At 42.1% G+C, this 288358-nt stretch overlaps 1 protein-coding gene across 1 annotated transcript; it reads right to left on the reverse strand.

The window, feature by feature from the left end:
- Positions 1–52816: 52816 nt before the first annotated feature.
- Positions 52817–57578, reverse strand: LOC128751742 (uncharacterized). The gene is made up of 4 exons (XM_053852937.1): positions 57553–57578; positions 54423–54531; positions 54197–54336; positions 52817–53925 (listed from the first exon to the last, which is right to left on the reverse strand). The coding sequence occupies exons 1-4, from the start codon at positions 57574–57576 to the stop codon at positions 53653–53655; spliced, it is 546 nt and encodes a 181-aa protein (XP_053708912.1). The 5' UTR covers positions 57577–57578; the 3' UTR covers positions 52817–53652.
- Positions 57579–288358: the final 230780 nt, after the last annotated feature.

Below are 288358 nucleotides of genomic sequence, written 5' to 3' on the forward strand. Positions count from 1 at the left end.
CCAAACATAAAAATGTTGTTAACATTGGAAAAACACTTCAGACAGCTTAGATTTGATATGGAACTAGTAGAAAGACCCTTTCTGCTATAGTCGGAGGTGAAAATTTCATGTTCTGAAGCTTCCCTGAGAAGTTATGGCACAAAGAAAGAAACACGTTTTCAGCCTGAGATAAGGTGGGTTCTGGAATGCCAAATATAAAAATGTTGATAACTTTGGAAAAACACTTCAGACAGCTTAGATTTGATGTGCAACTATTAGAAAGACCCTTTGTGCTATGGTGGGAGGTTAAAATTTAATGTTCAGAAGCTTCTCTGCAAAGTTATGGCACAATGCAGAAAACGCATTTTGAGCCTGAGATAAGGTCCATTCCGGAACGCCAAACATAAAAATGTTGATCAGTTTGGAAAAACACTTCAGACAGTTTAGATTTGATGCGCAACTACTAAAAAGACCCTTTCTGCTATAGTGGGAGGTTAAAATTTCATGTTCTGAAGCTTTCATGCAAAGTTATGGTACATTGCGCTAAACGCGTTTTCAGCCTGAGATAAGGTCGATTCCGGAACGCCAAACATAAAAATGTTGATAACTTTTGAAAAACACTTCAGACAGCTTAGATTTGTTGTGCAACTACTAAAAAGACCCTTTCTGCTATAGTGGGAGGTGAACATTTCATGTTCTGAAGCTTCCCTGCAAAGTTATGGCACGATGCAGAAAACGTGTTTTCAGCCTGAGATAAGGTTCGTTCCGGAACGCCAAGCATAAAACTGTTGATAACTTTGGAAAAACACTTCAGACAGCTTAGATTTGATGTGCAACTACTAGAAAGACCCTTTCTGCGATAGTGGGACGTGAAAATTTCATGTTCGGAAGCATCCATGCAAAGTTATGGCACAATGCAGAAAACGCGTTTTCAGCCAGAGATAAGGTCGATTCCGGAACGCCAAACATAAAAATGTTGATAACTTTCGAAAAACACTTCAGACAGCTTAGATTTGATGTACAACGACTAGAAAGACCCTTTCTGTTGTAGTGGGAGGTGAAAATTCCATGTTCTGAAGCTCCCCAGAAAAGTAAGGGCACAATGCAGAAAACGCGTTTTCAGCCAGAGATAAGGTGGGTTCCGGAAGGCCAAACATAAAAATGTTGATAACTTTGGAAAAACACTTCAGACAGCTTATAGTTGATGTGCAACTACTAGAAGGACCCTTTCTGTTATAGTGGGAGGTGAAAATTCCATGTACTCAAGCTCCCCTGAAAAGTTAAGGCACAATGCAGAAAACGCGTTTTCAGCTTGACATAAGGTGGGTTCCAGAACGCCAAACATAAAAATGTTGATAACTTTGGAAAAACACTTCAGACAGCTTATAGTTGATGTGCAACTACTAGAAGGACCCTTTCTGTAATAGTGGGAGGTGATAATTCCATGTACTCAAGCTCCCCTGAAAAGTTAAGGCACAATGCAGAAAACGCGTTTTCAGCCTGAGATAAGGTGGGTTCCAGAACGCCAAACATAAAAATGTTGATAACTTTGGAAAAACACTTCAGACAGCTTAGATTTGATGTGCAACTACTAGAAAGACCCTTTCTGCTATAGTGGGAGGTGAAATTTTCATGTTCTGAAGCTTCCCTGCAAAGTTATGGCACAATGCAGAAAACGCGTTTTCAGCCTGAGATAAGGTCAATTCCCGAACGCCAAACCTAAAAATGTTGATCACTTTGGAAAAACAATTCAGACAGCTTAGATTTGATGCGCAACTACTAAAAAGACCGTCTCTGCGATAGTGGGACGTGAAAATTTCATGTTCGGAAGCATCCATGCAAAGTTATGGCACAAAGCAGAAAACGCGTTTTCAGCCAGAGATAAGGTGGGTTCCGGAACGCCAAACATGAAAATGTTGATAACTTTGGAAAAACACTTCAGACAGCTTAGATTTGATGTGCAACTACTAGAAAGACCCTTTCTGCTATAGTGGGAGGTGAAAATTCCATGTTCTGAAGCTCACCAGAAAAGTAAAAGCACAATGCAGAAAACGCGTTTTCAGCCTGAGATAAGGTGGGTTCCGGAACGCCAATCATAAAAATCTTGATAACTTTGGAAAAACACTTCAGACCGCTTAGATTTGAAGTGCAACTACGAGAAAGACCCTTTCTGCTAGAGTGGGAGGTTAAAATTTCATGTTCTGAAGCTTCCCTGCAAAGTTATGGAACAATGCAGAAAACGCATTTTCAGCCTGAGATAAAGTGGGTTCCAGAACGCCAAACATAAAAATGTTGATAACTTTGGAAAAACACTTCAGACAGCTCAGATTTGATGTACAACGACTAGAAAGACCCTTTCGGTTATAGTGGGAGGTGAAAATTCCATGTTCTGAAGCTCCCCAGAAAAGTAAAGGCACAATGCAGAAAACTCGTTTTCAGCCTGAGATAAGGTGGGTTCCGGAACGCCAAACATAGAAATGTTGATGTCTTTGGAAAAACTCTTCAGACAGCTTAGATTTGAAGTGCAACTAAAAGAAAAACCCTTTCTGCTATAGTGGGATGTGGAAAATTCATGTTCTGAAGCTTCCCTGCAAAGTTATGGCACAATGCAGAAAATACGTTTTCAGCCTGAGATAAGGTCGATTCCGGAAGCCAAACATAAAAGTGTTGATGACTTTGGAAAAACTCTTCAGACAGCTTAGATTTGATGTGCAACTACGAGAAAGACCCTTTCTGCTATAGTGGGAGGTGAAAATTTCATGTTCTGAAGCTTCCCAGCAAAGTTATGGCACAATGCGGAAAACCCGTTTTCAGCCTGAGATAAGAAGGGTTCCGGAACGCCAAACACAAAAATGTCGATAACTTTGGAAAAACACTTCAGACAGCTTAGATTTGATGTGCAACAAGGAGAAAGACCCTTTCTGCTAGATTGGGAGGTTAAAATTCCATGTTCTGAAGTTTCCCTGCAAAGTTATGGCACAGTGCAGAAAACGCGTTTTCAGCCAGAGATAAGGTGGGTTCCGGAACGCCAAACATGAAAATGTTGATAACTTTGGAAAAACACTTCAGACAGCTTAGATTTGATGTGCAACTACTAGAAAGATCCTTTCTGCTATAGTGGGATGTGAAATTTTCATGTTCTGAAGCTTCCCTCCAAATTTATGGCACAATGCAGAAAACGCATTTTCAGCCTGAGATAAGGTCGATTCCGGAACGGCAAACATAAAAATGTTGATACCTTTGGAAAAACACTTCAGACCGCTTAGATTTGATGTGCAACTACTAGAAAGATCATTTCTGCTATAGTGGGAGGTGAAAATTTCATGTTCTGGAGCTTACCTACAAAGTTTTGGCACAATGCAGAAAACGCGTTTTCAGCCTGAGATAAGGTGGGTTCCAGAACGCCAAACATAAAAATGTTGATAACTTTGGAAAAACACTTCAGACAGCTTAGATTTGATGTGCAACTACTAGAAAGACCCTTTCTGCTACAGTGGGAGGTGAAAATTTCATGTACTGAAGCTTACCTGCAAAGTTATGGCACAATGCAGAAAACGCGTTTTCAGCCGGAGATAAGGTCGATTCCGAAACGCCAAACATAAAAATGTTGATAACTTTGGAAAAACACTTCAGACAGCTTAGATTTGATGTGCAACTACTAGAAAGACGCATTCTGCTATAGTGGGAGGTGAAAATTTCATGTTCTGAAGCTTCCCTGCAAAGTTATGGCACAATGCAGAAAACGTGTTTTCAGCCTGAGATAAGGTCGATTCCGGAACGCTAAACGTAAAAATGTTGATAACTTTGGAAAAACACTTCAGACTGCTTAGATTTGATGTGCAACTACGAGAAAGACCCTTTCTGCTACAGTGGGAGGTGAAAATTTCATGTTCTGAAGCTTTCCTGCAAAGTTATGGCACAATGCGTAAAACGCGTTTTCAGCCTGAGATAAGGTTGATTCCGGAACGCCAAACATAAGAATGTTGATAACTTTAGAAAAACACTTCAGACAGCTTAGATTTGATGTGCAACTACTAGAAAGACCCTTTCTGCTATAGTGGGAAGTAAAAATTTCATGTTCGGAAGCTTCCCTGCAAAGTTATGGCACAATGCGTGAAACGCGTTTTCAGCCTGAGATGAGGTTGATTTCAGAACGCCAAACATAAAAATGTTGATAACTCAGGAAAAACTCTACAGACAGCTTAGATTTGATGTGCAGCTACTAGAAATACCCTTTCTGCTCTAGTGGGAGCTGAAAATTTCATGTTCTAAAGCTTCCCTGCAAAGTTATGGGACAATGCAGAAAACGCGTTTTCAGCCTGAGATAAGGTGGGTACCAGAACGCCAAACATAAAAATGTTGATAACTTTGCAAATACACTTCAGACAGCTTAGATTTGATGTGCAACTACTAGAAAGACACATTCTGCTATAGTGGGAGGTGAAAATTTCATGTTCTGAAGCTTCCCTGCAAAGTTATGGCACAATGCAGAAAACGTGTTTTCAGCCTGAGATAAGGTCGATTCCGGAACGCCAAACGTAAAAATGTTGATAACTTTGGAAAAACACTTCAGACAGCTTAGATTTGATGTGTAACTACGAGAAAGACCCTTTCTGCTACAGTGGGAGGTGAAAATTTCATGTTCTGAAGCTTTCCTGCAAAGTTATGGCACAATGCGTAAAACGCGTTTTGAGCCTGAGATAAGGTCGATTCCCGAACGCCAAACATAAAAATGTTGATCACTTTCGAAAAACACTTCAGACTGCTTAGATTTGATGCGCAACTACTAAAAAGTCCCTTTCTGCTATAGTGGGAGGTTAAAATTTCATGTTCGGAAGCTTTCATGCAAAGTTATGGCACAATGCAGACAATGCGTTTTCGGCCTGAGATAAGTCGATTCCGGAACGCCAAACATAAAAATGTTGATAGCTTTGGAAAAACACTTCAGACAGCTTAGATTTGATGTGCAACTACTAGAAAGACCCTTTCTGCGATAGTGGGACGTGAAAATTTCATGTTCGAAGCATCCATGCAAAGTTATGGCACAATGCAGAAAACGCGTTTTCAGCCAGAGATAAGGTCGATTCCGGAACGCCAAACATAAAAATTATGACAACTTTTGAAAAACACTTCAGACAACTTAGATTTGATGTGCAACTGCTAGAAACACCCTTTCTGTTGTAGTGGGAGGTGAAAATTTCATGTTCTGAGGCTTCTCTGCAAAGTTATGGCACAATGCAGAAAACGTGTTTTCAGCCTGAGATGAGGTCGATTCCGGAACGCCAAACATAAAAATGTTGATAACTTTGGAAAAACACGTCAGACAGCTTAGATTTGATGTGCAACTACTCGAAAGACCCTTTCTGCTATAGTGGCAGGTGAAAATTTCATGTTCTGAAGCTTCCCTGCAGAATTATTGCACAATGCGTAAAACGCGTTTTGAGCCTGAGATAAGGTCGATTCCGGAACGCCAAACATAAAAATGTTGATAACTTTGGAAAAACACTTCAGACAGCTTAGATTTGATGTGCACCTACTAGAAAGACCCTTTCTGCTATAGTGGGAGTTGAACATTTCATGTTCTGAAGCTTCCATGCAAAGTTATGGCACAATGCGTAAAACGCGTTTTCAGTCTGAGATAAAGTGGGTTCCGGAACGCCAAACATAAAAATGTTGATAACTTTGGAAAAACACTTCAGACAGCTTAGATTTGATGTGCAACTACTAGAAAGACCCTTTCTGCTATAGTGGGAGGTGAAAATTTCATGTTCTGAAGCTTCTCTGCAAAGTTATGGCACAATGCAGATAAAGCGTTTTCAGCCTGAGATAAGGTGGGTTCCGGAACGCCAAACATAAAAATATTGATAAGTTTGGAAAAACACTTCAGACAGCTTCGATTTGATGTGCAACTACTAGAAAGGCCCTTTCTGCTATAGTGGGAGGTGAAAATTTCATGTTATTAAGCTTCCCTCCAAAGTTATGGCACAATGCAGATAACGGCTTTTCAGCCTGAGATAAGGTCGATTACGGAACGGCAATATATTAATGTTGATAACGTTGGAAAAACACTTCAGACCGCTTAGATTTGATGTGCAACTACTAGAAAGACCCTTTCTGCTATAGTGGGAGGTGAAAATTTGATGTTCTGAAGCTTCCCTGCAAAGTTATGGCACAATGCAGAAAACGCGTTATCAGCCTGAGATAAGGTCCATTCCGGAACGCCAAACATAAAAGTGTTGATAACTTTGGAAAAAATCTTCAGACAGCTTAGATTTGATGTGCACCTACTAGAAAAACCATTTCAGCTATAGTGGGAGGTGAAAATAAAATTTTATGTTCTGAAGCTTCCCTGCAAAGTGATGGCCCAAAGAAAGAAACGCGTTTTCAGCCTGAGATAAGGTGGTTTCCGGAACGCAAAACTTAAAAATGTTGATAACTTTGGAAAAACACTTCAGACAGCTTACATTTGATGTGCAACTACTTGAAAGACCCTTTCTGCTAGAGTGGGTGGTAAAAATTTCATGTTCTGAAGCTTCCCAGCAATGTTATGACACAAAGCAGAAAATGCGTTTTCAGTCTGAGATTGGGTGGGTTCCGGAACGCCAAACATAAAAATATTGTTAACATTGGAAAAACACTTCAGACAGCTTAGATTTGATATGGAACTAGTAGAAAGACCCTTTCTGCTATAGTCGGAGGTGAAAATTTCATGTTCTGAAGCTTCCCTGAGAAGTTATGGCACAAAGAAAGAAACACGTTTTCAGCCTGAGATAAGGTGGGTTCTGGAATGCCAAATATAAAAATGTTGATAACTTTGGAAAAACACTTCAGACAGCTTAGATTTGATGTGCAACTATTAGAAAGACCCTTTGTGCTATGGTGGGAGGTTAAAATTTAATGTTCAGAAGCTTCTCTGCAAAGTTATGGCACAATGCAGAAAACGCATTTTGAGCCTGAGATAAGGTTCATTCCGGAACGCCAAACATAAAAATGTTGATCAGTTTGGAAAAACACTTCAGACAGTTTAGATTTGATGCGCAACTACTAAAAAGACCCTTTCTGCTATAGTGGGAGGTTAAAATTTCATGTTCTGAAGCTTTCATGCAAAGTTATGGTACATTGCGCTAAACGCGTTTTCAGCCTGAGATAAGGTCGATTCCGGAACGCCAAACATAAAAATGTTGATAACTTTTGAAAAACACTTCAGACAGCTTAGATTTGTTGTGCAACTACTAAAAAGACCCTTTCTGCTATAGTGGGAGGTGAACATTTCATGTTCTGAAGCTTCCCTGCAAAGTTATGGCACGATGCAGAAAACGTGTTTTCATCCTGAGATAAGGTTGGTTCCGGAACGCCAAGCATAAAACTGTTGATAACTTTGGAAAAACACTTCAGACAGCTTAGATTTGATGTGCAACTACTAGAAAGACCCTTTCTGCGATAGTGGGACGTGAAAATTTCATGTTCGGAAGCATCTATGCAAAGTTATGGCACAATGCAGAAAACGCGTTTTCAGCCAGAGATAAGGTCGATTCCGGAACGCCAAACATAAAAATGTTGATAACTTTCGAAAAACACTTCAGACAGCTTAGATTTGATGTACAACGACTAGAAAGACCCTTTCTGTTGTAGTGGGAGGTGAAAATTCCATGTTCTGAAGCTCCCCAGAAAAGTAAGGGCACAATGCAGAAAACGCGTTTTCAGCCAGAGATAAGGTGGGTTCCGGAAGGCCAAACATAAAAATGTTGATAACTTTGGAAAAACACTTCAGACAGCTTATAGTTGATGTGCAACTACTAGAAGGACCCTTTCTGTTATAGTGGGAGGTGAAAATTCCATGTACTCAAGCTCCCCTGAAAAGTTAAGGCACAATGCAGAAAACGCGTTTTCAGCCTGACATAAGGTGGGTTCCAGAACGCCAAACATAAAAATGTTGATAACTTTGGAAAAACACTTCAGACAGCTTATAGTTGATTTGCAACTACTAGAAGGACCCTTTCTGTAATAGTGGGAGGTGAAAATTCCATGTACTCAAGCTCCCCTGAAAAGTTAAGGCACAATGCAGAAAACGCGTTTTCAGCCTGAGATAAGGTGGGTTCCAGAACGCCAAACATAAAAATGTTGATAACTTTGGAAAAACACTTCAGACAGCTTAGATTTGATGTGCAACTACTAGAAAGACCCTTTCGGCTATAGTGGGAGGTGAAATTTTCATGTTCTGAAGCTTCCCTGCAAAGTTATGGCACAATGCAGAAAACGCGTTTTCAGCCTGAGATAAGGTCAATTCCCGAACGCCAAACATAAAAATGTTGATCACTTTGGAAAAACAATTCAGACAGCTTAGATTTGATGCGCAACTACTAAAAAGACCGTTTCTGCGATAGTGGGACGTGAAAATTTCATGTTCGGAAGCATCCATGCAAAGTTACGGCACAAAGCAGAAAACGCGTTTTCAGCCAGAGATAAGGTGGGTTCCGGAACGCCAATCATAAAAATCTTGATAACTTTGGAAAAACACTTCAGACCGCTTAGATTTGAAGTGCAACTACGAGAAAGACCCTTTCTGCTAGAGTGGGAGGTTAAAATTTCATGTTCTGAAGCTTCCCTGCAAAGTTATGGAACTATGCAGAAAACGCATTTTCAGCCTGAGATAAAGTGGGTTCCAGAACGCCAAACATAAAAATGTTGATAACTTTGGAAAAACACTTCAGACAGCTTAGATTTGATGTGCAACTACTAGAAAGACCCTTTCTGCTATAGTGGGAGGTGAAAATTTCATTTTCTGAAGCTTCCCAGCAAAATTTTGGCACAATGCTTAAAACGCCTTTTCAGCCTGAGATAAGGTCGATTCCGGAACGCCATACATAAAAATGTTGATAACTTTGAAAAAACGCATCAGACAGCTAAAATTTGATGTGCAACTACGAGAAAGACCCTTTCTGCGATAGTGGGACGTGAAAATTTCATATTCGGAAGCATCCATGCAAAGTTATGGCACAATGCAGAAAACGCGTTTTCAGCCAGAGATAAGGTCGATTCCGGAACGCCAAACATAGAAATGTTGATATCTTTGGAAAAACTCTTCAGACAGCTTAGATTTGATGTGCAACTAAAAGAAAAACCCTTTCTGCTATAGTGGGATGTGGAAAATTCATGTTCTGAAGCTTCCCTGCAAAGTTATGGCACAATGCAGAAAATACGTTTTCAGCCTGAGATAAGGTCGATTCCGGAAGCCAAACATAAAAGTGTTGATGACTTTGGAAAAACTCTTCAGACAGCTTAGATTTGATGTGCAACTACGAGAAAGACCCTTTCTGCTATAGTGGGAGGTGAAAATTTCATGTTCTGAAGCTTCCCAGCAAAGTTATGGCACAATGCGGAAAACCCGTTTTCAGCCTGAGATAAGAAGGGTTCCGGAACGCCAAACACAAAAATGTTGATAACTTTGGAAAAACACTTCAGACAGCTTAGATTTGATGTGCAACAAGGAGGAAGACCCTTTCTGCTAGATTGGGAGGTTAAAATTCCATGTTCTGAAGTTTCCCTGCAAAGTTATGGCACAGTGCAGAAAACGCGTTTTCAGTCAGTCGATTCCGGAACGCCAAACATAAAAGTGTTGATAACTTTGGAAAAACACTTCAGACCGCTTAGATTTGATGTGCAACTACTAGAAAGATCATTTCTGCTATAGTGGGAGGTGAAAATTTCATGTACTGAAGCTTACCTGCAAAGTTATGCCACAATGTAGGAAACGCGATTTCAGCCTGAGATAAGGTCAATTCCGAAACGCCAAACATAAAAATGTTGATAACTTTGGAAAAACACTTCAGACAGCTTAGATTTGATGTGCAACTACTAGAAAGACGCATTCTGCTATAATGGGAGGTGAAAATTTCATGTTCTGAAGCTTCCCTGCAAAGTTATGGCACAATGCAGAAAACGTGTTTTCAGCCTGAGATAAGGTCGATTCCGGAACGCCAAACGTAAAAATGTTGATAACTTTGGAAAAACACTTCAGACAGCTTAGATTTGATGTGCAACTACGAGAAAGACCCTTTCTGCTACAGTGGGAGGTGAAAATTTCATGTTCTGAAGCTTTCCTGCAAAGTTATGGCACAATGCGTAAAACGCGTTTTCAGCCTGAGATAAGGTTGATTCCGGAACGCCAAACATAAGAATGTTGATAACTTTAGAAAAACACTTCAGACAGCTTAGATTTGATGTGCAACTACTAGAAAGACCCTTTCTGCTATAGTGGGAAGTAAAAATTTCATGTTCGGAAGCTTCCCTGCAAAGTTATGGCACAATGCGTGAAACGCGTTTTCAGCCTGAGATGAGGTTGATTTCAGAACGCCAAACATGAAAATGTTGATAACTCAGGAAAAACTCTACAGACAGCTTAGATTTGATGTGCAGCTACTAGAAATACCCTTTCTGCTCTAGTGGGAGCTGAAAATTTCATGTTCTAAAGCTTCCCTGCAAAGTTATGGGACAATGCAGAAAACGCGTTTTCAGCCTGAGATAAGGTGGGTACCAGAACGCCAAACATAAAAATGTTGATAACTTTGCAAATACACTTCAGACAGCTTAGATTTGATGTGCAACTACTAGAAAGACGCATTCTGCTATAGTGGGAGGTGAAAATTTCATGTTCTGAAGCTTTCCTGCAAAGTTATGGCACAATGCGTGAAACGCGTTTTCAGCCTGAGATGAGGTTGATTTCAGAACGCCAAACATAAAAATGTTGATAACTCAGGAAAAACTCTACAGACAGCTTAGATTTGATGTGCAACTCCTAGAAATACCCTTTCTGCTCTAGTGGGAGGTGAAAATTTCATGTTCTAAAGCTTCCCTGCAAAGTTATGGCACAATGCGTAAAACGCGTTTTCAGCCTGAGATGAGGTTGATTTCAGAACGCCAAACATAAAAATGTTGATAACTTTGGAAAAACACTTCAGACAGCTAAGATTTGATGTGCAACTACTAGAAAGACCCATTCTGCTATAGTGGGAGGTTAAAATTTCATGTTCTGAAGCTTCCCTGCAAAGTTATGGCACAATGCGTAAAACGCGTTTTCAGCCTGAGATGAGGTCGATTTCAGAACGCCAAACATAAAAATGTTGATAACTTTGGAAAAACACTTCAGACAGCTTAGATTTGATGTGAGACTACTAGAAAGACCCTTTCTGCTATAGTGGGATATGAAAATTTCATGTTCTGAAGTTTCCCTGCAAAGTTATGGCAGAATGCGTAAATCGTGTTTTCAGCCTGAGATAAGGTCGATTCCGGAACGCCAAACATAAAAGTGTTGATAACTTTGGAAAAACACTTCAAACAGCTTTGATTTGATGTGCACCTACTCGAAAGCCCTTTCTGCTATAGTGGGAGGTGAAATTTTCATGTTCTGAAGCTTCCCTGCAAAGTTATGGCACAATGCAGAAAACGCGTTTTCGGCCTGAGATAAGGTCGATTCAGGAACACCAAACATAAAAATGTTGAAAACTTTCGAAAAAAACTTCAGACAGCTTAGATTTGATGTGCAACTGCGAGAAAGACCCTTTCTGCTATAGTGGAAAGTAAAAATTTCATGTTCCGAAGCTTCCCTGCAAAGTTATGGCACAATGCGTGAAACGCGTTTTCAGCCTGAGGTGAGGTTGATTTCAGAACGCCAAACATAAAAATGTTGATAACTCAGGAAAAACTCTACAGACAGCTTAGATTTGATGTGCAACTCCTAGAAATACCCTTTCTGCTCTAGTGGGAGGTGAAAATTTCATGTTCTAAAGCTTCCCTGCAAAGTTATGGCACAATGCGTAAAACGCGTTTTCAGCCTGAGATGAGGTTGATTTTAGAACGCCAAACATAAAAATGTTGATAACTTTGGAAAAACACTTCAGACAGCTAAGATTTGATGTGCAACTACTAGAAAGACCCATTCTGCTATAGTGGGAGGTTAAAATTTCATGTTCTGAAGCTTCCCTGCAAAGTTATGGCACAATGCGTAAAACGCGTTTTCAGCCTGAGATGAGGTTGATTTCAGAACGCCAAACATAAAAATGTTGATAACTTTGGAAAAACACTTCAGACAGCTTAGATTTGATGTGAGACTACTAGAAAGACCCTTTCTGCTATAGTGGGATATGAAAATTTCATGTTCTGAAGTTTCCCTGCAAAGTTATGGCAGAATGCGTATATCGTGTTTTCAGCCTGAGATAAGGTCGATTCCGGAACGCCAAACATAAAAGTGTTGATAACTTTGGAAAAACACTTCAAATAGCTTTGATTTGATGTGCACCTACTCGAAAGACCCTTTCTGCTATAGTGGGAGGTGAAATTTTCATGTTCTGAAGCTTCCCTGCAAAGTTATGGCACAATGCAGAAAACTCGTGTTCAGCCTCACATAAGGTCAATTCCGGAACGCCAAACATAAAAATGTTAATAACTTCGGAAAAACACTTCAGACAGCTTAGATTTGATGTGCAAGTACTAGAAAGACCCTTTCTGGTATAGTGAGAGGTGAAAATTTCATGTTCTGGAGCTTACCTGCAAAGTTTTGGCACAATGCAGAAAACGCGTTTTCATCGTCAGATAAGGTCGATTCCGGAACGCCAAACATCAAAATGTTGATAACTTTGGAAAAACACTTCAGACAGCTTAGATTTGATGTGCAACTACTCGAAAGACCCTTTCTGCTATCGGGGGAGGTGAAAATTTCATGTTCTGAAGCTTCCCTGTAAAGTTATGGCACAATGCAGAAAACGCGTTTTCAGCCTGAGATGAGGTTGATTTCAGAACGCCAAACATAAAAATGTTGAGAACTTTGGAAAAACACTTCAGACAGCTTAGATTTGATGTGCAAGTACTAGAAAGACCCTTTCTGGTATAGTGGGAGGCGAAAATTTCATGTTCTGAAGCTTTCCTGCAAAGTTATGGCACAATGCGTAAAACGCGTTTTCAGCCTGAGATAAGGTCGATTCCGGAACGCCAAACACCAAAATGTTTATAACTTTGGAAAAACACTTCAGACAGCTTAGATTTGATGTGCAACTACTCGAAAGACCCTTTCTGCTGTCGTGGCAGGTGAAAATTTCATGTTCTGAAGCTTCCCTGCAAAGTTATGGCACAATGCAGAAAACGCGTTTTCAGCCTCACATAAGGTCGATTCCGGAACGCCAAACATAAAAATGTTGATAACTTTGGAAAAACACTTCAAACAGCTTAGATTTGATGTGTAACTACTAGAAAGACCCTTTCTGCTAGAGTGGGATGTGGAAATTTCATGTTCTGAAGCTTGCCTACAAAGTTATGGCACAATGCAGAAAACATGTTTTCAGCCTGAGATATGGTTGATTCCGGAACGCCAAACATAAGAATGTTGATAACTTTGGAAAAACACTTCAGACAGCTTAGATTTGATGTGCAACTACTAGAAAGACCCTTTCTGCTATAGTGGGAAATGAACATTTCATGATCTGAAGGTTACCTGCAAAGTTATGGCACAATGCAGAAAACGCGTTTTCAGCCTGAGATAAGGTCGATTCAGGAACACCAAACATAAAAATGTTGAAAACTTTCGAAAAACACTTCAGATAGCTTAGATTTGATGTGCAACTACGAGAAAAACCCTTTCTGCTATAGTGGGAGGTGAAAATTTAATGTTCTGAAGCTTCCCTGCAAAGTCATGGCACAATGCAGAAAACCTGTTTTCAGCCTGAGATAAGGTCGATTCCGGAACGCCAAACATAAGAATGTTGATAACTTTGGAAAAACACTTCAGACAACTTAGATTTGATGTGCAACTACTTGAAATACCCTTTCTGCTATAGTGGGAGGAGAAAATTTCATGTTCTGAAGTCTCCCTGCAAAGTTATGGCACTATCCAGAAAACGCGTTTTCAGCCTGAGATGAGCTTGATTTCAGAACGCCAAACATAAAAATGTTGAGAACTTTGGAAAAACACTTCAGACAGCTAAGATTTGATGTGCAACTACTAGAAAGACGCATTCTGCTATAGTGGGAGGTTAAAATTTCATGTTCGGAAGCTTCCCTGCAAAGTTATGGAACAATGCAGAAAACGCGTTTTCAGCCTGAGATAAGGTCGATTCCGGAACGCCAAACATAAAAATTTGACAACTTTGGAAAAACACTTCAGACAGCTTAGATTTGATGTGCAACTACTAGAAAGACCCTTTCTGCTATAGTGGGATATGAAAATTTCATGTTCTGAAGCTTCCCTGCAAAGTTATAGCAGAATGCGTAAATCGTGTTTTCAGCCTGAGATAAGGTCGATTCCGGAACGCCAAACATAAAAGTGTTGATAACTTTGGAAAAACACTTCAGACAGCTTCGATTTGATGTGCACCTACTAGAAAGACCTTTTCTGCAGTAGTGGGAGGTGAAATTTTCATGTTCTGAAGCTTCCCTGCAAAGTTATGGCACAATGCAGAAAACACGTTTTCAGCCTGAGATAAGGTGGGTTCCAGAACACCAAACATAAAAATGTTAATAACTTTGGAAAAACACTTCAGACAGCTTAGATTTGATGTGCAACTACTAGAAAGACCCTATCTGCTATAGTGGGAGGTGAATATTTCATGTTCTGAAGCTTCCCTGAAAAGTTATGGCACAATGCAGAAAACGCGTTTTCAGCGTGAGATAAGGTCAATTCCGGAACGCCAAACATAAAAATGTTGATAACTTTGGAAAAACACTTCAGACAGCTTAGATTTGATGTGAGACTACTAGAAAGACCCTTTCTGCTATAGTGGGAGGTGAAAATTTCATGTTCTGAAGCTTCCCTGCAAAGTTATGGCACAATGCAGAAAACGCGTTTTCAGCCTGAGATAAGGTCGATTCCGGAACGCCAAACATAAAAATATTGATAACTTTGGAAAAACACTTCAGACAGCTTAGATTTGATGTGCAACTACTAGAAAGACCCTTTCTGCTACAGTGGGAGGTGAAAATTTCATGTTCTGAAGCTTCCCTGCAAAGTTGTGCCACAATGCAGGAAACGCGTTTTCAGCCTGAGATAAGGTCGATTCCGGAACTCCAAACATGAAAATATTGATAACTTTGGAAAAACACTTCAGACAGGTTAGATTTGATGTGCAACTACTAGAAAGACCCTCTCTGCTATAGTGGGAGGCGATTATTTCATGTTCTGAAGCTTCCCTGCAAAGTTATGGCAGAATGCGTAAATCGTGTTTTCAGCCTGAGATAAGGTCGATTCCGGAACGCCAAACATAAAAGTGTTGATAACTTTGGAAAAACACTTCAAACAGCTTTGATTTGATGTGCACCTACTAGAAAGACCCTTTCTGCTATAGTGGGAGATGAAATTTTCATGTTCTAAAGCTTCCCTGCAAAGTAATGGCACAATGCAGAAAACGCGTTTTCGGCCTGAGATAAGGTCGATTCAGGAACACCAAACATAAAAATGTTGAAAACTTTCGAAAAACACTTCAGACAGCTTAGATTTGATGTGCAACTACGAGAAGGACCCTTTCTGCTATAGTGGGAGTTGAAAATATCATGCTCTGAAGCTTCCCTGCAAAGTTATGGCACAATGCGTAAAACGCGTTTTCAGCCTGAGATGAGGTTGATTTCAGCACCCCAAACATAAAAATGTTGAAAACTTTCGAAAAACACTTCAGACAGCTTAGATTTGATGTGCAAGTACTAGAAAGACCCTTTCTGGTATAGTGGGAGGTGAAAATTTCATGTTCTGGAGCTTACCTGCAAAGTTTTGGCACAATGCAGAAAACGCGTTTTCATCGTCAGATAAGGTCGATTCCGGAACGCCAAACATCAAAATGTTGATAACTTTGGAAAAACACTTCAGACAGCTTAGATTTGATGTGCAACTACTCGAAAGACCCTTTCTGCTATCGGGGGAGGTGAAAATTTCATGTTCTGAAGCTTCCCTGTAAAGTTATGGCACAATGCAGAAAACGCGTTTTCAGCCTGAGATGAGGTTGATTTCAGAACGCCAAACATAAAAATGTTGAGAACTTTGGAAAAACACTTCAGACAGCTTAGATTTGTTGTGCAAGTACTAGAAAGACCCTTTCTGGTATAGTGGGAGGCGAAAATTTCATGTTCTGAAGCTTTCCTGCAAAGTTATGGCACAATGCGTAAAACGCGTTTTCAGCCTGAGATAAGGTCGATTCCGGAACGCCAAACACCAAAATGTTGATAACTTTGGAAAAACACTTCAGACAGCTTAGATTTGATGTGCAACTACTCGAAAGACCCTTTCTGCTGTCGTGGCAGGTGAAAATTTCATGTTCTGAAGCTTCCCTGCAAAGTTATGGCACAATGCAGAAAACGCGTTTTCAGCCTCACATAAGGTCGATTCCGGAACGCCAAACATAAAAATGTTGATAACTTTGGAAAAACACTTCAAACAGCTTAGATTTGATGTGTAACTACTAGAAAGACCCTTTCTGCTATAGTGGGAAATGAACATTTCATGATCTGAAGGTTACCTGCAAAGTTATGGCACAATGCAGAAAATGCGTTTTCAGCCTGAGATAAGGTGGGTTCCAGAACGCCAAACATAAGAATGTTGATAACTTTGGAAAAACACTTCAGACAGCTTAGATTTGATGTGCAACTACTAGAAAGACCCTTTCTGCTATAGTGGGAGTTGAAAATTTAATGTTCTGAAGCTTCCCTGCAAAGTTATGCCACAATGCAGGAAACGCGTTTTCAGCCTGAGATAAGGTCGATTCCGGAACGCCAAACATAAGAATGTTGATAACTTTGGAAAAACACTTCAGACAACTTAGATTTGATGTGCAACTACTTGAAATACCCTTTCTGCTATAGTGGGAGGAGAAAATTTCATGTTCTGAAGTCTCCCTGCAAAGTTATGGCACTATCCAGAAAACGCGTTTTCAGCCTGAGATGAGCTTGATTTCAGAACGCCAAACATAAAAATGTTGAGAACTTTGGAAAAACACTTCAGACAGCTAAGATTTGATGTGCAACTACTAGAAAGACGCATTCTGCTATAGTGGGAGGTTAAAATTTCATGTTCTGAAGCTTCCCTGCCAAGTTATGGCACAATGCAGAAAAGACGTTTTCAGCCTGAGGTAAGGTCGATTCCGGAACGCCAAACATAAAAATGTTGATAACTTTGGAAAAACACTTCAGACAGCTTAGATTTGATGTGCAACTACTAGAAAGACCCTTTCTTCTATAGTGGGTGATGAAAATTCCATGTTCTGAAGCTTCCCTGCAAAGTTATGGCAGAATGGAGATAACGCACGCGTTTTCAGCCTGAGAAAAGGTGGGTTCCCTAACGCCAAACATAAAGATATTGATAACTTCGGAAAAACACTTCAGACAGCTTAGATTTGATCTGCAACTATGAAAAAGACCCTTGCTGCTAACGTGGGATGTGAAAATTTCATGTTCTGAAACTTGCCTGCTAAGTTATGGCACAATGCAGAAAACACGTTTTCAGCCTGAGGTAAGGTCGATTCCGGAACGCCAAACATAAAAATGTTGATAACTTTGGAAAAACACTTCAGACAGCTTAGATTTGATGTGCAACTACTAGAAAGACCCTTTCTTCTATAGTGGGTGATGAAAATTCCATGTTCTGAAGCTTCCCTGCAAAGTTATGGCACAATGAGTGAAACGCGTTTTCAGCTTGAGATAAGGTCGATTTTGGAACGCCAAACATAAAAAATGTTGATAACTTTGGAAACACACTTCAGACAGCTGAGATTTGATGTGCAACTACTAGAAAGACCCTTTCAGCTATAGTGGGAGGTGAAAATTTGATGTTCTGAAGCTTCCCTGCAAAGTTTTGGCACAATGCAGAAAACCCGTTTTCAGCCTGAGATAAGGTGTGTTCCGGAACGCCAAACATAAAAATGTTGATAACTTTGGAAAGACACTTCAGACAGCCTAGATTTGATGTGCAACTACTAGAAAGACCCTTTCAGCTATAGTGGGAGGTGAAAATTTGATGTTCTGAAGCTTCACTGCAAAGTTTTGGCACAATCCAGAAAACACGTTTTCAGCCTGAGATATGGTGTGTTCCGGAACACCAAACATAAAAATGTTGAAAACTTTGGAAAAACACTTCAGACAGGTTAGATTTGATGTGCAACTGATAGAAAGACCTTTTCTGCTATAGTGGGAGGTGAAAATTTCATGTTCTGAAGCTTCCCTGCAAACTTATGGCACAATGCAGAAAACGCGTTTTCAGCCTGAGATAAGGTGGGTTCCGGAACGGCAAACATAAAAATGTTGATAACTTTGGAAAAACACTTTGATGTGCAACTACGAGAAAGACCCTTGCTGCTATAGTGGGATATGAAAATTTCATGTTCTGAAGCTTCCCTGCCAAGTTATGGCACAATGCAGAAAAGACGTTTTCAGCCTGAGGTAAGGTCGATTCCGGAACGCCAAACATAAAAATGTTGATAACTTTGGATACACACTTCAGATAGCTTAGATTTGATATGCAACTACTAGAATGACCCTTTCAGCTATAGTGGGAGGTGAAAATTTGATGTTCTGAAGCTTCCCTGCAAAGTTTTGGCACAATGCAGAAAACACGTTTTCAGCCGGAGATAAGGTGTGTTCCGGAACGCCAAACATAAAAATGTTGAAAACTTTGGAAAAACACTTCAGACAGCTTAGATTTGATGTGCAACTGCTAGAAAGACCCTTTCTGATATATTGGCAGGTGAAAATTTAATGTTCTGAAGCTTCGCTGCAAAGTTATGGGACAATGCGTGAAACGCGTTTTCAGCCTGAGATAAGTTCGATTCCGGAACGCCAAACAATAAAATGTTGATAACTTTGGAAAAACACTTCAGACAGCTTAGATTTGATGTGCAACTACTAGAAAGACCCTTTCTGCTATAGTTGGAGGTGAAAATTTCATTTTCTGAAGCTTCCCTGCAAAGTTATGGCACATTGCAGAAAACGCATTTTCAGCCTGAGAAAAGGTGGGTTCCGGAACGCCAAACATAAAAATGTTGATAAGTTTGAAAAAACACGTCAGACAGCGTAGATTTGATGTGCAACTACTAGAAAGACCCTTTCTGCTATAGTGGGATTTGAAAATTTCATATTCTGAAGCTTCCCTGCAAAGTTATGGCACAATGCAGAAAACACGTTTTCAGCCCGAGGTAAGGTTGATTCCGGAACGCCAAAGATAAAAATGTTGATAACTTTGGAAAAACACTTCAGACAGCTTAGATTTGATGTGCAACTACTAGAAAGACCCTTTCTACTATAGTGGGGAGCGAAATTTTCATGTTCTGAAGATTCCTTGCAAAGTTATGGCACAATGCAGAAAAGGCGTTTTCAATAAGGTGCGATCCGGAACACCAAACATAAAAATGTTGATAACTTTCGAAAAACACTTCAGGCAGCTTAGATTTGATGAACAACTACTAGAAAGACCCTTTCTGCAAGAGTGGTAATTGAAAATTTAATGTTCTGAAGATTCCCTGAGAGGGTATCGCACAAAGCACAAAACGGGTTTTCAGCCTGAGATAAGGTGGGTTTCGGAACGCCAAACATAAAAATGTTGATAACTTTCGAAAACACTTCAGACAGCTTTGATTTAATGTGCAACTACTAGAAAGACCTTTTCTTCTATAGTGGGAGGTGAAAATGTCATGTTCTGAAGCTTCCCTGACAAGTTATGGCAAAGTGGGCGGTGCGTCACGCCACCAAATATGCTCATGAACAAAGTGGGCGTCACGTCACGGGCCCAAATATGGTAATGAGCAAAGTGGGCGGCGCGTTACGTGACCAAATATGGTAATGAGCAAAGATGGCGGCCCGTCACGCTACGAAATATGGCAATGTATAAAGTGGGCGACGGGTCACTTGTCCAAATATGGTGATGCGCAAAGTAGGCGACAAGGTGGTTCGCACGTCATGCGACCAAATATGGTAATGAGTAAAGTGGGCGGCAAAGTGGGCGGCAAAATGGGCGGCGCGTGACGCCACCAAATATAATGAGCAAAGTGGGCGGCCCGTCACGCGACGAAATATGGTAATGAACAAAGTGGGCGACGCGTCATGGGACCATATATGGTTATGAGAAAAGTGGCTGGCACGTTACGCGCAAAAAAACGGTAAAAAAAAACGGGTGGGCGGAGCGTCACCTGAGCAAATATGGTAATGACCAAAGTGGGCGGCAGTCACGTGACCAAATATGGTAGTGAACAAAGTGGGCGTCGCCTCACGCAACCAGATATGGTTATGACCAAGTGAACGGTGCGTTGAACGACCAAATATGGTAATGGGCAAAGTGGGCGGCAAAGTGGCCGGCGCGTCACACAACCAAATATGGCAATGAACAAAGTGGGTGGTGCGTCATGCGACCAAATATGGTAAAGAGCAAAGTGGGCGGCACGTCACGAGACCGAATATGGTAATGAGCAAAGTGGGCGGCGTGTCACGCGACCAAATATCTTAATGAACAAAGTGGGCCGTGCGTCATTTGACTAAATATGGATATGAGCAAAGTGGGCGGCAAAGTGGGCGATAAAGTGGGTGGCGCGTCACGCAACCAAAAACGGGAATGAGCAAAGTGGGCGGCACGTTGCATGACCAAATATGGTAATGAACAAAGTAGGCAGCGCATCACGCAACCAGATATGGTAATGAGCAAAGTGGGCGGCGCGTCACCCTATCAAATATTATAATGAGCAAAGTGGGCACCGTGTCACGCCACCAAATATGGCAATGAACAAAGTGAGCGTCGCCTCAAGCAACTAGAATTGATTATGAACAAAGTGAACGGCGCGTTGAACGACCAAATATGGTAATGCACAAAGTGGGCGGCAAAGTGGGCGGCGCGTCACGTGACCAAATACGGTAATGAGGAAAGTGGGAGGCCCTTCACACGACCAAATATTGTAAGTAGCGAATTAGGCGGAGCGTCACACAACCAAATATGGTAATGAACAAAGGGGGCGGCGCGTCACACCAACAAATATGATGAAGATCAAAATCGGGCGGCGCCTCACGCAACCAGATATGGTTATGAACAAAGGGAACGGCGCGTAGAACGACCAAATATGGTCATGAACAACATGGGCAGCGCATGACGCCACCAAATATGGTAATGAGCAAAGTGGACGGCGTGTCACGCGACCACATATTGTAATGAGCAAAGTAGGCGGAACATTACACAACGAAATTTTGTAATGAACAACGAGGATGGCGCGTCACGCGACCAAATATGGTAATGAACAACATGGGCGACAGGTCACACGACCAAATATGGTAATGAGAAAAGTGGACGGCGCGTCATGGGACCAAATATGGTAATGAGCAAAGTGGGCGGCGTGTCACACAACCAAATATGGCAATGAACAAAGTGGGCGGCGCGTCACGGGGCCAATTATGGTAAAGAGCAAAGTGGGCGGTGAGTCAAGCGACCAAATACGGTAATGAACAACGCGGGCTGCCGTCACGTGACTAAATATGGTAAAGAACAAAGTGGGCGGTGCGTCACGTGATCAAATATGTCAATGAACAAAGTGGGCATCGCCTCACGCAATCAGATTTGGTTATGAGCAAAGTGAACGGTCCGTTGAACGACCAAATATGGTAATGCCCAAAGTTGGCGGCAAAGTGGGTCGCGTGTCACGTGACCAAATTTGGAAATGAACAAAGTGGGCGGCGCGTTACGGGACCAGATGTGACAATGAACAAAGTGGGCGGCCGTCACTTGACCAAATATGTTAATGAATAAAGTGGGCGGCGTGTCACGTGACCAAATATGGTAAAGAACAAAGCGGGCGTCGCCTCACGCAACGAGATATGGTTATGACCAAGTGAACGGGGCGTTGAATGACCAAATATGGTAATGCACAAAGTGGGCGGCAAAGTGGGCGGCAAAGTGGGCGGCAAAGTGGGCGGCGCGTCACACAACCAAATATGGCAATGAACAAAGTGGGCGGTGCGTCATGCGACCAAATATGGTAATGACCAAAGTGGGCGGCACGTCACGTGACCGAATATGGTAATGAGCAAAGTGGGCGGCGTGTCACGCGACCAAATATCTTAATGAACAAAGTGGGTGGCGCGTCACTTGACTAAATATGGTAATTAGCAAAGTGGGCGGCAAAGTGGGCGGCAAAGTGGGTGGCGCGTCATGCGACCAAAAACGGTAATGAGCAAAGTGGACTACACGTTGCCTGACCAAATATGGTAATGAACAAAATAGGCGGCGCATCACGCAACCAGATATGGTAATGAGCAAAGTGGGCGGCGCGTCACGCTATAACATATTATAATGAGCAAAGTGGGCGGCGTGTCACGCGACCAAATATGGCAATGAACAAAGTGGGCGTCGCCTTAAGCAACCAGATATGATTATGAGCAAAGTGAACCGCCCGTTGAACGACCAAATATGGTAATACACAAAGTGGGCGGCAAAGTGGGCGGCAAAGTGGGCGGCGCGTCACGCGACCAAATATGGTAATGAGCAAAGTGTGCGGCGCGTCACGCGACCAAATATGGTAATGAGGAAAGTGTGGGGCGCGTTACGCAACCAAATATTGTAAGTAGCGAAGTAGTCGGAGCGTCACACAACCAAACATGGTAATGAACAAAGTGGGCGGCGCGTCACACGACCATATATGATGAAGATCAAAATCGGGCGGCGTGTCACCCAACCAGATATGGTTATGAGCAAAGTGAACGGCGCGTTGATCGACCAAATATTGTAATGCGCAAAGTGGGGGCCAAAGTGGTCGGCAAAGTGGCCGGCAAAGTGGCCGGCAAAGTGGGCGGCTCGTCACACAACCAAATATGGCAATGAACAAAGTGGGCGGTGAGTCATGCGACCAAATATGGTAATGAGCAAAGTGGGCGGCACCACGAAGATGATAATGAGGAAAGTGGGTGGCGCGTCACGTGACCAAATATGGTAAATAACAAAGTGGGCGTTGCCTCACGCAATCAGATATGGTTATGAGCAAAGTGAACGGCCCGTTGAACGACCAAATATGGTAATGCCCAGAGTGGGCGGCAAAGTGGGCGGCAAAGTGGTTCGCGCGTCACATGACCAAATTTGGTAATGAACAAAGAGGGCGGAAAATCACGCAACCAAATATAGTAATGATCAAAGTGGGTGGCGCATCACCCGACCAAATATGGTAATGACCAAAGTGGGCGGCCGTCACGTGACAAAATATGGTAATGAACAAAGTGGGCCGCGCGTCACGCGACCAAATATGGTAGTGAACAAAGTCGGCGGCCGTCACTTGTCCAAATATGATAATGAACAAAGTGGGCGTCGCCTCACGCAACCTGATATGGTTATGACCAAGTGAACGGTGTGCTGAATGACCAAATATGGTAATGGGCAAAGTGGGCGGCAGGTCACTTGACCAAAAATGGGAATGAGCAAATTGGACGGCAAAGTGGGGTGCGTGTCAAGCAACCAAATATTGTAATGAAAAAAGTGGGCGGCACATCACGCGACCAACTATGGTAATGAACAAAGTGTGCTGCCTGTCACGCGACCAAATATGGTCATGAACAACGTGGGCGGCTGCCACGTGACTAAATATGGCAATGAACAAAGTGGGTGGCGCGTCACTTGACCAAATACGGTAAAGAACAAAGTGGTTAGCGCGTCCCGTTACCAAATATGTCAAAGAACAAAGTGGGCGTCTGCTGACGCAATCAGATATGGTTTTGAACAAAGTGAACGTCACGTTGATCGACCAAATATGGCAATGCGCAAAGTGTGCGGCAAAATGTGCGGCAAAATGTGCGGCAAAGTGGGCCGCGCGTCACGCAACCCAATATGGCAATGAACAAAGTGGGCGTCCCCTCAAGCAACCAGATAAGATGATGAGCAAAGTGTACGGCGCATTGAACGACCAAATATGGTCATGCACAATGTGGGCGGCAAAGTGGGCGGCGCGTCACGCAACAAAACATGGCAATGAACAAAGTGGGCGGTGCGTCATGCGACAAAATATGGTAATGAGCAATGTGGGCGGCGGGTCACGCGACCAAATAACTTAATGAACAAAGTGGGCACCGAGTCACTTGACTAAATATGGTAATGAGCAAAGTGGGCGGCACATTGCGTGACCAAATATGGCAATGGACAAAGTAGGCAGCGCATGACGCAACCAGATATGGTCATGGGCAAAGTGGGCGCCGCGTCACTCTATCAAAAATTATAATGAGCAAAGTGGGCGGCGTGTCACACGACCAAATATGGCAATGAACAAAGTGGGCGTCCCCTCAAGCAACCAGATAAGATGATGAGCAAAGTGTACGGCGCATTGAACGACCAAATATGGTCATGCACAAAGTGGGCGGCAAAGTGGGCGGCGCGTCACACGACAAAATATGGTAATGAGCAATGTGGGCGGTGCGTCACGTGACCAAATATGGTAATATGGTAATGAGCAAAGTGGGTGGCGCGTCACGCGACCAAATACAGTAAGTAGCGAAGTAGGCGGAGCGTCACTCAACCAAATATGGTAATGATCAAAGTGGGCGGCGCGTCTCACGACCAAATATGATGAAGATCAAAATCGGGCGGCGGGTACCGTGGCCAAATATGGTAGCGAGAAAAGATGGCGGCATAGTGGACGGAGCTTCACACAACCAAATATGGTAATGAGCAAAGTGGGCCGCGCGTCACGCCACCAAATATGATAATGAGAAAAGTGGGCGCCGCGTCAAGCGACCAAATATGGTAATGAACAACGTGGGTGGAGCGTCACGCGACCACATATGGTGATAAACAAAGTGGGGGGCGCGTCACGCCACCAAATATGGTAAAGAACAAAGTGGGCGGCGCATCACGCGACCAAATATGGTAATGAGCATAGTGGGCGGCGCGTCACGCGACCAAATATTGTGATGAGCAAAGTAGCCGGAGCGTCACACAACCAAATATGGTGATGGACAACGTGGGCGGCGTGTCAAACGAGCAAATATGGTAATGAACTTGGGCAGCGCGTCACACGACCAAATATGGTAATGAACAAAGAGGGCGGGGGGTCACTCGACCAAATATGGTAATGAGCAAAGTGGGCGGCGCATCACGTGACCACATATTGTAATGAGCAAAGTAAGCGTAGCGTCAAACAACCAAATATGGTAATGAACAAAGTGAGGGCCGCATCACGTGACCAAATATGGTCCTGAGAAAAGATGGTTGCAAAGTGGGCGGAGCTTCACACTACCAAATATGGCAATGAACAACGACGGTGGGGCGTCATGCGACCAAATATGGAAATGAGCAATGGGGGCGGAGCGTCACACAACCAAATATGGCAATGAACAAAGTGGGCGGCGCGTCACGCGACCAAATATGGTGATAAACAAAGTGGGCGGTGCGTCTCGCCACCAAATATGGTAAAGAACAAAGTGGACGGCGAGTCATGTGACCAAATATGGTTGTGAGAATAGATGGCGGCAAAGTGGGCGTCGCGTCACGCGACCAAAAATGGTTTTGAGCAAAGTGGGCAACATGTCACGTGGCCATATATTGTAATGAGCAAAGTAGGCGGAGCGTCACACAACCAAATATGGTAAGCAACAAAGTGGGCGGCGCGTCACGCGACGAAATATGGTCGTGAGAAAACATGGCCGCCTCGTGGGCAGAGCTTCACACGATGAAATATGGCAATGAACAAAGAGGGCGGGGCGTCACGCGACGAAATATGGAAATGTGTAAAGGGGGCGGAGCGTCACATAACCAAATATGGCAATGAAAACAGTGGCCGGCGCGTCACGCAACCAAATATTGTGATAAACAAAGTGGATGGCGCGTCACGACACCAAATATGGTAAAGAACAAAGTGGGCGGCGAGTCACGCGAACAAATATGGTCGTGAGAATAGATGGCCGCAAAGTGGGTGGTGCGTCATGCGACCAGATATGGTAATGAGCATAGTGGGCGGCGCGTCACGCGACCAAATATTGTAATGAGCAAAGTAGGCAGTGCGTCACACAACCAAATATGGTAATGAACAACGTGGGCGGCGCGTCACACGACCAAATTTGGTAATGATAAACATGGGCGGCGAGTCAAACAACCAAATATATTAATGAACAAAGAGGGCGGCGCGTCACGTGACCAAATATGGTGATGAACAAAGTAGGTCCCGCATCACGCGACCAAATATGGTAATGAGCAAAGTGGTCGGAGCGTCACACAAACAAATATGATTATGAACAAAGTGGGCGGCGCGTCACGCGGCCAAATATGGTAATGAGCAAAGTGGGCAGAGCGTCACACAACCAAATGTGGTAACGAACAAAGTGGGCGGCGCGTCACGCGGCCAAATATGGTCGCGACAGAAGATGGCGGCAAAGTGGGCGGAGTTTCACACGACGAAGTATGGCAATGAACAAAGAGGGCGGGGCGTCACACGGCCAAATATGGAAATGAGTAAAGGGGGCGGAGAGTGACACAACGAAATATGGTAATGAACAACGTGGGCGGCGCGTCACACGACGAAATTTGGTAATGATCAACATGGGCGGCGCGTCACACAACCAAATATGGTATTGAACAAAATGGGCGGCGCGTCACGCGACCAAATATTGTAATGAGCAAAGTAGGCGGAGCGTCACACAACCAAATATGGTAATGAATAAAGTGGGCGGAGCATCACGCGACCAAATATGCAGTGAGAAAAGATGGCGGCAAAGTGGGCGGAACTTCACCCGACCAAATATGGCAATGAACAAAGAGGGTGGGGCGTCACGCGACCAAATATGGAAATGAGCAAAGGGGGCGGAGCGTGACACAACCAAATATGACAATGAACACAGTGGGCGGTGCGTCACGCGACCAAATATGGTGATAAACAAAGTGGGCGGCGCGTCACGCCTCCAAATGTGGTAAAGAATAAAGTGGGCGGCGAGTCACCCGACCAAATATGGTAGTGAGAATTCATGGCCGCAAAGTGGGCAGCGCGTCACGCGACCAAATATGGTAATGAGCATAGTGGGCGGCGCGTCACGCGACCAAATATTGTAATGAGTAAAGTAGGCAGAGCGTCACACAACCAAATATGGTAATGGACAACGTGGGTGGCGTGTCACACGACCAAATTTGGCAATGAACAACATGGGCGGCGCGTCAAACAACCAAATATGCTCGTGAGAAAAGATGGCGGCAAAGTGGGCGGAGCTTCACACGACAAAATATGGCAATGAACAAAGAGCGTGGGGCGTCATGCGGCCAAATATGGTCGAGTGAAAAGATGGCGACAAAGTGGGCGGAGCTTCACACGACGAAGTATGGCAATGAACAAAGAGGGTGGGGCGTCACATGGCCAAATATGGAAATGAGTAAAGGGGGCGGAGCGTGACACAAAGAAATATCGTAATGAACAACGTGGGCTGCGCGTCACACGACCAAATTTGGTAATGATCAACATGGGCGGCGCGTTACACAACCAAATATGGTATTGAACAAAATGGGCGGGCCGTCACGCGACCAAATATTTTAATGACTAAAGTAGGCGGAGCGTCACACAACCAAATATGGTAATGAACAACATGGGCGGCGCGTCACACGACCAAATTTGGTAAAGAACAACATGGGCGGCGAGTCACACAACCAAATATAGTAATGAACAAAGAGGGCGGCGCGTCACGTGACCAAATATTGTAATGAGCAAAGTAGGCGGAGCTTCACACAACCAAATATGGTAATGAATAAAGTGGGCGGAGCATCACGCGACCAAATATGTTCGTGAGAAAAGATGGCGGCAAAGTGGGCGGAGCTTTACACGACGAAATATGGCAATGAACAAAGAGGGTGGGGCGTCACGCGACCAAATATGGTGATAAACAAAGTTGGCGGCGCGTCACGCCTCCAAATGTGGTAAAGAATAAAGTGGGCGGCGAGTCACGCGACCAAATATGGTAGTGAGAATTCATGGCCGCAAAGTGGGCAGCGCGTCACGCCACCAAATATGGTAATGAGCATAGTGGGCGGCGCGTCACGCGACCAAATATTGTAATGAGTAAAGTAGGCAGAGCGTCACACAACCAAATATGGTAATGGACAACGTGGGTGGCGCGTCACACGACCAAATTTGGCAATGAACAACATGGGCGGCGAGTCAAACAACCAAATATGCTCGTGAGAAAAGAGAGAAAAAAGAAATATCGTAATGAACAATGTGGGCTGCGCGTCACACGACCAAATTTGGTAATGATCAACATGGGCGGCGCGTTACACAACCAAATATGGTATTGAACAAAATGGGCGGCGCGTCACGCGACCAAATATTGTAATGGCTAAAGTAGGCGGAGCGTCACACAACCAAATATGGTCATGAACAACATGGGCGGCGCGTCACATGACCAAATTTGGTAAAGAACAACATGGGCGGCGAGTCACACAACCAAATATAGTAATGAACAAAGAGGGCGGCGCGTCACGTGACCAAATATTGTAATGAGCAAAGTAGGCGGAGCTTCACACAACCAAATATGGTAATGAATAAAGTGGGCGGAGCATCACGCGACCAAATATGTTCGTGAGAAAAGATGGCGGCAAAGTGGGCGGAGCTTTACACGACGAAATATGGCAATGAACAAAGAGGGTGGGGCGTCACGCGACCAAATATGGAAATGAGTAAAGGGGGCGGAGCGTGACACAACCAATTATGGCAATGAACACAGTGGGCGGTGCGTCACGCGACCAAATATGGTGATAAACAAAGTGGGCGGCGCGTCACGCCACCAAATATGGTAAATAACAAAGTGGGCGGCGAGTCACTCGACCAAATATGGTAGTGAGAATAAATGCAGGCAAAGTGGTCGGCGGGTCACGCGACCAAATTTGGTAATGATCAACATGGGCGGTGAGTCACACAACCAAATATGCTCGTGAGAAACGATGGCGGCAAAGTGGGCGGAGCTTCACACGACGAAATATGGCAATGAACAAGGAGGGTGGGGCGTCATGCGACCAAATATGGAAATGAGTAAAGGGGGCGGAGCGTGACACAACCAAATATGCCAATGAACACAGTGTGCGGCACGTCACGCGACCAAATATGGTGATAAAGAAAGTGGGCGGCGCGTCACGCCACCAAATATGGTAATGAACAAAGTCGGTCCCGCGTCACGCGACCAAATATGGTAATGAGCAAAGTGGGCGGCGCGTCACGCCAAAAAATATGGTAATGAGCAAAGTGGGCGGCGCGTCACGCGACCAAATATTGTAATGAGCAAAGTAGGCGGTGCGTCACAAAACCAAATATGGTATTGAACAACGTGGGCGGCGCGTCACACGACCAAATTTGGTAATGATCAACATGGGCGGCGCGTTACACAACCAAATATGGTATTGAACAAAATGGGCGGCGCGTCACGCGACCAAATATTGTAATGGCTAAAGTAGGCGGAGCGTCACACAACCAAATATGGTCATGAACAACATGGGCGGCGCGTCACATGACCAAATTTGGTAAAGAACAACATGGGCGGCGAGTCACACAACCAAATATAGTAATGAACAAAGAGGGCGGCGCGTCACGTGACCAAATATTGTAATGAGCAAAGTAGGCGGAGCTTCACACAACCAAATATGGTAATGAATAAAGTGGGCGGAGCATCACGCGACCAAATATGTTCGTGAGAAAAGATGGCGGCAAAGTGGGCGGAGCTTTACACGACGAAATATGGCAATGAACAAAGAGGGTGGGGCGTCACGCGACCAAATATGGAAATGAGTAAAGGGGGCGGAGCGTGACACAACCAATTATGGCAATGAACACAGTGGGCGGTGCGTCACGCGACCAAATATGGTGATAAACAAAGTGGGCGGCGCGTCACGCCACCAAATATGGTAAATAACAAAGTGGGCGGCGAGTCACTCGACCAAATATGGTAGTGAGAATAAATGCAGGCAAAGTGGTCGGCGGGTCACGCGACCAAATTTGGTAATGATCAACATGGGCGGTGAGTCACACAACCAAATATGCTCGTGAGAAACGATGGCGGCAAAGTGGGCGGAGCTTCACACGACGAAATATGGCAATGAACAAAGAGGGTGGGGCGTCATGCGACCAAATATGGAAATGAGTAAAGGGGGCGGAGCGTGACACAACCAAATATGCCAATGAACACAGTGTGCGGCACGTCACGCGACCAAATATGGTGATAAAGAAAGTGGGCGGCGCGTCACGCCACCAAATATGGTAATGAACAAAGTCGGTCCCGCGTCACGCGACCAAATATGGTAATGAGCAAAGTGGGCGGCGCGTCACGCCAAAAAATATGGTAATGAGCAAAGTGGGCGGCGCGTCACGCGACCAAATATTGTAATGAGCAAAGTAGGCGGTGCGTCACAAAACCAAATATGGTATTGAACAACGTGGGCGGCGCGTCACACGACCAAATATGGTAATGATCAACATGGTCGGCGCGACACACAACCAAATATGGTAATGCACAAAGTGGGCGGCAAAGTGGGCGGCAAAGTGGGCGGCAAAGTGGGCGGCGCGTCACGCGACCAATTATGGTAATGAGCAAAGTGGGCGGCGCGTCACATGACCAAACATGGTAATGAGGAAAGTGGGCCGTGCGTCACGCGACCAAATATTGTAAGTAGAGAATAAGGCTGAGCGTCACACAACCAAATATGGTAATGAACAAAGTGGGCGGCGCGTCACACCAACCAATGTGATGAAGATCAAAATCGGGCGGCGCCTCACGCAACCAGATATGGTTATGAGCAAAGGGAATGGCCCGTTGAACGACCAAATATGTTAATACGCAATATGGGCGGCAAAGTGGGCACCGCGTCACACAACCAAATATGGCAATGAACAAAGTGCGTCGGTGCGTCATGAGACCAAATATGGTAATGAGCAAAGTGTACGGCACGTCACGCGACCGAATATGGTAATAAGGAAGGCGGGCGGCGCGTCACACGACCAAATATCTTAAATAACAAAGTGGGCGGCGCATCACTTGACTAAATATGGTTATGAGCAAAGTGGGCGGCAAAGTGGGCGGCAAAGTGGGCGGCAAAGTGGTCGGCAAAGTGGGCGGCGTGTCACTCGACCAAAAACGGTAATGAGCAAAGAGGGCGGCAAAGTGGGCGGCAAAGTGGGCGGCAAAGTGGGCGGCAATATGGGCTGCAAAGTGGGCGGCGCGTCATACAACCAAATATGGCAATGAACAAAGTGCGTCGGTGCGTCATGAGACCAAATATGGTAATGAGCAAAGTGGACGGCACGTCACGCGACCGAATATGGTAATAAGCAAGGCGGGCGGCGCGTCACACGACCAAATATCTTAATTAACAAAGTGGGCGGCGCATCACTTGACTAAATATGGTTATGAGCAAAGTGGGCGGCAAAGTGGGCGGCAAAGTGGGCGGCAAAGTGGGCGGCGTGTCACTCAACCAAAAACGGTAATGAGCAAAGAGGGCGGCAAAGTGGGCTGCAAAGTGGGCGGCAAAGTGGGCGGCGTGTCACTCGACCAAAAACGGTAATGAGCAAAGAGGGCGGCACGTTGCGTGACCAAATATGGTAATGAACAAAGTAGGCGGCGCATCTCGCAACCTGATATGGTAATGAGCGAAGTGGGCGGCGCGTCACGCTATCAAATATTATAATGAGCAAAGTTGGCGCCGCGTCACTGGACCAAATGAACAAAGTCGGCGTCGGTTCAAGCAACGAGATATGATTATGAGCAAAGTGAACGGCGCGAGGGCCGACGAAAAATGATAATGCACAAAGTGGGCCGAAGAGTGGGAGTCAAAGTGGGCGGCAAAGTGGGTGGCAAAGTGGTCGGCGCATCACCCGACCAAATATGGCAATGAACAAAGTAAGCGTCGCCTAAAGCAACCAGATATGATTATGAGCAAAGTGAACGGCGCGTTGAACGACGAAAAATGGTCATGCACAAAGTGGGCGGAAGACTGGGAGTCAAAGTGGGCGGCAAAGTGGGTGGCAAAGTGGGCGGTGCATCACGCGACCAAATATGGTAAAGAACAAAGTGGGCGGCGTCAATCGACCATATATGGTAATGGATAACGTGGGCGGCGCATCACGCGACCAAATATGATAAAGAACAAAGTGGGCGACCGTCACGTGACCAAATATCGTAATGAACAAAGTGGGCGGCGGGTCACACAACCAAATAAGGTAATAAGCAAAGTGGGCGGTCGTCACGTGACCAAATATGGTAATGAACAAAGAGGGCGTCGGCTCACGCAACCAGTAATATGGTTATGAGCAAAGTGAACCGTCCGTTGAACAACCAAATATGGCTATGCGCTATATGGGCGGCAAAGTGGGCGGAAGAGTGGGCAGCGCGTCACGTGACCAAATATGGTAATGAACAAAGTGGGCGGCGCGCCACGCCACCAAATACGGAAATGTGCAAAGTGGGCGGCGCGTCATGTGACCAAATATTGTAATCAGCAAAGTAAGCGGAGCGTCAAACAACCAAATATGGTAATGAACAAAGCGAGACGCCCGTCACGCAACCAAATAAGGTAATGAGCAAAGTGGGTGGCGCATCACGTGACGTAATATTGTAATGAACAAAGTGGACGGTGCGTCACGTGACCAAATATGGTAATGAGCTAAGTGGGCGGCGCGTCAGGCGACCAAATATTGTAATGAGCAAAGTGGGCGTCGCATTGCACGACCAAATATGGTCGTGAGAAAACATGGCTGCCTAGTGGGCAGAGCTTCACACGATGAAATATGGCAATGAACAAAGAGGGCGGGGCGTCACGCGACCAAATATGGAAATGAGTAAAGGGGGCGGAGCGTCACACAACCAAATATGGTAATGAACAACGTGGGCGCCGCGTCACACGATGAAATTTGGTAATGAACAACATGGGCGGCGAGTCACACAACCAAATATAGTAATGAACAAAGAGGGCGGCACGTCACGTCACCAAATGTTGTAATGAGCAAAGTAGGCGGAGCGTCACTCAACCAAATATGGTAATGAATAAAGTGGGCTGAGCATAACGCGACCAAATATGGTCGTGAGAAAAGATGTCGGCTAAGTGGTCGGAGCTTTACACGACAAAATATGGCAATGAACGAAGAGGGTGGGGCGTCCCGCGACCAAATATGGAAATGAGTAAAGGGGGCGGAGCGTGACTAAACCAAATATGGCAATGAAAACAGTGGGCGGCGCGTCACGCGACCAAATATGGTCGTGAGAATAGATGGCCGCAAAGTGGGTGGTGCGTCACGCGACCAGATATCGTAATGAGCATAGTGGGCGGCGCGTCACGTGACCAAATATTGTAATGAGCAAAGTAGGCAGTGCGTCACACAACCAAATATGGTAATGAACAACGTGGGCGGCCCGTCACACGACCAAATTTGGTAATGATAAACATGGGCGGCGAGTCAAACAACCAAATATATTAATGAACAAAGAGGGCGGCGCGTCACGTGACCAAATATGGTGATGAACAAAGTAGGTCCCGCATCACGCGACCAAATATGGCAATGAGCAAAGTGGTCGGAGCGTCACACAAACAAATATGATAATGAACAAAGTGGGCGGCGCGTCACGCGGCCAAATATGGTGATGAGCAAAGTGGGCAGAGCGTCACACAACCAAATGTGGTAACGAACAAAGTGGGCGGCGCGTCACGCGGCCAAATATGGTCGCGACAGAAGATGGCGGCAAAGTGGGCGGAGCTTCACACGACGAAGTATGGCAATGAACAAAGAGGGCGGGGCGTCACACGGCCAAATATGGAAATGAGTAAAGGAGGCGGAGAGTGACACAACGAAATATGGTAATGAACAACGTGGGCGGCGCGTCACACGACCAAATTTGGTAATGATCAACATGGGCGGCGCGTCACACAACCAAATATGGTATTGAACAAAATGGGCGGCGCGTCACGCGACCAAATATTGTAATGAGCAAAGTAGGCGGAGCGTCACACAACCAAATATGGTAATGAATAAAGTGGGCGGAGCATCACGCGACCAAATATGCAGTGAGAAAAGATGGCGGCAAAGTGGGCGGAGCTTTACCGGACGAAATATGGCAATGAACAAAGAGGGTGGGGCGTCACGCGACCAAATATGGAAATGAGTAAAGGGGGCGGAGCGCGTCACAACCAAATATGACAATGAACACAGTGGGCGGTGCGTCACGCGACCAAATATGGTGATAAACAAAGTGGGCGGCGCGTCACGCCTCCAAATGTGGTAAAGAATAAAGTGGGCGGCGAGTCACGCGACCAAATATGGTAGTGAGAATTCATGGCCGCAAAGTGGGCAGCGGGTCACGCGACCAAATATGGTAATGAGCATAGTGGGCGGCGCGTCACGCGACCAAATATTGTAATGAGTAAAGTAGGCAGAGCGTCACACAACCAAATATGGTAATGGACAACGTGGGTGGCGCGTCACACGACCAAATTTGGCAATGAACAACATGGGCGGCGCGTCAAACAACCAAATATGCTCGTGAGAAAAGATGGCGGCAAAGTGGGCGGAGCTTCACAAGACAAAATATGGCAATGAACAAAGAGGGTGGGGCGTCATGCGGCCAAATATGGTCGTGTGAAAAGATGGCGGCAAAGTGGGCGGAGCTTCACACGACGAAGTATGGCAATGAACAAAGAGGGTGGGGCGTCACATGGCCAAATATGGAAATGAGTAAAGGGGGCGGAGCGTGACACAAAGAAATATCGTAATGAACAACGTGGGCGGCGCGTCACACGACCAAATTTGGTAATGATCAACATGGGCGGCGCGTTACACAACCAAATATGGTATTGAACGAAATGGGCGGCGCGTCATGCGACCAAATATTGTAATGAGCAAAGTAGGCGGAGCGTCACACAACCAAATATGGTCATGAATAAAGTGGGCGGAGCATCACGCGACCAAATATGTTTGTGAGAAAAGTTGGCGGCAAAGTGGGCGGAGCTTTACGCGACGAAATATGGCAATGAACAAAGAGGGTGGGGCGTCACGCGACCAAATATGGAAATGACTAAAGGGGGCGGAGCGTGACACAACCAATTATGGCAATGAACACAGTGGGCGGTGCGTCACGCCACCAAATATGGTAAATAACAAAGTGGGCGGCGAGTCACTCGACCAAATATGGTAGTGAGAATAGATGCAGGCAAAGTGGTCGGCGGGTCAAGCGACCAAATTTGGTAATGATCAACATGGGCGGTGAGTCACACAACCAAATATGCTCGTGAGAAACGATGGCGGCAAAGTGGGCGGAGCTTCACACGACGAAATATGGCAATGAACCAAGAGGGTGGGGCGTCATGTGACCAAATATGGAAATGAGTAAAGGGGGCGGAGCGTGACACAACCAAATATGCCAATGAACACAGTGGGCGGCACGTCACGCGACCAAATATGGTGATAAAGAAAGTGGGCGGCGCGTCACGCCACCAAATATGGTAATGAACAAAGTCGGTCCCGCGTCACGCGACCAAATATGGTAATGAGCAAAGTGGGCGGCGCGTCACGCCAACAAATATGGTAATGAGCAAAGTGGGCGGCGCGTCACGCCACCAAATATTGTAATGAGCAAAGTAGGCGGTGCGTCACACAACCAAATATGGTAATGAACAACGTGGGCGGCGCGTCACACGACCAAATATGGTAATGATCAACATGGTCGGCGCGACACACAACCAAATATGGTAATGCACAAAGTGGGCGGCAAAGTGGGCGGCAAAGTGGGCGGCAAAGTGGGCGGCGCGTCACGCGACCAATTATGGTAATGAGCAAAGTGGGCGGCGCGTCACATGACCAAATATTGTAAGTAGAGAATAAGGCTGAGCGTCACACAACCAAATATGGTAATGAACAAAGTGGGCGGCGCGTCACACCAACAAATGTGATGAAGATCAAAATCGGGCGGCGCCTCACGCAACCAGATATGGTTATGAGCAAAGGGAATGGCGCGTTGAACGACCAAATATGTTAATACGCAATATGGGCGGCAAAGTGGGCGGCGCCTCACGCAACCAGATATGGTTATGAGCAAAGGGAATGGCGCGTTGAACGACCAAATATGTTAATACGCAATATGGGCGGCAAAGTGGGCAGCGCGTCACACAACCAAATATGGCAATGAACAAAGTGCGTCGGTGCGTCATGAGACCAAATATGGTAATGAGCAAAGTGGACGGCACGTCACGCGACCGAATATGGTAATAAGCAAGGCGGGCGGCGCGTCACACGACCAAATATCTTAATTAACAAAGTGGGCGGCGCATCACTTGACTAAATATGGTTATGAGCAAAGTTGGCGGCAAAGTGGGCGGCAAAGTGGGCGGCAAAGTGAGTGGCGTGTCACTCGACCAAAAACGGTAATGAGCCAAGAGGGCGGCAAAGTGGGCGGCAAAGTGGGCGGCAATATGGGCTGCAAAGTGGGCGGCGCGTCACACAACCAAATATGGCAATGAACAAAGTGCGTCGGTCCGTCATGAGACCAAATATGGTAATGAGCAAAGTGGACGGCACGTCACGCGACCGAATATGGTAATAAGCAAGGCGGGCGGCGCGTCACACGACCAAATATCTTAATTAACAAAGTGGGCGGCGCATCACTTGACTAAATATGGTTATGAGCAAAGTGGGCGGCAAAGTGGGCGGCAAAGTGGGCGGCAAAGTGGGCGGCAAAGTGGGCGGCGTGTCACTCGACCAAAAACGGTAATGAGCAAAGAGGGCGGCAAAGTGGGCGGCAAAGTGGGCGGCAAAGTGGCCGGCAAAGTGGGCGGCAAAGTGGGCGGCGTGTCACTCGACCAAAAACGGTAATGAGCAAAGAGGACGGCACGTTGCGTGACCAAATATGGTAATGAACAAAGTTGGCGTCGCATCTCGCAACCAGATATGGTAATGAGCGAAGTGGGCGGCGCGTCACGCTATCAAATATTATAATGAGCAAAGTTGGCGCCGCGTCACTGGACCAAATATGGCAATGAACAAAGTCGGCGTCGGTTCAAGCAACGAGATATGATTATGAGCAAAGTGAACGGCGCGTTGAACGACGAAAAATGATAATGCACAAAGTGGGCCGAAGAGTGGGAGTCAAAGTGGGCGGCAAAGTGGGTGGCAAAGTGGTCGGCGCATCACCCGACCAAATATGGCAATGAACAAAGTGGGCGACCGTCACGTGACCAAATATCGTAATGAACAAAGTGGGCGGCGGGTCACACAACCAAATAAGGTAATAAGCAAAGTGGGCGCTCGTCACGTGACCAAATATGGTAATGAACAAAGAGGGCGTCGGCTCACGCAACCAGTAATATGGTTATGAGCAAAGTGAACCGTCCGTTGAACAACCAAATATGGCTATGCGCTATGTGGGCGGCAAAGTGGGCGGAAGAGTGGGCAGCGCGTCACGTGACCAAATATGGTAATGAACAAAGTGGGCGGCGCGCCACGCCACCAAATATTGTAATCAGCAAAGTAAGCGGAGCGTCAAACAACCAAATATGGTAATGAACAAAGCGAGACGCCCGTCACGCAACCAAATAAGGTAATGAGCAAAGTGGGCGGCGCATCACGTGACGTAATATTGTAATGAACAAAGTGGACGGTGCGTCACGTGACCAAATATGGTAATGAGCTAAGTGGGCGGCGCGTCAGGCGACCAAATATTGTAATGAGCAAAGTGGGCGTCGCATTGCACGACCAAATATGGTCGTGAGAAAACATGGCGGCCTAGTGGGCAGAGCTTCACACGATGAAATATGGCAATGAACAAAGAGGGCGGAGCGTCACGCGACCAAATATGGAAATGAGTAAAGGGGGCGGAGCGTCACACAACCAAATATGGTAATGAACAACGAGGGCGCCGCGTCACACGATCAAATTTGGTAATGAACAACATGGGCGGCGAGTCACACAACCAAATATAGTAATGAACAAAGAGGGCGGCACGTCACGTGACCAAATGTTGTAATGAGCAAAGTAGGCGGAGCGTCACTCAACCAAATATGGTAATGAATAAAGTGGGCTGAGCATAACGCGACCAAATATGGACGTGAGAAAAGATGGCGGCGAAGTGGTCGGAGCTTTACACGACGAAACATGGCAATGAACGAAGAGGGTGGGGCGTCCCGCGACCAAATATGGAAATGAGTAAAGGGGGCGGAGCGTGACTAAACCAAATATGGCAATGAACACAGTGGGCGGGGCGTCACGTGACCAAATATGGTGACAAACAAAGTGGGCGGCGCGTCACGCCACTAAATATGGTAAAGAACAAAGTGGGCGCCGAGTCACGCGACCAAATATGGTAGTGAGAATAGATGGTGGCAAAGTGGCCGGCGCGTCACGCGACCAAATATGGTAATGAGCATAGTGGGCGGCGCGTCACGCGACCAAATATTGTAATGAGTAAAGCTGGCGGAGCGTCACACAACCAAATATGGTAATGGACAACGTGGGTGGCGCGTCACACGACCAAATTTGGCAATGAACAACATGGGCGGCGCGTCAAACAACCAAATATGGTAAAGAACAAAGTGGGCGGCGCGTCATGCGACCAAATATTGTAATGAGCAAAGTAGGCAGTGCGTCACACAACCAAATATGGTAATGAACAACGTGGGCGGTGCGTCACACGACCAAATTTGGTAATGATCAACATGGTCGGCGCGTCACACAACCAAATAGGGTAATGAACAAAGTGGGCCACGCGTCACGCGACCAAATATGGTAATGAACAAAGTGGGTCGCGCGTCACACGACCAAATTTGGTAATGATCAACATGGGCGGTGAGTCATACAACCAAATATGCTCGTGAGAAAAGATGGCGGCAAAGTGGGCGGAGCTTCACACGACGAAATATGGCAATGTACAAAGAGGGTCGGGCGTCATGCGACCAAATATGGAAATGAGAAAAGGGGGCGAAGCGTGACAACCAAATATGCCAATGAACACAGTAGGCGGCACGTCACGCGACCAAATATGGTGATAAACAAAGTGGGTGGCGCGTCACGCCAACAAATATGTTAATGAACAAAGTGGGCGGGGCGTCACGCCAACAAATATTGTAATGAGCAATGTAGGCAGTGCGTCACTCAACCAAATATGGTAATGAACAACGTGTGCGGCACGTCACACGACCAAATTTGGTAATGAACAACATGGGCGGCGAGTCACACAACCAAATATAGTAATGAACAAAGAGGGCGGCGCGTCACACGATCAAATATGGTGATGTACAAAGTGTGTCGCGCGTCACGTGACCTAATATTGTAATGAGTAAAGTGGGCGGAGCGTCACACAACCAAATATGGTGTTGAACAACGTGGGCACCGCGTCACACGACCAAATTTGGTAATGAACATGGGCGGCGCGTCACACAACCAAATATAGTTATGATCAAAGAGGGCGACGCGTCATGTGACCAAATATGGTAATGAACAAAGTGGGTTGCGCGTCACGCGACCAAATATGGTAGTGAGAATAGATGGCGGCAAAGTGGGTGTCGCGTCACGCGACCAAATATGGTAATGGGCATAGTGGGCGGCGCGTCACGCAACCAATTATTGTAATGAGCAAAGTAGGCGGAGCGTCACACAACCAAATATGGTAATGGACAACGTGGACGGCGCGTCACACGACCAAATTTTGTAATGAATAACATGGGAGGCGCGTCACACAACCAAATATGGTATTGAACAAAGTGGGTGGCGCGTCACGCGACCCAATATGGTAATGAGCTAAGTGGGCGGCGCGTCACACCAACAAATATGGTAATGAGCAAAGTTGGTGGCGCGTCACGCGACCAAATATTGCAATGAACAAAGTAGGCGGTGCGTCACTCGACCAAATTTGGTAATGATCAACATGGGCGGCGCGTCACACAACCAAATAGGGTAATGAACAAAGTGGGCCGCGCGTCACGCCACCAAATATGGTAATGAGCAAAGTGGGCGGAGCGTCACGCCACCAAATATGGTAATGAGAAAAGTGGGCGGTGCGTCACGCGACCAAATATTGTAATGAGCAAATTAGGCAGAGCGTCACACAACCAAATATGGTAATGAACAAAGTGGACGCTGCGTCACGCGACCAAATATGGTAATGAACAAAGTCGGAGTCGCCTCACGCAACCAGATATGGTTATGAGCAAAGTGAACGGTGCGTTGAACGACCAATTAAGGTTATTCGCAAAGTGGGCGGCGCGTCACGCCACCAAATATGATAAAGAACAAAGTGGGCGGTGCGTCACACACCCAAATATAGTAATGAACAAAGAGGGCGGCGGGTCACGTGACCAAATATGGTGATGTACAAAGTGGGCGGCGCGTCACACGACCAAATTTGGTAATGAATAACATGGGTGGCGCGTCACACAACCAAATATGATATTGAACAAAGTGGGTGGCGCGTCACGCGACCAAATATTGTAATGAGCAAAGTGGGCGGCGCGTCACACCAACAAATATGGTAATGAGCAAAGTTGGTAGCGCGTCACGCGACCAAATATTGTAATGAACAAAGTAGGCGGTGCGTCACACAACCAAATATGGTAATGAACAACGTGGGTGGTGCGTCACACGACCAAATTTGGTAATGATCAACATGGCCGGCGCGTCACACAACCAAATAGGGTAATGAACAAAGTGGGCCGCGCGTCACGCCACCAAATATGGTAATGAGCAAAGTGGGCGGAGCGTCACGCCACCAAATATGGTAATGAGAAAAGTGGGCGGTGCGTCACACAACCAAATATGGTAATGGCCAACGTGGACGGCGCGTCACACCACCGAATTTGGTAATAAATAACATGGGAGACGCGTCACACAACCAAATAAGGTAATGAGCAAAGTGGGCGGCGCGTCACGCCAACAAATATGGTTATGAGCAAAGTGGGCGGCGCGTCACGCGACCAAATGTTGTAATGAGCAAAGTAGGCGGTGCGTCACACAACCAAATATGATAATGAACAAAGTGGGCCGCGCGTCACACCAACAAATATGGTAATGAGCAAAGTTGGTAGCGCGTCACGCGACCAAATATTGTAATGAACAAAGTAGGCGGTGCGTCACACAACCAAATATGGTAATGAACAACATGGGTGGTGCGTCACACGACCAAATTTGGTAATGATGAACATGGCCGGCGCGTCACACAACCAAATAGGGTAATGAACAAAGTGGGCCGCGCGTCACGCCACCAAATATGGTAATGAGCAAAGTGGGCAGAGCGTCACGCCACCAAATATGGTAATGAGAAAAGTGGGAGGTGCGTCACACAACCAAATATGGGAATGGACAACGTGGACGGCGCGTCACACCACCGAATTTGGTAATAAATAACATGGGAGACGCGTCACACAACCAAATAAGGTAATGAGCAAAGTGGGCGGCGCGTCACGCCAACAAATATGGTTATGAGCAAAGTGGGCGGCGCGTCACGCGACCAAATGTTGTAATGAGCAAAGTAGGCGGTGCGTCACACAACCAAATATGATAATGAACAAAGTGGGCCGCGCGTCACACCAACAAATATGGTAATGAGCAAAGTTGGTAGCGCGTCACGCGACCAAATATTGTAATGAACAAAGTAGGCGGTGCGTCACACAACCAAATATGGTAATGAACAACGTGGGTGGTGCGTCACACGACCAAATTTGGTAATGATGAACATGGCCGGCGCGTCACACAACCAAATTGGGTAATGAACAAAGTGGGCCGCGCGTCACGCCACCAAATATGGTAATGAGCAAAGTGGGCGGAGCGTCACGCCACCAAATATGGTAATGAGAAAAGTGGGCGGTGCGTCACACAACCAAATATGGGAATGGACAACGTGGACGGCGCGTCACACCACCGAATTTGGTAATAAATAACATGGGAGGCGCGTCACACAACCAAATAAGGTAATGAGCAAAGTGGCCGGCGCGTCACGCCAACAAATATGGTTATGAGCAAAGTGGGCGGCGCGTCACGCCACCAAATGTTGTAATGAGCAAAGTAGGCGGTGCGTCACACAGCCAAATATGATAATGAACAAAGTGGGCCGCGCGTCACGCCACCAAATATGGTAATGAGCAAAGTGGGCGGAGCGTCACGCCACCAAATATGGTAATGAGAAAAGTGGGCGGTGCGTCACGCGACCAAATATTGTAATGAGCAAATTAGGCAGAGCGTCACACAACCAAATATGGTAATGAACAAAGCGGACGCCGCGTCACGCGACCAAATATGTTAATGAACAAAGTGGGAGGCGTGTCACGTGACCAAATATGATGAAGAACAAAGTCGGCGGCGCGTCACATGATCAAATATGGTAATGAACAAAGTGGGAGTCGCCTCACGCAACCAGATATGGTTATGAGCAAAGTGAACGGTGCGTTGAACGACCAAATAAGGTTATTCGCAAAGTGGGCGGCGCGTCACGCCACCAAATATGGTAAAGAACAAAGTGGGAGGCGCGTCACACACCCAAATATAGTAATGAACAAAGAGGGCGGCGCGTCATGCGACCAAATATGGTAATGAACAAAGTGGGTCTCGCGTCACGCCACCAAATATGGTAATTAGCTAAGTGCGCAGTGCGTCATTGGACCAAATATTGTAATGATCAAAGTGGGCTGCGCGTTGCGCGACCAAAAATGGTAATGCCCAAAGTGAGGGCCGCATCACGTGACCAAATAAAGTAATAAGCAAAGTGGGTGTCCCGTCACGCAACCAGATATGGTTATAAGCAATGTGTGCGGCGCGTTACACGACCAAATATGGTAATGCGCATAGTAAGTGCCGCATCACGTGAACAAATATTTTAATAAGCAAAGTGGGCGTCGCTTGACGCAACCAGATATGGTCATGAGCAAAGTGAGCGTCAAAGTGGCCGGCAAAGTGGGCGGCGTGTCACGCGACCATATATGTTACTGAACAAAGATGGCGGGGCGTTACACGACTAAATATGGTAATGAGCAAAGATGGCGGGGCGTCATGCGACCAAATATGGTAATGAACTAAGTGGGCGGCGTGTCACGCGACCAAATATGGTGTTGAGCAAAGTTGGTTGCCAAGTAGGCGTCAAAGTGGGCGCAGCATCACATGACAAATATGGTAATGAGCAAAGTGGGCTGGCACATCACGTGACCTAATATGGTAATGATGCAATTCTCACTACAAACACCACACCTTGCTTACTTTTGCAGAACCCATTGTATAATTTGGTGAAGCAAGACGAAACACTTATATGTTTTTTGAATGATAATGCTGTTCATGAATGTGCCTTGATGTTTTGTAAAACATTTAAATGCACACTTTTTGCTCTTTCAGAATACAGTCAGATGGTTGGACAAGGTGGTTATCAGCCAGTCACAACAGTTAATACCAAGAGTCCAAGGGTCCTGTTTTGTCATTACGTCATGTGGATATTTAATGCAAATATACACCTTCACTGTGGATGTGTTTAGTCGATTTTATCATATTGCAATTGGGAAAGCAACAATGCGTAACATTTAGACATAAATACATTATTTTCATGTTTTCTGAGAAGACAGGTTTCAGTATGAACGGTCACAAATCCCGGAGTCAGACTCTCCAACTCTCTGTTAAACAATCCCTACGACTGTGTAAATTCTCTGGGCGAGCCGCCCAGATGCGTATTCTGAGAGTGGTGTCACTGCCCCAACTCCAACCCGACCGCTACACTTTAAGGCAGAAGGGTAGAGCAACCTCGAAAGCGAACTGTCATTCATTGTCTGCTAGTCAGAATATTGCAGACGGCAAAATCTCTCCACTTTTAACACTCTGATCAAGTGCCTTCTCCTCAGAATAATAGGTATGTATGTATGCTCCTTATTGAAACACGCTGAGTCATGATTTAATAAAGCTAGACAGGAAAAAAGCTTGGTTCTTATTCATTCTCCGGTTTTTGTTCCCCTGTGCTCTCTGTTATGTTTCCCGACAAATTCACAGAGAAAAACCAGCGCAGAATCATAATATGGAAATGCATTTTTTTGGTTTAAATTAGTCTGAATCAGTTTAGTGAATGTGCCACATTTTCGTGGAATTAAATGAAACATATTCACCGTGCATGCATGCGGGCGCACGAACGTACGGTCAACAAATTTTTAAACAGGCATTGTCATCCGCTACTATGCTGTCTATTAGACTGTCACTGCCTGATGCGGTCAGCTGGAAATTCTGGGACTGGAACCGGAAATTGCGCATGTTTTACCAACTGACGTTTACTGGTAAGCGCATCCATCCATGGTTATATCACGTACAGGTGATGAAAGTTTCTTTTTTAACTACTTAAAATTTTTACTTCTACAGTCTAGATTAAGGGTTCTGGTTAGGTTTAGGTCTGTGCAGTCCGACGCCCTCAAAGAGAACCAGAGGGGACATTTTGCATTCGCTTTTGTAGCGAACAGATCAGTAATCCGAACCGGCTCCAAACAGATGTTATAATTCGAGGCGACAGCTCCCACTCCTGCATCAGGGCACCCCCTCGGGACATACCGTCTGCTCCCACATTGAGCAACACCGGGACGTGACGTGCTCTCAGTGACAGCAGATGACTGTCCGCCTATTCTAAGATGGATGCTGCCACCTTGTGGAGAGCGGGTGACCTGACACCCCCTTGTCTGTTCAGGTACGCTACAGCAGTCGAGTTGTCCGACCTGATCATGACATGGTGCCTTTCCACGCGAGGAGCAAAGTGGCGAAGAACTAGGTCCACCGCCATCAACTCTAAAACATTTATGTGGCGGACCTGACCAGACTCCACCCACGCTGTCTCCGTCCAGCGCCCTGCCCCAGCCCGACAGGGACGCGTCTGTGAACATGTGAAGATATCGAGGGACACAACTGATCGGCATGCCCCTTATCAGACGTGCGCGAGAGTCCCAGAACATCAGATCCCGACGTGCCTGTCCGGACAGCACCAGACAGCGATTCTTGTCCTTCACTGGGTCCAGCTTCAAGCGGCTGAACTGGGTGCGCTGCAGACATGAGCCGCGACATGACATTGCAGGCTCTCACACGGGCATTGTCTCTGGCTGTCGCTACCTCATCATCAAAAAAACCCATCTCCGTGTCTTCCTGATCCACTCTCGCCCCTTTTTTTTTAATAAAGACGAGACTTCCTGGTCGAGACATTCTCTCTCCTGCACTGTGCAGGGTGGAGAGACAAAATGCCCGAACCTCCCGCGTGAGCCACACTCGTCCGCTAGGGGTCGCACAAAATGGTCGGTCGTCATCTTCCCCACATCAGAACCGGTGGTCCGTGAAGATGGTGACGTCCTAACTCCTACTCGGAAAACGCGTCGACAAGCAGGAACCGTTGTATTAGGCCACAGGGGTCAAGCCAGGACTGCAGAACCACGTGCAAGTACATGAATTACCAGGCAGAGAATACTTTTGGGATTTTTCATTGAATCTGAAGTCAGATGAAGGAGTCTTTCGTCTCCTCCCTCCACAGAGCACCGCTGCTGGAAGGGCCTGGTCTCGGCTAGCTCACCTCCTGTTCATGGGTCCGTGATGGTTGCCGCCTCCGGTCCTCACTGCTCTCCTCCTGGCGTGGACCCCTTCGGTCCTCCCTGCAATCGGACTGGGAACTAGGCCGCTTGCACGGGGGAGGCGCCTGCCTCTTCTCCGTGCCCACTTTCAGCATGCCAGAAAGCGGGGCCGCCGTCTTACGTGAGCTCTCCAGCTTCTCCAAATGTTCGGTGATCCCCTCACCTTGTAGGAAGGCCGCCATCGTTACCTGGGCCTCCTGTAGCTCCTCCCTAGTCAGGTCCTCTTTGCTGTACAGCATCCTGTCCATCGAGCAGGCCAAGAGCGACATGTTGATGGCCATGCCGTGAAAACCCTCTATACTACTATTTCATCAAGACCCACAAAAGAGTCTGGGTCGAAACAGAAAAATCTAAGCATCATATACATTAACCGATCAGGTAACACAAAGGCAAAGAATATAGCATGATGTGATCAAAACATAACAAAAGCTTTTCATTATTTTTAAATCTTGCAATGTACTGTGGAATAACAGGTAACATGTGCAAACGTCATAATACTATTTCAATGACACCCACAAAAGAATTTGGGCCAAAACAAAAAAAAAAAAAAAAAAAAAGAAACAAGTGTCATATACATAAACCGAGTGGGTAGTATGACAATAAAGAATAAATTGTCCCTCGAAATGCGAGCAAAACTCTACAGACACTTTTATTATTATAAAAATAGCAATTTACATAAGAATTGCACGCGAGATGAGCAAACGTCACAATACAAGTAGTTCATCGAGACCCACACTAAAAAAATAAAATGAAAAATAGAACGGATGTTCGCCATATTTTGTGTTCAGACAGCGGAGAAACCTGAAAGCTATTGAGAAGTAAAATATACCAAGGTGACGTTTTTTGAAACATTTCTGTCAAATGGATTGACAAACTTCATTATTGCATGTTTTTCAGTGAGACTGGGTTGTCAGAGACGTGACCTTCCCAACCCGACCCTTTGAGGACCAGTTTTCCCACCACAGGGTTAATGCCTTTGGTTCAAGAACAACGATCAGTTTGGGATGTGATTTGAAACTTTGAGTTATCACAGTTCATCTCAACAATGCTCACTACTACCTGTCATGTTCCGTTCATCAGTGCGTTCATTAAAAAATACTTGAACTGTTCATGGCACTCGATGGTTCGGTGTCTTTCATGCCATCATTTGAAAAAAAGGCTTGTCATGTATCTGCAGTGTGGTGGTTAACACATCTGCCCAACGTGTGGAAGGTCCTCAGCTTGAAACCAAGCACAAACCACTTTGGCTTCTTACAGAGGGGAACCCTGACAACTTGCCTGTGATTTCCACCGTATTATCCACCCCTCTGGAACTCGGATTGAAACCTCTGATAAAAAGTGCCGAACAAACGAAAAAGTCTCACAAACCCTTGATGACAATGTCTTGAGTTGATGTGTGGTTCAAAATCTGAATCAAATCAGTTTTTAATTGAGTTATGGTGGTCCTACACTCTCTGCAACAGCAGAAGTGAAGTTCTGCCAAGGCTTCATGAAATACTGCCATTATTTTCACAGCTCAGTAGGTGGCACTCTAAAAATTGACATGAGGCTTCACTGACATGTTTGTTCAAATCAGAAGAAGTGTGCCATCTGAAAATTAAGGCTGGTATGTTGAGCTGGTTCTCTTCTTTGAGATGATATATCCAGTTGCTGAGAACAGGCGTTCATTTGCCTTCCACCAAGAAAGGAGACTCTCAGTCTTCAGAAGAGGCTGCCCTACAAAGTATATCGGCACCTGTAACGGTATAACAAATGAAAACAAATATTTTGACAACATTGGGATAACAAATGTTAAAAAAAAACACTTATTCATATAAATACAACTTCCCTCATTTGCCATTGCATGATTTTGAGCATCCAGTGAGTGATAGAGTGAATAATGGCAGACATGAGATACAGTACGACTGTGCTTTCCTGTTGTCCATATATATGTGAAAGGATATAACTTAATGGCGACGAGGCATGGCTTCACGTTGTGCTTAACCGGTGTAGAGTTGGCGTTAGGGTTAGCCTAACCTAACCCTCATCACTAGCAAGGCGTGTTAAGGCAAGAACGCGAAGCACACTGGTAAGCTGATTGTTGTGACATGAATAAAGACACTGGCATCACGCAAGCCTGCAATCTACATATACCCATCCCGCCTTTTCACAACAAAAAAAAGTGTGTGTATTTGTGCAGTTACAGTAGCGACACCGAAAGCTCCAGTGAAGTGTTGAATGTGTCGAAATGTTTGTTGTGTTTTCTGAGATGACCGATAACAATGTGCTGTGTACTGAAATAAATAGACTTTATGTATTGTAAGAATATGGCTTCAACGTCTTTTACAAATAAATACACACATTGTCATATAATAACATGCATATTTTAAAAAATATATAAAAAGTACCACAAGGGGTTAGTGGAATCTTTCATTGGATTCACATTCAGGATGCCTGGCTAATATACATGTTTTTTTGTTTTGTTTTTTTAATAGAATTCTGAAGTAAAGTGGTGGGATTCGATTAAAAAAATTGAGTTAATGACAGAATTTGTGATGAATTAATCTCAATTAATCACTGTTTAATGGTATAAGAATATTTGCCACAAGAAGCCACATTTTTCAATTTGGATGAATTTGGTATATTACTGAAACGAATGATGGAGCCATACATACATTTAAACAACAAAATATTGTTTATTTTCAGTTTGACAATAGCACAATAAATCATGATGGTGTCAATAAGTTTTTATATCACCTTTTTGAAAAAAAAGCTCTTTTAATGTCTTGAAAATATTTGTAGTGGTGTAGTGAAAAACCTCCCTGAACAAAAGCAAACACGTGCTTTTGTTTGCTTTTGTTTGCTTTTGTTCAGGGATTCCTCCATGTTTGTTGTTGTTGTTGTTGTTGTTGTTGTTGTTATCATCCTAGCTGCCACGTGTCTTGTCCATCAATGTGATCAGTGGACCAGGAACTCCTGCACTTACAAAGGTTCCCTGTTGTCTGGAGAGCAAACTGTTAAATTAAAAAAAATAAATAAATAAATAAAGTTGTAATTAATTGTAATGATGTTGTAATTAATTAATCGTAATTGATTCGTCAAAGTCCCACCATTTATATATATATATATATATATATATATATATATATATATATATATATATATATATATATATATATATATATATATATATTGTCTTCGCCATGGAGGAGCCTGAATGTCTAGCCTTAATGGTAAAAGTATTTCTAGATTTGTTTATTATCTAGATTTTATGTTTATGTAGATGTATGTTTCCCCAAATTCATATGGCATTGGTGGAAATTAAATTATTCATAATTATATTTATAGGGTAATGACATGGAACCTCTGACCACATCATCAGATCCCAGTGATAAAGAACCATATTTCATATGTCAAATGCCACGTCTGCCCCGTTTTTTTGTTTTTTTTTTGTCAACAAAAAGGAATGGCTTGACTTAAGGAAAACTCAAAAAGGACGAGGCTTTACTGGGCTGCAATGGACTGATGTCGTTTCGAAAGGAATTATAACAGTCCATCCACACTGCAGCTTTACATTTAAACAGCACTCATCAAAAACATTACATTCCCCTAAAACCAGTTCACTTTTTAAATGCTTTGGTTATTGCCGATTTGAGGATTTCTGAGGATTGCCCTGTCACCTTCACCATCGACATAAAAGATGAGCACACCCTGAAAGCTGATGTGGTGAGGTGTGCCATATTTCCTGCAGGCATTCCAAACAGTTTTCCTAAGGCTGTATGTAACTCAAGCAGTGAGGAGGCCTGTCATGTTCATTTGTGATGGCTCTCTTGTTTCACTGTATTCCATCTCATTCATCTCCTGTGGGATGGCATTACAAGAACTTTTACAAAAGTACTATGAAGTGGACGCTGGCCAATTCCAAAGTGAAAACTCACTAGCATAATAATCAAGAGCATCCTTTCACTAACCCCTTGTGGTATTTTTAATATATATATATATATATATATATATATATATATATATATAATCATTTCCAAGCCTTGTCTCCTTCCATTCTAATTCAAATGAATTTCAAGGTATAATTTAATTGAGAAAATTTAAAAACATTGGAAAAATGATGTCATTGTATACAGTAGTTCACCAAATCAGTGTCAATTCAGTCTGTCAGGTAGGTGGCTGCAGGGATTTTTTTTATGTCCAGCAGATGTTGGCATTCAGTGACAGTATCAACACAGTGTGTCATTGTGTGGAAACGCTTGATGCGTTTCCACACAATGATCACTACACCTTGTGTGTTTGTTCGCTGGTGAGTGTACCTAAAATTCTGTGCTTAGAGTAAAGTTACATATCGGTTATAGCTGTACAATTAGTCATTTGTGATTTCCTAAACGTATTTAGAGTGAGCTAAAGGTGCAATGGCAGTGCGAGTGTCACGGCTCAGACAATGTGGAGAAGCCAAGCGCAGGAAGTATAGAAAGGCTGATACCAATATGCCCACAAAGAGTCCAAGACAAGAGCCAACACAAATGGGGCCTGGCCCGAGTCCAAACAAATAACTAAGAGGAACTCCAACGGAGCAAGCTCAACCGAAATCCAGGGAGCATCAAAAGAGTCCAGAAACACACTGACAACAGGTCGGGCACGAGTGACAAGGAACTAAGAAACAAGAAAACATCAAATAGAATAAACTTACAAAAATTCTCAGGCACAAAGGCAAAAAAAAAAAAGTCAATCCAGGAAGAAAAAAAATATGTGGAAGTAAAAGGCCAAAATGTTCAGAACAGGAGTCCAAAAGCAAACCACCATGTAGAAACATTCACAATGTGGAGCTGCATCAACCTCCAGCTTCTCCTTTAGAGGTGGAGGTTCATCAGTGAGAAATTGATTGCAGCTGCTGATCGCGCCCGACACTGTCAAGAGAGTTAAAGACACACACACAGGAGCAGGAAGTAGCTGACAAAATAAAAGCATGGTGTGAGGGGCCATGACAGTGAGAGCAGCTGAATGAATGACAATATTGAAACTTTTGATAGTCATATTTATTGTAATTATTTAGAGTATAACCTATACTTTTAGCAGTGAAAACAAAAATCAAGTCTTTTACAGAACAAACAGCAGCAAGAACAAACAATAGTGCAAATAGTGCAATGCTGAGAATCATAAAACAGAAACACAACTATACCAAACTGGGAAATTAACTGCAGTGACAATGGTTTGGTAACACAAATATTTTCAGCCACACAAACAAAATAAATTATTTTCGTAACTCTAGATATTATGATAAATAAAATAACAAATTAAATAAAAAATGCTGCATAAAGTGCTTCAGTAGTGGTAGTAAGACATTTAGGAATTTCACTCATCAACATTGCTATCCCACAAACCAATGACTGTACCTCATGTGGAGAAGCTTCTCAAACTTGAGCTCTGACGGCGTGTTTCTCTTTGGAGGGAGAATCAGTTCTCCCAAGGCTAAATAGACCTTATACTGGGGCAACGGAGGGAGTGGCTGCATTAAGTTTGAGAGACATTTTTTTATCAATGGAAATTGATTCAGAATGCCTCAACCTGTTTCTTCTTTGATTTGAGGTATGAAGCTTCTTTGTTCTCTGCAAAGCCAAAGAACTCCTCCTCTCTGCTGGTAGACAGTTGCTGTGTGGTGGTGGTGGCAGCAGACTTGCCTTCACCAGATCCCTCCGCTTCGGATCATGCAGCCAACGAAGCTTGAATTTTGGTAGCGTCACAGCACCAGGACAGAATCCTCACTTCCGAGGACACGTGCAAACCTTGTTTTGATGGCCTACAATGACACATGACAAGAAAAAGTAACTATTCAATATTCCATGAGACAGTAGGCATTGTTTAAAAATGCACTAAACATCAGCAGCATGCCATAATTTTATACAGAATCTATTTTAATTAGGCGTGGGACTTTAACGAGTTAATTACCATTAATTAATTACAACTTATTATTATGATTAACTAATTACAACAAAAACATAATTAAATTGAATTGAATTGAACAGTTTGCTCTCCAGACAACAGGGAACCAAAAGCAAACAAAAGCATCTGATTGCTTTTGTTGAGGAATGTTTTTCTCTAACAATGGCCAGGGTTTCCACTACTCTGGATGTACTTGAAATTCTTATAAAATTGAAATTTTTATACAAATATTTTCATGACATTAAAAGAGCTTTAGTTTAAATAAGGTGGTATAAAAACTTGAATATCGCCACCATCGTGATTTATTGTGCTATTGTCAAACTGATGTAAAATAAACAATATTTTGTTGTTTAAATGTATGTATCGGTCCATATGGGTCCAATTGTAGGATGTGGCTTCTTGTGGCAAATATTCTTGTATGATTAAACTGCGATTAATTGGGACTAATTAATCAGAAATTATCCAAATAATAAGATTCTTTTTTAAATCGAATCCCACCCAAAATTATTTTATAATATCCACATCACAGACACTGGCATCTGTGATACAGTATTTTCCGATTTTCACTTCTTCCATTTGTTTCAGTTTGCCAAACACCAACCTCCCTCTACCTTTAACCAGGACACTGTTCCTGAACTCCTGCTTCTGCTATCAACTTTGGAACACAGACCTGACTTTACTTGAGCTTTTTGTCATGTCCATGTTCAGCACTTTTATTTTGTTGTTCCCCAGTTGTGTGTTTTTCTGTTTCCTCTCCTGCTTTCCTGCAGCTTCACAGCTACACAGCTGGGACCAATTTTGCAATCAAACCTCGCTGATTTCAACACCTTGGCTCCAGACTGTGTTGGCAGAAGGTCACTTCACATCCACAGGTAATGATCTTCCTCTTGTGCCATTGCTTTCCTATGTGATTGATAGATTTGGCTTGTGTCAGTTGATCAGTCGAGGCCTCATTTAATAGCTCATTGCTGACATCTGCTGGTCATTGGATGTAACCCAGATGTTATGTGGTTAACTGTCCGTTGATTTGTCAGTTGTATGTTCAGTTACTTGATGTGCTTGTGTAACTTGGACATATTCAATCATTTTCACTGTGTTGGGGCTCAGTCGATTCCTTTTTTCGGATATGATTTCCCATGCCTTTGAGAAAATCTTCTCGCAGGGAGAGAAGCAGGCGTGCAAAGGAACCAAATTGCCAACTGGTAAAGGTGTGGATATGTGGTTTTGTGGTCCTTCCAAAACAACAGTGGGTCCTCATTTCTTGAAATGTATTTTTGGATGAGGTACCGTTGCACTTCCACAATAGCCTCAGCTTCAGCATTGGACACGCCCCGACTCTCATTTACCGACGTGTCAAATAGACTCCACAGGTTCCCACCACCTAAAAAAAAGACAGCACTTCATGATAGTATTATAGTAAACATGAAAACAGATATAAAATGTTGATTGTGCTGCCGCATTTTCATCCTTCACTTGAGGCCTTTGTGGAGGAATTGATGGCAGAGAGATTATGTTGGCGCACTCCGTTTTCAGTCTTTCTACGGCCTCATTTGCTCTCAACTCACTGTGGAATCCAAGTACTTTCAACCGTGGATCCAGCAGTGTTGCCAGTGTCATTACACTGGCAGTCTCTAGTTTGGCCAGATGATCCCTCAGCCTTACTTTTAAAATGTCTGTCAACATTTTTGGTGTTTCTGTGGTCACATTAGAAGCTTCGCAGTTCACTGCATGCAGAAGCATTTTCATCTGTGGTATCACTTTAGACCCGACACCCGTTTCTCCTCTAACAGCTTAACAGTGGCCTGGTGGAATGGGCCAAGCACTTTAATGATTTCTTCAATTGTTTTGAAGTCACTGGATGTGAGTTGTGACAGTAAAGCAAGGGCAGCCCCCATGGCTTCCCGCTGCTCAAAGACACGCTGGAGCATAAGCAGTGTGCTGTTCCAGCGTGTTTCTACCTCCATTAGCAACTTATGTTTTGGTCTTCCCATGGACTCTTGCATGTGGCTAAGGCGTTCTTTAGCAGTTGTGGAGGTCCGGAAGTAGGCCACAATTTTTCTGGTTTTTGCTCTTATTTCAGACAATATGGGGACCTGGTCAAATGACTTTCGCACAATCAAATTAAGGGAATGTGCAACACATATGCTTTGCCTTACACCAAGAGTGTGTGCACAGGCTATCATATTGGATGCCGCATCTGTGACCAGGCATTTGACCTAATCTTTTATTCCCCATTCTGCCATAATTTTTGTCTTTGCCTGGGCTAAGTTCTCTGCTGTGTGGCTCTGTGGAAAGTGTTCCACTCCCAGCAGGATGGTGTTCAGAGTGTCCTCCTCAGTAATAAAGTGACACGTCACACCAAGATAGGCCTCCATGTCCATAGAGGTCCACATGTCTGCAGTCAGACTGCAAGCTTTAGCTTTCTGGACCTCTTCTTTTGCCTTCTGCATTTCGGCATGGAATCTCTCCTCGACCATTGCCTTTAGAGCCTGGAAAATAAAATAAACAATAATGCCTCAGATTTATATAGCGCTTTTCATGACACTCAAAGCACCTCAGAGTTCATTCACACGAGGCGAGGGAGATTAGGTCTAACCCAATGACACTATGAAAGCAACTTGGTGGGAGCGGGATTTGAACCGCCAACCCTGCAGTCATTGGACAACCTGCTCAACCACCTGATCTACTGCTGCCCACTACTATGGCACCTGTCATTTACCATACAACAAACAGCATAAATTATGGATATACAATACTCACCTGTCTAGTTGGAATAATATAGGTAGGCTCGAGGAGATCCAGGAGGCTCCTAAATCCCTGATCTTCCACCAGTGTGAAAGGCTGGGAATCCTTCACAACCATGGCAACCGAAGCCTGATCCACAGCATGTTTCCTGGTACCTACACAGACACATTACATTCGATCATGTTGTTATGTTTCGGCCACAGTGAGGGACATGGCATTTTAAATGATTGTGGGTTATTACTTGGCGCGGGTTGTGCACGTTCATTTTCATTCAAGGCTCGGTACTGCCTCAACATGCATGTGGTGTTGTTTGTGTAACTCAGCTCCTTCGAGAAGAGCAAGCACTTCACCTGAAACCAAAAGATTGTTTGAAGAATGAGTGTTGGGGGTGTGGGGGTTAAAATTTCTATCTACATATATGTTATAATGTATTATTATTATATCATGTGTCACAAACATAGTGTACAGAAGGCTCCCTTTAAGATGACGTCACACGTTGCGTGGCAGTTTTGACATGCGCAGTAGTGGTTGAAGTTCGCTCTGAGAGTAGTTGGCTGCCGCTCGTCCTCCTGGGTTTTTTGTCTTAAGTTAAGTAAGTGTTTGTTTTCACCATAGTTGCCTTTCAGTGTTTGGTTAGTCCGTAGTTGTGTGCGTTGCCTTGTGTGCATTTGATATAGTAGTAGTAGTCCGTCGTCGACGAAGGACGCTCCAGCAATTAGCCACCGCCCTTTGCGGCGTGTTAAGTGGTCACGTGATCCAATGGACCGTGTGCGGGTAGTGGCGTTTGTCCACCACACGATGGTGCCCGTTCCCACGGAATGAGAATCGGTTTCTTTGACATGTTTTGTCCATTAAGGTGTGACCATTGTATTGTAATTTGTATAATTTTGTATAATTGTCTTCTGTGTGTTATTTCACAGAAACTATATATATATATATACATATATATATATCTATATATATATATATATCAAGAACTTGGACAAATAAACCACACAGTTTACACATCTCTTGAACTCCTGTGCTCTGACCGGCCAACCATCGTGGATTCTTTATCAGTTATCCGAACCAGCATCATCATCGTCCTTCCTCCTCAACATTAAGTGGTCCTTCGAGCCGGATAAAGAATCTACGATGGACCCTAGAGAGATGTACCCGGACGTGCGGCCAAAGCGAAGACCACAACGTCCAGCGAGATTCCAGGACTTCCAAGTGGACTACATTGGCAGTCGGCAAGAAGACCGTCCTCCACCAGGCAAGCCTACACCTCAATCATGGGAGACCCCAACCCAGAGGAGACAAGTATCACCGCCTTACTACGGACGCTACCATGAGGATGCGGCTCATTATGAGATGCCTCCGCTTGCTTCAGTTCGCTTCCAGGACAGTGAGCTTTACAGCGATTTGTCAGCTTCTCCAGGACCTCCAGACTGGGACCCACATTACGAAGGAAGAAGTAGCTATGACGAGAGCTCCCGACTATATCATACCCAAAGAGCCTTCGAATCAGGTCTGAAGGAGCTACATGAGACACAAAAGGAGATGAAAGAACTACTGGATGTAACCCGTTCCTTGCATGCCGTTATGGGTCAACCTGGAAAGCATGCAGGGAAGAGTAACAGCTTTGAACTATCAGTAGAGGAGGATGAAGGAGACTGGCCTGAACCTCCACCCTGGCCTGAAACCAACTGTAGACCTTCGTCACAGCATGCAAAACCTGAATATTGATGCACATCAGATTCGGCCCCTCCCAGCTCCACCCGCAAATGACTGTGCATCCAGCACCTATGTTCAACACCAGTCTCAGCAGCCCGTCCACAGTTTTGCCCCTCCTCCTCCAGTAGATCAGGTCTACAGAGGACCCCCCCCCCAACAATTCCAAAATTCATCCAACCAGACCCCAGTGAGTTCTCTCGACTACATATTGCTCTGGAGAACCTACTTCCTCCAACAGCCTCTGAGCTCTTCAACTATCAAGTTCTGCTCGACCATCTGAAGCTGGAAGAAGCCAAGCTGATTGCGGACGCCTACTTGAATTCCCCAAACCCCTACACTGAGATCATGGCAGCTCTCCATGACAAGTTTGGACAACCTCACCAGCTGGCACTTCGGACAATAGCCACAGTTCTTGAAGCTCCAGAAGTCAGGTGTGGAGATAGCACAGCCTTTCAGAAGTTTTCCCTCCAGATTCAGTCCTTGGTGGGTCTTCTACAGACACTAGGTACAGAAGGGGAAGTTGAACTCAAGTGTGGTTCTCACGTTGCTAGGCTGTTGAGTAAGCTTCCCCCAGAACTGCGGGCAGACTTTCGCCGCCACCATTACAATTCCATAACTAGTCACACCTTGACTGACTTAGCTGAGTGGCTTCGGTATGAATCCTGGTGTCAGGGATATGATAGTCATGTCGCTGTGCGTAGTGGTAAGGAGAGGTTCACCACCAAAGGGGAGGGTCGTGCAGGAAGGCAGACAGTAACTGTTTTACACGAAAAGGACAATGAAAGGACAATGCTGCTCGCAGAAGCAGCAAAATGTCTGAACATGAACGGCAGTCCAGAAAACCTCCCTCTCCGAACAGTTCGCCACGATGTCCAGGTATTGCATGGACAAACTGTGTCATTCCAAGTTTCCTCAGTGGATCGTCCATCCATACAGCTAACAACCTCAGCCTTGCCCCATACACCTATCCAATGGAACGTCTCCAACGGAAGTTTAAGCACATGCATGGTCTTCCGATCCCGGCCTTTAAGAATGCTACCCCCTTCCTGCTGATTGGTTCTGATCAACCTCACCTTATAACACCGGTTGAGCCAGTCAGGCTGGGCCCCCCCGGGGGGCCAGCTGCTGTACATACAAGGCTGGGCTGGACTCTTGAAGGTCCCGTTCGAGATACGGGGGGGCTATCTCACAGTACGCAGTGCCTCTTGACCACCTCCCCACCACACCTGGATGAGATTTTCCAGCATGTTGAGAGACTCTGGAAACTGGATGTCGTACCCCAACACCCTGAGAGAGAAGTGACTCGCTCCAAGCTTGATAATCATACTGTTGCACTGCTTAAGTCCAGAACTGCCAGGGTAGAGGTGGATGGTATTTTCAGATATGCAACTCCATTACTGCGTCATGAGAAAATGCCACTGCTACATGCCCCAAAGGAGTCCGTCATGCCATTGTTGCGCAGTACGGAACGTCGGCTCCTCAGAGAACCTCAGAAAGCCAAAGATTACTGTGCAGAAATGCAGAAGCTCATCACGTCTGGCGCCGTGCAAGAAGTGAAAGAAGCGAAACCGCCAGAGGAGTGCTGGTACATTCCCCACCACCTTGTGCACCATAATGGGAACAATCGTTTGGTCTTCAACTGCTCCCATTCCTACCTCGGACAGACACTGAACCAACATCTGCTGTCTGGTCCAACCCTTGGTGCTTCGCTCCTTGGGGTTTTACTGAGGTTCCGAGAGCACCCTGTGGCCATCAGCGGGGACATCAAAGGGATGTTCCACCAAGTGCGCTTGCTCAACAACAGACAACAGAGTGAACTCCTTTCTTCTGGGGGCTTTGAACTCCTCCTTTGAACTTCCTGCAGAACTCCTACAAGAGTGGTGTAGCTGGGAAGCGGAACTGGACCTACTGTGCCACATCACCTTTCCTAGGCCATACCTTCCGAAGGATGTCAGTCACAAGGGTGTGACATATGAAGTCCATATATTCGCTGACGCTTCTGATCGAGCCTATGGCGCTGTGGCGTATTTGAGAACTGAGGATAGCCAAGGCCAACGGCACCTGTCCTTCATCCTAGCCTGCTCACGCGTGGCCCCAAAGCGCCTTCAGTCCATCCCGCGCTTGGAGCTTTGTGCAGCACTTGTAGCGGCTCAACTAGCCAGTGTCCTGAAGAATGAGCTATATATCAAGAACTTGGACAAATAAACCACACAGTTTACACATCTCTTGAACTCCTGTGCTCTGACCGGCCAACCATCGTGGATTCTTTATCAGCTTTTTACCAGCTTTATCCGAACCAGCATCATAATCTTCCTTCCTCCTCACCACATAGAGACCTGTGCTTCATTATACCTGTCTGTTATACCTTTGTGGGAGATATGTTCTTCGCTTCTTGGGTGGCTCCATCGTCACTCTCTGTCAGTCGAAGTAGCACAGCAGTGATCAAAGACTCTTCCTGGTTTTTCTGTGCCTATTTAAGGAGCGCGAATCATGACGCGAGCCAGTTACGTGATCGCTGAAAATGGGGCCTCATTTGCCTTCGGTCTTGTGATATGAGGAAAAAACGAGACGGGCCTCGATACGGGCTCCATTTAATCATCAGCGGAATGGGTCCCAGCTGTGTGTCGCCATTAAGCTGAAGAAGGACAGATGAAGACGCGGAAGCGGGGAGACAGGAAGTAAAACAATAAAAGCACAAACGAACACGAAACCTAACAGTACACCCCCTTCGAGGAGGGCCTCTAGGCACTTTTCCAGCCTTGTCTGGGTGGGTGCCGTGAAACTTGAGATTAAGTCTTGGTCGAGGATGAGGGAGCGGGAGATCCAGTATTGCTCCTCAGGGCCAGTCAATCGCGTATCGCTTTGATGGCGGCGCCTTGTCAGGCAGCGGCTACTGAGGCTCCCGGTAACAAAGCCAAATGTATGTATAATACAATGAAAATGAAACAATCAACGAACGAACGAACAAACAGTGGAAACGGCGCAATGCGTTTATTAGGATATGACCGGCAAACGATCATTAATCTGAGGGATTTCAACGGCTTTTATCCCGTTAGGGCGGAGACACGGACGACCCTACACGACCTCGGTCTGTTCCACCGGTCGGATCCAAGGATCTACAGCATAGCGAAGCCCCGCCAGTCAGATTCAGAGTCCTACAGCACAGCGAAGCCCCTCCCCAGCAGCAGGGATCATCATCACGGGGGACATCGGAGGCGGTGCGAGAGGAAGCAGAAGCGCGGTTGCCGCGGCGGAATTAAGGCTAAGATAAATGCTAACCCGTTCCGCTCGCCGCTCCCGTCGGTCCTGCTCTCTAATGTGCGCTCGCGAGAAAACAAACTGGACTATTTGAAACTGGACTTGAACACCCGAAGGGAGACACGGAACTGTTGCGTGCTGATCCTCACGGAGACGTGGCTCAACTCTTCTGTCCCGGACACCGCCATTAGCCTGGAAGGGCTAACAGCGTTCAGGGCGGACAGGAACAACGTGCTCACAGGTAAAACCCGGGGAGGGGGTGTCTGCATCTACATCAACAACAACTGGTGTATCAACACAACTCCGGTCTCCAGTCACTGCTGTGTGGACATAGAGTTTCTGATTGTGAAATGTAGACCCTTCTACTTGCCACGTGAGTTCACCAGCGTCACAGTGGTGGCCCTGTACATCCCTCCAAGCGCTGACTGCAAACAGGCCCTGAGTGTCCTCCATCAAGCCATCAGCGACGTGCAGTCCACACACCCAGAGAGTGTCTTCATTGTGGCAGGGGACTTTAACCAGGCCAATATGAAGACTGTGCTTCCAGCCTTTCACCAGCATGTGGACTTCGCTACTCGTGGGGAGAACACCCTGGACCTGGTCTACACCAACATCAAGAAGGCGTACAGAGCTGTCCCTCGTCCTCACCTCGGCTCCTCAGATCATCTCTCTGTGTTGCTGGTCCCTGCATACCAGCCCCTGCTCATGAGAGAGAAACCAGCAGTGAGGACAGTGAGAGTGTGGCCAGAGGGAACCATATCAGCCCTTCAGGACTGTTTCGAGCGTACTGACTGGAGCATGTTCAAGGATGCTGCTACGGACTGCAATCAGCAAACAGACGTGGGGGAGTATGCGACCATCGTCACTCGGGCCAATCAGAAGCCTTGGATGACGAAAGAGGTGCGTGATAGACTGAGGGAGCGAAATGCTGCGTTCAAATCTGGAGATGGAACGGCACTCAGATCAGCCAGGGCGAATCTGAACCGTGAAATCCGGGCAGCGAAGCGCACCCACAGTCGGAAGGTCCAAGGCTTCTTTCAGAATGCCAGCAACACCAGACAACTGTGGCAGGGCATCCAGACGGTCACAGGCTATAAAGCCTCTCCCCCTCCTTGCCGTGACGACATCAGCTTCCTCAATGAGCTGAATAACTTCTTTGGAAGGTTTGAAGCTCTCAATACCAACCCTGCGAGGAAAGCTGCCCCCCACTCTGACGAACAGACGCTCAGACTGGACACCGCTACGGTGCAGAGAACTCTGAGGAAGGTGAACGCAAGTAAAGCTGCAGGCCCTGACAACATTCCTGGACGACTGATTAAGGAATGTGCTGACCAGCTGTCCCAAGTGCTCACGGACATCTTCAACACCTCTCTGACCCAGGCGGTCGTCCCTCCATGTTTCAAGTCGGCCATAATTATTCCTGTGCCCAAGAAACCGACCACCACGTGTCTGAACGACTTTCGCCCCGTTGCACTAACATCCACCATCATGAAGTGCTTCAAGAGGGTGGTTGAGGACCACATCGTCTCCATACTCCCCGCATCATTCGACCCGTTCCAGTTTGCGTACCAGCCGAACCGCTCCACGGAGGACGCCATCTCCACTGCTCTCCACCTGAGCCTGGAGCACCTAGAGAAGAAGAACATTCTGGTTCGGATGCTGTTCCTGGACTTCAGCTCAGCTTTTAATACCATCATCCCACAGGACCTGGTACATAAATTGGAGCAACTAGGAGTGGAGACCTCCATGTGCAACTGGCTGCTGGACTTTCTCACCAACAGAACCCAGTCTGTCCGAGTAGGAGGTAACACGTCAAGTGTTATCTCCCAGAACATCGGCTCCCCTCAGGGATGTGTCCTCAGCCCACTGCTGTTCACTCTGCTGACCCACGACTGTCGCCCCAAGTATAGCAGCAACCACATCCTGAAGTACGCGGACGACACAATGGTTGTGGGTCTCATCCAGGACAATGATGAACTGGCCTACAGGGAGGAGGTGCAACATCTGGTGGACTGGTGTGAGACGAACAATCTGGCCCTGAATCTCGACAAGACGAAGGAGATTGTCGTGGACTTCGGGAGATCAAGACACAGCCATGCCCCTCTTTACATCAACGACAGGGCTGTGGAAATGGTGAGTACAACCAAATACCTGGGTGTGCACATCACAGACGATCTTAGCTGGTCACTCCACACCTCCTCCCTGGCAAAGAAGGCACAGCAGCGTCTGCACTTCCTGACCACCTTCTACAGAGGGACAATCGAGAGCCTGCTGACCAGCTGCATCTCCGTCTGGTCTGGGAGCTGCAGTGCATCAGACTGGAAGTCTCTGCAGAGGGTGGTGAGGACAGCGGAGAAAATCACCGGGACCCCGCTCCCTGCCATCAAGGATATAGCAGATGTTCGCTGCTTATCCAGGGCACAAAGGATCATCGCGGACTCTACTCATGCAAACTATGCACTGTTCTCCCTCCTGCCATCTGGCAGACGGTTCCGCAGCATCCGATGCAGAACCACCAGATTCAGGAACAAGGGAAACAAAGTGTGCCATCTTAGAAAATCTATCCACAATGGTCATAACCGTTGTCATACCTGCAGACGGGGGCAAGCGCTTGACAAAATCGACGGCAATGTGTGACCAAGGTCGGCCAGGAAGAGGCAGAGGCAGAGGTTGTAAGAGACCAGCTGGAGGACGATGTGAGGATTTGGAACGATCCAACGATACAGGTCTCAGGAACAATGGTCTCCATTTTCTCTTGGGAGAGAGGATTCTCATGGAGTCTGGACAGAGCATCGGGTTTAGCATTCTGGCTGCCTGGGCGGTAGGTTATGGAAAACCTAAATCTTCCCAGAAAAAGAGCCCAACGAGCCTGACGAGAGTTGAGCCGTCTGGCGGACTGGAGGTACAGAAGGTTTTTATGGTCTGTGAATACCAAAAAAGGGGTTTGAGCCCCCTCTAACCAGTGCCTCCACTCCTGTAGTGCAGCCACAACGGCCAAGAGCTCAGGGTTGCCAATATCATAATTTCTTTCCGCACTTGACAATCCTCGGGAAAAGAAAGCACATGGGTGTACCTTTTGGTCAGACGGATCCCTTTGTGACAGGATAGCGCCGATTCCTGAATCTGAAGCGTCTACCTCCAGGATAAACTGCCGGGAAGGGTAAGAATGACGCAGGATCGGAGCAGAGGAAAACAGAGTCCGGAGCTTGTTGAAAGACTCCTCAGCCTCAGGAGTCCAGACGAAAATCATCTCAGTGGAGGTGAGCGCCGTCAGTAGAGCAGCAACCTTGCTGTAATCTCGGATGATGCGTCTGTAAAAGTTAGCGAAGCCCAAGAACTGTTGGAGTTGCTTACGGTTGTTCGGTGTCTTCCAGATTACCACAGCTTCGATTTTTGCAGGATCAGGAAGAAGGCGTCCCTCTCCCAATATGAATCCCCGGAAGCTGACCTGTTTCATGTGAAACTCAGACTTCTCGGCTTTGCAATAGAGTCTATTTTCCAGAAGTCTTTGTAGGACCAGCCACACATGCTCCTTGTGTTCCTCCTCCACCCTTGAGAAGATCAGTATGTCGTCCAAGTAGACGTATAGAAAATGATTAATCATATCTCTGAGGATGTCATTTACAAGTGCTTGGAATACGGCAGGAGCGTTAGTTAACCCGAATGGCATGACACAATATTCGAAATGACCCAGAGGCATCTTAAAAGCGGTCTTCCACTCGTCTCCCTCTCTGATGCGAACTAGATGAAAAGCATTGTGTAAGTCAAGTTTCGAAAAAATAGTTGCCTGGTTTAGGGGCTCTAAAGCAGGGTCGATGAGCAGAAGTGGGTATTTATTTTTAACATGGATCTGGTTCAAGCCGCGATAGTCATTGCATGGACGAAGAGAGTTGTCCTTTTTGCTGACAAAGAAAAACCCCGCACCCAGAGGGGAGGAGGAAGGGCGAATCAAACCAGCTGCTAGGGACTCATTTATATATCTTTCCATTGACTCTCTCTCTGGGCAGACATTATATAGTCTACTCGAGGGGAAAGGAGCCACAGGAATTAGATCGATGGCGCAATCATAAGGGCGGTGAGGGGGAAAAGAGAGAGCTTGGTCCTTATTAAATACCTCCCCAAGATCGTGGTAACAAGTAGGAACCTTTGAGAGATCCGGAGGTGAGGGTGGGGAGGAAGGGGTGGTCTGAAGGGAACCAGGAGCAGACCTAAGGCAATGAGCATGACAGTGGGTGCTCCAGCCAGCAATCTTGGACCGTCTCCAGTCTATCTGCAGATTGTGTGTGGAGAGCCAGGGAAAACCGAGAACGAGTGGAGAAGAAGAAGCAGGGAGAACCAGAAACGAGATCACCTCAGAGTGGTTTCCAGACAGTGTGAGGGTCAGGAGGGAGGTGCGGTGGGTGACTTGTGGGAGCAGACTGCCGTCAATTGCCGAAAGAGAGCGAGGGGAGTCCAACCTGACAAGAGGAACGGATAATGAGTCAGCAAAAGAGGCGTCGATAAAGTTATCATGAGCACCTGAATCTATGAACACCTCGACCGGAGAGTTCGTCTCTCCCTTGCGCAGGGAGGCAGAAAAAATTATTCTTCCCACTCTAATAGGTGTTTTACTGACCTTATTTTGGGAGACGAGTGGAAGACGGCAGCCTCTAGCACGGACCGGACAAACACGGATGATGTGACCCGGTTGACCACAATATAAACAAAGGCCCCGAGAGATCCGGAGTTGGCGTTCTTCCAGTGTCAGTCTCATTCTCCCCACCTGCATGGGCTCAGAGTCTTCAAGTCAGGAGGAGACTTCGGGCTGAGGGTTAGTTGTAGGTGGAGAAAACGGAACCGGCAACACCATGTGGTGAGTGGGACGTTTCTCTCTGGAATGCTCTCTGATCCTGTTATCTATTCCAATAGCTAGGAGGATGAGCTCCTCCAGAGAGTTGGGTTCGTCGCGGAGAGAGAGTTGGTCCTGTATGTTGGAGGCTAGCCCATTAATAAATATGGACATGAGTGCTGGTTCATTCCATCCAGTCTGGGCTGCTAGGATCCTGAAGCGGATCGAATATTCGGATACCGATTCCTTAGGGATGTCTTGAGTGACAGATACTAAGTGCTTGGAAGCGCAAGAGCCACTTTTGAAGGGAGCATCAAAAACTCGACGCCTCTCTGAGGAGAATGTGTGGAAATCATTCAGAATGGGAGAGTCTTGACTCGCAAAGAGAAGCTGCCCACTGGCTGGCCTTGTCGCGGAGAAGGTTTATACAGTATACAATCCGGGCTCTGTCTGTCTGGAAAAGTGAGGGTTGAGAGTCAAAGACAGGCGAATATTGAAAAAAGAAGTTCTTACAGAAGCCTGGTTTACCTGCATAAACCTCTGGCGTAGGAATGGTCAGCTCTCGAACATTGAATAGTTGTTGTACTGGGGCAGGAGCAGAAGCAGCGACTGGAGCAGGTAAGGTTGAGTCTGCTCCAGTAGGAGGAGGCGAAGATCGCTCACAATGGGCTGAAATATTCTGCAGCTGCTCCAGGAAACCCTGAGTCACTCTCTCTAAATTAGAGATTCTAGTGCCCTGGGAGCCTACAGCCTTCTGCAAATTCAAAACCATTGCTGAGTCAGTTCAGTGGCTAGACGGTTCTGTCATAGTGTAGTTGTAAGGTGACTCAATTCATATGGTTTTAAATTCGCAGATGACTTGAGACAAGCAAGGTTTCTGTTAATCAAGAAGTTTAATACAAAAATAATACACGAACAAAAACAATGAACTGAGGGCGGCGACACCAAAGTGGAGCGCGGTGGACACAACACCAACGGTGGGGGAATAACCTACAACAGAAAACAGGCGTGAGTTACACTGCACTGTAAAACGGGGACAGCAGAAAACTATGCGCTCGGTAAATACACTCACGAGGCTGAATATAACAAAGGACGCTTGGCAGAAGCGAAAAACAAACACTCTAGGCAAGGAAAAACTAGCAGAAAAGCTCACAGAAAGAGTAAACAAACACTCAAAGAAGCAAATGCGGAGCTGAGGAAAGAGCAAACAGACAGTGGTATAGATGAAGAGAAACAAGAGAGACGCGGAGCAAGAACAAGGAAAGACAAACCAGGGACAAGAGAATCAGAGTAGCAACAAGAGATCATACCACGTATCAGCAGCAGACCATCTAGCGACAACACAGTGGGCAGAAGGGTAGATATCATCGGCGGAATGGGTCCCAGCTGTTTGTCACCATTAAGCTGGAGCAGGACAGACGAAGACACGGAAGCGGGGAGACAGGAAGTACAACAATAAAAGCACAAACGAACACGAAACCTGACATTTTTGTTACTTTAGCACAGAGATTAAAAACATGGAAAAGCATTGTTTTCTTTGTCTCAGAGGATGCATTATTCACGTGTCAGCATTATGTGCTAAATAAGTGTATTATAGATACTGTCATACAAATTCAATCAGTGTTTAACTGATTTTAACACTGGATGTCAAGGGGGACGTGAACTTGCTGCTTTAAATAGCAGCTTCTCGCTTATCATGACAGGTAAACATACTTGGGGTCTCAAGGACACTGTCTCAAGGTGTTGCAATGACTGAAAGGGGTCCCAGGACTTAAACCCAAAATAGCACTTAATAAGTGCTGGTGGACAGAGAGATGGCAGGATGAACACTGACGATCAACTCCTTCATAGGGTTCATAAAGTTAAGGGGTGTGGTGTCCAAGACCTGGACCATCATCTTCCTTGCCAAGACTGTCTTGGGTGGATGTTGGCAGGGAAGATGAACGTTTGAGCTGATGCACGGGAGAGAGTCGCCGAGGCTCTTGGAACTCCAGATCTCCGGCGAGTGTTTCTTTGGGTCTCCCATGTGCACATGAAAAACAACACCTGATTCAAGGTCCAGCTGGGAGATATGGAAGCCCGGACCATTGACCAGCACAGACCGGTGAGCCAGGGGTAGTTACTGCAGTTGCCCGGCTCCCTCTCTCGCCGCTCCCTCCTTCAACTTGTGGTTCATAAGATATATAGAAAATATCTTGTTTTTCTCTTTCTGTGTCCTCGGTTGTTGCTTGTGTTAACATCTTGAATACTAAGCGTATGGTCGGCCACCTATTTTTTATATTAAATGATTTACTGAAAGATTTGTCAAGCAAAACATGCAGTCGTTAATTAAAAACAGAATTTTTGCTGAATGTGGGATTTGAACATTAACAATAAAATCACTTATGGAGGCAGCAACTAGTTCCCAGGATGTAGACACGCTGTATTTAATGAATAATGGTCACACGTGGTGACTTAGCTAATTTATTGGTGAAGCGCTTTGTGGGTGTGAGCTGCATTTTTTTGAATAAAGTTATAGTGTAATTGGTGGTTTGGATTGTTAGATGTCGTTTTTACATTGGCTCACACAGTACCCCAATTTATCTCTTTGTTGTTAATCTAGCTAGGTCTCGACACCATGCAGCACCACTGAGTGACCCCACTCCTCCGGTGAGCTATGCTGGTTATATGGTTTATGGTTTATATGGTTTATAGATAGTATGTGTTCGGAGGGGTTTGGTCCATGGTATGCCACATGCACACATTGTGGGAAGTTGGGGTGTCCAGAATCGCTCTGTTGGGCTCCGACGTCATCACCACCAAATCTCGAGAGAGAGCCCCGAGAACAGGGGTGGGATCCAGGCACCCCGCAGTTGCTTCTGAACCACTGCGCCAGTGTGACTTCCGCCTGGAAGTGCATTGGAAAGCAATTGCAAAATTCCCATGGAATGTCAGCTTGAGTTCTAGTTTAAATGACAGTTTGAAGTTTGAAATACAATTTGCCATTTGCTTAGAAACACATTAAAAAGGTGAGACATTTCAAGTTGCGCTGCTGCCTGAAGCTGCTGTTTCATTGGATCATTGCAGAGTATTAATCAGCAATTAAAACCATTTGTTAGAAAAAGAAACTACAATAATGAACTTCATTTGCTTGAGGTTTTCCATAGCATGTTGGTTTTACACCAGGCAGGTGTGCAGCGTGTGCGTATTGACTAGCTATATAAGGAACTGACCAAACCTGGGTTATTTTGATTACACGTGATGGAGAAGGTCACTATTGGTGATGCTGTGTCCAGATGCAGGTCTGGACACAGGAGACTGCTGAAAGACTGAAGATGGCAAGGTAAAACATGGACTATGGAATACCATGTTGCACATTTACTGAGTAGAAGTGCATAAATGTGCAAAAGATAATTCTAGACATGTACAAGAAGTTGTGAATCATGTTTGGTCATAAAGTAGTCGACATGCATGAAAGAGAATGGAATACAGCTGTTACAATAATTTAGACTCTTTCACGAAGTAAAGATGAAGAACAGCCTTAGAGCTGGACACATGTTCATCTTCATGTGTTTCTGCACTGACAATAATTTGGCCTCTGGGGTTTTGGCACATATCAGAGATGCACGTCGTCATTTAGGTGAAGTACATTCAATAGCGGACAATATCAGTGTATAGTGTGCTTTGGATGACACGTTCTCCATAGTGCCCCCAGGTCCCAGTGTCATGGAGCTGACTCCTCAGTCACCTGAAGAGACCTCAGCTCATGAAGGTCCTCCTGACCTCACTCAGGTCCCCTCCACTTCCACCTCATCAAAATAGAAACGTAGAGTTACTGTTTGAATCAGAGTTATAGGGGATGACACACTGTAATTCTGAACAACATTCATGTTACAGAGTCCACACATGATGCCACCTTTCTGCTGCGGGACTTCACACGCAGTCTCCTTGGTCTCCACCACAAAAACAAGTTGGCTTTATATAAAGAAATGCAAGGTCCAAAAAAGCTAGGAAACCTGATGACCACCTACAAACGGGCAAAGGACAGGTCGAAACGAGGGGAAAGAGGAAATGACAGGCAATAAAGTCAAACAGAAAACTTCTGTCACCAACCTCCACTTGTTCTCTTCTTAGTCTGAAATGGCTCTTGAAGTCTGACGGACTGAATAAGGAGACTACATCCTCCTCAAAAGAAATTACTTTATCAACTGACCTGGGAAAATTATGGAGAGTCCGTTACAACCTACGGATTGTTTCATGGCGACAAATATATATATATAAACAGTGTTATTTTTAGAATGAAGGAAATGTCATCACATTCAAAATGTTATGGTAATTTGACTTGATGCTGGCAGTTTCTTGCCTTTTCTTGATTCGACAAAACTACTTACCTTCTCTGAGCGCATTCTGATAAAGAAGTGTTCCCCCGCCTCCAATTCATCAGCCAATAAATCGAAAAAAAGTGATTCTCTCCATCACGTTCTTCGTACCAAGTGCAATCCGACTACAACAATCCGAGATTTCCCGATGTATCCGCCCCCTTCGTCATCATCTGGGAAGCACCCCACGCAGCCGCCGCCTGGTCTCACAAGCCCATTGGTGCTGCTGCTGCCTGGCTGTTCCTGAAAAAGCGTTTCGACACAGTGACACACTGTGCTGATACTGTGTTGATACTGTGTCACTGAATAGTGACATCTGCTGGACATTAAGAATCCCTGCAGGCAACCGAGTTCTACATTTACACTGATTTGATGACCTACTATATATATTAATATCAAATAATTCTTTGCATTCATTATTATTCCATATTTTTAAATAATGTGAAAATGTGCCATCATGTGAAAAATCCAACGTTTTTAAATTTCCTAAATTAAATGATACCTTGTAAAATCATTTGAATTAGAATGGAACAAGACAAGTCGGAAATCTGAGACAAACACACAGATCGAAATAACTACATTATTCTCCAACAGGAGATCAAAATGGTCCTACACGGCAGACAGCTTGCGTTTCCCTTGGAGCTGCCCCCTAGATCCACAAAGACATTCACAAAGAACTGTGAGATTCAACTGTTTCACCAGTTACATCCTGTTGACAGGTGCACTTCCTTAGAAAATGATGGTTAGTCTATTCTATGAATATGTGCGTAGCCCTCTAACGGCCTTCGCTATTGGTTAATCCACATCGAGGCACTGGCCTCGGCCTGAGACTTTGATTGATTGGCTCTCCGCCCAGGAAGGCACCACCCACTATGTATAACTCTCCCCTGCGCCCGCCGTTCTGCTCCCTTTGGAACTCAGCGGAAACAGGCCTGCTGGGCAGCCAGTTAGAGTGCTACGCACATATTGATAGAACCTGGGTTACGTGAGTAACCATCATTTCTATGTCATATGTGCTCCGCCCTCTAACGGCCTTCGCTATTGGTTAAAAACCCCGGTGAAGGCTGTAGGGATTAGTTCACTCCCAGCATGGCCTTACAGAAGACCAGAGAGAAAAGAACCAAATCAACGACCAGAGGGTCCAGCCATGGACGACCACCTGCAAACTCCAGGGCGGAATTAGGTTCCTCACAGGAGGCCTAATGCGCCGAGCGCCAAGCAGAAATCTCTAAATGACCGGGTGACTCCTCACGGAGACCCGGTCAAAACCTTGGTGCCCAGCCGAAATGGCGGCCGCAAACACATTGAGTGTAGACGCCGCCCGGCCCTTGTCCAACAGCTCCTGCATGAAGGACAAGATCTCCGCCACAGAGCAAGCAGACGGCGAAAGCTGTCTCGCTGCGCACCAGCTAGCAAACACCCGCCACTTGGAAGTGTAAAGTTTGTTAGTCGCTGGCGCTCTGCACCATCTGGATGACTGCGTCCGACAGCCCAATGTCCAGCAGTCTCACCCTTTCAGCAACCAGACCTTGAGAGGTCGACCCAGGACAGGACGGAACCAAAGCCGGCCCTGATCCTGCACCAGAAAACCGTGAGAGTCTGGAATCGTCCAGGGTGGACCCGCCACCAAGCTGACCAGGTCTGGAAACCACCTGGTGCCGGGACTGTCGGGGACCACCGTGATCACCGTCAACTTCTGCGTCCTCACACGAAGAAGGCACAGCATCAACAGTCTCAGTGGAGGAAACGCATACAGAAGTCCCTGCGGCCACGTCGCGTGCGCCAGAGCATCCACCCCCAGGGTGGGGTTGTCCGACGCCCTGAAGGAGAACCACAGAGGGCCTTTGTAGTTCATCCTTGATGCGAACAAGTCCGCGACCGGAGCCGCAAAGCGAGCCCAGACCGCCTCTGTCATGTGTGGCGCGAGACCCCACTCTTCCGCTGACACGCCTCCTCTGGACATTCTGTCTGTGTCCACGTTCAGCACACCTGGAACGTGACGCGCTCTCAGAGATAAAAGATGAGAGGCCGCCCACAGAAGAATGTAAGCTGCCACTCTGTGCAAAGAGGGAGCTCTCACTCCCCCCTGGCGGTTGATGTAGGTAACCGTCCTTGGAGTTGTCTGACCTGACCATCACGTGATGACCTTCCAGACGCGGCGCAAAGTGTTCCAGCACTTTCTCCATCGCTAACAACTCCAACAGGTTTATGTACAGCGTGGAGACGACTGCTGGAGGCCGAAAAGATCAGATCCAGATGAACTTGGGCCGGAAGGACCACAAACTTCGATCTGTCATGACTGGGTCGAGCCTGAGACGCGCGAACCAACGTTGAAGGCGTCTCATGTGCAAAAGACCCAGTTTGACTACCGAGTGAGCCGCCGACATGAGACCTAATAAGGTCATCACCTCGCTCACTCTCAGTCTCTGGCACTTCTCGCCACAGTCACAGCATGGAGAAGTCTCGACAACCTCTCGTCTGACAGCCGCGCTATCATGGACCGAGAGTCGAGAAGCAACCCCAGATACTGAGTGCAAGTGCTGGGCTGCAGCACACTCTTCTGGAGGTTGACCGCAAAGCCCAGACGTGTGATGTGCCGCAGCACCATCTCCGTGTGACGTCGTGCTTTGTTCTCCGAAGCCGCTAGAATGAGGCAGTCATCCAGATATGTCAGGATTCTTATTTCCACAGATCTGAGCGGCTCCAACGCAGCATCCACCACCTTCAAAGAAGAGCCGTGGAGTACCCGAAGGGCAGCTGGTCGAACTGGTAACAGTTGTCCCCCACTGTAAACCTCAGGTAGCGCCTGTGGCGCTGTAGGATGGGATCGTGGAAGTACGCATCCATCAGATCCACGGAGGTCATCCAGTCCCCTGGCCTGACACACTCGAGCAGTTGCTTTATTGTCGGCATCCTGAACGAGCGCGAGGAGATGAAGGCATTCAGCCGTCGCAGATGCAGAATTGGTCTGAGACCTCCCGATCTCTTGGGGACCAGAAAGTACACAGAGTAGAACCCTCTCTCGCGGTCCTCCTGAGGCACCAGAGAGAGCTCGTTTCCGAAGGAGCGACTCCACCTCCTGCTCCAGACACAGACGCTCTGCTGGGGAGCGAGGAGACGTGAGACGGACTCCCATGAACTCGGGGGGACGGCGACAGAACTGGAGTGCGTAGCCCCTGCTTAATGATCTGTTTAACCAAGGGGCGAGGGGGCCGCACAAATCCACCCACACAGAGTGAAAGTCTGTAAGGGGTTGAGCCAGAGACAGAAAATGCCCGCCCACCTCATCTGGTATGTGCGGGGGGCACCCTCCGAAAGGGCCGGGTGCCGCCGTCCGGGTTCGCTGAAGACACCGTGGGTCGTGAATTTCGTCATCAGCATGGGAACCGGGAGATGTAGTCCACTGCTCGACACGGTGACGCTCGGTGCAGCCGCACTGGGTTCATTTGACTCAGACGAAGCAAAATGGCCTCCAGTGACGACACTCACCCAAGCGCTTGGAGAACATCGACGGGACCTCCCAGAGGCAGGCGGTGCAACATTGCTGCCAGAGACGACAGCTTCAGAGGCCGCTGGGAAACTAAGTCCCTTAAGCCGGCCAGCACTCACCTGTGCGTTTGAAGAGTTCGAACCAGGCCGACTTGACACGGGCGGTGAACGATGGCCGGTGGCCGAGGAAGCTAGTGTTAGCCTAGCCTTTTTAGCTAGCGAACACGAACCTTGGCCGACGACTTCTGCGTCTCCATCAGCTCCATGAGACCCGAGACGTTGCACGAGACGCGGCATCTTCTGAAAGGCCGCCGTAGAGGCCTGGATCCTCCGGAGCTCGTCCCCTGAAATGGATTCCTTCTCGAACAACAGCCTGTCCATGGAAGCTGCCACGAAGGCCATGTCGTTCGCCAGGGTCCGAACGTGCATACCGCATGCATAAGCTCGGTCCAGGAAGGTGGCGGTAGTACGGTCTTTCTCCTCTGGGTGCCATTGCTTACCGCCAGTCCAGAGAGAAGAGTTGGGTGCCAGACAAAACCCAAGCGTGTCCCCCAGAGGTGGCAGCCCCCTGGTGGGATCGACGCCTTCCACAGTGAATACACGGCATATCCCCTAGGCGGCGCCATTGACGATCAAGGCGGTGTTTAGCCGAGTGGGCCCAAAGCCTGGTCATTTTAGGGACCGTGGCTGAGAGTCTGGATGCCTTCTTCACAACCTTTGCGTACAAAGGTACTGAGAAGTCCTCTTCTTCTGGTTCCGTCTGGACAGGGAGGGACACTCCTAGTGTCTCCGCTGCCTCACGGAATAATTGGGGCATTTCGTCCATCGGGTACCTGCTCTGGCTAGGCCCCGCTGGAGTACTCTCGCCCTCATCCACCACCCCCAAGTCGTCGTCGTCGTTGGGCAAAATCTTGAGGTGGACCTCCTCCTCTTAAAAACGACACTCACCCTCCTCTGTAACGTCCGCCCAAACCATCTTCGCTGGAGGTGGTTTAGGAGCGGACTGAGGAGGCTGAGTAGCTGGAAGAGAGGCCGACTCCTGGTCGACTCCCTTCCAGCATGCTAGACCCGCCCGCCTGTGCCGCTCCTCTCCTGGAAGAGCCACGCAGGCGGGACACGAGTCCAGCAGTCTCAGGTGTTCAGGCCCCAAGCAGACGACGCAGGAGTCATGCTTGTCGGACTCACCGAGAGAATCAGCGCAGGACGAACAGGAACGCTCCATGTTAACCCGATGGTTGTAGTCACAGGCTGAGTTCCAAAAGGATCAGAGTGGCGGGAGCAGGGGAGAGTAATACATGGTGGGTTTTGCCTTCCTGGGCGGAGAGCCAATCAATCGAAGTCTCAGGCCGAGGCCATTGCCTCGATGTGGATTAACCAATAGCGAAGTCCGTTAGAGGGCGGAGCACATATGAAATAGAACTACATTATTTTCCGACAGGAGATCAAAATGGTCGTGCACGGCAGACAGTTTGCGTTTCCCTTGGAGCTGCCCCGTAGATCCACAAAGACAATCACATAGAACTGTGAGATTCGACTGTTTCAGCAGTTACATCCTGTTGACAGGTGCGCTTCCTTAGAAACACAGTTCCGAGTCGGCACAGTCACGTGACGGTCTCAGATCTGTGAGCTCGGCACACGCGCCGACGCATCGCTGTCTCAGGACCCGTCACTTCCCATTGCCGCTGGTTGTGTTGCACAGTGCTGCTCTACTCACAAAGCGAGTGTAAGTGAAGAGTTTTGATGAACAGTACTACTTGCTGAAGCAGCGTTTCATTATATCTCACTGAGGGGTAAGTTATGACATCAAATGACTAAACGAAGATCAGAACACGACGCACCCGGTAGCCGTTAGCAGCTCACGCTAGTTAACCTTAGCTCCAGTCGTTACCAGGCTCTATATACAGCGCTAAACTGCAAAACACTCAGTTCAGAGAAGACTTTTAAATGATTTGATCTTGAATTTAAGCCGTGTCAGCATCAACAAAGAAAATCCACTTGATTTGAAACGTGATTTGCATCGCCTGTTTTCGGTCAGTAACAAGTGTTCACGACCTGGTCCAGTCATCAGATGGTACATTAGGGATGGTCCGATTTTAATTTCGGAACACAATAACGCCTTGAAATAGCGCCTTGTGATTATGGAGATGTTTCTGCATCAGTCGTTGAAGCATCTCGGTTGGACTGACTTCTGTGAGTGAGCGAATTTACTTTGACATACTTTTATACAGCAATAATTTTGTTATATGTTGATGTTACAGGTCCCAGGACGGTCAACCGTAGCAAATACTGCGTGCAGACGAAAGAAGACAACACAATATCAACAGGTGTCTCGTCTGGAGTCCAAGTGGCGTCTGATGAAACGTGTTCCCAGAGCTCTGTTACACTTTGTGTCCCCCTCGCAACTCCGACCCCAGACAATAGTTCCGCCTCACCTCACATCAGTAATAAAAAAAAAAAAACACTCACAAAACTCCAAAAGAACACTAAACAGCCAAATGATCAACATTAATAACATATAACATTTTTGGCTAATTGTGGTCATCCATTTAGGGGTGCCACACACGCCCCAACAACAAAAGTGAAATATCTAAACTTCAGGGAAACACTGGACTCAACACAAGACACAAACTACAATAACTGTATTTTAGGCATCCCTTAACTCAGCAAAGGGACTATGGAAAGTAAGAATAGAGTGTATGTGGTGTGTAAGGGAATGATGTATGGTATGACAGTGGGAATCTGGGATCACAGTATGGGCTGAGATGAGCACTAACAGCATTTACAGAGGGGTAAGGCTGATACATCGGTGTGCCAAGCGAGGGATTAGGTGAATGTCTCAGCCGGCCTTTTCTCTCTAGTGGACCTTCGCAGTGAGTTGTCAGTTGTCTAAAGTACCACCACTTTCTTGTGGGCATGACACTTCTAACTCCTTTCCAACCACATTCCCAATGTTTTCCCCTTCCAACTCGTTTTGACCATTGCCTCGCCCAACATTTTCATCAAACTCCATTTGCTCAGACTCTCCAAGATCTAACTCTGACTGTATTTCAACTGGTAATAGTCTCGCTTTCGGAGCATCTGGATTGAAATAGGATTGTCTGGCTTGGTGTTGTACCCCTACAGCGGCTCCTAAACTTGGACAGGATCTTTCCTCCACTTGGCCTATCCTGCCTGCTTGATGTCGCTGTTGATTCAATCCATTTGAAGTCTGGAATAACACAGGGGTTATAGAAGTAGGTACACTTATTGACCTCTTTAACCAATATCCCCTTGGTCTCTCATCATTTGACTCAGATGTGTCAGCGTTATCCACTTGCGTTATGACAGAGTCTGTTTCTCTGTCACCATGTTTTCGCTTGTGATGTCTTTGCTGTGTCGGTGGCTGAACTGCAATTGGAAGATCATTCACTAGTAAAAGCAAGTTCCTGTGCAGCGTCTTGGTTTTTCCTGAGGCATTATTCTCTGGTTGTATCACATATACTGGGTTATCTGTCAGTTTTCTCTTCACCATATAAATTGTCTTTTCCCAATAAGAGCGCAGTTTTCCAGGCCCTCCACGTTCTCCGACATTCTTAACTAAAACTCTGTCACCTGGTTTTAGTACAACCCCTCTCATTTTCTGATCATAATAGGACTTTCCCTTAGCACTCGAAGCAAAACTGTTTTTGCTAGCAATATGGTATGCTTCAGTCATTCTTCTCTTCCATTTTTCAACATACCCGTTTTGAGTCTCATTTTCTGTCTTTTCTGATAATTGAAACAATAGATCCAAATGATATAAGAGAAAATGTGGAGAGTAACCTGTGGCTTCGTGGCGCGTACAGTTATATGCATGTACTACCTTTGCAAGGTGTTCTTTCCATGATTCTTTCTCTTTGTCTGTCAATGTACGAAGCATCTGAATAAGCGTTCGGTTCAATCGCTCAGCAGGGTTCCCTTGTGGGTGGTAGGGAGATGTTCGGGAATGTCCCACTCCAGTCAGCTGTCCCAGGGTCCTAAACAGCTCGTTTTCAAACTCCTGCCCCTGATCATGATGGAGTTTGTTAGGGAATCCAAAATGGGGAATTTTTGTATATCCTTTCCGCTGCAGTGCGACCAGCCTTATTTTTCGTCGGGTACGCTTGTGCAAATCTTGTGAAATGATCGACTATGACTAATATGTACTCATAACCCCCCTTGCTCTTCTCAAGGTGTAGGTAATCTATATAAATTAGTTCCAATGGTGAGTTGCTCATGGGGGCACGTATATGGGTCAACACAGCTTTTCTTTGAATCAGTTTAGCAACTGCTCTGCGCTTGGCACAAATTGACATGTCAGGCTGTTCATAGCTTTTGGTTTGCTTCTCAACAAAGGAGTCAGTTAGCGGAGGAGGTGATTGACATCCTGGTTGATGGTGATCCGTCTGGGGCATTCCTTGACTTCCGATCACTGGTTCCCCTGTTGCAGTGTCCGGCTCTCGTTTCCCTGGTTCTTTTGCCTTTTGAGACAACCAACGGCTCTGTGACCCTCCTCTCCACACACAAAGCAGTGATTACAGTCCCGTCTGTTACGTTCACGACATGTCTGGCAGTCGACCTCTCTCTCTCTCTCTCTCTCTCTGGCGTTGTTCTGGGGTTGGCGATTCACAGTGGTCGGCTGGGATAATGCTTGTGGTTGTTGAGACTTTACCAGGTTCGTCAGTTCTTCCACCTTAGCCGTTAGCTCTTTAACAGGATGTGGTTTTGTTTTGACTTCTTGTCAGCTTGGCTGTGTTACTGCGAGAAGACCCTATTCTCCTCTGTCGTTCACTTTCTTCACTGGTGATCTGTGTTACTAGGCGCAAAATTGCCTCATCACTGACATCACAGTTTGTCAGGAGGGGTTTCAACTCAGAATGTAGGCTGCTGTGTTTCGCTCCTAGACCCTGATAAACCGTGTGTAGGAACACATCCTGAACTGTGGCAGCGGTGTATTTAATGCCTGCATCTGACAACTTGGACGTAAATAAGACCCTCTGTTTCAACCCAATGACTCTATAGAGAAATTGTTGAGGCGCTTCACCATCTTCTTGTTTAGCACACATTAACTCTTGAAATAATTCAGTACTGTTTTCCTCCCTCAGGTGTGCTTGCAGGAACCCCTTCAGCTCCACTACAGTCAAGTCATCCTTATCAATAAGCATGTCTTTGAAAATCCCTGGTTTCACTATTCGCAGTACCCCGCGAACGTTTCTCTGTATCAGAAAACCCTTCTTTTACTCCTTCCTCAATCTGTTTACAAATGTTATTGTAACTAATATCAGAGGAATGGTCTCCAAATTGACCACCTTGAATCTTGAACTCTTTTCTTTGAAAGTATGCCATGTCTCGAAGGGAGAAGCTTCCCTCACACCCTGGTTGAGGAGCAGATGGGGTTTGTGGCCCATTAAAGCCAGGCTCACAAGTCTGTGCTGATGACATAATAGTCTCTCTCAACCTCTGTCCCAGTTGCTCATAATTATTTATCATGTTCACCAACTCGTACCATCAGGCACACCCACTGTGACAGGACTAGCTCCGGCAACACCACTGTGAATGCTGGACATGGTCAAGCTAGTTGGTATAGTATTGTCTGAAGCCAGCATCATATGAGATTCCTTCGCATTTACATTTACAATAACATTTCCTTGGTTCTGAGTAAGAGTCACACAAGATGTCTCAGAATCATTCCTTCCACTCTTAAGGGCATCAATAGTATCATTGAGTATCAACAATTTGACCATCCCGCTATCTTCTAAGTCAAGTAATTGCTTACTGTGCAAATATGAACTGATGAAGTCCAAACACCCTTCATGATCAGTCGACGAGAGTTCGGGTTGGTCCTGTCCCACCTCCGTACTGACGTCCTTGGCAATATGGAACAGCTCCTGTGCCGAGAGGGTGAGAAGACTTTTCCCAGTGTCCCACAATAGGCTCTTCCTCTCGTTCTGCGACATCATAGCAACTCTTCCACTCTTGAAATGGGTCACAGCTTCAGCAATGACAACTCAACAGCCCACAACAGCTCACCGCTCCAACCACAGCAATTTTCTGGCAGTGTCTTGTCTTGCTCCCAGGTATGATGAATGGATCCGCAATACCGCCTCTGGTTAGGAGATGGCGCTAGATTCCGGACGAGCCCCCAAGATTTGTTACGGGTCCCAGGACGGTCAACCGTCGCAAATACTGTGTGCAGATGAAAGAAGACAACACGATATAAACAGGTGTCTCGTATGGAGTCCAAGTAGCGTCTGATGAAACGTGTTCCCAGAGCGCAGTAACACTTTTTGTCCCCCTCGCAACTCCGACCCCAGATAATAGTTCCGTTTCACCGTCTTATATCAGTAATTAAAAAAAAAAACACTCGCAAAACTCCAAGAGAACACAATAGCCAAATGATCAACATAAATAACATATTACATTTTTGGCAGATTGTGGTCATCCATTTAGGGATGCCACATTGACGGGATACATTGTACGACTGAACAATTTATATCCCACTAGTACGCATTATTGTTAATTATGGGGGTATTGTGAGTTGTATTTGTTGGCAATATAGGAATATTGCAGTTGCATAACATTTTGTGAAAAAAGAAATGATCGTGAATACTTTCCAGATCTTTCATTCATCATCATCATAGTTTTTTTGGAATTGCAGTTATGAACATGATGGCAGCTGACGTGTGTAGCCACGTCAAGGTGGTGGTACGAGTAAGGCCTGCCACTGAAAATGAGAAACGCCGGAACGTGATCCAGGTCGTCGATAACCACATGCTCGTATTTGACCCCAAAGAAGAGTACCAGTCATGCTTTGGCACACAAAGAGTCCGAAACAGGAATATTAACAAGAGGGCTAACAAAGACCTCAAGTTTGTTTTTGACAATATTTTTGATGAGTACTCGACACAACAAGATCATTTTGAGAATACTGCCAAAGGTGTTCTAGATGGTGTGATGAACGGCTTCAACTGCACAGGTAGTTAAATGACTCTTAGTCAACCGTGGTACTCTGATGGATTTTGTCTTCCATTGACATATAGCTTTAAGTATATGTTGATACATATTCATTGTGGAAGATTTTTTTAGTAATTTCAAAATAGGTTAAATATCTTCGTTTATCATATGAATCCAGCTGTGCATTAAATGGTTTTAAAACACAAATACACTGTGCTGTTTCCATGAGAGCTGCTCATCTATACTGAAATTTCACCTCTGACCCTCGATCTGATCTCTTTCCATGAATTGTCAAGGACAAGTTAGCATCCATTTCAATAGAAAACACCATTGGATTTTTTTTATTTTCAACATTTATTTTAAGTAATATATTATATGTATAATCTTAATACATTATGATAGCGGAAATGGGATTGAATAAGTATAACGCTGGTTAATAGCCGACCATTCTGACTGAAAAGTTTCAGTTGGAATTTTTCTTCAAACTAACAAGTGAAACATCAGTTTCTTACTCGATATCAGGAAACGATGGCTCGCGAGCCGGATGTGGCTCTTTTGACAACCGCATCCAACTTATAAATGGGAATAGCACGAGGTGTCATCACTCTAAAGCTCAGTGAGAACTTCCTATGATGTTGTTTTTCTTGAAAAAATCTCCAGGGTAGAATATCCTGGAATAAAAGGCCAAGTTGTGTTGTCAAGGAAGGCGGCCCTAGGCAAGGCCCTATTTCAGGGTTTCTTGGACATTTAAGTTTTCTAGGCGTGTTTGGGACGTTTAGGATGAGGAGAGTGACGCCACGTGAAGACATGCTGTTGTCTGGCGTGCTCGGCAGTAAGTCGAGCGGAAGTAACATCACGCCATACCTCTGGGCGACGGAGTGCTGTTGCTACATGACCTTTTCTTTGCTTTGCCATTTGCACCTATGGACAGTGGATTAGCAAAACAAAAACACAACACCAAAATGTCCAAATAAGTGCACAGTCACTGCAGGGCAAATTCTCGTGGTCCATGAGACGAGAAAAAGATAGGAGCGGTGCCAGATCCATGACACTCCCACCTCCTCTACTGTCATCCAAGTTCCTTGGTCTGTCACATGTCATGTCAGCATCCCGTTCCTCCCACTGGTCGGCGCCAGCCACCTCTGTCATGTGCAGGACCATTTTCTTCAGCTCCTGGTGCTCCAGCTCCTCCACTGCTCTCAGGGACCCGGCATCATGCTCTGATGTGAATCGCTGAGTGTAAGTATGCAGCAAGATGTTGACCATTCTGGTGGGGCAAAGGGCGGTTCGTTGAATCAACACACACACACACACACACACACACACACACACACACACACACACACACACACACACACGACCGCACAGCAGAATGTGAAATCCTCAAGGCAACACACTTTTGCTTGCGCTTGTTCTCCTGGTCCTGCAGCGTGGTGGGTCGGATCGTGGATGGGTCGGGAAACTGAAACTCACTGACTGCCCAAAATTAATCCATGGTTCAATTCAAAGGCTCAATATAAAGAATATAAATAGTATCTTATTGTGAGCCAATCAGAGGAAAGTCATGTGTCATTAAAAAGTAGAATTCTGTTCTTTTTGGATAATGGAAAATGTGTTAACTGCCTTTCCAGTATTTTCGTTGGCACACAAATATTGGATGTGCATTCTGTCGTCCTCGCAGTAGCGCTGGCACAGCTCCGTCTCCTTCAGCTGTCTCTCTAGTTGCAGATGCTCTCTCCTGATTTGGGCACGGCATGAGAATATTTCATGCAGAGCCTCTGCAGCGGTAACATCACACGGTTAATATCCAAAAAGGATATGACGGCAAAACTGAGACAAACAAAATGCGTTTAACAACTGACCACTAGAGAACTCGAGCCATGTTTCACTTGCTGGTGGTGGTGGTGGGGATGGCGTAGCTTTCAGTCAGATTCTGTGCAACCTGACTCTGTTTTAAAATCATTGTTAAATATGCATTCAGAGACAAGACATTTGCACTTAACATTGCTATTGGTAGCTTGAAAGGACTTGTGATGTCATTTCCTCAAAGCAAATCAAACTGATCCTGCATTTGAGGACTAAAATCAGGACAGCGCAAAGGTGAGCGGAGCCTGAAGCAACACACTTGCGTCATCACAATCCACACCACCACTCATACTGTATTAGGGCTGCAACTGGGGACCATTTGGATAGTTATTTGGAGCAACCGCCAAGATCTAAAAAAAGCAAGCTATTCACACGTCTACTGACTTCTGGTACGTCTCACCGTTTTATCTCTGCTTGTTGCTGAGATGGGAGGGTGTTGGCGGTGCAAGGCACAGTTCCCCTCTCTTCATACTGTTTAAGTTTCTGCTTTAATTGCACAATCTGGAAGACCAAATTCAAAGTTAAAAGAATAGACATGCGAGACATTTGTGACAAATGCATCTGTGAGTTTCACTAGATAAAGAGAGTAATAAAACATTTTTGAACCGTATTAATACGTGAAACTATTAACACTCGTGAAAAATTACAGAGAAGTAGCCCAGTAAAAGCTTGGGAAACAACATCAGGAATTAGCACAAGAAATCACTTTAAAAAAATAAAAATAAAATCGAGATTTTGACATCACGCCATTTACCTCTTGCCACTGCTTCTCACATATCACTGCGCACTGGCCGATGTGACTGTCCAGACTCGTAACATTCCTCTTAAGCTGCTGGATGAAAGGGTGACGAGAGAGAGAGAAGAAGGAAACTCCAAAATGTCAAACCTGTATTGATTTATGGCCCCCTGGAGGTAATAAAACCCCCTCCCCTTCCGGAGGTAATAAAACCCCCTTGCCCCCTTTTTTTATGTGAACAAGAAATTAAAATAATAACCCTCCCCTTTTTTTTATATCAACAGGAAATTAAAATAATAACCATCCCCCTTGTTTTATGATAGGAAGGGAAATAATTAACCTTATCCTCCCTTGTTTTATAACAGGAAGGAAAATAACGAAGGGAGGGGTTCGGATAGCTGTATAAACATCACCCTGTGTGTATATATATGTACCCTTCAGACTGTTGCAAGCAGCAAGGAACCGTCGAACACAAGCAACTTGCAATGTTTGTCCCGACACTGAAGCGTGGATCACCAGTGATCAGCGACACGGCTGTGACTGTTATCAAGGACCCGTGGATGGGTGCTGGGGCTCCCTGTAAATCTATAATGTACCTACGGCGTACGCAGGCACCACCCGGGGAATCATTGCAGAATGAGTGGTCTCTAGAGCCTTACAGACGCCGAGGGAGATGGGGGTACACGTTCAAGTATGAAACAGCTGAAATGTACATTTATCAGTTGGGCGATGACGAAACCTTGAATGCCTATACGGAGATGGCTGTTATCGTCTAACGACTGGGGTGTGCTGAGCCGGAAAATCTTCCAAGGGCTGAAGAAGAACAACAACAACAACGTCAGAAGCCTGGAGCCGTGACTAACAAACCTGATCGAATGGAGAGCAAGCCGTCCTTCATGGCTATATGGCTGGCTAAAATCTCAGGATCAGGATGATGGTCCTTCAGGGCCATCCATAAAGTATCAACAGGAGTCACGGGTGAAGAAGAAGATTTCGTCCTGGAGTATTTTAATTCTGATTGCGGTGTATTTCGTACTCCGTTAGCAACACCGATGGATGCTTGGAGTAATAAAATTCAGGAGATTTCTCCGAAAATCGACGGCCTCTTCGACCATAGCCGCTTATGGAATGATGCCCTTGTGCTGAAAAAAGCACTGACCTTTTAGTCCTGCCCCCTTTGGACCGCCTACTCGCTGATGGCTGCTATAAAGAGGATTTTTTCCAGAGCGACACCCTGCAGATGTACCCTTTGGAACAAGCACGTCCAAGACAACAATGAGGACAGAAGGTATTATGAGACGTATCGCCAATATCTTCCTCGGAGCTGCTACTGGCGGCACTGGGTACGGAATGAACAACTCCTCGACGACCCCTCTATTTACTGTGGAACACGTTACGGGTGATGGTCATGAGTACGTCGGTTCTAACAACGACACGACAGCCGGAGCCTGACCTTCGTTGACCATCAAAGACGACACAGACGACTCTGATGCAACTGAAATGGATGAAGTGGGTGATGAGGAGGAACCTGTAGGGAGAGCAACAACCTCCTACCCCAAGAACGAAACTGTCGGCGTGTATCCGCCTGCTTCATCCTCAGCTTCTCAAGACCAAGAACCAGCAGCTCATGATGAAACGGATGGCTGGAAAAGCGGTTTCTTCCTGAAAGCTGTAAAGACAGTTGTATTTCATCTACTAGGTAAAACCATGCGCAGGTATTGGAGGGAGATCTGCTGCGGTTGCCAAGTAGATCATCCCAGCCAACTACAACACAGCTGTCTTGAAGAGGTGGAGGATGTTTTCTACAGTCTTAACTTCCACCCGTTGATGAAGAGACTCTGTAACAAGAACTTTCTGCCTGCTATACAACACTACTTGACCCTGAATGACATACAACCGGAGAAAATGAGAACCAAGGCTACGGCTGAGACAGTCATGCTCGAAATGAGGTCTCCAAAGTCAAGTGTCTGGAATGAATACATCAAACATGAGCCAGAGGATCCTCTAATTGAACGTCTGGAATCAACAAGTAGAATCTGGAATAGAACGCCGGTCCTGGTCCATGTCACAAACACGAGATTCCCTCGTATGTGATACTTTTTTTTTTTCTCTTTGTATAACATTACGTTTGAATCCTGACATAACCTGTTTAATAAAAAACATTAAGAGGCATATTCGGATCTCAGCTCTTTCATTTCTCGTTTAACATGTCGGTGAAACACATCATTAAAGAGTTTCTTACAATCCTCTTCACCCCGGGAGCTATGGAGGTGTGGATCGCCTTCGTGGAGGGGTGCAGGTTGAGACTGGAAAACCAGTCAGTTCTAAATCTATTAAAGTTTTTTATCAAAACAGGATGCTTTGCATAACACCTTGCATAAACCAGCGAGAGTAAACTTTCCGAGAAACAGAGTATTTGTTCACAGGCCTCTTCAACAATTCCAGGCCGACCTATGCGACATGCAGGCATTGGCTAGATATAACGTCGATCAAAATTACTTCCATTGAGATTGAGACAGTGAAGGCGTTTGAATCAGTGCTGGAGGAGAGCTGGACGCCTGCAAAGCTACAGAGGATGACGGGAAATAATTTTTCAACAAGAGTTTCCGGGCTTTGATGGAAAGGATGGGTATTAATCATTTTTCAACAGCGAGTGACGTTACGGCCTCTGTGGTTGAGAGATTTAACCGCACTCTAAAAAATCGGATGTGGAGATATTTTACAGTTAAAAACACCCTACGTTACATCAAGGTTTTACAGGATATAGCAAAGAGTTATAATCACAGCTATCACAGTAGTATAAAAATGACACCGATGGAAGTAACTAAAGAAAATACTCTGTTTGACAATCTTTACAAGCCAAAATTTAAGGAGGGCGATCATGTTAGGATATCAAAACTACGAGGTGTATTTGACAAAAAGTATGAGCAGATTTTTACAGACGAGATATTTACGATAACTGAACATATTCACTGCAACCCGCCTGTGTATAAATTGAAAGATTTCGATCACAAACCCATCCAAGTATTTCACGTTGAAAAGATTCTCAAGGAACCCGTCGTTAAAGGAGGTGACAGAACTGGCCTGAAAAATTCAACAGCTGGGTAAAAGCTTCAGATATAAAAAATATATAAGACGATCGTTCTTTACACCAGGCATCATATCATTATGTACGGCTCAAAGAACGCTGGCTTCTATGTGACTTTACCATCAAACGCCAGTGCAAGAGTTTTTAAAGACAACTCGATTGGTACTTTCCGTGTTGATTTAGCATAACATATCGATTTAAACGGAAAATGGGAGGTTGCTTTGACGGAGATTACATGCCCTCACACATGGCATAATATTCCAGAGGATGCGGCGTCATTTTACTGGACACCGAACCCTGGAGGACCTGATTCCAACACAAACACGGTTCCCACGAGAGGTTCAGATTTAGATGCTAACACGTCGCGGCGGCATAAAGATGAATTTCATACAGCCATGGCGAGACTTAGGGCTCCGGATCCTGACGCCAGCGCCTCAGCTCAGAGGAAAAAAGACAAATCGCGAGGGGTTGATTGACATTTCAAAACTGCGGGAACAGATATTTCCAAACTGAAGTTCAAGGGTGGATATTACAGCTCGGTCAGAACCTAGTGCTTTTTAACTCTCCTTTGGCTTACATGCTAGGTGTAGAGCCTGGTAACTGGATCCATTTTTGCGAGTTCAGAGCGCCCCGTCCAGTTGATTTAAAAGCGGGGTTTTACCATCTCTTCTGTTACAGCGACGTTGTAAAGAGACGCCCTCCAGGACGACGTGTAACACAGAGCTCTAATAAACGTACAAACAAAAAAAGAAAGAAGTCAGTTGACAGAAGCAAACGGGCCAAGAGGAAGTCCAGAGGGAGCTCTGATATATTTTAAAAAACCTTATATACAGTAACATGGCACTCATACACCAGAAATCTGCTGAATGCACATTGGCAGAACTGGATTTATTCACGCCGCCGGTGACGCAGCTTTCCATCGAGGACAAAGTTTACACTGAAATTGCTCCAGTAGCCGCTATCAGCGATGGAGGACCGATTGAGTTTTTTATATCGGGAGACGGCGAAAAGTATCTAGACCTAAATGACACCCTTCTGCACGTGCGTGCAAGATTTACTAACGCCGATGGCACACCGCTGGCTAATGACGCAGCAGTCAGTCTCATCAATTACCCTCTAAACACAATCTTTGAGCAGTGCGAATGATTTCGCAGTCCAGTTCCACTCACTCATACAGAGCTATGATCGAAACACTCAACTTTTCAGGCGATACTCTTAAAACACAGTTTAGCGCTGGTCTTTTTTACCAAGACACACTTGGGTCAGTTGACTTGATCATCACTGTAAACGGTCCCAACACTGGCCTTAATAAAGGGCCAGAATTCACGAGAAGATCCAGAGAAGTACATCTTCTCGGTCCTCTCCACAGCGACATATTTTTCTGTGAGAGACTGTTATTAAACTCGGTCGATTTAAGAATTAAACTCACCAGGGCGAATGATGCCTTCTGCCTGACCGGACCCCGCGATTCCAACTTTCTTCTGAAAATCCTCGGCGCCTCTCTGTTTGTGAAGAAAGTCACTGTTTCACCAGCTGTGGGAATAGGTCATGCAGCGGGTTTGTTAAAAGGAAATGCTCTCTACCTTCTCTCACGAGTCAATGTAAAAACATACTCCATTCCAGAAAACTCAAGAATATGCACCCAGGAGAATTTATTTCTGGGTTCAATACCTAAATACATGGTTTTAGGGATGGTGCATCATGAGGCATTTAACGGTAGGAAGATCTCTCCCCGTTTTTCATCATTACGATACTGAATATCTAGCACTCTGTCAGGATGGCCGACTGATCCCCGCAAAAGCTTTTCAACCTCAGTTTAATAACAGTATAGCGGTCAGAGAGTTTTATAACATGATTGTAGCTACAGGAAGAAATTTGAAGGATCTACCCTTAAGCATTGACCGCGAAGGTTTTAACGGTGGTTATTCACTGTTTGCATTTAATCTCAATCCAGCCGACGGCAACGACGCTCTCTCCCCTGTGTCAAATGGGAATTTAATACTGGAGATGAGATTCAGAGTACCCTTACCAAACACCCTAACACAAAATGTGTACGCTTGTTATGATTCCATTCTGGAGATTGATGCGAAAAGACAAGTGCTGGTGGACTACTATTAAAAAATTATGGATAGTCTCCAGTTACAGAGGCTGCTGAGAGGTCTTTTGGGCGACACATTTTATGGTGTATGACCGTCGGATAAGTTGCCTCAATTGACACACCCCCTCAGACTGCCTGCATATTTCATTGTCAACACACATCCGGCACATAAACCAGGAGAGCAGTGGCTGGCTTTAAGTCTCGAAGAAGACGGTAGAACAACTTTCTTTGACTCATTTGGAATGGGACCCTACTTTGCACATTACCCTGAAAATATTTTAAAGTTTCTCAAGAAACATTCAGGCGACATCAAGTACAACAATGGTCAACTACAGCACCCTCTATCGTTTGTATGTGGTCATCATTGCGTCTTCTACCTCTGTTATCGTGCTTGAGGGCTGTCTATCGAAGAAGTATTATGTCTTTACAGTGACGATACCAAAATGACCTCTTGGTAAACAACTTTGTGAAAGGACATCAACAATGTCTAAAAAGATGTGCACACTTTCCGTGGAAACAACAAAACTGTTCTCTTCTGTATTTTAAAGACTATTGTAACGTGTGACTAATCTTATTTTGTTTGTGCGTGTGTTTAAAAAAAAATCTGTAATCTCATAGTAATTCAATAAAACATTTTATTGATGAAAAGACAATAACTGTGTACAAGACAATTATTCAGGAAACCCATCGATGTGTTAGAGACAATTTCTTCCCTTTGGTCATTACTCGCATCAAGCGTCGTTGAGGTGTCACTTTAGGGTCCTTTGGGTCGGGAGACCAGCTCTCAGCTATACTTTTCTTTCGCGAGATAGACTTCGATTTAAGTCTCTGATATTGAGCCCTCGCTTCAGGATTGGACAGCAGTGTGAGAGGGATGTTTAGCTTTAATAATGAGATGAGAAACTTGGACCATCCCTCAGGTAATGATGAACTTGTTTTCTTATACGGTTGGGAAAGGTACTTGAATATATCACACGAGACCCTTTTACAGCATTTCCTTCATACATAAATTGGCCATTCATATTCCAACCATCACCGTTTTTGGATATCCTCAGGATAATGTAATGTATATGATAATGCATATATACTTTTGACGGAAGGCTATTTAGAATATCCTTACCCAAGTCATCTGTAACAGAGGGTGTTTTTAGAACACTTTCGACACGACTGTCAGAGTCGTGGGGATGATCGCTGACTCCGTCTCGTTTTAAAGTCAGAGTTACTCTCCTTTGGTCTCTCTGATCCTGTTTTGTAAAGGTTAAATATCTCTGCAATAGAGCATCATACTTTTTAATCTTCTCATACGAGTTTAACTGAGAATCATTTAGAATGGTCCTCATCTTCTCATTCAGTTCGTCTTCGGCAGTTTCACGGATGTGGGAGGTTGGAGGTTGGTGATAACTGGTTAATTTGCTGAGGAGAGACGAGATACATTTTCTGGATAGTCTTCATAGTGTTTTACTTCTTTACAAGTCCTCCTATTAGATTCCCAATGATTGGAACGGCAGCCGATAGCAACGGCAACAGGGATCCTCCCGATTGCTTTTTAAGAATCCTTCATTTACGCTTCACGCACGCCTTTTTATTAGCCAAGAGTCTGATGTTTTTCTTCTGTTTTTTTCAGTTTTTTGAACTGAGCCTGCGACAACGGTAAAAAAGAAAAAAAAAAAAAAATCTGTCAAATCTGCCGAGGCCTGCCTCCAATTATCCGCCCACCACGCTGGAATCCCAGGCAGCCTTAGTCCAGCCGAGCATTTGATGTTGCCACTCAACATTTGATGGAGAACAGGGTGGCTTTGAAAATTGAGTGTAAACTTGCCTGCCAAGTTTGACGTGAAGAAGGAGGGGACGGCGCTGGTGGGGAAGAGGAAAAGTGGGGAGACAAGGAAAAAGCCGCTGGATGGAAAGCAGCTGCTGACGGCTGGAAAACATCATTTTAAACGGACCCAAATGTGGCACTGGAAACCGGTGCCAAGTAGTCAGCGTTTCATTTTGCTGATGCATAGTAGAGCTGGAGACGATGTTTAGAAGAAGGCATAAACCTCCATTATTCTGAGGAAATAACCTGGAGTCTCCCTCAAACGTGACTCAGTTAAGCTTTCTTCATTCACACTGGAGCTGAGGCAGTGGGCAAAATCATGCTATCAGTCCTGTAGCTGTGAGGACCGACAACAGAGAGGATTCTGACAAACATGACGAATGAGTTCCTGCACTCGGCTTCTCCTCGCTCGCGAGAACCATGAAGCAGCCACACTGTACTGGCGCCTTGCGTCATTATTCAAAGGCAACATGATGGAATGCGTCAACTTTTTACCCTCATGTTGGCTTCTGACAAGTTCTGACAACTTAAATTAGGGTTTGCTTGTTATTCTACACTTTGAGTCGCTGAAAAGCTAAGCAAAAAGCTGAAACATCAGAAGGTACAACAGGAATGTACGCGATTGCTTGTCAGTCTACCTGTGTCCTGCGTGTCATTTTGCAGTAACTAAGGTACACAGCTACAGCAAATCCTGCTGCCTTTGATCTTTGGCGTATGTTTCTGTTTAGCCCAGAATTTCATTCAAAAATTAAGTAGTGCAAGAGGGAGCAGCTGAGCTTGAAGCTTGGGAATCTAAACACACTCTGAAGGCATTAAATAGTAACCATGCAGCTCGAGGTGACACTGAAGTCAGCATGTCCCGTGGCACATCCTGATGTCCTGAGCACTGTGTCATGTGGAGGAAGATGGAGGTTGAGGCTATGCCATGGGGTGGCACTTTAAGTCTAAATACTCTCATGTCACCAGGACTTTGTGATGTGTTTAAGTCTTGAGGAGATATTTGAGTAAAGAGAGAACCAGGTCTCAAGACTCAATCAAAATAAAGTAATCAATCACTCGTCCATACTCTTCCATTTCAGCATCAGAACCTTGGGATAGTAGTGGGATAAGTCACTCACCACCCCATTATTTAAAACAGCGGAGAAGTTTATGAATCCAAAGTATTTTGAATGAAAGACAGAACAAAGTGAGAAGCCTATTCATCAGCCCCTATTTACCTCTGAGTCATATTCATGAAAAGCAATGACCTCACTCCTTGTTGGCTCAGGCAACAGGTAAGTGAAGAGGCTGAACCGGTCGTGTTCAAACTAATGACTGCTGAGGGCAGACCGATGACGGTAAAGTGAAACTTTTTTTTCAAAACATTCAGGGTGATCTCACCGAGAGCTTGAATAAAGTCTAAAGTTAAGGAGAACTATGCATCAAAATGTCTTTACGTTTCTTTGATGGAGCATGGTATTGTTCCTTCAGTAAACCTGCGTTTCTTTTTTTACGCGCTGACATAACTTAAGCAGACGTTTTTGGTATGTACACAGTGTGACGTTGATGAGGAAGTATCCCAGTCCTTAGTCTGTAGCGTTCTGGACATGAGGGTGTTAGATCAACAATTAAGTGCCTGTGAGCGCCAGCTGTAGTGTCTTCAATGCTTTCTAGAAAGAAAGCTCTTTGAGACGGTTAAACCTGTTGAGCAAGAACTTTCATCTGCATTTTATTGCTATTCTTAAACAATACAAAGTAATTGCCATTCAGACTAATAGTACGACTATATTGACCACGATGAAATAAGTTTTGCGTCAGCATTATAACACTCGTATTTTTATGTTGTCTGTACTGGGTAAAAATTCGAACAACCTCAGGGTTTTCAGAAGCTTCAAAAAAACATTGTCAAGAATAATCAAATGTTTTCTATCAGAAGGAAATACATCTTCATTTTCAAAAGATTCATGTAAACCTTCAATGAATTTGACATTTTTATTCATCTTTTGCAATTCACTGTACATAGGTTGAAAAGAAGTATAAATCCATACAATATTTACATTGACATCATCCATGACATGTTCACAATTTTCAAGTATACATTTTACAAAATGGGTCTTTCCTGACCCTGATGGTCCCACCCCAACGTGGATCGAAATTAATTTATTCCATAATGACCCCTCATCCACTCAAAACTCAGAACCCAAAAGGTTTGGTTGTGCCGTCCGATAACAATCGCCTCTTATCGTACACGACCCGGAGTTTTTTCGTAACTGATCTGTTTTTTAAAGTGATGTTCTTTTTATCCCTCACAATGATGTGTTGACGGGTCTCAAGCACGCCGTCAGGAGAATACTCTAAAAACAAGTCATCCAGTGTCACCACAAACAACGGGGAACCCTTTACACATGACTGTTAGATTGTGGATGAAAGGTTTGAGGCCATCCTGAAAGAGGGATCATTGTTCAAGTTTTTTGATCCTCAGATTATCAATTAATGTGTTAATATTCTTCTGCGAGACGTACAGTTACTCTCTCCTCACTGGCATCAACAAGAAATATCTGTAAGGTCTCCTGCTGGTCCAGAACTCAATCATTGTTTCTCTGAATGAGCACCTTTGAACACATGTGTAACTTGTTGAATCGCCCAGGTTCTAGGTCTAAACTGAGGATACCACATATTGTTGTACTTGTTATTTAGAAACAATACAATACAAGGGACCTGCCATGATGTATGGTTGAGAGACTGCTACACAGGCAGACAAGCAGAGTCACATGTGTCTGAATTGATGGCCTGGTTTTCATAGGCGGAGTGAGCATCTAAGATCAAGATGGAGGTCGCCGATTTGTGATGGCTACTAGTGAGGAACAGATAAAATGTCATACATTGAAGATTTTGCAAGCTACTCACAAACATTCAACATAAATATTTGCCTGCATTCAACTTTTAATTTTCAATTTTTATCATTTCTATCTTTTGCAGGAGATAACTATTCCATCACTTATGTTTAAACCACATCATAGTGAGAATATATTCCAACAGCATTAGATTTAGCTCTTTCAAAATTTCAGATTTTGTTCAAGGATATTGTCGATATCCATTTGCCTTTGGAATTAATTGAGATTCCTTGCAAAAGTATCCTATTGACGCAAATGTTGACAGTAACGTTTGAAAATCGTAACATGGTCCTAGAAATTGCAGCACCTTCAAGAGTTTCTCCACAACCAACAGAAACACTACATCATTACAAAATATAACCCAAAAAGTACTGTAGTAACATGCAAACATGAACGTCAGTCTACACTTTGACTCCAAAGATCCAGTGGAAAAGCCTCATAGAACTTCATATCCAATATGTGTTCCTTCCTTCCGTTTAAAGTTCTTAAAGATGTTGATGAGATGTTTATGAGATGTTCATACAAATTCTACCAAGAAGAACACACCCAAACCAATGACAAGCATTGTCTAGGAGTTGTAAGTGATATGTTCATCAATTCCGCATTTACCTACGGATGCGTAGATCCAACAAGTCCAACATTTCCCCGCTGTGGGACAAATAAGGGGCACTCTGTGCTCAAGATTCAAGATTGTATTAATCACCGTGGTCACCCTCGACATTTTGGGTCCTCTCATTTGAAATGATATTTTCTATGTTCATATTTCGTCGTATGCAGTTACACTTTAAAACTTAACTGACTGATGGATGGATAGGTAGATGCAAGTTCATAAAAAGGAATAAAAGCCTTCTGCAGGATTCAGTGCCTCATTGAGAGACTACTAGCGTAAAAAAAAAAAAAAAAAAATGCTTCCACGCAATTCGTACACCTTGTGAATGTAAACAGATAGAAGATAAAATACTATCCAGCTTGAAGCTATGTAAAGAAAATGTAAGTCTAGGACGATTAAAAATGAAAAAACTGAACGTATGTCAGAAACTACAATGTCAACCCTGTGATTTGTTGTTTGTCAGTTAAAATTGGCAGTGATTAGTAAAAAGTTTTACTTGTAAAAAAAAAAAAAAAAAAAAAATATATATATATATATATATATATATATATATATATATATATATATATATATATATATATATATATATATATATATATATATATTTATTTATTTCATACTGTTTCGTGAAAAAAGCGGGGGTTTGTGACTGGTAGCGAAAATAAAATGTTCTTGACATCTCAAAAGTTATACATCTTTTATGTTTTTCAAATTTGACAAATGGCTGAACAAATGAAAAAAGTTTGTCAAAATTTTTAAATAAAGTATATCTAGTTTCTAATAATATTTCTAATAATATTCATCTATTTATCCTATCGTAGATGGTTGTACAAAAACGTCAGGCTTTAATTCAGGATTACTAATACAATTTGTGTAAACAGACAGTTTCAGGTACATGAAAAGATTAAGAAGATTGGGAACATGCCAACACGTTTGTACATACTAAAATGGCTTGTTGTCTTATAGTGAGAATGGAATGTCTTAAATTTGATGCACGTGTGTGTGTGTGTGTGTGTGTTGAGAATCTAATGGATGGAGAAAAGCTTGAAGTAAAAGGAAAAATGTACTTACAGACTTCGGTGCTGCGATTATATTTTATAAGATGAACAGCCAGCCTACCAAAACTATTCTTTTATGGTTACTTGAGAACACAGACAAAACAGACAAGACAAAACCAGTTTCACAAACCTACAATGTCAACCAGTTTAACAAACAACTGGCAAAGTTGTTTGTTTTTAAAACACTGAAAAAAAAGTTTTAATATTTGAGACACAGGTGATAAATAATAACTGAGAATACACCTGTAACTTGTGAAAAAAATATGAAAATACAACATCTGAATTTGTTCACAAGCTTTACTTCAGCATTAAAATTTTGTGAAAATGAACAACAGAAACACTATTTTATAAAATGGAAAGATTTAATCTAAACACTCGGGTTACTTTTTTATAATTCTCAATTCATACATTCAAAGTTTCACCTCAGCTCGAAGCAGGTTAGTCTCTGGATCTGATCTAACTATCACATATGATGTTGGAGTAATTGCGTCATTGAGTTTCCTCCGCAGGGTGGCTGAGTGCACCCTTAGAGATAGGGTGAGGAGTTCGGTCATCCGGGAGGAGCTCGGGGTGCAGCCGCTGCTCCTCCACGTCTAGAAGAACCAGTTGAGGTGGCTCGGGCATCTGATCCGGATGCCCCCTGGACGCCTCCCTGGGGAGGTGTTCCGGACATGTCCTACCTTGAGGAGACCCCGGGGAAGACCCAGGTCTCGCTGGAGAGATTATGTCTCCGGTCTGGCCTGGGAACGCCTAGGATCCCCCGGGAGGAGCTGGAGGAGGTTTGTGCGGACCGGGAAGTTTGGGCTTCCCTGCTCCAAATGCTGCCTCCACGACCCGACCCCGATAAGCGGTAGAAGAAGGTGAAGGTGAAGGTAATTGCGTAATGCATGCATAATTGGTTGATTCATCCTGATAATATAAACTATGATATTTGTTTTTATCCTTTGGTGCAACTTTTAAAGAGTTAAAACATTCAATTACTTCTACACTTGTTGCCTGGTTTTGAATAGATTTTTTAATTTTTTTTTTTTTTATTAGCATTTTTAAAAATGCTAAACACAAAATGCACACTACAAAACTAACATGTCGCACCGTACTGCTCCCGCATTTGGCTATTTTCACCTGAAAATAAAGAATGAAGACACATTTAAATCAATGAAAAGCATGGCTTGTAATATACACATTTTAGCCACTTGTAAGGCAAAAAAATAAAATAAAATAAAATTAAGGGTTAACATACTTTGGATATTTCTACACTACTTGTCTTACTAGCGATAGCATCAAGTATAAATGAATGTTCATTCAATGAATGTTCTGTCCCTCCTACATTGTAGATGTGTTACATGACAAGTTATAGGACGTTTGTATAGCTATTGTATCGCATTGCTTCACAATTGTTACATTGCAGGAACACATTCAGTCATTTCATCTTGCATGATATAGGGACTGAAAAGAAGCAGAGTGAAGAACAGTTCTTGTAACTTATTCTCACTTTCCCTCATTTTTGCCACAGTGTTTGCGTGTCGCTGTGTGAGTGTTAAGTTTGTTGTGTGTTAAGGTCTATTTTGCGCTCTCGAAGGCTCAAACGTTGTGTTGCTCAGTCTGGTCTGATCTAAATGTCACAGCTAATGATGAAGTAATTTTGTACTGCTCGCACGTTTGATCGTTTTACCCTTAAATTACAGGGTACAGTGCAAACTAAAAGTAGTCCATTTTTTTTTTTTACCTTTAGTGTGACTAGATTTTTTTTGAAAAGCATGACTCAGTCAAGCAACGACTGATGAAAATAGAATGTTTCTATATTTTATCGTCTGACTTGAAACAGCATCATGTAACTTTAAAATGATAAAATCTCTCTTTGTTCCAGCTCCAGAGGTCCTTCCATCGCCACCAGAAGGTTATCGGCTGACTCGAATCTAATATTAGAAGTCACAATGCATCTAGTACATAATATCATGAGATATTAACAGAAGCTTATAAATGATTAAATATATTTACCTGTATCACTCTGCGTTAATTATTACCCAGAGGGGTAATAATTCCTATAAAAGAAGAGATGAATATGATAAACCAACATGACAAAGTTTCTATAATAGTTTTTTATATTCACCTATAAAGCATCCGTGGCTAGACTGGTATCTATTGAAGGGAGCACTGCAGTCGGATCCGCGTGTACGCCACCGTCTTCAAAAGTTGGTCGCATTATTGCTCGAATAATGAAATCTTTTTACTTGTATCACTCTGCGTTAAATGAATGTCACACAGATGGGTGACGACATCTGTGAATGAAAAGAGATGTGATAAACATGACATAACGTTTTATATAATACTTATAATACTTGTATATGTAGATACACAGATATACTGTATATATATATAGATATATTCACCTATGGCGTGCAGAGGAAGAGGCATCCATAGCGAGACTGGAGTCCGTTTGAAAAGGAGTCCGATGAAGTTCTGGCAGGCCTGGTCAACAGCAAAGGTTACCCCTGAACTGATGTAAAATGTGGTCAGAATCAGGGTCATCGAAATACTCCATTTGTGTTAGGTCTTTTGTTGATTTTGGATAAAACAATGTTGGAAGAGCTCAGCATTTGCTAGATAGCTCAGAGGTGTGAACTTTTTCCCCTGTCAAATGATGCTATTTGGAAAGGAGGGGTGTGTGTGTGTGTGTGTGTGTGTGTGTGTGTGTGTGTGTGTGTGTGTGTGTGTGTGTGTGTGTGTTGTCTGAAGACAGCGAGGTTTGCCTTCAGACAGACCTCTCTGTCTTCAGATTGTCTCTTTTGAAGATTCAACCGGCCGGGAAAGAACTCACATCTCCTCAGCAAATTAACCCGTATCATGGACTCTGTTTCAGTGTCTGAGAAAGAGTCAGGCCTAGTGACTGTTGTTCCCCCACTGTTTGACCTCATTTTTGAAAGTATTTCCTGAGTAAGTAAAAAATCACTCACACAGGGTATAAAATTAAATAGACCGATTCAACAGAAACTCATATGAGTCGGATAGCTGTGTCATTTGAACTAATGCTGAAAACTAAAAGTATTTCTTTCTTTTGTTTTATCCCTGTTCACTCAACCTTATTTTCTGAAAAACTAAAAATATTTCTTTCTTTTGTTTTATCCTTTCATCGCTTTACCCTAGTTTCTGAAATCTAAAAGTTTTTCTCTCTTTTGTTTTATCCTTGTTCACTCAACCTTATTTTTTTGAAAACTAAAAGTATTTCTTTCATTTGTTTTATCCTTTCATTGCTTGACCCTAGTTTCTGAAAACTAAAAGTATTCCTCCCTTTTGTTTTATCCTTGTTCACTGAATGTTATTTTCTGAAAAACTAAAAGTATTTCTCAAACAAGTAGAAATTATCTGTTTTAAACACATTTTGAAAAAATGGTGCATGAGTTGGGTAGCTGTGTCATTTGAACTATTAGTGAAGACTAAAAAAGTGTTTTGTTTCTCCTGTGTTATCTTTAAGAAATATTTCAAGAATGAAAAACTGTTTCATAAGATGTTAAATAACTTCTAAAATGTTTAAACCAGAAATAATATTGTAGCTACTAACACTGTGAGGATGCAGCTGACCCCTCCCATGCATCACACAGGATGTAGCATCCGCCCTCGACCTTCATTATTTTCCTTCCTGTCATAAAACAAGGGGAATGGTTATTATTTTAATTTCCTGTTGATATAAAAAAGGGGGAGGGTTATTATTTTAACTTCTTGTTGATAGAAACATAGGGGGAGGGGTTTTATTACCTCCGGAAGGGGAAGGGTTTATTACCTCCGGGGGCCATAAATCAATACAGGTTTGACATTTTGTGGTTTCCTTCTTCTCTCTGATGATGGATATACCCCCACAGCTCCACTCCCTATGACTTATCCTGAGAGTTTTCAATCGTTCCTTATTATTATTATCCTTATTATTTCTCTTTGACTGTAGTCCGAGCGTAGCGGAGATGGGAGAACCTTGGGCTAATGTGGAGATGAACTCGCCGGGGCTCCGCCCTTAACTCCAGGTCCGCCATGCAGGTCAACTTGAGTAGGTGGAGAGAGTATCCTCACCACATAGTCTGACCCGAGATAAACCATGTGGAGTGCAAACAGGACAGAACTTCAACGTCCAGACCTCACGCCTTAAAGATTGCAGCCGAACCGTGGTGGCCACCACTGCGGATAAGTGCGCAGGAGAAGCGTCGCCAAAGTAGGTGAAGATTGACCGGTGGCCTGTCTCATATCAAAGAGGGGTGGCGTGCCAAGAGACCTGCTGCTATCTCCACACGCCAGGTCTCACGCCAGTCCTGCCTACTAGACGTCTTGCGCCAACGACCTCACCCCCAAGGTCCCTGCTCTGCCAACTACACAGGGGAACCTAAAGCCATCCCATAGCCACAGCACTTGTTTGAGACCAACGTGGATGAACACAATTGGCACAAATTAAACGTCCACATTTGAAGGGAAAACTCGCCAGTGGAGAAACGTTTGGCCCATGACGAAGCGCTGCGGAAGAGAATGATTCTTTCATCTATTGACCAGAGCTGCTGGAAGTACCTGTAAACAGGACAACATGAGGCAAAGAAGAAGCTGCTACGTCAGACAAATAGAAATCTGCAAAAGTTGAGGCGGAACCCGAGGAGGCTGCTCGGCCGGTTTCTGCCAAAGAAACTCCTCAGAAGGCAGCTATGGATGTTGCCCCTTTTTACCACCTGCCAGAGCCACCCACATCTTATCTGTTTTCCCGACGGCCTTGACTCCATTCAGACTAGCTCTCGACCTCACGGGACACACCTTGTGCAAGTGCCAGTGGTTCTCATCCGGGTGGGGGGTAGGACAGAAAGCCTTCACCGAAAAATTGCTGACCTCAGAAGAGGCACAAAGAAATTTGGGAAAAAAGACTAATCGAGAAGACACGTAGTTCTCCAAACCCTCCTGATGGAGGGCAGGACAAGTAGGAGAGCTGCTTTGTAAGCCACCAGCTCCAAAGGAGCCTGATCAAGTGGCTCGAAGGGAGCTTCAAAGAGAGACTTTAATACCAATTCAAGATCCCAATAGGGGCAGATGTGTCTGGAGGTGGGTCTTAACTGGACTAACAGTGGATGTTTACCCAACGGACAGCAGTCCACACCCATTGAGCATTATATACTTTGAGTGTTGCGGGTGCTTCAGCATTTCGAATAGTGAACTGCACCTCAGGGGGGCAGAGGACTGCCTGCTAGCCTTGAAGTAGCCATGCTTTGTTGGGGACACCCCTGGATCGGCGGACCCCTCATAATTTCTGCCCCCTGCTGCTGGACTGTTTGCAGGACTTGAACAGGTTGCAGCACACCCTCGTGTGAGTACTCCAGAACATCTCCCAGGACTCTGGAACTCCTATGAGGTCATCTTGACCACAAAGCTTAACCCCCAGCCTTGCAGTGTGGCCTGACCTGAGAACCATGGGCAATTACCATGGCCGTCCATACCGGACGTCTGACTGGCACCGCCGGCTCCTTTGTCAGACGGCTGTCAAGGAGATGCACGTTTTGCTGCACTAAACCGCCTGCAATGTCACCGGCTTTTCACTCCTCATGAAACGGCTCACTAGACGATGCTCGCCGACGGGGTGACCGTCCAGACCATTGTGTAGCATGGAAAGGGCTGCTACATATACCCATAATGTAGCACTGCACCGATGTTCATTAACCAGATGTTGGAGAAAAGAGAGGATTAGAGAATAGGTGCCGATTTTGGGGAGGCTGACAGGGTTCCACACCACTGGGGAAACAATGTCCATTTAGCATTGTATGCTCTGAGGGTTGACAGAGCTTTAGCGTTCTGAAGAATCAATGGGACATCCGGCATGTGACTGATTGTTAAGCCTGGAGAAGTCAAATCTTGAAGGGTCGTCCTTGTATTGGGGGAGCCCTCGGGGTTCCTGATGCTTGCAGAAGCGCTGACCTCGATGGAGGGAACTCCCAGGGGCCTTTGATCCGCATCTGACACATCTCCAGATACCAGCTGGAGCTGTCTGGAGCCACGAGAATCATTCTCACAGTCGGCAGCTGAATTCTCCTCATCAGAGAAAGAAGAAGGCAAGGAGGAGGAAGGGCAAACAGGAGGCCTTCTGAGTCCAGACTGAGTCCAGCATGACCCCCATGTCGTGCTCTGTCTGGGACTGGGACTCTGACTGGGAGTGCGCTTTTCAGGAGGTTTACTCTGTGTCTCAATAGCACGATGTGCTCCAACACCAAGCTGGTGTGCGCTCATGACTCCTGTTTCGACCTGGCTAGAATCAACCAGTACTCCAAGTACGTCAGAATTCGCAGACCTTGTCTCCTTAATGGATCGAGCCCCACCTCCACGCACTTTGCAAAGGTGCGAGGCACTAGAGTGCTGTATTAAACCTGACCCTCGAGCCCAAACCGGAAAAACTTTCTGTGACTCGGCCAAACCGTGTTGTGGAAGTTGGAGTGTGCAAGATCAAGATCCACTCTCACACTCTGACGCACTCCAGGAGTCTCGTGGTAGTCCAGAACCGCTGTCTGGTCACGAATTGGTTGAGGACACTAAGGTCCAGAACAGTTCTCCACTCTCCTGTCTTCTTGGGTTCCAGAAAGTACCAGGAGTAAAACCCAGTGTAAGAGGATCGCTTTGGCACTAGCTCGATTACTTCATCAGAAATGACCGCTGGTTCTCTGAGTTGACCCAGGTCCACTTGAAGTCGCGGAACCTGGGATTTGACTGTGAAACTGAAGGGCGTGTCAATGACCGAGTGTCTTCTCGATCCATATGGGCAGGTGGGGAGACATGCGCTTTCAATTCGGAAGATACTCTGTCAAGACAGGCGCCCTGAGCACAGGAACGTACCCGGCCTCCGGGGCAGGTCCAGGTCGAAAAGGCCATCGGTACTCAGCGCCCAATGTTCTTCAAAAACAGACTCGCTTTTGTCAGCTGGGGAAGTAGGGTCCCAAACTTGCAGTGTACCTTGATCTGACACTGCAATTCTCCTAAGATGGACACCCGAGGGACCGGCCCAATCATCCTCAGAAAGAGATGACTCTCTCGATGACGATGTCTTGCTTGCCTACGAGAGGTTTGGAGTGCTGCAGAGAAAAGAATCACAGACAGACATCGGATCAGACATCGCACGAGGGAGCTGAGAACAGAACCGGTCTGGCATGCAGCGCCTACTGTGTGATGAAGTGGTGGCTTTCGCGGTCCTGTGGCGACCCCTGCTGGAAACTGGCAAGTCTGAATAATAAGAAGAGTTAATGGCAAAATTGAAACTCTCCCGACTTTTGGCAAGAACCGGGATCTGTTGAGAGACTGGAAAGAGTTATTTGACGCCTATGCTTCTTATTGTGGCGAAGCTGAAAAAAAACATAACTTCTTGGCTCCAGAAACTTCCCCGTCTCTAGAGACGATATCAAACAAAAACACATTTTGAAGCAGGATTCCGCATTGACTGGAACCGGAAGAGAACTTGGAGGGTGATAAACCCTAATTTTGGGCGGAGAAGAAACAGACCAAATACCAAAGTCATGCATCTTTTTTTTTTTTTTTTTGAGTTAGACTTTGGTTCAGATGCATACTTTTAGATACAAAGTTTTCTTCCTTCGCATTTGGAGGGTGCAGAGCTGAGAGACCGACTGGTCTCTCCAAGAGGAGCAGCGATGATCAGCGCGGCGATGATCCGGACGGCTGGGCTCACCCCTCCCCTTCGACCAGCGACGGTGTTCCCCCTGGGCGGCGGCTGTGTGAGGAGGCGCTGCGAGCAGAGCACCGACGGACTGTTGAATCTCCAAAATCTCTGGTGGAGTGAGAGAGGTTCTGCGATGGATGAGCCTGTCCACAGAGCTCATGAAGAGCCAGATCTCAAGCGCTATGAGCCGGTTGCAGACGGCGTAGACACCATTCCACTGCGCAATAGTGGCTCTGTCAGCGCCGGGTGGGAAGGTCACTCCTCAGGGGAGTAGTCGAGCTCCAGGGGCGAGGGTATCGCGCATCGCACATCGCGCATGACGGCTAAGCGAGATGAAACGCGGCGCCGCATATCCAAACCCTCCACCTGGCAGTAAGCTCTGTACCTGACCACGTGCGGTGCTAGTGCCAGTTTATTTATATTAATATATATATATATATATATATATATATATATATATATATATATATATATATATATATATATATATATATATATATATATATATATATATATATATATATATATACTGGGTGAAGAACTAATTCAACCTGTCTGAAGTGAGAGTGAGAGTTGAGAGTTAGTAACATTTTTTTATTTTTGTCGGTCTGTAAACCATCTTTACTTTTCACTAACTACAAGCCACGTGCCCCCCACACTCTGAACAACCTTGCTCTTGCACAGGACCAGAACAACTTCTATTGTCGCTTTGAGCAGCCATTTTGCACCAACACCTCTGTGGTCTCTCCAGCCCCATGTTCCACTTTACAACAAAGGACTATGCTGTCTCTTAGTGACACAACTAAGATGAACGATGTCACTGAGACAGCAACGTCGATCACAGACACTTTTGATGAGCCACCCCCTCACCTCCCCCCTCTTCCTCTTTCTCTTGACATCATGGAGCAGGACGTGCGCACTCAGCTCAGGAGGCTGAACCTTCGGAAGGCGGCAGGTCCGGACAGAGTTTCCCCTGCCATCCTGAAGCATTGTGCTGCTGAGCTGGCTCCAGTGTTCACTGACATCTTCAATGCTTCCTTGGTGTCCTGTCATGTACCTGCCAGCTTTGAGTCCTCCAATACCATCCCTGTTCCCAAGAAGGCCAGGATCACAGGACTGAATGACTACAGACCGGTGGCACTGACGTCTGTGGTCATGAAGTCCTTTGAGCGCCTGGTTCTCTCTCACCTGAAATCTTTCACTGCTTCTCACCTGGACTCATTGCAGTTTGCCTACAGAGCCAACAGATCTGTGGACGATGCAGTGAACCAGGCCCTTCATTTTGTTATGGAGCATCTGGACTGCCCAGGAACCTATGGCAGGATCCTGTTTATGGACTTAAGCTCTGCCTTTAACAAAATTCTTCCAGCTCTGCTTGAATACAAGCTTCGCCAGCTTGACGTGCCTGACTCCCTCTGTAGATGGATTACAGACTTCCTGACCAGCCGAAGTCAGTGTGTGCGGCTGGGGACGACTGTCTCCGACACTCGGACCCTCATCATCGGGTCTCCTCAGGGCTGTGTTCTCTCTCCGTGGCTCTTCTCTATGTACACTAACTGCTGCACCTCCAGCCACGAGTCCATGAAGCTGATCAAGTTTGCGGATGACACCACCATCATCAGGCTCATCTCAGATGGAGATGAGTCGGCTTACAGGAGGGAGGTGGAGCGGCTAATGTCCTGGTGCAGCTACAACAACCTGGAGCTCAACGCCCAGAAGACAGTGGAGATGTTCATAGACTTCAGGAGAGTAACAGTTTCTCTGTCCCCTCTCATGTTGGCTGGTTTACCTATTCCTATTGTGGACTCCTTCTGCTTCCTGGGAACCACCATCACTGAGGACCTCAAATGGGAGCCAACCATCAGGTCCCTCATCAGGAAGGCCCAGCAGAGAATGTTCTTTCTGAGGCAGCGACGGAAACTACAACTGCCGACGAAGTTGCTGGTGGAGTTCTACACAGCCATCATCCAGTCCATCCTCACCTACTCTATCACCGTCTGGTACAACAGCGCCACCTCCTGAAAATGTGTTTCATGCACCGTTCACTCACTGCTCTGGGATGCCTGAGAACATGAAAATTTCACCTGCAAATATTGGAAAAACAGTCTTTCTAAAAAAAATTAATACTAAACCTATATTTCTGAACTGTATTTCAAAGGGTTATCAACATTTTTTTTTTTTTTTCCTGGTCAGAAACCGAGCTTGTCTCGGGCTGAAAACGCATTTTCTGTACTGTACATTCTCTGCTCAGCGAATGCCTCAGAACATGAAAATCTCACCTGAATTTACAGCAGAAGCGGTCTTTCTAGTAGCTGCAGAATTAATTCAACATATCTGAAGTGGTTTCAGAGCGATAACATGTTTATGTTTGTCAATTCTGAAAACCACTGTCACTCCTGCTGGAAACGCAATATCTGCACTGTTCAGTCACTGCTCAGGGTTGCCTGAGAACATGAAAATTTCTCCTGCATGTATAGGAAAAACACTCTTTCTAATATATTTAACACTAAACCTACATTTCTGAAATGTTTTTAGAGGGTTATCAAGAATTTTATTTTTGACGGTCCCAAACCCACTTTCTCTTCTCTCAGGCATACCACAGAACATGAAAATTTCACCTCCCACTAAAAGCAGAAGGGATCTTTCTAGTAGGTGCCAAACAAGTTCAACATGTCTGAAGTGGTTTCAGAGTGATAACATTTTTATGTTTGTCGGTCTGAACACCACCGTCACTCGGGCTGAAAAACGGTTTACTGCACTGTTCACTCACTAATCAGAATAGCCTCAGAACATGAAAATATCACCTGCCACTATAGGAAAAACACTCTTTCTGGTACATTCAACACTAAACCTACATTTCTGAACTTTCCTAAGAGGGTTATCAACGATCTAATTTTTGCCGATTGTTGGGAAATACACCTTTAATGTATCTTCCGCGTTTTCATTTACTCGTGACAATGACTACCAAAAACCTACAAGTTAAAATCAAAAAGAATTTATTCCTTGCCAGCGGAGTCTATTCACCTACTCAGGGCCCTGGGTCATCAACTATCTCTGCCTTAGCCTCAGCTCAAGTAGAATACTGTGACAAAACTTATCTGGGCCTGACCCTTTTTATATGCTTTCAGCCCATCTTGGGGTGTAGTCTCCACTGATTGGTCCTGGTCTTCTTATGGTCCTAGTCGTCATGGGTCAAATTCAACATGTTGTATTGACTCCACTCAGTCTGGAGCGATGTTGATGAATCCTCCCAAATGTTGCCTATAATAGGTGGTAGCTGAGAACCCGATCCATTCTTCTGATTGGCTTGCTTCTGTCATCTCATCCGTTCTCCATCTGGTCATTTGGTTTACGACCCCCATGGATGATCAAGTCCCATGACAATTGCCATTCCTGCCATTTAACACACACCATTTTTAGTCCACATATTCTTCCATGGATACAGGGTCAACTTGATGATACCTTACCCTTACTCACCGCATCTGTTGAATGCAATCTTTTTATTATTATTTAACAAAACATTCTAAAGTAATTCAATTCAATGATATATCTTTTTTTAATATATTTATTTAGTAATATATCATTATTCCTATACGGTCCGAAACCCACTTTCTCTGTGGCCGAAAACGCGTTTTCTGTGCTGTTCACTCACTGCTCAGCGATGCCACAGAAGATTAAAATTTCACCTCCCACTATAGCAGAAAAGGTATTCCTCATTGGTTCAGAACTAATTCAACCTGTCTAAAGTGATTTAAGAGAGTTATCAACATTTTTATTTTTGTCGGTTTGTAACCACCTTTTCTTGGGCTGAAAACGCGTTTTCTGCACTGTTCACTCACTGATCAGAATAGCCTCTGAACATGAAAATATCACCTACAACTATAGGAAAATCACTCTTTCTAGTATATTCAGCACTAAACTTACCTTTCTTAACTGTATTTCAGGGGGTTATCAACATTTCTTTTACCTGGTTTGAAACCCAGCTTATCCCGGGCCGAAAAGGCGTTTGCCGAATGTGGACGTGTGTGTGCGGAGCTCCTGAGATAGAGTTGACTTTTCTCCCTCAGATCTTTATAAAAAAAAACGACTGAACACAAAGGTGCTGGAGTACTTTATTTTCTTTTGCTTTTTTGCTCTTTTGTAGAGCTGAGGCCCTTTTTGCCTCACTCGCGGATCTGGGAAGCAATGGAAAAGACTATACTGTCATGCTGGAGGTGGAAGAAAGCATTGAAGCCATGGATATCATTAAGGAGATTACCAAGCAATGTGGAAAGCTGGCGTCTCTGCGTCCTATTGGGGAAAATAAATATGAAATGACCATGAAAACTATTGAAGGAATGGAGCAAACTAAGGAAGGATTTACCTGTAGATACTGGCGACAAAAGACTTGGTCTGCAGGGAAATGGTTGTTTCCTTCCTTTATATGGCATCTTATATACCCGACGAGATAATCCTGCAGAAATTGGAATCATGGGGAGTGGAACCACTCTCCCCCATCAAGAGACGACTTTGGCCTGGAACAGATGTCGCCGATGGAACTAGATTTCTACAGGTTATATTCAACAAAGAGACAATTTCTTTACCTTATTCGACCAAGTTCGAGACAGAAACAGGTCCCCAATATATACGAGTATTACATGACTGACAGGTCAGGGTCTGCATGTCATGCATTAAGCTGGGGCACGTTTACCGCAATTGTCCAGAGCTGTCTTGCTTTCAATGTGGCAAAAAGGGACATTATAAAAGAGACTGCAACAAAAACATAGTATTAAGAAGACTTAAGGAAAGGAAGAAAGGAGCGATGAATAATATAGAAATGCAGGACCAAGATAGTGCTATACATACTGACTCCAGCGAAGAGGAAAGACAAACGGAAGAGGCGGGACAAACAATGGAGAAGAGACAGAAACAGGAAGACATGCCAGAGCAAACAACTAGCTGAAAGGAGATTGGAGAGAAAACGGAACTGACACAGCAAAGGGGGGTTTCTGAAGATATCCAGCAGATGTATGCAATGAAGATAACAAAAGCCAAGATAAAGATGCCTATTGAGAACCACCAGTGGAGAGCAAATGTGATGAAAGTGAAGATGAAGAAAGAACTGGAGCGGAAAAAAGATATTGATATTGATGGAAAAACGAAAAAAAAAAATAAAAAGATGTACAACCAAAGACAAGAAAAAAAACATGCCAGAAGAAAAACATGAAAAGAATATGTCTGATCAAGAAAAAGCAAGATCTGAGATGGACATGGACAAAATACATGACAAAATGCATGAGGAAGTAATGAGTGGAAAAATAGGAAATGGCTATAAACGAGTGAAGAAGAAAGTGAGATGAGTGAGATCTCTGGTGATGAATTGATGGTAGATATTGACGAGGAAAATCTCAATAAATATTAAAAAACCTACTGTGAAAAATAGAAGAGAGAAAGATGAGGAGAGAAAAATAATTTCTAAAATACCAACAAAGACATCAAGAAGATGATAGAAAGAATGCTTTTGTTTGAAATGTTTAGTCATCAAATACATTCAAGTGATTAAAACTTTTATTTTTTATCATTTTGGCGATTGATTTTGGGATTTATTTATTTTTTGTTATTTGGTCTTATGAATCCTCCTTTTTAAATTTCGGTACAATGACTACCATAATATCCTTTCACGTAAATGGCCTAGAAAGTAGTAAAAGAATGGAGAAAGCTATACAATTACTAAATGCGGAAATTATTTGTTTACGAGAAACACATTGGGATTCAGAGAAAATGGAATGTTTTAGAAAATAATGTGTTTTTTGTTTGTTTTTTAATGTTTTTTGTAGTAATGGAGACACGAGAACAAAAGGATATTTCCAAGGGTGCAGGAATGTGAAAAAGATGAAGTAAGAATTGTAGGCATCAAAATCATGAATGATAATACAGAATGGAAAATCTTTTCGATATATGCGCGAAATGATAAAGAAGAAAAGGTATTATTTTTTGAAAAACTGGATAAGAAATGTCATGGAAATTGTATTGTGATGGCTGATTTTAATGTATGGTGTGGAACAATAGATGTTGCTGCGAATATGGCTTTTAAAAATGATATATCAAGTAAAGTCTTAATGAATGTAATGAAAAAAAAGGATTGATTGATGTATGGAGATCAAAATTGAAAGGAAATATTCAAGGCATCAAATAGTAAATGGAGCATTAAAACAAAGTAGAATTGACTTTATTTTATGTAAAGAGGAAATGGCAAAAGATTTTAGAAATTTTAAATATATTCAAACCAAATTAAGTGACCATGTGATTTTCAAATGTGTATGGGGTAAAAAGGAAATAATCAAAGAAGGTGGGATATGGTGTATGAATGAGGACATTTTAAAGGATGAAAATTATCGAAACCCAATTACCCAAAATGTAATTGTAATTGCTATGGATTTTAAAACTGACGTGTTGAGCTGGTGGAAGAAATGTAAAGAATTGATAAAGTAAACATCAATAGAATATAGTAAAAAAAAGAACCATGAAAGAAAAAAAGATGACTTAAGAAAAAGACTAAATGAAGAGAGTAAGCTAATTGAAGAAAATAAAACAAATGAAATAGAAAGATATTTAGAAATTAAAAGATCAATTAGATAAAATGGAAGAGAGTAAATGTCAAGGAGCAATATTAAGGAGCAGAGCAAGATGTCTTGTGGGTGGGGAAAATGTACAGGATATTTTTTGAAAATTGAAAAGATAATGAGGCAAATCCACGATAAGAACGGGTAAAAAAAAACAGCAAAAAAATTAGACTGCATGTACAAGAATACTATGCAAATTTATTTCAAAAGGCAGAAGAGAAAGAGGAAGATATGAATAAAGTCTTGAAACATATAGAATGTGAATTAAACCAAGAAGAGAAGGAAAACTGTAATGAAAACGTAACTATGGAAGGGATAGAAATCGCAATAAGTGACCTATATAAAAATAAGGGTCCAGGAATAAATGGACTAGGAATAGAATTTGTTGTTTTTAAAGATTAAATGTCCCAATAATTCTAAAAAGAGTTTTCGATGAAATGGAAGAAAAAAATCAGATGGTTGAAGAAATGAACACTGGATGAACTCCCTCTTGGACATCAACAAGACTCGCCTCACTCGGAGAGCCCTGAGGATTACAAGAGACCCCACCTACCCGTCACACCGCCTCTTCACGCTGCTGCCATCAGGGCGAAGGTTCCAGAGTCATCGTGCATGAACTAGAAGACTGAAAGACAACTTCGTCCACCAGGCTGTCATGATGCTGAACTCCCTTCCTGCTCTGCCCCCGGGTCTGCACCAGGCACTTTTGGCTCCATCCATTGCACGTCTGCCCGTCCTGGGTGGGGGACCCCTCCTCTGACGCTCACCCTGAGGTTTCTCAGTTTTCCTCCCGATAGGGTTTTTTTCTGTTTCTGAGCGTTTCCTTAGCCAATGCGAGGGTTTAGGGTAAAGGATATGCAATGCTGCCCATGCTGTCATGAGCCATGTGCTCCCCCCGGTGGTTGATGGACTGATGTGAGGATGATTTTTGTTGCCATGTATCCTGCTGTGTATTTATCAATTCTTTATATTTGTTCCTGTCTGTGATTTTTATGCCATGCGTCCAGGTCTGAGAGAACAGATATTTCATCCATGCTGTATGTCTTGTACTGTAGCATATTTGACAATAAAGTTACCTAAATACCTAAATAGCTGGAAAATACGGAAACTAGGAATAAAAGGAAAAATATTTGTGACTAACGCACTATTAATAAGTAAAATTATTTATATTAGGAATGTTGTTCCCATTAATGAAAGAGTGTTAAAGCAAATTGACATTTTAATAAGAGATTTTATTTGGGAAGACAAAGGAGTAAGAATTAGTAAAGATATATCAGAAAATAGATATGAGGATGGGGGTTTAAAACTAGTCAATCTAAGGATTAAAAAAATGCACTAAGAGTTAAAACTATGTCGAATTACTTAAATAACAAGAATGATCAAATATGGAAAATGTTTTTGGGAAAAGCAATAAGTAAATATGCAGCGAATGAAAATACAGGAATTTTTATGATTTTTAGACGAAGTCTCATGGAAGATATATCGGAATACTATCAAGAGGTTCTGGAGGGATGGGGAGAAGCTCTTAATGAGCTTCATTATGATTGCAGAACACGAAAACAAATACTAATCCAACCGATCTTTCTTCACAATCAAATACGGACACTTGGGAAGGTGTTATTCAACATGAAAATGTGCAAAAGCACATTCAACACTAAACATACATTTCTGAACTGTTTTTAGAAGGTTGTCAACAATTTTATTTTTGCAGGTTCGAAACCCACTTTCTCTCTGGTTGAAAACATGTTATCCGCACTGTTCATTCACTGCTCACCGATGCCTCAGAACATGACAATATCACCTGGAACTATAGCAGAAGGGGTGTTTCTCGTAAGTGCCGAACTAATTCAACATCTCTGAAGTGGTTTGAGGTAGTTAACATTTTAATGCTTGTTGGTCTGAAAACCACAGTCCCTCGGGCTGAAAACGCGTTTTCTGCACTGTTCATTCAGTGCTCAGGGATGCCTGAAAATTTGACCTGCCAGAACAGCAGTCAAGGTCTTTCTAGAAGGTGCAGAACTAATTCAATCTGTCTTAAGTGCTTTAAGAGAGTTATCAACATTTTTATATTTGTCGGTCTGTAAACCAACTTTTCTTGGGCTGAAAACGCATTTAGTCATTGATCAGAATAGCCTCATGAAAATATCACCTGCAACTACTGGCAAAACGTTCTTTCTAGTATATTCGGCACTAAATCTACCTATCTGAACCGTTTTTCAGGGGGTTATCAACAATTTAATTTTTGCCAGTCCGAAACCCACTTTCCCTTTGGCCGAAAACGGGTTTTCTGCACTGTTCACTCACTGCTCAGCGATGCCTTAGAAGAAAATTTCAGCCGTCATGGGCGATACGTGATGCGCTCGCCCCGGGAGCTCAACCTCACCCCGAGGAGTGACCATCCCACCCGCCGCTGACAGAGCCACCATCGTGCAGTGGATTCGTGTTTATGCCGTTGGCAACCAGCTCACAGCGCTTGAGAACATCATCGCGCTCTTTATGAGCTCCGTGGACAGGCTCATCCATTGCAGAACCTCGCTCACTCCACCAGAGATTTTGGAGTTTCAACAGTCCGTCAGCGTGGTGCCCCGCTCGTGGCGCCTCTTCCACACACAGCCGCTGCCTGGGGGGAACACCGTCACTGGTCGAAGGGGCGGGGTGATCCCAGCCGTCAAATCATAGCCGTGCTGATCATCGCTGCTCATCTTGGAGAGACCAGTCAGCTGCTCTGACCTCTGCTCCCTAAGCGTAGGATGAAAACTTTGTATCTAAAACTATGCATCTGTAACAGGTCTGAATACTGTGGCCTTGTCTACAGTTAAAAAGTGGTGTCTTAATGTGGTCAGTAGAACGCCGTCTGAAACAATACGTGGAGTCACATGAGGCTTCCACATTTGTCGATGGTGAGAAAAGTAATCTTTATTTGACATTTTGTTTTTTCATTGCGGTAACCCACGCCATAATTCGATGTCTTACTGAAACATCACTCACAAACATCTCACTTTGTCATACAACAACTGTCAGACATCATGAACCACATGCATAATTCCTTTTCATCTGAATGTATAATTCTGCCATTAAACCTTTTGGCTAGTGTTGAGAAATAATAAAACTTTACTTTTCACCAAACATCGTTATTCACCACAAGCAAACCCAAGTCCACACAACTCAATCACCCGTGCCATGTCATCGTAGGTTGTCAGTATTAGCTTACAAGCGGCACATCCACACAGAGCGAACTCAACGTACAAAGGAAACACAGTATACTTAAAAAACGCGTCACCATCCACACACTTAGATCCCAAATCAGTCAACCCCAAGTGGAACAAACAAGTAAGTAGTTATGAACAAATTTATTTGACTAACCTGAAACAAAATGTGGACAGAGTCACACGAGGCTTCCACATTTGTCGGTGGTGAGAAAAGTAATGAAAAAAACTTCACTTCCTTTTTACCCACACATCTTCAATGCCCAGCCTCTGTCCTACCCTGCCCTCTACTTACTTAATCAACTCCATGTTGAACAATTAAATGACATCTAACACACACTCTGTGACCACACATAAGTGGGCGTCACACACTCCCCAACAAACAAATGACTCCTGACGTCATTAAGTTGATGAAATATGAACTTAAATACTATTCAAAAGACCTGTGTAATATAACCGCTAGGTGTAAACACACAGCAGGGAAACCACTGGTACATCGACAAGTAAGATAGGTGGTTTGGGTTGTGCTGTATTTCCCACACTGTCCTATGTGACACACTAAAGACACTTACTGCATTTACTTCCTTTTTCGATTGGTAGGAAGGCTCACCCATAGAATCCTACGTTAACCTCACAGCTGGCTTTCTGTCACGTCCTGATTTCCTGAGTGTCGGACTAGAATCAGTCTGACTGACATGAAGGTGAAATATATGAATCACGCTCTTGTGAAGAACCTTCCAACTGTGTATTGTGTCATTCCTAATATCCCGTTCAATGTGTTCGATTATTATTTGTTTCTAACATTAGTATGCATTTTTAACTGCTTACAAAGTGTTTGCTTGTAGTACTCATTATATGCTGTGTTTTATTCAACCATGTTCACCTCAATCTCATGAATTTCACTCTTTAATTACATAAGGTTTAATCTTTATTGGCACATATGACTATTTGTATCAGTGCTACTTCGTGCTGTTTTTTTCTTGTATGTTGTTTTCAACTACTCATGTTTTTAGTTGACATTAAGGAAAAGATTGCTGTTTTTAGGTGGAACTAACTTTAAAAGCCAATATCATAGCTGTTTATATCACAAAACAAATTATTATATACACATTTTAAGAATGACTGTTTTCACAGTTATCAAGAATGGCGAGTCATGATCCTGGCCGACTGGCAGCAATCGTGGTGTCTGTCATCTTCTTTGCAGTAAGTTTGGTGTTCAACGCCCTGGCTGCGGTGGGAACAGATACGTCAAACTAACCATTCAAATAAAGAAGAGGCGATGGATGAAATTACGACACCATTATTAAGATGAATTGCTACAGGTCCGTACACAACAACCACTGCCAACGTGTCGGAGGTGTTCCACACCGAGATCACTCCTTCAGGTTGGGCCTTTAACATCTGGAGCGTCATCTACGTCTGACTTCTGCTGACGTTTATCTACATCGTAGCAGGCCTTTGCAGAAAGCAAGTTATTTTCTCCCCTTGTTGAATAGCAGAACAGTGCACAAGCCACTCCCAAAATATGGATGCCTTGCACTGTTGTTTTCTTGCTTTCATAAATAGATAATATGATTTCACATCAGTACTGATGATATAACTTTATGTCAATGTTTTTGGACTAAAGGAAAAGAAAGAATTTCCTATCCAATTAAGATTATAGTTCCAAAAAGCCCATCCCAGCAAGAAGCAGGGAGCAGATTGCTGGTCCACTGGTTGCACAGAGAGAGATCAGCATCCCTTATATACCATTGTTATGACAGCATGATAGCATGATTTGCTTCATAGACAGCGAAACAGTCGTAAGTTCTTCTGCAGTTGGTCAAATGGTTTCCTGCAAGCTGATATCCTTCCACATTCGATCCATGAGAGATTTATTCAAGTGCCCACCTATGTATGAGCAGTTAAAAATAGAGAGGCATTAATTCAGGTCTTTCATCATTTTTGTTTCATTTTATTTTGTGTAGTAATTTGTACAATGGTAACCAATGTATTAAAAAGGTGTAAATAGTTAACAGTCAATTTTCTTGACTTTTTTTTCCATTCAATCAGGACCGGCTATGGCTACGTCTACTATTGTATCAAAGATGGCGCCGAGGAAGGCTGGCCTGGAATTATCGTGCATGTTATTTTGTTTATTTTTGTGTTTTGATGGAGCATCTGCGTGTTCTTACACACGAGATCAATTGATGAACATCAGGGCTATGACTCCGTCTGACTTACTACCAGTATTTTTGGTGTCAGTTGCGGAGTTAGTTCATCTTTTGGCTGGGCGGAAGAAACTGAGGAGTAGAGGGAAACGTGCCGGTGCGCTCGTTCGCCTTCGTCGAAGAGGATCGCGCACTCCGCTTCCCAGGATAACCCTCCCCAACGTCCGCTAGCTCAGCAATAAGATGGATGAACTGGCGCTGATGTTGAGACGGAACAGAGACTTCTCCTCCTCTTGTGTTTTGTGTTTCATGGAGACGTGGTTGAGCGATCTCATCCCGGACACTGTGCTTCATCTGGAGGGTTTCCAGCTTCACCGCGCGGACCGGGTTCCGGAGCTCACCGGCAAGACCAGAGGCGGAGGACTGTGTTTCTACATCAACAGTCGCTGGTGTACGGACGTGACGATGATCTTTCAGCACTGCTCTCCCTCTCTGGAATGTCTGATCGTCAACTGTAAGCCGTTTTACTCCCCACGTGAGTTCGCTTCATTCATTCTGGCTGCCGTATATATCCCGCCCAGCGCGGATGTATGTGAGGCTCAGAGTGCGCTCGCGGATCAGGTTCTGCATGTGGAGCGAACTTTCCCGGACTGTCCTGTGATTGTGCTTGGTGACTTCAACAAGGCAAATCTGAGTGAGGAGCTTCCCAGATACAGGCAGGTTGTAAAATGTCCCACCAGAGAGCAGAGCGTGCTGGATCACTGTTACTCATCGCTCCGCAACTCTTATACCGCCCTCCCTCGAGCTGCACTGGGTCTCTCTGAACACTTGATGGTTCATCTTGTTCCCACATACAAGCAGAAGCTGAAGCTGGCAAAGCCTGTTGTGAGGAGCATGAAGATCTGGACAAGTGAAGCTAAAGAGGAGCTGCAGTCTTGCATGGAGACCACAGACTGGGAGGTGTTCAGGGCTGCCACCAACAATCTGGAAGAGTATACAGACACTGTGACTTCATGGATCAGCTACTGTGAAGAGTGCATAGTTCCAACGCGCACCAAGGTGAGTTATGCAACTGACAAACCTTGGTTCACAACTAAACTCAGCCAGATCAGACGGGAGAAGGAGGCAGCTCGCAAGAGTGGGGACAGGAACTGCTACAAAGAGCTGAAGTATCGGTTTCAGAGGGAGCTGAAGAAAGCTAAGGCCGCATACTCTGACAAACTCACGCAGCAGTTCTCAGCCAATGACTCGGCTGCGGTGTGGAGAGGGCTCAAGGTGCTCACTAACTACAAGCCACGTGCCCCCCACACTCTGAACAACCTCGCTCTTGCACAGGACCTGAACAACTTCTATTGTCGCTTTGAGCAGCCATTTTGCACCAACACCTCTGTGGTCTCTACAGCCCCATGTTCCACTTTACAACAAAGGACTATGCTGTCTCTTAGTGACACAACTAAGACCAACGATGTCACTGAGACAGCAAAGATCACAGTCACTTTTGATGAGGCACCCTCTTACCTCCCCCCTCTTCCTCTTTCTCTTGACATCATGGAGCAGGACGTGGTCACTCAGTTCAGGAGGCTGAACCTTCGGAAGGCGGCGGGTCCGGACAGAGTTTCCCCTGCCATCCTAAAGCATTGTGCTGCAGAGCTGGCTCCAGTGTTCACGGACATCTTCAATGCTTCCTTGGTGTCCTGTCATGTACCTGCCTGCTTTAAGTCCTCCACTATCATCCCTGTTCCCAAGAAGGCCAGGATCACAGGACTGAATGACTACAGACCGGTGGCACTGACGTCTGTGGTCATGAAGTCCTTTGAGCGCCTGGTTCTCTCTCACCTGAAATCTATCACTGCTTCTCTCCTGGACTCATTGCAGTTTGCCTACAGAGCCAACAGATCTGTGGACGATGCAGTGAACCAGGCCCTTCATTTCGTTCTGGACCATCTGGACTGGCCAGGAACCTATGCCAGGATCCTGTTTGTGGACTTAAGCTCTGCCTTTAACACAATTCTTCCAGCTCTGCTTGAAGACAAGCTTGGCCAGCTCGACGTGCCTGACTCCCTCTGTAGATGGATTACAGACTTCCTGACCAGCCGAAGTCAGCGTGTGCGGCTGGGGACGACTGTCTCTGACACTCGGACCCTCAAAATTGGGTCTCCTCAGGGCTGTGTTCTCTCTCCATGGCTATTCTCTCTGTACACTAACTGCTGCACCTCCAGCCACGAGTCCGTGAAGCTGATCAAGTTTGCGGATGACACCACCATCATCGGGCTCATCTCAGATGGAGATGAGTCGGCTTACAGGAGGGAGGTGGAGCGGCTAGTGTCCTGGTGCAGCCACAACAACCTGGAGCTCAAGGCCCAGAAGACAGTGGAGATCGTCATAGACTTCAGGAGAGTAACAGTTTCTCTGTCCCCTCTCATGTTGGCTGGTTTAGCCATTCCTATTGTGGACTCCTTCTGCTTCCTGGGAACCACCATCACTGAGGACCTCAAATGGGAGCCAACCATCAGGTCCCTCATCAGGAAGGCCCAGCAGAGAATGTTCTTTCTGAGGCAGCTACGGAAACTACGACTGCCGACGAAGTTGCTGGTGGAGTTCTACACGGCCATCATCCAGTCCATCCTCACCTCCTCTATCACCGTCTGGTACAACAGCGCCACCTCCAGGGACAAGAGCCGACTGCAGCGCATCGTACGTTCTGCTGAGAAGGTGATCGGTTGCAGCCTGCCACCTCTTCAGGACCTGTATGCCTCTAGGACCCAGAGATGTGCAGGTCGGATCAGAGCCGAACCCTCTCACCCTGGACATGGACTGTTTGTTCCTCTTCCCTCTGGCAGGAGGCTACGGTCCATCCAGACCAGAACCTCCCGTCACAGGAACAGCTTCTTCCCCTCGGCCATCAGACTGTTAAATTTGTGAACAGCCTTGTTGTTATGTTATTCTATTTATTTTATTTTATTTTATTTTATTTGTTTTTTGTTGCACTTTATTTCAAGACACTTTCCTAGTCAGTGGGCTCCCCACTGACCATGGCAATAAATCTCATTCTGATTCTGATTCTGATTCTGATTCTACTGCAGCCCTCCTGTCCTGCCATATGGCGTCATCATCAGTTGGTGCTTCAATATCTGTTTTAACATCGGCTAGCTGCTGGTCTGGGACCGAGGGTGATGAGCTCATCTTTTTCTAAAAAGTGATACGTTTCAACACAGTAAAGGCATCACAATAGTTTGTGTTGTTTTCTTCAACGCAACAGAATAATGAATGCTGCCCTGGTGTTTCTCATCCTGGTCATCCTCACAAACTACTCAATGGTCTTCTTCATCTGCCATGGACTTAAAACCTATGGAGCATGGCTCAACAAATACCACAAGGTGGACCTGTGGCTTCTGCGTATCATTGTGAGTATGATGGCTTATGATAAGGATGATACTGATACAACGTTTTAGAAATGTATAGGTTGAGGTGATGATTGCCATGTTTCAACATTGGGAACATAAGCTTAAACAACAAATTCTCGATTTTTCACAGGTTCAGAATGGAATTACGATTTACACAACCTGGACAACGCTTGCAACCCTCATCAACCTGGCTATTGTTCTCCAATATGAAGCTGAATTGTCTTCAACCTGTCTGCAACCGTGTCATACTCAATCCTGGCCTGTGTGTTACTTGTGTGGTAAGTAATGTCAACTTAAAATGTACATGCTCATTCATGAGCACGAGCTAGCCTACTATAACTGCGTTGTCTCTTCGACCCATTGCCTTTCATCGACAGTATAAGGTGATTTGTCTGCATGCCGTTATTTCCACTGTTGTGTTCATTGACCATTGACTTTGAGTATCTTGGAAGGGTATTATATTTAAAATGTGTTAATTATTTCGTACTATTCTTGTAACTTGACCAGGTTTCTTTTGGAGAACATAGTACTTGAAAAACACATGAGATACGTCCTCATCATATACCCTGCTGTGATCTTTGCACTGGCTGGCAATATGGACAAAAACTATGATAACATATCACCAAAGCAGAATGGCATTTTCATTCGTAAGAGTTGCGCAGAATATTTTTTTTCCATTTCCATCCCTCCAGTCATACATGTTTGTTCATCTGTAACCCTGTGTGTCCTTCGGATTGTTTTGGTGATTTGGAGACAATTGAAGCGGCCTCTGTACGCGCATGCTAAGGTGGGGGACTTGTAGCCAATTGACATCAATGAGAGGCAGAAAAAGATATTTCGCTAAACATTTTGTCATTCACCTGGATATGTGTTGAGTTGATCTCATGTCATCTTTTTGCGTTGTGTTATTTTTACATGGACAGATTTATTTGGTCGGACAATTATCATCTGTATCACTGTACCAGTATATGTGACCCTTATAGTGACCTTTAAAATTATTAACTTCGCTCACCTGTTAATGGGCTCCAATCAAGCCAGTTACTTGTGAAACAGGGTATTAAAGTATAGTAAATGCTTGGAAGTAATTCTGACAGTTTAAAAAATTGAAAAACTTCTTTGTATATATGCATTATAGTATTATTTATTATGATTGCAGGAATCCACCTGGTTATGGTTGAATAAAAGGCAAAACTGACACACAAATATTGATGCTTGGCATGAGGCGAAATAACATTCTGTATACTTAATAATATATATATATATATATATATATATATATATATATATATATATATATATATATATATATATATATATATATATATATATATATATATATATATTGTATATAATATATACAAATAATATACACATCTAAAACCTATATGGAGCTATTGGTCCATGTATTCGTATTACGGTAAGAGAGACATTGCTGGTCCTATTTAGAGCCAGAAATGGACAGCGACCAGGTGATCTCCAAAGACTGCTTCAACTAACTCGTGATGAGGAGGACCAAAGAAGAAGAGGGAACCTCTATCAACTATATGATCGAACCACAATGATGTAAACGAACACTGCAACAGTGGGAGTGAAAATGTGGAACCCAAACAGCAAGGTTTTAAATACAAAGTATCTGACACAGAAACTGCAACACTACTCTCTGGTAGAGAACAGACTTCAAAGACCAATAGCAGCTGCCTGACAGTAACACACAATGCAAAATAGTGGACATAACGCGCACACACGAATATCGCACACAGTCACCTATAACCACTGTTCAGGACAGAATCATTCAGCAGCATAGTGTGAGGAGTCCTGATCGCGTCATTGGAGCCCCTCTGACCTCAAGCCAGGACTTTTTTTTTGCGACTGCGCGGAGCAAAGCTGCGTATGACGCGTGCAGATGCGTTTTACGCAAGTCTACACACTACCGAGAGAGGGAGCTGTAGGAATTTAGTCATCGCACTTCTTCGATTATCGAATCTTTTTTTGGCCGATAAATAGTCTTCCAGGCAAGTAGACTTGACGAGGAATTAAAACTTCCATCCGATTACAATTTTCGAATTGACAGTTTAACATATTGTGAAAGCTAAATAAGAATCGGGACTATTGAAGAGAACAATATGCAAATGCCCAGAGTGTGCGCTGTTCCTTACAAGCAAAACACTGGGAGTAAGAGGCCCGGTCAAAGAGTGTGTTTTTTTTTTTTTTTGTTTTTTTACAGCAGTGTTGTTTTGTTTTCTGGTTGATTTTATGCAAGAAAGCGTAAATTCAACAACGCTGACCTCTGCGCCTGGCATGTAATTCAAAGCTTCGTTCCATTCACTCTTTTCTAAAGCAAATAAAACTACTACTGCTTTGTAGTAAGTGTAAGCTTCTTTTCATTTCGAGAGATGTAGCGGGCTAAGCTACTATTAGCTGGCTGCATTTACGTAGTAAAGGAACAGGCGTCACAGACAAACACCAGCTTTGTTTAAAGGATCATAAAATGGCACAGAAATACCCCTCAGTGGTAAGTGACTGTTTCGAGTTGGTGTTATGTGCATAAACGAGTAAATACAGTGACCGTGTCCGACTGCGCGACGATGAAAATGTCAACAAGAAGGAAAAAAAGTCATCGTCATCCAGTCCCTTGCTTACAGCTTAAGTACAGTTTGCTTTTGTGTGTTTTGTGGCTTCTACGAGAATGGAAGGCCGTTTTTTACAGTGTGGTCAGTATTTTTATGTACGAGCTGATATCAGATACATTCTCTTGTACTTCTTACTGTAATATGTAGCATTTATTATTTTTCAATTCTTGATATAGTGGTATATTTTATGCTCCCCTATATGTTTTTGTATTTCCGGTGCCTGCTGTTTTCACATTGTATGCATATTTCACTCATTTAAATTAAAGCGTATTAAATTAAAGAGTATTTGCAGATTACTTTACTGTCTTCATTCTCTTCATTCCGTTTATTTCCTGCGGAAATGCGTCGGTGTGTGGGTTCTAATTATTTCAAACTCTTTCCAGAAAAGGCCAAGAAGTAAACTGTGGAACGTGGAAAAGTGGTATTTTTCATGATTTAGTGCACACTGTCAAATCCATCAATTGAATTTCAATTATTACAACACCATCACCCAAATGTGGACATCTTGTAGTAAACTTTTAAGGAGACTGCTCTTCAATTTAGCAGGTTGAGTGGTATATAAAATGGTAAATTGCTCTTACTCATATCACGCTTTTATGCTTTTATGTCAAAAGAACAAGGCAGCAATCTCTTTGTTTTCTATTTCAGTGATAGTGTTTTTTTGTTATCTGAGGTTGTGTTCTGGACATTTGTGTGTATTCCTCTGCAGGACTGAAACTCCCGTGGTCCAACAAGAAACATCCGAAAATCAATAAAAGTCCCTATCAACAAAAACAGAAAGGTAAATGACTGTCTAATACCAAATATCGTTGTCATTGTGGTTGCTTTACAAGTTATATTTATTTTAAATCTGTGTCCGTCTATGAGGTGATATTCTAACAGATTCTGTAATGACCATAAAAACAAATTATTGTACTCATTTTTTTTTTCAGTGGGCCAAGTTCAGAAGAGTCCAAGAGCCTGAGCATCGAGAAAACACCTGTGAAGACATCGCATCTAGGAAGAGAAACAACTCCCTTTCTACAGAAACTCAAAGAAGTTGGACAGACCAAAATGACAAGGTACGTTTGAGTTAGAGCAACTTAAATTGATTGCTGTTGTGACATTTGAAGGTAGTGTTGTATGAACGTATCAAAGGTGTGTTCTTGAACATATACATCGTAGACTTGCAGGGCTTAAAACATGTGACCTTATTCAGACATTGTCTTTCAGAGTAGGGGTGAGTTGTCCGGATTTGGAGAAGATTATAATCTATATGATGTCATGCAATTTATTTCCTTGGAAATGTTCAAGTCCCAAAATATTTGCGCATGAAATATAAGTATTTGTATTTAATATAGATGCTTTGGGTTTTAAGCATGTATTTTTTTCTCAGGTCGAGGAAGCAGTTGACACCTGTGAAAATACCACCACAGCCCAGACCTGAGCCTGATGATGATTTTTTGATTCTGGATCTAGATGATCCACTTTGGATTACCATCCCAAAGAAAAACACAGCACAGTTGAAAGAAGGAGTTCGCCAGAGACTGCACCAAAGGAAGAGGCCCCTAAGGCGGTCATGCATAGTCTGAAAAGGAAGGAAAAATTGTCAGAGGCAATCTACTCCAGTGGAAAGTGTTGATGATGTTATTGTTAACAATGACAAACCAAATAAGAAGCAAAAACAACCCCTCATGAAGACGTCCTCTAAAGAGACTAAAACAGTGGAAGATCCCGTTGGTGGCAAGCGAGACAAAGTGCACTCCCCAGAGACCAAGAAATTAGCTAAAATGAAAGTGACACACACAAATGAGTCATTGACAAAGACACGGAAAGAAAAACACACATTTGAAGGAGAAAAAAATGTCTCTGACGACGCTGTGGAAAACAATCATGATCCACAGAGTGGCATGCATCGAGAAGACCTGGATTCTGTTCGGGTAAGAATGTTATTTTGTGTCATTCTGGTAAAAGACATGCTGAGTTACCTATTGTAACTTCAGTTCTATGAATACAAGCGATGCAACCAATAGCGAATCCCGTTAGACGGCAGAGCACGTATGACAGAATTGAAATGTTTTACCCGCCATTCACCATCTGCTTTAAAGTGTTAGTTTAAAGTCATTTTTACAACCACCAAAATGTAATACAAGTAACATCCGACTTATGACCGGGATCGGTTCCGACCAACCGGTTGTAAGTCAGATTGGACGTAAGTCGAATGCCATTCAAAATGGCCAACGCTATGCTGGGATACTGTGCTGCCGTAACTGTCGTACACGATGCCGGGCTGCAACAGGTTGCGGTGCCAGACATTGAATAAAAAAATTAAATAAGCATCTGCTGGCTGTGGTCATGCGTGTGGGTGGACGTAAGTCGAGCAGGTTGTAAGTCGGATCTTACTTGTAAATATATTTGTAAAACACATAAGCACTTTTAACTAGGGCTGAACGATTTTGGAAAATAATCTAATTGCGTTTTTTTTCTCTCAATATTGCGATTGCGATTAAATGTGCGATTGTTTGAGGTCCTCTTCTCATGTATTTTACAGCAAACACAACTAATAAATCAATCTGTATTGTAATAAACCATATGTGATTCAGTATATATAATTGTTCTTCCTTATAGGCTATTCTTATGTTAAGATAAAGGCAAATGAAGCATGAATTAAAATGAAAGATGGTTTATTTGTCTACTTCAGTTTCAACTGTAGACTTACTAAACTGATAAATCACACAAACTAAAGTGCATATTACAACAATAACGGAAACCAATATGTGGCTTTACCACTCTAACACGTCCAACTCTTCATGTAAACGTAGATTGCACGTTTTAAGCACTGTCTGAACATAAACATAATTAGTAATAAAAAAATAGCCGATTGGACAATAGACGTCACATGACTACCGGAAATGCGCATGGAGTAACAGGCACGTATTGCCGCCACTTCTACGAGAGCGCATCAGTTTTATTTACAGGTGCGAGAAGAGGTGCAAAAGGGTACACGCTCATATGAATCGTGTTTTACGAGTATGTGGAACTTATGCACCCGTTTTGGCTGTTGTTGAGGTGGAAAACTTGGCAATGTGTCACAATTGCAGTTGCAAGAGCTCGTGTTTAGCTACTTGTATCTGTGCACTTAGAAAATGAAGGCGGAATTACTTTTCGTGTTTGTATGAATGTAACTCTTTTTACACGCACGTGCCACGGGGTTTACAGATGCAAAACGGCAGTTACGCGTATGTGCCTCTGACACATGGATACGAGTCTTGTGTTACGGGTATGTGCCACTTTTGCACCCATTTTACCTTCATAGGCTAAAGCCGTAATTTACAGCTCAATGGCTAAAGCTCACCGTTGCGCTGCACCACCAACGTGAAAGTCACATGACCAGTCAAATTGCAGCCTTACGGTTAGAAAATCACGTTTTATCATACTGCGGTATAATCGCAAATCCAATTAATCGTTCAGCCCTACTTTTAACTTGAATCGTACCACTTAACAACTCAGTCACCAAATCGGTGATAAAAACAATAAAGGAGAAACCATTCTAAAAGGTACAAATGCAGTACTTTGTTGTTGATGTAATTCTTTTGTTTACCTTTTTATTTTAAACAGAGGAGGAGCTCATGATATCCCCGACAAACAAAGGTGGAAGACCAACCAAGTCATCATCTGCTCCAGATGGAAATCACATTGAGAGTTGTCAAATCCTTGGGAAGAGGAAAGGAAAGAGTTTTGGTTGGCTTCACCTCAGGATACCCCAGAGCCAGAATCCAAAGATGAATCGCCGGTTGCAATGTCTAAACAAAACACAGCCAAACCTAGTTCACCTGTGAAAAAATCTCAAGCTGTCTTGAAGAGGGGGAAAAATGGAACCGTTTCAGAGAATCTGAGTTGTGATAAAAAGGATAATAAAAGAAGTAAAAACAAAAGAATCAAGAATTCACTGATTCAGGATCGAGTCCAGGAACAAAAATATCTCGTACTACCAAGCCCCTCACAGCCATCTGACCACAGCACACACTTGGGTAAGTTAAACGCATTATTATTTTTAGTCGTAGTTGTAGTCGAATAATTTGTTGTATTTGTATTATTATTATCACACACACAGTACATTTTCATTAAAATAATTGCTTATTCATTTTTTTCTAGCTTTTTAGCATATTCATTTTGTTCTTCTTAGAACTGGCTTTGTCCTGCACCTGTTGTTTCATTTAGTTGTGTTTAGTTTGTATTTGTATTTACCATTAGCTCGGCAGAGAGACGGTGATCTGCAGTTAGATTTTGGTTGCTGAGGAAGCAAGTTTTTGATTGTATGTACATGGGAGGAAATGCATGTTCAGCATTAAGCGCTCCTTTAACCTGTGGGCCACAAAGGATGATGGAGGTTTCACACTTTGTGCCTGGGTATTTTTGTATTTTTCAAAACAAGACGGTAACATTTGTTCATTTTCACAGGACACCAAGAAGCCAACTCTCATCAGCTTTTATCACCAAGCAGAGATAAACGCAGAAGGAAACCTCTGGGTGAATGGTGGAAAGTTGACGCCTTAGAGGAAGCAGAGACGTTGCCACCTGATCTGCCGTCGTCCACTACAATTAAACCTTCAAAAGAAAGAGAAGCTCATCCCAAAAAAATTGGAGGATCTGGACATCTGACTGTTAAGAGTCGTAGAAGAGCATCAAAGCCTGTTGGGGGAGCTCTTGTGTCTCGCTTGAACCAAAGCAGGAAAACCCTTAAATCAATCCCCAAATCAACCACGAAGACCCCCAGTGGAGCACATCAGAGACAGTAGGAGCAAAACATCCTCTTTTGTTTGTTTCTTCATTTAGCCAATATTAGTCATTGTTTTACAGCAGATACCAAGATGAAGCTGAGTTGCCTGCTTCAGGCTCCAAAGTTACACTCATACAGAAGAATGGCTGGAGTGCATGCAAAGTCATTATGCAGGATGAGAGCTCAGGCCATGAGGGGCTGAACAGCACGTAAGCAAGCGCTCAGTCTTCATTACTAACTCATGCTTTTCATTTTATCTTATTTTTTTTAACAATTCATTTGCTTCCAGGTTTGATGTCTGTCTGAGTGGACCATCATCCAGGATTGATCTGGACGTGTGTGAGGACTCGGGTATGTTGTTAAAGCTTGTTTATAAACCTGAGCGTTCTCTCAGGCCCTGCACACCCTTTACACTTGCTAAACACAGTCCATTCTCTCTACCTCACTCTTCCCCTTTCCCACTGAACCAATTGGTCAAACTGGGTTGCAGCCTTGGATGAATTCAATTTATTTACTGTTTCACGGCTAAGCGTTGCCTCGTCTGAAGTGCCTCAATTATAGTTGAGAAGTTCAAATTTCAGGAACTTGTAAATTCTTTTATCCCTTCTCAGGGATTTTAATTTTTACTTCCTGTGCTCTAGATTTGTCATCATCCCAAATGCCTCCCGCTGAGCTGTCGATGTCTGACCTGTGTGCTCCCCCTCTCAAACCTATGGCGCTCCAGCCCGTGAACAGAACTAACCTGACCCGCTGCATGATGAGTCTTTGGTCCTCTCCTGCTGTTGGTATGATTCTTTTGTGTCTGTTTTTGTTTGGTTCAGTGCTGTGTGCACAGCGTTGTTTCTTTCACAAGTTTCTAAAAAGTCTCGAAAGGTTATTTTGTATATGGTTCTTTTTAAATAGCAGAAGAAAAGGAAGTGTTAGTATGAGAGGTAATCAAAAAGGCCATTTTCATAATAAGAACATTACTATTATAGTCGTATGATTTAATATTTAATAATTAAGTATTTCAAACTGACACTTCATAAATTTGGGAAGCTGGAGAAAATTCATTGTCAGACATTTATTGCTCTATGCTTTTAAATAATTAACGTTAGGAACAGAAACTAGAAAACACAGCATTAAACATCATCCAGTTCCAGTGTTGGGCGTCGACCCCAGTCCCAGATCTGCTTTAACCAGAGTGAAAGCCTTGACTTCACTGGTGTGACTGGAACCGTCGTCGTCATATTTTGGCAAGACACGCACGCCGTTGTGGCTCCTTCACTGCAATAGTAATCAATCACACAAATCTGTCTTTTGCTAATTGAAATGTAAAGTTTGGCTGTTCTGTGAGTGATGAATAGCACCATTTGATCCCTTTGACAAGTGATTTATCTCTTTTCTCCCAGTTTCCATTAAGAAAGGTTCTGAACTTCCCAAAATCAAAGTCCTAGCTCATCCGTCTCAATAGCAATAGACAAATGGCAAACACAATGTTCTTTTCAGTTGCTGGTGTCGAGACACTCAAGTGTGAAGCTGAACTCTGCAGTTGTCTTTATGAATCCACTCCCTCAGAGCGTTGGGCATCATGGAGGACAGCAACAATGGAACGGTTTCAAGTGGGATGTTCATTCTCGGCTCCTACATGAAGAAACCTGTCTGTGTGGATCACAGCGCCACCACAGTCAGTCACTCTTCTACCTCCTGTTTTTCCAAAATGTTTGATTTTTTGTTTCAAATAACAAAAAAAGTTTCGTTTTATTTCATCACTGTAAAGGTGTTCCACTTGTCAACAAGTACTTTGAAGGTGACCATCAATCTACAAGAGTCTTGCTTCATACCGGGTCACTCCTTCATCGTGCCATGTGGTAAGGACCTCTGCCACAAAATACATTCTGGTGAAAAGTCAAAATGATCTGTATTGACTTGAAGAGTTTTTCCCACTGCTGATAAAATATATTATACTAATACAGAAGAGTTGTGGCAGCCATGTGGGAAAGTGGTTCTCTGATGTGGCTGGGACCAGCTGCAGCCCCACTGAGACCCTCGAAGGAAAGAACTGTAGATAATGAATGAGTCCTGGGATTGCACTGTAAACTCCTTCACTTCTCTGCTGAACGTTTTCCTGAGAGGGATTGACTTTTTTCAACAGCATCAATAAATTAAACTTTTTTTTATGTCACTTTTCATACAAAATGCAACAAACGCTTTTCTCAAGAGGTTCGGTCCACTCTCATGGAAGATAAAGACTGTGGACCGTACGCATGCCCTCACGCTCACAGACATCTCGATACATATGTGCAACACGAACAGATGACCCATCATTTTCTCAGCGCTCACTTGTCTTTTCTCCACCAGGCCACACCTACAGCATTCACAACCTCACCACTCTGCCTGCAGCCCTCTTCTTCACCAGGATACAAGTCCAGGCTGATGGAGACGTATGCAGATGTACATTTTGTGTATCTTTGGTGACTACAGTTGTTTAGTTTTGTCATAGTTTTGTAAATAGTTCACTTTTCTGTGAAGCAGTTCTGTCTTTCAGTGTTGTGTTTATACAGAATAGGACTTTTTACTGCATATCATTTTGGTAAAAGTCAAGGTTTTATTGTTATTAAGTTGTCAAAAACGTTTTTTGGGTCGCAACGCCCTCATGACTTCAGTAAAATTCTTTGTTCACTTTGCTTCCAGTATGATTTGATTAATTTTCAAGTTGTATGTACTTATGTCAGTGAAGCAGGTTTGAAAACCACCTGTTTCCAAACTCTATTTTTGGTCCTTAATTATAACTCACTGGCATGTTGACATCTGATGTATCAGCACAAGAACAAATAACAGACTGTGCCCAAGCACTGGTTGCACATGTCCCTTGACCATGCAAGCTCATATCATATTAACAGTCTTGAGGAAGCGTTGTCACTTCCAGAATGTCCAAATGATAGTCATGTTTGGCCTGGTACAGATGCTGCATTTGACCAGTGACAGAGCTTTATCTGTCCAATGTCAAACCCTTGCTGCATGCTATTGCAGACATCGGGACTCTGGAAGACCTTAGTAGTGTGAGTGCTTCCCATATTTCCAAATGTTGCCTCCACGCTTAACTTGTTACCAAGACAGTTGTAGAGATCTGGGAACAACTGACCAATGAAGCCAATGATGTGATGGTGATGGATATACCCCCACAGGTCCACTCCCTATGACCTATCCTGGAAGTTTTCAATCGTTCCTTTTTTCCATCTCTCTTTGACCATAGTCCGAGTGCAGCAGAGATGGGAGGAATATTGTGGTCAGAGGGCAAAGCCCTCGCTTCACCTGCTGGTCTCTCACACGGACCAAGAACTTGACCGAGCAGTAGAAGTAGTAGAAGAGGAGGCCACATGGTGATGGATGCACCTCCGCCAGGCACCTCGCATGACCCAGCTGGAGGGCTCCGTCGCGTGTCCCATCCCTCAATGACCAAAGTTCGGGTGTAGCAGAGATGGGAGAACCTGAGGCTAACGTAGAGATGAGCTAGTCGGGGCTCCGCCCGTAACTCCAGGTTCGCCAGGCAGGTCAACTTGACTAGAGAAGCGTCACGAAAGTAGGTGAAGATTGACCGTAGGTGAAGATTGAGTGGCCTGTCTCTAATCACAGAGTGGTGGCGTGCCAAGAGACCTGCTGCTATCTCCAAACGCCAGGTCTCACGCCAGTCCGGCCTACTCAATGTCTTGCACCAACGACCTCACCCCCAAGGTCGCGCAAAATGTTGTTAGTCCGAATGTAGTGAAGTGGCACCAATAACCCTCCATACAGTGGGTCTGGACATCCCCCTGGGGCCCTCTCGTTGCCAAATCAGGTGCTTCCCTTCTCCGGCAACTACACAGGGGAACCTGACGCCATCCCACAGCCACAGCACTAGTTTGAGCCCAACGTGGAAGAACTAGGCACTAATAACCGTCCATATTTGGAGGGAGAAACCGCCAGTGGAGAAACGTTTGGCCCATGACGAAGCGCTGCGGAAGAGAATGATTCTTTCATCTATTGGCCAGAGCTGCTGGAAGCACCTGTTAACAGGACAACGTGAGGCAAAGAAGAAGCTGCTACGTCAGACAAATAGAAATCTGCAAAAGTTGAGGCGGAAGTCCCGGAGGCTGCTTGGTAGGTTTCTGCCAAAGAAACTCCTCTGAAGGCTGCTATCGATGTTGCCCCTTTTCACCACCTGTCAGAGTCACCCATAGCTGATTTGTTTTCCTGAAGGCCTTGACTCCATTCAGACTAGCTCTCAGTGCACTCACGGGCCACACCTTGTACAAGCTCCAGTGGTTCTCATCATTCATTTGTTACCTCAGAAGACGCACAAAGAAATTTGGGAAAAACGACTAATCGAGGAGGCCCATAGTTGTCCAAACCATCCTGATGGAGGCCAGGACCAGGAGGAGAGCTGCTTTGTCAGCCACCAGCTCCAAAGCTGTCTGATCAAGTGGCTCGAAGGGAGCTTCAGAGAGAGACTTTAATGCCAATTGAAGATCCCAATAGGGCCAGATGCATCTGGAAGTGGGTCTGAGTCTTCAAGATCCCTGCAAGAACTGGACTAGCAGTGGATGTTTACCCAACGGATAGCAGTCCACACCCATTGAGCATTATATGCTTTGAGTGTTGCGGGTGATTTAGCATTTCGAATAGTGAACTGCACCTCGGGGGCAGAGGACTGCCTGCTAGCCTTGAAGTAGCCATGCTTTGAAGGGACGGCCCAGGATCGGCGGTCCCCTCATAATTTCTGCCCACTGATGCAGGACTGTTTGCAGGACTTGAACAGGTTGCAGCACACCCTCGTGTGAGTACTCCAGAACACCTCCCGGGACTCTGGAACACCTATGAGGTCATCTTGACCACAAGGCTTAACCGCCAGCCTTGCAATGTGGCCTGACCTGAGAACCATGGGCAATTACCATGGCCGTCCATACCGGACGTCTGACTGGCACCGCCAGCTCCTTTGCCAGACGGCCGTCAAGGAGATCCACATTTTGCTGCACGAAACGAATGTTGCTTTGGTATGACGGAAGGTGGTGTGCCCAGGGTATTGTCGATATCTCGGATGGCCAGGGCCTCACACCGGACCTGTCTATGAGAGTTGCTGCGCCACCGCCACGCCCAGGGTCTATCCAGCCAGAATGAATGGGTTGTGGAGATGGAGCATTAACAACCCCTCATACATGGGGTGTAATTTTACACTCTGGGTGGCAGGAGCTGCTGCCTCGCCTTTGCCACCTTAAGCTGAAATAAAAGTGGCATTAACAACCCCTCATATATGGAGTGTAACTTACACTCTGGATCAGCAGGAACTGCGTTGCCCTCTTTTAGCCACTATACGGCTGAAATAGATAGTGGCATTAACAATCCTCCATACAGAGAGAAAAAAATATTTACTGAGCAGCTACAGTCAGGGTTCTAGTCTGAGGTGAGCAAGAAAGAGGGAGTTTATTCACAAATGAACAGATAGTGATGCAGGAATCCTGTGGATCTCGGCACGCTGCACACTCCACAGCACTGGAATGAAGCAGATACTGGTGTCCCCGAGCCAGTGCTGTGAAAGAGGGCCTACTGGTCGCTGGGTTCGGCTGCTCCTGAAGACAGAAAGAAAAGAGGGAAGGAGGATGCAGACACATCAGAAAAATAGTGGTCAGCAAAAGTAGAGATTGATGACCAAGAAGCTGCCTGGCAGATTTCTGACAGAGATACTGCCTTGAAAGCAGCCACAGATGTTGCCTGGCCTCAGATCGACTGTGCTCTCAGGGATTCCTGTGACTGTTTTCCCGCTGTCTCATAGGCTTTCATCATGGCAATTCTAAGCCAATGTGACAACCTGTGAGGGGACAGTGCCTGCCCCTTATTACCACCTGCGAGAGCCACCCACAGACTGTCCGTCTTTCTGAAGGGTGGGACTCAATCCAGTTTAGCTTTTTGCGCTCTAACCGGACACATTTTGTGTAAACGCTCATGCTCCTCGTGCTGCTAACTCATGCTAGCTCCTGGGAGGCCTGACCAAGTGGCTCAAAAGGGGCTTCAGACAGTGAATTGAGTACCAGCTGCAGGTACCAGTAGTGACATAAAGGTCTTGAGGTAGGTCTAAGCCTTTTCACACCTCTCATGAAACGGCTCACTAGACGATGCTCGCCGATGGGGTGGCCGTCCGGACCATTGTCTGGCATGGAAAGGGCTGCTACATGAACCCGTAATGTAGCTCTGCTCCGACCATTGTTAACCAGATGAAGGAGAAAATTAAGGGGCCGATTCTGGGGAGGCTGACTGGGTACCACACCACCGGGAAAAAAAATTGTCGAATTAGTATTGTATGCTCTGAGGGTTGACGGAGCTTTAACGTTCTGAACAGTCTATTGGACATCAGGGGACGTGTGACTGATTGTTAACCCTGGTGAAGCCAAACCTTGAGGGGTCGTCCGAGTATTGGGGGAGCCCTCGGGGTTCCTGATGCTTGCAGAAGCGCTGACATCGATGGAGGGAACTCCCAGGGCCCTTTGATCCGGATTTGACACATCTCTGGATACCAGCTGGAGCTGTCTGGAGCTACGACAATCATTCTCACTCTCGGCAGCTGAATTCTCCTCATCAGAGAAAGAAGAAGGCAAGGAGGAGGAAGGGCAAACAGGAGGCCTTCTGAGTCCAGACTGAGTCCAGCATGACCCCCACAAACGTCATGCTCTGTCTGGGACTGGGACTCTGACTGGGAGTGCGCTTTTCAGGAGGTTTACTCTGAGCCTCAATAGCACGATGTGCTCCAACACCAAGCTGGTGTACTCATGACTCCTGTTTCGACCTGGCTAGAATCAACAAGTAGTCCAAGTACGTCAGAATTCGCAGACCTTGTCTTCTTAATGGATCGAGCCCCGCCTCCACGCACTTTGCGAAGGTGCGAGGCACTAGAGTGCTGTATTATACCTGACCCTCGAGCCCAAACCGGAAAAACTTCCTCTGACTCTGCCAAACCGTGTTGTGGAGGTAGGCGTCTGCAAGATCAAGATCCACTGAGGTCCAGAACAGTTCTCCACTCTCCTGTCTTCTTGGGTTTTAGAAAGTACCAGGAGTAAAACCCAGTGTAAGAAGATCGCTTTGGCACTAGCTCGATTACTTCCTTTGACAGGAGAGCGCGGACCTCCTCCATCAGAAATGACCGCTGGTTCTCTGAGTTCACCCACGTCCACGTGGTCTCGCAGAATAAAAAGAGTTAATGGCAGAATAGAAACTCTCCCAACTTTCGGCTGGAACCGGGATCTGTTGAGAGACGGGAAAGAGTTATTTGACGCCTATGCTTCTTATTGTGGCGAAGCTGAAGAAAAACATAACTTCTTGGCTCCAGAAACTTCCCCAGGGACAGTTCTGTCGTCAGGGATAGAGACCGTTACTATAATGCTCTGTCTCCTGAGATCATGTCAAAAAAAAACGAATTTTTGAAGCGGGAGTTCACACTGACTGGAACCAGGAGAAAACTTGACGGGTGATAAACCCTAATTTTGGGCAGAGAAGAAACAGACCCGATACCAAAGTAATGGATCTTATTTTTTATTCAAGTTAGACTTTGGTTTCGATGCATAGTTTTAGATACAAAGTTCTTCCTACGCTTTTGGAGAGAGCAGAGGTGAGAGCAGCTAACTGGTCTCTCCAAGAGGAGCAGCAATGATCAGCGCAGCTATTATACGGCTGCTGCCTCCGGGCGGCGCCTTTGTGTGGAGGAGGCGGTGCGAGCAGAGCACCATGCCGACGGACTGTTGAATCTCCAAAATCTGTTGGAAACTGGTGAGTCTGCGGAATAATAAGAGTTAATGCCAGACTTGAAACTCTCCTGACCTTTGGCTGGAACCGGGATCTGTTGAGAGACAGGAAAGAGTTCTTTGACGCCTATGCTTCTTATTGTGGCAAAATTGAGGAAAAACTAAACTCACTGGCTCCAGAAACTTCCCCAGGCACAGTTCTGGCCTGAGGGATAAGGAGGCAGAGAGACCGTTACTATACTGCTTGGTCTCCTGATGTCAACCAAAAACACATTTTTGAAGCCGGAGAGCTGCCACTCGAGTTCGCACTGACTGGAACTGGAACCGGAAGACAACTTGGCAGGACCCGATACCAAAATAATGCATCTTATTTTTATTCAAGTTAGACTTTGGTTTAGATGCATACTTTTAGATACAAAGTTTTCTTCCTACGGTTTTGGAGGGAGCAGAGGTGAGAGCAGCCGACTGGTCTCTCCAAGAGGTGCAGCGATGATCAGCGCGGCTGTGATCCGGACGGCTGAGCTCAACCCGGCCCTTTTGACCAGCGACGCTGCAAATCCAAACCTTCCACCTGGCAGTAAGCTCTGTACCTGACCACGTGCGGTCCTAGTGCCAGTGGAGTGTCAGAACTGCGCCAGGAATAGTCCGGAATGAATTGGACGAGCAGTGGATGTTTACCCAACAGACGACGGTCCACACCCTTTTGGCATTATATGCTTTGAATGTTGCGGTTGCTTTAGCATTTCGAATAGTGAACTGCACTTCGGGGGGCAGAGGACTGCCTGCTAGCCTTGAAGTAGCCACGCTTTGAGGAGACGCCCCAGGATCGGAGGTCCGCTCATAATTTCTTCCCCCTGCTGCAGGACTGTTTGGGAGGGAGGCAGGCTCCAGGGACAGCTGGACACAAACATATTCTAGGAATGTTACACAAGCCTTTCTACTTCACTGGAAGTGCCAGGGCACTCCGCAAAATGTGATTGTGAAATTACAGAGGCGTGAGTGAGTGACTCTGTAATTGTGAAATTACAAAGGCGTGAGTGAGTGACTCTGTAATTGTGAAATTACAGCCGGAGCTGGGGCATCTGGCACATCAAGAGATGAAGCTTGAGACCTGAAGACGAGCGGAGCGCCTCGTCTGGACCATGAAAACTTCAGGCAGGACTGAGGTCTCATCGCAGTCAGGGGAGAACGAGTGTTGCCCGTCCTGACGCACCGGTCTTTCATAGCTAGTGATGCCGACATCCTCCTATTCACGGGAGCAACGCCGTTTAGCTTCAGTCGAGCACCGAGGCATGTCAGACTTTATCCGGTAAACTGCAGTGGCGCCGTCTGCCTGTAAATTCTTACCTGTCACATGCGCCGCCGGAGTCGGCGAATCTGGCACACCAAGCGAAGAAGCTTGAGACTTGAAGAGGTGCGGAGCGGCTCATCTGGGCGACGGAAACTTCAGGTAGGACTGAGGTCTCGTTGCAGTCACGGCAGAGACTTGTCGCATCCGCGCAGGAACGGATTTAATCGCAGGAAACTCAGCGCTTGTCGCGCTCCGTGCGTGGACGTCGGGCAGCAGCTTCTCCCGGGGCAGTCGGCTGACTGGAGGAAATTTCTGTTTGTGTGGAAAATGTGTTTTAAATAAAACCATTGCTTGAAGCATAGTATTTGCGTTTTTTTTTTTTTTTTTTTCTGATTGAATTTGCTCCTTCCAGCGCCTTGGCCTCGAGCGCTCCTGTCCGCGAACCTGGCAACACTGCTCAATGATGGTCGGGACATTTGATTCGTTCTCCCAAGTGGGTTGAAGAGACACGCCCTCTGATAGCCAAAGCTGAAAGGAAAACACACAGGAGGTATCAGCACAGCAGGTTTTTTTCACGGTTCCAACTTCCAACAAATCGGATGATGACACGGCAACATAACAAGAGCGCCCCCAAGTTGTGACCCCAAATAAGCCCATGACACATGATAACATCTCCTGCCCCTCAAATTATTCACGTCTTCCAACTTCTCTCCCAAAGTCCATGTCCCCAAAACCACCATAAACACTTCGAGTCTAAAACTTAATAAAACAAAAAAATAGTCATAAAACAGAATGGAACTTAAACGACTAACCCTAAACAAAACTAAACAAAAACATAGAAAGAATAAGAAAATAGCAAGCACCTTGGTCCAAAACTCCTCTTCCACTTTTTGAACATAGTCTTTCAGATACACTGGGGGATTCCTGGTCCTTTTTGGTCGTACTCTTCCTTGAGACGGTGAGCCTACCATGTCACTGTCTGTCTGCTTTTTTTTTGTTTAAAACTGACTTCTTCACTGTTCCCTTCACTTGTCTCAGTCTCCAGTGAGATCCCAACCCCAAGTGGATTCTCCACTTCGACATCCTCCACAGTGGGTGCGGGTCTCTGTCCTTTTAAAATGGACCGACTGAAAACCTGGTCTACGTGTCTTCTTACAGTTTTCCCATTTCCCAGCGCCACTGTGTAGGCGACTGGTCCTGTGCATTCCTGTATTAACCCTGGAATCCACTTAGGCCCATAACCATAGTTAATCGTGAACACCCGGTCACCTGTCTGAAAACTTCTGAACTGAGCACGTTGATCATGCTGAACTTTCTGGTTTGCCTGTTTCGGTTCCATTTTCTTCTTCATATTTGGGTGTATCAGATACAACATGCACCTCAATTTCCTCCCCATAAACATTTCTGCAGGAGACAGTCCTGTGGTTGACTGTGAAGTAATCCAATAACTGAATAAAGCTCTACTCAGTTTGGTTTCCAGAGAATCACCCGATGTTTTTTTCATCAACTGTTTGAACGTTTGTATCACTCTCTCTGCCATCCCAATAGAAGAAGGATGATGCGGTGCAGATGTGACATGAGTGATCCCATTGCGTGCCAAAAACTCTTTAGTGTGTTCACTCACAAAACACTGGGCATTATCTGACACTATCATTTTTGGGATACCATTAGTGCTGAAAGTGGCCCTCAAGCAGTTCATAGTAGCCACTGCAGATGCTGACGAAACAGGGTAGACCTCCAACCACTTTGAATGTGCATCAATCACCACCAAGAACATCTTTCCCATGGACGCCCCAGCATAATCAACATGAAGTCGTCGTCACGGTTTTCAGGCCACTCCCACGGGTGCAGCGGTGCACAGGCCGAAGCGTTCTGGTGTTCCTGACAAGTGGAACACGATTTGACCAGACTTTCATATCACTGTCTATATTAGGCCACCACATGTAGCTACGAGCCAAACCCTTCATTTGACTCATTTCAGGGTGCAATTGATGCTGCTTCAACATCAGACCACATCCTTTTTCCGGAATCACCACACGACACGCCCACAGTACACACCCATCTTGTTCACTCGGCTCCTGTTGCTTCATAGTGGGCAAGTACGAGGTCTTTACTGGTTCACTTACGAAGCTCTTCCGAGTTGACCACTGAACTCTGATCCTGCTCTACCATCAATTCCTGGTCTTCCGAGTCTGGATCCCCAGGTTTCTCTGGAAGTGGAAGTCTACTCAGAGCATCTGCGTTTGCATTGTCCTGTCCACGTCGGTACACCATGGCATATTTATATGTTCTTAAAATAATAGCCCGTCTCATGATCCTCTGAGAACTAATGTGTGGCACAGCTTTTCCTTCATGAAACAGACTGATTAAGGGCTTACGGTCTGTGTACAAATCACAAATTTACGTTAAGTACTGCACCCCAAAAATGACTTCTAAGCCCTCTTTATCCAACTGCGAATAGTTTTTTTCTGCTGCTGTGGGTGTGCGCGAGGCATAACCCATAGGCCTTTCTGCTCCCCCTTCCAGCCTGTGTGCCAAGACTGCCCCCACCCCATAAGGTGAGGTATCACATGACAGTACCAGTTGTTTTTGTTCATCGTAATGAACCAACACTTGACTGCTTTGTCGTAACTTCTTTGCCTGTTAAAAAGCCTTTTCTTGCTCAATCTCCCACCTCCATTTCTCATCTTTCCTCAGTAACTTGTGTAATGGAGCCAGCACAGTAGACAAGTTCGGCAAGAATTTGTTATAAAAGTTTAGCAGACCTAAAAAAGCTTTCACCCTCGTATTATGCTAAGGGTCAATTTGACCCATATCCGTTTTTGTGTTAAAAAAAAGTAGTGGTTATCCTTACTTTTTCTTCATTAAATTTTGTGACTTTTCCTCATCAAGGGTCATGAACAGGTGTGTAAAATCTGGACACTTTGATGTCTAGTGACATGTCTGTACAGAGTTTGTATACAAAGATGATATTGCGGGTCATTTTGACCCGGATTCTTTAATGTGGGTAAGTGGCTGTTCAGATCAAAAATAAACACGTCTTTATGATATACCTATTTAGACTGCCCAGCTATGTGTATTTTGATTGCCTCTGAATAGCCATTTGGACCCAGCTGTGTGTAGAGGAGAAACTTTCTCTCCCTTCTTCTTGTCAGTGTTCTCATGTATTCTTTTTGACAAACACACCAAAAATGAGCTACAGAGGGTTTACAGTACATGCCCAACAAGCCCGCCAAGTATGGCATCAAAATATGGGTGGCCCTGTGATGCAAAATCTGGCTATGTCTGGAAAATGCAAGTATACACTGTAAAGCTACCTGAAGAAGCACCCGAGAAGAATCAGGGGATGCGTGTGGTGATGAGTGGAAGGTCATAACATCACATGTGACGTCACATTTACATTTACATCCTATCTCCTTGGAAATTAACTTCAGAGGAGAAAGCTGAACAGTGGGAACAGTCAGAAGAAATAAGCCAGACCTTCCCAAAGAAATTCTGAAGGTGCAGGGCAGACCTCTGCATTCCTCAATATTTGCTTTCAGTGACAAAGCAACAGTTGTTTCACACTGCCCAAAGACAAACAAGAATGTTCTTGTAATGAGCAAAATGCACAGAGATGCATCTCTCAGCATAAGAGAAGACATGAAGCAACAAATGATCCTGGACAACAACTCCACCAAAAAAGGAGTTGACAATCTGGACAAAGTCACAGCAACATACAGCTGCCAGCGCAAGACTGCCCATTGGCCCTTGGTGATTTTCTACAACATCGTGGATGTGTCTGCTTACAATGCCTATGTCCCATGGACTGAAATCAACCAGCAGGTGAATGCCAGCAAACTGTACCAACGTCGGCTTTTCCTGGAAGAACTTGGCAAAGCACTTGTCACTCCCAAGATGCAGAGTCGAGCAAGGCCACCTCGATGCCCAGCAGCTGCCGCTGTCATCGAAAAGGTCAAGCTCACATCACCCAACCAATCTGCAATGGATGCATTGGATACAGGTGTGAAGAAACGGAAAAGATGCCAGATCTGTGCGTCCCGAGATGAGAGAAAAACAAGTACCTGTTTTGTGAAATGCAATAATTACATCTTTAAAACGCACACAGTTACATTCTGTCCATCATGTGGAGAGCATTGAACATGTTGAACATTAAAAAATGGGGCAAGTTAAATGAAAATAAAAGTGTTCGTGAGGAGGGAAAAACTTAAATTGCTCTTAAATATAGTGTTGAAATTGAAAATGTGTTCTATGTCTCTTTTACAAATGTTTATATATTCTAAAATGAAGATGTTATTGGTTCAATCTTTTTTTTTTGACTGTTTTGAGTGGATTTACACAGTGTGTGTCAAAATGACCCGCAACAGAATCAATGTAATTTTTTTTCAACATAATGCGATGGTTAAGTTCGCTCACAGAACGTGCTACCAGAGCTTCTTGGACTGCTTTGACCTTCGCTGACATTGGATGCAGGCCTGTCCTGTCCACCTGATGACCCAAGAATGTTAATTTGTTTTCCATGAACTGACATTTGCTCCGTTTCAACCGCAGCCCTTTATCCTCCAACCTCTGCAGCACTTCGTTGAGTGTTTGCAGATGAGAGCTGTCATCTCTTCCTCTCAATATAATGTCGTCTAAATACACTGCCACATTTGCCATACCTTGGAGTACATTCTCCATGGTGCGTTATAGAATAGAATAGCCTTTATTGTCCTTGTACAGTGTACAACAAAATTTGAGCGCTACTCCCTTGGTGCAAACAATGTACAAAAGAATATATATAAAAAAAAAAAAAAAAAACAATCAAGCATGCACTAAAAATTAAATAAAAAGTATATACACAAAATAGCAGGACTGGAGCTTAGTCCAAAAGGCAGACGTTTATATGTAAAAAGACCTCTGTGAGTGTTGACGCTCACAAACGTCCTTGATTTCTCTTCAATGACTATTTGCTGATATGCATGGCTCATATCGAGTTTTGTGAACTTCTGCCGCCCTGCCAGGCTTGCCATCATATCCTCCATTGTTGGAATCGGATACTGTTTGGTCGTGGAGACTTTGTTCACTGTTAATTTATAAACTCCACAAATCCTCGCGCTACCATCAGGTTTGAACACAGGCACAATAGGTGCTGCCCATTCAGAGAACTTCACAGGTTCCAATATTCTTTCCTCTACTAGTCTCTGAAGTTCCATTTCCATTTAATTAATTAAATGGAAATTAAAAATTAAATTAAATAATTAATTAATTCAAGATAGCGCCGACGAAGGCTGGCCTGGAATTACCGTGCATGTTATTTTGTTTATTTTTGGGTTTTGATGGAGCATCTGCGTGTTCTTACACACGAGATCAGTTGATGAACATCAGGGCTATGACTCCGTCTGACTTACTACCAGTATTTTTGGTGTCAGTTGCGGAGTTAGTTCATCTTTTGGCGGGGCGGAAGAAACTGAGGAGGAGAGGGAAACGTGCCGGTGCGCTCGTTCGCCTTCGTCGAAGAGGATCGCGCACTCCACTTCCCGGGATAATCCTCTCCAACGTCCGCTCGCTCAGCAATAAGATGGATGAGCTGGCGCTGATGTTGAGACGGAACAGAGACTTCTCCTCCTCTTGTGTTTTGTGTTTCACGGAGACGTGGTTGAGCGATCTCATCCCAGACACTGCGCTTCATCTGGAGGGTTTCCAGCTTCACCGCGCGGAAAGGGTTCCGGAGCTCACCGGCAAAACCAAAGGCGGAGGACTGTGTTTCTACATCAACAATCGCTGGTGTACGGACGTGACGGTGATCTTCCAGCACTGCTCTCCCTCTCTGGAATGTCTGATCGTAAACTGTAAGCCGTTTTACTCCCCACGTGAGTTCGCTTCATTCATTCTGGCTGCCGTATATATCCCGCCCAGCGCGGATGTACGTGAGGCTCAGAGTGCGCTCGCGGATCAGGTCCTGCATGTGGAGCGAACTTTCCCGAACTCTCCTGTGATTGTGCTTGGTGACTTCAACAAGGCAAATCTGAGTGAGGAGCTTCCCAGGTACAGGCAGGTTGTAAAATGTCCCACCAGAGAGCAGAGCGTGCTGGATCACTGTTACTCATCGCTCCGCAACTCCTATACCGCCCTCCCTCGAGCTGCACTGGGACTCTCTGACCACTTGATGGTTCATCTTGTTCCTACATACAAGCAGAAGCTGAAGCTGGCAAAGCCTGTTGTGAGGAGCATGAAGATCTGGACAAGTGAAGCTAAAGAGGAGCTGCAGTCTTGCATGGAGACCACAGACTGGGAGGTGTTCAGGGCTGCGACCAATAATCTGGATGAGTATACAGACACTGTGACTTCATGGATCAGCTACTGTGAAGAGTGCATAGTTCCAACGCGCACGAAGGTGAGTTATGCAAATGACAAACCTTGGTTCACAACTAAACTCAGCCAGATTAGACGGGAGAAGGAGGCAGCTCGCAAGAGTGGGGACAGGAACTGCTACAAAGAGCTGAAGTATCGGTTTCAGAGGGAGCTGAAGAAAGCTAAGGCCGTATACTCTGACAAACTCACGCAGCAGTTCTCAGCCAATGACTCGGCTGCGGTGTGGAGAGGGCTCAAGGTGATCACTAACTACAAGCCACGTGCCCCCCACAGTCTGAACAACCTCGCTCTTGCACAGGACCTGAACAACTTCTATTGTCGCTTTGAGCAGCCATTTTGCACCAACACCTCTGTGGTCTCTCCAGCCCCATGTTCCACTTTCAAACAAAGGACTGTGCTGTCTCTTAGTGACACAACTAAGACCAATGATGTCAGTGAGACAGCAAAGATCACAGTCACTTTTGATGAGCCACCCCCTCACCTCCCCCCTCTTTCTCTTGACATCATGGAGCAAGACGTGCGCACTCAGTTCAGGAGGCTGAACCTTCGGAAGGCGGCAGGTCCGGACAGAGTTTCCCCTGCCATCCTGAATCATTGTGCTGCTGAGCTGGCTCCAGTGTTCACTGACATCTTCAATGCTTCCTTGGTGTCCTGTCATGTACCTGCCTGCTTTAAGTCCTCCACTATCATCCCTGTTCCCAAGAAGGCCAGGATCACAGGACTGAATGACTACAGACCGGTGGCACTGACGCCTGTGGTCATGAAGTCCTTTGAGCGCCTGGTTCTCTCTCACCTGAAGTCCATCACTGCTTCTCACCTGGACTCATTGCAGTTTGCCTACAGAGCCAACAGATCTGTGGACGATGCAGTGAACCAGGCCCTTCATTTCGTTCTGGAGCATCAGGACTGCCCAGGAACCTATGCCAGGATCTGCTTCCTACCACCATCACTGAGGACCTCAAATGGGAGCCAACCATCAGGTCCCTCATCAGGAAGGCCCAGCAGAGAATGTTCTTTCTGAGGCAGCTACGTAAACTACGACTGCCGACGAAGTTGCTGGTGGAGTTCTACACGGCCATCATCCAGTCCATCCTCACCTCCTCTATCACCGTCTGGTACAACAGTGCCACCTCCAGGGACAAGAGCAGACTGCAGCGCATCGTAGGTTCTGCTGAGAAGGTGATCGGTTGGAGCCTGCCACCTCTTCATGACCTGTATGCCTCTAAGACCCAGAGACATGCAGGTCGGATCAGAGCCGACCCTTCTCACCCTGGACATAGACTGTTTGTTCCTCTTCCCTCTGGCAGGAGGCTACGGTCCATCCAGACCAGAACCTCCCGTCACAGGAACAGCTTCTTTCCCTCGGCCGTCAGACTGTTAAATTCATGAACAGCCTTGTGTAATGTTATTTTATTTTATTTTATTTTATTTTATTTTATTTTATTTTATTTTATTTTATTTTATTTTATTTTTATTTTTTTTTTGTTGCACTTTATTCCAAGGCACTTTCCTAGTCAGTGGGCTCCCCACTGACCATGGCAATAAATTTGATTCTGATTCTGATTCTGATTCTGATTCTGATTCTGATTCTGATTTTCTTTTAATGGCAAATGGAACCGACATGGGTTTGTAAAGGGCGTGGCATTCTGAACCACATGAATCTTGGCTGTCGTCCCCCTTAATGACCCTAACTCTTCTTTGAATACCTTCTCATGTCGGGAGAAATCGGCAGGGAACTGTCCACCTCATCTGTTTTGTGGACAAACTGCCCCTCTATCCGGAATGCTTTCATCCAGCCTCTGGCCAGAAGACTTGCTCCTGAACCATTCACAACAATGACAGGCAGCCATTTGATCTTATCATCGTGTTCAACCTTGACCTTAATTGCCCCCACCACTGGAACCTGATGACCTCCATATGTTTTTAACTTTATCTTGCAATCCACTAGTTTAGTGTTAGTTCTGTTTTTCACTAACATGTCAACCATCTGTTGAGCCTTAATAGTGTAAGTGCAGCCGGTCTACCACAAAAACCACCTTCTTTCCATTTACCCTCAACACTTTTTTAATCGGCTCTACTCCAGTTCCAGTTCAGTCCCTGCTGCGTCTTCTTTTATCTGTCACTGTAAACATCTCTTCATTTTCACTGTCATCCTTCTCCTGCATGAAATTTGTTCGATGCGTTGTACCTTTCCCCCTTTTTCTTGTTTGTTTTGTCTCCCTCACCTCTGTCATACTTTTACAGACTGTCTTTAAGTGACCCACTTTTCCACAGTTATGACATCTGACCTCCGCAAACCGGCAACCTTTGGCCAAGTGAGTCTCTCCACCACATATGTAGCACCTTCTCGACTCCATGGACATTGCCCGCGTCTCTTCCACTTTGTTGACCGGTGATGATCCACTTCCTTGGAGTGAGTCCTTCACACCTCGTAGGTTCACCAAGTCTCTATCTGCAGCGTCCATCACCAAGGCCACTTTGAATGCTATGTCAAATGTTAGTCCATCCTCCGACAGCAGCTTCCTCTTTATCCTGTCGTCGTTAATCCCACACACCAAGCGGTCTCTCAGCATCACGGTCAGTGTCTCACCATAGTTACAATCCTGAGCCATTTCCTTAGCTCCGCCACGTAGTCAAAAACGGTCTCTTCAGTCCTTCCATTCCGAGAGTTAAACTTCCATCGTTGCATAATCTCACTCGGTTTCGGATGGAAATGATTCCTCAAAAGGATGACCAGATCAGCATACGAACGATCCCCTGTTTTTTCCGGACTCAACAGGTTCCTCATCACCGCATATGCCGGGTCGCTGTCACTGCTGAGCAACACCGCGCGCTGTTTATCGTCATCTTCAATGCCGTTCGCGATGAAAAAATGTTCCAATATTTCACAATAGTCTTCCAATGAATGCGTACCGGCATCGAAAGGCGTCACTGTACCCACAGTAGCCGCCATGATTCTCGCTATGATGAAGAAAATACACAAAAACTTTGGAGTAAGTTACCGGTTGTGAGGTGAAAATTCCATGTTCTGAAGCGTCCCTGAAAAGTTATGGCACAATGCAGAAAACGCGATTTCAGAAATGTTGATAACTTTCGAAAAACAATTCAGACAGCTTAGATTTGATGTGCAACTACGAGAAAGACACTTTCTGCAATAGTGGGATTTGAAAATTTTATGTTCTGAAGTTTCGCTGAGAAGTTATGGTACATTGCACAAAATGCGTTTTCAGCCTGAGATAAGGTGGGTTTCGGAAAGGCAAACATAAAAATGTTGATAACTTTCAAAAAACACTTCAGACAGCTTAGATTTGATGTGCAACTACTAGAAAGACCATTTCTTCGATAGTGGGATGTGAATATTTCATGTTCTGAAGCTTCCATGAGAAGTTATGGCAAAATGCACAAAACGCGTTTTCAGCCTGAGATGAGGTGGGTTTTGGAACGCCAAACATAAAAATGTTGATAACTTTCGAAAAGCACTTCAGACTGCTTATATTTGTGATGCAACTACTAGAAAGACCCTTTCTGCAATAGCGGGAGGTGAAAATTTCATGATCTGAAGCTTCCCTGAGAAGTTATGGCACTATGCACAAAATGCGTTTTCACGCTTTGATAACGTGGGTTTCGGAACGCCAAACATAAAAATGAAGATAACTTTCGAAAAACACTTGACACTCCTTAGATTTGATTTGCAACTAGTAGAAAGACCCTTTCTGCGATAGTGGGTGGTGAAAATTTCATGTTCTGAAGCTTCACTGAGAAGTTGTGGCACAATGCACAATACGCGTTTTAAGCGTGAGACAAGGTGGGTTTCAGAACGCCAAACATAAAAACGTTGATAACTTTCGAAAAACACTTCAGACAGCTTAAACTTGATGTGCGACTACGAGAAAGACCCTTTCTGCTTTAGTGGGAGGTGAAAATTTCATGTTCTGAAGTTTGGCTAAGCAGTTATGGCACATTGCAAAAAAAGCGTTTTCAGCCTGAGAATTGGTGGGTTTCGGAATGCCAAACCAATATATTTTGATAACTTTCGAAAAACACTTCAGACAGCTTATATTTGATGTGCAACGACGAGAAAGAGCCTTTCGGCTATAGTGGGAGGTGAAATTTTCCATTTCTGAAGCTTCCCAGAGAAGTTATGGCACAAAGCACAAAACGCGTTTTAAGCCTGAGATAAGGTGGGTTTTGGAACGCCAAACATAAAAATGTTGATAACTTTCAAAAAACACTTCAGACTGCTTAGATTTGATCTGCTACTACTAGAAAGACCCTTTCCGCTATAGTGGGAGGTGAAATTTTCATGTTCTGAAGCTTCCCTGAGAAGTTATGGCACAATGCATAAAAAGCATTTTCAGCCTGAGATAAGGTGGGTTTCGGAAAGCCAAACATACAAATGTTGATAACTTTCGAAAAACACTTGAGACTGCTTCGATTTGATGTGCAATTAGTAAAAAGACCCTATCTGCTATAGTGGGTGGTGAAAATTTCATGTTCTGAAACTTCCCTGAGACGTGATGGCACAATGGACAAAACGCGTTTTAAGCCTGAGAAGCATTGGGTTTTGGAACGCCAAACATAAAAATGTTGATAACTTTCGAAAAACACTTCAGACTGCTTCGATTTTATGTGCAACTACTAGAAAAACCCTTTCTGCTATAGTGGGAGGTGAAAATTTCATTTTCTGAATCTTCCCTTAGAAGTTATGGCTCTATGCACAAAATGCGTTTTCACCCTTTGATAAAGTGGGTTTCGGAACGCCAAACATAAAAATGTTGATAACTTTCAAAAAAAACTTCAGACTGCTTAGATTTGATGTGCAACTACTCGGAAGAGCCTTTCTGCTATAGTGGGAGGTGAAAATTTCATGATCTCAAGCTTCCCTGAGAAGTTATGGCAAATACACAAAACACGTTTTCAGCCTGAGATAAGGTGGGTTTCGGAATGCCAAACACAAAAATGTTGATAACTCTTGAAAAACACTTCAGAATGCTTAGATTTGATGTGCAACTACTAGAAAACCCCTTTCTGCTATAGTGGGAGGTGAAATTTTCCTGTTCTGAAGCTTCCCTGAGAAGTTATGGCACAATGCACAAAACACGTTTTCAGCCTGAGATAAGGTGGGTTTCGGAAAGTCAAACATACAAATGTTGATAACTTTCGAAAACCACTTCAGACTGCTTAGATTTGATGTGCAATTAGTAAAAACACCCGTTCTGCTATAGTGGGTGGTGAAAATTTCATGTTCTATAGCTTCTCTGAGAAGTGATGGCACAATGGACAAAACGCGTTTTAAGCCTGAGAAGCGTTGGGTTTTAGAAAGCCAAACATAAAAATGTTGATAACTTTCGAAAAACACTTCAGACTACTTCGATTTCATGTGCAACTACTAGAAAGACCCTTTCTGCTATAGTGGGAGGTGAAAATTTCATTTTCTGAATCTTCCCTTAGAAGTGATGGCACTATGCAAAAAATGCGTTTTCACCCTTTGATAAAGTGGGTTTCGGAACGCCAAACATAAAAATGCTGATAACTTTCCAAAAAAACTTCAGACTCCTTAGATTTGATGTGCAACTACTAGGAAGAGCCTTTCTGCTACAGTGGGAGGTGAAAATTTCATGATCTCAAGCTTCCCTGAGAAGTTATGGCAAATACACAAAACACGTTTTCAGCCTGAGATAAGGTGGGTTTCGGAATGCCAAACAGAAAAATGTTGATAACTCTTGAACAACACTTCAGAATGCTTAGATTTTCAACTGTGCAACTACTACAAAACCCTTTCTGCTATAGTGGGAGGTGAAATTTTCGTGTTCTGAAGCTTCCCTGAGAAGTTATGGCACAATGCACAAAGCACGTTTTCAGCCTGAGATAAGGTGGGTTTCGGAACGCCAAACATAAAAATGTTGACAACTTTCGAAAAACACTACAGACAGCTTAGAATTGATGTGCAACTACTAGATAGAGCCTTTCTGTAATAGAGGGAGGTGAAAATTTAATGTTCTGAAACTTCCCTGAGAAGTTATGGCACAATGCACGAAAGGCATTTTCAGCCTAAGACAGGGTGGGTTTCGGAACGCCAAACATAAAAATGTTGATAACTTTAGAAAAACACTTTAGACTGCTTCGATTTGATGTGTACCTACTAGAAAGACCCTTTCTGCTATAGTGGGTGGTGAAAATTTCATGTTCTGAAGCATCCCTGAGAAGTTATGGGACAATGCACAAAATGCGTTTTAAGGCTGAGATACGGTGGGTTTTGGAATGCCAAACATAAATGTGTTGACAACTTTCGAAAAAAAAACTTCTGACAGCTTATATTGGATGTGCAACTATTAGAAAGACCCTTTCTGCTATAGTGGGAGGTGAAAATAACATGTTATGAAGCTTCAACGCAAAGTTATGGCACTATGCACAAAATGCGCTTTCACCCTTTGATAAGGTGGGTTTCGAAACGCCAAACATAAAAATTTTGATAACTTTCGAAAAACAATTCGGACAGCTTCGATTTTATGTGCAACTACTAGAAAGACCCTTTCTGCTATAGTGGTAGGTGAAAATCTAATGCTCTGAAGCTTCCCTGAGAAGTTATGGCACAATGCACGAAAAACGTTTTCAGCCTGAGATAAGGTGGGTTTCGGAACGCCAAACATAAAAAAAATGTTGATAACTTGCGAAAAACACTTCAGAAATCTTAGATTTGATGTGCAACTACTAGAAAGACCCTTTCTGCTATAGTGGGAGTGGAAAATTTCATGTTCTCAAGCTTCCCTGAGAAGTTATGGCACAATGCACAGAACACGCTTTCAGCCTGAGATATGGTGGCATTCGGAACGGCAACAATAAAAATTTTGATAACTGTCGAAAAACACTTCAGACAGCTTCGATTTTATGTGCAACTACGAGAAAGACCCTTTCTGCTATAGTGGGAGGTTAAAATTTCATGTTCTGAAGCTTCCCTGAGAAGTTATGGCACAATGCAAAAATTGCGTTTCAGGTGGGTTTCGGAACGCCAAACATAAAAATGTTGATAACATTTGAAAAACACTTCCCACAGCGTAGATTTGATGTGCAACGATGAGAAAGACCCTTTCTGCGATAGTGGGATGTGAAAATTTCATGTTCTGATGTTTTGCTGAGAAGTTATGGCACATTGCACCAAATGCGTTTTCAGCCTGAGATAAGGTGGGTTCCGGAACACCAGACATATAAATGTTAACTTTGGAAAAACACTTCAGACAGCTTAGATTTGATGTGCAACTACTAGAAAGACCCTTTCTAATAAAGTGGGCGGTGAAAATTTCATGTTCTGTAGCTCCCCTGAAAAGTTAAGGCACAATGCAGAAAACGCGTTTTCAGCCTGAGATAAGGTGGGTTGCGGAACACGAAAAATAAAAACGTTGATGACATTCGAAAAACACTTCAGACAACTTAGATTTGATATGCAACTAATGGAAAGACCCTTTCTGCTATAGTGGGAGGTGAAAATTTCATGTTCTAAAGCTTCCCTGCAAAGTTATAGCACAATGCAGAGAACGCGTTTTCAGAATGAGATAAGGTGGGTTGCGGAACTCCAAACATAAAAATGTTGATAAGTTTAGAAAAACACTTCAGACAGCTTATATTTGATGTGCGACGACGAGAAAGAACCTTTCTGCTATAGTGGGAGGTGAAATTTTCATGTTCTGAAGCTTCCCTTAGAAGTTATGGCACAATGCACAAAACACGTTTTCAGCCTGAGATAAGGTGGGTTTCGGAACGCCAAACATAAAAATGTTGATAACTTTCGAAAAACACTTCAGACTGCTTCGATTTTATGTGCAACTACTAGAAAGACCTTTTCTGCTATAGTGGGACGTGAAAATTTCATGTTCTCAAGCTTCCCTGAGAAGTTATGGCACAGAGCACGAAAGGCATTTTCAGCCTAAGACAGGGTGGGTTTCGGAACGCCAAACATGAAAATGTTGATAACTTTAGAAAAACACTTCAGACTGCTTCGATTTGATGTCTAACTACTAGAAAGACCCTTTCTGCTATACTGGGTGGTGAAAATTTCTTGTTCTGAAGCTTCCCTGAGAAGTTATGGGACAATGCACAAAATGCGTTTCAAGCCTGAGATACGGTCGGTTCCGGAACGCCAAACATAAAAATGTTGATAACTTTCGAAAAACACTTCAGACAACTTAGATTTGTTTTGCAACTACTACAAAGACCCTTTCTGCTATAGTGTGTGGTGAAAATTTCAAGTTCTGAAGTTTCCCTGCAAAGTTATGGCACAATGAAGAAAACACGTTTTCAGCCTGAGATAAGGAGTGTTTCGGAAAGCCAAATATAAAAATGTTGATAACTTTGGAAAAACACTTCAGACAGCTTAGATTTGATGTGCAACTACTAGAAAGACCCTTTCTGCGATAGTGGGAGTTGAAAATTTCATGTTCTGAAGCTTCCCTGCAAAGTTATGGCACAATGCGGAAAATGTGTTTTTAGCCTGAGATAAGGTGGGTTCTGGAACGGCAAACATAAAAATGTATATAACTTTCGAAAAACACTTCAGGCAGCTTAGATTTGATGTGCAACTAATAGAAAGACCCTTTCTGCTATAGTGGGACGTGAAAATTTCATGTTCTGAAGCTTCCCTGCAAAGTTATGGCGCTATGCAGAAAACACGTTTTCAGCTTGAGATAAGGTGGGTTCCGGAATGCCAAACATAAAAATGTTGACAACTTTGGAAAAACGCTTCTGTCAGCTTAGATTTTAATATGCAACTACGAGAAAGACCCTTTCTGCTATAGTGGGACGTGAAAATTTCATGTTCTGAAGCTTCCCTGCAAAGTTATGGCGCTATGCAGAAAACACGTTTTCAGCCTGAGATAAGCTGGGTTTCGGAACGCCAAACATAAAAACGTTCATAACTTTGTAAAAACACTTAAGACAGCTTAGATTTTAATATGCAACTATGTGAAAGACCCTTTCTGCTATAGTGGGAGGTGAAAATTTCATGTTCTAAATCTTCCCTGAGAAGTTATGGCACAATGCAGAAAAGGCGTTTTCAGTCTGCGGTAAGGCGGGTTCCGGAACGCCAAACATAAAAATTTTGATAACTTTCGGAAAACACTTCAGACAGCTTAGATTTGAAGTGCAACTACTAGAATGACCCTTTCTGCTATAGTGGTAATGAAAATTTCTTGTTCTGAAGCTTCCCAGAAAACTGATGGCACAATGCAGAAAAAGCGTTTTCAGCCTGAGATAAGGTCGATTCCGGAACGCCAAACATAAAAATGTTGATAACTTTGGAAAAACACTTCAGACATCTCAGATTTGATGTGCAACTACTAGAAAGACCCTTTCTGCTACAGTGGGAGGTGATAACTTCTTGTTCTGAAGCTTCCCTGCAAAGTAATGGCGCCTTGTAGAAAACACATTTTCAGCATGAGATAAGGTGGGTTCCGGAATGCCAAACATTAAAATGTTGATAGCTTTGGAAAAACACTTCAGACAGGTTAGATTTTAATGTGCAACTACTAGAAAGACCCTTTCTGCTCTTGTTGGAGGTGAACATTTCTTGTTCTGAAGCTTCCCTGCAAAGTTATGGCACAATGCGGAAAACGCGTTTTCCGCCTGAGATTAGGTGGGTTCCAGAACGCCAAACATAAAAATGTTGATACCTTTCGAAAAACACTTCAGACAGCTTAGATTTGATGTGCAACTACAAGAAAGACCCATTCTGCTATAGTGGGAGGTGTAAATTTCATGTTCTGAAGCTTCCCTGCAAATTTTTGGGACATTGCAGTAAAGGCGTTTTCAGCCTGAGATAAGGTGGGTTCCGGAACGCCAAACATAAAAATGTTGATAACTTTGGAAAAACACTTCAGACAGCTTAGATTTGATGTGCAACTGCTAGAAAGACCCTTTCACCTATAGTGGGAGGTGAAATTTTCATGTTCTGAAGCTTCCCTGAGAAGTTGTGGCACAATGCAGAAAGCACGTTTTCAGCCTGAGATAAGGTGGGTTTCGGAACGCCAAACATAAAAATGTTGATAACTTTCGAAAAACACTTCAGACTGCTTCGATTTTATGTGCAACTACTAGAAAGACCTTTTCTGCTATAGTGGGAGGTGAAAATTTCATGTTCTCAAGCTTCCCTGAGAAGTTATGGCACAAAGCACGAAAGGCATTTTCAGCCTAAGACAGGGTGGGTTTCGGAACGCCAAACATGAAAATGTTGATAACTTTAGAAAAACACTTCAGACTGCTTCGATTTGATGTCTAACTACTAGAAAGACCCTTTCTTCTATAATGGGTGGTGAAAATGTCTTGTTCTGAAGCTTCCCTGAGAAGTTATGGGACAATGCACAAAATGCGTTTCAAGCCTGAGATACGGTCGGTTCCGGAACGCCAAACATAAAAATGTTGATAACTTTCGAAAAACACTTCAGACAACTTAGATTTGTTTTGCAACTACTACAAAGACCCTTTCTGCTATAGTGTGTGGTGAAAATTTCAAGTTCTGAAGTTTCCCTGCAAAGTTATGGCACAATGAAGAAAACACGTTTTCAGCCTGAGATAAGGAGTGTTTCGGAAAGCCAAATATAAAAATGTTGATAACTTTGGAAAAACACTTCAGACAGCTTAGATTTGATGTGCAACTACTAGAAAGACCCTTTCTGCGATAGTGGGAGTTGAAAATTTCATGTTCTGAAGCTTCCCTGCAAAGTTATGGCACAATGCGGAAAACGTGTTTTTAGCCTGAGATAAGGTGGGTTCTGGAACGGCAAACATAAAAATGTATATAACTTTCGAAAAACACTTCAGGCAGCTTAGATTTGATGTGCAACTAATAGAAAGACCCTTTCTGCTATAGTGGGACGTGAAAATTTCATGTTCTGAAGCTTCCCTGCAAAGTTATGGCGCTATGCAGAAAACACGTTTTCAGCTTGAGATAAGGTGGGTTCCGGAATGCCAAACATAAAAATGTTGACAACTTTGGAAAAACGCTTCTGTCAGCTTAGATTTTAATATGCAACTACGAGAAAGACCCTTTCTGCTATAGTGGGACGTGAAAATTTCATGTTCTGAAGCTTCCCTGCAAAGTTATGGCGCTATGCAGAAAACACGTTTTCAGCCTGAGATAAGCTGGGTTTCGGAACGCCAAACATAAAAACGTTCATAACTTTGTAAAAACACTTAAAACAGCTTAGATTTTAATATGCAACTATGTGAAAGACCCTTTCTGCTATAGTGGGAGGTGAAAATTTCATGTTCTAAATCTTCCCTGAGAAGTTATGGCACAATGCAGAAAAGGCGTTTTCAGTCTGTGGTAAGGCGGGTTCCGGAACGCCAAACATAAAAATTTTGATAACTTTCGGAAAACACTTCAGACAGCTTAGATTTGAAGTGCAACTACTAGAATGACCCTTTCTGCTATAGTGGTAATGAAAATTTCTTGTTCTGAAGCTTCCCAGAAAACTGATGGCACAATGCAGAAAAAGCGTTTTCAGCCTGAGATAAGGTCGATTCCGGAACGCCAAACATAAAAATGTTGATAACTTTGGAAAAACACTTCAGACATCTCAGATTTGATGTGCAAGTACTAGAAAGACCCTTTCTGTTACAGTGGGAGGTGAAAATTTCATGTTCTGAAGCTTCCCTGCACAGTTATGGCACAATGCGTAAAACGTGTTTTCAGCCTGAGATAAGGTCGATTCTGGAACGCCAAACATAAAAATGTTGATAACTTTGGAAAAACACTTCAGACAGCTTAGATTTGATGTGCAACTACTAGAAAGACCCTTTCTGCTATAGTGGGAGGTCGAAATTTCATGTTCTGAAGCTTCCCTGGAAAGTCATGGGACAATGCAGAAAACGATTTTTCATCCTGAGATAAGGTCGATTCCGGAACACCAAAGATAAAAATGTTGATAACTTTCGAAAAACACTTCGGACAGCTTAGATCTGATGTGCAACTACTAGAAAGACCCTTTCTGCTATCGTGGGAGGTGAACATTTCATGTTCTGAAGCTTCCCTGAGAAGTTATGGCACAATGCAGAAAATGCGTTTTCAGCCTGAGATAAGGTTGATTCCGGAACGCCAAACATAAAAATGTTGATAACTTTGGAAAAACACTTCAAACAGCTTAGATTTGATGTGCAACTACTGGAAGAACCCTTTCTGCTTTAGTGGGAGGTGAAAATTTCATTTTCTCAAGCTTCACTGCAAAGTTATGGCACAATGCTTAAAACGCGTTTTCAGCCTGAGATAAGGTCGATTCTGGAACGCCAAACATAAAAATGTTGATAACTTTGGAAAAACACCTCAGACAGCTTAGATTTGATGTGCAACTACTAGAAAGACCCTTTCTGCTATAGTGGGAGGTCAAAATTTCATGTTCTGAAGCTTCCCTGGAAAGTCATGGGACAATGCAGAAAACGCGTTTTCAGCCTGAGATAAGGTGGGTTCCGAAACGCCAAACGAAAAAATGTTGATCACTTTGGAACAACACTTCAGACGGCTTAGAATTGATGTGCAAGTACTAGAAAGACCCTTTCTGTTACAGTGGGAGGTGAAAATTTCATGTTCTGAAGCTTCCCTGCACAGTTATGGCACAATGCGTAAAACGTGTTTTCAGCCTGAGATAAGGTCGATTCTGGAACGCCAAACATAAAAATGTTGATAACTTTGGAAAAACACTTCAGACAGCTTAGATTTGATGTGCAACTACTAGAAAGACCCTTTCTGCTATAGTGGGAGGTCGAAATTTCATGTTCTGAAGCTTCCCTGGAAAGTCATGGGACAATGCAGAAAACGATTTTTCATCCTGAGATAAGGTCGATTCCGGAACACCAAAGATAAAAATGTTGATAACTTTCGAAAAACACTTCGGACAGCTTAGATCTGATGTGCAACTACTAGAAAGACCCTTTCTGCTCTTGTTGGAGGTGAACATTTCTTGTTCTGAAGCTTCCCTGCAAAGTTATGGCACAATGCGGAAAACGCGTTTTCCGCCTGAGATTAGGTGGGTTCCAGAACGCCAAACATAAAAATGTTGATACCTTTCGAAAAACACTTCAGACAGCTTAGATTTGATGTGCAACTACAAGAAAGACCCATTCTGCTATAGTGGGAGGTGTAAATTTCATGTTCTGAAGCTTCCCTGCAAATTTTTGGGACATTGCAGTAAAGGCGTTTTCAGCCTGAGATAAGGTGGGTTCCGGAACGCCAAACATAAAAATGTTGATAACTTTGGAAAAACACTTCAGACAGCTTAGATTTGATGTGCAACTGCTAGAAAGACCCTTTCACCTATAGTGGGAGGTGAAATTTTCATGTTCTGAAGCTTCCCTGAGAAGTTGTGGCACAATGCAGAAAGCACGTTTTCAGCCTGAGATAAGGTGGGTTTCGGAACGCCAAACATAAAAATGTTGATAACTTTCGAAAAACACTTCAGACTGCTTCGATTTTATGTGCAACTACTAGAAAGACCTTTTCTGCTATAGTGGGAGGTGAAAATTTCATGTTCTCAAGCTTCCCTGAGAAGTTATGGCACAAAGCACAAAAGGCATTTTCAGCCTAAGACAGGGTGGGTTTCGGAACGCCAAACATGAAAATGTTGATAACTTTAGAAAAACACTTCAGACTGCTTCGATTTGATGTCTAACTACTAGAAAGACCCTTTCTGCTATAATGGGTGGTGAAAATGTCTTGTTCTGAAGCTTCCCTGAGAAGTTATGGGACAATGCACAAAATGCGTTTCAAGCCTGAGATACGGTCGGTTCCGGAACGCCAAACATAAAAATGTTGATAACTTTCGAAAAACACTTCAGACAACTTAGATTTGTTTTGCAACTACTACAAAGACCCTTTCTGCGATAGTGGGAGTTGAAAATTTCATGTTCTGAAGCTTCCCTGCAAAGTTATGGCACAATGCGGAAAACGTGTTTTTAGCCTGAGATAAGGTGGGTTCTGGAACGGCAAACATAAAAATGTATATAACTTTCGAAAAACACTTCAGGCAGCTTAGATTTGATGTGCAACTACTAGAAAGACCCTTTCTGCTATAGTGGGACGTGAAAATTTCATGTTCTGAAGCTTCCCTGCAAAGTTATGGCGCTATGCAGAAAACACGTTTTCAGCCTGAGATAAGGTGGGTTCCGGAATGCCAAACATAAAAATGTTGACAACTTTGGAAAAACGCTTCTGACAGCTTCGATTTTAATATGCAACTACGAGAAAGACCCTTTCTGCTATAGTGGGACGTGAAAATTTCATGTTCTGAAGCTTCCCTGCAAAGTTATGGCGCTATGCAGAAAACACGTTTTCAGCCTGAGATAAGCTGGGTTTCGGAACGCCAAACATAAAAACGTTCATAACTTTGTAAAAACACTTAAGACAGCTTAGATTTTAATATGCAACTATGTGAAAGACCCTTTCTGCTATAGTGGGAGGTGAAAATTTCATGTTCTAAATCTTCCCTGAGAAGTTATGGCACAATGCAGAAAAGGCGTTTTCAGTCTGAGGTAAGGCGGGTTTCGGAACGCCAAACATAAAAATTTTGATAACTTTCGGAAAACACTTCAGACAGCTTAGATTTGAAGTGCAACTACTAGAATGACCCTTTCTGCTATAGTGGTAATGAAAATTTCTTGTTCTGAAGCTTCCCAGAAAACTGATGGCACAATGCAGAAAAAGCGTTTTCAGCCTGAGATGAAGTAGGTTTCGGAACGCCAAACTGAAAAATGTATAATAACTAAAAAATAACTTCGGAAAAACACTTCAGACAGCATAGATTTGATGTGCAACTAGTAGTAATTCCCTTTCTGCTATAGTGGGGGGTGAAAATTTCATGTTCTGAAGCTTCCCTGAGAAGTTATGGCACAACTCAGAAAACGCGTTTTCAGCCTGAGATAACGTGGGTTTCGGAATACCAAACATAAAAATCTTGATAACTTTTGAAAAACACTTCAGACAGCTTAGATTTGATGTGCAACTACTACGAAGACCCTTTCTGCTCTTGTTGGAGGTGAACATTTCTTGTTCTGAAGCTTCCCTGCAAAGTTATGGCACAATGCGGAAAACGCGTTTTCAGCCTGAGATTAGGTGGGTTCCGGAACGCCAATCATAAAAATGTTGATACCTTTCGAAAAACACTTCAGACAGCTTAGATTTGAAGTGCAACTACGAGAAAGACCCATTCTGCTATAGTGGGAGGTGTGAATTTCTTGTTCTGAAGCTTCCCTGCAAAGTTATGGCACAATGCGGAAAACGTGTTTTTAGCCTGAGATAAGGTGGGTTCTGGAACGGCAAACATAAAAATGTATATAACTTTCGAAAAACACTTCAGGCAGCTTAGATTTGATGTGCAACTACTAGAAAGACCCTTTCTGCTATAGTGGGACGTGAAAATTTCATGTTCTGAAGCTTCCCTGAGAAGTTGTGGCACAATGCAGAAAGCACGTTTTCAGCCTGAGATAAGGTGGGTTTCGGAACGCCAAACATAAAAATGTTGATAACTTTCGAAAAACACTTCAGACTGCTTCGATTTTATGTGCAACTACTAGAAAGACCTTTTCTGCTATAGTGGGAGGTGAAAATTTCATGTTCTCAAGCTTCCCTGAGAAGTTATGGCACAAAGCACGAAAGGCATTTTCAGCCTAAGACAGGGTGGATTTCGGAACGCCAAACATGAAAATGTTGATAACTTTAGAAAAACACTTCAGACTGCTTCGATTTGATGTCTAACTACTAGAAAGACCCTTTCTGCTATAATGGGTGGTGAAAATGTCTTGTTCTGAAGCTTCCCTGAGAAGTTATGGGACAATGCACAAAATGCGTTTCAAGCCTGAGATACGGTCGGTTCCGGAACGCCAAACATAAAAATGTTGATAACTTTCGAAAAACACTTCAGACAACTTAGATTTGTTTTGCAACTACTACAAAGACCCTTTCTGCTATAGTGTGTGGTGAAAATTTCAAGTTCTGAAGTTTCCCTGCTAAGTTATGGCACAATGAAGAAAACACGTTTTCAGCCTGAGATAAGGAGTGTTTCGGAAAGCCAAATATAAAAATGTTGATAACTTTGGAAAAACACTTCAGACAGCTTAGATTTGATGTGCAACTACTAGAAAGACCCTTTCTGCGATAGTGGGAGTTGAAAATTTCATGTTCTGAAGCTTCCCTGCAAAGTTATGGCACAATGCGGAAAACGTGTTTTTAGCCTGAGATAAGGTGGGTCCTGGAACGGCAAACATAAAAATGTATATAACTTTCGAAAAACACTTCAGGCAGCTTAGATTTGATGTGCAACTACTAGAAAGACCCTTTCTGCTATAGTGGGACGTGAAAATTTCATGTTCTGAAGCTTCCCTGCAAAGTTATGGCGCTATGCAGAAAACACGTTTTCAGCCTGAGATAAGGTGGGTTCCGGAATGCCAAACATAAAAATGTTGACAACTTTGGAAAAACGCTTCTGACAGCTTCGATTTTAATATGCAACTACGAGAAAGACCCTTTCTGCTATAGTGGGACGTGAAAATTTCATGTTCTGAAGCTTCCCTGCAAAGTTATGGCGCTATGCAGAAAACACGTTTTCAGCCTGAGATAAGCTGGGTTTCAGAACGCCAAACATAAAAACGTTCATAACTTTGTAAAAACACTTAAGACAGCTTAGATTTTAATATGCAACTATGTGAAAGACCCTTTCTGCTATAGTGGGAGGTGAAAATTTCATGTTCTAAATCTTCCCTGAGAAGTTATGGCACAATGCAGAAAAGGCGTTTTCAGTCTGAGGTAAGGCGGGTTTCGGAACGCCAAACATAAAAATTTTGATAACTTTCGGAAAACACTTCAGACAGCTTAGATTTGAAGTGCAACTACTAGAATGACCCTTTCTGCTATAGTGGTAATGAAAATTTCTTGTTCTGAAGCTTCCCAGAAAACTGATGGCACAATGCAGAAAAAGCGTTTTCAGCCTGAGATGAAGTAGGTTTCGGAACGCCAAACTGAAAAATGTATAATAACTAAAAAATAACTTCGGAAAAACACTTCAGACAGCATAGATTTGATGTGCAACTAGTAGTAATTCCCTTTCTGCTATAGTGGGGAGTGAAAATTTCATGTTCTGAAGCTTCCCTGAGAAGTTATGGCACAACTCAGAAAACGCGTTTTCAGCCTGAGATAACGTGGGTTTCGGAATACCAAACATAAAAATCTTGATAACTTTTGAAAAACACTTCAGACAGCTTAGATTTGATGTGCAACTACTACAAAGACCCTTTCTGCTCTTGTTGGAGGTGAACATTTCTTGTTCTGAAGCTTCCCTGCAAAGTTATGGCACAATGCGGAAAACGCGTTTTCAGCCTGAGATTAGGTGGGTTCCGGAACGCCAATCATAAAAATGTTGATACCTTTCGAAAAACACTTCAGACAGCTTAGATTTGAAGTGCAACTACGAGAAAGACCCATTCTGCTATAGTGGGAGGTGTGAATTTCTTGTTCTGAAGCTTCCCTGCAAAGTTTTGACACATTGCAGTAAAGGCGTTTTCAGCCTGAGAGAAGGTGGGTTCGGGTACGCCAAACATAAAAATGTTGATAACTTTGGAAAAACACTTCAGACAGCTTAGATTTGATGTGCAACTACTAGAAAGACCCTTTCTGCTATCGTGGGAGGTGAAATTTTCATGTTCTGAAGCTTCCCTGAGAAGTTGTGGCACAATGCAGAAAGCGCGTTTTCAGCCTGAGATAAGGTGGAATTCGGAACGCCAAACATAAAAATGTTGATAACTTTTGAAAAACACTTCAGACAGCTTGCATATAATGTACATCTACTAGAAAGACCATTTCTGCTATAGTGGGAGGTGAAAATTTCAAGACCTGTGGCTTCCCCGAGAAGTTATGTCACATTGGAGAAAAGGTGTTTTCAGCCTGAGAAAAGGTGGGTTTCGGAACGCCAAACATAAAAATGTTGATAACTTTTAAAAAACACTTCAGACAGCTTAGATTTGATGTGCAACTACTACAAAGACCCTTTCTGCTACAGTGGGAGCTGAAAACATCATGTTCTGAAGCTTCCCTGAGAAGTTATGGCGCAATGCAGAATACGCGTTTTCAGATAAGGTGGTTTACGGAACGCCAAACATAAAAATGTTGTGAAGTGGCACGAATAACCTTCCATACAGTGGGTCTTGGCGTCCCCCTTGGGCTCTCTCGTTGCCAAATCAGATGCTTCCCTGCACCGGCGATTACACAGGGGAACCAGACGCCATCCCATAGCCACAGCACGAGTTTGAGCCCAACGTGGAAGAACACAATCTGCACTGATAACCGTCCATATTTGGACGGAGAACTCACCAGCGGAGACAAGTTTAGCCCATGACGAAGCACTGCGGAAGAGAAACACTTTATTGCACCAACAATACTAAAGCATCAGCGCTCCTGAAGTTCGCTCAGCTCTGGAGGGTGGGGCCTGGTCCACTTGATCGAAGGAAAAAGTTGGATTCAGATGAAGAGACCCTCCCCTCGGTCCGCGAACGATTCTCTGATCTATTGGCCAGAGCTGCTGGAAGCACCTGCAGACAGGACAACGTTAGGCAAAGAAGGAGCAGCTACGTCCGACAAATAGAGATCTGCAAATGTTGAGTCAGAAGCCCAGGAGGCTGTTTGGCAGATTTCTGCCAAAGAAACTCCTCTGAAGGCTGCTATGCATGTTGCCTTTTATACCACCTGCCAGAGCCACCCACAGCTTATCTTTTTTCCTGAGGGCCTTGACTCCATTCAGACAAGCTCTCAGTGCCCTCACGGGACACACCTTTTGCAAGCGCCAGTGGTTCTCATCCGGGTGGGGGGGTAGAACAGAAAGCGTCTACTGAAAAATTGCTCACCTCAGAAGAAGCACAAAGAAAATTGGGAAAAAAAGACTAATCGAGAAGGTACATAGTTGTCCAAACCCTCCTGATGGAGGCCAGGACCAGGAGGAGAGCTGCTTTGTAAGCCACCAGCTCCAAAGGAGCCTGATCAAGTGGCTCGAAGGGAGCTTCAGAGAGAGCCTTTAATGCCAATTGAAGATCCCAATGGGGCAGATGCGTCTGGAGGTGGGACTGAGTCTTCGAGATCCCTGCATGAACTGGACTAGCAGTGGATGTTTACCCAATGGACAGCAGTCCACACCCACTGAGCATTATATGCTTTGAGTGTTGCGGGTGCTTTAGCATTTCGACAAGTGAACTGCACCTCGGGGGGCAGAGGACTGCCTGCTAGCCTTGATGTAGCCGTGCTTTGAGGAGACGCCCCAGGATAGGCGGTCCCCTCATAATTTCTGCCCCCTGCTGCAGGAATGTTTGCAGGACTTGAACAGGTTGCAGCACACCCTTGTGTGAGTGTGTGTGTGAGCACAGGTGGCAGAGTTGCGCAGTCCAGAACACCTATGAGGTCATCTTGAGCACAAAGCTTAACCCCCAGCCTTGCAACGTGGCCTGACTTGAGAACCATCGGCAATTACCATGGCCGTCCATACTGGACGTCTGACTGGCACTGCCTGCTCCTTTGCCAGACGGCCGTCAAGGAGATGAACGTTTTGCTGCACTAAACCACCTGCAATGTCACCGGTGATGTTGCTTTGGTATGACGGAAGGTGGTGCTGTCGATATATCGGATGGCCAGGGCGTCACACCGGACCGGCCTATGAGACTTCATACACCACCGCCACGCCCGGGGTCTATCCAGCCTGAATGAATGAATGAATGGGTTGTGAACAGCCCCTCATTCATACACTCTGGGTGGCAGGAGCTGCCGCCTCGCCTTTGCCACCTTAAGCTGATATACAAGGTGGCGTTAACAACCCCTCATATGTGGTGTGTAACTTACACTGTGGATCAGCAGGAACTGTGTTGCCCTCTTTTAGCCACCTTACGGCTGAAATAGAAAGTGGCATTAACAATCCTCCATACAGATAGAGAGAGTTTATTCACAAATGAACAGACAGTTATGCAGGAATCTGGTGGATCTCAGGACGCTGCACACTCCACAACACTTTAATGAAGCAGATACTGGTGTCCCAGAGCCAGTGCTGTGAATGAGGGCCTACTGGTCGCAGGGTTCGGCTGCTCCTGAAGACAGAATGACATGAGGGAAGGAGGATGCTGACACATTAGACAAATAGTGGTCAGCAAAAGTAGAGATTGATGACCAAAAACGCCGCCTGGCAGATTTCTGCCAGACATACTCCCTTGAAGCAGCAACAGATGTTTCCAGGCCTCTGGTCAAGTGTGCTCTCAGGGATTCGGGTGCCTGTTTTCCTGCTGTCTCATAGGCTTTCATGATGGCAATTCCAAGCCAATGTGACAACCTGTGAGGGGACAGCGCTTGCCCCTTCTTACCACCTGCGACAGACACCCACAAACTGTCCGTCTTTCTGAAGGGTGGGACTCGATCCAGTTAAGCTTTTAGCGCTCTAACCGGACACATTTTGTGTAAACGCTCATGCAGGCCTTTGATCCGCATCTGACTCATCTCCGGATACCAGATGGAGCTGGGGCTGTCTAGAGCTACGAGAATCATTCTCACTCTCCGCAGTTGAATTCCCCTCATCAGACATAGAATAAGGCAAGGAGAAGGAAAGGCGTACAGGAGGCCTTTTGGCCACCTTGGATGAGCCAGGGCGCCCACTCCCAGTGGAGGGTCGTCGGATCTAGGGAGAGAGAACCAGAGAGGACATTTGAAGTTCTCTCTGCTCGCAAAGAGATCAGCCACTGGGTGGCCGAAAAACTCCCATATCATATTTGCCATATCATGAGATAAACTTCATTCATCTGGCAGTGGTCTCCAAGATAATCCATCTGCTGCCACATTGTCTACACCTGGCACATGCAGAGCCCCCAATGAGGCTAAATGTACATCAGCCCAGAGCCAAATCTTTCTGGCCAGGTTTTATAACGCAGACGTCCTCACCCTACGCTGGCGGTTGATATAGGCCACGGTGGAAGAGCTGTCTGATCTCACCATAACGTGGTTCCCACTTAGATATGGAGATAGAGCCACCAACACCTTAAAAACTGCCAACAGCTCCAGCAGGTTAATGTGACGACCTTCGGAACTGCTCCAGATCCCGCTGATGCAGATCTGATCCAGGTGGCCTCCCCCGCCTGACTGAGGTGCATCTGTAAAGACTTGTAGGACTTGCTGGATCCTGAAAAGCGCGCTGAGTCCCAGTAAGAGCACGACCTTCCTGGTGGTCATGCTGGACTCAGTCTCGGGTCAGGCCCGAGACCCGAGACTCGAGATTTGTGTTCTGATCTCTGGTCTCGAGTCAGGTGAGGGTGCAGGCAACCAAACCACTTCTGAAGGCCTCGCATGTTGAGCAGACCCAGCCGGACAAAGGCGTGGGATGCTGCCTCAATAGCGCGATGTGGTCCAACACCAAGCTGGTGTGCGCTCATGACTCCTGTTTGGACCTGGCTAGAATCAACCAGTACTCCAAGTACGTCAGAATCCGCAGACCCTGTCTCCTTAGTGGTTTGAGAACCGCCTCCACGCACTTGGCGAAGGTGCGAGGCACAAGACACTACAGACCGTGTTGTGGAAGTAGGAGTCTGCAAGATCTATGGAAGTCATCGCCTCTCATACTCTGACACACTCCAGGAGTCTCCTGGTAGTCCGGATCCGCTGTCTGGTCATGAATTGATTTAGGAGACTGAGGTCCAGAACAGGTCTCCACTCTCCTGTCCAGAAAGTACCTGGAGTAAAACCCAGCGTAGGTGGATCGCTTTGGCACTAGCACGATTACTTCCTTTGACAGGAGAGCGCGGTCCTCCTCCATCAGACATGACCGCTGGTTCTCTGAGTTCACCCAGATCCACGTGGTGTCGCAGAACCTCGGGGTTGACTGTGAAACTGAAGGGCGTGTCAATGACGAGTATCATCTCGATCCATATGGGCAGGTGAGGAGACAGGCGCTTTAAATTCGGCGAACTGAGCACTGGAGCGGACCCGGCCTCAGGGGCGGGTCCAGGACAAAAGGGTCGTCGGTACTCAGCGCACACTCCTCTGGGCACTTCAAGTCCCGCAGGTTCTTCAAAAACAGACTCGCTTTTGTCAGTTGAGCCTTCAGAGGAAGTAGGGCCCCCAAACTTGCAGTGTACCTTGATCTGACTCTGCAATTCTCCAAAGATGGAGACCCGAGGGACCGGCCCAATCATCCTCAGAAAGAGATGACTCTGTAGATGATGATGTCCTACTTGCCTCTGAGAGGTTTGGAGGGCTGCAGAGAACAGAATCACAGACAGACATCGCATCAGACATCGCAGGAGGGAGCTGAGAACAGAGCAGGTCTGCCACGCAGCGCCTACTTTGTGATCCTCTGAAGACGCGGCTATCGCGGTCCTGTGGCGACCCCTGCTGGAAACTGGCGAGTCTGAGGAATAAGAAGAGTTAATGGCAGAATTGAGACTCTCCTGACTTTTGGCTAGAACCGGGATCTGTTGAGAGACGGGAAAGAGTTATTTGACGCATCTGCTTCTTATTGTGGCGAAGCTGAGGAAAAACATAACTTCTTGGCTCCAGGAACTTCCCTGTCTCCTGAGACGATGTCAAACCAAAACACATTTTTGAAGCCTGAGTTCGCACTGACTGGAACCGGAAGAGAAGAAACAGACCCGATACCAAAGTAATGCATCTTGTTTTTTATTCAAGTTAGGCTTTGGTTCAGATGCATACTTTTAGATACAAAGTTTTCTTCGTTTTTTTGGAGGGAGCAGAGGTGAGAGCAGCCGGCTGGTCTCTCCAAGAGGAGCAGCGATGATCAGTGCGGCTATGATCCAGACGGCTGGGCTCACCCCGCCCCTTCGAACAGCGACAGTGTTCCACCCCGGCAGCGGCTGTGTGTGGAGGAGGCGCCGCAAGCACAGCACCACGCTGACGGACTGTTGAATCTCCAAAATCTCTGGTGGAGTGACAGAGGTTCTGCGATGGATGAGCCTGTCAACGGAGCTCATAAAGAGTGCGATGATGTTCTCAAGCGCTATGAACTGGTTGCTGATGGCGTAGACACCAGTCCACTGTGCTATGGTGACTCTGTTAAAGCCAGCTGGGATGATTGGTTACTCCTCAAGGGGGAGGTCGAGCATCGCGCATCGCGCATGACGGCTGACTGAGCGGGAACGTCGCGCCGCCAATCCAAACCCTCCACCAGGCAGTAAGCTCCGTACCTGACCAAGTGCTGTCCTAGTTCTAGTGGAGTGTCAGAACCGCGCCGGGAATAGAATGGATTTCTTCCAGTTGTGGGCAGACAACATGCTGTCGTGACTTTTGTGTAGTCTCGCTATCCAACTCCAGCAGCTGGGAACAGAGTCTCCGGATCCACCTCGTAGCAGGGCCTGGCTCTTGTCAAACTCATCCCATGGCTTGGAAGCAGGAAATGTGGAACGGTTCGGCTGCTTGAAGGCCAGTCGCAGCACCCTATTCAAAGAGGTTTAGAGTTGAATATAATAGAAATAGTGTTTTTCCTATAGTTGCAGGTGAAATTTTCATGTTCTGAGGCATCCCTGAGCAGTCAGCGAACAGTGCAGAAAACGAGCGAAAATAAAAATGTCTCTTTGAAAACAGTTCAGAAAGTTTAATTTAGTGCTCAATATACGAGAAATAGTCTTTTCCCTATAGGTACAGTTGATATTTTCATTGTTCTTAGCCTATTCTGATCAGTGTGTGAACAGTGCAGAAAACGCGTTTTCAGGTCGAGTGACGGTGGTTTACAGACCGACAAACTGAAAAAACTGATCTGAAAACACTTCAGACAAGTTGAATTAGATCCGCACCTATTAGAAAGATCCCTTCTACTATAGTGGTGTGCTGCCCTACGGTGGGTGAGTGTGTGTGTGTGTGTGTGTGTGTGTGTGTGTGCAAGTGTATATGAAATGCAGCCCAAATTTGGAGTCCAGCTACACCACCTTGGGAATTTCACCCAAAGAATAATAACTAAGGACACGCAGGTCCGCTTACTCGGGAGACATGAGACAGGGTTCCAATTGCATATTAATAAGTATAGATACTTTATTAATACAAATGATTCTAAAATCCAACAATCAAAAATAAAAGTAACAAGAATATAGTAGATCTGGGACTTACTGGGATGGGGGACACCCTGTACGGCGGGTCCAACCACACAACAAACTGATGAACCCGAACAAACGCAACGTGTCCCCAACAGCACAGCACACGATAAAATTAACTGCCACCAGGTCACCTACACCACCGGGCCCAGCAGCTACAAGAAGAGTGTCATTGGCAGACCGGGTCAGAGACACAAAGAAAATAAAATACGTGAAAGAAAATAACAGACTAACTCAATAATGAACTCACAAGAAAACGAATATCAGACACCACCCAGAGTTAACGAATCACAAAAGAAAAGAAACAAAATCAAAAACAGAACGGACTCGACCAAAAAGGGAAGAGGAAAAGACAAACAAACAAAACTATACAAAACCGTTCAAGAACTGTTCAACACAGAACTGTACAAAACAGTGCGTCACGAAACAGAAGAAAACAACGGGGTACAAAACAGAACAAAACAATCCAAGTGCTGCGTCCCTATATTGTTCGTCTCTTACCAGACTTTGGCAGACGACGATGCACCTGCCCAAACGCAGGGCGATAGAGGACGCAGCGCAGCTACCGGCAACGCATCTATACATGTAAAACCCGCCATGAGCTTCACTAAAGTCCAAATCAGGAGGATGGGCGACAACGACAGCTTACCAGCCATACCTGCGACAGCGATCACACCAGCATCGCCACAATCAAACTTACGCACCAACAAACTCCAGCCACTTTTCTGTGCTGACAGCCGGCTTACAGGACCAAAACCAGCAGTCCGGAAGCGGAGAGAGAGAGAGACCTGACGCTGCCCAGAGTCACTTAAATAGTAACGGCGTCCCCTGGTGATTGGTTGGTGCTACTAAACGCAGCGGGCGCATGAACTGCCTTTCCATCTGCTACATCAGTTTCGCTTTCTCTTTTGCGCTCCGCTTTCGTTCTGCTCTTCTAAATTTAATAGTTAGTCCGCGTGTGAGTCTTATTATACTCACCTTTTCATTTAATGATTGTGGTCTGTCTTTTTTTTTTTTTCCTGCATGTCAGTTTGAGTGTTTCTCCTCCACGCAGCGCTTTAGGTTAATTGGACCTCGTGAGGTTGTTCTCCCCTTTTGTAGGTTGATATTAATTCACCTCTCTTGTTTTGCAGATTTTTCCCCAGTCCCTCTGTGTTTTTCCCAGTTCCCGTTCTGGCTCCGACGTCCTCGGTTCCTGTCTCCGTCTTCTATTGTATTGTATATCGTCATTTATTAAATTTCTTAATTTAATCTCGTTGTCCGTGTCTTCTGTCAGCCCACAATCATCTGCACCTGGGTCGAACTTTAGGCAAACATGACATATATATGTATTTTCCCGACTAAAAGCCACACATAAAATCCTTCAATGTAACGGAAGGTGAATGCACATCACAAATGGTCTCAGAATGAAGCATCACAACTATTGTGGTGCGCCTCATGGTGCAGAAAATACATGTGATAAAAATGTTTGTGAAAAATATTGAAGACAGACATTTGAGAAACTACTTCCAGTAGTAACCACTATGGGGATGTTCTTTATATGTGACGTGAATATGGTGTCCTTCAGCCTTGTAATTACAGAGCTATTACAAAATATGAATGAAAATATGATATAAATATATCTGAAAAATATTGAGAATAGAAATTTAAGAAACTACTTGTAGTAACTCCAGGTGGATGTCCTTCATGTGTTACATGAATATGGTGCCTGTCAGCCTAGTAATTACAGAGCTATTACAAAATATGAATGAAAATTTGATTCAAATATTTTTGAAAAATATTGAGGACAGACATTTGAGAAACTACCTGTTTTATCAACACCATGTGGAGGTCCTTTATATGTGACATGAATATGGTGTCTGTCAGTCCTGTAATGACAGAGCTTTTACAAAATATGAATGAAAATATGATACAAATATATCTGAAAAATATTGAGAACAGAAATTGGAGAACCTACTTGTTGTAGTTACACCATGCAGAGGTCCTTGATAAGTGACATGAATACGGTGACCGTCAACCATGTAATTACAGAACTATTACAAAACATGAATGAAAATGTGATAAAAATGTTTGTGAGGACAGACATGTGAGAAACTACCTGTTGTAGTAAAACCATGTGGAGGTCCTTTATCAATGATATGAATGTGTGATATGGTGTCTGTCAGTCCTGTAATTACAGAGTTATGACAAAATTTGAATGAAAATTTGATACAAAGATTTGTGAAAAATATTGAGGACAGATATTTGAGAAAATACTTTGAGTAACACCATGTGTATGTCCTTTATATGTGACATGAATATGGTGTCTGTCAGTGCTGTAATTACAGAGCTATTACAAAATATGAAAATATATGTGATACAAATATTTGTGAAAACTATTGAGAACAGAAATTTGAGGAACTCCTTATTGCTGTAACACCATGTGGAGGTCCTTTATATGTGACATGAATATGGTGCCTGTCAGCATTGTAATTACAGAGCTATTATATAATATGAACTTATATGTGATATAAGTATTTGTGAAAAATATTGAGGACAGATAATTGAAAAACTACCTGTTGTAGTAACACCATGTCGAGGTCCTTTATAAGTGACAGGAATATGGTGTCTGTCAGTACTGTAATTACAGAGCTATTACAAAATGTGAATGGAAATCTGATTGGATTTGAATCAATTTGATTTGATAAATTGTGAGATTTTAAAACAATTAAATCCTTTTGTTGAGTTTTGATCACATTTCTAGCGACAAATATATCCTAGATTGTCATATAATATCCTCGTTTTTTGTAAATGACGCTGAGTTTCTTTCATTTGGACCGAGATTGTTTTGTGATTCCCCATTAAAATGTAGCATTGTGACATTGTTATCTGCGCGGACTGAAAAAAATGCAATAACGACGTTTGTCCACTTGGCATACCGTAATAATTTTACGAATTTGCCTCAAAAATCGTTGCCCTCGTACGTTTCATTTCCCAATGGCTATGTGAATGGTGAGCCTCTGGTCACGTGACTGACAGCTTGCTCTCCTGTCTGAACACAAAACATGCTGGACATCAGTCCTATTTTGCTCTAAATTGTGAGATTTGAAAACAAAAGCTTTTGTTGACTTTTGATCACATTTCTACGACAAATATATTCTATATTGGGTTGCAACGTCACTAGATAGTGGCATTTATAATCCTCCAAACATGGAGAGAAAACATTCAGTGAGCAGCTACAGTCAGGGTTTTAGTCTGAGCTGAGCAAGAAAGAAGGAGTTTATTGACAAATGAATAAACAGTTATGCAGGAATCCGGTGGATCTCAGGACGCTGCACAGTCCACAGCACTGTAATGAAGCAGATACTGGTGTCCCAGAGCCAGTGCTGTGAATGAGGGCCTACTGGTCGCAGGGATCGGCTGCTCCTGAAGACAGAAAGACATGAGGGAAGGAGGATGCAGACACATTAGACAAATAGTGGTCAGCAAAAGTTGAGATTGATGACCAAGAAGCTGCTTTCCGAGATACTCCCTTGAAAGCAGCCACAGATGTTGCCAGCCCTCTGGTCGAGTGTGCTCTCAGGGATTCTGGTGCCTGTTTTCCCCCTGTCTCATCGGCTTTCATGATGGCAATTCTAAGCCAATATGACAACCTGTGAGGGGACAGTGCCTGCCCCTTCTTACCAACTGCGAGAGCCACCCACAGACTGTCCGTCTTTCTGAATGGTGGGACTCGATCCAGTTAAGCTATTAGCGCTCTAACCGGACACATTTTGTGTAAACGCTCATGCTCCTCGTCTAAATGGGGAGGAGGGCAGAAAGTCTTTACTGACAAGGTGCTGACCTGTGAAGAAAAAGAGAGACATTCAGTGCAAAGTCAGGGTTGGGTCTAAGTGACACCACTGAGTCATTGTCACCAAAAGAGATGCTATCAGGGCAGATGGAAAAAGAACTCAGCTCTCCCACTCTCTTTGCTGAAGCTAAGGCTATAAGAGCCTCCTTGTAAGCTGCTAGCTCCAAGTGGCTCAAAAGGGGCTTCGGAGAGTGAATTGAGTACCAGCTGCAGGTCCCATTAGTGACATAAAGGTCTTGAGGTTGGTCTAAGCCTTTTCAATGGGACGACCTTCGGAACAACTCCAGATCCCGCTGACGCAGATCTGATCCAGGTGGCCTCCCCAGCCTGACAGAGATGCATCTGCAAAGACTTGTAAAGAAGTGTTTTGACAATCCAAGGATACAGTGCGATGGAGGTTTGAAGCAGAGTTCCCAAACTTCACATCTCTCAGAGCTCGTGGAGACACGTTGACCAACGGCCTCTGATCCCGGACAGGATGAAGATTGAGGATGAAGCATGACCGCAGATTTCGCACGTTCAGGAGACCCAGGCGGATGACGTAGTGGGCTGCTGACATCATGCCCAGGAGCCTCATAATCCATAAGGCTAGGACCACAAAACCAACAATGTCAGCTGTGTGACGGGGAGAACGCTGGCCGGTGGAAGGCGGTCCTGACCCGAGACTGAGTCCAGCATGACCCCCAGGAAGGTTGTGCTCTGACTGGTACTCAGCACGCTTTTGAGGTTTACTCTGAACCTCAATATCGCGATGTGCTCCAACACCAAGCTGGTGTGCGCTCATGACTCCTGTTTGGACCTGGCTAGAATCAACCAGTAGTCCAAGTACGTCAGAATCCTCAGACCCTGTCTCCTTAGTGGTTCGAGCCCCGCCTCCACACACTTGGCGAAGGTGCGATGCACAAGAGAGCTGGATGTACACCTGACTCTAGCCCAAACCGGAAAAACTTCTTTTGACACTGCCAAACGGTGTTGTGGAAGTAGGCGTCTGCAAGATCGATGGAGGTCATCCACTCTCCATCAAACCGCTATTTGGTCATGAATTGGTTCAGACTGAGGTCCACAACAGGTCTCCACTCTCCTGTCTTCTTGGGTTCCAGAAAGTACCTGGAGTAAAATCCAGTGTCGGAGGAACGCTTTATCACTAGCTTGATTACTTCCGTTGACAGGGGAGCGTGGACCTCCTCCATCAGACATGACCGCTGGTTCTCTTAGTTCACCCAGGTCCACGTGGTGTCGCAGAACCTAGGGGTTGACTGTGAAACTGAAGGGTGTGTCAATGAGCGAGTATCGTCTCGATCCATATGGTCATGTGAGGAGACAGGAGCACAGGAGCGGTCCACCGGGGCGGGTCCAGGACGAAGGGGCTGTCGGTGCTCACCGCCCACTCCTCTGGGGACATCAAGTCCCGATGGTTCTTCAAAAACAAACAGGGCACCGAAACTTGCAGTGTATCTTGATCTAAAACTGCAATTCTCCTAAGATGGAGTCCCAAGGGACCGGCCCAATCATCCTCAGAAAGAGATGACTCTGTAGATGATGATGTCCTACTTGCCTCTGACAGGTTTGGAGGGCTGCAGAGAAGAGAATCGCAGACAGACATTGCATCAGACATCGTGCGAGGGAGCTGAGAACAGAGCTGGTCTGGTACACAGCGCCTACTGTGTGATACTCTGAAGAGGTGACTTTCGCGGTCCTGTGGTGACCCCTACTGGAAACTTGCGAGTCTGAGGAATAAGAAGAGTGAATGGCAGAATTGAAACTCTTCTGAATTTTGGCTGGAACCGGGATCTGTTGAGAACCGGGAAAGAGTGACGACTATGCTTCTTATTGTGGAGAGGGACAGTTCTGGCGTCAGGGACAAGGAGGCAGAGAGACCGTTACTATACTGATCGGTCTCCTGAGACGATGTCAAACACAAAGAAATATTTGTAGCCGGAGTTCGCACTGACTGGAACCGGAAGAGAACTAGACGGGTGATAAACCCTAATTTTGGGCAGAGAAGAAACAGACCCGATTCCAAAGTAAGGCATCGACTTTGGTTTAGATGCATACATTTAGACACAAAGTTTTCTTCCTACACTTTTGGAGGGAGCTGAGGTGAGAGCAGCCAATTGTTCTCTCCAAGAGGAGCATCGATGACCAACGCGGCTATGATCCGGACAGCTGGGCTCATTCCGCCCATTTGATCAGCGACGGTGTTCCCCGTGGGAGGCGGCTGTGTGTGGAGGAGGCGCCGCGAGCAGGGCACCACGTCGACGGACTGTTGAATCTCCAAAATCTCTGGTGGAGTGAGAGAGGTTCTGCGATGGTTGAGCCTCTCCACGGAGCTCATAAAGAGCGCGATGATGTTCTCAAGCGCTATGAGTTGGTTGCCGATGGTGTAGACACCATTCCACTGCGCGAGGGTGGCTCTGTCAGTGCCGGGTGGCATGGTCACTCCTCAGGGGTGAGGTCGAGTACCTGTAGCGAGCACATCGCACATAACGGCTACTTGTGGGCACACAACATGCGGTCGTGCTCTCGCCATCCAACGCCAGCAGGCCGTTAGTGAAGTGGGATGATTCTTGAGCTGGCGGTGGAGAGAGAGCTCAACTTCGATACAACGGACAGCGGATGCCATGAGGCACGGGTGAAGATCATGCCGGAACCTGCCTGACTCCACCACACGGAACTCAGCCAACTCTGCGAACAGATTCTCCGGGTCCACCTCATAGCAGCGCCTGGCTCTCGTCAAACTCATCCCATGGCTTGGAACTTGAACACAACACTCAAACTCATCCCATGGCTCAGAAGCAGGAAATGTGGAAAGGTTTGGCTGATTGTAGGCCAGTCGCAGCGCCCTGTTCTTAGAGTTTTACTGTTGAATATACTAGAAAGAGTGTTTTTTCCTATGACAGGTAATAAGTAATGTTAGATGATGTAAATTTAGGTCATGTTTTCATGTTCTGAGGCTATTCTGATCAGGGAGTGAACAGTGCTGATAACGCGTTTTCAGCCCGAGAGAAGCTCGGTTTCTGACCAGGAAAAGAGTCGTTGATAATCCCCTGAAATACAGTTCAGAATGGTAGATTTAGTGCTGAATACACTAGAAAGAGTGTTTTTCCTTTCGTTGCAGGTGAAATTTTCATGTTCTGAGTCCCCCCTAAGCAGTGATTGAACAGATAAAGGTACTTGGACTTCGGCGAGCAACACAACTGATTTGCATCCAAAGTCATTGGAATGGCGATTGACGGCGATCAGCAGCGACCAACATGGCCGCGACACGACTGGGGTGCGCGACGCTACGCGATTTGAGCTACATACTGCGATTCCGGCTCCTCAAGATGACACAACTGAGCTACTGTGACAGTTGCAGTAGTTCAATTTTTTTGAACTACTGCGACCAGTCGCTGTACCATTGACGTCCCTAGTGAGTTGTGATATTTATCATTTTGCTTAATATACGTAGTGCACGCGCTATAGTGGCTGTATCGTTGGGATATTAAACATAAATATTTACCTTTCCTTCAGTGGAGATCTGCAAAAAAATGGAAGGGACTCAGGGATATATACATGAGACAGAAGAGGAAGGCCATGGAGAAAAAGAATGGGTCAGCAGCATCCAGCCAGTTAAAGTGGAGGAGGTTCGCCGTCCTCTCCTTCCTGGACCCCTTCATCACTCCGAGGGAGACGTCGGGGAACATGACTGCAGCAGCAGCACCACCACCACCACCATCAGCAGGTAATAGTTGTTGTTGAGAATCTAAATACTTGCTATATTACAGTGTAATCTGCTTTCTGAATAGGAGACATAATCACACTATGTTCTCATTTTACAGAAACATGCCATCATGTTGATGATGAGGAAGAGGAGGAATTTGAAGAAACCCTTGATGAAGGTACAGAGGTGGAACCTCCTGCTTCCTCATCTGGTGCTGATGCTGCTGCGTCACCTCCTCCACCTTCACCTGCCACTGGCCCATCCACATCCTCTGCTGGTCCCCGAAGTATGTATAAAAACAATTTTTATGCATACAATATTAAATTAAAATGTTTAAACTCCATAACATAAAATGTCATAGCAACGTCATTTTACTTATCCTTTATATGTGATTTATGATATAGAGGTTATTGTTTTTAGTCATCATTGACTTGTATAATTGATATCAATATATGCCTTATTTATGGAACAAAAAAGGAAGCGTCATCCACATCATCCGTGGAAGAGGAGGACAGAGAGTTGCGAGGTTCTCATCGCCTCTCTGTCCAAACCCACTGCTCCACCTCCCTCAGCAGAGGAGTCATTTTTGCTGAGCCTGGTTCCTATGATCCAGAGATTGTCTTTAGAAAAAAAAGAAGCTCTTCTTTTGGACATACACAATTTAGTTTATGAACGTACTAGAGAAACAAGCAGCTGATTAGGTTATTAAATTCTGTTCTTGTTTAATTTCTTTATTTATTTATGTATTTTTCATTTCCAATTTCTGGATCATAGGAACCAGTCTCCCTGTCCTTCCTCTTCTCTCTCAAGTCCCTCATTCCTCCAGGCAAGCTCCTTTCATAAAGAAAGTCTATTTAAGTTTTGTATGTACAGAAATGTGTCTTTTTGTGAATAAATGTGTTGAATGGGAACCTTGGTTTTGTTGTAGAAATGCTTAGTTTCAAGTAAGAAACTGAAAAACAGTGCATAACTCAATGACTCAAGTTAAACAAAAGGGACACAGTTTCATTTTATTGCAGACATTTCATCTTTTGAAATAGGTGTGTGGCTCTTACAAGAGGTTTGTGGCTGCCATGGAACTGCCCCCTCTGTAGAGAAGTACTCCACAAAGGTTTCCCTCACCCGAGAGCTTCCCTGCTTTGGTTGGTGGCTGCAACACAACCCAGACCTGGAAGTACCTTGCCTGCAACAAATGGCACGCACTGTCTTGCTGATGTATCCCCTGTTGACATCCGTATGTAAAAGTCCTCTGCGGCCATCTCCGGGAAGTGGACGGTCAGCAGGCAGGGAGAGAGAACCGGATCTTAGAGCCTGACCAAAGGCTGAATTTCCCACGATCCCACCATCGCTACTTCTACCGTACCCACCAACATCAATCACTCGGAAGCATTATCTGGAGTCTACAACTGCAAGGAGAACTAGAGAAAACGTTCCCTTGTAGTTGTAAAAAAGAGATCCTGAGTTTGGTGGGGATTTCATGATGATGTGTTTCCCGTCCAGGGCCCCACAGCAAAGCGGAAAGTTCCATCGCTCTTCAAATTGTTGAACAACGGACTGCCACTCGGCTGTGGAGGGCACAGCCATGAACTCACCCACAAGGCAATCCCAAATGGCAGCTGCAACTTCTGGGACAAATCCTTGGACAGTTGACACACCAACATGGAAGCTGTTGGCGATGGTCCTGAGGGAACTTCCAGTTGCAAGATACCTGCAAAATTGAATAAATACTCGTGAATACAAAAACATTAATCTTAAAACAGTACCTTCGCACAAAACATATTGACTTTCTAACTGTTGAATTAAGTTTTCGCCACTGGCACCCACTGACAATTTTCACAAAGTTTTTATTTTAAACATCCACTTGTCATAATATATTCGAGGTTTGCAGTCTGTGTATCTTGCAAATGACGTCATGCATACAGTAATTGTGAAGAGATTGACTTCTGCACATCACAACACGACACATTGACTACCTTACCGAAGGCAAATGGACAGCCGTTCAGGGATTGAGCGGCAGTAGTTGGTTTCCTCATGGGAAATCCGAGCACCCACACTGGTAGTTTTTTCCATTTTTTTTCCAAAAGATAGGCAGGAGGCAACTAATCACTACCTGAGCAAGCTACCTGCTACTGACGACTGGCGCTACGGCAACTAAAAAGTCGCATTCGGTGAGAACGTACCTTAAGAGAACCTGTATTCAGCCCAAGAAAAGGTGGTTCACAGACCGACAAAAATAAAAATGTTGCTAAATCTCTGAAACCACTATAGACAGGTTAAAACCGTACTGCAGCTACGAGAAAGACCGTTTCTACTATTTTGGCAGGTAAAATTTTCATGTTCAGAGGCCTCGTTGAGCAATGAGTGAACAGTACGGAAAACGCGTTTTCAGCCAGAGTGACGGTGGTTTTGAGACTGACAAACATAAAAATGTTGATAACTTTCGAAAAACACTTCAGACAGCTTAGATTTGATGTGAAACTACTAGAAAGACCCTTTCTGCTATAGTGGGAGGGGAAAATTTAATGTTCTGAAGCTTCCCTGCAAAGTTATGGCACAAAGCAGAAAACGCGTTTTCAGCTTGAGATAAGGTGGGTTCCGGAACACCAAACATAAAAATGTTGATAACTTTGGTAAAACACGTCAGACAGCTAATATTTGATGTGCAACTACTAGAAAGACCTTCTTTGCTATAGTGGGATGTGAAAATTTCATGTTCTGAAGCTTCCTTGCAAAGTTATGAAAAATGCAGAAAACGCGTTTTCAGCCTGAGATAAGGTGGGTTCCGGAACGCCAAACATAAAAATGTTGATAACTTTGGAAAAACACTTCAGACAGCTTAGATTTGATGTGCAACTACGAGAAAGACCCTTTTTGCTATAGTGGCATGTGAAAATTTCATGTTCTGAAGCTTCCCTGCAAAGTTATGCCAAAAAGCAGAAAACGCGTTTTCAGCCTGAGATAAGGTGGGTTCCGGAACGCCAAACATAAAAATGTTGATAACTTTCGAAAAACACTTCAGACAGCTTAGATTTGATGTGCAACTGTTAGAAAGACCCTTTTTGCTTACAGTGGGATGTGAAAATTTGATGTTGTGAAGCTTCCCTGCAAAGTTATGGCACAATGGAGAAAACGCGTTTTCAGACTGAGATAAGGTGGGTTCCGGAACGCCAAACATAAAAATGTTGATAACTTTGGAAAAACACCTCAGACAGCTTAGATTTGATGTGCAACTACTAGAAAGACCCTTTTTGCTATAGTGGGATGTGAAAATTTCATGTTCTGAAGCTTCCCTGCAAAGTTATGGCACAATGCAGAAAACGCATTTTCAGCATGAGATAAGGTGGGTTCCGGAACGCCAAACATAAAAATGTTGATAACTTTGGAAAAACACCTCAGACAGCTTAGATTTGATGTGCAACTACTAGAAAGACCCTTTTTGCTATAGTGGGATGTGAAAATTTCATGTTCTGAAGCTTCCCTGCAAAGTTATGGCACAATGCAGAAAAAGCGTTTTCAGCCTGAGACGAGGACGGTTCCGGAACGCCAAACATAAAAATGTTGATAACATTGGAAAAACACTTCAGACAGCTTAGATTTGATGTGCAACGACTAGAAAGACCCTTTCTTCTATACTGGGAGGTGAAAATTTCATGTTCGGAAGCTTCCCACCAAAGTTATGGCACAATGCAGAAAACGCGTTTTCAGCCTGAGATAAGGTGGGTTCCGGAACGCCTTACATAAAAATGTTGATAATATTGGAAAAGCACTTCAGACAGTTTAGATTTCATGTGCAACTACTTGAAAGACCCTTTCTGCTATAGTGGGAGGAGAAAATTTCATGTTCTGAAGCTTCCCTGCAAAGTTATGCCACAAAGCAGAAAACGCGTTTTGAGCCTGAGATAAGGTGGGCTCCCGAACGCCAAACATAAAAATGTTGATAACTTTGGAAAAATACTTCAAACAGCTTTGATTTGATGTGCAACTACTAAAAAGAACCTTTCTGCTACAGTGGGAGGTGAAAATTTCATGTTCTGAAACTTCATTGCAAAGTTATGGCACAATGCAGAAAACGCCTTTTCAGCCTGAGATAAGGTCGATTCCGGAACGCCAAATATAAAAATGTTGATAACTTTGGAAAAACACTTCAGACCACTTAGATTTGATGTGCAAGTAAGAGAAAGACCCTTCCTGCTATAGTGGCTGGTGAAAATTACATGTTCTGAAGCTTCCCTGCAAAGTTATGACACAATGCAGAAAACGCGTTTTCAGCCTGAGATAAGGTGGATTCCGGAACACCAAACATAAAAATGTTGATAACTTTGGAAAAACACTTCAGACAGCTTAGATTTGATGTGCAACTACTCGAAAGAACCTTTCTGATATAGTGGGAGGTGGAAATTTCATGTTCTGAAGCTTCCCTGCAAAGTTATGTCATAATGCGTAAAACTTGTTTACAGCCTGAGATGAGGTCGATTACGGAACGCCAAACATAAAAATTTTGATAACTTTGGCAAAACACTTCAGACTGCTTCGATGTGATGTGCAACTACTAGAAAGAGACTTTCTGCTATAGTGGGAGGTGAAAATTTAATGTTCTGAAGCTTCCCTGCAAAGTTATAGCACAATGGAGAAAAAGCGTTTTCAGCCTGAGATAAGGTGGGTTCCGGAACGCCAAACATGAAAAAGTTAATATCTTTGGAAAAACCCTTCAGACAGCTTAGATTTGATGTGCAACTACTAGAGAGACCCTTTCTGCTATAGTGGGATGTGAAAATTTCATGTTCTGAAGCTCCCCTGCAAAGTTATGGCACATTTCAGAACACACGTTTTCAGCCTGAGATAAGGTCGATTCCGGAACGCCAAACATAAAAATGTTGATAACTTTGGAAAAGCACTTCAGGCAGCCTAGATTTGATGTGCAACTACTCGAAAGACCATTTCTGCTATAATGGGAGGTGAAAATTTGATGTTCTGAAGATTTCCTACAAAGTTATGCCACAATGCAAAAAACGCGTTTTCAGCCTGAGATAAGGTGGGTTCCGGAACGCCAAACCTAAAAATGTTGATAACTTTGGAAAAACACTTCAGACAGCTTAGATTTGATGTGCAACTACGAGAAAGACCCTTTCTGCTATAGTGGGAGGAGAAAATTTCATGTTCTGAAGCTTTCCTGCAACGTTATGACACAATGCAGAAAACGCGTTTTCAGCTTGAGATAAGGTCGAATCCGGAACGCCAAACATAAAAATGTTGATAACTTTGGTAAAACACTTCAGACAGCTTAGATTTGATGTGCAAGTAGGAGAAAGACCATTTTTGCTATAATGGGAGGTGGAAATTTGATGTTCTGAAGATTCCCTGCAAAGTTATGCCACAAAGCAAAAAAACAGTTTTCAGCCTGAGATAAGGTGGGATCCGGAACGCCAAACATACAAATGTTGATAACTTTGGAAAAACACTTCAGACAGCTTAGATTTGATGTGCAACTACTAGAAAGACCCTTTCTGCTACAGTGGGAGGTGAAAATTTCATGTTCTGAAGTTTCCCTGCAAAGTTATGGCACAATGATGAAAACGCTTTTTCAGCCTGAGATAAGGTGGGTTCCGGAACGCTGAACATAAAAACTTGATAACTTTGGAGAAGCACTTAAGGCAGCTTAGATTTGATGTGCAACTACGAGAAAGACCCTTTCTGCTATAGTGGGAGGTTAAAATTTCATGTTCTGAAGCTTCCATGAAAAGTTATGGCACAATGCACAAAAACGCTTTTCAGCCTGAGATAAGGTGGGTTTCGGAACGCCAAACATAAAAGTGTTGATAACTTTGGAAAAGCGCTTCAGACAGCCTAGATTTGATGTGCAACTCTGAGAAAAACCCTTTTTGCTATTGTGGGATGTGAAAATTTCATGTTCTGAAGCTTCCCTGCAAAGTCATGCCACAATGGAGAAACCGCGTTTTCAGTCTGACATAAGGTGGGTTCCCGAACGCCAAACGTAAAAATGTTGATTACTTTTGAAAAACACTTCAGACAGCTTCGATTTGATGTGCAAGTACGAGAAAGACCCTTTCTGCTATAGTGGGAGGTGAAAATTTCATGTTCTGAAGCTTCCCTGCAAAGTTATGGCACAATGATGAAAACGCTTTTTCAGCCTGAGATAAGGTGGGTTCCGGAACGCCGAACATAAAAACTTGATAACTTTGGAAAAGCATTTGAGACAGCTTAGATTTGATTTGCAACTACGAGAAAGACCCTTTCTGCTATAGTGGGAGGTGAAAATTTCGTGTTCTGAAGCTTTCCTGCAAAGTTATGACACAATGCAGAAAACGCGTTTTCCGCTTGAGATGAGGTCGAATCCGGAACGCCAAACATAAAAATGTTGATAACTTTGGTAAAACACTTCAGACAGCTTAGATCTGATGTGCAAGTAGGAGAAAGACCCTTTCTGCTATAGTGGGAGGTTAAAATTTCATGTTCTGAAGCTTCCATGAAAAGTTATGGCACAATGCACAAAAACGCTTTTCAGCCTGAGATAAGGTGGGTTTCGGTACGCCAAACATAAAAATGTTGATAACTTTGGTAAAACACTTCAGACAGCTTAGATCTGATGTGCAAGTAGGAGAAAGACCCTTTCTGCTATAGTGGGAGGTTAAAATTTCATGTTCTGAAGCTTCCATGAAAAGTTATGGCACAATGCACAAAAACGCTTTTCAGCCTGAGATAAGGTGGGTTTCGGTACGCCAAACATAAAAGTGTTGATAACTTTGGAAAAGCGATTCAGACAGCCTTGATTTGATGTGCAACTCTGAGAAAAACCCTTTTTGCTATTGTGGGATGTGAAAATTTCATGTTCTGAAGCTTCCCTGCAAAGTCATGCCACAATGCAGAAACCGCGTTTTCAGTCTGACATAAGGTGGGTTCCCGAACGCCAAACGTAAAAATGTTGATAACTTTTGAAAAACACTTCAGACAGCTTCGATTTGATGTGCAAGTACGAGAAAGACCCTTTCTGCTATAGTGGGAGGTGAAAATTTCATGTTCTGAAGCTTCCCTGCAAAGTTATGGCACAATGCAGATAACGCGTTTACAGCCTGAGATAAGGTGGGTTCCGGAACGCCGAACATAAAAACTTGATAACTTTGGAAAAGCACTTTAGACAGCTTAGATTTGATGTGCAACTACGAGAAAGACCCTTTCTGCTATAATGGGAGGTGAAAATTTCATGTTCTGAAGCTTCCCTGCAAAGTTATGGCACAATGATGAAAACGCTTTTTCAGCCTGAGATAAGGTGGGTTCCGGAACGCCGAACATAAAAACTTGATAACTTTGCAAAAGCACTTGAGACAGCTTGGATTTGATGTGCAACTACGAGAAAGACCCTTTCTGCTATAGTGGGAGGTGAAAATTTCGTGTTCTGAAGCTTTGCTACAAAGTTATGACACAATGCAGAAAACGCGTTTTCAGCTTGAGATAAGGTCGAATCCGGAACGCCAAACAAAAAAATGTTGATAACTTTGGTAAAACACTTCAGACAGCTTAGATTTGATGTACAAGTAGGAGAAAGACCATTTTTGCTATAGTGGGAGGTGAAAATTTTATGTTCTGAAGCTTCCCTGCAAAGTTATGGCACAAAGGAGAAAAAGCGTTTTCAGCCTGAGATAAGGTGGGTTCCGGAACGCCAAACATACAAATGTTGATAACTTTGGAAAAACACTTCAGACAGCTTAGATTTGATGTGCAACTACTAGAAAGACCCTTTCTGCTACAGTGTGAGGTGAAAATTTCATGTTCTGAAGTTTCCCTGCAAAGTTATGGCACAATGATGAAAACGCTTTTTCAGCCTGAGATAAGGTGGGTTCCGGAACGCTGAACATAAAAACTTGATAACTTTGGAGAAGCACTTAAGGCAGCTTAGATTTGATGTGCAACTACGAGAAAGACCCTTTCTGCTATAGTGGGAGGTTAAAATTTCATGTTCTGAAGCTTCCATGAAAAGTTATGGCACAATGATGAAAACGCTTTTTCAGCCTGAGATAAGGTGGGTTCCGGAACGCCGAACATAAAAACTTGATAACTTTGGAAAAGCATTTGAGACAGCTTAGATTTGATTTGCAACTACGAGAAAGACCCTTTCTGCTATAGTGGGAGGTGAAAATTTCGTGTTCTGAAGCTTTCCTGCAAAGTTATGACACAATGCAGAAAACGCGTTTTCCGCTTGAGATAAGGTCGAATCCGGAACGCCAAACATAAAAATGTTGATAACTTTGGTAAAACACTTCAGACAGCTTAGATCTGATGTGCAAGTTGGAGAAAGACCCTTTCTGCTATAGTGGGAGGTTAAAATTTCATGTTCTGAAGCTTCCATGAAAAGTTATGGCACAATGCACAAAAACGCTTTTCAGCCTGAGATAAGGTGGGTTTCGGAACGCCAAACATAAAAAAGTTAATATCTTTGGAAAAACACCTCAGACAGCTTAGATTTGATGTGCAACTACTAGAAAGACCCTTTCTGCTATAGTGGGAGGTGAAAATTTCATGTTCTGAAGCTTCCATGAAAAGTTATGGCACAATGCACAAAAACGCTTTTCAGCCTGAGATAAGGTGGGTTTCGGAACGCCAAACATAAAAGTGTTGATAACTTTGGAAAAGCGCTTCAGACAGCCTAGATTTGATGTGCAACTCTGAGAAAAACCCTTTTTGCTATTGTGGGATGTGAAAATTTCATGTTCTGAAGCTTCCCTGCAAAGTCATGCTACAATGCAGAAACCGCGTTTTCAGTCTGACATAAGGTGGGTTCCCGAACGCCAAACGTAAAAATGTTGATAACTTTTGAAAAACACTTCAGACAGCTTCGATTTGATGTGCAAGTACGAGAAAGACCCTTTCTGCTATAGTGGGAGGTGAAAATTTCATGTTCTGAAGCTTCCCTGCAAAGTTATGGCACAATGATGAAAACGCTTTTTCAGCCTGAGATAAGGTGGGTTCCGGAACGCCGAACATAAAAACTTGATAACTTTGGAAAAGCATTTGAGACAGCTTAGATTTGATTTGCAACTACGAGAAAGACCCTTTCTGCTATAGTGGGAGGTGAAAATTTCGTGTTCTGAAGCTTTCCTGCAAAGTTATGACACAATGCAGAAAACGCGTTTTCCGCTTGAGATAAGGTCGAATCCGGAACGCCAAACATAAAAATGTTCATAACTTTGGTAAAACACTTCAGACAGCTTAGATCTGATGTGCAAGTTGGAGAAAGACCCTTTCTGCTATAGTGGGAGGTTAAAATTTCATGTTCTGAAGCTTCCATGAAAAGTTATGGCACAATGCACAAAAACGCTTTTCAGCCTGAGATAAGGTGGGTTTCGGAACGCCAAACATAAAAAAGTTAATATCTTTGGAAAAACACCTCAGACAGCTTAGATTTGATGTGCAACTACTAGAAAGACCCTTTCTGCTATAGTGGGAGGTGAAAATTTCATGTTCTGAAGCTTCCCTGCAAAGTTATGGCACAATGCAGAAAACGCGTTTTCAGCCTGAGATAAGGTCAATTCCGAAACGCCAAACATAAAAATGTTGATAACTTTGGAAAAACACTTCAGACAGCTTCGATTTGATGTGCAACTACTAGAAAGACCCTTTCTGCTATAGTGGGAGGTGAAAATTTCATGTTCTGAAGCTTCCTTGCAATATTATGATACAAAGCAAAAAACGCGTTTTCAGCCAGATCTAAGGTGGGTTCCGGAACGCCCAAAATAAAAATGTTGTTAACTTTGAAAAAACACTTCAGACAGCTTAGATTTGATGTGCAACTACGAGAAAGACCCTTTCTGCTTTAGTGGGAGGTGAAAATTTCATGTTCTGAACCTTTCCTGCAAAGTTATGACACAATACAGAAAACGCGTTTTCAGCTTGAGATAAGGTCGAATCCGGAACGCCAAACATAAAAATGTTGATAACTTTGGTAAAACACTTCAGACAGCTTAGATTTGATGTGCAAGTAGGATAAAGACCATTTTTGCTATAGTGGGAGGTGAAAATTTTATGTTCTGAACCTTCCCTGCAAAGTTATGGAACAAAGGAGAAAAAGCGTTTTCAGCCTGAGATAAGGTGGGTTCCGGAACGCCAAACATAAAAAAGTTAATATCTTTGGAAAAACACTTCAGACAGCTTAGATTTGATGTGTAACTACTAGAAAGACCCTTTCTGCTATAGTGGGAGGTGAAAATTTCATGTTTTGAAGCTTCCCTGCAAAGTTATGGCAGAATGCAGAAAACGCGTTTTCAGGCTGAGATAAGGTGGGTTCCGGAACGCCAAACATAAAAATGTTGATAACTTTCGAAAAAAAGTTCAGACAGCTTAGATTTGATGTGCTACTACTAGAAAGACCCTTTCTGCTTTAGTTGGATGTGAAAATTTCATGTTCTGAAGCTTCCCTGCAAAGTTATGGCACAACGCAGAAAACGCGTTTTCAGCCTGAGATAAGGTGGGTTCCGGAACGCCAAACATAAAAATGTTGATAACATTGGAAAAATACTTAAGACAGCTTAGATTTGATATGCAACTACTAGAAAGACCCTTTCTGCTATAGTCGGAGGTTAAAATTTCGTGTTCGAAGCTTCCCTGCAAAGTTCTGGCACAAAGAAAGAAACATGTTTTCAGCATGATATAAGGTGGGTTCCGGAACGCCAAACATAAAAATGTTGATAACTTTGGAAAAACACTTCAGACAGCTTAGATTTGATGTGCAACTACTAGAAAGACCCTTTCTGCTATAGTGGGATGTGAAAATTTCATGTTCTGAAGCTTCCCTGCAAAGTTATGACACAATGCAGGAAACGCGTTTTCAGCTTGAGATGAGGTCGAATCCGGAACGCCAAACATAAGTATGTTGATAACTTTGGAAAAACACTTCAGACAGCTCAGATTTGATGTGCAAGTATGAGAAAGACCCTTTCTGCTATAGTGGCAGGTGAAATTTTCATGTACTGAAGCTTCCTTGCAAAGTTATGGCACAATGCAGAAAACGCGTTTTCAGGCTGAGATAAGGTGGGTTCCGGAACGCCAAACATAAAAACGTTGATAACTTTCGAAAAAAACTTCAGACAGCTTAGATTTGATGTGCTACTACTAGAAAGACCCTTTCTGCTTTAGTAGAAGGTGAAAATTTCATGTTGTGTAGGTTCCCTGCAAAGTTATGGCACAAAGAAAGAAACACGTTTTCAGCATGAGATAAGGTGGGTTCTGAACGCCAAATATAAAAATGTTGATAACTTTGGAAAAACACTTCAGACAGCTCAGATTTGATGTGCAAGTATGAGAAAGACCCTTTCTGCTATAGTGGCAGGTGAAAATTTCATGTTTTGAAGCTACCCTGCAAAGTTATGGCAGAATGCAGAAAACGCGTTTTCAGCCAGAGATAAGATGGGTTCCGCAACGCCAAACATAAAAATGTTGATATCTTTTGAAAAACACTTCAGACAGCTTAGATTTGATGTGCAACTACCAGAAAGACCCTTTCTGTGATAGTGGGATGTGAAAATTTCATGTTCTGAAGCTTCCCTGCAAAGTTATGGCACAACGCAGAAAACGCGTTTTCAGCCTGAGATAAGGTGGGTTCCGGAACGCCAAACATAAAAATGTTGATAACATTGGAAAAATACTTCAGACAACTTAGATTTGATATGCAACTACTAGAAAGACCCTTTCTGCTATAGTCGGAGGTGAAAATTTCGTGTTCGAAGCTTCCCTGCAAAGTTCTGACACAAAGAAAGAAACATGTTTTCAGCCTGAGATAAGGTGAGTTCCGGAACGCCAAACAAAAAAATGTTGAAAGCTTTGGAAAAACACTTCAGACAGCTTGGATTTGAAGTGCAACTACTAGAAAGACCCTTTCTGCTTTAGTGGGATGTAAAAATTTCATGTTCTGAAGCTTCCCTGCAAAGTTATGGCACATTGCGGAAAACCCGTTTTCAGCCTGAGAAAAGGTGGGTTCCGGAACGCCAAACATAAAAATGTTGATAACTTTGGAAAAACACTTCAGACAGCTTAGATTTGATGTGCAACTACCAGAAAGACCGTTTCTGCGATAGTGGGATGTGAAAATTTCATGTTCTGAAGCTTCCCTGCAAAGTAATGGCACAACGCAGAAAACACGTTTTCAGCCTGAGATAAGGTGGGTTCCCGAACGCCAAACAAAAAATGTTGATAATATTGGAAAAATACTTCAGACAGCTTAGATTTGATATGCAACTACTCGAAAGACCCTTTCTACCATAGTCGGAGGTTAAAATTTCATGTTCTGAAGCTTCCCTGCAAAGTTCTGGCAAAAAGAAAGAAAAACGTTTTCAGCCTGAGATAAGGTGGGTTCCGGAACTCCAAACATAAAAATGTTGATAACTTTGGAAAAACACTTCAGACAGCTTAGATTTGATGTGCAACTGCTAGAAAGATCCTTTCTGGTTTGGTGGGATGTGAAAATTCCATCTTCTGAAGCTTCCTGCAAAGTTATGGCACAATGCAGAAAACACGTTTTCAGCCTGAGATAAGATGGGTTCCGGAACGCCAAAAATAAAAATGTCTATAACTTTGGAAAAAAACTACAGACAGCTTAGATTTGATGTGCAACTACAAGAAAGACCCTTTCTGCTTTTCTGGGAGGTTAAAATTCCTTGTTCTGAAGCTTCCCTGCAAAGTTATGGCAGATAGCAGGAAACGCGTTTTCAGCCTGAGATAAGGGGAATTCCGAAACGCCAAACATAAAAATGTTGATAACTTTGGAAAAACACTTCAGACAGCTTAGATTTGATATGCAACTACTAGAGAGACACTTTATGTTATAGTTGGAGGTGAAAATTTCATGTTCTGAAGATTCCCAGCAAAGTTATGGCACAAAGCAGAAAACGCGTTTTCAGCCAGAGATAAGGTGGGTTCCGGAAAGCCAAACATAAAAATGTTGATAACTTTGCAAAAACACTTCAGACAGCTTAGATTTGATGTGCAACTACTAGAAAGACCCTTTCTGCTATAGTGTGATGTGAAAATTTCATGTTCTGACGCTTTCCTGCAAAGTTATGGCACAATGCAGAAAACGCGTTTTCAGCCTGAGATAAGGTGGGTTCCGGAACGCCAATCGTAAAAATGTTGATAACTTTGGAAAAACACTTCTGACAGCTTATATTTGATGTGCAACAACAAGAAAGACCCTTTATGCTATTGTGGGAGGTTAAATTTTCATGTTCTGAAGATTCCCAGCAAAGTAATGGCACAAAGCGGAAAACGCGTTTTCAGCCTGAGATAAGGTGGGTTCCGGAACGCCAATCATAAAAATGTTGATAACTTTGGAAAAACACTTCAGACAGCTTAGATTTGATGTGCAACTACTACAAAGACCCTGTCTGTTATAGTGGGAGTAGAAAATTTCATGTTCTGAAGCTTCCCTGCAAAGTTAAGGAACGATGCAGAAAACGCGTTTTCAGGCTGAGATAAGGTGGGTTCCAGAACGCCAAACATAAAAATGTTGATAACTTTGGAAAAACATTTCAGACAGCTTAGATTTCATGTGCAACTACTAGAAAGACCCTTTCTGCTAGAGTGGGTGGTTAAAATTTCATGTTCTGAAGCTTCCCTGAAAAGTTATGGCACAATGCGTAAAAACGCTTTTCAGCCTGAGATAAGGTGGGTTTCGGAACGCCAAACATAAAAGTGTTGATAACTTTGGAAAAACACTTCAGACAGTTTAGATTTGATGTGCACCTACTAGAAAGACCCTTTCTGCTATAGTGGGAGGTTAAAATTTCATGTTCTGAAGCTTCCCTGAAAAGTTATGGCACAATGCACAAAAACGCTTTTCAGCCTGAGATAAGGTGGGTTTCGGAACGCCAAACATAAAAGTGTTGATAACTTTTGAAAAACACTTCAGACAGCTTAGATTTGATGTGCAACTACTAGAATGACCCTTTCTGCTATAGTGGGAGGTTAAAATTTCATGTTCTGAAGCTTCCCTGAAAAGTTATGGCACAATGCACAAAAACGCTTTTCAGCCTGAGATAAGGTGGGTTTCGGAACGCCAAACATAAAAGTGTTGATAACTTTCGAAAAACACTTCAGACAGCTTAGATTTGATGTGCACCTACTAGAAAGACCCTTTCTGCTGTAGTGGGAGGTTAAAATTTCATGTTCTGAAGCTTCCCTGAAAAGTTATGGCACAATGCGTAAAAACGCTTTTCAGCCTGAGATAAGGTGGGTTTCGGAACGCCAAACATAAAAGTGTTGATAACTTTGGAAAAACACTTCAGACAGTTTAGATTTGATATGCAACTACTAGAAAGACCCTTTCTGCTATAGTGGGAGGTTAAAATTTCATGTTCTGAAGCTTCCCTGAAAAGTTATGGCACAATGCACAAAAACGCTTTTCAGCCTGAGATAAGGTGGGTTTCGGAACGCCAAACATAAAAGTGTTAATAACTTTGGAAAAACACTTCAGACAGTTTAGATTTGATGTGCAACTACTAGAAAGACCCTTTCTGCTATAGTGGGAGGTTAAAATTTCATGTTCTGAAGCTTCCCTGAAAAGTTATGGCACAATGCACAAAAACGCTTTTCAGCCTGAGATAAGGTGGGTTTCGGAACGCCAAACATAAAAGTGTTAATAACTTTGGAAAAACACTTCAGACAGTTTAGATTTGATGTGCAACTACTAGAAAGACCCTTTCTGCTATAGTGGGAGGTTAAAATTTCATGTTCTGAAGCTTCCCTGAAAAGTTATGGCACAATGTACAAAAACGCTTTTCAGCCTGAGATAAGGTGGGTTTCGGAACGCCAAACATAAAAGTGTTGATAACTTTCGAAAAACACTTCAGACAGCTTAGATTCGATGTGCACCTACTAGAAAGACCCTTTCTGCTATAGTGGGAGGTTAAAATTTCATGTTCTGAAGCTTCCCTGAAAAGTTATGGCACAATGCGTAAAAACGCTTTTCAGCCTGAGATAAGGTGGGTTTCGGAACGCCAAACATAAAAGTGTTGATAACTTTGGAAAAACACTTCAGACAGTTTAGATTTGATGTGCAACTACTAGAAAGACCCTTTCTGCTATAGTGGGAGGTTAAAATTTCATGTTCTGAAGCTTCCCTGAAAAGTTATGGCACAATGCACAAAAACGCTTTTCAGCCTGAGATAAGGTGGGTTTCGGAACGCCAAACATAAAAGTGTTAATAACTTTGGAAAAACACTTCAGACAGTTTAGATTTGATGTGCAACTACTAGAAAGACCCTTTCTGCTATAGTGGGAGGTTAAAATTTCATGTTCTGAAGCTTCCCTGAAAAGTTATGGCACAATGCACAAAAACGCTTTTCAGCCTGAGATAAGGTGGGTTTCGGAACGCCAAACATAAAAGTGTTGATAACTTTGGAAAAACACTTCAGACAGTTTAGATTTGATGTGCAACTACTAGAAAGACCCTTTCTGCTATAGTGGGAGGTTAAAATTTCATGTTCTGAAGCTTCCCTGAAAAGTTATGGCACAATGCACAAAAACGCTTTTCAGCCTGAGATAAGGTGGGTTTCGGAACGCCAAACATAAAAGTGTTAATAACTTTAGAAAAACACTTCAGACAGTTTAGATTCGATGTGCAACTACTAGAAAGACCCTTTCTGCTATAGTGGGAGGTTAAAATTTCATGTTCTGAAGCTTCCATGAAAAGTTATGGCACAATGCACAAAAACGCTTTTCAGCCTGAGATAAGGTGGGTTTCGGAACGCCAAACATAAAAGTGTTGATAACTTTCGAAAAACACTTCAGACAGCTTAGATTTGATGTGCACCTACTAGAAAGACCCTTTCTGCTATAGTGGGAGGTTAAAATTTCATGTTCTGAAGCTTCCCTGAAAAGTTATGGCACAATGCACAAAAACGCTTTTCAGCCTGAGATAAGGTGGGTTTCGGAACGCCAAACATAAAGGCGTTAATAACTTTGGAAAAACACATCAGACAGTTTAGATTTGATGTGCAACTACTAGAAAGACCCTTTCTGCTATAGTGGGAGGTTAAAATTTCATGTTCTGAAGCTTCCCTGAAAAGTTATGGCACAATGCGTAAAAACGCTTTTCAGCCTGAGATAAGGTGGGTTTCGGAACGCCAAACATAAAAGTGTTGATAACTTTGGAAAAACACTTCAGACAGTTTAGATTTGATGTGCAACTACTAGAAAGACCCTTTCTGCTATAGTGGGAGGTTAAAATTTCATGTTCTGAAGCTTCCCTGAAAAGTTATGGCACAATGCACAAAAACGCTTTTCAGCCTGAGATAAGGTGGGTTTCGGAACGCCAAACATAAAAGTGTTAATAACTTTGGAAAAACACTTCAGACAGTTTAGATTTGATGTGCAACTACTAGAAAGACCCTTTCTGCTATAGTGGGAGGTTAAAATTTCATGTTCTGAAGCTTCCCTGAAAAGTTATGGCACAATGCACAAAAACGCTTTTCAGCCTGAGATAAGGTGGGTTTCGGAACGCCAAACATAAAAGTGTTAATAACTTTGGAAAAACACTTCAGACAGTTTAGATTTGATGTGCAACTACTAGAAAGACCCTTTCTGCTATAGTGGGAGGTTAAAATTTCATGTTCTGAAGCTTCCCTGAAAAGTTATGGCACAATGCACAAAAACGCTTTTCAGCCTGAGATAAGGTGGGTTTCGGAACGCCAAACATAAAAGTGTTGATAACTTTCGAAAAACACTTCAGACATCTTAGATTTGATGTGCACCTACTAGAAAGACCCTTTCTGCTATAGTGGGAGGTTAAAATTTCATGTTCTGAAGCTTTCCTGAAAAGTTATGGCACAATGCACAAAAACGCTTTTCAGCCTGAGATAAGGTGGGTTTCGGAACGCCAAACATAAAAGTGTTGATAACTTTTGAAAAACACTTAAGACAGCTTAGATTTGATGTGCAACTACTAGAAAGACCCTTTCTGCTATAGTGGGAGGTAAAAATTTCATGTTCTGAAGCTTTCCTGAAAAGTTATGGCACAATGCACAAAAACGCTTTTCAGCCTGAGATAAGGTGGGTTTCGGAACGCCAAACATAAAAGTGTTGATAACTTTTGAAAAACACTTAAGACAGCTTAGATTTGATGTGCAACTACTAGAAAGACCCTTTCTGCTATAGTGGGAGGTTAAAATTTCATGTTCTGAAGCTTCCCTGAAAAGTTATGGCACAATGCACAAAAACGCTTTTCAGCCTGAGATAAGGTGGGTTTCGGAACGCCAAACATAAAAGTGTTGATAACTTTGGAAAAACACTTCAGACAGTTTAGATTTGATGTGCAACTACTAGAAAGACCCTTTCTGCTATAGTGGGAGGTTAAAATTTCATGTTCTGAAGCTTCCCTGAAAAGTTATGGCACAATGCGTAAAAACGCTTTTCAGCTTGAGATAAGGAGGGTTTCGGAACGCCAAACATAAAAGTGTTAATAACTGTGGAAAAACACTTCAGACAGTTTAGATTTGATGTGCAACTACTAGAAAGACCCTTTCTGCTATAGTGGGTGGTTAAAATTTCATGTTCTGAAGCTTCCCTGAAAAGTTATGGCACAATGCACAAAAACGCTTTTCAGCCTGAGATAAGGTGGGTTTCGGAACGCCAAACATAAAAGTGTTGATAACTTTTGAAAAACACTTAAGACAGCTTAGATTTGATGTGCAACTACTAGAAAGACCCTTTCTGCTATAGTGGGAGGTAAAAATTTCATGTTCTGAAGCTTTCCTGAAAAGTTATGGCACAATGCACAAAAACGCTTTTCAGCCTGAGATAAGGTGGGTTTCGGAACGCCAAACATAAAAGTGTTGATAACTTTTGAAAAACACTTAAGACAGCTTAGATTTGATGTGCAACTACTAGAAAGACCCTTTCTGCTATAGTGGGAGGTTAAAATTTCATGTTCTGAAGCTTCCCTGAAAAGTTATGGCACAATGCACAAAAACGCTTTTCAGCCTGAGATAAGGTGGGTTTCGGAACGCCAAACATAAAAGTGTTGATAACTTTGGAAAAACACTTCAGACAGTTTAGATTTGATGTGCAACTACTAGAAAGACCCTTTCTGCTATAGTGGGTGGTTAAAATTTCATGTTCTGAAGCTTCCCTGAAAAGTTATGGCACAATGCACAAAAACGCTTTTCAGCCTGAGATAAGGTGGGTTTCGGAACGCCAAACATAAAAGTGTTAATAACTTTGGAAAAACACTTCAGACAGTTTAGATTTGATGTGCAACTACTAGAAAGACCCTTTCTGCTATAGTGGGAGGTTAAAATTTCATGTTCTGAAGCTTCCCTGAAAAGTTATGGCACAATGCACAAAAACGCTTTTCAGCCTGAGATAAGGTGGGTTTCGGAACGCCAAACATAAAAGTGTTAATAACTTTGGAAAAACACTTCAGACAGTTTAGATTTGATGTGCAACTACTAGAAAGACCCTTTCTGCTATAGTGGGAGGTTAAAATTTCATGTTCTGAAGCTTCCCTGAAAAGTTATGGCACAATGCACAAAAACGCTTTTCAGCCTGAGATAAGGTGGGTTTCGGAACGCCAAACATAAAAGTGTTGATAACTTTCGAAAAACACTTCAGACAGCTTAGATTTGATGTGCACCTACTAGAAAGACCCTTTATGCTATAGTGGGAGGTTAAAATTTCATGTTCTGAAGCTTCCCTGAAAAGTTATGGCACAATGCGTAAAAACGCTTTTCAGCCTGAGATAAGGTGGGTTTCGGAACGCCAAACATAAAAGTGTTGATAACTTTGGAAAAACACTTCAGACAGTTTAGATTTGATGTGCAACTACTAGAAAGACCCTTTCTGCAATAGTGGGAGGTTAAAATTTCATGTTCTGAAGCTTCCCTGAAAAGTTATGGCACAATGCACAAAAACGCTTTTCAGCCTGAGATAATGTGGGTTTCGGAACGCCAAACATAAAAGTTTTAATAACTTTGGAAAAACACTTCAGACAGTTTAGATTTGATGTGCAAATACTAGAAAGACCCTTTCTGCTATAGTGGGAGGTTAAAATTTCATGTTCTGAAGCTTCCCTGAAAAGTTATGGCACAATGCACAAAAACGCTTTTCAGCCTGAGATAGGTGGGTTTCGGAACGCCAAACATAAAAGTGTTGATAACTTTCGAAAAACACTTCAGACAGCTTAGATTTGATGTGCACCTACTAGAAAGACCCTTTCTGTTATAGTGGGAGGTTAAAATTTCATGTTCTGAAGCTTGCCTGAAAAGTTATGGCACAATGCGTAAAAACACTTTTCAGCCTGAGATAAGGTGGGTTTCGGAACGCCAAACATAAAAGTGTTGATAACTTTCGAGAAACACTTCAGACAGCTTAGATTTGATGTGCACCTACTAGAAAGACCCTTTCTGCTATAGTGGGAGGTTAAAATTTCATGTTCTGAAGCTTCCCTGAAAAGTTATGGCACAATGCACAAAAACGCTTTTCAGCCTGAGATAAGGTGGGTTTCGGAACGCCAAACATAAAAGTGTTAATAACTTTGGAAAAACACTTCAGACAGTTTAGATTTGATGTGCAACTACTAGAAAGACCCTTTCTGCTATAGTGGGAGGTTAAAATTTCATGTTCTGAAGCTTCCCTGAAAAGTTATGGCACAATGCACAAAAACGCTTTTCAGCCTGAGATAAGGTGGGTTTCGGAACGCCAAACATAAAAGTGTTGATAACTTTCGAAAAACACTTCAGACAGCTTAGATTTGATGTGCACCTACTAGAAAGACCCTTTCTGCTATAGTGGGAGGTTAAAATTTCATGTTCTGAAGCTTCCCTGAAAAGTTATGGCACAATGCGTAAAACCGCTTTTCAGCCTGAGATAAGGTGGGTTTCGGAACGCCAAACATAAAAGTGTTGATAACTTTGGAAAAACACTTCAGACAGTTTAGATTTGATGTGCAACTACTAGAAAGACCCTTTCTGCAATAGTGGGAGGTTAAAATTTCATGTTCTGAAGCTTCCCTGAAAAGTTATGGCACAATGCACAAAAACGCTTTTCAGCCTGAGATAATGTGGGTTTCGGAACGCCAAACATAAAAGTTTTAATAACTTTGGAAAAACACTTCAGACAGTTTAGATTTGATGTGCAAATACTAGAAAGACCCTTTCTGCTATAGTGGGAGGTTAAAATTTCATGTTCTGAAGCTTCCCTGAAAAGTTATGGCACAATGCACAAAAACGCTTTTCAGCCTGAGATAGGTGGGTTTCGGAACGCCAAACATAAAAGTGTTGATAACTTTCGAAAAACACTTCAGACAGCTTAGATTTGATGTGCACCTACTAGAAAGACCCTTTCTGTTATAGTGGGAGGTTAAAATTTCATGTTCTGAAGCTTCCCTGAAAAGTTATGGCACAATGCGTAAAAACACTTTTCAGCCTGAGATAAGGTGGGTTTCGGAACGCCAAACATAAAAGTGTTGATAACTTTCGAGAAACACTTCAGACAGCTTAGATTTGATGTGCACCTACTAGAAAGACCCTTTCTGCTATAGTGGGAGGTTAAAATTTCATGTTCTGAAGCTTCCCTGAAAAGTTATGGCACAATGCACAAAAACGCTTTTCAGCCTGATATAAGGTGGGTTTCGGAACGCCAAACATAAAAGTGTTAATAACTTTGGAAAAACACTTCAGACAGTTTAGATTTGATGTGCAACTACTAGAAAGACCCTTTCTGCTATAGTGGGAGGTTAAAATTTCATGTTCTGAAGCTTCCCTGAAAAGTTATGGCACAATGCACAAAAACGCTTTTCAGCCTGAGATAAGGTGGGTTTCGGAACGCCAAACATAAAAGTGTTGATAACTTTCGAAAAACACTTCAGACAGCTTAGATTTGATGTGCACCTACTAGAAAGACCCTTTCTGCTATAGTGGGAGGTTAAAATTTCATGTTCTGAAGCTTCCCTGAAAAGTTATGGCACAATGCGTAAAACCGCTTTTCAGCCTGAGATAAGGTGGGTTTCGGAACGCCAAACATAAAAGTGTTGATAACTTTGGAAAAACACTTCAGACAGTTTAGATTTGATGTGCAACTACTAGAAAGACCCTTTCTGCAATAGTGGGAGGTTAAAATTTCATGTTCTGAAGCTTCCCTGAAAAGTTATGGCACAATGCACAAAAACACTTTTCAGCCTGAGATAAGGTGGGTTTCGGAACGCCAAACATGAAAGTGTTAATAACTTTGGAAAAACAGTTCAGACAGATTAGATTTGATGTGCAACTACTAGAAAGACCCTTTCTGCTATAGTGGGAGGTTAAAATTTCATGTTCTGAAGCTTCCCTGAAAAGTTATGGCACAATGCAGAAAAACGCTTTTCAGCCTGAGATAGGTGGGTTTCGGAACGCCAAACATAAAAGTGTTGATAACTTTCGAAAAACACTTCAGACAGCTTAGATTTGATGTGCACCTACTAGAAAGACCCTTTCTGTTATAGTGGGAGGTTAAAATTTCATGTTCTGAAGCTTCCCTGAAAAGTTATGGCACAATGCGTAAAAACACTTTTCAGCCTGAGATAAGGTGGGTTTCGGAACGCCAATCATAAAAGTGTTGATAACTTTCGAGAAACACTTCAGACAGCTTAGATTTGATGTGCACCTACTAGAAAGACCCTTTCTGCTATAGTGGGAGGTTAAAATTTCATGTTCTGAAGCTTCCCTGAAAAGTTATGGCACAATGCGTAAAAACGCTTTTCAGCCTGAGATAAGGTGGGTTTCGGAACGCCAAACATAAAAGTGTTGATAACTTTGGAAAAACACTTCAGACAGTTTAGATTTGATGTGCATCTACTAGAAAGACCCTTTCTGCTATAGTGGGAGGTTAAAATTTCATGTTCTGAAGCTTCCCTGAAAAGTTATGGCACAATGCGTAAAAACGCTTTTCAGCCTGAGATAAGGTGGGTTTCGGAACGCCAAACATAAAAGTGTTGATAACTTTGGAAAAACACTTCAGACAGTTTAGATTTGATGTGCAACTACTAGAAAGACCCTTTCTGCTATAGTGGGAGGTTAAAATTTCATGTTCTGAAGCTTCCCTGAAAAGTTATGGCACAATGCACAAAAACGCTTTTCAGCCTGAGATAAGGTGGGTTTCGGAACGCCAAACATAAAAGTGTTAATAACTTTGGAGAAACACTTCAGACAGTTTAGATTTGATGTGCATCTACTAGAAAGACCCTTTCTGCTATAGTGGGAGGTTAAAATTTCATGTTCTGAAGCTTCCCTGAAAAGTTATGGCACAATGCACAACAACGCTTTTCAGCCTGAGATAAGGTGGGTTTCGGAACGCCAAACATAAAAGTGTTAATAACTGTGGAAAAACACTTCAGACAGTTTAGATTTGATGTGCAACTACTAGAAAGACCTTTTCTGCTATAGTGGGAGGTTAAAATTTCATGTTCTGAAGCTTCCCTGAAAAGTTATGGCACAATGCACAAAAACACTTTTCAGCCTGAGATAAGGTGGGTTTCGGATCGCCAAACATAAAAGTGTTAATAACTTTGGAAAAACACTTCAGACAGTTTAGATTTGATGTGCACCTACTAGAAAGACCCTTTCTGCTATAGTGGGAGGTTAAAATTTCATGTTCTGAAGCTTCCCTGAAAAGTTATGGCACAATGCGTAAAAACGCTTTTCAGCCTGAGATAAGGTGGGTTTCGGAACGCCAAACATAAAAGTGTTGATAACTTTGGAAAAACACTTCAGACAGTTTAGATTTGATGTGCAACTACTAGAAAGACCCTTTCTGCTATAGTGGGAGGTTAAAATTTCATGTTCTGAAGCTTCCCTGAAAAGTTATGGCACAATGCACAAAAACGCTTTTCAGCTTGAGATAAGGTGGGTTTCGGAACGCCAAACATAAAAGTGTTAATAACTGTGGAAAAACACTTCAGACAGTTTAGATTTGATGTGCAACTACTAGAAAGACCCTTTCTGCTATAGTGGGTGGTTAAAATTTCATGTTCTGAAGCTTCCCTGAAAAGTTATGGCACAATGCACAAAAACGCTTTTCAGCCTGAGATAAGGTGGGTTTCGGAACGCCAAACATAAAAGTGTTAATAACTTTGGAAAAACACTTCAGACAGTTTAGATTTGATGTGCAACTACTAGAAAGACCCTTTCTGCTATAGTGGGAGGTTAAAATTTCATGTTCTGAAGCTTCCCTGAAAAGTTATGGCACAATGCACAAAAACGCTTTTCAGCCTGAGATAAGGTGGGTTTCGGAACGCCAAACATAAAAGTGTTGATAACTTTCGAAAAACACTTCAGACAGCTTAGATTTGATGTGCACCTACTAGAAAGACCCTTTCTGCTATAGTGGGAGGTTAAAATTTCATGTTCTGAAGCTTCCCTGAAAAGTTATGGCACAATGCGTAAAAACGCTTTTCAGCCTGAGATAAGGTGGGTTTCGGAACGCCAAACATAAAAGTGTTGATAACTTTGGAAAAACACTTCAGACAGTTTAGATTTGATGTGCAACTACTAGAAAGACCCTTTCTGCAATAGTGGGAGGTTAAAATTTCATGTTCTGAAGCTTCCCTGAAAAGTTATGGCACAATGCACAAAAACGCTTTTCAGCCTGAGATAAGGTGGGTTTTGGAACGCCAAACATAAAAGTGGTAATAAATTTGGAAAAACACTTCAGACAGTTTAGATTTGATGTGCAAATACTAGAAAGACCCTTTCTGCTATAGTGGGAGGTTAAAATTTCATGTTCTGAAGCTTCCCTGAAAAGTTATGGCACAATGCACAAAAACGCTTTTCAGCCTGAGATAGGTGGGTTTCGCAACGCCAAACATAAAAGTGTTGATAACTTTCGAAAAACACTTCAGACAGTTTAGATTTGATGTGCACCTACTAGAAAGACCCTTTCTGTTATAGTGGGAGGTTAAAATTTCATGTTCTGAAGCTTCCCTGAAAAGTTATGGCACAATGCGTAAAAACACTTTTCAGCCTGAGATAAGGTGGGTTTCGGAACGCCAAACATAAAAGTGTTGATAACTTTCGAGAAACACTTCAGACAGCTTAGATTTGATGTGCACCTACTAGAAAGACCCTTTCTGCTATAGTGGGAGGTTAAAATTTCATGTTCTGAAGCTTCCCTGAAAAGTTATGGCACAATGCACAAAAACGCTTTTCAGCCTGAGATAAGGTGGGTTTCGGAACGCCAAACATAAAAGTGTTAATAACTTTGGAAAAACACTTCAGACAGTTTTGATTTGATGTGCAACTACTAGAAAGACCCTTTCTGCTATAGTGGGAGGTTAAAATTTCATGTTCTGAAGCTTCCCTGAAAAGTTATGGCACAATGCACAAAAACGCTTTTCAGCCTGAGATAAGGTGGGTTTCGGAACGCCAAACATAAAAGTGTTGATAACTTTCGAAAAACACTTCAGACAGCTTAGATTTGATGTGCACCTACTAGAAAGACCCTTTCTGCTATAGTGGGAGGTTAAAATTTCATGTTCTGAAGCTTCCCTGAAAAGTTATGGCACAATGCGTAAAAACGCTTTTCAGCCTGAGATAAGGTGGGTTTCGGAACGCCAAACATAAAAGTGTTGATAACTTTGGAAAAACACTTCAGACAGTTTAGATTTGATGTGCAACTACTAGAAAGACCCTTTCTGCAATAGTGGGAGGTTAAAATTTCATGTTCTGAAGCTTCCCTGAAAAGTTATGGCACAATGCACAAAAACGCTTTTCAGCCTGAGATAAGGTGGGTTTCGGAACGCCAAACATAAAAGTGTTAATAACTTTGGAAAAACACTTCAGACAGTTTAGATTTGATGTGCAACTACTAGAAAGACCCTTTCTGCTATAGTGGGAGGTTAAAATTTCATGTTCTGAAGCTTCCCTGAAAAGTTATAGCACAATGCACAAAAACGCTTTTCAGCCTGAGATAGGTGGGTTTCGGAACGCCAAACATAAAAGTGTTGATAACTTTCGAAAAACACTTCAGACAGCTTAGATTTGATGTGCACCTACTAGAAAGACCCTTTCTGTTATAGTGGGAGGTTAAAATTTCATGTTCTGAAGCTTCCCTGAAAAGTTATGGCACAATGCGTAAAAACACTTTTCAGCCTGAGATAAGGTGGGTTTCGGAACGCCAATCATAAAAGTGTTGATAACTTTCGAGAAACACTTCAGACAGCTTAGATTTGATGTGCACCTACTAGAAAGACCCTTTCTGCTATAGTGGGAGGTTAAAATTTCATGTTCTGAAGCTTCCCCGAAAAGTTATGGCACAATGCGTAAAAACGCTTTTCAGCCTGAGATAAGGTGGGTTTCGGAACGCCAAACATAAAAGTGTTGATAACTTTGGAAAAACACTTCAGACAGTTTAGATTTGATGTGCAACTACTAGAAAGACCCTTTCTGCTATAGTGGGAGGTTAAAATTTCATGTTCTGAAGCTTCCCTGAAAAGTTATGGCACAATGCACAAAAACGCTTTTCAGCCTGAGATAAGGTGGGTTTCGGAACGCCAAACATAAAAGTGTTAATAACTTTGGAAAAACACTTCAGACAGTTTAGATTTGATGTGCATCTACTAGAAAGACCCTTTCTGCTATAGTGGGAGGTTAAAATTTCATGTTCTGAAGCTTCCCTGAAAAGTTATGGCACAATGCGTAAAAACGCTTTTCAGCCTGAGATAAGGTGGGTTTCGGAACGCCAAACATAAAAGTGTTGATAACTTTGGAAAAACACTTCAGACAGTTTAGATTTGATGTGCAACTACTAGAAAGACCCTTTCTGCAATAGTGGGAGGTTAAAATTTCATGTTCTGAAGCTTCCCTGAAAAGTTATGGCACAATGCACAAAAACGCTTTTCAGCCTGAGATAAGGTGGGTTTCGGAACGCCAAACATAAAAGTGTTAATAACTTTGGAAAAACACTTCAGACAGTTTAGATTTGATGTGCAACTACTAGAAAGACCCTTTCTGCTATAGTGGGAGGTTAAAATTTCATGTTCTGAAGCTTCCCTGAAAAGTTATGGCACAATGCACAAAAACGCTTTTCAGCCTGAGATAGGTGGGTTTCGGAACGCCAAACATAAAAGTGTTGATAACTTTCGAAAAACACTTCAGACAGCTTAGATTTGATGTGCACCTACTAGAAAGACCCTTTCTGTTATAGTGGGAGGTTAAAATTACATGTTCTGAAGCTTCCCTGAAAAGTTATGGCACAATGCGTAAAAACACTTTTCAGCCTGAGATAAGGTGGGTTTCGGAACGCCAATCATAAAAGTGTTGATAACTTTCGAGAAACACTTCAGACAGCTTAGATTTGATGTGCACCTACTAGAAAGACCCTTTCTGCTATAGTGGGAGGTTAAAATTTCATGTTCTGAAGCTTCCCTGAAAAGTTATGGCACAATGCGTAAAAACGCTTTTCAGCCTGAGATAAGGTGGGTTTCGGAACGCCAAACATAAAAGTGTTGATAACTTTGGAAAAACACTTCAGACAGTTTAGATTTGATGTGCATCTACTAGAAAGACCCTTTCTGCTATAGTGGGAGGTTAAAATTTCATGTTCTGAAGCTTCCCTGAAAAGTTATGGCACAATGCGTAAAAACGCTTTTCAGCCTGAGATAAGGTGGGTTTCGGAACGCCAAACATAAAAGTGTTGATAACTTTGGAAAAACACTTCAGACAGTTTAGATTTGATGTGCAACTACTAGAAAGACCCTTTCTGCTATAGTGGGAGGTTAAAATTTCATGTTCTGAAGCTTCCCTGAAAAGTTATGGCACAATGCACAACAACGCTTTTCAGCCTGAGATAAGGTGGGTTTCGGAACGCCAAACATAAAAGTGTTAATAACTGTGGAAAAACACTTCAGACAGTTTAGATTTGATGTGCAACTACTAGAAAGACCTTTTCTGCTATAGTGGGAGGTTAAAATTTCATGTTCTGAAGCTTCCCTGAAAAGTTATGGCACAATGCACAAAAACACTTTTCAGCCTGAGATAAGGTGGGTTTCGGATCGCCAAACATAAAAGTGTTAATAACTTTGGAAAAACACTTCAGACAGTTTAGATTTGATGTGCACCTACTAGAAAGACCCTTTCTGCTATAGTGGGAGGTTAAAATTTCATGTTCTGAAGCTTCCCTGAAAAGTTATGGCACAATGCGTAAAAACGCTTTTCAGCCTGAGATAAGGTGGGTTTCGGAACGCCAAACATAAAAGTGTTGATAACTTTGGAAAAACACTTCAGACAGTTTAGATTTGATGTGCAACTACTAGAAAGACCCTTTCTGCTATAGTGGGAGGTAAAAATTTCATGTTCTGAAGCTTTCCTGAAAAGTTATGGCACAATGCACAAAAACGCTTTTCAGCCTGAGATAAGGTGGGTTTCGGAACGCCAAACATAAAAGTGTTGATAACTTTTGAAAAACACTTAAGACAGCTTAGATTTGATGTGCAACTACTAGAAAGACCCTTTCTGCTATAGTGGGAGGTTAAAATTTCATGTTCTGAAGCTTCCCTGAAAAGTTATGGCACAATGCACAAAAACGCTTTTCAGCCTGAGATAAGGTGGGTTTCGGAACGCCAAACATAAAAGTGTTGATAACTTTCGAAAAACACTTCAGACAGCTTAGATTTGATGTGCACCTACTAGAAAGACCCTTTCTGCTATAGTGGGAGGTTAAAATTTCATGTTCTGAAGCTTCCCTGAAAAGTTATGGCACAATGCGTAAAAACGCTTTTCAGCCTGAGATAAGGTGGGTTTCGGAACGCCAAACATAAAAGTGTTGATAACTTTGGAAAAACACTTCAGACAGTTTAGATTTGATGTGCAACTACTAGAAAGACCCTTTCTGCTATAGTGGGAGGTTAAAATTTCATGTTCTGAAGCTTCCCTGAAAAGTTATGGCACAATGCACAAAAACGCTTTTCAGCTTGAGATAAGGTGGGTTTCGGAACGCCAAACATAAAAGTGTTAATAACTGTGGAAAAACACTTCAGACAGTTTAGATTTGATGTGCAACTACTAGAAAAACCCTTTCTGCTATAGTGGGTGGTTAAAATTTCATGTTCTGAAGCTTCCCTGAAAAGTTATGGCACAATGCACAAAAACGCTTTTCAGCCTGAGATAAGGTGGGTTTCGGAACGCCAAACATAAAAGTGTTAATAACTTTGGAAAAACACTTCAGACAGTTTAGATTTGATGTGCAACTACTAGAAAGACCCTTTCTGCTATAGTGGGAGGTTAAAATTTCATGTTCTGAAGCTTCCCTGAAAAGTTATGGCACAATGCACAAAAACGCTTTTCAGCCTGAGATAAGGTGGGTTTCGGAACGCCAAACATAAAAGTGTTGATAACTTTCGAAAAACACTTCAGACAGCTTAGATTTGATGTGCACCTACTAGAAAGACCCTTTCTGCTATAGTGGGAGGTTAAAATTTCATGTTCTGAAGCTTCCCTGAAAAGTTATGGCACAATGCGTAAAAACGCTTTTCAGCCTGAGATAAGGTGGGTTTCGGAACGCCAAACATAAAAGTGTTGATAACTTTGGAAAAACACTTCAGACAGTTTAGATTTGATGTGCAACTACTAGAAAGACCCTTTCTGCAATAGTGGGAGGTTAAAATTTCATGTTCTGAAGCTTCCCTGAAAAGTTATGGCACAATGCACAAAAACGCTTTTCAGCCTGAGATAAGGTGGGTTTCGGAACGCCAAACATAAAAGTGTTAATAACTTTGGAAAAACACTTCAGACAGTTTAGATTTGATGTGCAAATACTCGAAAGACCCTTTCTGCTATAGTGGGAGGTTAAAATTTCATGTTCTGAAGCTTCCGTGAAAAGTTATGGCACAATGCACAAAAACGCTTTTCAGCCTGAGATAGGTGGGTTTCGGAACGCCAAACATAAAAGTGTTGATAACTTTCGAAAAACACTTCAGACAGCTTAGATTTGATGTGCACCTACTAGAAAGACCCTTTCTGTTATAGTGGGAGGTTAAAATTTCATGTTCTGAAGCTTCCCTGAAAAGTTATGGCACAATGCGTAAAAACACTTTTCAGCCTGAGATAAGGTGGGTTTCGGAACGCCAAACATAAAAGTGTTGATAACTTTCGAGAAACACTTCAGACAGCTTAGATTTGATGTGCACCTACTAGAAAGACCCTTTCTGCTATAGTGGGAGGTTAAAATTTCATGTTCTGAAGCTTCCCTGAAAAGTTATGGCACAATGCACAAAAACGCTTTTCAGCCTGAGATAAGGTGGGTTTCGGAACGCCAAACATAAAAGTGTTAATAACTTTGGAAAAACACTTCAGACAGTTTAGATTTGATGTGCAACTACTAGAAAGACCCTTTCTGCTATAGTGGGAGGTTAAAATTTCATGTTCTGAAGCTTCCCTGAAAAGTTATGGCACAATGCACAAAAACGCTTTTCAGCCTGAGATAAGGTGGGTTTCGGAACGCCAAACATAAAAGTGTTGATAACTTTCCAAAAACACTTCAGACAGCTTAGATTTGATGTGCACCTACTAGAAAGACCCTTTCTGCTATAGTGGGAGGTTAAAATTTCATGTTCTGAAGCTTCCCTGAAAAGTTATGGCACAATGCGTAAAAACGCTTTTCAGCCTGAGATAAGGTGGGTTTCGGAACGCCAAACATAAAAGTGTTGATAACTTTGGAAAAACACTTCAGACAGTTTAGATTTGATGTGCAACTACTAGAAAGACCCTTTCTGCAATAGTGGGAGGTTAAAATTTCATGTTCTGAAGCTTCCCTGAAAAGTTATGGCACAATGCACAAAAACGCTTTTCAGCTTGAGATAAGGTGGGTTTCGGAACGCCAAACATAAAAGTGTTAATAACTGTGGAAAAACACTTCAGACAGTTTAGATTTGATGTGCAACTACTAGAAAAATCCTTTCTGCTATAGTGGGTGGTTAAAATTTCATGTTCTGAAGCTTCCCTGAAAAGTTATGGCACAATGCACAAAAACGCTTTTCAGCCTGAGATAAGGTGGGTTTCGGAACGCCAAACATAAAAGTGTTAATAACTTTGGAAAAACACTTCAGACAGTTTAGATTTGATGTGCAACTACTAGAAAGACCCTTTCTGCTATAGTGGGAGGTTAAAATTTCATGTTCTGAAGCTTCCCTGAAAAGTTATGGCACAATGCACAAAAACGCTTTTCAGCCTGAGATAAGGTGGGTTTCGGAACGCCAAACATAAAAGTGTTGATAACTTTCGAAAAACACTTCAGACAGCTTAGATTTGATGTGCACCTACTAGAAAGACCCTTTCTGCTATAGTGGGAGGTTAAAATTTCATGTTCTGAAGCTTCCCTGAAAAGTTATGGCACAATGCGTAAAAACGCTTTTCAGCCTGAGATAAGGTGGGTTTCGGAACGCCAAACATAAAAGTGTTGATAACTTTGGAAAAACACTTCAGACAGTTTAGATTTGATGTGCAACTACTAGAAAGACCCTTTCTGCAATAGTGGGAGGTTAAAATTTCATGTTCTGAAGCTTCCCTGAAAAGTTATGGCACAATGCACAAAAACGCTTTTCAGCCTGAGATAAGGTGGGTTTCGGAACGCCAAACATAAAAGTGTTAATAACTTTGGAAAAACACTTCAGACAGTTTAGATTTGATGTGCAAATACTCGAAAGACCCTTTCTGCTATAGTGGGAGGTTAAAATTTCATGTTCTGAAGCTTCCGTGAAAAGTTATGGCACAATGCACAAAAACGCTTTTCAGCCTGAGATAGGTGGGTTTCGGAACGCCAAACATAAAAGTGTTGATAACTTTCGAAAAACACTTCAGACAGCTTAGATTTGATGTGCACCTACTAGAAAGACCCTTTCTGTTATAGTGGGAGGTTAAAATTTCATGTTCTGAAGCTTCCCTGAAAAGTTATGGCACAATGCGTAAAAACACTTTTCAGCCTGAGATAAGGTGGGTTTCGGAACGCCAAACATAAAAGTGTTGATAACTTTCGAGAAACACTTCAGACAGCTTAGATTTGATGTGCACCTACTAGAAAGACCCTTTCTGCTATAGTGGGAGGTTAAAATTTCATGTTCTGAAGCTTCCCTGAAAAGTTATGGCACAATGCACAAAAACGCTTTTCAGCCTGAGATAAGGTGGGTTTCGGAACGCCAAACATAAAAGTGTTAATAACTTTGGAAAAACACTTCAGACAGTTTAGATTTGATGTGCAACTACTAGAAAGACCCTTTCTGCTATAGTGGGAGGTTAAAATTTCATGTTCTGAAGCTTCCCTGAAAAGTTATGGCACAATGCACAAAAACGCTTTTCAGCCTGAGATAAGGTGGGTTTCGGAACGCCAAACATAAAAGTGTTGATAACTTTCGAAAAACACTTCAGACAGCTTAGATTTGATGTGCACCTACTAGAAAGACCCTTTCTGCTATAGTGGGAGGTTAAAATTTCATGTTCTGAAGCTTCCCTGAAAAGTTATGGCACAATGCGTAAAAACGCTTTTCAGCCTGAGATAAGGTGGGTTTCGGAACGCCAAACATAAAAGTGTTGATAACTTTGGAAAAACACTTCAGACAGTTTAGATTTGATGTGCAACTACTAGAAAGACCCTTTCTGCAATAGTGGGAGGTTAAAATTTCATGTTCTGAAGCTTCCCTGAAAAGTTATGGCACAATGCACAAAAACGCTTTTCAGCCTGAGATAAGGTGGGTTTCGGAACGCCAAACATAAAAGTGTTAATAACTTTGGAAAAACACTTCAGACAGTTTAGATTTGATGTGCAACTACTAGAAAGACCCTTTCTGCTATAGTGGGAGGTTAAAATTTCATGTTCTGAAGCTTCCCTGAAAAGTTATAGCACAATGCACAAAAACGCTTTTCAGCCTGAGATAGGTGGGTTTCGGAACGCCAAACATAAAAGTGTTGATAACTTTCGAAAAACACTTCAGACAGCTTAGATTTGATGTGCACCTACTAGAAAGACCCTTTCTGTTATAGTGGGAGGTTAAAATTTCATGTTCTGAAGCTTCCCTGAAAAGTTATGGCACAATGCGTAAAAACACTTTTCAGCCTGAGATAAGGTGGGTTTCGGAACGCCAATCATAAAAGTGTTGATAACTTTCGAGGAACACTTCAGACAGCTTAGATTTGATGTGCACCTACTAGAAAGACCCTTTCTGCTATAGTGGGAGGTTAAAATTTCATGTTCTGAAGCTTCCCTGAAAAGTTATGGCACAATGCGTAAAAACGCTTTTCAGCCTGAGATAAGGTGGGTTTCGGAACGCCAAACATAAAAGTGTTGATAACTTTGGAAAAACACTTCAGACAGTTTAGATTTGATGTGCAACTACTAGAAAGACCCTTTCTGCTATAGTGGGAGGTTAAAATTTCATGTTCTGAAGCTTCCCTGAAAAGTTATGGCACAATGCACAAAAACGCTTTTCAGCCTGAGATAAGGTGGGTTTCGGAACGCCAAACATAAAAGTGTTAATAACTTTGGAAAAACACTTCAGACAGTTTAGATTTGATGTGCATCTACTAGAAAGACCCTTTCTGCTATAGTGGGAGGTTAAAATTTCATGTTCTGAAGCTTCCCTGAAAAGTTATGGCACAATGCGTAAAAACGCTTTTCAGCCTGAGATAAGGTGGGTTTCGGAACGCCAAACATAAAAGTGTTGATAACTTTGGAAAAACACTTCAGACAGTTTAGATTTGATGTGCAACTACTAGAAAGACCCTTTCTGCTATAGTGGGAGGTTAAAATTTCATGTTCTGAAGCTTCCCTGAAAAGTTATGGCACAATGCACAAAAACGCTTTTCAGCCTGAGATAAGGTGGGTTTCGGAACGCCAAACATAAAAGTGTTAATAACTTTGGAGAAACACTTCAGACAGTTTAGATTTGATGTGCAACTACTAGAAAGACCCTTTCTGCTATAGTGGGAGGTTAAAATTTCATGTTCTGAAGCTTCCCTGAAAAGTTATGGCACAATGCACAACAACGCTTTTCAGCCTGAGATAAGGTGGGTTTCGGAACGCCAAACATAAAAGTGTTAATAACTGTGGAAAAACACTTCAGACAGTTTAGATTTGATGTGCAACTACTAGAAAGACCTTTTCTGCTATAGTGGGAGGTTAAAATTTCATGTTCTGAAGCTTCCCTGAAAAGTTATGGCACAATGCACAAAAACACTTTTCAGCCTGAGATAAGGTGGGTTTCGGATCGCCAAACATAAAAGTGTTAATAACTTTGGAAAAACACTTCAGACAGTTTAGATTTGATGTGCACCTACTAGAAAGACCCTTTCTGCTATAGTGGGAGGTTAAAATTTCATGTTCTGAAGCTTCCCTGAAAAGTTATGGCACAATGCGTAAAAACGCTTTTCAGCCTGAGATAAGGTGGGTTTCGGAACGCCAAACATAAAAGTGTTGATAACTTTGGAAAAACACTTCAGACAGTTTAGATTTGATGTGCAACTACTAGAAAGACCCTTTCTGCAATAGTGGAAGGTTAAAATTTCATGTTCTGAAGCTTCCCTGAAAAGTTATGGCACAATGCACAAAAACGCTTTTCAGCCTGAGATAAGGTGGGTTTCGGAACGCCAAACATAAAAGTGTTAATAACTTTGGAAAAACACTTCAGACAGTTTAGATTTGATGTGCAAATACTCGAAAGACCCTTTCTGCTATAGTGGGAGGTTAAAATTTCATGTTCTGAAGCTTCCGTGAAAAGTTATGGCACAATGCACAAAAACGCTTTTCAGCCTGAGATAGGTGGGTTTCGGAACGCCAAACATAAAAGTGTTGATAACTTTCGAAAAACACTTCAGACAGCTTAGATTTGATGTGCACCTACTAGAAAGACCCTTTCTGTTATAGTGGGAGGTTAAAATTTCATGTTCTGAAGCTTCCCTGAAAAGTTATGGCACAATGCGTAAAAACACTTTTCAGCCTGAGATAAGGTGGGTTTCGGAACGCCAAACATAAAAGTGTTGATAACTTTCGAGAAACACTTCAGACAGCTTAGATTTGATGTGCACCTACTAGAAAGACCCTTTCTGCTATAGTGGGAGGTTAAAATTTCATGTTCTGAAGCTTCCCTGAAAAGTTATGGCACAATGCACAAAAACGCTTTTCAGCCTGAGATAAGGTGGGTTTCGGAACGCCAAACATAAAAGTGTTAATAACTTTGGAAAAACACTTCAGACAGTTTAGATTTGATGTGCAACTACTAGAAAGACCCTTTCTGCTATAGTGGGAGGTTAAAATTTCATGTTCTGAAGCTTCCCTGAAAAGTTATGGCACAATGCACAAAAACGCTTTTCAGCCTGAGATAAGGTGGGTTTCGGAACGCCAAACATAAAAGTGTTGATAACTTTCGAAAAACACTTCAGACAGCTTAGATTTGATGTGCACCTACTAGAAAGACCCTTTCTGCTATAGTGGGAGGTTAAAATTTCATGTTCTGAAGCTTCCCTGAAAAGTTATGGCACAATGCGTAAAAACGCTTTTCAGCCTGAGATAAGGTGGGTTTCGGAACGCCAAACATAAAAGTGTTGATAACTTTGGAAAAACACTTCAGACAGTTTAGATTTGATGTGCAACTACTAGAAAGACCCTTTCTGCAATAGTGGGAGGTTAAAATTTCATGTTCTGAAGCTTCCCTGAAAAGTTATGGCACAATGCACAAAAACGCTTTTCAGCCTGAGATAAGGTGGGTTTCGGAACGCCAAACATAAAAGTGTTAATAACTTTGGAAAAACACTTCAGACAGTTTAGATTTGATGTGCAACTACTAGAAAGACCCTTTCTGCTATAGTGGGAGGTTAAAATTTCATGTTCTGAAGCTTCCCTGAAAAGTTATAGCACAATGCACAAAAACGCTTTTCAGCCTGAGATAGGTGGGTTTCGGAACGCCAAACATAAAAGTGTTGATAACTTTCGAAAAACACTTCAGACAGCTTAGATTTGATGTGCACCTACTAGAAAGACCCTTTCTGTTATAGTGGGAGGTTAAAATTTCATGTTCTGAAGCTTCCCTGAAAAGTTATGGCACAATGCGTAAAAACACTTTTCAGCCTGAGATAAGGTGGGTTTCGGAACGCCAATCATAAAAGTGTTGATAACTTTCGAGGAACACTTCAGACAGCTTAGATTTGATGTGCACCTACTAGAAAGACCCTTTCTGCTATAGTGGGAGGTTAAAATTTCATGTTCTGAAGCTTCCCTGAAAAGTTATGGCACAATGCGTAAAAACGCTTTTCAGCCTGAGATAAGGTGGGTTTCGGAACGCCAAACATAAAAGTGTTGATAACTTTGGAAAAACACTTCAGACAGTTTAGATTTGATGTGCAACTACTAGAAAGACCCTTTCTGCTATAGTGGGAGGTTAAAATTTCATGTTCTGAAGCTTCCCTGAAAAGTTATGGCACAATGCACAAAAACGCTTTTCAGCCTGAGATAAGGTGGGTTTCGGAACGCCAAACATAAAAGTGTTAATAACTTTGGAAAAACACTTCAGACAGTTTAGATTTGATGTGCATCTACTAGAAAGACCCTTTCTGCTATAGTGGGAGGTTAAAATTTCATGTTCTGAAGCTTCCCTGAAAAGTTATGGCACAATGCGTAAAAACGCTTTTCAGCCTGAGATAAGGTGGGTTTCGGAACGCCAAACATAAAAGTGTTGATAACTTTGGAAAAACACTTCAGACAGTTTAGATTTGATGTGCAACTACTAGAAAGACCCTTTCTGCTATAGTGGGAGGTTAAAATTTCATGTTCTGAAGCTTCCCTGAAAAGTTATGGCACAATGCACAAAAACGCTTTTCAGCCTGAGATAAGGTGGGTTTCGGAACGCCAAACATAAAAGTGTTAATAACTTTGGAGAAACACTTCAGACAGTTTAGATTTGATGTGCAACTACTAGAAAGACCCTTTCTGCTATAGTGGGAGGTTAAAATTTCATGTTCTGAAGCTTCCCTGAAAAGTTATGGCACAATGCACAACAACGCTTTTCAGCCTGAGATAAGGTGGGTTTCGGAACGCCAAACATAAAAGTGTTAATAACTGTGGAAAAACACTTCAGACAGTTTAGATTTGATGTGCAACTACTAGAAAGACCTTTTCTGCTATAGTGGGAGGTTAAAATTTCATGTTCTGAAGCTTCCCTGAAAAGTTATGGCACAATGCACAAAAACGCTTTTCAGCCTGAGATAAGGTGGGTTTCGGATCGCCAAACATAAAAGTGTTAATAACTTTGGAAAAACACTTCAGACAGTTTAGATTTGATGTGCACCTACTAGAAAGACCCTTTCTGCTATAGTGGGAGGTTAAAATTTCATGTTCTGAAGCTTCCCTGAAAAGTTATGGCACAATGCGTAAAAACGCTTTTCAGCCTGAGATAAGGTGGGTTTCGGAACGCCAAACATAAAAGTGTTGATAACTTTGGAAAAACACTTCAGACAGTTTAGATTTGATGTGCATATACTAGAAAGACCCTTTCTGCTATAGTGGGAGGTTAAAATTTCATGTTCTGAAGCTTCCCTGAAAAGTTATGGCACAATGCGTAAAAACGCTTTTCAGCCTGAGATAAGGTGGGTTTCGGAACGCCAAACATAAAAGTGTTGATAACTTTGGAAAAACACTTCAGACAGTTTAGATTTGATGTGCAACTACTAGAAAGACCCTTTCTGCTATAGTGGGAGGTTAAAATTTCATGTTCTGAAGCTTCCCTGAAAAGTTATGGCACAATGCGTAAAAACACTTTTCAGCCTGAGATAAGGTGGGTTTCGGAACGCCAATCATAAAAGTGTTGATAACTTTCGAGGAACACTTCAGACAGCTTAGATTTGATGTGCACCTACTAGAAAGACCCTTTCTGCTATAGTGGGAGGTTAAAATTTCATGTTCTGAAGCTTCCCTGAAAAGTTATGGCACAATGCGTAAAAACGCTTTTCAGCCTGAGATAAGGTGGGTTTCGGAACGCCAAACATAAAAGTGTTGATAACTTTGGAAAAACACTTCAGACAGTTTAGATTTGATGTGCAACTACTAGAAAGACCCTTTCTGCTATAGTGGGAGGTTAAAATTTCATGTTCTGAAGCTTCCCTGAAAAGTTATGGCACAATGCACAAAAACGCTTTTCAGCCTGAGATAAGGTGGGTTTCGGAACGCCAAACATAAAAGTGTTAATAACTTTGGAAAAACACTTCAGACAGTTTAGATTTGATGTGCATCTACTAGAAAGACCCTTTCTGCTATAGTGGGAGGTTAAAATTTCATGTTCTGAAGCTTCCCTGAAAAGTTATGGCACAATGCGTAAAAACGCTTTTCAGCCTGAGATAAGGTGGGTTTCGGAACGCCAAACATAAAAGTGTTGATAACTTTGGAAAAACACTTCAGACAGTTTAGATTTGATGTGCAACTACTAGAAAGACCCTTTCTGCTATAGTGGGAGGTTAAAATTTCATGTTCTGAAGCTTCCCTGAAAAGTTATGGCACAATGCACAAAAACGCTTTTCAGCCTGAGATAAGGTGGGTTTCGGAACGCCAAACATAAAAGTGTTAATAACTTTGGAGAAACACTTCAGACAGTTTAGATTTGATGTGCAACTACTAGAAAGACCCTTTCTGCTATAGTGGGAGGTTAAAATTTCATGTTCTGAAGCTTCCCTGAAAAGTTATGGCACAATGCACAACAACGCTTTTCAGCCTGAGATAAGGTGGGTTTCGGAACGCCAAACATAAAAGTGTTAATAACTGTGGAAAAACACTTCAGACAGTTTAGATTTGATGTGCAACTACTAGAAAGACCTTTTCTGCTATAGTGGGAGGTTAAAATTTCATGTTCTGAAGCTTCCCTGAAAAGTTATGGCACAATGCACAAAAACGCTTTTCAGCCTGAGATAAGGTGGGTTTCGGATCGCCAAACATAAAAGTGTTAATAACTTTGGAAAAACACTTCAGACAGTTTAGATTTGATGTGCACCTACTAGAAAGACCCTTTCTGCTATAGTGGGAGGTTAAAATTTCATGTTCTGAAGCTTCCCTGAAAAGTTATGGCACAATGCGTAAAAACGCTTTTCAGCCTGAGATAAGGTGGGTTTCGGAACGCCAAACATAAAAGTGTTGATAACTTTGGAAAAACACTTCAGACAGTTTAGATTTGATGTGCAACTACTAGAAAGACCCTTTCTGCTATAGTGGGAGGTTAAAATTTCATGTTCTGAAGCTTCCCTGAAAAGTTATGGCACAATGCACAAAAACGCTTTTCAGCCTGAGATAAGGTGGGTTTCGGAACGCCAAACATAAAAGTGTTAATAACTTTGGAAAAACACTTCAGACAGTTTAGATTTGATGTGCATATACTAGAAAGACCCTTTCTGCTATAGTGGGAGGTTAAAATTTCATGTTCTGAAGCTTCCCTGAAAAGTTATGGCACAATGCGTAAAAACGCATTTTCAGCCTGAGATAAGGTGGGTTTCGGAACGCCAAACATAAAAGTGTTGATAACTTTGGAAAAACACTTCAGACAGTTTAGATTTGATGTGCAACTACTAGAAAGACCCTTTCTGCTATAGTGGGAGGTTAAAATTTCATGTTCTGAAGCTTCCCTGAAAAGTTATGGCACAATGCACAAAAACGCTTTTCAGCCTGAGATAAGGTGGGTTTCGGAACGCCAAACATAAAAGTGTTAATAACTTTGGAAAAACACTTCAGACAGTTTAGATTTGATGTGCAACTACTAGAAAGACCCTTTCTGCTATAGTGGGAGGTTAAAATTTCATGTTCTGAAGCTTCCCTGAAAAGTTATGGCACAATGCACAAAAACGCTTTTCAGCCTGAGATAAGGTGGGTTTCGGACGCCAAACATAAAAGTGTTAATAACTTTGGAAAAACACTTCAGACAGTTTAGATTTGATGTGCAACTACTAGAAAGACCCTTTCTGCTATAGTGGGAGGTTAAAATTTCATGTTCTGAAGCTTCCCTGAAAAGTTATGGCACAATGCACAAAAACGCTTTTCAGCCTGAGATAAGGTGGGTTTCGGAACGCCAAACATAAAAGTGTTGATAACTTTGGAAAAACACTTCAGACAGTTTAGATTTGATGTGCAACTACAAGAAAGACGCTTTCTGCTATAGTGGGAGGTTAAAATTTCATGTTCTGAAGCTTCCCTGAAAAGTTATGGCACAATGCACAAAAACGCTTTTCAGCCTGAGATAAGGTGGGTTTCGGAACGCCAAACATAAAAGTGTTAATAACTTTGGAAAAACACTTCAGACAGTTTAGATTTGACGTGCAACTACTAGAAAGACCCTTTCTGCTATAGTGGGAGTTTAAAATTTCATGTTCTGAAGCTTCCCTGAAAAGTTATGGCACAATGCACAAAAACGCTTTTCAGCCTGATATAAGGTGGGTTTCGGAACGCCAAACATAAAAGTGTGAATAACTTTGGAAAAACACTTCAGACAGTTCAGATTTACTGGCATCACGCTAGCCCGCGATCTACAAATACCCATCTCGCCAGCCCACAAAAAAAAAAACCATGCGCGTCTATTTGTGCCGATACGGTAGCGACTCCGTAAGCGCCAGTAAAGGGTAGTTGTGTGTTACGGAGATGATAAATATTATTAAATATTATATAAAATATATTATATAAATAAATATGATTAAGAACACATATTACAAAAACCACAAGAGGTGAGTTTGGAGTGTTTTTACTGTAGAATTCTGAAATAAATTGACTTTATGTACTGTAATAACATGTATATTATAAAAGAAATTATATAAAATAAACCAAAAGAGGTTAGTGAAATCTTTCACTGCATTCCTGTTCAGGGTGGTCTACTCTACTATCCCTGTGAGTTTGGAGTGTTTTTACTGTAGAATTATGAAATAAATAGACTTCATGTACTCTGACAACATGGATATTAATAAAAAATTATATAAAAAAAACTACAAGAGGTTAGTGAAATCTTTCACTGCATTCCTGTTCAGGGAGCTCTGCTCTACTATCCATGTGAGTTTGGAGTGTTTTTACTGTAGAATTATGAAATAAATTGACTTTATGTAATGTAATAATATGTATATAATGTAAAAAATTATATAAAAAAAACTACAAGAGGTTAGTGAAATCTTTCACTGGATTCCTGTTCAGGGAGCTCTACTCTACTATCCCTGTAAGTTTGAAGAGTTTTTACTGTAGAATTATAAAATAAATCCACTTTATGTACTGTAATAACAAGTATATTATGAAAAAATTATATTAAAAAAACTACAAGAGGTTAGTGAAATCTTTCACTGGATTCCTGTTCAGGGAGCTCTACTCTACTATCCCTGTAAGTTTGAAGAGGTTTTACTGTAGAATTCTGAAATAAATTGACTTTATGTACTGTAATAACATGTATATTATAAAAAAATATTTATAAAAAAAACTACAAGAGGTTAGTGAAATCTTTCACTGGATTCCTGTTCAGGGAGCTCTACTCTACTATCCCTGTGAGTTTGGAGTGTTTTTACTGTAGAATTATGAAATAAATGGACTTCATGTACTGTAATAAGATGTATATAATGAAAAAAATTATATTAAAAAAACTAAAAGAGGTTAGTGAAATCTTTCACTGCATTCCTGTTCAGGGAGCTCTACTCTACTATCTCTGTGAGTTTGAAGAGTTTTTACTGTAGAATTCTGAAATAAATTAACTCTATGTTTTGTAATAACATGTATATTATAAAAAAATATTTATAAAAAAAACTACAAGAGGTTAGTGAAATCTTTCACTGGATTCCTGTTCAGGGAGCTCTACTCTACTATCTCTGTGAGTTTGAAGAGTTTTTACTGTAGAATTATAAAATAAATCCACTTTATGTACTGTAATAACAAGTATATTATGAAAAAATTATATTAAAAAAACTACAAGAGGTTAGTGAAATCTTTCACTGGATTCCTGTTCAGGGAGCTCTACTCTACTATCCCTGTAAGTTTGAAGAGGTTTTACTGTAGAATTCTGAAATAAATTAACTTTATGTACTGTAATAACATGTATATTATAAAAAAATATTTATAAAAAAAACTACAAGAGGTTAGTGAAATCTTTCACTGGATTCCTGTTCAGGGAGCTCTACTCTACTATCCCTGTGAGTTTGAAGAGTTTTTACTGTAGAATTCTGAAATAAATTGACTTTATGTACTGTAATAACATGTATATTATAAAAAAATATTTATAAAAAAAACTACAAGAGGTTAGTGAAATCTTTCACTGGATTCCTGTTCAGGGAGCTCTACTCTACTATCCCTGTGAGTTTGAAGAGTTTTTACTGTAGAATTCTGAAATAAATTGACTTTATGTACTGTAATAACATGTATATTATAAAAAAATATTTATAAAAAAAACTACAAGAGGTTAGTGAAATCTTTCACTGCATTCCTGTTCAGGGAGCTCTACTCTACTATCTCTGTGAGTTTGGAGTGTTTTTACAGTAGAATTATGAAATAAATGGACTTCATGTACTGTAATAAGATGTATATAATGAAAAAAATTATATAAAAAAGACCACAAGAGGTTAGTGAAATCTTTCACCGGATTCCTGTTCAGGGAGCTCTACTCTACTATCCCTGTGAGTTTGAAGAGTTTTTACTGTAGAATTATGAAATAAATTGACTTTATGTACTATGACAACATGGATATTAAAAAAATAATTATATAAAAAAAGAACTACATGAGGTTAGTGAAATCTTTCACTGCATTCCTGTTCAGGGAGCTCTGCTCTACTATCCATGTGAGTTTGGAGTGTTTTTACTGTAGAATTATGAAATAAATTGACTTTATGTAATGTAATAACATGTATACAATGAAAAAATTATATTAAAAAAACTAAAAGAGGTTAGTGAAATCTTTCACTGCATTCCTGTTCAGGGAGCTCTACTCTACTATCTCTGTGAGTTTGGAGTGTTTTTACTGTAGAATTATGAAATAAATTAACTCTATGTATTGTAATAACATGTATATAATGAAAAAAAATATAAAAAAAACTACAAGAGGTTAGTAAAATCTTTCACTGGATTCCTGTTCATGGTGGTCTACTCTACTATCCCTGTGAGTTTGAAGAGTTTTTACTGTAGAATTATGAAATAAATTGACTTTATGTACTGTAATAACATGTATACAATGAAAAAATTATATTAAAAAAACTAAAAGAGGTTAGTGAAATCTTTCACTGCATTCCTGTTCAGGGAGCTCTACTCTACTATCTCTGTGAGTTTGGAGTGTTTTTACTGTAGAATTATGAAATAAATTAACTCTATGTATTGTAATAACATGTATATAATGAAAAAAAATATAAAAAAAACTACAAGAGGTTAGTAAAATCTTTCACTGGATTCCTGTTCATGGTGGTCTACTCTACTATCCCTGTGAGTTTGAAGAATTTTTACTGTAGAATTATGAAATAAATTGACTCTATGTATTGTAATAACATGTATATAATGAAAAAAAATATAAAAAAAACTACAAGAGGTTAGTAAAATCTTTCACTGGATTCCTGTTCATGGTGGTCTACTCTACTATCCCTGTGAGTTTGGAGCGTTTTAATTTGTAATTACAAAATAATTACACCTTATGTCATAATAACACGTGCATAAAAAAAGGGCCTAGTGAAATGTCACTGGATTCGTAAGTGAGAGGTAAGTTGTGTTTGGGAGTAGTCATTTTTCCGTTTTTTGGAACCAACAGTGAAAACAATTAAAAAAAGTCACTGCAAGAATTGCAAAGTAAAAAGTACACAAATTCCGTGGGCGAGTAGCCAAGCACTTCCTAAACATGAATCCAGTGGAAAAAAATTGACTTGCCTCTTGTGGTTTTCTTAAATGACTTTCTTTAGTGACTCTGGTTTTCTTAAATGACTCCTACTGTGCATGTTGCTACATGACATAATGTGTTTTACAAACTCTTGAAACTCACAGGGAAAGTAGAGAATAGCACCTTGAACACGAATCCAGTGACATTTCACTAGGCCCTTTTTTTATGCACGTGTTATTATGACATAAGGTGTAATTATTTTGTAATTACAAATTAAAACGCTCCAAACTCACAGGGATAGTAGAGTAGAGCTCCCTAAACAGGAATCCAGTGAAAGATTTCACTAACCTCATGTAGTTTTTTTAATATAATTTTTTCATAATATACTTGTTATTACAATACATAGAGTTAATTTATTTCATAATTCTACAGTAAAAACACTCCAAACTCACAGAGATAGTAGAGTAGAGCTCCCTGAACAGGAATGCAGTGAAAGATTTCACTAACCTCTTTTAGTTTTTTTAATATAATTTTTTCATTGTATACATGTTATTACAGTACATAAAGTCAATTTATTTCATAATTCTACAGTAAAAACTCTTCAAACTCACAGGGATAGTAGAGTAGACCACCATGAACAGGAATCCAGTGAAATATTTTACTAACCTCTTGTAGTTTTTTTTATATTTTTTTTCATTATATACATGTTATTACAATACATAGAGTTAATTTATTTCATAATTCTACAGTAAAAACTCTTCAAACTCACAGGGATAGTAGAGTAGAACTCCCTGAACAGGAATCCAGTGAAAGATTTCACTAACCTCTTGTGGTCTTTTTTATATAATTTTTTTCATTATATACATCTTATTACAGTACATGAAGTCCATTTATTTCATAATTCTACAGTAAAAACACTCCAAACTTACATGGATAGTAGAGCAGAGCTCCCTGAACAGGAATCCAGTGAAAGATTTCACTAACCTCTTGTAGTTTTTTTAATATAATTTTTTCATAATATACTTGTTATTACAGTACATAAAGTGGATTTATTTTATAATTCTACAGTAAAAACTCTTCAAACTCACAGAGATAGTAGAGTAGAGCTCCCTGAACAGGAATCCAGTGAAAGATTTCACTAACCTCTTGTAGTTTTTTTTATAAATATTTTTTTATAATATACATGTTATTACAGTACATAAAGTCAATTTATTTCAGAATTCTACAGTAAAAACTCTTCAAACTCACAGGGATAGTAGAGTAGAGCTCCCTGAACAGGAATCCAGTGAAAGATTTTACTAACCTCTTGTAGTTTTTTTTATATTTTTTTTCATTATATACATGTTATTACAATACATAGAGTTAATTTATTTCATAATTCTACAGTAAAAACTCTTCAAACTCACAGGGATAGTAGAGTAGACCACCATGAACAGGAATCCAGTGAAAGATTTTACTAACCTCTTGTAGTTTTTTTTTATATTTTTTTTCATTTTATACATGTTATTACAATACATAGAGTTAATTTATTTCATAATTCTACAGTAAAAACACTCCAAACTCACAGAGATTGTAGAGTAGAGCTCCCTGAACAGGAATGCAGTGAAAGATTTCACTAACCTCTTTTAGTTTTTTTAATATAATTTTTTCATTGTATACATGTTATTACAGTACATAAAGTCAATTTATTTCATAATTCTACAGTAAAAACTCTTCAAACTCACAGGGATAGTAGAGTAGACCACCATGAACAGGAATCCAGTGAAAGATTTTACTAACCTCTTGTAGTTTTTTTTATATTTTTTTTCATTATATACATGTTATTACAATACATAGAGTTAATTTATTTCATAATTCTACAGTAAAAACTCTTCAAACTCACAGGGATAGTAGAGTAGAGCTCCCTGAACAGGAATCCGGTGAAAGATTTCACTAACCTCTTGTGGTCTTTTTTATATAATTTTTTTCATTATATACATCTTATTACAGTACATGAAGTCCATTTATTTCATAATTCTACAGTAAAAACACTCCAAACTTACATGGATAGTAGAGCAGAGCTCCCTGAACAGGAATCCAGTGAAAGATTTCACTAACCTCTTGTAGTTTTTTTATAAATATTTTTTTATAATATACATGTTATTACAGTACATAAAGTCAATTTATTTCAGAATTCTACAGTAAAAACTCTTCAAACTCACAGGGATAGTAGAGTAGAGCTCCCTGAACAGGAATCCAGTGAAAGATTTCACTAACCTCTTGTAGTTTTTTTTATAAATATTTTTTTATAATATACATGTTATTACAGTACATAAAGTCAATTTATTTCAGAATTCTACAGTAAAACCTCTTCAAACTTACAGGGATAGTAGAGTAGAGCTCCCTGAACAGGAATCCAGTGAAAGATTTCACTAACCTCTTGTAGTTTTTTTAATATAATTTTTTCATTGTATACATGTTATTACAATACATAAAGTCAATTTATTTTAGTAATTCTACAGTAAAAACTCTTCAAACTCACAGGGATAGTAGAGTAGAGCTCCCTGATCAGGAATCCGGTGAAAGATTTCACTAACCTCTTTTAGTTTATTTTATATAATTTTTTATTTCATAATATATTTGTTATTACAATACATAAAGTCAATTTATTTTATAATTCTACAGTAAAAACACTCCAAACTCACAGGGCTAGTAGAGTAGACCACCATGAACAGGAATCCAGTGAAAGATTTCACTAACCTCTTGTAGTTTTTTTAATATAATTTTTTCATTGTATACATGTTATTACAGTACATAAAGTCAATTTATTTCATAGTTCTACACTAAAAACACTCCAAACTCACAGGAATAGTAGAGTAAAGCTCCCTGAACAGGAATCCAGTGAAAGATTTCACTAACCTCTTTTGGTTTATTTTATATAATTTCTTTTATAATATATATGTTATTACAGTACATAAAGTCAATTTATTTCATAATTCTACAGTAAAAACTCTTCAAACTCACAGGGATAGTAGAGTAGAGCTCCCTGAACAGGAATCCAGTGAAAGATTTCACTAACCTCTTGTGGTCTTTTTTTAATAATATCCATATTTTTACAGTGTTTAAGCTGTATTTTTGTTTTAAAAAACGTTGAAGACACTTTCTTGAAATACATAACGTCTATTTATCATCTCCGTAACACACAACTACACTTTACTGGAGCTTACGGAGTCGCTACCGTAACGGCACAAATAGACGCTCATACTTTTTTTTGAGTGGGCTGGCGAGATAGGTATTTGTAGCTCGCGGGCTAGCGTGATGGCAGTTCAGATTTGATGTGCAACTACTAGAAAGACCCTTTCTGCTATTGTGGGAGGTTAAAATTTCATGTTCTGAAGCTTCCCTGAAAAGTTATGCCACAATGCACAAAAACGCTTTTCAGCCTGAGATAAGGTGGGTTTCGGAACGCCAAACATAAAAGTGTTAATAACTTTGGAAAAACACTTCAGACAGTTTAGATTTGATGTGCAACTACTAGAAAGACCCTTTCTGCTATAGTGGGAGGTTAAAATTTCATGTTCTGAAGCTTCCCTGAAAAGTTATGGCACAATGCACAAAAACGCTTTTCAGCCTGAGATAAGGTGGGTTTCGGAACGCCAAACATAAAAGTGTTGATAACTTTGGAAAAACACTTCAGACAGTTTAGATTTGATGTGCAACTACTAGAAAGACGCTTTCTGCTATAGTGGGAGGTTAAAATTTCATGTTCTGAAGCTTCCCTGAAAAGTTATGGCACAATGCACAAAAACGCTTTTCAGCCTGAGATAAGGTGGGTTTCGGAACGCCAAACATAAAAGTGTTAATAACTTTGGAAAAACACTTCAGACAGTTTAGATTTGATGTGCAACTACTAGAAAGACCCTTTCTGCTATAGTGGGAGGTTAAAATTTCATGTTCTGAAGCTTCCCTGAAAAGTTATGGCACAATGCACAAAAACGCTTTTCAGCCTGAGATAATGTGGGTTTCGGAACGCCAAACATAAAAGTGTTGATAACTTTCGAAAAACAATTCAGACAGCTTAGATTTGATGTGCACCTACTAGAAAGACCCTTTCTGCTATAGTGGGAGGTTAAAATTTCATGTTCAGAAGCTTCCCTGAAAAGTTATGGCACAATGCACAAAAACGCTTTTCAGCCTGAGATAAGGTGGGTTTCGGAACGCCAAACATAAAAGTGTTAATAACTTTCGAAAAACACTTCAGACAGTTTAGATTTGATGTGCAACTACTAGAAAGACCCTTTCTGCTATAGTGGGAGGTTAAAATTTCATGTTCTGAAGCTTCCCTGAAAAGTTATGGCACAATGCACAAAAACGCTTTTCAGCCTGAGATAAGGTGAGTTTCGGAACGCCAAACATAAAAGTGTTGATAACTTTCGAAAAACACTTCAGACAGCTTAGATTTGATGTGCACCTACTAGAAAGACCCTTTCTGCTATAGTGGGAGGTTAAAATTTCATGTTCTGAAGCTTCCCTGAAAAGTTATGGCACAATGCACAAAAACGCTTTTCAGCCTGAGATAAGGTGGGTTTCGGAACGCCAAACATAAAAGTGTTAATAACTTTGGAAAAACACTTCAGACAGTTTAGATTTGATGTGCAACTACTAGAAAGACACTTTCTGCTATAGTGGGAGGTTAAAGTTTCATGTTCTGAAGCTTCCCTGAAAAGTTATGGCACAATGCACAAAAACGCTTTTCAGCCTGAGATAAGGTGGGTTTCGGAACGCCAAACATAAAAGTGTTAATAACTTTGGAAAAACACTTCAGACAGTTTAGATTTGATGTGCAACTACTAGAAAGACCCTTTCTGCTACAGTGGGAGGTTAAAATTTCATGTTCTGAAGCTTCCCTGAAAAGTTATGGCACAATGCACAAAAACGCTTTTCAGCCTGAGATAAGGTGGGTTTCGGAACGCCAAACAAAAAAGTGTTGATAACTTTCGAAAAACACTTCAGACAGCTTAGATTTGATGTGCACCTACTAGAAAGACCCTTTCTGCTATAGTGGGAGGTTAAAATTTCATGTTCTGAAGCTTCCCTGAAAAGTTATGGCACAATGCGTAAAAACGCTTTTCAGCCTGAGATAAGGTGGGTTTCGGAACGCCAAACATAAAAGTGTTGATAACTTTCGAAAAACACTTCAGACAGCTTAGATTTGATGTGCAACTACTAGAAAGACCCTTTCTGCTATTGTGGGAGGTTAAAATTTCATGTTCTGAAGCTTCCCTGAAAAGTTATGGCACAATGCACAAAAACGCTTTTCAGCCTGAGATAAGGTGGGTTTCGGAACGTCAAACATAAAAGTGTTGATAACTTTCGAAAAACACTTCAGACAGCTTAGATTTGATGTGCACCTACTAGAAAGACCCTATCTGCTATAGTGGGAGGTTAAAATTTCATGTTCTGAAGCTTCCCTGAAAAGTTATGGCACAATGCGTAAAAACGCTTTTCAGCCTGAGATAAGGTGGGTTTCGGAACGCAAAACATAAAAGTGTTGATAACTTTGGAAAAACACTTCAGACAGTTTAGATTTGATGTGCAACTACTAGAAAGACCCTTTCTGCTTTAGTGGGAGGTTAAAATTTCATGTTCTGAAGCTTCCCTGAAAAGTTATGGCACAATGCACAAAAACGCTTTTCAGCCTGAGATAAGGTGGGTTTCGGAACGCCAAACATAAAAGTGTTAATAACTTTGGAAAAACACTTCAGACAGTTTAGTTTTAAAGTGCAACTACTAGAAAGACCCTTTCTGCTATAGTGGGAGGTTAAAATTTCATGTTCTGAAGCTTCCCTGAAAAGTTATGGCACAATGCACAAAAACGCTTTTCAGCCTGAGATAAGGTGGGTTTCGGAACGCCAAACATAAAAGTGTTAATAACTTTGGAAAAACACTTCAGACAGTTTAGATTTGATGTGCAACTACTAGAAAGACCCTTTCTGCTATAGTGGGAGGTTAAAATTTCATGTTCTGAAGCTTCCCTGAAAAGTTATGGCACAATGCACAAAAACGCTTTTCAGCCTGAGATAAGGTGGGTTTCGGAACGCCAAACATAAAAGTGTTGATAACTTTGGAAAAACACTTCTGACAGTTTAGATTTGATGTGCAACTACTAGAAAGACCCTTTCTGCTATAGTGGGAGGTTAAAATTTCATGTTCTGAAGCTTCCCTGAAAAGTTATGGCACAATGCTCAAAAACGCTTTTCAGCCTGAGATAAGGTGGGTTTCGGAACGCCAAACATAAAAGTGTTAATAACTTTGGAAAAACACTTCAGACAGTTTAGATTTGATGTGCAACTACTAGAAAGACCCTTTCTGCTATAGTGGGAGGTTAAAATTTCATGTTCTGAAGCTTCCCTGAAAAGTTATGGCACAATGCACAAAAACGCTTTTAAGCCTGAGATAAGGTGGGTTTCGGAACGCCAAACATAAAAGTGTTGATAACTTTGGAAAAACACTTCAGACAGTTTAGATTTGATGTGCAACTACTAGAAAGACCCTTTCTGCTATAGTGGGAGGTTAAAATTTCATGTTCTGAAGCTTCCCTGAAAAGTTATGGCACAATGCACAAAAACGCTTTTCAGCCTGAGATAAGGTGGGTTTCGGAACGCCAAACATAAAAGTGTTAATAACTTTGGAAAAACACTTCAGACAGTTTAGATTTGATGTGCAACTACTAGAAAGACCCTTTCTGCTATTGTGGGAGGTTAAAATTTCATGTTCTGAAGCTTCCCTGAAAAGTTATGGCACAATGCGTAAAAACGCTTTTCAGCCTGAGATAAGGTGGGTTTCGGAACGCCAAACATAAAAGTGTTAATAACTTTGGGAAAACACTTCAGACAGTTTAGATTTGATGTGCAACTACTAGAAAGACCCTTTCTGCTATAGTGGGAGGTTAAAATTTCATGTTCTGAAGCTTCCCTGAAAAGTTATGGCACAATGCACAAAAACGCTTTTCAGCCTGAGATAAGGTGGGTTTCGGAACGCCAAACATAAAAGTGTTGATAACTTTCGAAAAACACTTCAGACAGCTTAGATTTGATGTGCACCTACTAAAAAGACTCTTTCTGCTATAGTGGGAGGTTAAAATTTCATGTTCTGAAGCTTCCCTGAAAAGTTATGGCACAATGCACAAAAACGCTTATCAGCCTGAGATAAGGTGGGTTTCGGAACGCCAAACATAAAAGTGTTAATAAGTTTGGAAAAACACTTCAGACAGTTTAGATTTGATGTGCAACTACTAGAAAGACCCTTTCTGCTATAGTGGGAGGTTAAAATTTCATGTTCTGAAGCTTCCCTGAAAAGTTATGGCACAATGCACAAAAACGCTTTTCAGCCTGAGATAAGGTGGGTTTCGGAACGCCAAACATAAAAGTGTTAATAACTTTGGAAAAACACTTCAGACAGTTTAGATTTGATGTGCAACTACTAGAAAGACCCTTTCTGCTATAGTGGGATGTTAAAATTTCATGTTCTGAAGCTTCCCTGAAAAGTTATGGCACAATGTACAAAAACGCTTTTCAGCCTGAGATAAGGTGGGTTTCGGAACGCCAAACATAAAAGTGTTAATAACTTTGGAAAAAACACTTCAGACAGTTTAGATTTGATGTGCAACTACTAGAAAGACCCTTTCTGCTATAGTGGGAGGTTAAAATTTCATGTTCTGAAGCTTCCCTGAAAAGTTATGGAACAATGCACAAAAACGCTTTTCAGCCTGAGATAAGGTGGGTTTCGGAACGCCAAACATAAAAGTTTTGATAACTTTCGAAAAACACTTCAGACAGCTTAGATTTGATGTGCACCTACTAGAAAGACCCTTTCTGCTATAGTGGGAGGTTAAAATTTCATGTTCTGAATCTTCCCTGAAAAGTTATGGCACAATGCATAAAAACGCTTTTCAGCCTGAGATAAGGTGGGTTTCGGAACGCCAAACATAAGAGTGTTGATAACTTTGGAAAAACACTTCAGACAGTTTAGATTTGATGTGTAACTACTAGAAAGACCCTTTCTGCTATAGTGGGAGGTTAAAATTTCATGTTCTGAAGCTTCCCTGAAAAGTTATGGCACAATGCGTAAAAACGCTTTTCAGCCTGAGATAAGGTGGGTTTCGGAACGCCAAACATAAAAGTGTTAATAACTTTGGAAAAACACTTCAGACAGTTTAGATTTGATCAGCAACTACTACAAAGACCCTTTCTGCTATAGTGGGAGGTTAAAATTTCATGTTCTGAAGCTTCCCTGAAAAGTTATGGCACAATGCACAAAAACGCTTTTCAGCCTGAGATATGGTGGGTTTCGGAACGCCAAACATAAAAGTGTTAATAACTTTGGAAAAACACTTCAGACAGTTTAGATTTGATGTGCAACTACTAGAAAGACCCTTTCTGCTATAGTGGGAGGTTAAAATTTCATGTTCTGAAGCTTCCCTGAAAAGTTATGGCACAATGCACAAAAACGCTTTTCAGCCTGAGATAAGGTGGGTTTCGGAACGCCAAACATAAAAGTGTTGATAACTTTCGAAAAACACTTCAGACAGCTTAGATTTGATGTGCAACTACGAGAAAGACCCTTTCTGCTATAGTGGGAGGTTAAAATTTCATGTTCTGAAGCTTCCCTGAAAAGTTATGGCACAATGCACAAAAACGCTTTTCAGCCTGAGATAAGGTGGGTTTCGGAACGCCAAACATAAAAGTGTTAATAACTTTGGAAAAACACTTCAGACAGTTTAGATTTGATGTGCAACTACTAGAAAGACCCTTTCTGCTATAGTGGGAGGTTAAAATTTCATGTTCTGAAGCTTCCCTGAAAAGTTATGGCACAATGCACAAAAACGCTTTTCAGCCTGAGATAAGGTGGGTTTCGGAACGCCAAACATAAAAGTGTTAATAACTTTGGAAAAACACTTCAGACAGTTTAGATTTGATGTGCAACTACTAGAAAGACCCTTTCTGCTATAGTGGGAGGTTAAAATTTCATGTTCTGAAGCTTGCCTGAAAAGTTATGGCACAATGCACAAAAACGCTTTTCAGCCTGAGATAAGGTGGGTTTCGGAACGCCAAACATAAAAGTGTTGATAACTTTCGAAAAACACTTCAGACAGCTTAGATTTGATGTGCACCTACTAGAAAGACCCTTTCTGCTATAGTGGGAGGTTAAAATTTCATGTTCTGAAGCTTCCCTGAAAAGTTATGGCACAATGCACAAAAACGCTTTTCAGCCTGAGATAAGGTGGGTTTCGGAACGCCAAACATAAAAGTGTTAATAACTTTGGAAAAACACTTCAGACAGTTTAGATTTGATGTGCAACTACTAGAAAGACCCTTTCTGCTATAGTGGGAGGTTAAAATTTCATGTTCTGAAGCTTCCCTGAAAAGTTATGGCACAATGCACAAAAACGCTTTTCAGCCTGAGATAAGGTGGGTTTCGGAACGCCAAACATAAAAGTGTTAATAACTTTGGGAAAACACTTCAGACAGTTTAGATTTGATGTCCAACTACTAGAAAGACCCTTTCTGCTATAGTGGGAGGTTAAAATTTCATGTTCTGAAGCTTCCCTGAAAAGTTATGGCACAATGCACAAAAACGCTTTTCAGCCTGAGATAAGGTGGGTTTCGGAACGCCAAACATAAAAGTGTTGATAACTTTCGAAAAACACTTCAGACAGCTTAGATTTGATGTGCACCTACTAGAAAGACTCTTTCTGCTATAGTGGGAGGTTAAAATTTCATGTTCTGAAGCTTCCCTGAAAAGTTATGGCACAATGCACAAAAACGCTTTTAAGCCTGAGATAAGGTGGGTTTCGGAACGCCAAACATAAAAGTGTTAATAACTTTGGAAAAACACTTCAGACAATTTAGATTTGATGTGCACCTACTAGAAAGACCCTTTCTGCTATAGTGGGAGGTTAAAATTTCATGTTCTGAAGCTTCCCTGAAAAGTTATGGCACAATGCGTAAAAACGCTTTTCAGCCTGAGAAAAGGTGGGTTTCGGAACGCCAAACATAAAAGTGTTGATAACTTTGGAAAAACACTTCAGACAGTTTAGATTTGATGTGCAACTACTAGAAAGACCCTTTCTGCTATAGTGGGAGGTTAAAATTTCATGTTCTGAAGCTTCCCTGAAAAGTTATGGCACAATGCACAAAAACGCTTTTCAGCCTGAGATAAGGTGGGTTTCGGAACGCCAAACATAAAAGTGTTAATAACTTTGGAAAAACACTTCAGACAGTTTAGATTTGATGTGCAACTACTAGAAAGACCCTTTCTGCTATAGTGGGAGGTTAAAATTTCATGTTCTGAAGCTTCCCTGAAAAGTTATGGCACAATGCACAAAAACGCTTTTCAGCCTGAGATAAGGTGGGTTTCGGAACGCCAAACATAAAAGTGTTAATAACTTTGGGAAAACACTTCAGACAGTTTAGATTTGATGTGCAACTACTAGAAAGACCCTTTCTGCTATAGTGGGAGGTTAAAATTTCATGTTCTGAAGCTTCCCTGAAAAGTTATGGCACAATGCACAAAAACGCTTTTCAGCCTGAGATAAGGTGGGTTTCGGAACGCCAAACATAAAAGTGTTGATAACTTTCGAAAAACACTTCAGACAGCTTAGATTTGATGTGCACCTACTAGAAAGACTCTTTCTGCTATAGTGGGAGGTTAAAATTTCATGTTCTGAAGCTTCCCTGAAAAGTTATGGCACAATGCACAAAAACGCTTTTCAGCCTGAGATAAGGTGGGTTTCGGAACGCCAAACATAAAAGTGTTAATAACTTTGGAAAAACACTTCAGACAGTTTAGATTTGATGTGCAACTACTAGAAAGACCCTTTCTGCTATAGTGGGAGGTTAAAATTTCATGTTCTGAAGCTTCCCTGAAAAGTTATGGCACAATGCACAAAAACGCTTTTCAGCCTGAGATAAGGTGGGTTTCGGAACGCCAAACATAAAAGTGTTAATAACTTTGGAAAAACACTTCAGACAGTTTAGATTTGATGTGCAACTACTAGAAAGACCCTTTCTGCTATAGTGGGAGGTTAAAATTTCATGTTCTGAAGCTTCCCTGAAAAGTTATGGCACAATGCACAAAAACGCTTTTCAGCCTGAGAGAAGGTGGGTTTCGGAACGCCAAACATAAAAGTGTTGATAACTTTCGAAAAACACTTCAGACAGCTTAGATTTGATGTGCACCTACTAGAAAGACCCTTTCTGCTATAGTGGGAGGTTAAAATTTCATGTTCTGAAGCTTCCCTGAAAAGTTATGGCACAATGCGTAAAAACGCTTTTCAGCCTGAGATAAGGTGGGTTTCGGAACGCCAAACATAAAAGTGTTGATAACTTTGGAAAAACACTTCAGACAGTTTAGATTTGATGTGCAACTACTAGAAAGACCCTTTCTGCTATAGTGGGATGTTAAAATTTCATGTTCTGAAGCTTCCCTGAAAAGTTATGGCACAATGTACAAAAACGCTTTTCAGCCTGAGATAAGGTGGGTTTCGGAACGCCAAACATAAAAGTGTTAATAACTTTGGAAAAACACTTCAGACAGTTTAGATTTGATGTGCAACTACTAGAAAGACCCTTTCTGCTATAGTGGGAGGTTAAAATTTCATGTTCTGAAGCTTCCCTGAAAAGTTATGGCACAATGCACAAAAACGCTTTTCAGCCTGAGATAAGGTGGGTTTCGGAACGCCAAACATAAAAGTGTTGATAACTTTCGAAAAACACTTCAGACAGCTTAGATTTGATGTGCACCTACTAGAAAGACCCTTTCTGCTATAGTGGGAGGTTAAAATTTCATGTTCTGAATCTTCCCTGAAAAGTTATGGCACAATGCGTAAAAACGCTTTTCAGCCTGAGATAAGGTGGGTTTCGGAACGCCAAACATAAAAGTGTTGATAACTTTGGAAAAACACTTCAGACAGTTTAGATTTGATGTGCAACTACTAGAAAGACCCTTTCTGCTATAGTGGGAGGTTAAAATTTCATGTTCTGAAGCTTCCCTGAAAAGTTATGGCACAATGCGTAAAAACGCTTTTCAGCCTGAGATAAGGTGGGTTTCGGAACGCCAAACATAAAAGTGTTAATAACTTTGGAAAAACACTTCAGACAGTTTAGATTTGATGTGCAACTACTAGAAAGACCCTTTCTGCTATAGTGGGAGGTTAAAATTTCATGTTCTGAAGCTTCCCTGAAAAGTTATGGCACAATGCACAAAAACGCTTTTCAGCCTGAGATAAGGTGGGTTTCGGAACGCCAAACATAAAAGTGTTAATAACTTTGGAAAAACACTTCAGACAGTTTAGATTTGATGTGCAACTACTAGAAAGACCCTTTCTGCTATAGTGGGAGGTTAAAATTTCATGTTCTGAAGCTTCCCTGAAAAGTTATGGCACAATGCACAAAAACGCTTTTCAGCCTGAGAGAAGGTGGGTTTCGGAACGCCAAACATAAAAGTGTTGATAACTTTCGAAAAACACTTCAGACAGCTTAGATTTGATGTGCACCTACTAGAAAGACCCTTTCTGCTATAGTGGGAGGTTAAAATTTCATGTTCTGAAGCTTCCCTGAAAAGTTATGGCACAATGCGTAAAAACGCTTTTCAGCCTGAGATAAGGTGGGTTTCGGAACGCCAAACATAAAAGTGTTGATAACTTTGGAAAAACACTTCAGACAGTTTAGATTTGATGTGCAACTACTAGAAAGACCCTTTCTGCTATAGTGGGATGTTAAAATTTCATGTTCTGAAGCTTCCCTGAAAAGTTATGGCACAATGTACAAAAACGCTTTTCAGCCTGAGATAAGGTGGGTTTCGGAACGCCAAACATAAAAGTGTTAATAACTTTGGAAAAACACTTCAGACAGTTTAGATTTGATGTGCAACTACTAGAAAGACCCTTTCTGCTATAGTGGGAGGTTAAAATTTCATGTTCTGAAGCTTCCCTGAAAAGTTATGGCACAATGCACAAAAACGCTTTTCAGCCTGAGATAAGGTGGGTTTCGGAACGCCAAACATAAAAGTGTTGATAACTTTCGAAAAACACTTCAGACAGCTTAGATTTGATGTGCACCTACTAGAAAGACCCTTTCTGCTATAGTGGGAGGTTAAAATTTCATGTTCTGAATCTTCCCTGAAAAGTTATGGCACAATGCGTAAAAACGCTTTTCAGCCTGAGATAAGGTGGGTTTCGGAACGCCAAACATAAAAGTGTTGATAACTTTGGAAAAACACTTCAGACAGTTTAGATTTGATGTGCAACTACTAGAAAGACCCTTTCTGCTATAGTGGGAGGTTAAAATTTCATGTTCTGAAGCTTCCCTGAAAAGTTATGGCACAATGCGTAAAAACGCTTTTCAGCCTGAGATAAGGTGGGTTTCGGAACGCCAAACATAAAAGTGTTAATAACTTTGGAAAAACACTTCAGACAGTTTAGATTTGATCAGCAACTACTAGAAAGACCCTTTCTGCTATAGTGGGAGGTTAAAATTTCATGTTCTGAAGCTTCCCTGAAAAGTTATGGCACAATGCACAAAAACGCTTTTCAGCCTGAGATATGGTGGGTTTCGGAACGCCAAACATAAAAGTGTTAATAACTTTGGAAAAACACTTCAGACAGTTTAGATTTGATGTGCAACTACTAGAAAGACCCTTTCTGCTATAGTGGGAGGTTAAAATTTCATGTTCTGAAGCTTCCCTGAAAAGTTATGGCACAATGCACAAAAACGCTTTTCAGCCTGAGATAAGGTGGGTTTCGGAACGCCAAACATAAAAGTGTTGATAACTTTCGAAAAACACTTCAGACAGCTTAGATTTGATGTGCAACTACTAGAAAGACCCTTTCTGCTATAGTGGGAGGTTAAAATTTCATGTTCTGAAGCTTCCCTGAAAAGTTATGGCACAATGTACAAAAACGCTTTTCAGCCTGAGATAAGGTGGGTTTCGGAACGCCAAACATAAAAGTGTTAATAACTTTGGAAAAACACTTCAGACAGTTTAGATTTGATGTGCAACTACTAGAAAGACCCTTTCTGCTATAGTGGGAGGTTAAAATTTCATGTTCTGAAGCTTCCCTGAAAAGTTATGGCACAATGCGTAAAAACGCTTTTCAGCCTGAGATAAGGTGGGTTTCGGAACGCCAAACATAAAAGTGTTGATAACTTTGGAAAAACACTTCAGACAGTTTAGATTTGATGTGCAACTACTAGAAAGACCCTTTCTGCTATAGTGGGATGTTAAAATTTCATGTTCTGAAGCTTCCCTGAAAAGTTATGGCACAATGTACAAAAACGCTTTTCAGCCTGAGATAAGGTGGGTTTCGGAACGCCAAACATAAAAGTGTTAATAACTTTGGAAAAACACTTCAGACAGTTTAGATTTGATGTGCAACTACTAGAAAGACCCTTTCTGCTATAGTGGGAGGTTAAAATTTCATGTTCTGAAGCTTCCCTGAAAAGTTATGGCACAATGCACAAAAACGCTTTTCAGCCTGAGATAAGGTGGGTTTCGGAACGCCAAACATAAAAGTGTTGATAACTTTCGAAAAACACTTCAGACAGCTTAGATTTGATGTGCACCTACTAGAAAGACCCTTTCTGCTATAGTGGGAGGTTAAAATTTCATGTTCTGAATCTTCCCTGAAAAGTTATGGCACAATGCGTAAAAACGCTTTTCAGCCTGAGATAAGGTGGGTTTCGGAACGCCAAACATAAAAGTGTTGATAACTTTGGAAAAACACTTCAGACAGTTTAGATTTGATGTGCAACTACTAGAAAGACACTTTCTGCTATAGTGGGAGGTTAAAATTTCATGTTCTGAAGCTTCCCTGAAAAGTTATGGCACAATGCGTAAAAACGCTTTTCAGCCTGAGATAAGGTGGGTTTCGGAACGCCAAACATAAAAGTGTTAATAACTTTGGAAAAACACTTCAGACAGTTTAGATTTGATCAGCAACTACTAGAAAGACCCTTTCTGCTATAGTGGGAGGTTAAAATTTCATGTTCTGAAGCTTCCCTGAAAAGTTATGGCACAATGCACAAAAACGCTTTTCAGCCTGAGATATGGTGGGTTTCGGAACGCCAAACATAAAAGTGTTAATAACTTTGGAAAAACACTTCAGACAGTTTAGATTTGATGTGCAACTACTAGAAAGACCCTTTCTGCTATAGTGGGAGGTTAAAATTTCATGTTCTGAAGCTTCCCTGAAAAGTTATGGCACAATGCATAAAAACGCTTTTCAGCCTGAGATAAGGTGGGTTTCGGAACGCCAAACATAAAAGTGTTAATAACTTTGGAAAAACACTTCAGACAGTTTAGATTTGATGTGCAACTACTAGAAAGACCCTTTCTGCTATAGTGGGAGGTAAAAATTTCATGTTCTGAAGCTTCCCTGAAAAGTTATGGCACAATGCACAAAAACGCTTTTCAGCCTGAGATAAGGTGGGTTTCGGAACGCCAAACATAAAAGTGTTAATAACTTTGGAAAAACACTTCAGACAGTTTAGATTTGATGTGCAACTACTAGAAAGACCCTTTCTGCTATAGTGGGAGGTTAAAATTTCATGTTCTGAAGCTTCCCTGAAAAGTTATGGCACAATGCACAAAAACGCTTTTCAGCCTGAGATAAGGTGGGTTTCGGAACGCCAAACATAAAAGTGTTAATAACTTTGGAAAAACACTTCAGACAGTTTAGATTTGATGTGCAACTACTAGAAAGACCCTTTCTGCTATAGTGGGAGGTTAAAATTTCATGTTCTGAAGCTTCCCTGAAAAGTTATGGCACAATGCACAAAAACGCTTTTCAGCCTGAGATAAGGTGGGTTTCGGAACGCCAAACATAAAAGTGTTGATAACTTTCGAAAAACACTTCAGAGAGCTTAGATTTGATGTGCACCTACTAGAAAGACCCTTTCTGCTATAGTGGGAGGTTAAAATTTCATGTTCTGAAGCTTCCCTGAAAAGTTATGGCACAATGCGTAAAAACGCTTTTCAGCCTGAGATAAGGTGGGTTTCGGAACGCCAAACATAAAAGTGTTGATAACTTTGGAAAAACACTTCAGACAGTTTAGATTTGATGTGCAACTACTAGAAAGACCCTTTCTGCTATAGTGGGAGGTTAAAATTTCATGTTCTGAAGCTTCCCTGAAAAGTTATGGCACAATGCACAAAAACGCTTTTCAGCCTGAGATGAGGTGGGTTTCGGAACGCCAAACATAAAAGTGTTGATAACTTTCGAAAAACAATTCAGACAGCTTAGATTTGATGTGCACCTACTAGAAAGACCCTTTCTGCTATAGTGGGAGGTTAAAATTTCATGTTCTGAAGCTTCCCTGAAAAGTTATGGCACAATGCACAAAAACGCTTTTCAGCCAGAGATAAGGTGGGTTTCGGAACGTCAAACATAAAAGTGTTAATAACTTTGGAAAAACACTTCAGACAGTTTAGATTTGATGTGCAACTACTAGAAAGACCCTTTCTGCTATAGTGGGAGGTTAAAATTTCATGTTCTGAAGCTTCCCTGAAAAGTTATGGCACAATGCACAAAAACGCTTTTCAGCCTGAGATAAGGTGGGTTTCGGAACGCCAAACATAAAAGTGTTGATAACTTTTGAAAAACACTTCAGACAGCTTAGATTTGATGTGCAACTACTAGAAAGACCCTTTCTGCTATAGTGGGAGGTTAAAATTTCATGTTCTGAAGCTTCCCTGAAAAGTTATGCCACAATGCACAAAAACGCTTTTCAGCCTGAGATAAGGTGGGTTTCGGAACGCCAAACATAAAAGTGTTGATAACTTTGGAAAAACACTTCAGACAGTTTAGATTTGATGTGCAAATACTAGAAAGACCCTTTCTGCTATAGTGGGAGGTTAAAATTTCATGTTCTGAAGCTTCCCTGAAAAGTTATGGCACAATGCACAAAAACGCTTTTCAGCCTGAGATAAGGTGGGTTTCGGAACGCCAAACATAAAAGTGTTAATAACTTTGGAAAAACACTTCAGACAGTTTAGATTTGATGTGCAACTACTAGAAAGACCCTTTCTGCTATAGTGGGAGGTTAAAATTTCATGTTCTGAAGCTTCCCTGAAAAGTTATGGCACAATGCACAAAAACGCTTTTCAGCCTGAGATAAGGTGGGTTTCGGAACGCCAAACATAAAAGTGTTGATAACTTTTGAAAAACACTTCAGACAGCTTAGATTTAATGTGCAACTACTAGAAAGACCCTTTCTGCTATAGTGGGAGGTTAAAATTTCATGTTCTGAAGCTTCCCTGAAAAGTTATGGCACAATGCACAAAAACGCTTTTCAGCCTGAGATAAGGTGGGTTTCGGAACGCCAAACATAAAAGTGTTGATAACTTTGGAAAAACACTTCAGACAGTTTAGATTTGATGTGCAAATACTAGAAAGACCCTTTCTGCTATAGTGGGAGGTTAAAATTTCATGTTCTGAAGCTTCCCTGAAAAGTTATGGCACAATGCACAAAAACGCTTTTCAGCCTGAGATAAGGTGGGTTTCGGAACGCCAAACATAAAAGTGTTAATAACTTTGGAAAAACACTTCAGACAGTTTAGATTTGATGTGCAACTACTAGAAAGACCCTTTCTGCTATAGTGGGAGTTTAAATTTCATGTTCTGAAGCTTCCCTGAAAAGTTATGGCACAATGCACAAAAACGCTTTTCAGCCTGAGATAAGGTGGGTTTCGGAACGCCAAACATAAAAGTGTTAATAACTTTGGAAAAACACTTCAGACAGCTTAGATTTGATGTGCAACTACTAGAAAGACCCTTTCTGCTATAGTGGGAGGTTAAAATTTCATGTTCTGAAGCTTCCCTGAAAAGTTATGGCACAATGCACAAAAACGCTTTTCAGCCTGAGATAAGGTGGGTTTCGGAACGCCAAACATAAAAGTGTTGATAACTTTTGAAAAACACTTCAGACAGCTTAGATTTGATGTGCAACTACTAGAAAGACCCTTTCTGCTATAGTGGGAGGTTAAAATTTCATGTTCTGAAGCTTCCCTGAAAAGTTATGGCACAATGCACAAAAACGCTTTTCAGCCTGAGATAAGGTGGGTTTCGGAACGCCAAACATAAAAGTGTTGATAACTTTGGAAAAACACTTCAGACAGTTTAGATTTGATGTGCAAATACTAGAAAGACCCTTTCTGCTATAGTGGGAGGTTAAAATTTCATGTTCTGAAGCTTCCCTGAAAAGTTATGGCACAATGCACAAAAACGCTTTTCAGCCTGAGATAAGGTGGGTTTCGGAACGCCAAACATAAAAGTGTTAATAACTTTGGAAAAACACTTCAGACAGTTTAGATTTGATGTGCAACTACTAGAAAGACCCTTTCTGCTATAGTGGGAGTTTAAATTTCATGTTCTGAAGCTTCCCTGAAAAGTTATGGCACAATGCACAAAAACGCTTTTCAGCCTGAGATAAGGTGGGTTTCGGAACGCCAAACATAAAAGTGTTAATAACTTTGGAAAAATACTTCAGACAGTTTAGATTTGATGTGCAACTACTAGAAAGACCCTTTCTGCTATAGTGGGAGGTTAAAATTTCATGTTCTGAAGCTTCCCTGAAAAGTTATGGCACAATGCACAAAAACGCTTTTCAGCCTGAGATAAGGTGGGTTTCGGAACGCCAAACATAAGAGTGTCAATAACTTTGGAAAAACACTTCAGACAGTTTAGATTTGATGTGCAACTACTAGAAAGACCCTTTCTGCTCTAGTGGGAGGTTAAAATTTCATGTTCTGAAGCTTCCCTGAAAAGTTATGGCACAATGCACAAAAACGCTTTTCAGCCTGAGATAAGGTGGGTTTCGGAACGCCAAACATACAAGTGTTGATAACTTTCGAAAAACACTTCAGACAGCTTAGATTTGATGTGCACCTACTAGAAAGACCCTTTCTGCTATAGTGGGAGGTTAAAATTTCATGTTCTGAAGCTTCCCTGAAAAGTTATGGCACAATGCGTAAAAACGCTTTTCAGCCTGAGATAAGGTGGGTTTCGGAACGCCAAACATAAAAGTGTTGATAACTTTGGAAAAACACTTCAGACAGTTTAGATTTGATGTGCAACTACTAGAAAGACCCTTTCTGCTATAGTGGGAGGTTAAAATTTCATGTTCTGAAGCTTCCCTGAAAAGTTATGGCACAATGCGTAAATACGCTTTTCAGCCTGAGATAAGGTGGGTTTCGGAACGCCAAACATAAAAGTGTTGATAACTTTGGAAAAACACTTCAGACAGTTTAGATTTGATGTGCAACTACTAGAAAGACCCTTTCTGCTATAGTGGGAGGTTAAAATTTCATGTTCTGAAGCTTCCCTGAAAAGTTATGGCACAATGCAAAAAAACGCTTTTCAGCCTGAGATAAGGTGGGTTTCGGAACGCCAAACATAAAAGTGTTGATAACTTTCGAAAAACACTTCAGACAGCTTAGATTTGATGTGCAACTACTAGAAAGACCCTTTCTGCTATAGTGGGAGGTTAAAATTTTATGTTCTGAAGCTTCCCTGAAAAGTTATGGCACAATGCACAAAAACGCTTTTCAGCCTGAGATAAGGTGGGTTTCGGAACGCCAAACATAAAAGTGTTAATAACTTTGGAAAAACACTTCAGACAGTTTAGATTTGATGTGCAACTACTAGAAAGACCCTTTCTGCTATAGTGGGAGGTTAAAATTTCATGTTCTGAAGCTTCCCTGAAAAGTTATGGCACAATGCACAAAAACGCTTTTCAGCCTGAGATAAGGTGGGTTTCGGAACGCCAAACATAAAAGTGTTAATAACTTTGGAAAAACGCTTTTCAGCCTGAGATAAGGTGGGTTTCGGAACGCCAAACACAAAAGTGTTGATAACTTTCGAAAAACACTTCAGACAGCTTAGATTTGATGTGCACCTACTAGAAAGACCCTTTCTGCTATAGTGGGAGGTTAAAATTTCATGTTCTGAAGCTTCCCTGAAAAGTTATGGCACAATGCGTAAAAACGCTTTTCAGCCTGAGATAAGGTGGGTTTCGGAACGCCAAACATAAAAGTGTTGATAACTTTGGAAAAACACTTCAGACAGTTTAGATTTGATGTGCAACTACTAGAAAGACCCTTTCTGCTATAGTGGGAGGTTAAAATTTCATGTTCTGAAGCTTCCCTGAAAAGTTATGGCACAACGCACAAAAACGCTTTTCAGCCTGAGATAAGGTGGGTTTCGGAACGCCAAACATAAAAGTGTTGATAACTTTCGAAAAACACTTCAGACAGCTTAGATTTGATGTGCACCTACTAGAAAGACCCTTTCTGCTATAGTGGGAGGTTAAAATTTCATGTTCTGAAGCTTCCCTGAAAAGTTATGGCACAATGCACAAAAACGCTTTTCAGCCTGAGATAAGGTGGGTTTCGGAACGCCAAACATAAATGTGTTAATAACTTTGGAAAAACACTTCAGACAGTTTAGATTTGATGTGCAACTACTAGAAAGACACTTTCTACTATAGTGGGTGGTTAAAATTTCATGTTCTGAAGCTTCCCTGAAAAGTTATGGCACAATGCACAAAAACGCTTTTCAGCCTGAGAGAAGGTGGGTTTCGGAACGCCAAACATAAAAGTGTTAATAACTTTGGAAAAACACTTCAGACAGTTTAGATTTGATGTGCAACTACTAGAAAGACCCTTTCTGCTATAGTGGGAGGTTAAAATTTCATGTTCTGAAGCTTCCCTGAAAAGTTATGGCACAATGCACAAAAACGCTTTTCAGCCTGAGATAAGGTGGGTTTCGGAACGCCAAACATAAAAGTGTTAATAACTTTGGAAAAACACTTCAGACAGTTTAGATTTGATGTGCAACTACTAGAAAGACCCTTTCTACTATAGTGGGAGGTTAAAATTTCATGTTCTGAAGCTTCCCTGAAAAGTTATGGCACAATGCACAAAAACGCTTTTCAGCCTGAGATAAGGTGGGTTTCGGAACGCCAAACATAAAAGTGTTGATAACTTTGGAAAAACACTTCAGACAGTTTAGATTTGATGTGCAACTACTAGAAAGACCCTTTCTGCTATAGTGGGAGGTTAAAATTTCATGTTCTGAAGCTTCCCTGAAAAGTTATGGCACAATGCACAAAAACGCTTTTCAGCCTGAGATAAGGTGGGTTTCGGAACGCCAAACATAAAAGTGTTGATAACTTTCGAAAAACACTTCAGACAGCTTAGATTTGATGTGCACCTACTAGAAAGACCCTTTCTGCTATAGTGGGAGGTTAAAATTTCATGTTCTGAAGCTTCCCTGAAAAATTATGGCACAATGCGTAAAAACGCTTTTCAGCCTGAGATAAGGTGGGTTTCGGAACGCCAAACATAAAAGTGTTGATAACTTTGGAAAAACACTTCAGACAGTTTAGATTTGATGTGCAACTACTAGAAAGACCCTTTCTGCTATAGTGGGAGGTTAAAATTTCATGTTCTGAAGCTTCCCTGAAAAGTTATGGCACAATGCACAAAAACGCTTTTCAGCCTGAGATAAGGTGGGTTTCGGAACGCCAAACATAAAAGTGTTTAATAACTTTGGAAAAACACTTCAGACAGTTTAGATTTGATGTGCAACTACTAGAAAGACCCTTTCTGCTATAGTGGGAGGTTAAAATTTCATGTTCTGAAGCTTCCCTGAAAAGTTATGGCACAATGCACAAAAACGCTTTTCAGCCTGAGATAAGGTGGGTTTCGGAACGCCAAACATAAAAGTGTTAATAACTTTGGAAAAACACTTCAGACAGTTTAGATTTGATGTGCAACTACTAGAAAGACCCTTTCTGCTATAGTGGGAGGTTAAAATTTCATGTTCTGAAGATTCCCTGAAAAGTTATGGCACAATGCACAAAAACGCTTTTCAGCCTGAGATAAGGTGGGTTTCGGAACGCCAAACATAAAAGTGTTGATAACTTTGGAAAAACACTTCAGACAGTTTAGATTTGATGTGCAACTACTAGAAAAACCCTTTCTGCTATAGTGGGAGGTTAAAATTTCATGTTCTGAAGCTTCCCTGAAAAGTTATGGCACAATGCGTAAAAACGCTTTTCAGCCTGAGATAAGGTGGGTTTCGGAACGCCAAACATAAAAGTGTTGATAACTTTGGAAAAACACTTCAGACAGTTTAGATTTGATGTGCAACTACTAGAAAGACCCTTTCTGCTATAGTGGGAGGTTAAAATTTCATGTTCTGAAGCTTCCCTGAAAAGTTATGGCACAACGCACAAAAACGCTTTTCAGCCTGAGATAAGGTGGGTTTCGGAACGCCAAACATAAAAGTGTTGATAACTTTCGAAAAACACTTCAGACAGCTTAGATTGTATGTGCACCTACTAGAAAGACCCTTTCTGCTATAGTGGGAGGTTAAAATTTCATGTTCTGAAGCTTCCCTGAAAAGTTATGGCACAATGCGTAAAAACGCTTTTCAGCCTGAGATAAGGTGGGTTTCGGAACGCCAAACATAAAAGTGTTGATAACTTTGGAAAAACACTTCAGACAGTTTAGATTTGATGTGCAACTACTAGAAAGACCCTTTCTGCTATAGTGGGAGGTTAAAATTTCATGTTCTGAAGCTTTCCTGAAAAGTTATGGCACAATGCACAAAAACGCTTTTCAGCCTGAGATAAGGTGGGTTTCGGAACGCCAAACATAAAAGTGTTGATAACTTTCGAAAAACACTTCAGAGAGCTTAGATTTGATGTGCACCTACTAGAAAGACCCTTTCTGCTATAGTGGGAGGTTAAAATTTCATGTTCTGAAGCTTCCCTGAAAAGTTATGGCACAATGCGTAAAAACGCTTTTCAGCCTGAGATAAGGTGGGTTTCGGAACGCCAAACATAAAAGTGTTGATAACTTTGGAAAAACACTTCAGACAGTTTAGATTTGATGTGCAACTACTAGAAAGACCCTTTCTGCTATAGTGGGAGGTTAAAATTTCATGTTCTGAAGCTTTCCTGAAAAGTTATGGCACAATGCACAAAAACGCTTTTCAGCCTGAGATAAGGTGGGTTTCGGAACGCCAAACATAAAAGTGTTGATAACTTTCGAAAAACACTTCAGAGAGCTTAGATTTGATGTGCACCTACCAGAAAGACCCTTTCTGCTATAGTGGGAGCTTAAAATTTCATGTTCTGAAGCTTCCCTGAAAAGTTATGGCACAATGCGTAAAAACGCTTTTCAGCCTGAGATAAGGTGGGTTTCGGAACGCCAAACATAAAAGTGTTGATAACTTTGGAAAAACACTTCAGACAGTTTAGATTTGATGTGCAACTACTAGAAAGACCCTTTCTGCTATAGTGGGAGGTTAAAATTTCATGTTCTGAAGCTTTCCTGAAAAGTTATGGCACAATGCACAAAAACGCTTTTCAGCCTGACATAAGGTGGGTTTCGGAACGCCAAACATAAAAGTGTTGATAACTTTTGAAAAACACTTCAGACAGCTTAGATTTGATGTGCAACTACTAGAAAGACCCTTTCTGCTATAGTGGGAGGTTAAAATTTCATGTTCTGAAGCTTCCCTGAAAAGTTATGGCACAATGCACAAAAACGCTTTTCAGCCTGAGATAAGGTGGGTTTCGGAACGCCAAACATAAAAGTGTTGATAACTTTCGAAAAACACTTCAGACAGCTTAGATTTGATGTGCACCTACTAGAAAGACCCTTTCTGCTATAGTGGGAGGTTAAAATTTCATGTTCTGAAGCTTCCCTGAAAAGTTATGGCACAATGCGTAAAAACGCTTTTCAGCCTGAGATAAGGTGGGTTTCGGAACGCCAAACATAAAAGTGTTGATAACTTTGGAAAAACACTTCAGACAGTTTAGATTTGATGTGCAACTACTAGAAAGACCCTTTCTGCTATAGTGGGAGGTTAAAATTTCATGTTCTGAAGCTTCCCTGAAAAGTTATGGCACAATGCACAAAAACGCTTTTCAGCCTGAGATAAGGTGGGTTTCGGAACGCCAAACATAAAAGTGTTAATAACTTTGGAAAAACACTTCAGACAGTTTAGATTTGATGTGCAACTACTAGAAAGACCCTTTCTGCTATAGTGGGAGGTTAAAATTTCATGTTCTGAAGCTTCCCTGAAAAGTTATGGCACAATGCACAAAAACGCTTTTCAGCCTGAGATAAGGTGGGTTTCGGAACGCCAAACATAAAAGTGTTAATAACTTTGGAAAAACACTTCAGACAGTTTAGATTTGATGTGCAACTACTAGAAAGACCCTTTCTGCTATAGTGGGAGGTTAAAATTTCATGTTCTGAAGCTTTCCTGAAAAGTTATGGCAAAATGCACAAAAACGCTTTTCAGCCTGAGATAAGGTGGGTTTCGGAACGCCAAACATAAAAGTGTTGATAACTTTCGAAAAACACTTCAGAGAGCTTAGATTTGATGTGCACCTACTAGAAAGACCCTTTCTGCTATAGTGGGAGGTTAAAATTTCATGTTCTGAAGCTTCCCTGAAAAGTTATGGCACAATGCGTAAAAACGCTTTTCAGCCTGAGATAAGGTGGGTTTCGGAACGCCAAACATAAAAGTGTTGATAACTTTGGAAAAACACTTCAGACAGTTTAGATTTGATGTGCAACTACTAGAAAGACCCTTTCTGCTATAGTGGGAGGTTAAAATTTCATGTTCTGAAGCTTTCCTGAAAAGTTATGGCACAATGCACAAAAACGCTTTTCAGCCTGAGATAAGGTGGGTTTCGGAACGCCAAACATAAAAGTGTTGATAACTTTTGAAAAACACTTCAGACAGCTTAGATTTGATGTGCAACTACTAGAAAGACCCTTTCTGCTATAGTGGGAGGTTAAAATTTCATGTTCTGAAGCTTCCCTGAAAAGTTATGGCACAATGCACAAAAACGCTTTTCAGCCTGAGATAAGGTGGGTTTCGGAACGCCAAACATAAAAGTGTTGATAACTTTGGAAAAACACTTCAGACAGTTTAGATTTGATGTGCAACTACTAGAAAGACCCTTTCTGCTATAGTGGGAGGTTAAAATTTCATGTTCTGAAGCTTCCCTGAAAAGTTATGGCACAATGCACAAAAACGCTTTTCAGCCTGAGATAAGGTGGGTTTCGGAACGCCAAACATAAAAGTGTTAATAACTTTGGAAAAACACTTCAGACAGTTTAGATTTGATGTGCAACTACTAGAAAGACCCTTTCTGCTATAGTGGGAGGTTAAAATTTCATGTTCTGAAGCTTCCCTGAAAAGTTATGGCACAATGCACAAAAACGCTTTTCAGCCTGAGATAAGGTGGGTTTCGGAACGCCAAACATAAAAGTGTTGATAACTTTCGAAAAACACTTCAGAGAGCTTAGATTTGATGTGCACCTACTAGAAAGACCCTTTCTGCTATAGTGGGAGGTTAAAATTTCATGTTCTGAAGCTTCCCTGAAAAGTTATGGCACAATGCGTAAAAACGCTTTTCAGCCTGAGATAAGGTGGGTTTCGGAACGCCAAACATAAAAGTGTTGATAACTTTGGAAAAACACTTCAGACAGTTTAGATTTGATGTGCAACTACTAGAAAGACCCTTTCTGCTATAGTGGGAGGTTAAAATTTCATGTTCTGAAGCTTTCCTGAAAAGTTATGGCACAATGCACAAAAAGGCTTTTCAGCCTGAGATAAGGTGGGTTTCGGAACGCCAAACATAAAAGTGTTGATAACTTTTGAAAAACACTTCAGACAGCTTAGATTTGATGTGCAACTACTAGAAAGACCCTTTCTGCTATAGTGGGAGGTTAAAATTTCATGTTCTGAAGCTTCCCTGAAAAGTTATGGCACAATGCACAAAAACGCTTTTCAGCCTGAGATAAGGTGGGTTTCGGAACGCCAAACATAAAAGTGTTGATAACTTTGGAAAAACACTTCAGACAGTTTAGATTTGATGTGCAACTACTAGAAAGACCCTTTCTGCTATAGTGGGAGGTTAAAATTTGATGTTCTGAAGCTTCCCTGAAAAGTTATGGCACAATGCACAAAAACGCTTTTCAGCCTGAGATAAGGTGGGTTTCGGAACGCCAAACATAAAAGTGTTAATAACTTTGGAAAAACACTTCAGACAGTTTAGATTTGATGTGCAACTACTAGAAAGACCCTTTCTGCTATAGTGGGAGGTTAAAATTTCATGTTCTGAAGCTTCCCTGAAAAGTTATGGCACAATGCACAAAAACGCTTTTCAGCCTGAGATAAGGTGGGTTTCGGAACGCCAAACATAAAAGTGTTGATAACTTTCGAAAAACACTTCAGAGAGCTTAGATTTGATGTGCACCTACTAGAAAGACCCTTTCTGCTATAGTGGGAGGTTAAAATTTCATGTTCTGAAGCTTCCCTGAAAAGTTATGGCACAATGCGTAAAAACGCTTTTCAGCCTGAGATAAGGTGGGTTTCGGAACGCCAAACATAAAAGTGTTGATAACTTTGGAAAAACACTTCAGACAGTTTAGATTTGATGTGCAACTACTAGAAAGACCCTTTCTGCTATAGTGGGAGGTTAAAATTTCATGTTCTGAAGCTTTCCTGAAAAGTTATGGCACAATGCACAAAAACGCTTTTCAGCCTGAGATAAGGTGGGTTTCGGAACGCCAAACATAAAAGTGTTGATAACTTTGGAAAAACACTTCAGACAGTTTAGATTTGATGTGCAACTACTAGAAAGACCCTTTCTGCTATAGTGGGAGGTTAAAATTTCATGTTCTGAAGCTTCCCTGAAAAGTTATGGCACAATGCACAAAAACGCTTTTCAGCCTGAGATAAGGTGGGTTTCGGAACGCCAAACATAAAAGTGTTAATAACTTTGGAAAAACACTTCAGACAGTTTAGATTTGATGTGCAACTACTAGAAAGACCCTTTCTGCTATAGTGGGAGGTTAAAATGTCATGTTCTGAAGCTTCCCTGAAAAGTTATGGCACAATGCACAAAAACGCTTTTCAGCCTGAGATAAGGTGGGTTTCGGAACGCCAAACATAAAAGTGTTAATAACTTTGGAAAAACACTTCAGACAGTTTAGATTTGATGTGCAACTACTAGAAAGACCCTTTCTGCTATAGTTGGAGGTTAAAATTTCATGTTCTGAAGCTTTCCTGAAAAGTTATGGCACAATGCACAAAAACGCTTTTCAGCCTGAGATAAGGTGGGTTTCGGAACGCCAAACATAAAAGTGTTGATAACTTTCGAAAAACACTTCAGAGAGCTTAGATTTGATGTGCACCTACTAGAAAGACCCTTTCTGCTATAGTGGGAGGTTAAAATTTCATGTTCTGAAGCTTCCCTGAAAAGTTATGGCACAATGCGTAAAAACGCTTTTCAGCCTGAGATAAGGTGGGTTTCGGAACGCCAAACATAAAAGTGTTGATAACTTTGGAAAAACACTTCAGACAGTTTAGATTTGATGTGCAACTACTAGAAAGACCCTTTCTGCTATAGTGGGAGGTTAAAATTTCATGTTCTGAAGCTTTCCTGAAAAGTTATGGCACAATGCACAAAAACGCTTTTCAGCCTGAGATAAGGTGGGTTTCGGAACGCCAAACATAAAAGTGTTGATAACTTTTGAAAAACACTTCAGACAGCTTAGATTTGATGTGCAACTACTAGAAAGACCCTTTCTGCTATAGTGGGAGGTTAAAATTTCATGTTCTGAAGCTTCCCTGAAAAGTTATGGCACAATGCACAAAAACGCTTTTCAGCCTGAGATAAGGTGGGTTTCGGAACGCCAAACATAAAAGTGTTGATAACTTTGGAAAAACACTTCAGACAGTTTAGATTTGATGTGCAACTACTAGAAAGACCCTTTCTGCTATAGTGGGAGGTTAAAATTTCATGTTCTGAAGCTTCCCTGAAAAGTTATGGCACAATGCACAAAAACGCTTTTCAGCCTGAGATAAGGTGGGTTTCGGAACGCCAAACATAAAAGTGTTAATAACTTTGGAAAAACACTTCAGACAGTTTAGATTTGATGTGCAACTACTAGAAAGACCCTTTCTGCTATAGTGGGAGGTTAAAATTTCATGTTCTGAAGCTTCCCTGAAAAGTTATGGCACAATGCACAAAAACGCTTTTCAGCCTGAGATAAGGTGGGTTTCGGAACGCCAAACATAAAAGTGTTGATAACTTTCGAAAAACACTTCAGAGAGCTTAGATTTGATGTGCACCTACTAGAAAGACCCTTTCTGCTATAGTGGGAGGTTAAAATTTCATGTTCTGAAGCTTCCCTGAAAAGTTATGGCACAATGCGTAAAAACGCTTTTCAGCCTGAGATAAGGTGGGTTTCGGAACGCCAAACATAAAAGTGTTGATAACTTTGGAAAAACACTTCAGACAGTTTAGATTTGATGTGCAACTACTAGAAAGACCCTTTCTGCTATAGTGGGAGGTTAAAATTTCATGTTCTGAAGCTTTCCTGAAAAGTTATGGCACAATGCACAAAAACGCTTTTCAGCCTGAGATAAGGTGGGTTTCGGAACGCCAAACATAAAAGTGTTGATAACTTTTGAAAAACACTTCAGACAGTTTAGATTTGATGTGCAACTACTAGAAAGACCCTTTCTGCTATAGTGGGAGGTTAAAATTTCATGTTCTGAAGCTTTCCTGAAAAGTTATGGCACAATGCACAAAAACGCTTTTCAGCCTGAGATAAGGTGGGTTTCGGAACGCCAAACATAAAAGTGTTGATAACTTTCGAAAAACACTTCAGAGAGCTTAGATTTGATGTGCACCTACTAGAAAGACCCTTTCTGCTATAGTGGGAGGTTAAAATTTCATGTTCTGAAGCTTCCCTGAAAAGTTATGGCACAATGCGTAAAAACGCTTTTCAGCCTGAGATAAGGTGGGTTTCGGAACGCCAAACATAAAAGTGTTGATAACTTTGGAAAAACACTTCAGACAGTTTAGATTTGATGTGCAACTACTAGAAAGACCCTTTCTGCTATAGTGGGAGGTTAAAATTTCATGTTCTGAAGCTTTCCTGAAAAGTTATGGCACAATGCACAAAAACGCTTTTCAGCCTGAGATAAGGTGGGTTTCGGAACGCCAAACATAAAAGTGTTGATAACTTTGGAAAAACACTTCAGACAGCTTAGATTTGATGTGCAACTACTAGAAAGACCCTTTCTGCTATAGTGGGAGGTTAAAATTTCATGTTCTGAAGCTTCCCTGAAAAGTTATGGCACAATGCACAAAAACGCTTTTCAGCCTGAGATAAGGTGGGTTTCGGAACGCCAAACATAAAAGTGTTGATAACTTTGGAAAAACACTTCAGACAGCTTAGATTTGATGTGCACCTACTAGAAAGACCCTTTCTGCTATAGTGGGAGGTTAAAATTTCATGTTCTGAAGCTTCCCTGAAAAGTTATGGCACAATGCGTAAAAACGCTTTTCAGCCTGAGATAAGGTGGGTTTCGGAACGCCAAACATAAAAGTGTTGATAACTTTGGAAAAACACTTCAGACAGTTTAGATTGGATGTGCAACTACTAGAAAGACCCTTTCTGCTATAGTGGGAGGTTAAAATTTCATGTTCTGAAGCTTCCCTGAAAAGTTATGGCACAATGCACAAAAACGCTTTTCAGCCTGAGATAAGGTGGGTTTCGGAACGCCAAACATAAAAGTGTTAATAACTTTGGAAAAACACTTCAGACAGTTTAGATTTGATGTGCAACTACTAGAAAGACCCTATCTGCTATAGTGGGAGGTTAAAATTTCATGTTCTGAAGCTTCCCTGAAAAGTTATGGCACAATGCACAAAAACGCTTTTCAGCCTGAGATAAGGTGGGTTTCGGAACGCCAAACATAAAAGTGTTAATAACTTTTGAAAAACACTTCAGACAGTTTAGATTTGATGTGCAACTACTAGAAAGACCCTTTCTGCTATAGTGGGAGGTTAAAATTTCATGTTCAGAAGCTTCCCTGAAAAGTTATGGCACAATGCACAAAAACGCTTTTCAGCCTGAGATAAGGTGGGTTTCGGAACGCCAAACAGAAAAGTGTTGATAACTTTCGAAAAACACTTCAGACAGCTTAGATTTGATGTGCACCTACTAGAAAGACCCTTTCTGCTATAGTGGGAGGTTAAAATTTCATGTTCTGAAGCTTCCCTGAAAAGTTATGGCACAATGCGTAAAAACGCTTTTCAGCCTGAGATAAGGTGGGTTTCGGAACGCCAAACATAAAAGTGTTGATAACTTTGGAAAAACACTTCAGACAGTTTAGATTTGATGTGCAACTACTAGAAAGACCCTTTCTGCTATAGTGGGAGGTTAAAATTTCATGTTCTGAAGCTTCCCTGAAAAGTTATGGCACAATGCACAAAAACGCTTTTCAGCCTGAGATAAGGTGGGTTTCGGAACGCCAAACATAAAAGTGTTGATAACTTTGGAAAAACACTTTAGACAGTTTAGATTTGATGTGCAACTACTAGAAAGACCCTTTCTGCTATAGTGGGAGGTTAAAATTTCATGTTCTGAAGCTTTCCTGAAAAGTTATGGCACAATGCACAAAAACGCTTTTCAGCCTGAGATAAGGTGGGTTTCGGAACGCCAAACATAAAAGTGTTGATAACTTTTGAAAAACACTTCAGACAGCTTAGATTTGATGTGCAACTACTAGAAAGACCCTTTCTGCTATAGTGGGAGGTTAAAATTTCATGTTCTGAAGCTTCCCTGAAAAGTTATGGCACAATGCACAAAAACGCTTTTCAGCCTGAGATAAGGTGGGTTTCGGAACGCCAAACATAAAAGTGTTAATAACTTTGGAAAAACACTTCAGACAGTTTAGATTTGATGTGCAACTACTAGAAAGACCCTTTCTGCTATAGTGGGAGGTTAAAATTTCATGTTCTGAAGCTTCCCTGAAAAGTTATGGCACAATGCGTAAAAACGCTTTTCAGCCTGAGATAAGGTGGGTTTCGGAACGCCAAACATAAAAGTGTTGATAACTTTGGAAAAACACTTCAGACAGTTTATATTTGATCTGCAACTACTAGAAAGACCCTTTCTGCTATAGTGGGAGGTTAAAATTTCATGTTCTGAAGCTTTCCTGAAAAGTTATGGCACAATGCACAAAAACGCTTTTCAGCCTGAGATAAGGTGGGTTTCGGAACGCCAAACATAAAAGTGTTGATAACTTTTGAAAAACCCTTCAGACAGCTTAGATTTGATGTGCAACTACTAGAAAGACCCTTTCTGCTATAGTGGGAGGTTAAAATTTCATGTTCTGAAGCTTCCCTGAAAAGTTATGGCACAATGCACAAAAACGCTTTTCAGCCTGAGATAAGGTGGGTTTCGGAACGCCAAACATAAAAGTGTTGATAACTTTGGAAAAACACTTCAGACAGTTTAGATTTGATGTGCAACTACTAGAAAGACCCTTTCTGCTATAGTGGGAGGTTAAAATTTCATGTTCTGAAGCTTCCCTGAAAAGTTATGGCACAATGCGCAAAAACGCTTTTCAGCCTGAGATAAGGTGGGTTTCGGAACGCCAAACATAAAAGTGTTAATAACTTTGGAAAAACACTTCAGACAGTTTAGATTTGATGTGCAACTACTAGAAAGACCCTTTCTGCTATAGTGGGAGGTTAAAATTTCATGTTCTGAAGCTTCCCTGAAAAGTTATGGCACAATGCACAAAAACGCTTTTCAGCCTGAGATAAGGTGGGTTTCGGAACGCCAAACATAAAAGTGTTGATAACTTTCGAAAAACACTTCAGAGAGCTTAGATTTGATGTGCACCTACTAGAAAGACCCTTTCTGCTATAGTGGGAGGTTAAAATTTCATGTTCTGAAGCTTCCCTGAAAAGTTATGGCACAATGCGTAAAAACGCTTTTCAGCCTGAGATAAGGTGGGTTTCGGAACGCCAAACATAAAAGTGTTGATAACTTTGGAAAAACACTTCAGACAGTTTAGATTTGATGTGCAACTACTAGAAAGACCCTTTCTGCTATAGTGGGAGGTTAAAATTTCATGTTCTGAAGCTTTCCTGAAAAGTTATGGCACAATGCACAAAAACGCTTTTCAGCCTGAGATAAGGTGAGTTTCGGAACGCCAAACATAAAAGTGTTGATAACTTTTGAAAAACACTTCAGACAGCTTAGATTTGATGTGCAACTACTAGAAAGACCCTTTCTGCTATAGTGGGAGGTTAAAATTTCATGTTCTGAAGCTTCCCTGAAAAGTTATGGCACAATGCACAAAAACGCTTTTCAGCCTGAGATAAGGTGGGTTTCGGAACGCCAAACATAAAAGTGTTGATAACTTTCGAAAAACACTTCAGAGAGCTTAGATTTGATGTGCACCTACTAGAAAGACCCTTTCTGCTATAGTGGGAGGTTAAAATTTCATGTTCTGAAGCTTCCCTGAAAAGTTATGGCACAATGCGTAAAAACGCTTTTCAGCCTGAGATAAGGTGGGTTTCGGAACGCCAAACATAAAAGTGTTGATAACTTTGGAAAAACACTTCAGACAGTTTAGATTTGATGTGCAACTACTAGAAAGACCCTTTCTGCTATAGTGGAAGGTTAAAATTTCATGTTCTGAAGCTTTCCTGAAAAGTTATGGCACAATGCACAAAAACGCTTTTCAGCCTGAGATAAGGTGGGTTTCGGAACGCCAAACATAAAAGTGTTGATAACTTTGGAAAAACACTTCAGACAGCTTAGATTTGATGTGCAACTACTAGAAAGACCCTTTCTGCTATAGAGGGAGGTTAAAATTTCATGTTCTGAAGCTTCCCTGAAAAGTTATGGCACAATGCACAAAAACGCTTTTCAGCCTGAGATAAGGTGGGTTTCGGAACGCCAAACATAAAAGTGTTGATAACTTTCGAAAAACACTTCAGACAGCTTAGATTTGATGTGCACCTACTAGAAAGACCCTTTCTGCTATAGTGGGAGGTTAAAAGTTCATGTTCTGAAGCTTCCCTGAAAAGTTATGGCACAATGCGTAAAAACGCTTTTCAGCCTGAGATAAGGTGGGTTTCGGAACGCCAAACATAAAAGTGTTGATAACTTTGGAAAAACACTTCAGACAGTTTAGATTTGATGTGCAACTACTAGAAAGACCCTTTCTGCTATAGTGGGAGGTTAAAATTTCATGTTCTGAAGCTTCCCTGAAAAGTTATGGCACAATGCACAAAAACGCTTTTCAGCCTGAGATAAGGTGGGTTTCGGAACGCCAAACATAAAAGTGTTAATAACTTTGGAAAAACACTTCAGACAGTTTAGATTTGATGTGCAACTACTAGAAAGACCCTTTCTGCTATAGTGGGAGGTTAAAAATTCATGTTCTGAAGCTTTCCTGAAAAGTTTTGGCACAATGCACAAAATCGCTTTTCAGCCTGAGATAAGGTGGGTTTCGGAACGCCAAACATAAAAGTGTTGATAACTTTCGAAAAACACTTCAGAGAGGTTAGATTTGATGTGCACCTACTAGAAAGACCCTTTCTGCTATAGTGGGAGGTTAAAATTTCATGTTCTGAAGCTTCCCTGAAAAGTTATGGCACAATGCGTAAAAACGCTTTTCAGCCTGAGATAAGGTGGGTTTCGGAACGCCAAACATAAAAGTGTTGATAACTTTGGAAAAACACTTCAGACAGTTTAGATTTGATGTGCAACTACTAGAAAGACCCTTTCTGCTATAGTGGGAGGTTAAAATTTCATGTTCTGAAGCTTCCCTGAAAAGTTATGGCACAATGCACAAAAACGCTTTTCAGCCTGAGATAAGGTGGGTTTCGGAACGCCAAACATAAAAGTGTTGATAACTTTCGAAAAACACTTCAGACAGCTTAGATTTGATGTGCACCTACTAGAAAGACCCTTTCTGCTATAGTGGGAGGTTAAAATTTCATGTTCTGAAGCTTCCCTGAAAAGTTATGCCACAATGCGTAAAAACGCTTTTCAGACTGAGATAAGGTGGGTTTCGGAACGCCAAACATAAAAGTGTTGATAACTTTGGAAAAACACTTCAGACAGTTTAGATTTGATGTGCAACTACTAGAAAGACCCTTTCTGCTATAGTGGGAGGTTAAAATTTCATGTTCTGAAGCTTCCCTGAAAAGTTATGGCACAATGCACAAAAACGCTTTTCAGCCTGAGATAAGGTGGGTTTCGGAACGCCAAACATAAAAGTGTTAATAACTTTGGAAAAACACTTCAGACAGTTTAGATTTGATGTGCAACTACTAGAAAGACCCTTTCTGCTATAGTGGGAGGTTAAAATTTCATGTTCTGAAGCTTCCCTGAAAAGTTATGGCACAATGCGTAAAAACGCTTTTCAGCCTGAGATAAGGTGGGTTTCGGAACGCCAAACATAAAAGTGTTGATAACTTTGGAAAAACACTTCAGACAGTTTAGATTTGATGTGCAACTACTAGAAAGACCCTTTCTGCTATAGTGGGAGCTTAAAATTTCATGTTCTGAAGCTTTCCTGAAAAGTTATGGCACAATGCACAAAAACGCTTTTCAGCCTGAGATAAGGTGGGTTTCGGAACGCCAAACATAAAAGTGTTGATAACTTTCGAAAAACACTTCAGAGAGCTTAGATTTGATGTGCACCTACTAGAAAGACCCCTTCTGCTATAGTGGGAGGTTAAAATTTCATGTTCTGAAGCTTCCCTGAAAAGTTTTGGCACAATGCGTAAAAACGCTTTTCAGCCTGAGATAAGGTGGGTTTCGGAACGCCAAACATAAAAGTGTTGATAACTTTGGAAAAACACTTCAGACAGTTTAGATTTGATGTGCAACTACTAGAAAGACCCTTTCTGCTATAGTGGGAGGTTAAAATTTCATGTTCTGAAGCTTCCCTGAAAAGTTATGGGACAATGCGTAAAAACGCTTTTCAGACTGAGATAAGGTGGGTTTCGGAACGCCAAACATAAAAGTGTTGATAACTTTGGAAAAACACTTCAGACAGTTTAGATTTGATGTGCAACTACTAGAAAGACCCTTTCTGCTATAGTGGGACGTTAAAATTTCATGTTCTGAAGCTTCCCTGAAAAGTTATGGCACAATGCACAAAAACGCTTTTCAGCCTGAGATAAGGTGGGTTTCGGAACGCCAAACATAAAAGTGTTGATAACTTTCGAAAAACACTTCAGACAGCTTAGATTTGATGTGCACCTACTAGAAAGACCCTTTCTGCTATAGTGGGAGGTTAAAATTTCATGTTCTGAAGCTTCCCTGAAAAGTTATGGCACAATGCGTAAAAACGCTTTTCAGACTGAGATAAGGTGGGTTTCGGAACGCCAAACATAAAAGTGTTGATAACTTTGGAAAAACACTTCAGACAGTTTAGATTTGATGTGCAACTACTAGAAAGACCCTTTCTGCTATAGTGGGAGGTTAAAATTTCATGTTCTGAAGCTTCCCTGAAAAGTTATGGCACAATGCACAAAAACGCTTTTCAGCCTGAGATAAGGTGGGTTTCGGAACGCCAAACATAAAAGTGTTAATAACTTTGGAAAAACACTTCAGACAGTTTAGATTTGATGTGCAACTACTAGAAAGACCCTTTCTGCTATAGTGGGAGGTTAAAATTTCATGTTCTGAAGCTTCCCTGAAAAGTTATGGCACAATGCGTAAAAACGCTTTTCAGCCTGAGATAAGGTGGGTTTCGGAACGCCAAACATAAAAGTGTTGATAACTTTGGAAAAACACTTCAGACAGTTTAGATTTGATGTGCAACTACTAGAAAGACCCTTTCTGCTATAGTGGGAGCTTAAAATTTCATGTTCTGAAGCTTTCCTGAAAAGTTATGGCACAATGCACAAAAACGCTTTTCAGCCTGAGATAAGGTGGGTTTCGGAACGCCAAACATAAAAGTGTTGATAACTTTCGAAAAACACTTCAGAGAGCTTAGATTTGATGTGCACCTACTAGAAAGACCCCTTCTGCTATAGTGGGAGGTTAAAATTTCATGTTCTGAAGCTTCCCTGAAAAGTTATGGCACAATGCGTAAAAACGCTTTTCAGCCTGAGATAAGGTGGGTTTCGGAACGCCAAACATAAAAGTGTTGATAACTTTGGAAAAACACTTCAGACAGTTTAGATTTGATGTGCAACTACTAGAAAGACCCTTTCTGCTATAGTGGGAGGTTAAAATTTCATGTTCTGAAGCTTCCCTGAAAAGTTATGGGACAATGCGTAAAAACGCTTTTCAGACTGAGATAAGGTGGGTTTCGGAACGCCAAACATAAAAGTGTTGATAACTTTGGAAAAACACTTCAGACAGTTTAGATTTGATGTGCAACTACTAGAAAGACCCTTTCTGCTATAGTGGGACGTTAAAATTTCATGTTCTGAAGCTTCCCTGAAAAGTTATGGCACAATGCACAAAAACGCTTTTCAGCCTGAGATAAGGTGGGTTTCGGAACGCCAAACATAAAAGTGTTAATAACTTTGGAAAAACACTTCAGACAGTTTAGATTTGATGTGCAACTACTAGAAAGACCCTTTCTGCTATAGTGGGAGGTTAAAATTTCATGTTCTGAAGCTTCCCTGAAAAGTTATGGCACAATGCACAAAAACGCTTTTCAGCCTGAGATAAGGTGGGTTTCGGAACGCCAAACATAAAAGTGTTAATAACTTTGGAAAAACACTTCAGACAGTTTAGATTTGATGTGCAACTACTAGAAAGACCCTTTCTGCAATAGTGGGAGGTTAAAATTTCATGTTCTGAAGCTTCCCTGAAAAGTTATGGCACAATGCACAAAAACGCTTTTCAGCCTGAGATAAGGTGGGTTTCGGAACGCCAAACATAAAAGTGTTGATAACTTTCGAAAAACACTTCAGACAGCTTAGATTTGATGTGCACCTACTAGAAAGACCCTTTCTGCTATAGTGGGAGGTTAAAATTTCATGTTCTGAAGCTTCCCTGAAAAGTTATGGCACAATGCGTAAAAACGCTTTTCAGCCTGAGATAAGGTGGGTTTCGGAACGCCAAACATAAAAGTGTTGATAACTTTGGAAAAACACTTCAGACAGTTTAGATTTGATGTGCAACTACTAGAAAGACCCTTTCTGCTATAGTGGGAGGTTAAAATTTCATGTTCTGAAGCTTCCCTGAAAAGTTATGGCACAATGCACAAAAACGCTTTTCAGCCTGAGATAAGGTGGGTTTCGGAACGCCAAACATAAAAGTGTTGATAACTTTCGAAAAACACTTCAGAGAGCTTAGATTTGATGTGCACCTACTAGAAAGACCCTTTCTGCTATAGTGGGAGGTTAAAATTTCATGTTCTGAAGCTTCCCTGAAAAGTTATGGCACAATGCGTAAAAACGCTTTTCAGCCTGAGATAAGGTGGGTTTCGGAACGCCAAACATAAAAGTGTTGATAACTTTGGAAAAACACTTCAGACAGTTTAGATTTGATGTGCAACTACTAGAAAGACCCTTTCTGCTATAGTGGGAGGTTAAAATTTCATGTTCTGAAGCTTCCCTGAAAAGTTATGGCACAATGCACAAAAACGCTTTTCAGCCTGAGATAAGGTGGGTTTCGGAACGCCAAACATAAAAGTGTTAATAACTTTGGAAAAACACTTCAGACAGTTTAGATTTGATGTGCAACTACTAGAAAGACCCTTTCTGCTAAAGTGGGAGGTTAAAATTTCATGTTCTGAAGCTTCCCTGAAAAGTTATGGCACAATGCACAAAAACGCTTTTCAGCCTGAGATAAGGTGGGTTTCGGAACGCCAAACATAAAAGTGTTGATAACTTTCGAAAAACACTTCAGACAGCTTAGATTTGATGTGCAACTACTAGAAAGACCCTTTCTGCTATAGTGGGAGGTTAAAATTTCATGTTCTGAAGCTTCCCTGAAAAGTTATGGCACAATGCACAAAAACGCTTTTCAGCCTGAGATAAGGTGGGTTTCGGAACGCCAAACATAAAAGTGTTGATAACTTTCGAAAAACACTTCAGAGAGCTTAGATTTGATGTGCACCTACTAGAAAGACCCTTTCTGCTATAGTGGGAGGTTAAAATTTCATGTTCTGAAGCTTCCCTGAAAAGTTATGGCACAATGCGTAAAAACGCTTTTCAGCCTGAGATAAGGTGGGTTTCGGAACGCCAAACATAAAAGTGTTGATAACTTTGGAAAAACACTTCAGACAGTTTAGATTTGATGTGCAACTACTAGAAAGACCCTTTCTGCTATAGTGGGAGGTTAAAATTTCATGTTCTGAAGCTTTCCTGAAAAGTTATGGCACAATGCACAAAAACGCTTTTCAGCCTGAGATAAGGTGGGTTTCGGAACGCCAAACATAAAAGTGTTGATAACTTTTGAAAAACACTTCAGACAGCTTAGATTTGATGTGCAACTACTAGAAAGACCCTTTCTGCTATAGTGGGAGGTTAAAATTTCATGTTCTGAAGCTTCCCTGAAAAGTTATGGCACAATGCACAAAAACGCTTTTCAGCCTGAGATAAGGTGGGTTTCGGAACGCCAAACATAAAAGTGTTGATAACTTTGGAAAAACACTTCAGACAGTTTAGATTTGATGTGCAACTACTAGAAAGACCCTTTCTGCTATAGTGGAAGGTTAAAATTTCATGTTCTGAAGCTTTCCTGAAAAGTTATGGCACAATGCACAAAAACGCTTTTCAGCCTGAGATAAGGTGGGTTTCGGAACGCCAAACATAAAAGTGTTGATAACTTTTGAAAAACACTTCAGACAGCTTAGATTTGTTGTGCAACTACTAGAAAGACCCTTTCTGCTATAGTGGGAGGTTAAAATTTCATGTTCTGAAGCTTCCCTGAAAAGTTATGGCACAATGCACAAAAACGCTTTTCAGCCTGAGATAAGGTGGGTTTCGGAACGCCAAACATAAAAGTGTTGATAACTTTCGAAAAACACTTCAGACAGCTTAGATTTGATGTGCACCTACTAGAAAGACCCTTTCTGCTATAGTGGGAGGTTAAAAGTCCATGTTCTGAAGCTTCCCTGAAAAGTTATGGCACAATGCGTAAAAACGCTTTTCAGCCTGAGATAAGGTGGGTTTCGGAACGCCAAACATAAAAGTGTTGATAACTTTGGAAAAACACTTCAGACAGTTTAGATTTGATGTGCAACTACTAGAAAGACCCTTTCTGCTATAGTGGGAGGTTAAAATTTCATGTTCTGAAGCTTCCCTGAAAAGTTATGGCACAATGCACAAAAACGCTTTTCAGCCTGAGATAAGGTGGGTTTCGGAACGCCAAACATAAAAGTGTTAATAACTTTGGAAAAACACTTCAGACAGTTTAGATTTGATGTGCAACTACTAGAAAGACCCTTTCTGCTATAGTGGGAGGTTAAAAATTCATGTTCTGAAGCTTTCCTGAAAAGTTATGGCACAATGCACAAAATCGCTTTTCAGCCTGAGATAAGGTGGGTTTCGGAACGCCAAACATAAAAGTGTTGATAACTTTCGAAAAACACTTCAGAGAGCTTAGATTTGATGTGCACCTACTAGAAAGACCCTTTCTGCTATAGTGGGAGGTTAAAATTTCATGTTCTGAAGCTTCCCTGAAAAGTTATGGCACAATGCGTAAAAACGCTTTTCAGCCTGAGATAAGGTGGGTTTCGGAACGCCAAACATAAAAGTGTTGATAACTTTGGAAAAACACTTCAGACAGTTTAGATTTGATGTGCAACTACTAGAAAGACCCTTTCTGCTATAGTGGGAGGTTAAAATTTCATGTTCTGAAGCTTCCCTGAAAAGTTATGGCACAATGCACAAAAACGCTTTTCAGCCTGAGATAAGGTGGGTTTCGGAACGCCAAACATAAAAGTGTTGATAACTTTCGAAAAACACTTCAGACAGCTTAGATTTGATGTGCACCTACTAGAAAGACCCTTTCTGCTATAGTGGGAGGTTAAAATTTCATGTTCTGAAGCTTCCCTGAAAAGTTATGGCACAATGCGTAAAAACGCTTTTCAGCCTGAGATAAGGTGGGTTTCGGAACGCCAAACATAAAAGTGTTGATAACTTTGGAAAAACACTTCAGACAGTTTAGATTTGATGTGCAACTACTAGAAAGACCCTTTCTGCTATAGTGGGAGGTTAAAATTTCATGTTCTGAAGCTTCCCTGAAAAGTTATGGCACAATGCACAAAAACGCTTTTCAGCCTGAGATAAGGTGGGTTTCGGAACGCCAAACATAAAAGTGTTAATAACTTTGGAAAAACACTTCAGACAGTTTAGATTTGATGTGCAACTACTAGAAAGACCCTTTCTGCTATAGTGGGAGGTTAAAATTTCATGTTCTGAAGCTTCCCTGAAAAGTTATGGCACAATGCACAAAAACGCTTTTCAGCCTGAGATAAGGTGGGTTTCGGAACGCCAAACATAAAAGTGTTAATAACTTTGGAAAAACACTTCAGACAGTTTAGATTTGATGTGCAACTACTAGAAAGACCCTTTCTGCTATAGTGGGAGGTTAAAATTTCATGTTCTGAAGCTTCCCTGAAAAGTTATGGCACAATGCGTAAAAACGCATTTCAGCCTGAGATAAGGTGGGTTTCGGAACGCCAAACATAAAAGTGTTGATAACTTTGGAAAAACACTTCAGACAGTTTAGATTTGATGTGCAACTACTAGAAAGACCCTTTCTGCTATAGTGGGAGGTTAAAATTTCATGTTCTGAAGCTTTCCTGAAAAGTTATGGCACAATGCACAAAAACGCTTTTCAGCCTGAGATAAGGTGGGTTTCGGAACGCCAAACATAAAAGTGTTGATAACTTTTGAAAAACACTTCAGACAGCTTAGATTTGATGTGCAACTACTAGAAAGACCCTTTCTGCTATAGTGGGAGGTTAAAATTTCATGTTCTGAAGCTTCCCTGAAAAGTTATGGCACAATGCACAAAAACGCTTTTCAGCCTGAGATAAGGTGGGTTTCGGAACGCCAAACATAAAAGTGTTGATAACTTTCGAAAAACACTTCAGACAGCTTAGATTTGATGTGCACCTACTAGAAAGACCCTTTCTGCTATAGTGGGAGGTTAAAATTTCATGTTCTGAAGCTTCCCTGAAAAGTTATGGCACAATGCGTAAAAACGCTTTTCAGCCTGAGATAAGGTGGGTTTCGGAACGCCAAACATAAAAGTGTTGATAACTTTGGAAAAACACTTCAGACAGTTTAGATTTGATGTGCAACTACTAGAAAGACCCTTTCTACTATAGTGGGAGGTTAAAATTTCATGTTCTGAAGCTTCCCTGAAAAGTTATGGCACAATGCACAAAAACGCTTTTCAGCCTGAGATAAGGTGGGTTTCGGAACGCCAAACATAAAAGTGTTGATAACTTTGGAAAAACACTTCAGACAGTTTAGATTTGATGTGCACCTACTAGAAAGACCCTTTCTGCTATAGTGGGAGGTTAAAATTTCATGTTCTGAAGCTTCCCTGAAAAGTTATGGCACAATGCGTAAAAACGCTTTTCAGCCTGAGATAAGGTGGGTTTCGGAACGCCAAACATAAAAGTGTTGATAACTTTGGAAAAAAACTTCAGACAGTTTAGATTTGATGTGCAACTACTAGAAAGACCCTTTCTGCTATAGTGGGAGGTTAAAATTTCATGTTCTGAAGCTTCCCTGAAAAGTTATGGCACAATGCACAAAAACGCTTTTCAGCCTGAGATAAGGTGGGTTTCGGAACGCCAAACATAAAAGTGTTGATAACTTTGGAAAAACACTTCAGACAGCTTAGATTTGATGTGCACCTACTAGAAAGACCCTTTCTGCTATAGTGGGAGGTTAAAATTTCATGTTCTGAAGCTTCCCTGAAAAGTTATGGCACAATGCGTAAAAACGCTTTTCAGCCTGAGATAAGGTGGGTTTCGGAACGCCAAACATAAAAGTGTTGATAACTTTGGAAAAACACTTCAGACAGTTTAGATTTGATGTGCAACTACTAGAAAGACCCTTTCTGCTATAGTGGGAGGTTAAAATTTCATGTTCTGAAGCTTTCCTGAAAAGTTATGGCACAATGCACAAAAACGCTTTTCAGCCTGAGATAAGGTGGGTTTCGGAACGCCAAACATAAAAGTGTTGATAACTTTCGAAAAACACTTCAGAGAGCTTAGATTTGATGTGCACCTACTAGAAAGACCCTTTCTGCTATAGTGGGAGGTTAAAATTTCATGTTCTGAAGCTTCCCTGAAAAGTTATGGCACAATGCGTAAAAACGCTTTTCAGCCTGAGATAAGGTGGGTTTCGGAACGCCAAACATAAAAGTGTTGATAACTTTGGAAAAACACTTCAGACAGTTTAGATTTGATGTGCAACTACTAGAAAGACCCTTTCTGCTATAGTGGGAGGTTAAAATTTCATGTTCTGAAGCTTTCCTGAAAAGTTATGGCACAATGCACAAAAACGCTTTTCAGCCTGAGATAAGGTGGGTTTCGGAACGCCAAACATAAAAGTGTTGATAACTTTTGAAAAACACTTCAGACAGCTTAGATTTGATGTGCAACTACTAGAAAGACCCTTTCTGATATAGTGGGAGGTTAAAATTTCATGTTCTGAAGCTTCCCTGAAAAGTTATGGCACAATGCACAAAAACGCTTTTCAGCCTGAGATAAGGTGGGTTTCGGAACGCCAAACATAAAAGTGTTGATAACTTTGGAAAAACACTTCAGACAGTTTAGATTTGATGTGCAACTACTAGAAAGACCCTTTCTGATATAGTGGGAGGTTAAAATTTCATGTTCTGAAGCTTCCCTGAAAAGTTATGGCACAATGCACAAAAACGCTTTTCAGCCTGAGATAAGGTGGGTTTCGGAACGCCAAACATAAAAGTGTTAATAACTTTGGAAAAACACTTCAGACAGTTTAGATTTGATGTGCAACTACTAGAAAGACCCTTTCTGCTATAGTGGGAGGTTAAAATTTCATGTTCTGAAGCTTCCCTAAAAAGTTATGGCACAATGCACAAAAACGCTTTTCAGCCTGAGATAAGGTGGGTTTCGGAACGCCAAACATAAAAGTGTTGATAACTTTCGAAAAACACTTCAGAGAGCTTAGATTTGATGTGCACCTACTAGAAAGACCCTTTCTGCTATAGTGGGAGGTTAAAATTTCATGTTCTGAAGCTTCCCTGAAAAGTTATGGCACAATGCACAAAAACGCTTTTCAGCCTGAGATAAGGTGGGTTTCGGAACGCCAAACATAAAAGTGTTGATAACTTTCGAAAAACACTTCAGAGAGCTTAGATTTGATGTGCACCTACTAGAAAGACCCTTTCTGCTATAGTGGGAGGTTAAAATTTCATGTTCTGAAGCTTCCCTGAAAAGTTATGGCACAATGCGTAAAAACGCTTTTCAGCCTGAGATAAGGTGGGTTTCGGAACGCCAAACATAAAAGTGTTGATAACTTTGGAAAAACACTTCAGACAGTTTAGATTTGATGTGCAACTACTAGAAAGACCCTTTCTGCTATAGTGGGAGGTTAAAATTTCATGTTCTGAAGCTTTCCTGAAAAGTTATGGCACAATGCACAAAAACGCTTTTCAGCCTGAGATAAGGTGGGTTTCGGAACGCCAAAAATAAAAGTGTTGATAACTTTTGAAAAACACTTCAGACAGCTTAGATTTGATGTGCAACTACTAGAAAGACCCTTTCTGCTATAGTGGGAGGTTAAAATTTCATGTTCTGAAGCTTCCCTGAAAAGTTATGGCACAATGCACAAAAACGCTTTTCAGCCTGAGATAAGGTGGGTTTCGGAACGCCAAACATAAAAGTGTTGATAACTTTCGAAAAACACTTCAGACAGCTTAGATTTGATGTGCACCTACTAGAAAGACCCTTTCTGCTATAGTGGGAGGTTAAAATTTCATGTTCTGAAGCTTCCCTGAAAAGTTATGGCACAATGCGTAAAAACGCTTTTCAGCCTGAGATAAGGTGGGTTTCGGAACGCCAAACATAAAAGTGTTGATAACTTTGGAAAAACACTTCAGACAGTTTAGATTTGATGTGCAACTACTAGAAAGACCCTTTCTGCTATAGTGGGAGGTTAAAATTTCATGTTCTGAAGCTTGCCTGAAAAGTTATGGCACAATGCACAAAAACGCTTTTCAGCCTGAGATAAGGTGGGTTTCGGAACGCCAAACATAAAAGTGTTGATAACTTTGGAAAAACACTTCAGACAGTTTAGATTTGATGTGCAACTACTAGAAAGACCCTTTCTGCAATAGTGGGAGGTTAAAATTTCATGTTCTGAAGCTTCCCTGAAAAGTTATGGCACAATGCACAAAAACGCTTTTCAGCCTGAGATAAGGTGGGTTTCGGAACGCCAAACATAAAAGTGTTAATAACTTTGGAAAAACACTTCAGACAGTTTAGATTTGATGTGCAACTACTAGAAAGACCCTTTCTGCTATAGTGGGAGGTTAAAATTTCATGTTCTGAAGCTTTCCTGAAAAGTTATGGCACAATGCACAAAAACGCTTTTCAGCCTGAGATAAGGTGGGTTTCGGAACGCCAAACATAAAAGTGTTGATAACTTTCGAAAAACACTTCAGAGAACTTAGATTTGATGTGCACCTACTAGAAAGACCCTTTCTGCTATAGTGGGAGGTTAAAATTTCATGTTCTGAAGCTTCCCTGAAAAGTTATGGCACAATGCGTAAAAACGCTTTTCAGCCTGAGATAAGGTGGGTTTCGGAACGCCAAACATAAAAGTGTTGATAACTTTGGAAAAACACTTCAGACAGTTTAGATTTGATGTGCAACTACTAGAAAGACCCTTTCTGCTATAGTGGGAGGTTAAAATTTCATGTTCTGAAGCTTCCCTGAAAAGTTATGGCACAATGCACAAAAACGCTTTTCAGCCTGAGATAAGGTGGGTTTCGGAACGCCAAACATAAAAGTGTTGATAACTTTGGAAAAACACTTCAGACAGCTTAGATTTGATGTGCACCTACTAGAAAGACCCTTTCTGCTATAGTGGGAGGTTAAAATTTCATGTTCTGAAGCTTCCCTGAAAAGTTATGGCACAATGCGTAAAAACGCTTTTCAGCCTGAGATAAGGTGGGTTTCGGAACGCCAAACATAAAAGTGTTGATAACTTTGGAAAAACACTTCAGACAGTTTAGATTTGATGTGCAACTACTAGAAAGACCCTTTCTGCTATAGTGGGAGGTTAAAATTTCATGTTCTGAAGCTTCCGTGAAAAGTTATGGCACAATGCACAAAAACGCTTTTCAGCCTGAGATAAGGTGGGTTTCGGAACGCCAAACATAAAAGTGTTGATAACTTTGGAAAAACACTTCAGACAGTTTAGATTTGATGTGCAACTACTAGAAAGACCCTTTATGCAATAGTGGGAGGTTAAAATTTCATGTTCTGAAGCTTCCCTGAAAAGTTATGGCACAATGCACAAAAACGCTTTTCAGCCTGAGATAAGGTGGGTTTCGGAACGCCAAACATAAAAGTGTTAATAACTTTGGAAAAACACTTCAGAGAGCTTAGATTTGATGTGCACCTACTAGAAAGACCCTTTCTGCTATAGTGGGAGGTTAAAATTTCATGTTCTGAAGCTTCCCTGAAAAGTTATGGCACAATGCGTAAAAACGCTTTTCAGCCTGAGATAAGGTGGGTTTCGGAACGCCAAACATAAAAGTGTTGATAACTTTGGAAAAACACTTCAGACAGTTTAGATTTGATGTGCAACTACTAGAAAGACCCTTTCTGCTATAGTGGGAGGTTAAAATTTCATGTTCTGAAGCTTTCCTGAAAAGTTATGGCACAATGCACAAAAACGCTTTTCAGCCTGAGATAAGGTGGGTTTCGGAACGCCAAACATAAAAGTGTTGATAACTTTTGAAAAACACTTCAGACAGCTTAGATTTGATGTGCAACTACTAGAAAGACCCTTTCTGATATAGTGGGAGGTTAAAATTTCATGTTCTGAAGCTTCCCTGAAAAGTTATGGCACAATGCACAAAAACGCTTTTCAGCCTGAGATAAGGTGGGTTTCGGAACGCCAAACATAAAAGTGTTGATAACTTTGGAAAAACACTTCAGACAGTTTAGATTTGATGTGCAACTACTAGAAAGACCCTTTCTGATATAGTGGGAGGTTAAAATTTCATGTTCTGAAGCTTCCCTGAAAAGTTATGGCACAATGCACAAAAACGCTTTTCAGCCTGAGATAAGGTGGGTTTCGGAACGCCAAACATAAAAGTGTTAATAACTTTGGAAAAACACTTCAGACAGTTTAGATTTGATGTGCAACTACTAGAAAGACCCTTTCTGCTATAGTGGGAGGTTAAAATTTCATGTTCTGAAGCTTCCCTAAAAAGTTATGGCACAATGCACAAAAACGCTTTTCAGCCTGAGATAAGGTGGGTTTCGGAACGCCAAACATAAAAGTGTTGATAACTTTCGAAAAACACTTCAGAGAGCTTAGATTTGATGTGCACCTACTAGAAAGACCCTTTCTGCTATAGTGGGAGGTTAAAATTTCATGTTCTGAAGCTTCCCTGAAAAGTTATGGCACAATGCACAAAAACGCTTTTCAGCCTGAGATAAGGTGGGTTTCGGAACGCCAAACATGAAAGTGTTGATAACTTTCGAAAAACACTTCAGAGAGCTTAGATTTGATGTGCACCTACTAGAAAGACCCTTTCTGCTATAGTGGGAGGTTAAAATTTCATGTTCTGAAGCTTCCCTGAAAAGTTATGGCACAATGCGTAAAAACGCTTTTCAGCCTGAGATAAGGTGGGTTTCGGAACGCCAAACATAAAAGTGTTGATAACTTTGGAAAAACACTTCAGACAGTTTAGATTTGATGTGCAACTACTAGAAAGACCCTTTCTGCTATAGTGGGAGGTTAAAATTTCATGTTCTGAAGCTTTCCTGAAAAGTTATGGCACAATGCACAAAAACGCTTTTCAGCCTGAGATAAGGTGGGTTTCGGAACGCCAAAAATAAAAGTGTTGATAACTTTTGAAAAACACTTCAGACAGCTTAGATTTGATGTGCAACTACTAGAAAGACCCTTTCTGCTATAGTGGGAGGTTAAAATTTCATGTTCTGAAGCTTCCCTGAAAAGTTATGGCACAATGCACAAAAACGCTTTTCAGCCTGAGATAAGGTGGGTTTCGGAACGCCAAACATAAAAGTGTTGATAACTTTCGAAAAACACTTCAGACAGCTTAGATTTGATGTGCACCTACTAGAAAGACCCTTTCTGCTATAGTGGGAGGTTAAAATTTCATGTTCTGAAGCTTCCCTGAAAAGTTATGGCACAATGCGTAAAAACGCTTTTCAGCCTGAGATAAGGTGGGTTTCGGAACGCCAAACATAAAAGTGTTGATAACTTTCGAAAAACACTTCAGACAGTTTAGATTTGATGTGCAACTACTAGAAAGACCCTTTCTGCTATAGTGGGAGGTTAAAATTTCATGTTCTGAAGCTTGCCTGAAAAGTTATGGCACAATGCACAAAAACGCTTTTCAGCCTGAGATAAGGTGGGTTTCGGAACGCCAAACATAAAAGTGTTGATAACTTTGGAAAAACACTTCAGACAGTTTAGATTTGATGTGCAACTACTAGAAAGACCCTTTCTGCAATAGTGGGAGGTTAAAATTTCATGTTCTGAAGCTTCCCTGAAAAGTTATGGCACAATGCACAAAAACGCTTTTCAGCCTGAGATAAGGTGGGTTTCGGAACGCCAAACATAAAAGTGTTAATAACTTTGGAAAAACACTTCAGACAGTTTAGATTTGATGTGCAACTACTAGAAAGACCCTTTCTGCTATAGTGGGAGGTTAAAATTTCATGTTCTGAAGCTTTCCTGAAAAGTTATGGCACAATGCACAAAAACGCTTTTCAGCCTGAGATAAGGTGGGTTTCGGAACGCCAAACATAAAAGTGTTGATAACTTTCGAAAAACACTTCAGAGAACTTAGATTTGATGTGCACCTACTAGAAAGACCCTTTCTGCTATAGTGGGAGGTTAAAATTTCATGTTCTGAAGCTTCCCTGAAAAGTTATGGCACAATGCGTAAAAACGCTTTTCAGCCTGAGATAAGGTGGGTTTCGGAACGCCAAACATAAAAGTGTTGATAACTTTGGAAAAACACTTCAGACAGTTTAGATTTGATGTGCAACTACTAGAAAGACCCTTTCTGCTATAGTGGGAGGTTAAAATTTCATGTTCTGAAGCTTTCCTGAAAAGTTATGGCACAATGCACAAAAACGCTTTTCAGCCTGAGATAAGGTGGGTTTCGGAACGCCAAACATAAAAGTGTTGATAACTTTTGAAAAAGACTTCAGACAGCTTAGATTTGATGTGCAACTACTAGAAAGACCCTTTCTGATATAGTGGGAGGTTAAAATTTCATGTTCTGAAGCTTCCCTGAAAAGTTATGGCACAATGCACAAAAACGCTTTTCAGCCTGAGATAAGGTGGGTTTCGGAACGCCAAACATAAAAGTGTTGATAACTTTGGAAAAACACTTCAGACAGTTTAGATTTGATGTGCAACTACTAGAAAGACCCTTTCTGCTATAGTGGGAGGTTAAAATTTCATGTTCTGAAGCTTCCCTGAAAAGTTATGGCACAATGCGTAAAAACGCTTTTCAGCCTGAGATAAGGTGGGTTTCGGAACGCCAAACATAAAAGTGTTGATAACTTTGGAAAAACACTTCAGACAGTTTAGATTTGATGTGCAACTACTAGAAAGACCCTTTCTGCTATAGTGGGAGGTTAAAATTTCATGTTCTGAAGCTTTCCTGAAAAGTTATGGCACAATGCACAAAAACGCTTTTCAGCCTGAGATAAGGTGGGTTTCGGAACGCCAAACATAAATGTGTTGATAACTTTGGAAAAACACTTCAGACAGCTTAGATTTGATGTGCAACTACTAGAAAGACCCTTTCTGCTATAGTGGGAGGTTAAAATTTCATGTTCTGAAGCTTCCCTGAAAAGTTATGGCACAATGCACAAAAACGCTTTTCAGCCTGAGATAAGGTGGGTTTCGGAACGCCAAACATAAAAGTGTTGATAACTTTCGAAAAACACTTCAGACAGCTTAGATTTGATGTGCACCTACTAGAAAGACCCTTTCTGCTATAGTGGGAGGTTAAAATTTCATGTTCTGAAGCTTCCCTGAAAAGTTATGGCACAATGCGTAAAAACGCTTTTCAGCCTGAGATAAGGTGGGTTTCGGAACGCCAAACATAAAAGTGTTGATAACTTTGGAAAAACACTTCAGACAGTTTAGATTTGATGTGCAACTACTAGAAAGACCCTTTCTGCTATAGTGGGAGGTTAAAATTTCATGTTCTGAAGCTTCCCTGAAAAGTTATGGCACAATGCACAAAAACGCTTTTCAGCCTGAGATAAGGTGGGTTTCGGAACGCCAAACATAAAAGTGTTAATAACTTTGGAAAAACAGTTCAGACAGTTTAGATTTGATGTGCAACTACTAGAAAGACCCTTTCTGCTATAGTGGGAGGTTAAAATTTCATGTTCTGAAGCTTCCCTGAAAAGTTATGGCACAATGCACAAAAACGCTTTTCAGCCTGAGATAAGGTGGGTTTCGGAACGCCAAACATAAAAGTGTTAATAACTTTGGAAAAACACTTCAGACAGTTTAGATTTGATGTGCAACTACTAGAAAGACCCTTTCTGCTATAGTGGGAGGTTAAAATTTCATGTTCTGAAGCTTCCCTGAAAAGTTATGGCACAATGCACAAAAACGCTTTTCAGCCTGAGATAAGGTGGGTTTCGGAACGCCAAACATAAAAGTGTTGATAACTTTCGAAAAACACTTCAGACAGCTTAGATTTGATGTGCACCTACTAGAAAGACCCTTTCTGCTATAGTGGGAGGTTAAAATTTCATGTTCTGAAGCTTCCCTGAAAAGTTATGGCACAATGCGTAAAAACGCTTTTCAGCCTGAGATAAGGTGGGTTTCGGAACGCCAAACATAAAAGTGTTGATAACTTTGGAAAAACACTTCAGACAGTTTAGATTTGATGTGCAACTACTAGAAAGACCCTTTCTGCTATAGTGGGAGGTTAAAATTTCATGTTCTGAAGCTTCCCTGAAAAGTTATGGCACAATGCACAAAAACGCTTTTCAGCCTGAGATAAGGTGGGTTTCGGAACGCCAAACATAAAAGTGTTAATAACTTTTGAAAAACAGTTCAGACAGTTTAGATTTGATGTGCAACTACTAGAAAGACCCTTTCTGCTATAGTGGGAGGTTAAAATTTCATGTTCTGAAGCTTCCCTGAAAAGTTATGGCACAATGCACAAAAACGCTTTTCAGCCTGAGATAAGGTGGGTTTCGGAACGCCAAACATAAAAGTGTTAATAACTTTGGAAAAACACTTCAGACAGTTTAGATTTGATGTGCAACTACTAGAAAGACCCTTTCTGCTATAGTGGGAGGTTAAAATTTCATGTTCTGAAGCTTCCCTGAAAAGTTATGGCACAATGCACAAAAACGCTTTTCAGCCTGAGATAAGGTGGGTTTCGGAACGCCAAACATAAAAGTGTTGATAACTTTCGAAAAACACTTCAGACAGCTTAGATTTGATGTGCACCTACTAGAAAGACCCTTTCTGCTATAGTGGGAGGTTAAAATTTCATGTTCTGAAGCTTCCCTGAAAAGTTATGGCACAATGCGTAAAAACGCTTTTCAGCCTGAGATAAGGTGGGTTTCGGAACGCCAAACATAAAAGTGTTGATAACTTTGGAAAAACACTTCAGACAGTTTAGATTTGATGTGCAACTACTAGAAAGACCCTTTCTGCTATAGTGGGAGGTTAAAATTTCATGTTCTGAAGCTTCCCTGAAAAGTTATGGCACAATGCACAAAAACGCTTTTCAGCCTGAGATAAGGTGGGTTTCGGAACGCCAAACATAAAAGTGTTGATAACTTTCGAAAAACACTTCAGAGAGCTTAGATTTGATGTGCACCTACTAGAAAGACCCTTTCTGCTATAGTGGGAGGTTAAAATTTCATGTTCTGAAGCTTCCCTGAAAAGTTATGGCACAATGCACAAAAACGCTTTTCAGCCTGAGATATGGTGGGTTTCGGAACGCCGAACATAAAAGTGTTGATAACTTTGGAAAAACACTTCAGACAGTTTAGATTTGATGTGCAACTACTAGAAAGACCCTTTCTGCTATAGTGGGAGGTTAAAATTTCATGTTCTGAAGCTTTCCTGAAAAGTTATGGCACAATGCACAAAAACGCTTTTCAGCCTGAGATAAGGTGGGTTTCGGAACGCCAAACATAAAAGTGTTGATAACTTTTGAAAAACACTTCAGACAGCTTAGATTTGATGTGCAACTACTAGAAAGACCCTTTCTGCTATAGTGGGAGGTTAAAATTTCATGTTCTGAATCTTCCCTGAAAAGTTATGGCACAATGCACAAAAACGCTTTTCAGCCTGAGATAAGGTGGGTTTCGGAACGCCAAACATAAAAGTGTTGATTACTTTGGAAAAACACTTCAGACAGTTTAGATTTGATGTGCAACTACTAGAAAGACCCTTTCTGCTATAGTGGGAGGTTAAAATTTCATGTTCTGAAGCTTTCCTGAAAAGTTATGGCACAATGCACAAAAACGCTTTTCAGCCTGAGATAAGGTGGGTTTCGGAACGCCAAACATAAAAGTGTTGATAACTTTTGAAAAACACTTCAGACAGCTTAGATTTGATGTGCAACTACTAGAAAGACCCTTTCTGCTATAGTGGGAGGTTAAAATTTCATGTTCTGAAGCTTCCCTGAAAAGTTATGGCACAATGCACAAAAACGCTTTTCAGCCTGAGATAAGGTGGGTTTCGGAACGCCAAACATAAAAGTGTTGATAACTTTGGAAAAACACTTCAGACAGTTTAGATTTGATGTGCAACTACTAGAAAGACCCTTTCTGCTATAGTGGGAGGTTAAAATTTCATGTTCTGAAGCTTCCCTGAAAAGTTATGGCACAATGCACAAACACGCTTTTCAGCCTGAGATAAGGTGGGTTTCGGAACGCCAAACATAAAAGTGTTGATAAATTTGGAAAAACACTTCAGACAGTTTAGATTTGATGTGCAACTACTAGAAAGACCCTTTCTGCTATAGTGGGAGGATAAAATTTCATGTTCTGAAGCTTCCCTGAAAAGTTATGGCACAATGCACAAAAACGCTTTTCAGCCTGAGATAAGGTGGGTTTCGGAACGCCAAACATAAAAGTGTTGATGACTTTCGAAAAACACTTCAGAGAGCTTAGATTTGATGTGCACCTACTAGAAAGACCCTTTCTGCTATAGTGGGAGGTTAAAATTTCATGTTCTGAAGCTTCCCTGAAAAGTTATGGCACAATGCGTAAAAACGCTTTTCAGCCTGAGATAAGGTGGGTTTCGGAACGCCAAACATAAAAGTGTTGATAACTTTGGAAAAACACTTCAGACAGTTTAGATTTGATGTGCAACTACTAGAAAGACCCTTTCTGCTATAGTGGGAGGTTAAAATTTCATGTTCTGAAGCTTTCCTGAAAAGTTATGGCACAATGCACAAAAACGCTTTTCAGCCTGAGATAAGGTGGGTTTCGGAACGCCAAACATAAAAGTGTTGATAACTTTTGAAAAACACTTCAGACAGCTTAGATTTGATGTGCAACTACTAGAAAGACCCTTTCTGCTATAGTGGGAGGTTAAAATTTCATGATCTGAAGCTTCCCTGAAAAGTTATGGCACAATGCACAAAAACGCTTTTCAGCCTGAGATAAGGTGGGTTTCGGAACGCCAAACATAAGAGTGTTGATAACTTTCGAAAAACACTTCAGACAGCTTAGATTTGATGTGCACCTACTAGAAAGACCCTTTCTGCTATAGTGGGAGGTTAAAATTTCATGTTCTGAAGCTTCCCTGAAAAGTTATGGCACAATGCGTAAAAACGCTTTTCAGCCTGAGATAAGGTGGGTTTCGGAACGCCAAACATAAAAGTGTTGATAACTTTGGAAAAACACTTCAGACAGTTTAGATTTGATGTGCAACTACTAGAAAGACCCTTTCTGCTATAGTGGGAGGTTAAAATTTCATGTTCTGAAGCTTCCCTGAAAAGTTATGGCACAATGCACAAAAACGCTTTTCAGCCTGAGATAAGGTGGGTTTCGGAACGCCAAACATAAAAGTGTTGATAACTTTTGAAAAACACTTCAGACAGCTTAGATTTGATGTGCAACTACTAGAAAGACCCTTTCTGCTATAGTGGGAGGTTAAAATTTCATGTTCTGAAGCTTCCCTGAAAAGTTATGGCACAATGCACAAAAACGCTTTTCAGCCTGAGATAAGGTGGGTTTCGGAACGCCAAACATAAAAGTGTTGATAACTTTGGAAAAACACTTCAGACAGTTTAGATTTGATGTGCAACTACTAGAAAGACCCTTTCTGCTATAGTGGGAGGTTAAAATTTCATGTTCTGAAGCTTCCCTGAAAAGTTATCGCACAATGCACAAACACGCTTTTCAGCCTGAGATAAGGTGGGTTTCGGAACGCCAAACATAAAAGTGTTGATAAATTTGGAAAAACACTTCAGACAGTTGAGATTTGATGTGCAACTACTAGAAAGACCCTTTCTGCTATAGTGGGAGGTTAAAATTTCATGTTCTGAAGCTTCCCTGAAAAGTTATGGCACAATGCGTAAAAACGCTTTTCAGCCTGAGATAAGGTGGGTTTCGGAACGCCAAACATAAAAGTGTTGATAACTTTGGAAAAACACTTCAGACAGTTTAGATTTGATGTGCAACTACTAGAAAGACCCTTTCTGCTATAGTGGGAGGTTAAAATTTCATGTTCTGAAGCTTTCCTGAAAAGTTATGGCACAATGCACAAAAACGCTTTTCAGCCTGAGATAAGGTGGGTTTCGGAACGCCAAACATAAAAGTGTTGATAACTTTTGAAAAACACTTCAGACAGCTTAGATTTGATGTGCAACTACTAGAAAGACCCTTTCTGCTATAGTGGGAGGTTAAAATTTCATGATCTGAAGCTTCCCTGAAAAGTTATGGCACAATGCACAAAAACGCTTTTCAGCCTGAGATAAGGTGGGTTTCGGAACGCCAAACATAAGAGTGTTGATAACTTTCGAAAAACACTTCAGACAGCTTAGATTTGATGTGCACCTACTAGAAAGACCCTTTCTGCTATAGTGGGAGGTTAAAATTTCATGTTCTGAAGCTTCCCTGAAAAGTTATGGCACAATGCGTAAAAACGCTTTTCAGCCTGAGATAAGGTGGGTTTCGGAACGCCAAACATAAAAGTGTTGATAACTTTGGAAAAACACTTCAGACAGTTTAGATTTGATGTGCAACTACTAGAAAGACCCTTTCTGCTATAGTGGGAGGTTAAAATTTCATGTTCTGAAGCTTCCCTGAAAAGTTATGGCACAATGCACAAAAACGCTTTTCAGCCTGAGATAAGGTGGGTTTCGGAACGCCAAACATAAAAGTGTTGATAACTTTGGAAAAACGCTTCAGACAGTTTAGATTTGATGTGCAACTACTAGAAAGACCCTTTCTGCAATAGTGGGAGGTTAAAATTTCATGTTCTGAAGCTTCCCTGAAAAGTTATGGCACAATGCACAAAAACGCTTTTCAGCCTGAGATAAGGTGGGTTTCGGAACGCCAAACATAAAAGTGTTGATAACTTTCGAAAAACACTTCAGAGAGCTTAGATTTGATGTGCACCTACTAGAAAGACCCTTTCTGCTATAGTGGGAGGTTAAAATTTCATGTTCTGAAGCTTCCCTGAAAAGTTATGGCACAATGCGTAAAAACGCTTTTCAGCCTGAGATAAGGTGGGTTTCGGAACGCCAAACATAAAAGTGTTGATAACTTTGGAAAAACACTTCAGACAGTTTAGATTTGATGTGCAACTACTAGAAAGACCCTTTCTGCTATAGTGGGAGGTTAAAATTTCATGTTCTGAAGCTTTCCTGAAAAGTTATGGCACAATGCACAAAAACGCTTTTCAGCCTGAGATAAGGTGGGTTTCGGAACGCCAAACATAAAAGTGTTGATAACTTTTGAAAAACACTTCAGACAGCTTAGATTTGATGTGCAACTACTAGAAAGACCCTTTCTGATATAGTGGGAGGTTAAAATTTCATGTTCTGAAGCTTCCCTGAAAAGTTATGGCACAATGCACAAAAACGCTTTTCAGCCTGAGATAAGGTGGGTTTCGGAACGCCAAACATAAAAGTGTTGATAACTTTGGAAAAACACTTCAGACAGTTTAGATTTGATGTGCAACTACTAGAAAGACCCTTTCTGCTATAGTGGGAGGTTAAAATTTCATGTTCTGAAGCTTCCCTGAAAAGTTATGGCACAATGCACAAAAACGCTTTTCAGCCTGAGATAAGGTGGGTTTCGGAACGCCAAACATAAAAGTGTTAATAACTTTGGAAAAACACTTCAGACAGTTTAGATTTGATGTGCAACTACTAGAAAGACCCTTTCTGCTATAGTGGGAGGTTAAAATTTCATGTTCTGAAGCTTCCCTGAAAAGTTATGGCACAATTCACAAAAACGCTTTTCAGCCTGAGATAAGGTGGGTTTCGGAACGCCAAACATAAAAGTGTTGATAACTTTCGAAAAACACTTCAGAGAGCTTAGATTTGATGTGCACCTACTAGAAAGACCCTTTCTGCTATAGTGGGAGGTTAAAATTTCATGTTCTGAAGCTTCCCTGAAAAGTTATGGCACAATGCACAAAAACGCTTTTCAGCCTGAGATAAGGTGGGTTTCGGAACGCCAAACATTAAAGTGTTGATAACTTTTGAAAAACACTTCAGACAGCTTAGATTTGATGTGCAACTACTAGAAAGACCCTGTCTGCTATAGTGGGAGGTTAAAATTTCATGTTCTGAAGCTTCCCTGAAAAGTTATGGCACAATGCACAAAAACGCTTTTCAGCCTGAGATAAGGTGGGTTTCGGAACGCCAAACATAAAAGTGTTGATAACTTTCGAAAAACACTTCAGACAGCTTAGATTTGATGTGCACCTACTAGAAAGACCCTTTCTGCTATAGTGGGAGGTTAAAAGTTCATGTTCTGAAGCTTCCCTGAAAAGTTATGGCACAATGCGCAAAAACGCTTTTCAGCCTGAGATAAGGTGGGTTTCGGAACGCCAAACATAAAAGTGTTGATAACTTTGGAAAAACACTTCAGACAGTTTAGATTTGATGTGCAACTACTAGAAAGACCCATTCTGCTATAGTGGGAGGTTAAAATTTCATGTTCTGAAGCTTCCCTGAAAAGTTATGGCACAATGCACAAAAACACTTTTCAGCCTGAGATAAGGTGGGTTTCGGAACGCCAAACATAAAAGTGTTAATAACTTTGGAAAAACACTTCAGACAGTTTAGATTTGATGTGCAACTACTAGAAAGACCCTTTCTGCTATAGTGGGAGGTTAAAATTTCATGTTCTGAAGCTTTCCTGAAAAGTTATGGCACAATGCACAAAAACGCTTTTCAGCCTGAGATAAGGTGGGTTTCGGAACGCCAAACATAAAAGTGTTGATAACTTTCGAAAAACACTTCAGAGAGCTTAGATTTGATGTGCACCTACTAGAAAGACCCTTTCTGCTATAGTGGGAGGTTAAAATTTCATGTTCTGAAGTTTCCCTGAAAAGTTATGGCACAATGCGTAAAAACGCTTTTCAGCCTGAGATAAGGTGGGTTTCGGAACGCCAAACATAAAAGTGTTGATAACTTTGGAAAAACACTTCAGACAGTTTAGATTTGATGTGCAACTACTAGAAAGACCCTTTCTGCTATAGTGGGAGGTTAAAATTTCATGTTCTGAAGCTTTCCTGAAAAGTTATGGCACAATGCACAAAAACGCTTTTCAGCCTGAGATAAGGTGGGTTTCGGAACGCCAAACATAAAAGTGTTGATAACTTTCGAAAAACACTTCAGAGAGCTTAGATTTGAAGTGCACCTACTAGAAAGACCCTTTCTGCTATAGTGGGAGGTTAAAATTTCATGTTCTGAAGTTTCCCTGAAAAGTTATGGCACAATGCGTAAAAACGCTTTTCTGCCTGAGATAAGGTGGGTTTCGGAACGCCAAACATAAAAGTGTTGATAACTTTGGAAAAACACTTCAGACAGTTTAGATTTGATGTGCAACTACTAGAAAGACCCTTTCTGCTATAGTGGGAGGTTAAAATTTCATGTTCTGAAGCTTTCCTGAAAAGTTATGGCACAATGCACAAAAACGCTTTTCAGCCTGAGATAAGGTGGGTTTCGGAAGGCCAAACGTTAAAGTGTTGATAACTTTTGAAAAACACTTCAGACAGCTTAGATTTGATGTGCAACTACTAGAAAGACCCTGTCTGCTATAGTGGGAGGTTAAAATTTCATGTTCTGAAGCTTCCCTGAAAAGTTATGGCACAATGCACAAAAACGCTTTTCAGCCTGAGATAAGGTGGGTTTCGGAACGCCAAACATAAAAGTGTTGATAACTTTCGAAAAACACTTCAGACAGCTTAGATTTGATGTGCACCTACTAGAAAGACCCTTTCTGCTATAGTGGGAGGTTAAAAGTTCATGTTCTGAAGCTTCCCTGAAAAGTTATGGCACAATGCGTAAAAAAGCTTTTCAGCCTGAGATAAGGTGGGTTTCGGAACGCCAAACATAAAAGTGTTGATAACTTTGGAAAAACACTTCAGACAGTTTAGATTTGATGTGCAACTACTAGAAAGACCCATTCTGCTATAGTGGGAGGTTAAAATTTCATGTTCTGAAGCTTCCCTGAAAAGTTATGGCACAATGCACAAAAACACTTTTCAGCCTGAGATAAGGTGGGTTTCGGAACGCCAAACATAAAAGTGTTAATAACTTTGGAAAAACACTTCAGACAGTTTAGATTTGATGTGCAACTACTAGAAAGACCCTTTCTGCTATAGTGGGAGGTTAAAATTTCATGTTCTGAAGCTTTCCTGAAAAGTTATGGCACAATGCACAAAAACGCTTTTCAGCCTGAGATAAGGTGGGTTTCGGAACGCCAAACATAAAAGTGTTGATAACTTTCGAAAAACACTTCAGAGAGCTTAGATTTGATGTGCACCTACTAGAAAGACCCTTTCTGCTATAGTGGGAGGTTAAAATTTCATGTTCTGAAGTTTCCCTGAAAAGTTATGGCACAATGCGTAAAAGCGCTTTTCAGCCTGAGATAAGGTGGGTTTCGGAACGCCAAACATAAAAGTGTTGATAACTTTGGAAAAACACTTCAGACAGTTTAGATTTGATGTGCAACTACTAGAAAGACCCTTTCTGCTATAGTGGGAGGTTAAAATTTCATGTTCTGAAGCTTTCCTGAAAAGTTATGGCACAATGCACAAAAACGCTTTTCAGCCTGAGATAAGGTGGGTTTCGGAACGCCAAACTTAAAAGTGTTGATAACTTTCGAAAAACACTTCAGAGAGCTTAGATTTGATGTGCACCTACTAGAAAGACCCTTTCTGCTATAGTGGGAAGTTAAAATTTCATGTTCTGAAGTTTCCCTGAAAAGTTATGGCACAATGCGTAAAAACGCTTTTCAGCCTGAGATAAGGTGGGTTTCGGAACGCCAAACATAAAAGTGTTGATAACTTTGGAAAAACACTTCAGACAGTTTAGATTTGATGTGCAACTACTAGAAAGACCCTTTCTGCTATAGTGGGAGGTTAAAATTTCATGTTCTGAAGCTTTCCTGAAAAGTTATGGCACAATGCACAAAAACGCTTTTCAGCCTGAGATAAGGTGGGTTTCGGAACGCCAAACATAAAAGTGTTGATAACTTTGGAAAAACACTTCAGACAGCTTAGATTTGATGTGCAACTACTAGAAAGACCCTTTCTGCTATAGTGGGAGGTTAAAATTTCATGTTCTGAAGCTTCCCTGAAAAGTTATGGCACAATGCACAAAAACGCTTTTCAGCCTGAGATAAGGTGGGTTTCGGAACGCCAAACATAAAAGTGTTAATAACTTTGGAAAAACACTTCAGACAGTTTAGATTTGATGTGCAACTACTAGAAAGACCCTTTCTGCTATAGTGGGAGGTTAAAATTTCATGTTCTGAAGCTTCCCTGAAAAGTTATGGCACAATGCACAAAAACGCTTTTCAGCCTGAGATAAGGTGGGTTTCGGAACGCCAAACATAAAAGTGTTAATAACTTTGGAAAAACACTTCAGACAGTTTAGATTTGATGTGCAACTACTAGAAAGACCCTTTCTGCTATAGTGGGAGGTTAAAATTTCATGGTCTGAAGCTTCCCTGAAAAGTTATGGCACAATGCACAAAAACGCTTTTCAGCCTGAGATAAGGTGGGTTTCGGAACGCCAAACATAAAAGTGTTAATAACTTTGGAAAAACACTTCAGACAGTTTAGATTTGATGTGCAACTACTAGAAAGACCCTTTCTGCTATAGTGGGAGGTTAAAATTTCATGTTCTGAAGCTTCCCTGAAAAGTTATGGCACAATGCACAAAAACGCTTTTCAGCCTGAGATAAGGTGGGTTTCGGAACGCCAAACATAAAAGTGTTGATAACTTTCGAAAAACACTTCAGACAGCTTAGATTTGATGTGCACCTACTAGAAAGACCCTTTCTGCTATAGTGGGAGGTTAAAATTTCATGTTCTGAAGCCTCCCTGAAAAGTTATGGCACAATGCGTAAAAACGCTTTTCAGCCTGAGATAAGGTGGGTTTCGGAACGCCAAACATAAAAGTGTTGATAACTTTGGAAAAACACTTCAGACAGTTTAGATTTGATGTGCAACTACTAGAAAGACCCTTTCTGCTATAGTGGGAGGTTAAAATTTCAAGTTCTGAAGCTTCCCTCAAAAGTTATGGCACAATGCACAAAAACGCTTTTCAGCCTTAGATAAGGTGGGTTTCGGAACGCCAAACATATAAGTGTTGATAACTTTCGAAAAACACTTCAGAGAGCTTAGATTTGATGTGCACCTACTAGAAAGACCCTTTCTGCTATAGTGGGAGGTTAAAATTTCATGTTCTGAAGCTTTCCTGAAAAGTTATGGCACAATGCACAAAAACGCTTTTCAGCCTGAGATAAGGTGGGTTTCGGAACGCCAAACATAAAAGTGTTGATAACTTTTGAAAAACACTTCAGACAGCTTAGATTTGATGTGCAACTACTAGAAAGACCCTTTCTGCTATAGCGGGAGGTTAAAATTTCATGTTCTGAAGCTTCCCTGAAAAGTTATGGCACAATGCACAAAAACGCTTTTCAGCCTGAGATAAGGTGGGTTTCGGAACGCCAAACATAAAAGTGTTGATAACTTTGGAAAAACACTTCAGACAGTTTAGATTTGATGTGCAACTACTAGAAAGACCCTTTCTGCTATAGTGGGAGGTTAAAATTTCATGTTCTGAAGCTTTCCTGAAAAGTTATGGCACAATGCACAAAAACGCTTTTCAGCCTGAGATAAGGTGGGTTTCGGAACGCCAAACATAAAAGTGTTGATAACTTTTGAAAAACACTTCAGACAGCTTAGATTTGATGTGCAACTACTATAAAGACCCTTTCTGCTATAGTGGGAGGTTAAAATTTCATGTTCTGAAGCTTCCCTGAAAAGTTATGGCACAATGCACAAAAACGCTTTTCAGCCTGAGATAAGTTGGGTTTCGGAACGCCAAACATGAAAGTGTTGATAACTTTGGAAAAACACTTCAGACAGTTTAGATTTTATGTGCAACTACTAGAAAGACCCTTTCTGCTATAGTGGGAGGTTAAAATTTCATGTTCTGAAGCTTCCCTGAAAAGTTATGGCACAATGCGTAAAAACGCTTTTCAGCCTGAGATAAGGTGGGTTTCGGAACGCCAAACATAAAAGTGTTGATAACTTTGGAAAAACACTTCAGACAGTTTAGATTTGATGTGCAACTACTAGAAAGACCCTTTCTGCTATAGTGGGAGGTTAAAATTTCATGTTCTGAAGCTTTCCTGAAAAGTTATGGCACAATGCACAAAAACGCTTTTCAGCCTGAGATAAGGTGGGTTTCGGAACGCCAAACATAAAAGTGTTGATAACTTTTGAAAAACACTTCAGACAGCTTAGATTTGATGTGCAACTACTAGAAAGACCCTTTCTGGTATAGTGGGAGGTTAAAATTTCATGTTCTGAAGCTGCCCTGAAAAGTTATGGCACAATGCACAAAAACGCTTTTCAGCCTGAGATAAGGTGGGTTTCGGAACGCCAAACATAAAAGTGTTGATAACTTTCGAAAAACACTTCAGACAGCTTAGATTTGATGTGCACCTACTAGAAAGACCCTTTCTGCTATAGTGGGAGGTTAAAATTTCATGTTCTGAAGCTTCCCTGAAAAGTTATGGCACAATGCGTAAAAACGCTTTTCAGCCTGAGATAAGGTGGGTTTCGGAACGCCAAACATAAAAGTGTTGATAACTTTCGAAAAACACTTCAGACAGTTTAGATTTGATGTGCAACTACTAGAAAGACCCTTTCTGCTATAGTGGGAGGTTAAAATTTCATGTTCTGAAGCTTCCCTGAAAAGTTATGGCACAATGCACAAAAACGCTTTTCAGCCTGAGATAAGGTGGGTTTCGGAACGCCAAACATAAAAGTGTTAATAACTTTGGAAAAACACTTCAGACAGTTTAGATTTGATGTGCAACTACTAGAAAGACCCTTTCTGCAATAGTGGGAGGTTAAAATTTCATGTTCTGAAGCTTCCCTGAAAAGTTATGGCACAATGCACAAAAACGCTTTTCAGCCTGAGATAAGGTGGGTTTCGGAACGCCAAACATAAAAGTGTTAATAACTTTGGAAAAACACTTCAGACAGTTTAGATTTGATGTGCAACTACTAGAAAGACCCTTTCTGCTATAGTGGGAGGTTAAAATTTCATGTTCTGAAGCTTTCCTGAAAAGTTATGGCACAATGCACAAAAACGCTTTTCAGCCTGAGATAAGGTGGGTTTCGGAACGCCAAACATAAAAGTGTTGATAACTTTCGAAAAACACTTCAGAGAGCTTAGATTTGATGTGCACCTACTAGAAAGACCCTTTCTGCTATAGTGGGAGGTTAAAATTTCATGTTCTGAAGCTTCCCTGAAAAGTTATGGCACAATGCGTAAAAACGCTTTTCAGCCTGAGATAAGGTGGGTTTCGGAACGCCAAACATAAAAGTGTTGATAACTTTGGAAAAACACTTCAGACAGTTTAGATTTGATGTGCAACTCCTAGAAAGACCCTTTCTGCTATAGTGGGAGGTTAAAATTTCATGTTCTGAAGCTTTCCTGAAAAGTTATGGCACAATGCACAAAAACGCTTTTCAGCCTGAGATAAGGTGGGTTTCGGAACGCCAAACATAAAAGTGTTGATAACTTTTGAAAAACACTTCAGACAGCTTAGATTTGATGTGCAACTACTAGAAAGACCCTTTCTGCTATAGTGGGAGGTTAAAATTTCATGTTCTGAAGCTTCACTGAAAAGTTATGGCACAATGCACAAAAACGCTTTTCAGCCTGAGATAAGGTGGGTTTCGGAACGCCAAACATAAAAGTGTTGATAACTTTCGAAAAACACTTCAGACAGCTTAGATTTGATGTGCACCTACTAGAAAGACCCTTTCTGCTATAGTGGGAGGTTAAAATTTCATGTTCTGAAGCTTCCCTGAAAAGTTATGGCACAATGCGTAAAAACGCTTTTCAGCCTGAGATAAGGTGGGTTTCGGAACGCCAAACATAAAAGTGTTGATAACTTTGGAAAAACACTTCAGACAGTTTAGATTTGATGTGCAACTACTAGAAAGACCCTTTCTGCTATAGTGGGAGGTTAAAATTTCATGTTCTGAAGCTTCCCTGAAAAGTTATGGCACAATGCACAAAAACGCTTTTCAGCCTGAGATAAGGTGGGTTTCGGAACGCCAAACATAAAAGTGTTGATAACTTTCGAAAAACACTTCAGAGAGCTTAGATTTGATGTGCACCTACTAGAAAGACCCTTTCTGCTATAGTGGGAGGTTAAAATTTCATGTTCTGAAGCTTCCCTGAAAAGTTATGGCACAATGCGTAAAAACGCTTTTCAGCCTGAGATAAGGTGGGTTTCGGAACGCCAAACATAAAAGTGTTGATAACTTTTGAAAAACACTTCAGACAGCTTAGATTTGATGTGCAACTACTAGAAAGACCCTTTCTGCTATAGTGGGAGGTTAAAATTTCATGTTCTGAAGCTTCCCTGAAAAGTTATGGCACAATGCACAAAAACGCTTTTCAGCCTGAGATAAGGTGGGTTTCGGAACGCCAAACATAAAAGTGTTGATAACTTTGGAAAAACACTTCAGACAGTTTAGATTTGATGTGCAACTACTAGAAAGACCCTTTCTGCTATAGTGGGAGGTTAAAATTTCATGTTCTGAAGCTTCCCTGAAAAGTTATGGCACAATGCGTAAAAACGCTTTTCAGCCTGAGATAAGGTGGGTTTCGGAACGCCAAACATAAAAGTGTTGATAACTTTGGAAAAACACTTCAGACAGCTTAGATTTGATGAGCAACTACTAGAAAGACCCTTTCTGCTAAAGTGGGAGGTTAAAATTTCATGTTCTGAAGCTTCCCTGAAAAGTTATGGCACAATGCACAAAAACGCTTTTCAGCCTGAGATAAGGTGGGTTTCGGAACGCCAAACATAAAAGTGTTGATAACTTTCGAAAAACACTTCAGACAGCTTAGATTTGATGTGCACCTACTAGAAAGACCCTTTCTGCTATAGTGGGAGGTTAAAATTTCATGTTCTGAAGCTTCCCTGAAAAGTTATGGCACAATGCGTAAAAACGCTTTTCAGCCTGAGATAAGGTGGGTTTCGGAACGCCAAACATAAAAGTGTTGATTACTTTGGAAAAACACTTCAGACAGTTTAGATTTGATGTGCAACTACTAGAAAGACCCTTTCTGCTATAGTGGGAGGTTAAAATTTCATGTTCTGAAGCTTCCCTGAAAAGTTATGGCACAATGCACAAAAACGCTTTTCAGCCTGAGATAAGGTGGGTTTCGGAACGCCAAACATAAAAGTGTTAATAACTTTGGAAAAACACTTCAGACAGTTTAGATTTGATGTGCAACTACTAGAAAGACCCTTTCTGCAATAGTGGGAGGTTAAAATTTCATGTTCTGAAGCTTCCCTGAAAAGTTATGGCACAATGCACAAAAACGCTTTTCAGCCTGAGATAAGGTGGGTTTCGGAACGCCAAACATAAAAGTGTTAATAACTTTGGAAAAACACTTCAGACAGTTTAGATTTGATGTGCAACTACTAGAAAGACCCTTTCTGCTATAGTGGGAGGTTAAAATTTCATGTTCTGAAGTTTCCTGAAAAGTTATGGCACAATGCACAAAAACGCTTTTCAGCCTGAGATAAGGTGGGTTTCGGAACGCCAAACATAAAAGTGTTGATAACTTTCGAAAAACACTTCAGAGAGCTTAGATTTGATGTGCACCTACTAGAAAGACCCTTTCTGCTATAGTGGGAGGTTAAAATTTCATGTTCTGAAGCTTCCCTGAAAAGTTATGGCACAATGCGTAAAAACGCCTTTCAGCCTGAGATAAGGTGGGTTTCGGAACGCCAAACATAAAAGTGTTGATAACTTTCGAAAAACACTTCAGACAGCTTAGATTTGATGTGCACCTACTAGAAAGACCCTTTCTGCTATAGTGGGAGGTTAAAATTTCATGTTCTGAAGCTTTCCTGAAAAGTTATGGCACAATGCACAAAAACGCTTTTCAGCCTGAGATAAGGTGGGTTTCGGAACGCCAAACATAAAAGTGTTGATAACTTTTGAAAAACACTTCAGACAGCTTAGATTTGATGTGCAACTACTAGAAAGACCCTTTCTGCTATAGCGGGAGGTTAAAATTTCATGTTCTGAAGCTTCCCTGAAAAGTTATGGCACAATGCACAAAAACGCTTTTCAGCCTGAGATAAGGTGGGTTTCGGAACGCCAAACATAAAAGTGTTGATAACTTTGGAAAAACACTTCAGACAGTTTAGATTTGATGTGCAACTACTAGAAAGACCCTTTCTGCTATAGTGGGAGGTTAAAATTTCATGTTCTGAAGCTTTCCTGAAAAGTTATGGCACAATGCACAAAAACGCTTTTCAGCCTGAGATAAGGTGGGTTTCGGAACGCCAAACATAAAAGTGTTGATAACTTTTGAAAAACACTTCAGACAGCTTAGATTTGATGTGCAACTACTATAAAGACCCTTTCTGCTATAGTGGGAGGTTAAAATTTCATGTTCTGAAGCTTCCCTGAAAAGTTATGGCACAATGCACAAAAACGCTTTTCAGCCTGAGATAAGGTGGGTTTCGGAACGCCAAACATAAAAGTGTTGATAACTTTGGAAAAACACTTCAGACAGTTTAGATTTTATGTGCAACTACTAGAAAGACCCTTTCTGCTATAGTGGGAGGTTAAAATTTCATGTTCTGAAGCTTCCCTGAAAAGTTATGGCACAATGCGTAAAAACGCTTTTCAGCCTGAGATAAGGTGGGTTTCGGAACGCCAAACATAAAAGTGTTGATAACTTTGGAAAAACACTTCAGACAGTTTAGATTTGATGTGCAACTACTAGAAAGACCCTTTCTGCTATAGTGGGAGGTTAAAATTTCATGTTCTGAAGCTTCCCTGAAAAGTTATGGCACAATGCACAAAAACGCTTTTCAGCCTTAGATAAGGTGGGTTTCGGAACGCCAAACATAAAAGTGTTGATAACTTTCGAAAAACACTTCAGACAGCTTAGATTTGATGTGCACCTACTAGAAAGACCCTTTCTGCTATAGTGGGAGGTTAAAATTTCATGTTCTGAAGCTTTCCTGAAAAGTTATGGCACAATGCACAAAAACGCTTTTCAGCCTGAGATAAGGTGGGTTTCGGAACGCCAAACATAAAAGTGTTGATAACTTTTGAAAAACACTTCAGACAGCTTAGATTTGATGTGCAACTACTAGAAAGACCCTTTCTGCTATAGCGGGAGGTTAAAATTTCATGTTCTGAAGCTTCCCTGAAAAGTTATGGCACAATGCACAAAAACGCTTTTCAGCCTGAGATAAGGTGGGTTTCGGAACGCCAAACATAAAAGTGTTGATAACTTTGGAAAAACACTTCAGACAGTTTAGATTTGATGTGCAACTACTAGAAAGACCCTTTCTGCTATAGTGGGAGGTTAAAATTTCATGTTCTGAAGCTTTCCTGAAAAGTTATGGCACAATGCACAAAAACGCTTTTCAGCCTGAGATAAGGTGGGTTTCGGAACGCCAAACATAAAAGTGTTGATAACTTTTGAAAAACACTTCAGACAGCTTAGATTTGATGTGCAACTACTATAAAGACCCTTTCTGCTATAGTGGGAGGTTAAAATTTCATGTTCTGAAGCTTCCCTGAAAAGTTATGGCACAATGCACAAAAACGCTTTTCAGCCTGAGATAAGGTGGGTTTCGGAACGCCAAACATAAAAGTGTTGATAACTTTGGAAAAACACTTCAGACAGTTTAGATTTTATGTGCAACTACTAGAAAGACCCTTTCTGCTATAGTGGGAGGTTAAAATTTCATGTTCTGAAGCTTCCCTGAAAAGTTATGGCACAATGCGTAAAAACGCTTTTCAGCCTGAGATAAGGTGGGTTTCGGAACGCCAAACATAAAAGTGTTGATAACTTTGGAAAAACACTTCAGACAGTTTAGATTTGATGTGCAACTACTAGAAAGACCCTTTCTGCTATAGTGGGAGGTTAAAATTTCATGTTCTGAAGCTTTCCTGAAAAGTTATGGCACAATGCACAAAAACGCTTTTCAGCCTGAGATAAGGTGGGTTTCGGAACGCCAAACATAAAAGTGTTGATAACTTTTGAAAAACACTTCAGACAGCTTAGATTTGATGTGCAACTACTAGAAAGACCCTTTCTGCTATAGTGGGAGGTTAAAATTTCATGTTCTGAAGCTGCCCTGAAAAGTTATGGCACAATGCACAAAAACGCTTTTCAGCCTGAGATAAGGTGGGTTTCGGAACGCCAAACATAAAAGTGTTGATAACTTTCGAAAAACACTTCAGACAGCTTAGATTTGATGTGCACCTACTAGAAAGACCCTTTCTGCTATAGTGGGAGGTTAAAATTTCATGTTCTGAAGCTTCCCTGAAAAGTTATGGCACAATGCGTAAAAACGCTTTTCAGCCTGAGATAAGGTGGGTTTCGGAACGCCAAACATAAAAGTGTTGATAACTTTGGAAAAACACTTCAGACAGTTTAGATTTGATGTGCAACTACTAGAAAGACCCTTTCTGCTATAGTGGGAGGTTAAAATTTCATGTTCTGAAGCTTCCCTGAAAAGTTATGGCACAATGCACAAAAACGCTTTTCAGCCTGAGATAAGGTGGGTTTCGGAACGCCAAACATAAAAGTGTTAATAACTTTGGAAAAACACTTCAGACAGTTTAGATTTGATGTGCAACTACTAGAAAGACCCTTTCTGCAATAGTGGGAGGTTAAAATTTCATGTTCTGAAGCTTCCCTGAAAAGTTATGGCACAATGCACAAAAACGCTTTTCAGCCTGAGATAAGGTGGGTTTCGGAACGCCAAACATAAAAGTGTTAATAACTTTGGAAAAACACTTCAGACAGTTTAGATTTGATGTGCAACTACTAGAAAGACCCTTTCTGCTATAGTGGGAGGTTAAAATTTCATGTTCTGAAGCTTTCCTGAAAAGTTATGGCACAATGCACAAAAACGCTTTTCAGCCTGAGATAAGGTGGGTTTCGGAACGCCAAACATAAAAGTGTTGATAACTTTCGAAAAACACTTCAGAGAGCTTAGATTTGATGTGCACCTACTAGAAAGACCCTTTCTGCTATAGTGGGAGGTTAAAATTTCATGTTCTGAAGCTTCCCTGAAAAGTTATGGCACAATGCGTAAAAACGCTTTTCAGCCTGAGATAAGGTGGGTTTCGGAACGCCAAACATAAAAGTGTTGATAACTTTGGAAAAACACTTCAGACAGTTTAGATTTGATGTGCAACTACTAGAAAGACCCTTTCTGCTATAGTGGGAGGTTAAAATTTCATGTTCTGAAGCTTTCCTGAAAAGTTATGGCACAATGCACAAAAACGCTTTTCAGCCTGAGATAAGGTGGGTTTCGGAACGCCAAACATAAAAGTGTTGATAACTTTTGAAAAACACTTCAGACAGCTTAGATTTGATGTGCAACTACTAGAAAGACCCTTTCTGCTATAGTGGGAGGTTAAAATTTCATGTTCTGAAGCTTCCCTGAAAAGTTATGGCACAATGCACAAAAACGCTTTTCAGCCTGAGATAAGGTGGGTTTCGGAACGCCAAACATAAAAGTGTTGATAACTTTGGAAAAACACTTCAGACAGTTTAGATTTGATGTGCAACTACTAGAAAGACCCTTTCTGCTATAGTGGGAGGTTAAAATTTCATGTTCTGAAGCTTCCCTGAAAAGTTATGGCACAATGCACAAAAACGCTTTTCAGCCTGAGATAAGGTGGGTTTCGGAACGCCAAACATAAAAGTGTTGATAACTTTCGAAAAACACTTCAGACAGCTTAGATTTGATGTGCACCTACTAGAAAGACCCTTTCTGCTATAGTGGGAGGTTAAAATTTCATGTTCTGAAGCTTCCCTGAAAAGTTATGGCACAATGCGTAAAAACGCTTTTCAGCCTGAGATAAGGTGGGTTTCGGAACGCCAAACATAAAAGTGTTGATAACTTTGGAAAAACACTTCAGACAGTTTAGATTTGATGTGCAACTACTAGAAAGACCCTTTCTGCTATAGTGGGAGGTTAAAATTTCATGTTCTGAAGCTTCCCTGAAAAGTTATGGCACAATGCACAAAAACGCTTTTCAGCCTGAGATAAGGTGGGTTTCGGAACGCCAAACATAAAAGTGTTGATAACTTTCGAAAAACACTTCAGAGAGCTTAGATTTGATGTGCACCTACTAGAAAGACCCTTTCTGCTATAGTGGGAGGTTAAAATTTCATGTTCTGAAGCTTCCCTGAAAAGTTATGGCACAATGCGTAAAAACGCTTTTCAGCCTGAGATAAGGTGGGTTTCGGAACGCCAAACATAAAAGTGTTGATAACTTTTGAAAAACACTTCAGACAGCTTAGATTTGATATGCAACTACTAGAAAGACCCTTTCTGCTATAGTGGGAGGTTAAAATTTCATGTTCTGAAGCTTCCCTGAAAAGTTATGGCACAATGCACAAAAACGCTTTTCAGCCTGAGATAAGGTGGGTTTCGGAACGCCAAACATAAAAGTGTTGATAACTTTGGAAAAACACTTCAGACAGTTTAGATTTGATGTGCAACTACTAGAAAGACCCTTTCTGCTATAGTGGGAGGTTAAAATTTCATGTTCTGAAGCTTCCCTGAAAAGTTATGGCACAATGCGTAAAAACGCTTTTCAGCCTGAGATAAGGTGGGTTTCGGAACGCCAAACATAAAAGTGTTGATAACTTTGGAAAAACACTTCAGACAGCTTAGATTTGATGTGCAACTACTAGAAAGACCCTTTCTGCTATAGTGGGAGGTTAAAATTTCATGTTCTGAAGCTTCCCTGAAAAGTTATGGCACAATGCACAAAAACGCTTTTCAGCCTGAGATAAGGTGGGTTTCGGAACGCCAAACATAAAAGTGTTGATAACTTTCGAAAAACACTTCAGACAGCTTAGATTTGATGTGCACCTACTAGAAAGACCCTTTCTGCTATAGTGGGAGGTTAAAATTTCATGTTCTGAAGCTTCCCTGAAAAGTTATGGCACAATGCGTAAAAACGCTTTTCAGCCTGAGATAAGGTGGGTTTCGGAACGCCAAACATAAAAGTGTTGATTACTTTCGAAAAACACTTCAGACAGTTTAGATTTGATGTGCAACTACTAGAAAGACCCTTTCTGCTATAGTGGGAGGTTAAAATTTCATGTTCTGAAGCTTCCCTGAAAAGTTATGGCACAATGCACAAAAACGCTTTTCAGCCTGAGATAAGGTGGGTTTCGGAACGCCAAACATAAAAGTGTTAATAACTTTGGAAAAACACTTCAGACAGTTTAGATTTGATGTGCAACTACTAGAAAGACCCTTTCTGCAATAGTGGGAGGTTAAAATTTCATGTTCTGAAGCTTCCCTGAAAAGTTATGGCACAATGCACAAAAACGCTTTTCAGCCTGAGATAAGGTGGGTTTCGGAACGCCAAACATAAAAGTGTTAATAACTTTGGAAAAACACTTCAGACAGTTTAGATTTGATGTGCAACTACTAGAAAGACCCTTTCTGCTATAGTGGGAGGTTAAAATTTCATGTTCTGAAGTTTCCTGAAAAGTTATGGCACAATGCACAAAAACGCTTTTCAGCCTGAGATAAGGTGGGTTTCGGAACGCCAAACATAAAAGTGTTGATAACTTTCGAAAAACACTTCAGAGAGCTTAGATTTGATGTGCACCTACTAGAAAGACCCTTTCTGCTATAGTGGGAGGTTAAAATTTCATGTTCTGAAGCTTCCCTGAAAAGTTATGGCACAATGCGTAAAAACGCTTTTCAGCCTGAGATAAGGTGGGTTTCGGAACGCCAAACATAAAAGTGTTGATAACTTTGGAAAAACACTTCAGACAGTTTAGATTTGATGTGCAACTACTAGAAAGACCCTTTCTGCTATAGTGGGAGGTTAAAATTTCATGTTCTGAAGCTTTCCTGAAAAGTTATGGCACAATGCACAAAAACGCTTTTCAGCCTGAGATAAGGTGGGTTTCGGAACGCCAAACATAAAAGTGTTGATAACTTTTGAAAAACACTTCAGACAGCTTAGATTTGATGTGCAACTACTAGAAAGACCCTTTCTGCTATAGTGGGAGGTTAAAATTTCATGTTCTGAAGCTTCCCTGAAAAGTTATGGCACAATGCACAAAAACGCTTTTCAGCCTGAGATAAGGGGGGTTTCGGAACGCCAAACATAAAAGTGTTGATAACTTTGGAAAAACGCTTCAGACAGTTTAGATTTGATGTGCAACTACTAGAAAGACCCTTTCTGCTATAGTGGGAGGTTAAAATTTCATGTTCTGAAGCTTCCCTGAAAAGTTATGGCACAATGCACAAAAACGCTTTTCAGCCTGAGATAAGGTGGGTTTCGGAACGCCAAACATAAAAGTGTTGATAACTTTGGAAAAACACTTCAGACAGTTTAGATTTGATGTGCAACTACTAGAAAGACCCTTTCTGCTATAGTGGGAGGTTAAAATTTCATGTTCTGAAGCTTCCCTGAAAAGTTATGGCACAATGCGTAAAAACGCTTTTCAGCCTGAGATAAGGTGGGTTTCGGAACGCCAAACATAAAAGTGTTGATAACTTTCGAAAAACACTTCAGACAGCTTAGATTTGATGTGCACCTACTAGAAAGACCCTTTCTGCTATAGTGGGAGGTTAAAATTTCATGTTCTGAACCGTCCCTGAAAAGTTATGGCACAATGCGTAAAAACGCTTTTCAGCCTGAGATAAGGTGGGTTTCGGAACGCCAAACATAAAAGTGTTGATTACTTTGGAAAAACACTTCAGACAGTTTAGATTTGATGTGCAACTACTAGAAAGACCCTTTCTGCTATAGTGGGAGGTTAAAATTTCATGTTCTGAAGCTTCCCTGAAAAGTTATGGCACAATGCACAAAAACGCTTTTCAGCCTGAGATAAGGTGGGTTTCGGAACGCCAAACATAAAAGTGTTAATAACTTTGGAAAAGCACTTCAGACAGTTTAGATTTGATGTGCAACTACTAGAAAGACCCTTTCTGCAATAGTGGGAGGTTAAAATTTCATGTTCTGAAGCTTCCCTGAAAAGTTATGGCACAATGCACAAAAACGCTTTTCAGCCTGAGATAAGGTGGGTTTCGGAACGCCAAACATAAAAGTGTTAATAACTTTGGAAAAACACTTCAGACAGTTTAGATTTGATGTGCAACTACTAGAAAGACCCTTTCTGCTATAGTGGGAGGTTAAAATTTCATGTACTGAAGCTTTCCTGAAAAGTTATGGCACAATGCACAAAAACGCTTTTCAGCCTGAGATAAGGTGGGTTTCGGAACGCCAAACATAAAAGTGTTGATAACTTTGGAAAAACACTTCAGACAGTTTAGATTTGATGTGCAACTACTAGAAAGACCCTTTCTGCTATAGTGGGAGGTTAAAATTTCATGTTCTGAAGCTTTCCTGAAAAGTTATGGCACAATGCACAAAAACGCTTTTCAGCCTGAGATAAGGTGGGTTTCGGAACGCCAAACATAAAAGTGTTGATAACTTTTGAAAAACACTTCAGACAGCTTAGATTTGATGTGCAACTACTAGAAAGACCCTTTCTGCTATAGTGGGAGGTTAAAATTTCATGTTCTGAAGCTTCCCTGAACAGTTATGGCACAATGCACAAAAACGCTTTTCAGCCTGAGATAAGGTGGGTTTCGGAACGCCAAACATAAAAGTGTTGATAACTTTGGAAAAACACTTCAGACAGTTTAGATTTGATGTGCAACTACTAGAAAGACCCTTTCTGCTATAGTGGGAGGTTAAAATTTCATGTTCTGAAGCTTTCCTGAAAAGTTATGGCACAATGCACAAAAACGCTTTTCAGCCTGAGATAAGGTGGGTTTCGGAACGCCAAACATAAAAGTGTTGATAACTTTTGAAAAACACTTCAGACAGCTTAGATTTGATGTGCAACTACTAGAAAGACCCTTTCTGCTATAGTGGGAGGTTAAAATTTCATGTTCTGAAGCTTCCCTGAAAAGTTATGGCACAATGCACAAAAACGCTTTTCAGCCTGAGATAAGGTGGGTTTCGGAACGCCAAACATAAAAGTGTTGATAACTTTGGAAAAACGCTTCAGACAGTTTAGATTTGATGTGCAACTACTAGAAAGACCCTTTCTGCTATAGTGGGAGGTTAAAATTTCATGTTCTGAAGCTTCCCTGAAAAGTTATGGCACAATGCACAAAAACGCTTTTCAGCCTGAGATAAGGTGGGTTTCGGAACGCCAAACATAAAAGTGTTGATAACTTTGGAAAAACACTTCAGACAGTTTAGATTTGATGTGCAACTACTAGAAAGACCCTTTCTGCTATAGTGGGAGGTTAAAATTTCATGTTCTGAAGCTTCCCTGAAAAGTTATGGCACAATGCGTAAAAACGCTTTTCAGCCTGAGATAAGGTGGGTTTCGGAACGCCAAACATAAAAGTGTTGATAACTTTGGAAAAACACTTCAGACAGCTTAGATTTGATGTGCAACTACTAGAAAGACCCTTTCTGCTATAGTGGGAGGTTAAAATTTCATGTTCTGAAGCTTCCCTGAAAAGTTATGGCACAATGCACAAAAACGCTTTTCAGCCTGAGATAAGGTGGGTTTCGGAACGCCAAACATAAAAGTGTTGATAACTTTCGAAAAACACTTCAGACAGCTTAGATTTGATGTGCACCTACTAGAAAGACCCTTTCTGCTATAGTGGGAGGTTAAAATTTCATGTTCTGAAGCTTCCCTGAAAAGTTATGGCACAATGCGTAAAAACGCTTTTCAGCCTGAGATAAGGTGGGTTTCGGAACGCCAAACATAAAAGTGTTGATTACTTTGGAAAAACACTTCAGACAGTTTAGATTTGATGTGCAACTACTAGAAAGACCCTTTCTGCTATAGTGGGAGGTTAAAATTTCATGTTCTGAAGCTTCCCTGAAAAGTTATGGCACAATGCACAAAAACGCTTTTCAGCCTGAGATAAGGTGGGTTTCGGAACGCCAAACATAAAAGTGTTAATAACTTTGGAAAAGAACTTCAGACAGTTTAGATTTGATGTGCAACTACTAGAAAGACCCTTTCTGCAATAGTGGGAGGTTAAAATTTCATGTTCTGAAGCTTCCCTGAAAAGTTATGGCACAATGCACAAAAACGCTTTTCAGCCTGAGATAAGGTGGGTTTCGGAACGCCAAACATAAAAGTGTTAATAACTTTGGAAAAACACTTCAGACAGTTTAGATTTGATGTGCAACTACTAGAAAGACCCTTTCTGCTATAGTGGGAGGTTAAAATTTCATGTTCTGAAGCTTTCCTGAAAAGTTATGGCACAATGCACAAAAACGCTTTTCAGCCTGAGATAAGGTGGGTTTCGGAACGCCAAACATAAAAGTGTTGATAACTTTCGAAAAACACTTCAGAGAGCTTAGATTTGATGTGCACCTACTAGAAAGACCCTTTCTGCTATAGTGGGAGGTTAAAATTTCATGTACTGAAGCTTCCCTGAAAAGTTATGGCACAATGCGTAAAAACGCTTTTCAGCCTGAGATAAGGTGGGTTTCGGAACGCCAAACATAAAAGTGTTGATAACTTTGGAAAAACACTTCAGACAGTTTAGATTTGATGTGCAACTACTAGAAAGACCCTTTCTGCTATAGTGGGAGGTTAAAATTTCATGTTCTGAAGCTTTCCTGAAAAGTTATGGCACAATGCACAAAAACGCTTTTCAGCCTGAGATAAGGTGGGTTTCGGAACGCCAAACATAAAAGTGTTGATAACTTTGGAAAAACACTTCAGACAGTTTAGATTTGATGTGCAACTACTAGAAAGACCCTTTCTGCTATAGTGGGAGGTTAAAATTTCATGTTCTGAAGCTTTCCTGAAAAGTTATGGCACAATGCACAAAAACGCTTTTCAGCCTGAGATAAGGTGGGTTTCGGAACGCCAAACATAAAAGTGTTGATAACTTTTGAAAAACACTTCAGACAGCTTAGATTTGATGTGCAACTACTAGAAAGACCCTGTCTGCTATAGTGGGAGGTTAAAATTTCATGTTCTGAAGCTTCCCTGAAAAGTTATGGCACAATGCACAAAAACGCTTTTCAGCCTGAGATAAGGTGGGTTTCGGAACGCCAAACATAAAAGTGTTGATAACTTTCGAAAAACACTTCAGACAGCATAGATTTGATGTGCACCTACTAGAAAGACCCTTTCTGCTATAGTGGGAGGTTAAAAGTTCATGTTCTGAAGCTTCCCTGAAAAGTTATGGCACAATGCACAAAAACGCTTTTCAGCCTGAGATAAGGTGGGTTTCGGAACGCCAAACATAAAAGTGTTGATAACTTTGGAAAAACACTTCAGACA

This window comes from Synchiropus splendidus, unplaced genomic scaffold (genome assembly GCF_027744825.2).
Source record: "Synchiropus splendidus isolate RoL2022-P1 unplaced genomic scaffold, RoL_Sspl_1.0 HiC_scaffold_20, whole genome shotgun sequence".
Lineage (NCBI taxonomy): Eukaryota > Metazoa > Chordata > Actinopteri > Syngnathiformes > Callionymidae > Synchiropus > Synchiropus splendidus.

Coding starts and splice junctions, on each gene's coding strand:
- LOC128751742 (XM_053852937.1), bottom strand. CDS start 57,576: ATGTTGGTTCAGTGTCTGTCCGAG. Junction 54,532..57,552: donor TGGTTCAGTGTCTGTCCGAG/GTAGGAATGGGA, acceptor TTTTGGTTTCAG/GTGAAGTGCTTGCTCTTCTC. Junction 54,337..54,422: donor ACGTGCACAACCCGCGCCAA/GTAATAACCCAC, acceptor GTGTCTGTGTAG/GTACCAGGAAACATGCTGTG.